General features: G+C 38.5%; 3 protein-coding genes, 2 long non-coding RNA genes and 3 pseudogenes across 5 annotated transcripts; 2 read left to right on the top strand and 6 right to left on the bottom strand.

The window, feature by feature from the left end:
• Nucleotides 1-51,245: 51,245 nt before the first annotated feature.
• Nucleotides 51,246-127,262, top strand: LOC119527005. The gene is made up of 3 exons (XR_005215298.1): nt 51,246-51,298; nt 121,868-121,960; nt 127,113-127,262. It is a non-coding gene; the product is annotated as an uncharacterized LOC119527005 (long non-coding RNA).
• Nucleotides 54,409-66,533, bottom strand: LOC119527004. The gene is made up of 6 exons (XR_005215297.1): nt 66,493-66,533; nt 65,918-66,061; nt 64,829-65,012; nt 59,188-59,301; nt 56,775-57,310; nt 54,409-54,931 (listed from the first exon to the last, which is right to left on the bottom strand). It is a non-coding gene; the product is annotated as an uncharacterized LOC119527004 (long non-coding RNA).
• Nucleotides 75,758-77,883, bottom strand: LOC119527003 (annotated as a pseudogene).
• A 14,429-nt stretch (nt 127,263-141,691) lies between the features above and the next one.
• On the top strand, nt 141,692-258,099 carry ABCD3 (ATP binding cassette subfamily D member 3). The gene is made up of 23 exons (XM_037826594.1): nt 141,692-141,976; nt 182,592-182,628; nt 188,667-188,765; nt 191,602-191,690; nt 202,517-202,586; nt 206,680-206,777; nt 207,132-207,255; nt 209,379-209,435; nt 211,352-211,494; nt 215,058-215,127; nt 217,229-217,298; nt 217,388-217,485; nt 217,605-217,696; nt 219,140-219,231; nt 219,311-219,383; nt 219,509-219,572; nt 243,753-243,830; nt 243,937-244,002; nt 244,105-244,194; nt 244,597-244,716; nt 251,710-251,814; nt 255,283-255,339; nt 257,510-258,099. The coding sequence occupies exons 1-23, from the start codon at nt 141,867-141,869 to the stop codon at nt 257,585-257,587; spliced, it is 1,980 nt and encodes a 659-aa protein (XP_037682522.1). The 5' UTR covers nt 141,692-141,866; the 3' UTR covers nt 257,588-258,099.
• LOC119527002 (ribonuclease H2 subunit B-like) lies at nt 150,339-151,296 on the bottom strand. Its single transcript, XM_037826595.1, has one exon. It carries the CDS (start codon nt 151,287-151,289, stop codon nt 150,729-150,731), a length of 561 nt encoding a protein of 186 aa, XP_037682523.1. The 5' UTR covers nt 151,290-151,296; the 3' UTR covers nt 150,339-150,728.
• On the bottom strand, nt 152,829-154,040 carry LOC119528157 (annotated as a pseudogene).
• On the bottom strand, nt 163,059-163,706 carry LOC119527001 (annotated as a pseudogene).
• Nucleotides 258,100-274,598: 16,499 nt separating the features above from the next.
• Nucleotides 274,599-284,588, bottom strand: F3 (coagulation factor III, tissue factor). Its single transcript, XM_037826593.1, has 6 exons — nt 284,358-284,588; nt 283,089-283,200; nt 279,220-279,419; nt 277,222-277,400; nt 276,477-276,636; nt 274,599-275,135 (listed from the first exon to the last, which is right to left on the bottom strand). Exons 1-6 carry the CDS (start codon nt 284,425-284,427, stop codon nt 274,999-275,001), a joined length of 858 nt encoding a protein of 285 aa, XP_037682521.1. The 5' UTR covers nt 284,428-284,588; the 3' UTR covers nt 274,599-274,998.
• Between the last annotated feature and the right edge of the window lie 3,770 nt (nt 284,589-288,358).

The following is a 288,358-nucleotide window of genomic DNA, read 5'->3' as shown; positions in this document are numbered from 1 at the left end:
AATGTGCACAAGAAATTCTAAGATTTTAAAAGTTTTGTCCAGGCCAAAGAAAACTCATGAGGGGAGAATGTGGCCTGGGTTTTAAATGCTGGCTGACATTGGAGTGCTCTGTTTTGCCTCTGTGGAGGACCTGTCTCTTACGTAGCTGGTAAGACAGGGTCTTGGGTGCCTCCCACATGGAAGGGTCTTCTGCTCTAGGAAGTTCCAGTGGAAATCAGGAAGGGGTCCAGGCATTAAAAGGCCTATATGAGCATCTTAGGCCAGTTGTTCTAGACCTTAATAATGTTTAAAGTTAGCACTTTACCAGGTACTAAGTACACTACATGGATTATCTCATTTACTTTTCACAATAGTCCTATGAGGAATTACTATTTCCATTTTTCCAATAAGGAACTTGAGACTTAAAGAGGCTAATTAGTTTGAACAAGGTCACCCAGTTAGCAAGGGGCAAACCAGGATCTGAATTCATGTCAGACTTGACTCCAAAGCCCATGCCTTTATCCTCTGTGCTCCGCTGCTTCCACAGTAAAAAGATCACCTTTCTCTTTCCCAGGGTGTATTTTTCATTTGATTGAATCTCTTTTGACCTTTTGTTGCTTATGAAAAATTGTACAGTCTTGACTTTGGGTCCACAAGAAGACATTCTCTTGCTTGCATACAGGACTTTAGACCAGAGGCCCAACTGACTGAGCACAAATCTCTAGGAATGGGGCGGCCCCATGAGAGTGTAGAGTCAAACTCCCAGTTAGTCACAGCAGTGGCCATTTACTGGGTACCCTTCTGCCCAGACCCCTTGGGAATCTGTGGTGGTGATCAGCAGCTGGTCAAAGATTCGGGGTTTCACAATCCCAGTCATCTCTGTAACTTGTATCCATTTTAGAGACACAAGTAACAAATATATTCCTGTGAACAGTAAGAAAGACATAAGATTTCTTTCCATTACTAATTTGACAAGAAAAAATAGGATGTTTTAATATATTAGAGAAAAAAATGTAAACACTAAAATGGCCTTTCGGAATGGAATAGAGGAATCTGTATCAGATGTTTAAATTCAGAGTTCCCAAGTCCACAGTTCAGAAAACATTTCCTGACCAACTGTTAGCTAAAGAATAAATTCATCAGAGAGGAAAACCTTCGTCCCTATATAATTTAAAAGCTTCTGCAGAATATCTACACAGGAAGAGGTATCCAATGTGTTCATTCAAGATGGGTACGTTCTGAGCCTATCCAGAATGAGATTTGCTTGTGTTAGGAAGCCCATACACCATCTATCACCATTTGTCATGCCATCCCAACCCTTATATCCAATATGCCTGGGGTGAGTCATGAGGCATTGGAGAGCATGTTATGGAGGAGCCTTTTCCAAATCTCTGCAATATTACTGGCTTCTGACTCAGTTTTCATCCTGGGACTATGATTGTGACAGTCACTAGTCTTCATTTCCCTCAGAGCAGATCCCTGCATACTCTAACCTCTCATTGGGACTCTGCTTCAAATTGGATGAACTCCGCATCAGAGAGCAATCTCTTACATTCTCAATTCCAGGAATGCCCACAGCTCCTTCTGAGGAAAACTGACCACAAGCCCCTACATTCTGGCTTCTGCTGATGCAACCAAATTTGGGTCTCTGCTCCAAGGGCAGCCCATCTGTAGGCCTGCCAGTGTTCTAGGAAGTAATCTGGCAAAGAAGCTACACCTAAAAAAATGAAATGAAGTGAGGTGTACACAAAAGGAAATCAATAGCACCAATAAGACCTTCTGTCTTGGAGAATTTAAATGGGAGGTCTTTGGAGAATCCCTGCTGCTGGTAGCAGGGATAGAGGTTGCAAAGACACATAAAGAAAGACACACAGAAAGCAAAAATCATGAGATGGCAAATGTCATGAGTGAGCAGAAGCCATGAGATAGAAAGAGGAAGAATACTGAAAGTTGGCCAGTAATGGCAAGAACAGTAAAACAAAGAGGAAGAGAATGTGCATCATCATAAAGTGGCAGAGCATTAGAGTAAGGGAAGCTGATGTTGGTGCTGAGGGGCCATCAGATAACCCAAACTGCAGTGAATTTTAAAGCAGCTTTTGGGTCTTAAATGATATTCTGGTCTCTGTAAGGCAAAGCTGTGCAGCTGTTAAGGGCATTCCCTGGTTTTCTTACATCCTCATGTATCTCTACAACACCACCTTACCATTAACCAAGGTAAATGTGTTTCTATTCTCGAAACAAAAACCAGGCCATGAAACCACCATCTGCCTCTGCTGAATTCCATCACAGGGTGCTTCTGACTATACACTCCCCTATTAGACACTGACACTGGGACTATTACATACTGCGGCTTGGCTAGTCCTTCTTACCCTCAGTCCTCTGCTTCCCCTTTCCCAATTCACGTGCTGCATAAGCTCTGGCATGCCTTATGAATCAAAGTACATCGGTTATAACTATACTAATACTTAATCCCTCTATAATTAAGCATCCTAAGTAATAAACATTTACTTGTGTCTATTACAACAAGGTTGGGCCTCATTTGGCTTTACTGTGTTATGTGTACAGGCCAAGAATAGCTTCATCTCAACAGAATTAAAGAAATCGCAATTGCTGAAGATTTCAGTAATTTAAAAGTAAAAGATTTGGGGTCTTGTGTCTGGTTTATTCACAATCAGAAACGGCAGTTCTTTAAAAATGTTAGAAGCCATCCGGACCTTATACATATGCGTAATTTTGGGGTACAATTATGAAGCATTACGTTGGGAGGCAGAAACTCTCGGTTTGATGCATTCAACACTCCATCCTCCTGAATTCCTCTTGAGTTTTACAAGATATGTTTATGTTTTCTGTTTATAACAGTGCAGGCTCATTTTAGAAAATTGATGAAAAATTTAATAAAATCTGCAATCTCACAACCCAAGATAGTGGTTATTAATACCATTATATTCTTCCTTTTAGTCTTTTTTTTTCCTATGTGGATATATATATATATATATATATATATATATATATATATATAGTCTTCCATACAATAGAACTTTATTCTATATATACCACTTTTTATTTCTGATTGCTTTTTTCTTTTTCCACTTAACATTTTACAACATGAGCATTTCCCCATGACATTCATTATTCTTCAAAAGGATGATTTAGTGCGGCCACGTAATAGTACATTTTCTGGAAGTTCCTTGCCTTAGCCAGTTCAGTTCTCTACCATTGAATGTTTGTATTGTTTCCATTTTCCCTTGGGTAAAATAATGCTATGATGAGCTTCCTTGTACTTAAAGCTGGGTTTGCATCAATCCTATTTCCTTAGATTAAATTCTTTGAAGTGAAAGTTCTGGGTCAAAGGCTAGGCATTTTTTTATGGTTATTCCTACATAAACTGGTCTCCCCAAAGAATGTATCTCATAATATTGGCAGCAGCATGTAAGAATGGCCATCTCACCATAGCAGCCATTGATTTCTTTCTTCCATGATTTAGCATGAGCCCTATTGAGCTTCAGGAGTTCTTGCGGGCCCCCAAGTCTTTTGTCAGATTCTGTACTGATCCTCATTTCATTTCCATTGGGCATAATTGTACCCAGCCATCCAAAGCCTGCCCCTTCTATCCCTGGACTGAGAAAGCTCCTATTAGGAAGAACATCAGTGGTCCTTGCCCTGCTTGTCAGTGGAGGTCTGGAGATGTCTTTGGCTCACAGGCTGAAACCTGAGACCCAGGTCCTCAGTGTCATTGGGCAGTGGTTCTCCCTGAAAGCCACTGATGCCCTTCTATGGCTCCCTTCCACTTGCTTCTCTTGGTCTCTTGAGTTCACCCTGAGGAGCCCTGCTCTGTACTCCACCATCAGGCTGGCACCTGCTTTCCCTGGATCATTTCCTGGGGTGGACCATCCTTTGTTCTTTTTCACCTCCTATTGGATAGACTTCCCTTGAAGCTTTACATTTGACAGTCCTCCACTCTACCCTGGTGCTGGTCTCTGCCAGAGGCCACTGAGGCTATTTCCTTATCCTGCCCTGCTGTGTTGGTTGCTCATTTGACTTTGACATCTGTTAAATAGGGCTGTATTTTCTATGCCTTTCTCTGGGTTTGGTTTCGTATTGCCATATTCTCCCTTGGGTTGCCACTTCTGCCACAGCTTTGCCCCTGGCTTTGGCCATTCCCTTTCACTTTGCCTCTAGGCTTCTTCTCTGTTCCCACCATGCTTCGGCCTATGTCCTGCAAGTCCAATGAGAAACTAATCCTTCAAGGTCTTGCTTCAGGATATTGTGCTAAATTTGCCAGTTTCATCCTAATAAACCTTATTCCACTCCCCAGACCTAGCCTGTCCCTGCCCAACTTCCATTTGGTCCTTCCTGCCTCCCATTTGTGAAAGCTCCATCTAAGGCTTCAACCTTGGTTGACGTGCCCTCTGGTCTACCATATGGTACCCCGTATGAAACCCCAGTTTCCCTCTTGGCTCTCTCCTCCTGGCATGGCATTGCTGGCTTGTTCTGACTTCTCTGTGAGGTATAACCATAAGCTACCCTGGCAGGCCTGACCCGGCATTCCTGGGCTCTGCATCCTCCCTGGCTCTGGCTTTGCTCCAGAGAGTCAGGGCCCAATGTTTGAACATGAGCAACTCAGGCTCAAAACCATCTCCTTGCCTCACTGCTTTTCCAGCAAGCCTTTTTCAGAGACATGCCCTGGAAGGAATGTGGAAAATAGCAGCTGCCACTCAAAGCTGAAGAAACTCCAAGAAACAAACCATCAGTCATTGCTGAAAATGCCCTGATCTTCTCTCTATGGGGTGCTTTCACCCAGATCCATGTCATCAACTTATTAGGAGCTGCCAAGGTGCTTTCATCATACATCTGCTTGCTACTGCTGCCTGCTCTCCAGAGTCTAGAGGTTTTCCTTAGACCTGCTGTTGATCATCTGAACCCCCCATGTCAATGGTGGGGGTGGCTGTTCCCCTTAGTGAGCTCTATAGAGCCATGGGCTGTTTCATCGGGTTAATGGGGGACACCAAAACCTAGAGAGTGAGGAGATGACCCTTAGTTTGTATAAGCAGAAGTCTAGAAATCCAGGAGGAGAGTCTTGTGCCTCTCCACTCTAGCAGCTGTTTAAGATTTGGCATAGATCCAAGATGCAAGGAAATCAGGGAGAATCACTGCTCTTATTTCTGGTCTGTTTTTTGAGCCAGCAGGCCAAGGCACCTGGTGGCATGTTTTCTGGTCAAGCTGCTTCTGGTTACAAGAAACAGAAACCTACTCAGAGTTCTGGCAATTGGTATGAGGGGAGGGGCTGGCCTTTCTAAGGAAAATCCAGCAGGAATGTGAGGAGTGACAGGCAAATTTACTGACATGTCGAGGTCAGTGAGTCAACTAGGCTCAAAGGCCGGGCACTAAATTGACACTGGTCACCGTCATTCTGTTCCTTCTGTAGTGTGCTTGTTACTGAGCTCCCTCCTGGTTATACAAAGATACTACTCCATGCTACTCCAAATTTCTCTCAACATAGTCAATATTCTCTCCCCCAACTATGTTGGGAAATTATCAGAGCTGTGAATGGGATTCTGAGTCTCTCACTTTCTGAGAGAGAGGGGCTATCTTTTCCTAAATAGTGTGCTCATTGTGCCAAGCTAAGATCTAACAGTATCTCCTTGCCTTTTCCCCTTTCTTTCCTCCACACTGCTCTCCTCCCTACCTGGTGGTCTGGGCCACCTTAGTGTATGGCCATTGCTTCTTTTAACCTGGGTTGTGGTAGGGCTCTGGCATGGAACACAGAGGGAGGCTGGGAGAACCAACTCATTCCCATAACTCTGGTTCTAAAGAGGACTCTTTGATGTAGGTGGAGTAGTGTTAGCCTATTCCTATTAAATTCATGGTAACTTACCTCTTAAGTATTCACAGCCTCTCCAGCACTGGGATTTCAGCTTCCTGAATCAAACTTTCTGGTTGCTCTCAGGTTCTGGAAGCACATGCAAACCAATTATTTGGGACAACCAATCTTTAGCTCTTGGAGGAAGCACACTCACTGGCATTCTTTAAGCTTTACAGCTGTGGGCATCATACACATGATGAAATCGAGGCTCAGAGTAGTGAAGTGACTGGTCTAAGGTCACAAAATGAGTTAATGTTAGAACCAGTATAAGAACTCAAATCTTCTGCCCTCAATCCAGGGATCTTTTCATTACCCTAGGATGCCTTCCTCGGAGTTCTATTCATCTTCCACTTATGCAACACTTTATCTTGAGTAGAAATTACTTCCATAGCTTGGAAATAGGCCAGTTGCCTGGTTAGCCTTTTCTTTCTGGCTTTCTAAAACGGAGATTCAAAATAATAAAAAGTATAGAATTGAATCATCATAGGGTCGTCTTAGAGCATTGAGAGGTGAATTAATAATCCCAAATCCTAGAAAGAACTTATTGGTGTGTTCATGCTTAAGATGGAGTTCTACAGCTTTGGCTTCCAGAAGCTACAGTATTATAAGGCTTGAATATGGATTTGGCCATAACTGTCCTTGAGTGAGCTGTTTTTAAGTTCTAGGATGATCCAAGAGTGCAATGTCATTGTCAAATCCTATTTACATTTCTCCTTTCTCTTTGTGAAGATTTAATTCACTTACATTTCATCTACCATCATAAATATGAATAGTAAAATATGGTGGAAGGAAAGCATAGCATAAAGGATTCTTATAGCAAACAAATCTGGGCTCTTATCCTAACTTGGCCACTTGTTAACTGTGACCTCAGGTAGATTACCCAACCTTTCCAAGATAGAGTTTTCTTATTCATAAAAGTAGTATTATTTAAAATAATTTAAAGAAATAATCCATGAAAAAGGCTTAACACTGGGTCTGGCCAATAGTAAGTGCCCCCCAAGTAATGATTTTATTATTACTGCATTCCTTTGACTGAGGTATCAGTCTTTACTATATAGTAGGAGACCTTGAATGCTCAAGTTGTTAGATGAAATAGCTGCCTTTCTTAAGTATATTGGCAATGCTAATATTTGTTCTGCTACCTTTTCCCCCTTTCTCTTGCTCTCTTAATTTAATTTACACTGCATGTGCTGCAGCTAAATGTGGGCTTCTGACTTAAACAGAAAATAATGGTTAGTAAATTTCATTAACTGTAGTTCCATTTAATACTTTGATTTTTAAAATTAATTATGCCTGTCTTAATTTAGATATTCATTTTGAATATAACCATTGGAATTCTTAGTTTTATTAAAATATTTGTATAATATTGCAAGGACCCATAGACAATATTTAATACGGTGATTTCAAAGATATCCACTTTACTAACGTCTTCCCCTTGTTCAAGTTTTGGTTCACATATTACCTTCTCTTTAGGGCTTACTCTGATCATCCCATTTAATTCTGCAAGCTTCAACCATCCCCCATACATGCCACTCCCCCTTTTGCCCTATAAACACACACACACACACACACACACATACACACAGGTAATCCTGAACCATCTTATCTTGTTCAATTTTTTTCCCATAGCACTTATCACTTTCTAACATACAACATGATTTAATTATGCTAATTGTATGTTTCCACACGAGGAGTTTTCACCTATCTCTCATTCTCTTTCTTTTTAATGAATAGATCCCAAGTGCCTGGAACTTAATAGGTGTTCAATAAATATTGGCTTAATATTTGTTGAGCGAATTTTAATTTATTTAATTAAAGTAGATCTAAACTACCAATGATTATCTTCCATAGTAGAAATGTAGACAACTCTCCAATCATTAACTTTTGTCTTTCCATATTTCCTGCTGCAGATATTAGCCAAACTAGACTTTAGTAGCTACTATTTATATATGTATGTGTATATACACATATACATATATATATAAAATATGTATATGCATGTACATATATGCATATCTGTAAGAAGATTCTATTTTTTTTCAGGGAGCAATAATCTTTAAGTCTCTTAACAGAGTATAATCTTTCTTTTTCTTTTTTCTATTTTGAGGCAATGTTTATTTCTAAAGAAATAGGAATTTCATCACACATCTCACAGAGCAGTGAATACCCTGGAGTGAAAGTCCAGAAAAAGTTCTCTTCCAAAACTCCCAGAGTTGAGTCCAGTTCTGGCCCAGACTCAGTTAGAACACTGGATTATTTTCCATGTTGGTACTTGCATCTGGGCATCATTTTAGAGTGACGTTCAGAAGGAATCTGTTTTTCTAAATTAAACATGTAAGTTGCTGCTTAGCCCTGGCAGGCTGACCTGTTTCATTTATTCATGAACATTTATTTAAGTAATGTATTAATTTCCCACTCTTTGCCAGGCATTGTGCTAAGGTCCGTTTATAAATGATGAAAGGGCATAATTCCTTCCTTTAAAGAATCTAGTCTAGGGGAAGTAACAAACAAGTAAAAGGCAATTATTATGCAGTACTTAAGTGCCTCATTATTACTGAGAACAGGATACTATAGGAACACAAGAGTTTAGAATACCTTCATGGTCTAAGTAATCCAGACGACTGCCAAGTTTACACTTAGACAATCAAATTTTCTGGATCAGACCAACCCTCTTGACTGTGCTGAGATGGCAATTACTTGGGTCAGTGAACACAGTGAGCAAATTTTATTATTATTATATTTTTAATAAGAATGGTGATGGTGAGGAAAAAGCAGTTTACAGAATAAAAAATACAATCTTATAATTAAAGTAATACAAATTAAAATAATAGTTCAATAGATTTATTCAATAATTGAGTACCTACTGCGTGCTAGACACTATTCTATGTGCTAGGGATACAGCAGGGATTAAAACAAAATCATTACTCCTCAAGAGCTTATTTTTGAGTTGGGGAGACAGAAAATAAACAGATGGATAAATAACAGTTAGGTGCATGAGCTCATAATTGGAGTCCTGACTAAAGCCTAGCCCACAGTGGGTCCACTGGGCGAACCCATTCAGAGCTCATTTTCCTTGTCCCCAAATGCATAACCAAGATTGACATATACAGAAGTTGGGGAAAGCCAAGTGGACGGATAACAACATTATAATTTTACCCCAGAGCTATGTTAACTTTCCCACCCTTTGTCATAATATGATCCAAAGAAAGAAAGCGGGACAATCTGGATTACCACCAGAATATCATTTTGATCCATTACATTGACAACATCATGCGATCAGGCGAAAAACAAAAAACAAACAAACAAAAAACCACAAAAAAACAAAAACAAAAACAAAAAAACAAGAGGTAGTTAGCATGTTAGAGACCTAAGTAAGATATATGTACTTCAGAGGGTAATAAATAAATCCTATGAAGATTCAGGGATATGCCATTTCAATAAAGTTTTAGGGGTCCAGGTGCAGTAGTCAGGGGTATGCCATGATATACTTCCAAAATAAGAGACAAATTACTGCATCTTACATCTCCTACCATAAAGAAGGAACACACTGCCTCAGTCCATATACCAGCGTCATGGGAAGCTGCCAGCTTTGAGTGGTGCCTAAAGCAAAAAGGGCTCTGCTGCAAGTCCAGACTGTAGTGCAAGCAACCTTGCTGCTTCAGCCATAAGATCTAGCAGACCTTAGGATATTGGAGGTGTCAGTGGTGGAAAAATGGAGTTTCTAATAAGTCCCAGTGGGAGAATCATAATGCAGAGTCTTGTGTTCTGGAGCATGACCATGCAATCTGTGGCTAAACATTATATACCTTTTGAAAAATAGCTCTTGATGTGTTACTGGGCCCTGGTGGCCATGGAATGCTTGCCCATGGGACAGCAAATACTAAGGAACTACCTATCATGAGTTGGACTCTATTGTAACCACCAAGTCATAAAGTCAACAGACCCAGCAAAACTATATTGAAAAATGAACTGGTACATCCAGGATTGACCCCAAGCAGTACCAGAAGGCAAAAGTAAGCTTCAGTAACTGAAAGTCCAGAACTTCATGTCAACAACTATGATTATAACAATATCTCTCCCTATGCCATTTAGGGGTTTCTCTATTACTAGTTAAAAAAGAAGGAACAAGCCTGACCTCGAGTTATGGATGGATTGGCTTGGCATGTGGGAGCAAGCCAAAAACGGACCACAACTGCCTTACAACCATACTCAGAGGTGACCTTGAAAAGAGTGGTGAAAGAAAATTCTCAATGGTCAAGCTGCAGGCAGTATGTGTGAGCATCTACTGAGAAAGTGCATGTGAAAAATAAGTGACTCAAGATAAGAATATATATTAGCATTCTACTGCTCCATTACAAGTCACCCTAAAATTTAGAAGCTTGAAACAACATGTATCTCACAGTTTCTGTGGGTTAGAAATTTTGATGTGACTTGGCTGGATCCTCTGGGTCAGGGTCTCTCAAAAGGCTGTTGTCAAGGTGTTGGTTGACTAGAGTCCTCCCCAGGCTCAAGTGAGGGAGGATCCACTTCCAAACTCACTCACTCACGCGGCTGTTGGCAAGACTTGGTTCCTTGCAGGATGTTATACTTAAGGCCTCAGTTCCTTGCTAGCTGTTGGCCAGATACCTCCCTCAGTTTTTTACCATACGGACCTTTCTTTAGAACAGCTCACAATGTGGCAGCTGGCTTATATCAGGGCAAGCAAATAAGAAAGTAAGAATGTGTGAGCAAGAAGGACACCACCAGGATGGAAGCAAAATATAACTCACTTCTGGAGTGATACAGTTTATAACTTTTTCTGTATTCTACTTGCTAGAACAAGTCACTTGGTCCAGCCCACACTCAAGGGCATGGGATTACATGGGCGCATGAATACCAGTAGATGGGATCATTGGGATCCATCTTAGAAACTGCCTACCATAATACAGATTCCTGCCCAATGGCCAGTAGTAGCAGCCTATTAAAACATTGGAATGGCCCACTGGAGGCACAGCTAAAGCACCGGTTTGGTGTGTTACTTTGCAAGAATGGAGTGTCATTGCTCAGAACATAACACCTACACTAAATTAAAGATCTCTTTATGATACTCTATCTCCCACAGGAAGAATACAAAGGGTAGAAGCCAAGCCAGAGCAGTCCCACTTACCATTATTTCCAATGATCCATCCTGGTAACTCTAGACTCTGCAGAGTTGGAGAGTCTGGTCCCCAAAGGGAGTACCCTTTTGCCAGGGGGCATAGCAAGGTGTGCCACTGAACTACAAGATACAGCTCCTACCTAGATATTTTGGAACCCTTGGATCCAGGGACAAGCAGGCAAGAAGAAAAACCACCATCTTGGCTGGGGTAATTTCCTCTGATCAGCAACTGAGGTGGAATTGCTTTTACACAATCGGAGGCAAGGAAGAACACATGAAGAACTCAGGTTATCTACTTGAGCACCTCTTAGAACCCCTTTAATCAACTGTTAACGGTGAATGGGCACATGCAGCAGCCCTGGCATAAGAAGGATATGAATACCAAGGGCTCAGACCCCTCAGGGCTGAAGGTTTGGGTTAAACTACCAGAAGAGCCCCTAAAACTTGTCAAAGTGAAGGTTGAGAGTGAAATGGATTTAGAATGGATAGTGGAGGAGGGAAAAGGTGAAGACCAGTTTTGGCTGAAGACCATCTGTAGAGATGGGAATTGTAGTTTGTCCCACTAACCTTCTTTTTCTAGGTTTCTCCTCAGGAAGAGAGACCCACAGGAACCATGGAGGAGCTACTCTTGAACTTGTATGGAGAAATGGATGTGTGAGACTTCATGATCTGTGGTGATCATGAAGGTATATTCCTCAGATCTCCCTTGAAGAAAAATGGCTGTAAGGAGCATAGTTCACTGATAGCCTCCAGATTCTGCAGCTTTGGGTCAACCCTACCATTCACTCCGAGGCTTGTCTCTCCCAGCCAATGACTGAGATGGTGAGGTGCTAGAACTGGGCCATTTATGTCCAGCATGGGACTCCTCTGATAGTCAGTCTTAGCTCTGGGGTACTTCATTTGGCCTGGCTGAGACTTCCTCAGAGCTGTGCTGCTATCCAAGGCTCCTTCTACCCAATCCTCCTTCCCTCTCTCTGTCCTCTCACAGATGTCTGACTTTCATCACAGCCTGAAGGCTCTTTCTGGCTATTCCTGATCCCTCTTCTATATCTTTCATTGGCTATTCCCCAGTAAATCTCATGAATGTCTAATTCCTTCTTGGTAACTGCTTTGTGGAGGGCCTGAACTGACCCAAGAGCAGAGTGAGCTTATCTTTGGAGTTGAAGGTAAAATTTAGAAGAAATTCCTTAAATTTAGATAAAATCTAATCCAACATGGGAGTGCCCAAATATACAAATCCAGACTGCAGTCCAACTTTTAAAGCATTGATTTGTACATTAACAAAAACTGTAAATTCCCTTTGCCATTGGCAGTTAGATGCTTGTCTAAGCAGGTAACTCCTCACATGGGTAGACGACCACTAAAAGGAGTCAAAGTAGGAGTGGACTACTGCTGTAAATTCCCATAGGATAATCTTGGTCAAGACCAAGACTCTGAAATGCCATTTAAGTGCCATGATCAAAAAGAGAAACTAATAAATAACATGTTAGATGAGTCAGGGAGCTATCCTTCTTTGCATGAGCTACAATCAACTCTTCAGGACATCTTTTTGATTAAAGGCTTATACAGTTTATCTTAACAAGAGTGTTTAGCAGACTTTTCAGCCATGAGGGTTGCAAGTTAAGTAGAAGATGCCTTTGGAGAATCTTGGCTTTGTCTCTAATTTATCATTCAGACCTTTCTTGCTAGAAAAATCCATTTGATATTTTTAGTAGCTGCCACTCCCCAATTTTTTCTAGAAATGTAACAGAACTGCTGTGAGTGGTTTCAGAAGTAATGGAGTAATATGGAAGACAGATAACAAATTAGGGGAGAAATGTATGTGAAGTAAAGCCCCACTTCTGTCTATTATGACTGAAGCTTGTAAAAAAGAAACATCTCATATCAAAGCATGATTATTAAACACCCAAAGATCATGCCTTGGATTTTTTTATAGAATTAAATAATTTTTTAGAGGAACTGAGCATCTGGATGGTTTATCAGCAAAAGATCATTGAACCCCAAATTCTTTCAATTACAAATGTCTCCAGTAGGACTTTAGAACTCTCTGGCCTTATTGTCATTAAAAAATTTTTAATAAGTTGAGGAGTAGCTGAAAAAGGACAAGAAGGAATATAGGCAAGTTTTAATAAGTTATAAAATAAGAGCTAACATTTACTGTGTGCAGGTTTACAGAGATTTTCTCATTTATTCCAAACGAGAAACCCATAAGATAAGATAACATCATTAGCCCGACTCTCCAGATGAGAAAATTAAGATTTAGAGAAGGTAAGTGATGGATCTAACATCACTGTATGACTCTAAGGAAAGTTTTTTTATAAAAGCCATACTGTCACAGCTACTCAACTCTGCCATTGTAGGGTGAAAGTGGCTATAAAGAACAGTATAAATTAATGGACCTGGCTGTGTTCCAATAAAATTTTATTTACAAAAACAGTCCAGCTACATTTGACTAGCAGACATAACCACTATGAATGCTGTTTCCTGTTCTCAAGTGGGACAGTGTTTTAAGTTGTAAATCGTATAGGTTTCTTTTCAAAATAAGTGTATTTGGAAACCCGCAAAGAAAATTCTAAACAAGTTGGAACTATTTAAAATATAAACTCATTCATTTAGCAAATACTACTTCAGTGCTTACCAAATTCCAGCACTGCTGGCATGTTTACAATATGGTATAATAGATACCTTAATGGAGTTTATAGTGGAAAAAATAAGTAAATAGACAATTATTGTTTTTAAACACTCTGACAAGTGCTATATTATTGGAGCAGTGATTGGGATGCCTAGGGAACATGGTGGAGGGGCAACTAACCTGGCCTGGGGAGTCAAGGGGCCCTTGGCAGAATGAACCAATGATTTATTTTTTCAAGATGGTGGAGTAGGGAGCTCTAGGATTCAGTTTGTCCTCTAGTTCAGCTGGTAAATAGCCAGGAACTGTCTGAAACAATTGTTTGGGAGGCTCCAAAGACTAGAAGAATACTCTATACCATCTAGGGAAGAGCGAAAGGAAGAGGCTGATAAACCGCAGTGAAGATCTGTGAATAGATCTCTCCATGCTGTGGAGACTGGTGCCCATCCCCCACTAGCACAGCAGGCTGGCTTGGGAGCCATTCCCTGGCTGGAAACAGAATTCCTCTTTCTCAAGAACGGGGGAAGTCACATCATTGGGCACTGATTGCAGCCTTTGATTAGCAAATTCAGAATGCTGAATTCCAGCTCTGAGAACAGCTACAGTCTCAACCTGCTCAGGACAAAAAGCAGGCAGCCTCTATTTCAACCCTGCCCCAAGTAGGGGCAGAAGTGGAACTCATTGAGAGACACAGTAACTTCTCAATGTGGTGGGAAAAGTTGGCTGAAAGGTGGCTCTTCCTCAAGAAAAGTGGGTGGCATGGCCCAGCACAGTTTGCAGCTTTTGATTACAGAATTCAGATTGCAGGGTCTGGGATCTGAGCATTTCAACCTGTCCTGGCCAAAAGTGGCTGGCAGCTTTTGTCTCAATCATACCCCAGAAAGAGGCAGAGTCAGCTGAGTTTTAAAGGAACAGTACAACCCTAAGACTTTGGGGTACAGTTGGCTAAAGAGCGCCACCTGCTGGGCATGCCAGGATAACACAGGTTTGGGGAGCCATGATACAGAAGACTGGCATCCTTCCAGGTCCCCCCCCCCAGGGTACTCTGGAACCAATCTACACACCCTTTGTCAGTCCTTGGGCCTGTTTTGACTGGGAAAAACTGACTTGGGAAGGTCCTCTCCAGGGAGGTCCCCCTCTGAGAATTAGCCATCCAGGTAAAAACAGCTAGAGATAATGAAATGAGTGTCAAAAGCATACAGTGGCAAATCAAAAACAAACAGAACAAATCAACATTCCCAGGGGAGGAAGAGGGGAATGGAAGCTTTCTCCTGGGGGTGAAACAACTGCACAAATAGTGCAATCCCCAAAATCATACCATATATCCAGGGCAAGAATCAGAAGAATAAAAGCTGAAAAAATTCTGATTAGTTGAACATGAGCTATGCTAAAGATCTAAAATAAGTTGAACCAAGAGAAATAAACTGACCTCCAGAATAAATTCTTCAAGAAAATCAGATGCCTAGACACCAACAAAAAATTACAAGCTATACGAAGTAACAGGAAGGTAGGAACCAGTCAAAGGAACAGATTAAAACTTCAGATGAGAGACAGGATTTGAAACAACTCATCAATGATGTTCAAACAAATCTAAATCGATTCAAGGAGATGGAGGAAAACATGGCAAAAAAGATAAAGGATATGAAGAAAACACTGGGTGAACATAAAGAAGAATTTTAAAGCATGCAAAAAAAAAATAACAGATCTTATGGGAATGAATGGCACAATAGAAATCATAAAAATTCACTAGAAGCATACAACAGCAGATTTGAACAGGCATAAGAAAGGATCAGTGAACTGATCAAAAGGATAGGACTTTTGAAATCTTACAGTCAGAAGATGAGATAGAAAAAAGAATGGGAAAAATGGAGCAGGGTCTCAGGGAATTGCATGACAGCACAAAGTGCACAAATATACACATCATGTGTGTCCAAGAAGGAGAAGAGGGGGGAAAAGGGGCAGAAATAAATTTTGAGGAAATAATGACCTAAAATTTCCTAAGTCTTATGAAAGACTTAAAGGTACATGTCCAAGAAGCACAATGTACTCCAAACAGTATAAATCCTAATAGACCTACAAGACACTTACTAACCAGAATCCCAAAGACAAAGAGAGAATTGTGAAAATAGCAAGAGAAAAGTGATTCATCTCTTTTCCAAGGGACACTCAATAAGACTAAGTGCCAATTTCTCATTAGAAACCATACAGACAAGAAGGAAGTGGTGTGATATATTTACAGTACTGACAGAGAAAATCTGCCAGCCAAGAATTCTTTATCCAGAAAAACTGTCCTTCAAAAATTAGGGAGAGTTTAAAATATTAACAGATAAACAGAAACTGAGAGAGTTAGTTAACAAGAGATCTGCCCTAAAAGAAATACTACAGGGCGTGCTACAGGCTGAAAGAAAAAGACAGGAGAGAGAGGCATGGAAGAGAGTGTAAAAATGAAGAATATCAGCAAGGGTAACTAAAAAGATAAAAAAAGAGACAAGAATAAGATATGACATATAAAAGCCAAAGGATAAATGGTGGAAATAAGTAGTGCCTTTACAGTAAAAACATAGAATGTTAATGGATTAAACTCTCCGAATCAAAAGACACAGATTGGCAGAATAGATAAAAAATGTGATCCATCAATAAGCTGTCTACAAGAGATTCACCTTAGACCCCAGGGCACAAATAGTTTGAAAATGAAAGGTTGGAAAAAGATATGCCAAACAAACAGTAACCAGAAAAAGCTAGGGTAGCTACACCTATATCTAACAAAATAGACTTTAAATGAAAACCTGTTAAAAGAGAAAAAGAAGGACATGATATATTAATGAAAGGGGAAATCCACGAAGAATATTTTTGCATCTAAAAAGGATGCATTAAAATACATAGGCAATCATTCAGAACCAGACCCCAGAGCCTGGGGGAACACGGCCATACCTCCTCACACCAGTCAAGAATTGTAGGCTAACACTCCTCCCAAATGCCTCTTTGTTGCTCAGATGTGGCCCTCTCTCTCTAGCTAAGCCAACTTGAAAGGTGAAATCACTGCCCTCCCCCCTACGTGGGATCAGACACCCAGGGGAGTGAATCTCCCTGGCAAAGTGGAATATGACTCCCGGGGAGGAATGTAGACCTGGCATCGTGGGACGGAGAACATCTTCTTGACCAAAAGGGGGATGTGAAAGGAAATGAAATAAGCTTCAGTGGCAGAGAGATTCCAAAAGGAGCCGAGGGGTCACTCTGGTGGGCACTCTTACGCACACTTTAGACAACCCTTTTTAGGTTCTAAAGAATTGGGGTAGCTGGTGGTGGATACCTGAAACTATCAAATTACAACCCAGAACCCATGAATCTCGAAGACGGTTGTATAAAAATGTAGCTTATGAGGGGTGACAATGGGATTGGGAAAGCCATAAGGACCACACTCCCCTTTGTCTAGTTTATGGATGGATGAGTAGAAAAATAGGGGAAGGAAACAAACAGACAAAGGTACCCAGTGTTCTTTTTTACTTCAATTGCTCTTTTTCACTCTAATTATTATTCTTGTTATTTTTGTGTGTGTGCTAATGAAGGTGTCAGGGATTGATTTAGGTGATGAATATACAACTATGTAATGGTACTGTGAACAATCGAAAGTACGATTCGTTTTGTATGACTGCGTGGTATGTGAATATATCTCAATAAAATGAAGATTAAAAAAAAAAGAAAATCCATTAAATATTAAAAAAAAAAAAAAAGAATTATAGGCTAACAGGCGTCACCTGCTGGGCAGAAAAGCACAGTGACCCGAGGCATCAAAGGGTGGAGCAATTTTCTAAGACACACCCACAGGGAAACCAGATACTGAATATTTCTTCCCTCTGGGACCTGAGCCTGTTCTGGTCTGGGAAAACCTGATTTGGATAACCAAGGAAACCATGCCTAGATAACAGAAAATTACAACCTACACTAAGAAAAACAAAGTTATGGCCCAGTCAAAGGAACAAACGTACACTTCAACTGAGATACAGGAATTTAAACTACTAATGCTAAATCAATTCAAAAAGTTTAGAGAAGATATTGCAAAAGAGATAGAGGCTGTAAAGGAAGCACTGGGCATGTATACAGCAGAAATCAAAAGTTCAAAAAAACAACTAGTAGAATCTATGGAAATGAAAGGCACAACACAAGAGATGAAAGACACAATGGAAACATACAACAGCAGATCTCAAGAGGCAGAAGAAAACACTCAGGAACTGGAGAACAAAACACCTGAAAGCCTACACGCAAAGGAGCAGATGGAGAAAAGAATGAAAAAATATGAGCAACATCTCCGGAAACTCAAGGATGAAACAAAGTACAATAATGTATGTATCATTGGTGTCCCAGAAGGAGAAGAGAAGGGAAAGGGGGCAGAAGCAATAATAGAGGAAATAATTAATGAAAATTTCCCATCTCTTATGAAAGACATAAAATTACAGATCCAAGAAGCGCAGCATACTTCAAACAGAAGAGATATGAATAGACCTACGCCAAGACACTTAATAATCAGATTATCAAATGTCAAAGACAAAGAGAGAATCCTGAAAGCAGCAAGAGAAAAGCGATCCATTACATACAAAGGAAGCTTAATAAGACTATGTGCGGATCTCTCAGCAGAAACCATGGAGGCAAGAAGGAAGTGGTATGATATATTTAAGATACTGAAGGAGAAAAACCACCAACCAAGAATCCTGTATCCAGCAAAGCTGTCCTTCACATATGAGGGAGAGCTCAAAATATTTTCTGACAAACAGACAATGAGAGACTTTGTGAACAAGACACCTGTCCTACAGGAAATACTAAAGGGAGCACTACACGGTGATAGAAGACAGGAGTGCGTGGTTTGGAACACAATTTGGGGAGATGGTAGCACAACAATGTAAGTACACTGAACAAAGGTTAACTATGAATATGGTTGAGAGAGGAAGGTGGGGAGCATGTGAGACACCACAAGAAAGGAGGAAAGATAAAGACTGAGACTGTGTAACTTGGTGAAATCTAGAGTATTCAACAATTGTGATAAAATGTACAAATATGTTCTTTTACGAGGGAGAACAAACAAATGTCAACCTTGCAAGGTGTTAAAAATGGGGAGTCATTGGGGGAGGGATGTAATCAGCATAAACTAGAGACTGTAACTAATAGAATCATTGTTTTATGCTTCCTTTAATGTAACAAAGGTGATATACCAAGGTGGATGCAGATAAGAAGGGGGGATAGGGGAGGCATGTTAGACACTTGACATTGGTGGTATTGTCTGATTCTTTATTCTACTTTGATTTAAGGCTATTTTTCCTTTTGCTGCTTCCTAGCTGTCTTTTCTTTTTCCTCTTTCTTTTTCCTCTCTACCTTCTTTGACTCTCCCTCCTGCCTTGTGGAAGAAATGTAGATGCTCTTATATAGATAATGGTGAAGGTGGTGAACACATAAATGTATGACCATGCAGAAAACCATCGATTATTTACTTGGGATGGAATGTATGGTGAGTGAACAAAACCATATTAAAAAAAAATGGGTTGATGACAAAACCTCGAGGGCAATATACTGAGTGAAATAAGCCAGACACATTAGGACAATTATTGCAGGGTCTCACTGATAGGAACTAATTATAATATGTAAACTCATAGACATGAAATATAAGGTACCAAGATATAGGACGAGGCTTAAGAATGGGGAGTGGTTGCTTAGTATGAGCAGAATGTTCAATTAGGATGAACTTAAATGGTTGGAAATGAACAGGGGTGTTGGTAGCAAGATGTGAGAATAACTAACAGCGCCAAATGGTGTGTGAATGAGGTGGAAAGGGGAAGCTCAGAGTCATATATGTCACCAGAAGGAAAGTTGGAGGTCAAAAGATGGGAATGTATAAAACTGAATCCTATGGTGGACAATGTCCATGATCAACTGTACAAATACTAGAATTTGCTTCCATGAACCAGAACAAATGTATGACAATACAATTAGAAGTTAATAATAGAGGGGCATATAGGGAAGAACTATACACCTATTACAAACTATATACTACGGTTAGTAGTATTTCAACATTTTTTCATAAACAGTAACAAATGTACTATATCAATACTACAAGTCAACAATTGAGGGGGGTTGGTTAGGGATAGGGGAGGATTAGAGTTTCCTTTGTTTTTTTCATCTTTCACTTTATTTCTTGTCTGGAGTAATGAAAAGTTTCTACAAATTGAACAAAAATTAAGTGTGATGGATGCACAGCTGTATGAGGGTACCCAGGGGCAAGTGATTGTACACTTTGGATCTTTGGATAATTGTATGGTATCTGAACAATCTCAATAAAAATGAAAAAAAAATACATAGGCAAACACTGGCAACACTGAAGGGAAAAATAGACATTTCTACAACAATAGTTGGAGACTTCAATACACTGCTCTCATCAATAGATAGAACATCTATACAGAGGATAAATAAGGAGATAGAGAACTTGAACAATTTGATAAATGCATGAGAGCTAGCAGACATATACAGAACATTGCACTCCAAAACAGCAGGATATATTATCTTCTCAAGTGCTCATGGATCATTCTTCAGGATAGTCCATATTTTGGGCCACAAAACAGGACTCAATACATTTTAAAAAATTGAAATTATTCAAAACACTTCCTCTGATCATAATGGAATGAAGCAGGAAATCAATAACAGGTGGAGAACTGGAAAATACACAAATATATGTAGGTTAAATAGCATACTCTTAAACAGTCAGTGGGTCAAAGAAGGAATTACAAGAGAAATCAGTAAATATCTCAAGATGAATGAAAATGAGAACACAACATATCAAAACTTATGAGATGCAGTGAAGGCAGTACTGAGTGGGAAATTTATAGCCCTAAATGCCTACATTAGAAAAGAAGAAACAGATAAAAATGAAGACCTAACCACACACCTGGAGAAAATAGAAAAAGAAGAGCAAACTGACCCCAAAGCAAGCAGAGGGAAAAAAAAAAATAATAAAGATTAGAGCAGAAATCAATGAAATTCAGAATAAAAAACAATAGAATCAACAAAACCAAAAGTTAGTTCATTGAGAAAATCAATAAAATTGGCAAACTCTTAGCTAGACTGAAAGGAAAAAAAAAAGAGAGAGAGAAGATGCAAGTAAATAAAGTCAGAAATGGGATGGGTGACATTATTACTGACCCCACAGAAATAAAAAGATCATAAGAGAATACAATGAATAACTGCATGCCAACAAACTAGACAACTTAGATGAAATGGAAAATTTCCTAGAAATATACCAACCTACACTAACTCTAGAAAAAACAGATGACTTCAACAAACCAATCACAAGTAAAGAGATTGAAATGGTCATCAAAAATCTCCCAAAAATGAAAAGCCTGGGACCACATGTCTTCACAAGTGAATTCTACCAATCATTGTAAGAAGAATTAATACCAATCCTGTTTAAAATCTTCCAAAAAACTGAAGAGGAAGGAATACTACTGTGCTGGTTTATATATATTATGTCCCCCAGAAAAAGCCATATTCTTTGATGCAACCTTTTGGGGGCAGATTGATTAACCTTTTTGATTATGGTGTGACCTCCTGATTGGATGTTTCCATGGAGATGTGACCCATCCAGCTGTGGGTAATACCTTTGATTGGATTATTTCCATGGAGATGTGGTCCCTGCCCATTCAGGGTGGGTCTTGGTTTAATCACTGGAGTCCTACAAAAGAGCTCACAAACAGAAGGACCTCAGAGCAGCTGAGTGACATTTTGGAGAGCAGCTAAGAGACACATTTTGGAGATGGTGCTGAAAGCAGACGGTTGCTGAAACTTTGCTCCGGAGAAGCTAAGAGAGGACAAAATGCCTCAAGAACAATATTTTGAAGAATACACAGGAGCTGAGAGAGGAGCTGGAACACAACCCAGGATCAGTAGATTCCAGCCACATGCCTTCCCAGGTAATAGATATTTTCTAGACACCACTGGCCATCTTTCAGTGAAGGTACCCTATTGTTGATGCCTTAGCATGGACACTTTGTGGCCTTAAGACTGTAACTTTGTAACCAAATAACCCCCCTTTAGAAAAGCCAATCCATTTCTGGTATTTTGCATAACAGCTGCATTAGCAAACCAGGACAGATTTTAGTACCAGAGAAGTGGGGTGCTGCTGCTGCTGAGTTCGCCAATAACAAATATGTTGGAATGGCTTTTTAAATGGATAAGGGGAAGATTCTGGAAGAACTGTGAGGAGCTTGATAGAAAAGGCCTAGCAGCTTTGAAAAGACTGTTGGTAGAAATACAGGCTCTGAAGATACTTCTAAAGAGGCCTTGCGCAGAAATGAATGTTATGTTGCAAACTGGAAGAAAGGTGATCCTTGTTTTAAAGGAGCAGAGAATTTGGCAAAATTGTGTCCTGGTGTCAGACAGAAGGCAGAATTTGAAAGCAACAAGCTGGGATACTTAGCCGAGGAGATCTCTGGACTACATGTGGAGGATGTAGCCTGGCTTCTCCTTGCAGCTTATAGTAAAATGCTACAGGACAGAGATAAACTGAGAATTCAACTCTTGGGTACAAAGAAACCAGAAACTGATAGTTCGGAAAATTCCAGGCTTCCAGAAAGTGAGATCCCAGAGGCTATAGCCCTACATGAGGATTTAACTTACCATGGAAACCAGCTGCTATTTCAGTACAAGCCAGGATTGGAGATGGAGTCATCAGAAAGGATTCATGGAAAGTCCTATTGTCTGATGGTTTTGACCCCCTTAAACTGCATGCCAAGCCTATAGAATTTTTGTGAGCTCTGTATAGACAGAAACACTGCTGGCCTGGACTGGAGGGGACAGAGAAGGAACAAATTGAAGGAAAAAGTTCTTCGAGGACAGAATCATGGAAGTTGAGATCTGGAATCAAGAGGTCTTGGGCAGGGAGATCAGAGTGGCCCATGCACGTGGAAAGGGTGAGTTTGCCCTGGAGGCAGATAGCGGGCCTTCTGCCTCTGTGCTCATGAAGAGTGCCGCCACCCCAGGCCTCAGAGAGTGGGGAGCACATTCCCCAGGGATTGGAGAGAACCTGCTCACCACCCCACTGTTTGGAGAGGGGAGAGCCTTTGCCCCAGAGAGGCAGAGTCTGGGTGGTGCCCCGATGTTTAAGGAGGGTGGAGCCAAGAAGAAGGTGGTCTCCCGAATGTGTGGGTATGTTGGATCACTCACCCAAGTGTCTGAAGAGAAAAGGGCTGCCGCAAAGGCCCTTGGAAAGGGTGGCACAGCTACTTTCTCAAGCCTGAAGGATAAAATATCATTCTATAAATGACTTTCAGACTTTGAAATCTAATGAAGTTTGCCTGCAGGTTTTAGGAATTGTTTGGGTCCTGTGACCCCTGTTTTCCTTTCAGTTTCTTCCTACGGCAATGGGAATGTTTATCCTATGACTGTCCCTCCTTTATATATTGGCAGCAGATAATTTGTTCTAAGTTTCACAGGTCCACAGTTAGGGGATAATTATGCCTTAGGACAGACCAAGCCTGTAACTGATTTTGATGGGACCTTGTACTTACCTACTGTTACTGAAAGGATTTAAGTTTTTGTGGTATTGTGACGGGATGAATGTATTTTGTATTTGTAAAGAATATGTTTTTCTAGGGTCCAGGGGATGGAATGTGCCAGTTTGTATATATTATGTCCCCTAGAAAAACCCATATTCTTTGATGCATTCTTTTGGGGGCAGATTGATTAATCTTTTTGATTATGGTGTGACCTCTTGATTGGATGTTTCCATGGAGATGTGACCCACCCAACTGTGGGTAATAACTTTGACTGGATTATTTCCATGGAGATGCAGTTATAGTAAACCAGAACGACTACCTAACTCATTCTATAAAGTTAACATCATTCTAATACCAAAGCCAGATAAAGATAGCATGGGAAATCAAAATTACAGACCAATTTATCTAATGATGAATTTTCTCTAATAGATGGAAAATCCTCAACAAAATACTAGCAAATAGAATCCAACAGCATTTAAAAAGAATTATACACTACGTTCAAGTGGGTTTCATTTGATGTATGCAAGGGATGTTCAACACAAGAAAAATCAATTATTGCAGTATACCACATTAACAAATCAAAAGGTAAAAATCACATGACCATCTCAATTGACAAGGAAAAAGCAGTTGACAAAATCCAGCATCCTTTCTTGATAAAAACACTTTGAAAGATAGGAATAGAAGGAAACTTCCTCAACACAGTAAAGGGCATGTATGAAAAACCCACAGCTGATATCATATTCAATGGTAGGAGACTGAAAGCTTTTCATCTAAGATCTAGAACAAGACAAGGATGCCCACTGTCACCAATGTTATTCAACACTGTGCTAGAAGTTCTAGCTAGAGCAATTAGGCAAGAAAAGAAATAAAAGGCATCCAAATGGGAAAAGAAGAAGTAAAACATTCACTATTTACAGACGACATGATCCTATATTTAGAAACTCCTGAAAAATCAACAACAAAGCTACTAGAGCTAATAAATAAGTTCAGCAAAGTGGCATGATACAAGATCAACAGGCAAAAATCAGAAGTATTTCTATACATTAGTAATGAACAATCTGAGGAGGAAATCAAGAAAAAAATTCCACTTACAATAGCAACTAAAAGAATCAATATCTAGGAATAAATTTAGCCAAGGATATAAAGGCCCTATACACAGAAAACTACAAAACATTGTTAAAAGAAATAAAAGAAGACCTGAATAAGTGGAAGGATATTCTATGTTCATAAATTGGAAGACTAAATATAGTTAAGATGTCAATTTTACCCAAATTGATTTACAGACTCCATGCAATGCCCATCAAATTTCCAACACCCTACTTTGCAGAAATGGAAAAACCAATCATCAAATTTATTTGGAAAGGCAAGGGGCTCCATATAGCCTAAAACATCTTGAGAAAGAAGTATGAAGTTGGAGGACTCACATTTCCTGACTTTAAAGCATATTACAAAGCTACATTAGTCAAAACAGCATGGTACTGACAGAAAAATATTGACCAATGGAATCAAATTGAGAGTTCAGAAATAAACCCTCACAACTATAGTCAACTGATTTTTGACAAGGCTGCCAAATCTACTGAACTGGGACAGAATAGTCTTTACAACAAATAGTGCTAGGGAATGAATATCTGTATCCAAAGGAATTAAATAGGACCCCAATCACACACCTTCTATAAAAAGTGACTCAAAATGGATCAAAGCCTAAATATAAGAGCTAGGAGTATAAAAGTCCTCAAAGAAAATATAGGGAAGCATCTTCAAGATCTTGTGGTAGGAGGTGGTTTCTCAGACTTTACAACCAAAGTACAAACAATGAAAGAAGACATAGATAAATGGGACCTCCTCAAAATTAAATACTTTTGTGTTCCAAAGGAGTTTGTTAAGAAAATGAAAAGGCAGCCTATTCAAAGGGAGAAAATATTTGGAAACCACATATCTGATAAGGGTTAGATATCCAGAATATATAAAGAAATTCTACAACCCCACAATAAAAAGACAAATGACTAAATTAAAAAACTGAGCAAAAAACTTGAATAGACACTTTTCCAAACAGGACATACAAACGGCTAAAAAAACACATGAAAAGATACTCAGTATCACTAGCAATAGGGAAATGCAAATCAAAACCACAACAAGATATCATTTCACACCTGCTAGAATGGCCACTATTAAACAAACAGAAAACTGAAGTCTTGGAGAGGATGTGGAGATATAGGAACACTTATTCACGGTTGGTGGGACTGTAGAATGGTGCAGCCACTGTGGAAGATGGTTTGGTGGTTCCTCTGGAAGCTAGGTGTTGAATTGCCATAGGATATGGCAATTTTGCTACTAGTTATATACTCAGAAGAACTGAAAGCAGGGATGCTTTCTGAAAAACAGCCGTTTGCACACTGAAGTTCATAGCGGCATTATTCACAATTTCCAAAAGATGGAAAAATCCTAAGTGCCCATAAACCGATGTATGGATAAACAAAATGTGGTATATACATACGATGGACTATTATTCAGCTGTAAGAAGAATGAAGTCCTGATGTAAGTGACAACATGGATAAACCTTGAGGACAGTATCTTGAGTAAAATAAACCAGACACAAAAGGACAAATACTGTATGGTCTCATTAATATGAACTAACTAGAATGGGAAAACTCTTGGAGTTAAAATCTAGAATACAAGACACAAAAAGAGAGATATTGTATGTTACCACTAATGTGAACTCTGTGAAAAATGTAAAACAAATGGTTTATGTTGTAGAATCTAGGGGACCTAGAGAGAGACAGCAACTGGTGACGGGGGAACAATAATCTAATAAGAACAGATAAACTTTTGAGGGTAATCTCAATGTTGCTGAAATGCTCAGGAATGATTATGGTTTGTAAATTTTCTTGGGTACCGTAGGAACATGTTGGAAGCAATGTAGTTATCTTTAGGCTATTTGTTTTTCTTAATCCTTTGCTTTGTTTTGTTTGAAATGTTGTGGGTTTTTTGTTGTCTGTTCTTTAATTTTTTGATAAATAAAGTTAAAAAAAAAATCTAGAGCACAGGTTACCAGGAAAGAGAATGAGGGTAGGGAATGGGGAGCTGATGCTTAATTTGTACAGAATTTTTAATGAGGTTGATTGCAAATGTTTGGAAATGGATAGAGGGGATGGTAGCACATTACTAATTAACTGAATTATGGGCATGATTATGGCTGAAAGGGGAAGTTGAGGGCCATGTATGTCACTAGAAGAAAAGCTAGAGGATAAAACATGGAACTGTATAACAGAGTGAACTCTAGTGTTGACAATGACTGTGGCTAATTGTACAAATATAAGAATATTCCTACATGAACTAGAACAAATATATGTTGCTATTATAATGTGTTAGCAGGGTGGTATATGGAGAAAAATACAACTAATGTAAACTATGAACTATAGTTAACGGCAATATTGTAATATTCTTTCATAAATTGTAACAAAGGTGCTATATCAATGCTATGTGTTAATAATAGGGGTTGTAAGGAGTGTGGGATTTTTCATTTTGGAACAACGAAAATGTTCTCAAATTGATTATGGTGATGAATGCACAACTCTAAACTGAGAGCCATTGACTATACATTTTGGATGGATTGTATGGTGTGTGAATAAAACTGTTTAAAGAAAAAAAGAATGGGTCAGTGTTCTAGTGCCAACTCTCTGCTCCATTCTCCAGGAGCAAAGATTATTTGAGTAATAAAACTGGAGCATGGCTTCAGTTTCAAACTCAGGCTCTTTGCAGTGTAAATGCCTCATGCACCAGTGCTTAACAATGTCAGTGCCACCTGGGAGGCTGTTCAAAGAAATCACCAGTTTCTTTTTAAGGATCTTAGTTTCTCTAACTTTGTCTTAAATCCTGTTCTAGTTTGCTAATGCTGCTGGAATGCAGAACACCAGAGAATGATTGGCTTTTATAAAAGGAGGTTTATTTGGTCACACAGTTACAGTCTTAAGGCCATAAAGTGTACAAGGTAACACATCAGCAATCGGGTACCTTCACTAAAAGATGGCCAATGGTGTCCGGAAAACCTCTGTTAGCTGGGAAGGCAAGTGGCTGGCGTCTGCTCCAAAGTTCAGGTTTCAAAATGGCTTTCTCCCAGGACATCCCTCTCTAGGCTGCAGTTCCTCAAAAATGTCACTCTTAGTTGCACTTGGGATATTTGTCCTCTCTCAGCTTCTCCAGAGTGAGAGTCTGCTTTCAACAGCTGTCTTCAAACTGTCTCTCACCTGCAGCTCCTCTCTCAGCTCCTGGGCATTCTTCAGAGTGTCCCTCTTGGCTGTAGCTCCTCTTCAAAATGTCACTCTCAGCTGCACTGAGTTCCTTCTGTTTGTCAGCTCATTTATATGGCTCCAGTGATTTAATTTAGACCCACTCTGAATGGGTGGGGTAACACCTCCATGGAAATTATCCAATCAGAGTCATCACCCACAGCTGGGTGGGGCTCATTCCAAAGAAACACTCAAAGAATTACAATCTAATCAACACTGATAACGTCTGCCCACACAAGATTACATCAAAGATAATGGCATTTGAGGGACACAGTATATTCATACTGGCACAAATCCTGAACCCCTTCACGAAGTCATTGTCCTCACATTCAGTTGTCACATACTCATCCACAGAAGCATGTAGAGCAAATGGGTAACTGTGGGTTGGTTTACCAGTGGTTCTGAAACCTTGGCTGTGTAAGAGATACTTGAAAGAGAATTCTAGAGCCCAGCTCTAGAGTTTGTGATTTAGAAAATCTTGGTTAATTGTCTGAGAATCCAATTTTTTGACGTGCTCCACAAGTGATTCCGGTGGGCATGAATCAGGTTTAGAAATTGCTCATCAGGAAGATTTCTAAAGCTGCTTTTAACCTTTTTGATCTGCTATTCTCTGTTTATTGCCATGACTACATTTACAAACATCCTACCAAGAAGGAAGGGAAGATACAATTGGTTTTAGGGATGTTTACCATGGTTTCTACCTTCCCATCACTACCATGTAAGGAAAATGATTTCTTTGATACACTGCTGTTGTGTGGTAGTCAACTTTGTTGCCCTAATATGCTGAAAAATGGTCAGGAGTTCCCCCTTGTTAGGTAACAAAACAAAAATGTGAATCCTGGATGGATCATGCCTGCATGCTTACTCCAGGCTTGCTTTACATAGTCACAGAGTGACACCTGTGTATAAATCAAGCCTAGCAAAGCACAATCAAGAGTCTCCCTGCATTCAAATTCTGAGCAGGCAGGGTTTTGACAGCCTCCTTGGCCTCAATGTTGGCTTAAGCTTAAAGCAATGTCCAGTAGGGTCATCAAATGACAGCTGGCAAAAGGTATAAGCAGGGGAAGTAAAAGGGTAAAGGAGAACAAGCATACGAGAGAAGGAATATTCGAAGATAATTGGAAAGAAAAGAAATGTGGGAGTGATAGAGGGTCTTCTACTTCCTGATGCTGTTTTAAAAATTAAGCCACAAGACCAAGAGGAGGATTTTTAACCTAAGAAAAGGTCTGGAAACCATCATGGATTTTAGATTATTGCATCTGTCTCTTCAGATGATATAGGTTAGGGGATCATCTGGTTATGCTTCACAGACATAAATCAGATGATCTGATAGGGACAATCTTACAAAGTTATCAAATGACATTAAGCTATAATCACTTATGCATATGGTTGTTTATAAAGATTTTTTAAAAGATATAATATTGTTATTAGAAATTCCTGAGTCCCAATTCTCCATTGTCATTGCAGTTCCTACTACTGATGTATTGGTAAATGTGTCCATCCTATATGTGCCTAAAATTCTTTAGTGTAATATTTTTCATCCTGCTCCATATTAAGGCAAGGTGAGCTTTGTAAAGGACCAGCTAATTTCACCTAATAATTATGACTTAAGACTCTTTAGCATTAATCAGCCAATGGATTTACCATAGCTATAGCCCAAAATTGTTACTGAGTTATCTTTGAATACTGAAAATGAAAATAGGCGTGCTTTCAACTGGTTTTGACACAGCAGGAACTTTCCCAGTAGACTCTTAATTTTCCATGCTTTGGAACAGAGTGCACTTTTTCATCTTACTTTGGAATGCATTTTTATTCTAACATTTGAATATGGATGCTTCTAAAATTCTGGGAATTCAATGGACTTTAAATAAACAGAATGTTGCCATGCTGGGAAGCCCCAGCTCTGAAGAAACAAGACAGCAGGCCAATTTCCCACTCTTACAGATGAGTTAAATATGCAGGGGGTGGAGAAGTAATGTTACAAAGAAAGTGAAAGGCAGATTTGTCATGGATTTGGATAATCAACATTTGGCTGTACTGAAAGAGATAGCTCAGACCTTGTTTTTCCTCAGAGCATCCTCTCCTAAGTTACTACCCAAGATGAAAACAAACGCTCATTTTCAACTAGGATTTTAAACGTATTACAAAATAGTTACTCCTTTTTGAAAAGTACCACTAATTTTTATAGGTGCTAGGTGGATCAGGTTCAGCATTTTATCTCATGATTTTTGTCCTAGTACAAAAGAGGAAAAAATGGGACTTGAACTCCCAAAATCTGCCCTGTAAGGAAAAAATTCTAGCAATTAAACAGTTAATATTGTAATCTTCTTCTTCCGCTTTCTCTGCATTTCTCCTTTCTTTCTCCACCAAGGTGAATTTCCCACAATGGGATCTGCCTGACATGGTGATAGGAGAAAGGAAGGGAGAAGGATATTAAGATCCCTACTGAAGGGAGGCAGATTGGTGAGAGGTATTCTTCTCCATCAATTGCTAAGAGTGCTCCAAGGTGTATCTCCTGGAGCAAAAATGAATCAAGTCCTCAAGAGGAGAGGATATAAGTAATTTGGGGAAAATAAACACATCCTAGTAACACCCAGTGGTCTACAAATTTTATTATTAGAGGACCAGGGGGTGCACGGCCTGGAAGAGGGACCCACTTGCAAGTCTCAGGAGCCATACGCCAATACCAAGGACTTGTGGGTCAGTGGCAGAGACAAACTGCGACGGGACTGAACTGAAGGATTAGACCATTGCAGCAGCTTTAAAACTCCAGGATCACCAGGGAGATTTGATTGTTAGAGCCACCCCCCCTCCCTGACTGCCCAGAAACATGCCCCATATACAGGCCGGGCAACACCAACTACACACGCAAGCTTGGTACACCAATTGGACCCCACAAGACTCACTCCCCCACTCATCACAAAGGCAAAGCAGGGGAGAACTGGCTTGTGGAGAACAGGTGGCTCGTGGACGCCACCTGCTGGTTAGTTAGAGAAAGTGTACTCCATGAAGCTGTAGATCTGATAAATTAGAGATAAGAACTTCAATTGGTCTACAAATCCTAAAAGAACCCTATCAAGTTCAGCAAATGCCAAGAGGCCAAAAACAACAGAAAATTATAAAGCATATGAAAAAACCAGACAATATGGATAACCCAAGCCCAAGCACCCAAATCAAAAGATCAGAAGAGACACAGCACCTAGAGCAGCTACTCAAAGAACTAAAGATGAACAATGAGACCATAGTACGGGATACAAAGGATATCAAGAAGACCCTAGAAGAGCATAAAGAAGACATTGCAAGACTAAATAAAAAAATACATGATCTTATGGAAATTAAAGAAACTGTTGACCAAATTAAAAAGATTCTGGACACTCATAGTACAAGACTAGAGGAAGTTGAACAACGAATCAGTGACCTGGAAGATGACAGAATGGAAAATGAAAGCATAAAAGAAAGAATGGGGAAAAAATTGAAAAAATTGAAACAGACCTCAGGGATATGATAGATAATATAAAATGTCCAAATATAAGACTCATTGGTGTTCCAGAAGGGGAAGAAAAGGGTAAAGGTCTAGGAAGAGTATTCAAAGAAATTGTTGGGGAAAACCTCCCAAATCTTCTAAACAACATAAATACACAAATCATAAATGCTCAGCAAACTACAAATAGAATAAATCCAAATAAACCCACTGTGAGACATATTCTGATCACACTGTCAAACACAGAAGAGAAGGAGCAAATTCTGAAAGCAGCAAGAGAAAAGCAATTCACCACATACAAAGGAAACAGCATAAGACTAAGTAGTGACTGCTCAGCAGCCACCATGGAGGTGAGAAGGCAGTGGCATAATATATTTAAAAATCTGAGTGAGAAAAATTTCCAACCAAGAATACTTTATCCAGCAAAGCTCTCCTTCCAATTTGAAGGAAAGCTTAAATTTTTCACAGACAAACAAATGCTGAGAGAATTTGCTAACAAGAGACCTGCCCTACTGGAGATACTAAAGGGAGCACTACAGACAGAGAAACAAAGAAAGGACAGAGAGACCTGGAGAAAGGTTCAGTACTAAAAAGATTCGGTATGGGTACAATAAAGGATATTAATAGAGAGAGGGGAAAATATATATGACAAACATAAACCAAAGGATAAGATGGCTGATTCAACAAACGCCTTCACGGTTATAACATTGAATGTAAATGGATTAAACTCCCCAATTAAAAGATACAGATTCACAGAATGGATCAAAAAAAAAAAATGAACCATCAATATGTTGCATACAAGAGACTCATCTTAGACACAGGGACACAAAGAAATTGAAAGTGAAAGGATGGAAAACAGTATTTCATGCAAGCTACAGCCAAAAGAAAGCAGGTGTAGCAATATTAATCACAGATAAAATAGACTTTAAATGCCAGAATGTTTTGAGAGACAAAGAAGGCCACTACATACTAATAAAAGGTGCAATTCAACAAGAAGAAATAACAATCATAAATGTCTATGCACCCAATCAAGGTGCCACAAAATACATGAGAGAAACACTGGCAAAACTAAAGGAAGCAATTGATGTTTCCACAATAATTGTGGGAGACTTCAACACATCACTCTCTCCTATAGATAGATCAACCAGACAGAAGACCAGTAAGGAAATTGAAAACATAAACAACCTGATAAATGAATTAGATTTAACAGACATATACAGAGCATTACATCCCAAATCACCAGGCTACACATACTTTTCTAGTGCTCATGGAACTTTCTCCAGAATAGATCATATGCTGGGACATAAAACAAGCCTCAATAAATTTAAAAAGATTGAAATTATTCACAGCACATTCTCTGACCACAATGGAATACAATTAGAAGTCAATAACCATCAGAGACTTAGAGAATTCACAAATACCTGGAGGTTAAACAACACACTCCTAAACAATCAGTGGGTTAAAGAAGAAATAGCAAAAGAAATTGCTAAATGTATAGAGATGAATGAAAATGAGAATACAACATACCAAAATCTATGGGATGCAGAAAAAGCAGTACTGAGGGGGAAATTTATAGCGCTAAATGCATATATTAAAAAGGAAGAAAGAGCCAAAATCAAAGAACTAATGGATCAACTGAAGAAGCTAGAAAATGAACAGCAAACCAATCCTAAACCAAGTACAAGAAAAGAAATAACAAGGATTAAAGCAGAAATAAATGACATAGAGAACAAAAAAACAATAGAAAGGATAAATATCACCAAAAGTTGGTTCTTTGAGAAGATCAACAAGATTGACAAGCCCCTAGCTAGACTGACAAAATCAAAACGAGAGAAGACCCATATAAACAAAATAATGAATGAAAAAGGTGACATAACTGCAGATCCTGAAGAAATTAAAAAAATTATAAGAGGATACTATGTACAACTGTATGGCAACAAACTGGATAATGTAGAGGAAATGGACAATTTCCTGGAAACATATGAACAACCTAGACTGACCATAGAAGAAATAGAAGACCTCAATCAACCCATCACAAGCAAAGAGATCCAATCAGTCATCAAAAATCTTCCCACAAATAAATGCCCAGGGCCAGATGGCTTCACAAGGGAATTCTACCAAACTTTCCAGAAAGAACTGACACCAATCTTACTCAAACTCTTTCCAAACATTGAAGAAAATGGAACACTACCTAACTCATTTTATGAAGCTAACATCAATCTAATACCAAAACCAGGCAATGATGCTACAAAAAAGGAAAACTACCGGCCAATCTCCCTAATGAATATAGATGCAAAAATTCTCAACAAAATACTTGCAAATCGAATCCAAAGACACATTAAAAAAATCATACACCATGACCAAGTGGGGTTCATTCCAGGCATGCAAGGATGGTTCAACATAAGAAAATCAATCAGTGTATTACAACACATTAAAAATTCGAAAGGGAAAAATCAAATGATCATCTCAATAGATGCTGAAAAAGCATTTGACAAAATCCAACATCCGTTTTTGATAAAAACACTTCAAAAGGTAGGAATTGAAGGAAACTTCCTCAATATGATAAAGAGCATATATGAAAAACCCACAGCCAGCATAGTACTCAGTGGTGAGAGACTGAAAGCCTTCGCTCTAAGATCAGGAACAAGACAAGGATGCCCGCTATCACCACTGTTATTCAACATTGTGCTGGAAGTGCTAGCCAGGGCAATCCAGCAAGACAAAGAAATAAAAGGCATCCAAATTGGAAAAGAAGAAGTAAAACTGTCACTGTTTGCAGATGATATGATCTTATATCTGGAAAACCCTGAGAAATCGACGATACAGCTACTAGAGCTAATAAACAAATTTAGCTAAGTAGCGGGATACAAGATTAATGCACACAAGTCAGTAATGTTTCTATATGCTAGAAATGAACAAACTGAAGAGACACTCAAGAAAAACATACCATTTTCAATAGCAACTAAAAAAATCAAGTACCTACGAATAAACTTAACCAAAGATGTAAAAGACCTATACAAAGAAAACTACGTAACTCTACTAAAAGAAATAGAAGGGGACCTTAAAAGATGGAAAAACATTCCATGTTCATGGATAGGAAGGCTAAATGCCATTAAGATGTCAATTCTACCCAAACTCATCTACAGATTCAATGCAATCCCAATCAAAATTCCAACAACCTACTTTGCAGACTTGGAAAAGCTAGTTATCAAATTTATTTGGAAAGGGAAGATGCCTCGAATTGCTAAAGACACTCTAAAAAAGAAAAACGAAGTGGGAGGACTTACACTCCCTGACTTTGAAGCTTATTATAAAGCCACAGTTGTCAAAACAGCATGGTGCTGGCACAAAGATAGACATATAGATCAATGTAATTGAATCGAGAATTCAGAGATAGACCCCCAGATCTATGGCCGACTGATCTTTGACAAGGCCCCCAAAGTCACTGAACTGAGTCATAATGGTCTTTTCAACAAATGGGGCTGGGAGAGTTGGTTATCCATATCCAAAAGAATGAAAGAGGACCCCTACCTCACCCCCTACACAAAAATTAACTCAAAATGGACCAAAGATCTCAATATAAAAGAAAGTACCATAAAACTCCTAGAAGATAATGTAGGAAAACATCTTCAAGACCTTGTATTAGGCGGCCACTTCCTAGACTTTACACCCAAAGCACAAGCAACAAAAGAAAAAATAGATGAATGGGAACTCCTCAAGCTTAGAAGTTTCTGCACCTCAAAGGAATTTCTCAAAAAGGTAAACTCAATGGGAAACAATTTTTGGAAACCATGTTTCTGACAAAAGACTGATATCTTGCATATATAAAGAAATCCTACAACTCAATGACAATAGTACAGACAGCTCAATTATAAAATGGGCAAAAGATATGAAAAGACAGTTCTCTGAAGAGGAAATACAAATGGCCAAGAAACACATGAAAAAATGTTCAGCTTCACTAGCTATTAGAGAGATGCAAATTAAGACCACTAGGAGATACCATCTAACACCGATTAGAGTGGCTGCCATTAAACAAACAGGAAACTACAAATGCTGGAGAGGATGTGGAGAAATTGGAACTCTTATTCATTGTTGGTGGGACTGTATAATGGTTCAGCCACTCTGGAAGTCAGTCTGGCAGTTCCTTAGAAAACTAGATATAGAGTTACCATTCGATCCAGCGATTGCACTTCTCAGTATATACCCAGAAGATCGGAAAGCAGTGACACGAACAGATATCTGCACGCCAATGTTCATGGCAGCATTATTCACAATTGCCAAGAGATGGAAACAACCCAAATGTCCTTCAACAGATGAGTGGATAAATAAAATGTAGTATATACACACGATGGAATACTACACGGCAGTAAGAAGGAACGATCTCGTGAAACATATGACAACATGGATGAACCTTGAAGACATAATGCTGAGTGAAATAAGGCAGGCACAAAAAGAGAAATATTATATGCTACCACTAATGTGAACTTTGAAAAATGTAAAACAAATGGTTTATAATGTAGAATGTAGAGGAACTAGCAATAGAGAGCAATTAAGGAAGGGGGAACAATAATCCAAGAAGAACAGATAAGCTATTTAACGTTCTGGGGATGCCCAGGAATGACTATGGTCTGTTAATTTCTGATGGGTATAGTAGGAACAAGTTCACAGAAATGTTGCTGTATTAGGTAACTTTCTTGGGGTAAAGTAGGAACAGGTTGGAAGTAAAGCAGTTATCTTAGGTTAGTTGTCTTTTTCTTACTCCCTTGTTATGGTCTCTTTGAAATGTTCTTTTATTGTATGTTGTGTTTTTTTTTTTTAATTTTTTTTTCATACAGTTGATTTAAAAAAGAAAAAAAGTTAAAAAAAAAAAAAAAAACAAGGAAAAAAATATGAGGAGCCTGTGGAGAATGCAGGGGTATTGGCCTGTCCCACCTCGATGGTTGCTAACATGACCACAGACATAGGGGACTGGTGGTTTGATGGGTTGAGCCCTCTACCATATGTTTTACCCTTGGGAAGACGGTTGTTGTAAAGGAGAGGCTAGGCCTCCCTATAATTGTGCCTAAGAGCCTCCTCCCGAATGCCTCTTTGTTGCTCAGATGTGGCCCTCTCTCTCTAGCTAAGCCAACTTGAAAGGTGAAATCACTGCCCTCCCCCCTACGTGGGATCAGACACCCAGGGGAGTGAATCTCCCTGGCATTGTGGAATATGACTCCCGGGGAGGAATGTAGACCTGGCATCGTGGGACGGAGAACATCTTCTTGACCAAAAGGGGGATGTGAAAGGAAATGAAATAAGCTTCAGTGGCAGAGAGATTCCAAAAGGAGCTGAGAGGTCACTCTGGTGGGCACTCTTATGCACACTTTAGACAACCCTTTTTAGGTTCTAAAGAATTGGTGTAGCTGGTGGTGGATACCTGAAACTATCAAACTACAACCTAGAACTCATGAATCTCGAAGACAATTGTATAAAAATATAGCTTATGAGGGGTGACAATGGGATTGGGAAAGCCATAAGGACCACACTCCCCTTTGTCTAGTTTATGGATGGATGAGTAGAAAAATAGGGGAAGGAAACAAACAGACAAAGGTACCCAGCGTTTTTTTTTACTTCAATTGCTCTTTTTCACTTTAATTATTATTCTTGTTATTTGTGTGTGTGTGCTAATGAAGGTGTCAGGGATTGATTTAGGTGATGAATGTACAACTATGTAATGGTACTGTGAACAATCGAATGTACGATTTGTTTTGTATGACTGCATAGTATGTGAATATATCTCAATAAAATGAAGATTAAAAAAATAATAATAATAAATACCTCTCCCCAACTACTAAAAAAAATAAAAATAAAACACACACATACACATGCATACACACAGTGTATTTTGCACAATTCAAGAACCTCTGCTATTAAATAGCCATTCACCTGTTGCATTAATAAAAGGTAAGGCCTGGAAGGAACTTTGGAAAACTTGTCCTACCCTCTCATTTTTATGGATAAGGGAAAAAGCAGCCCGGAGAATTTTAGGAAATTTCCCAAGATTACACAGCTAGTACCTCAAAAATCAAAGAAATGCTTGTATGCGGGTGTATGTGAATATGTGTGTGTGTGTGTGCCTGTGTATGTATGACTGTGTGTGTGTGTGTGTGTGTTTCTTACCACATCCAGGGAAGAAATGTCCTGAGAGACATTTTAAAATTCATTAAAAAATAAACTAATGGAGGTTGACATTGACGGTGACTTAATTATTAAAGTTATTAAACCCAAACTCTTTGCTGAGGACCCTCAGGGCAATTCACATTAAAATATTTTAGACCATATAAAAGCCCCACTTTAATTACTAAGTAGGCATGCCAACCTGGAAAGATGGGTTTTGGAGCAGTCCCTACTATCAATAAACAGGAGCAAATGCTCAGCAGAGCCGCAGCCTGAGGCCTGCCCACGATATAGAACTACCCTTCCTATGGTTTAGCATGGGCCTCAGAGGAAGCAGAGTAATGAGGATTTCAATTCAAGAGAATTTCAATTCACGCTCATTGGAAAAATGCATAAATGTAATCTCAGTGACCATTAGGAAAAATAGAGACTTCTGATGCAGATGATAATAATACTGAGCACTTTATAGGTATAAGAAATCAAAGTAATGTCTAATAACTTGCCATCAACCTGGCTAACGTTCATGAGTGTTGGGCAACAAAGAAGCTACTTTCTAGCTTCTTTGATCATTTTGCCCAGGCTTGCTATTTCTCATGGTTTCCTTTTGTCTGTTAACACAGTGATTCTTTAAAAGCAGCTGTGAGGGTCCTCCAGATGGTTCAACTCCAGCAGTATTAGTATTTCTCCGTAGATTAGTGGGCAGCTGCTTAAACTGTGGAGCAGTGCTTTACTTGCCAGGCAATTCCATGCCCCTTTTTCTGTGCTGTACCCTCTGCCTTGAACGCCCTGCTCCTCTTCTCTGACTTCTACACTATACATCAAAGTCTGGGTCTAAATGTCATCTCCTCTATCAAGGTTTTTCCTGGCCCCTGGAGAATGGCACTAATGTTTCCTCCCAGTATGTTCCCTTGCATTTAGCACATAACCTCTATTACAGCACTTGTCAGGCCATAGCAAAATCATGAATTTTCCTTTCTATCTTTTAAAGTAGAATGGGGCTCTGTGAAGACAGGGACTATGACTTATCCAGATCTGTAGCCACAGGGACTGGTCCTGAGAAGGTCCTTAGTCCATGTTTGTTGAATGCATACTATTGCTTCATTGTTTTGTGACTCACTAAATAATCGTTTTCATAGCTTCTCTTCTCTGCTCTAAATTTATTTTAATTCTTGGGCTCAGCTTCCTCCCCTACTCCTACCCTGTGTCCTAAGGGCCCTCCTAAGGGTGAGAATGACTTGGGCTTTCATTATACTTATGGCTGTCTTGCTTTCTATTCATTCTAATGGAAACTTAGTGGGAATTACTCTTTCTGACTGAGGTTTTCCCCATTCTGATTCTAACCCTGTCTCATAACATCTTGCTACTACCTTCTACCATGTATCCTGGCCACAACCAGCTATTATACATGATTCATCAAATTTCCCTTGTATTTTCACAGTTTCCAGCTTTTGCTCAGATTTCACCCTCTTTCACTTATTCATTCACACCTGCATGCATTTTATTCAAATAGTATTTACTGAGCTCTTGCTTTGTATCAAACCTTGTTCTTTACTATGTTCTACCAGGAAAATCCTTTTTCTCCTTTAGAAATTCTATTCATCTCTTGACCTCCTCTCGTTAGACGTAATTCTTCTCTGTCACCCTCTTTGCACTTTTTTTTTTTTTTTTTTTTTTTTGCCTCTTTTTAATTTTGTTTGGTGATTCATTTTTTTTTTTTTTCTGGCTTTCTTCTCCAGCAGATGAGGAACTCTCAGAGGGCAGGAGGTGGTCTTCAATGTTGTATCCTCTATCTAACCTGGCACTGCCTTTTTCAGGTATCCTTTCCGTAGTAAAAGCCTCTTGAATTGAAAAGTAGATGAACCTCTGAGGAAGCTATAGAAGAAGACAGAAAGATTGGAGTTTTCCACGGCCCTCACTGGATACCCTTGTTACTCTCTCCCACAGACCACATAAGCTAGCTGCAATGAGCAGCTTAAACTCATGGAACTCACCATTAAGAAGTTCAGAAGTAATTTGCCATGGAGTTCGGGAAATAAAGAATACAAGAAGACTAACGATTTGGGGGAAGTGGCAGGAAGAGGGGCTATTCCAGGAAGGAAAGAAAGAATACGTAGAGCCGGTTTCTGCTTATCCTGATTTTTTTCCTGCAAAGTACATTTCAGTTCTCTAGCTATTGCATGGTCCATTTCCCTACCATGTCTAACTGGAAGGCTAGCATGGACTTGTCAGATTGCTTTACCTAGAGAATAATGGTGGGATAAGCAATGAAAACTGATGTCCTCCCTTCCGTTTATCTGTGTCATCAATTCTTACTTTCTAGGAGTCAGGCTCCCAACTATAAATAATGACTTTCAATGACATAGAACAATTTCAACCCTTTCAAATGTTAATTATATCTCCACAGGTGACAACCACTGTGCTGTTATGATTATGATATATAGAAATGGCCATTACATTGCTCTTTGGTTACAAAAATACTGCGATTTGTGACTCAGTATATTGGTATACATATGAGTCTTCATATCACATATACTCCCACACTCATATACACATATGCACATGTATCCACACATATGCATTTGTAAAATATTCACATAGATATGTGTGGATACACATATAAACTTCCTTTCTACAAGGATCTGTAATTTTCTAAAATTACACTAAATTACTATGTTTGCCAAACATGACAGCATGATAGGGAGGGAACTGGATCCCTTGTGCTATCATATCTCGCTGGGCAAGCACAAGGCAGGAGGTGTGCTCCAGGCTGCTCTTTCTGGAATCAGCCCAGCACTGAAAGCCGACCCTGAGATCAATACTGTCAGTGAGATGAGTTACAGGACCTCATGGCAAGGCATCACAGAAACTCAGAAACATTTCAAAGCATTAGTCACTCTGATGGCAGGAAATAAGTTAAAAGAATTTAGAGAATTACAATCACACATAATAGTGTTATCACTGGGAACTGTAGAATTTGAATTATGTGCACACAGGCTTCTTTTAAATGGGTTCCTCCAGCAGATACCGCTTACAAGCACTCAAGGGAAAGGAGTTCTGGATAAAATCAACTGGGGACCAGCTACATACAGTTGGACAAACACTATGAAGTATAAACAGTAGGGTGGGGTGCAACTAGGGTGGGTGAAAATAAATTCTGGGTGAGAAGTGCAGCTTTGGCAATATTGTAGGGGTTTTCTTTTCCTGGAGATGCGATGGCTTAGCACTGTTATTTTGATGGATGTATAATCACTGAGGGTTCTGCTTGGAACACTTTTTGGCCTGTAGGTTTGTGCTCCTCAGCATCGATGCGGGCATGGTATATGTGTGTATATGTGGTAGGGTAGGGGTGGTGTGCAACAGGGTGTGGGAGAGGTATGATTCTGACTTGGATTTCACCTGACACCAGAGGGAACCAAGCCGCAGCTACCACCCTTTTACCAAGGGCAGAGACTACAGTGGCCCGCAGCCTGGCAATCTTCTTAATACTTCTCAAACATGGCAAATAATCAGAACCCCTGAGGAACATTTGAAAAATACCCAAAGAGTCTGATTCAATATAACTGCAATGAAACCCAGAACCCTGTAAAAAAGTTCCATGGGTGGTTGTTAGATCCACTGATCTAAGTGATGGCCCATTTTTGCTAATGGTTGGTAAAAATGAAAGAAAGGAGAAAGAGAGAGAGAGGGAGGGTAGTTGTGGGATTTGAGCATCCCCTACCATCATTAAGGGGACTGGTCTCTAAGGCTTCTTCTCTGCAACCTGGGTGTCGACGGCCCCTAGGTTAATGGATTATGAGAGGGTAAGTCTGGCAGCTTAGAAAGCGATGAACTGCTCCATGCTGCAGAGGAAGAACCAAGAATGGGCCATGCGTAAGCTGATGACAGTGATTTCCCTCTGTGTGTCATCTGTCCCCAGGCAAGTTAGGACTGAGTGAATCCGAATCACCCAAGGCTAGTTCAAATAAGTATTTCTCCCTCTCTGAGTAAGGGAGGATGTATTCTTTCCCCTTTTGTGGACTTGGTCTTTCCCTCACTTTTTCTCCCCCTCAACAGTCTTAGCCCTAGTATTTATTTACTTTAAAATTTTTTTTTAAATTAGAGAAGTTATAGGTTTATAGAAAAAGCATGTAAAAAATACAGCATTCCCATATACCCTCCTACTGTTGACACTGCATTAGTGTGGTAACTTTGTTACAATTGATGAAAGAATATTAAAATTGTACTATTAACTATCATCCATAGTTAATACTAGGTTTATTTTTCCCCACTTACTACCCTATTATTATTAACAACTTGCTTTAGTGTGGTACTTTTGTTATAATTCATGAAAGAACATTTTTATACTTGTACTATTAACTATAGTTCATCATTTACAATAGCATTCACTGTATTATACAGTCCTATGTTTTATCTTTTTATTTTTATTCTAGTAACATGTATGAGACCTAAAATTTCCCATTTTAACCACATTCACATATATAATTCAGTGTTGCTGTTAATTGCACTCACAATATTGTGCTACCATCACCACCATTTCTAAAACTTTACAATCAACCTAAGTAGAAATTCTGTACAAATTGAACATTAACTTCCCATTCTCTACCCCTAACTCAGCCCCTAGTAACCTATATTCTAGATTCTAGTTCTATGTGTTTACTTATGCTTATTTTTTCATATCAGTGAGATATATAATATTTGTCCTTTTGTGTATGTAGGCTCAATTATTTAGAGCTTTAAAGTACCAAGTTAAAGCAGGCTTAGCACGTATCAAAAGTTTAGCAAAGACACAGACCAGCAGTCAGCATTATTTTTTAAGTTTAAGAAAAAATGCATGAGCATTATTCCAAACTCCTATGCCAACCCTGCAAGACTTGTTATTGATCATATTTTAATGAGATTACAAACATGGCAGACTCTGTGTTTTTGTACCGAATGGGGTGGCCATGAGTTTGAATGGCAGATTGGGTTCATTGCTTTCTATCTTCAAAGCGCTGCATATTCACAAAGAAGCTTCTGTACAAGGTGACACTGCTGAGGGATAATGACTGTCATTGCCATGTGGACACGGTTCACAGGGATGAATGGTTCAGAGAAATTTAGGAAGGTGTTGCCCATGTGACTCCTGAGCATCACTCCTGTCCCTCACTTCAAAGATTTCTTAAGAGGTTCAAGGTTATATGCAGGAAGATAAATGACAATCTCAGTATATGCCCCCAATTGCGTACTTGAAAAAAAAATCCCATTGACAACCCATATGGTTATCAAATATTTAAAAGAACTAGAATCAATTACTTCATGGAAATAATTTTCAAATTTCTATAAATATAGAATCTCTTTTAGTCACTCTATGAATAGTAATGAAAAACCAGTAAAGGATTATTCTACATAGTTTTCAATGGATGGATCCAGAAGCAATATTAACACGATTTGTGTGACTAGAACTATATGCCAAGACAGACAACTATGTTTTTGTTCTGACACCATTTAATAGGAAAACAGTAAGGGAATTTAACAAATAAGACACATTTAAAAGTAAATATAACCAAAATGTAGCTACAAACCTAGAAAATGAGTGGATACTGTGGTATGATAACATAAAATACCAATCCATTTCTAAACATCTTTATCAGTACCAAGAAATTCTCTGCGTGGGGAATTGTTAGTCTCTAGTATCAGAAAGATGTGAGTCATGGCCCCATACCCAGTTGCTTACAATCTTGTTTGGAAAACAGACCTTGAACATGAAAAAAATGAATAAAAATAATAAAACTCTTATCCAACCTATTTCTTCACACATCATCTTGATTCTGGCAAAAAGTTGAAAGTCAAGATAGAAAAAAACATGAAGCCAGTGCTGGAAATATAGTTCAGGCAGTTTAAGTGTAGCACTCAAAGAAAAAATTCAAAGGAAGAGATAATTAACTCACTTTACTCTCCAGTGCTTTGAGAACTTTGCTTACAGTAATTTCCTAACTGGCATATCAGGAGTTTTAAACTTTTAAAAGCATTTAAACTGAAATAGCTACCACTTCTTCACAGACTATAATGTACCAAATACTTTACATACATTATTTTGCATCTTCACTTCTGGCTGGCAATGCAGAGATTATTATCATTTTACAAATGATAAAACAGGGACTCACATACATTACGTCACATAATATGGTGATTATATTAGCTCATCTTTATTTGCCTCCCCTGTGTGAAAACAGGCCTGGTCATGTGACTTACTTTGACCAATGAAATGCGAGCAGAACTAATATATGTCACTTCTGGGCAGAAATGTCAAGAACCAGTGCATGGTTACAGATAGAGACCCTAGAGCTTGGAGTGAGGACTGCGTGGAGTAAAGTCACAATCAGTCCATGATAGACATGTAGCGTGAATGAGAAACAAAACCAGGATGTTGTAAGCTACCTGGCCTATCCTGACTGATATATATAGGAAGTGGCAAAAACCAGGATTTACACCTAAGTCTGTTTAATTTCAAAGCTCTGAATATAGAAGAAAGGTGTTTGGCACACAGTAGATACCCCATAACATTTGTTGATGGAAGGAATGAATGAATGGTTGCTGCCCAGAACTGAACATGGTACTTCAGATGTGATCTGATCCATATGAGTCATTAGGCATTCCCTTTACCCCATGTATGAGCAGATGAGTAATAAAATAAAGACAAAGAATATTTATAAATAATAGGGGGGTACATGCAGTATGGGATGTTTTGGGTGTTCTTTTTTTGGGGGGGGAGTGTTTTTATTTTTATTTTTTTCTTTTCTTTTCTTTTCTTTTTTTTTTTTTTTTGGAGTAATGAAAATGTTCCAAAATTGATTGTGGTGATGAATGCACAACTTATGATGATATTATGAGCCACTGATTATGTACTTTGGATGGATTATATGGTATGTGAATATATCTCGATAAAATTGTATTTAAAAAAATTTAGGAGGAAAAACACTGTTTTTACACTGAATATCTGTTAATGAAGACTTAGAGTGCATTAGCTTTCTTTGTGATCCATATTTACTTTTTTCACAAAACTTTATTGTCTACTAACATATACAAAACATAGAATGAGATGTCATGGGTGATACAAAACTTAAAAGTGAAAATAATTATCTTTTAAGTATTCAAAATTTCAGGAGTGAGATTCATACATTCACAGCCAGCTGTGTCACAAAAGCAATGAATAGAGGGTTGGAGAGGGTACTTTGTTGAATGTGCACTGAGTATGGAACTAGATAGCCTTTAATTTTAGTCATTCATTCCATAAATATATGTTGAGCATCAACAAAGTATCAGATGCAATGCTAGCCTCCTACAGATAATAGATTAAAAAAATACAGCCTCTGCTTTCAAAAAGCTCACAAACTAGTGGGAGAGACAGATTAGTTAATATGGAATTACAATAAAGAATAAGTGCTGTGATAAATTTAAGCTCAGGAAGCAATGGATATATTGAGAAGGGATATGAGATCATCCTGGAAGGGACAAGGAAGGCTTCCTGGAGGAAATGATCGTTAAGCTGATTCTGAACAGATGATTGTCTGTCTGGTGGAGAAGAGGAGGACTGCATGTAAGTACCAGTGAGCAGTAGGTGAAAAGGCAAGACCACAAAGACCACAAAGTCTGAAAGTGCATGACATGTTCTAGGGGACAGTAGTATGAAGGGCTGGAAAATAAGGCACAATTTGAGTAGAGTAGGGAAAGAAAATCAAGAAGTAGGAAGGACAGAGTATAGAGGACACCAATGAGACATACACAGTGATTCCACATTTTCTGAGAATGCCCTATACACAGGAGGCATCCCATATGTTCTGCCCATGAGTCTAGAGATTAATAATTAATCTAGAGATGAATTCATCTAAACAGGGCCAATATGATTATTATTCCTGGGAAGTTTGAAAGTGGAAGTGAGGGGCACAGAACCTGGCAGTCTTTGAGTCATATTAATGACAACCCTACAGAGAGCTGTACAAGTTTAGTGCACAATTGGCACAAGCATAGGTGGCAATCCTTATTAAGATCCTTGAACTTCTACTGTTGACGTCCTCAAGCTGCCCTGGTTCCAGTTCTTCCTGGCACTTGCTTATTATATTCCTCCTTCAATTCCATGACCTTCTCCAATATCTTTCTAATAAACCATCTCCTTTTATCTTGAGTTAGCCAGAGGCTATTTTTTGTTCCTTGCAACCAAAGGAACTTCCATTAACAGGGTTTATTATGTCATGCTACTGCATCTGGATTTTGCTCTGCAGACAATAGTCACTGAAGGGTTATGAGAAGAGAAGTAACATCATAAGACTTTTTTTGGTAATGATCATTCTGTCGGTGTTATGGAAAATGGGTGGGTTAGGGTAATAGAGATTGGTTAGAAGGCTGTTGTAACAATAGAAGCAAGAAATGAGTGCAGAAAGAATATAGAAGATAAATGGATTCCAGAATTATTGAGAAAGAAATAGAATCAACAGGGCTTGGTGATCAAATGAATGAGTTGAAATTGGTGCGTTAAGAGTCAAAGAAGACTTCAGAGCATTAGGTTCCAGTGACTGGAAAATGGAAAATGGTGCCATTCATTTAAGAGGAGGATTTCGGCAGAGTGTAGTATGGAAAGAAGTATTAATCATTTAATTTGGAATATCTTGAGTTCTGGGTATTGGTCAGACATATAGTCAAAAGGCTTAGCAATTAGATATACTGGTTTAGAACTCAGGAGCAAAATTTGACCCCTAGACTTAGGGACTATAAGTGTATAGGTTGTTCATGATAGTTACTCCTTGGCAGTGGATGAATTCCTAAAGATATAAATGAGAAGAAGGAGCTAAGAAGTGGGAAAGGATGAAACCTTCAGGTAATACCAACATTTAAGAGCTAGGAGGAAAACAGGAGATATTATTGTCTTAGAAGGCATAGCAGAAGAGAGTTTCAAGAAAGAAAGGGACAACAGTGTCAAATGCCTTCTAGAGGCCAAATAAGACAAAGACCGAGCATTCAATTGTATAGAGACGTGACGAATTTATTTCTGACCATGGCAAAAGCAATTTCGGTGGACAGTGTGAGAGTAAAACAGATTAGAGTGAATTGAGATAAGAAAAGAAGGAAGAAAGATAAAAGGCCAAGTATAGACCCCTCCTTTCAGTTTAAGAAGTAGGTTTGAAATTGTCTTGTTGAGGTGAATGAGAGAAAATGCTGACTAGGGACACCTAGAAGGATTGGAGGTGAGATTGGACACCTCAAAAGAACAGTGATACCAACGTGTATAAACTTGTGTTCCTCTTCATCAGTTTTAGAACTAGAGGAGAGAAAGTGCATAGTTGAATTAAAACAGGATTGGGATTTTGCCAGGTGGTTATACAGAAGAAAGTAGGGAAAGGGAATTGAGAGTATTAAGCAGGAGAGAGATTGAAAGGATAGATCTTTGTTCTTAAGCTACCTGGAGAAGGAAATAAGGGCAAGAAGCAGCTAAGAAATTCGGGATAGAGGTATGGGTGTAGGAGTCATGGGGTTTAGTGCTTTTGATGCAGTTAAAACCATGCACATTAATGAGGTTAGGAAATGGTGCTCAGTTATTGGAGTTTAAGAATTCAGAGATGGAACAATTCTAATTGATGACAAGAACTAGGATGCGATAGAAAAAGTAGATAACAGGTAACCATCAAGGACCTGTGAGGCTAGGATATAGAGCATGTTTATAGGTTGATGGGAAAAACTCATTAAAAAAGGAGAACGTGTCTGTTAGCAGGAAACAAATGAAATTCATTAGGATAATTCAAGGAAGGGACTATTTACAATGGTGTCATTAGAACACAGGGAACCAACAAGGGATTGTGTACCCTGAGGCAAGAAACAGTAGAACAATTACCTTAAATTTAAAGAAATGAAAGAACCCAGAAGAAGAGGACTGACTTGAAAGAAACAGTGACATAAATTACAAGACACAGTCAACCCAAGAAGACCTTGCAGGGAAGAAGTCAGAGAAATAAATATAACTATCTGAAAGTGCATGACATGTTCCAGGGGACAGTAGTATGAAGGGCTGGAAAATAAGGTACAATTTGGGTAGAGTAGGGGAAGAATATCGAGAAGTAGGAAGGATATAGTCCTGAAGCTTCCCATTAGCCGAGACCCCCCAGAAAAAAGAGGGAGAGGAAGCTTGTTCATATAGTTCATACAAACTTCAGTCACAGCACAGAGAAGGGAAGAGAAGGATGGAAAATGGCTCCAAAGAAGCAAACAGAGCTTTCCAGAAAAGCGAGTCTTGAGATTCAGGCTAGAGAAGGGCAAATTGATAGTGCAGATTTTTGACAAGTTGGGAGGGAATGAGATCCAAGCCTTAGATGGAGGGATAGGACTTAAACAAGAGAGATAACTCTTTTATTATGAGATAACAGAAGTAATAGACAATGATTTATATTTTCATATAGATGGGTTTTTTTTTTTTACGGTTTTTATTTTGCCTGTGAAGTAGATAGAGGTCATCTACTGAGAAGGAGTGGGGTGAGGGGTGAGAGTGGTTAAAAGTTTGAAGACTGGGAAAAGTTTGATGTTATCATTGGGGAACATAAGAGAAATTGGCCAGAGAAAGGTAGTAGGATTGTCATACTATCTATTTGATATATGATCATGAACTTAGGGTGGACTCAGTATGTCTTTTGTGTGATTTTTTTCCTACTGTTGTTTAACTGCTCAGGTATGGGGAAAGCAGGTGGTTGGGTTCCATGAACTAAATTTTGCCAATGGAGGCAAGGGAGTTTTTGAAATGATGGCCATGAATTTAAGATGCAATGAGAGCAAAGTGAAGGAGGGGGACCAATATATATGGAGAAAGTAGAGACATTGGTAGAGGCCTGGATGCCCTAAGAAGGCATAGTTGGACAAAAAACCTAGAGAGATGACAAGTTGTGGAAAGAGTAGGATGCTTAAATTAGTGATTTTGGAGGCTGCATTAGTTTGTACCCTCTTGGTTAAAAGTAATAGAAACCAGACTAAAAAAGAACTTACTGGCTCAGATAACTGGGAGATCCAAGGACAGAGGTGGCTTCACACTTAGCTGGATCCATGTTCTTGAAGGATATTATCAGGGATCTCTTTTTTCATCTCTAAGGTCTACTTGTTTCTATTTCTTATTCTATCTCAATACAGTCAAGCTTTTTCTACATGGTGGAAAAGATGGCTGGTGGCAGTTCCAAGCCACCTCCTTATAGCTTATGATCCTTTAGGAAGAAAGACTCTCCTAGTGCCCATAGATAAAATCTCCTGGGAGGACTGTGATGGGCTATGTTTTGGTCTCAGCCCATCCCTTGATCCAATCACCACAGATAGGGGAATGATCTACCTTGTTTGGGCAGACCTGAGTTGCAAGAATTACCCTGGAGGAGAGAGGATGTGGAGAAGAGAGGAGTATAATTGGCAGGTTTTCCAGGTTTTCCAGAGTCAGAGAGGTGAACGAGAGGAAGTTTCTCCAAACAAGATAGAGGTGTTGAGAGGACAGCAGCAGCAGATATCCATTATAGAGGTGGAACAATAAGTTGAGCATGGCAGTGGCATTTGAGAGCTCATTTAGAGTCTCAAAAAGCTTTGCAATGACAGCATTCGTTGTTATGTATTTGCTCTTTGAAATCTCAATACTTGGTCACACATGTTATTCAATTCTTAAAATTCTATATAATGGCTTATGAAAGTAAAAAGGCAGCATTCTAGAGATGCTTCCAACAATAGATGTCAGTTTTTGAGCACCAGTTGTGCACTGAGCACTGTGCAAAGTGTTTTATATCCACAATATTATTTACTCCTCAAGACAAACTCTGAGAACTATATGGTCTTTGGTTGTCTTTCCAGGACCCATTCCCCCTTCTCCTTTCCTAATAATACCCAGATTTTCCTTAAGAAAATAGGAGTTCCCCAATTCTTAGTAACTTTGGGAAAGTATGACGGACTCCACTCTCAGATCCAAGGATGGGTTCTGATTGGTTTAAGCTAAACAAAGTCACCCATCTCCTTAGTCTTGATAATTGGTCCAAGGCTACACATGTGACATAGGCTATCCAATCAGGAGTTTGGAGGCTTTTGATGGGAATTCTGGGTCACAAACTCTCTCTTCCTCTATATTGTTGGAAAGAGCCTGAGGCCTGGAATTGCTGCAACAATGAGAGGAACCATTCTGAGGATGCAACATGCACACACACAACAGGACAGAGTTGAGAGAATGTTAGAAACCTTGAGAGTAGAGCCCAGATGACACAGTGAACCACTAGATCAAGTCACGTCGGGGCCGGCCCTACCTCCAAACTTTTCAGTTGCATGAGTCAATACAGCTCCTTCTCTGGGAAAGTTATCTATTTTCTCTGAGCCTCCATTTCTTCATGTTTAAAATGGTAAGGATAAAAAGAATTTCACTGGCATGATGTAAAAGCTAAATTAAGTAATGTATGGCCTGGCAAATAATGATCCTCCAAATACTACTTGCAATGAGAGATTGTAGCATTATATTATCCCAAATATATTTTTCTGGGATTGATTAGCATGCAGTTTTTTAAAACTCATTTAACTACACTTTAGAAAGCTTTATACTGCATAAGTATAAATAAGAAAACATTTTTAAAGCAACATGTATTAGATTTTTCTATTACAGAAATATGCCCATTGTAGAAATATATATGGTTATATTGCTTATAATTATACTTAGTTTTTATGGTCATTTCTATAAAGATTAGGAATTAGGCCTTAGCAGTAACAAAATTCTTCATTATTTATTGCTCCATGTTTAAAATATCCTTGACTTTAACTATTTCAACTTAAATTACCTTATCCGGGAGTATCAGCCATGGTAAACATGAGGATTAGTTGTATTGAATAAATTGCTCAGTCTCTCACTCTGTTTCTCAATCACTTTCTTTCTTCAGATTTATGTTTATCTATTTATAGCATCTTCTACAAAACAAGTTGGGCATGATCTTTAAATTTTTTCCCTACAATATATTCATAAAAATATCTACCAAAGAGCAATGAGATCTCTCTGTCTTTATGGTCAAGAATCTATGATGCTACTTGTCACAAAAAAATAGAAATGGAGAAATGGAGGAGTAAATAAGCATATAATGAATTCATTCATATGATTCCACATATTTAGTCTTGCAAACCTCACTCAGGATTATAAGTTTATGAAAACAAAACATAAAAATATAGAAAGGAATAATAAACCATAAACACAACGTGCTGAAGGTCAAGCTCAGCTACTCCACATCCTCAGCTCTGGTTTGGACATAACACAAGTGTTTTAAATTGCATTGGGTGGAGGCCCCGGCAGGAAGGAAGCATCGGATATTGCTGGAACATATCTTTGTTTGAGCAACAGCTAATGAGAAAGGTCACCATTATGCTTTGCTTTCAAGTACTGTGTCTGTTTTGAAATTAGTACTGAACATTTCATCACAAATGCTGGTTTATAATCACTGAGGTACACAACCTGTAGTATTCATTTTCTTTCTCCTAAGTATGTTCTCACCACTGTTTTGATCAGAATATGTCAGTAAAAGATAAAATGATTTCCTATTTATGGTCTCTGGGCTTCCTGGTCATTTATAAAATTCCAATGGCAAATTCAAAGGAAATTTAGCCTTCTAATTTCTTTTGTCCTGCTGTTTGAGTGTTATTTGTGCTCTTGTTCAATTCAGTGCCAGTGTTTGAGATACAAGTATTTCTGGACTTTGTTTCCTAACATTTATTGCATTTGTTTAGTGGATTGAGTCAGTGGCACTGGGATGCCAAGAAAGGACTTAACTTTTTTTGAGCAAAGCATTTGCTGACAAATTAATAAACATCAGAAGGCCTCCTCCCAGAAACGGCTGATTTATATCAAGAACAGTAAAAGCAGTAATGGCAGACACTTCTGCCACGACACGGGCAGGATGAGATCTATTAAAGATCTAAGTTTATGTTTTTGGTTTCCCCTGTTGGCTAGGTTGTTGTACTCCCATGTTTGCAGCAGGGTCCACTGTGGGAGCCTGGAGCTCTCAAGAATAAACTTTTGGGAAAGGCTGGGTCCACCCCCTGGGGATAAGGGAACTTGAAGGAGGAAGGGGAGGAGGTAAAGGAAAAGGGAAGGGGACGGCAGTCTTCCTGTGTTTGGATGACCTTTCCTTATGTTTATCTGGAGGGACTGGGCAGCTACACTGTGTTTGGTGTCATTCTGCCATGTCGTTCCCCCATGTGATTCCTTTCTTAGCTTTATATGGGTAAGTAACATTTGCTTCTGTTGGAATTACTGAATTTAACTCTCTGGGCTGGGGGAGTAGGTTTACAAGTCTGCCAGGGGTAAAGATGGGTGATGGCCTAGATGAAGAAGGCTTACAAACATATACAGTATGCATGTGCCTAACAGATTCCTTAAGGGAAAGGTCTAGGTGTGTGTCTTGCAAACATCTGAGGGGGGTTGGCGGGGCAAACTGTGCTGTGGCCTCCTGCTGAGAGCTGGCCTGGAGACTGTCTTCCTTCTCTGGAACCCTCATCATTTAGCATAATTCCCTGCACCTGTGGTTATCCCATAACTATTTCTTGAGTGAATGAATGAGTGAATGAATGAATGAACAAATGAGCAGACTCACTGAGAGATGAGTAGGCAAGAGGCTATGAGGTCCCTAAAAGAACTAATTTATTGCCCAGTCCCTGCAGAAACCAGTTTCAAGCCTCCCTGTCTCACATTCCTGATGGGTGAATCACTTGTGGGTGGATCAACTCCTCTTTCATTTCAGTGCTGACCCCTTGCCCTGGTCTGGCCTTAGCTTAAATGCTATTTCCTCAGAGAAGTTATTCCTTAATCCCCTTCCCCACTCCCCTCCATCTAAATTAGACTTCCCAGTATACCTCTTATTTAACTCTTTCCATTTTCTTCATAGCACTTAACACAATTTCTAATTATATTCCTTTGTGTGATTATCTGTTTCATGTCTGCTTTCTCCACTAAATAACAAACTCCTTGAAATCAAAGGGGTAAGTTGTGGTTGATCATTCATATGATATATGAGCAGAGCAGTTGAACGTGAGGTTGCTGGCAGCTCTCGAAAAATGTGGTCACCCCACCTGACCCCATTTTGATTTGGTGAGAGTCTAGACTGGAAGGACTACTCATGTAAAATTACAGCTTCCATGGCTGAAGGAAATATGGAGAATGTTCTGAAGGCCGCTGGGAGCTATGAACAGCAGCCAGATGCCTTTGGAAGAGGTCATTTCATAACCAACTCTCAGGGCATCGTCTCCTTTTCCTTGCAGTAGTTGGGCCATGGGTACCACTGAGATAGCTACAAGGTCTCTGGGTCTTCTGCCACCAATCAGTCAGTGAGACTGAGAGCTGTGATGGAAACAGGGAGCAATCAACAGTCCAGGAAGCCCCAAAGAGGGGCTTGGAGCTATTGCCTCAGGGTAAGGCAGAAAACCACCTTGTTGAATCCTTGGTTCACAGAGCGGGAAAATGTCAAAAGGTTGGTTTGTGCTGTCCTTGGGTTGACCCTATGACCCCCTTCTTTACTAGTTCTTTAACTTTGATTGCCCAGGTAAAGGAAAATATAATACACCAATAGATAATTTGAAACATTAGAATATCATATTTCATCTGGATTTTAGGCCTTCAATTTTCTAACTCAGGATTTTAATTGAATATTTCTTCAAAGATAGTAGCAACTTCTTCTCTCAATGTCGACCAAGACTTTGGTATCTTTATAGTTTTAAAAATAAGCTGTGCTTTGGACCTGCAAAGAAATAGTCAAATGTCATAACCTGAAAATAACCTCTGAATTTTCCCACACTCTAACAAATCTCTCAACTGCCAAATGGATATGTACCAACATTGCCCGATTCCCCTGGGAACACATCTGAGACTGCTTGTCAAAAAGAGAGAAAATGTTAGGGAAAAATATATACACTCAAAAAATAGGGATTTGCACTAGAAGTGTTTTCCTGTCCCAAGGAACATATCTCAAGTGTAACATGATAAAAAAAAAAAGTATATATACACAAGACTAATTATTTATATAATTCAATGCTCAGTTCTAATTTAATTTCCTTACCCACAAGTTAAAACTTTTGTTTTATGAAATTTACAATAACAACAAAACAAAAGAGATGCACCTCTCATCATTTATACACATATATCCTTATTTGGTGAATACAGAACATACTTATTCCTACTCTGTGTTTAGTGAAAGGAAAACAAAAAAATCACAATTATCTTGACTTCTTTTGCCCCTCTCTCCCTTATTCTGTTTGTTTAGTTAAACCCAATCCCAGGGTGAACCCAACCAAATCATTTCTCATCCCTGCCCTTGAGCAGCTGAGCATCGATGAAGAAAATCACCCAAAATGTGGATTGATGTCATTATAAATCCATGGTTTTCTCCTCATCTGCAGGATAATCTGATAGGCTAGCTCTTCTATTCTCCACAACTGTTTCATACCCTCACTCTCCTCAAACATCAGATCTTCTCCTGCCTACCTTATTCTAAATGGATGCCTTTGAATCATATTTCTTACAGAAAATATTTAAGTCAATCATGATCAAAACCCCAGTGGGATTTTATAGTGGAACATCAGCTGATTGTAAATGCTGTCTAGAAAAGTAAATACAGAAGAATAACCAAGAAAATGATAAAAAGAAGAACAACAGGGACATATTGCTCTACGAGTTTTCAAATGATAAAGCTACCATAGTTAAATAACATGGAATTGTTGCTAGAATAGACAATACATTAATGTTACAGACTAGATACCACATAAAAGAATATGATATAAGATAAAGGTAGCATTTCAAAATGTGATAAAGGATAGAATATTTAATAAGTGGTACTGGAACAACTGGCTATCCATTTGGAAAAAATAAAGTTTTATCTCTACTTCTCACCAATCCCACCCCACCAAAAAGATTGGGTTGATTAAAAATTATATATGTTAAATACAAAATAAAATTAAAAAGTGCTAAATACAAAAAAAAGGCAATATAGAAGGCATTCATAAATTTGGCATGGGAAATGCCTTACAAAGCAAGACATGAAACCAAGAAATAAATAAAAAAGATTGACTACCATTAGGTGTACACGCTGAGATGGCCTTTAAGGAAGTCAGTCTGGTAATAGCTATCAAAATGTTCCTATCTATTCATTTCCAAGATTCTCTGCTAGGAGAATACTCACATATGTACACAGTTGCTCATTGTAGCACTGTTTGAAATAGTAAAAAACCTTCAATAGGGGAATGCTTTAAAAAATTATAGTACATTCATAAATAGCAAGCTATGAATCTTTGTGGGGTGGATAATAATGTATGGCATAAAAAACCTCAAAGATACACACAAAAAAATCAAGTCATATAATACTTTATCATAAAGTATTATATGATCACCTTCACAAAACAAAAACCAAAAAACAACTGTGTGTATATATGAGCGTGAGTAGGGCCTCTGGGGATTACTTTTCTTAATTCCATAGAAACATATTGTGTCTGGAAGAACATGGTGGAAAACTAATGCTTAAGGTCTGCCCTCTTTTCCTACAAAGAGATGATATCTAATACCCACTATAAATAACCAAGCCAAGTCATATCATCATGCTCGTTTTCATTTCTGTCTGATGAGATGGGGTTGTATCTTGTGTACCACTTCAAATCCTCTCGATCCCATCTCTCATTCCAGCCTCTTCTGCAGCAACCCATTTTGACTAAGTTTTGAAGGTGCAAGGTGACCTCATCCTTGCTTCATCCTGTACCTTTTACCTCTCACTTCCTCCTCTGGGACTTTTGTGGTGCCCAAGGGAATCCACTTGGCACTCGTGTGGGCAACGTCGAGGGGAGGGGGCGTCAATGCCGGAGGTGCCACCCTTCACCTGTGGGGATGGGAGCCTGTGGATAAATGTTCCCCTTTTAATCCCCTGTGTGGACAGTTCTGAGATGCATCATAAGGCTCCTCAGAAGGTTTCAAGGGTCCAAGCACAAGTCACCCGTAGTCCTGATCAACTGATTTTCACTCCTTTCCTGTTTCACTCCTCCTTTTCCCCAGTCCTGCCCCTGGAATCACGTTCTCAAACTCATAACAGGGGAATGCTAGTCCTCAGCTCAGGCTCTCATTTGGGGTGGGGTGGGGGGAGGACAGGAACCCAGATTCAGAATGGATTCAACCTGTTTCTTCAAATGGAAGTATATTACTGTACCAAAACGCTTCCTAACATTTCATTCACACTTTCAGGTGTCTTCCTTCATTATCATAACAAACTTAGGAGAAAAATGTCACAACTTCCATTTGATATATGAGAAAACTGAGGCTCAGAGAAGTTAAGTAATTTGACCAGGGTCACAATAACTAGAGAATGGTAGAGCCGGGACTCAAGCAAAGGTCTTCTGGCAGAAACTCAGTGCAGGCCTCGCTATAACCCAGCCGCCTCCTATCAAAATATTTGCAAAGGGCTTTGATCTCGGGGCCTGACACCCTGGAAAGTGCTCTTCCTCGCTTATCAGCTCACTGCCATAATGCTCACAGCTGTTCCAAACACGTCCACACTTTCCCCAGCCTCAGATATACCATGCACAGGTGGCTTGTTCCAAGAAGTTCTGTTGTGAAGAGTTACAGAGAAACAGAGCAGTAGCTGGAGAGGAGAAAGTGGGTCAAGGGAAGAGTTTTTGAAGGTGAAAAATATTCCAGCAGATGTGCTTGCTGAAAGGAATCTCCTAGTCAAGAAGGAGAGATGGCTGATGCAGGAGAGAGAATAGGTGAGAAGGATGGTCCCCAAAGTAGACGTGAAGGACTGGCCTTTGATGCAGTAAGACTCAAGCCTTTTATTATAACTAGAGGGAAGAAGAAGAAATTCCTATAGAGAAGTTCAGATCTCTAGGTAAGCTGAGCTCTCTCTCATCCAAAAAACACAAACAAAAAGGATCTTCTTATATACTGTACAATCCAGGAAGTCAGGGACCATCTCTGATTTATCTGCTGCTATATCCCAGGACTGACCTTTTGGAAAGTCCTCAAGGATATTTGTGGTTGTTGAATAAATATAAGTAAATTATACACTTCCCTTCACCACCAGTAAGGGATTGAAAGAATTGAAATGACCAAAAAATAAATCACTCCTCAAACTCTTGCTATTTAATATGGGTACATGTACACATGAGGTCCAAAAATCCCAACTGCCCAGCTATGGGGTGGCAGAGCCCTTGCCTGGCAGAAGTACTTGAGCAAAAAAAACACAGAGGGGTTGTAGTAGGCAGAGCTCAAATTGAGTTAGCAGGGGGGAGGGAATGAGGTCCAAGGCTTCCTGTATCTTTGAAAAAGGGTGTCTATGACCATGGAAGATGAGCTTTCCTTGACCTGTCCCACTGGATGGAGTCTTCTAGTAGTCTCCATGTGTCATCCTTTCAAAGGGGCACACTGGAGTATGCTCAATAGAAAACAACCACGCTGTATATAAATGTACTTGTAACATTCTTATATGAGGACTAGTGAAGAAACTAGTATATTTACTCCCCAGAAGAGGAGACTCAAGTGGACCAAGGCAGCGACTTTCAAACACATGAAAGAATGTAATCTTTTCAACACATTCTCGCTACAACCCCAAAGCCAGCCATTCTTTGACCTCACTCGGGCCTCCAACTGATTGAGCCTACTTCCTTTACACCATCTCACTTCCCAACTTGGCTAGCTCGGATTTCATAAGTCAACATGGCAATAAATACCTTGCTTATATCTTCAGATTTCTTGCTCCCTTTTGCCTTTTTGGCGTCTGCCTCAGGGATGGAGGCTCCACGGCCCAGGCATGGGTAGAGCAGCCCCTCAGAGTCCAAGGCCTCACTCTGAAGTCACAACTATTGGGAGACAAACCCTCCTTCCCCAGGCCTGATGCTTACTTCCATGTGGGGGACGTGAGCCAGTGTCACATTCCTGGCCTCCTTCTACTCTCTCACTCACCCTCCCCACCAGATGGAACGACTTACCTGATAGGTGAGTTCTGAAGGAGAAACGGGGTCTGGGGACTCCAGCACCCTCCAGCCCCTCACCTCTTGGTAGGGAGTTTCCCACAGGGGGTCATGCATGCTCTGCCCTTTCTCCTCTGTGCTGTGAGTTTCAGGCAGGGCCTCATGGGGAAGTCCGCCATGACCCAGCGAAGCTTGGGCCTGAGTGGATAGGCCTGCCCAATTCTAGGGCTCATTCTCCAGCTATTTCTTCCCTTCTTCCTGGGAGTTTGCTGCCTTCAAAGAACATTGATTTCTCTCTGTTAATGGGGGACAAGGCAGATGGCTCAGTGGAGTCCCCCACCCCACCCCCAGCCAGTAAGTCCTGCCCCTGCCCCCTACAGAACAGGCCTTCAACTCCACCTGTGCACCAAGCAGTTGGTTGTGTGTGACATGAATGTTTGTTAAATCAAATAAAACAATAAATGCTCTGCGTCTTAAAGATGTTTACGTAGGGGTGAGGGCAAAGGGATGCCTGGAATTTGAGTTTAACCCTAAAACCCTTTTTAGGTTTTAATTTATTGGAATAGCTAGAAGTATATACCTAAAACTACCAAACTCCAACCCAGTAGCCTTGACTCTTGAAGACGATTGTATAACAATGTAGCTTTCAAGGGGTGACAGTGTGATTGTGAAAACCCTGTGGATCACACTCCCTTTATCCAGTGTATGGATGGGTGAGGAGAAAAATGGGGGCAAAAAGTAAATGAACAATAGGATGGGATGGAGGAGGTGATTTTTACTTTTATTTTTTATTCTTATTTTTATTTTTTCTGGTATAAGGAAAATGTTCAAAAAATAGACTGGGGTGATGAACGCACAACTATATGATAGTACTGTGAACAGCTGATTGTATACCACAGATAACTGTATGGTATGTGAATTATCTCAATAAAACTGAATTAAAAAAAAATAAAAGACCCAACGACATCAAAACTTAAGTGACTTCAAACCCTTAGGGCCTCCTGGCAATCCTGGTCAATTTCCTCAGCCCATTCACTGTCCCATTCTCTGAAAAGATGATTTCACCCATTCTCCTTTTCACTCAAACCTCCTGGCTTTCCAGATGCTGGGCTTTCTTATTATTTCGCTGAGAGAAATGAAATTGTAATAAGAGAGCTATCACATATGTACCACCAAGTCTACCAAATGTCTGCACCTATATCCCTATACTTTGCCTTCTCTCCTCTTACAAGGCTCCTTCTATAACCACCTATGTTCCTCTCCAGGACCAACCTTCACCTGTGCCCCTTCACCCACTTAAGGGCCTTACTCTTGCAATTGTCCCCTCTCGTGCATCAATTTCCTTCTCTCTACTGACTCATTCTGATCAACATGCAAACCTGTTGTATATCTCCCCTCTTTAACAAGTATTGTTCTCTCACCCTTCCAGCCATTGCCTCCATTCTCTGATTTTCATTATGACAAAATTCCTTCAAAAAGTAGTTATACTTGCTGTCTCCATCCCTCTTCTCTCATCTTCTCTTGAACATATTCCAATCAGGCTTTCTTCCCCATCATTCTGCTCACATTCCTCTTGTCAAGATAATGAATGAACTTATTGCCAAATCCAATGGTCAGTTTTTGGTCCAAATTTTAGCATTGTATAAATCTGATCCCTTCCTCCTTCTTTAAACATTTGCTGTATTTAGTTTCTAAAACATCATTCTCAGTCATTGCTTCACCCTCACTGGCTACTGTTTCTCAGTCTGTTTTGCTTGATGCCACAGCTTCCTTAATTCTAAATGTGAAAGTACCCCAGGCCTTGGTCCTCAGAACTCATCCTTTCTCCACCTACACTGCATTTGATCCATGGCTTTACCTAATATTTACATGCCAATAACAATAAAAGTACAACTCCAGCCTAGGCATCTCCCCCAAACCCCAGATTCCAACCGGCTTTGTAACATATCCACCTGGATATCTAATGCATGTAAAAGCTAATATGTCAAAACCCAGCTCCTGATCTTTGCCCCTAAATCTGCACTTCCCCTAGGCGTTCTCATCTTAGTAAATATCAACTTCGTATTCCTAGCTGCTCTTGACAAAATCCTTGGTGACAGAAGAGCTTACCATGGCTTTCATGGCCTTATGTGATGAGTCCATGCCCCCTTTCCCCATCCCTCTCTGATCTCACCTCCTATGTCCTCCTGTTGCTCCTTGCCTCAGGGACTTTATGCTTTCTGCCTGAGAAGTTCTTCCCCGCAGTTGTCCATCCACATGGGGTGCTTCATTTCATTGGCTTCTCTTCCTACACAGTATCATATCAAAGATAATTCCTGTGACCTTCTAATGTAAAACAGCAGCCCCTGTTCCTCGCCACAATCACCCCATGCTTTATTTGTCTTCATAGCACTTCTTGGCACCTGATATCGCCCTTCTTTTTGTTCAAGGCATATCTCTCCACCAGAAGGTAAATTTAAAAGGGCAGAGAGCTTGAACATTTTGTTTACTATTATTAACACCAACATTAAAATAGTGCCTGGTATATGTTCAGCACTCGGTATAAGATTAAACTTCCAGGGAGTCAGCGTTGTTCAGAGCACCAAGCCTGCCCCAGAGAGCCCCTCTTCAGTGTCCCCGAGTGAGCGAGAGGCAGCGGGACAACATCTGGCGAGTGTGCCTGATAGGGGATGAGAATGGAGTAACTGAACCCGAAACTATACAATTTGGTGAAATTGTGCTCTCTGAGGTCATCAATACCTCCTGAACATCGAACCCAGGACTCTTTCTCACATTACACCCTCACAGACGAGTTTTCTCTCTCTGCTCCCTTGTCTTAAGAGGCAACACTGAGCGTGTGGTGTCGACAGTCGGCCCCTTCTCTGAGCACTAGTGCACTCCTTGGCTGACTTTTCTTCCTTCACTGGTCCTTTAAATGCAATGTTATCTAAGGCTCTTTTTGACCTTCTCTTTTAACATGCTCTCTAAATTCCTGTTAATCATTATCTTTAGATGACACTGCCATCACCAGAAAGAGTAGCAAAAATGCTAGGACTATTAAAGAAGCAAAACACATTGTGCTTTGCATTTTAGTGATGAGTCCTGATTTTGATTCACAAATCTAGGTTTGAGCCCAGGTTTGCCACTTAGTAGTTTTGTGTCTGTGGGTTAGACACCTGGATTCCCTGGGCTACAGTTTCTGCATTTATAAAAATGGGATATTAATATCTTACTATATACATTATCCTGATGTCTGGAGGCTTGAAGGATACATGTATTTTGTAAACTATAACAAAAGGTTTACCTATCTATCACTGATCTGTAAACATAGATTCTATTAGTATCGACCATAAAAAAGGGGTCACCAAGTCACTGGCTATAGGGAGCAATAACTGATATGGGGAAATTTCTTTTCTTTTAGTTTCTGTGTACTTGGAGGGAAAAGGTTGTACTTGCAAGCCCAAGATAAACGTCCACGCCCTATGCCAAGACCCAATCAAATCAATAATGCCCTATAACTGCCCATGTGTCTAGGACAGTATTCTCAAATAATCTAAAAATATGCAACCAAAGGAAACGAGTGGAAATGCTTCTTTTGCTCAAATCACCCAGGACTCCATTTCATTTCTGCAAGTTCACAAACAGCCTTCAAATCTTCATTGACTTCCTTGACGCCAGCCCTGCCTGTTCGCTGATGGCAGTTGGAAACTGGCTGAACCATCCTCCTCAGTAAAGGGGACTCCTTTAGAGTCTCAGGAAAGCCCATCCACACATTCCTACATAAGAGCAAGGAAGTTGCAACATATTCCAGGCTGAGCTATCCTTTTAGTTGCAGGATCAGACAAGTAGTAGACCTTAATTTAATTTTGTTTATTTTTGTTTTGTTTCACTTTTCTCCCCTCATGACACAAAAGTATGCCCTTTGAGGAGAAAAAATTTCCTTCTTATTTTACTATTGGTCCCATGAGAAGCCAAGCTAGTTATTAAAAGTAGGAAATACTTCAAGTTGATCAGCTGAGATTTTAACAGCTTCTGTCTAATCGTTAACGCACAAACCTCCTTTACCAGAACATTTGTGAGGGATCTAAAATCAGCCCCTTTCCAAAGGCCTGTTAAAAATTACACATTTGGAATCTTGTCCTAGTCTGACTTGGCTGCCAAATTTCCTTTTGATATTTCCTGGGGGGTGGGGAAGAGGTAAGCAGCCTTATTCTACTTAATCTAGTACATTTTAAAAAATCTGGTGTCAGGTTTGAATACTTGGCGCAAGTAGGGTGACCAACCATCCAAGTTTCCCTGGGACTAAGGGGTTTTCTGAGACATGAGACTCTCTGTGCTTCCAGCAAACTAGGATGAGTTGATCACCTTAGAAAGGAAACCCTAGCCCAAATTATTCACCATACAGATGAGGAAACTGAGGCCACAAGATTAAAGGATTTGCTCTGATATCACATAATTAGCTAACACTGACAGCATTTCTGGGAATAGGGCCTAGATCTCCCAAATCCTAGATCAGGGCTGCACTGATCCACGGACTTGTCCATGGCAGTGAAATATGGAAACAGTCACAAGGAAGGACTTAAGCTTGATTACTGGCTTGGGGCCATTTGACTGCTTTATTTAATTCACATGTGAGTAAAGGCAACAGCTAATCCAAGTACATTCTAATCAGCAATTATGGTGATACAAATGTTCTAAAGCAATGCATAAATAATGACCACAAATAGTTCATCTATTCTATTGGCACAGTGTGTTTCTTTTGAGTAGGTCTGCAAAGTGCGTTGCAGCCATTTATTAGCTTTGGGATGTTTTGTCAAATCAAACCACATTCTTTAGATAAGGCGTTTGCTTTGCTTTGATACTTAATGACCTTCCCTCAGCTACAGCATAGAATTTCCAGATGTCCAACAGGTCCAACACCCCCAACACATAGTTGAGAGCTCACTGCCTGGCACATAGTAAGTGCTCTGTAAACATTTTTCAAATAAATAAATGACAGCAAGAGCTAATGTTTATTTTGAACAATTATCCAGAGGGGCGGTTACCTGGAAGATGATGAAGCATCTCACTTGAACAAGCCCTTCCCAGACCCTGGGAGGGAGGGGCTTTCATGTGTTCATGAAGCCATACGTTCATACACAATTTGCAAAGGTAAAATTTATATTCTTTTTATTAAAGAGGGCTCCCAAACTTGCACAATCATCAGGTTCCACAAAACGTGGATCTGCCCTGTCTTTCTAAGTACTCTACAATTATTTTCCGTGGTTATCTCATGTAATTCTCACAACGATCTTATGAGGTAGGTGCTATTGTTATCTCCATCTTTTGGAGGAGGCAACTGGGTTACCACCATAGTTACCCAGATCGGGAGTGATGTGCGAGGATTTAAGGTCAACTCTACCACTCCGCTGAGCACTAGAGGTGGCTGAACCTAATTCTAGTGCATGTTAAATAAGGTGTGTACTTGATAAATACTATAACTTCAACTGATATAACTGTAAAACAGCAACGATGATGACTGGTCTTTTAAAATAACCTAATATTTAGGGAAAACATTCATTATACAGGCTTTCCTATCCCTACCCCCATTCAGTATTCTTGTTTACTAGATGGAAAAGGGGAGGAATGCAAAGGGTGAGGCTGCAGAGGGTTGAGAAAGGAACAGAGGTGTAATTCTGTGTTGAAGAATATTCTCCCCACACTGATCCCCAGCTCCCCCCACCCCTTTCTTTTTAAGAGTTGGGCACCCTGGGAAGTGTGATTTGTCTGTTGGGAAGTTCTATTCAGGTTTTACCTATTGTTCAGATCTACTTTTCCCCTTAGCACTTATTCTACTCAGGAGTCCCTATTTCTAGCCTAAAAGCTCTACAAGTCACAGGGCAGAAAGGAATCTTTCCTGTAAACATCCTCTGGGCCACCTCCGGAAAAGGTAACCAGCAACCACTGCTTCCTGTCTTTATCCTGACTCCTGGTGCAAATAATACAATTTTCAATTCCGCCAAGATTTCTTGGGGCCAATAGGAGAGCAGGATTGAAACTGCCACCAGATTGGAAATGTTCCCTTTTTAAAGGTGCTGTTCCCTTGGGATTCATGTTCTTTCACTTAGAAAATGCACTCACACACCTGGCTCCAATCAAGCTGCTGACACTAGCTCTGTGACTCAACCCACTGACTCCTCCCTCCTCTGAAAGGTGCTGTCCTCCACCCAATGGCAATGCACCCCCAGTTTTCTGCCTTCCAATAGTTTCTGTCCTATTTCCCTATTTCTGGCTGCAGTGCAATTATCACCCAGCCACCCAAACCTCAGTCCCATCGCTGATGTCTCCTCCTTCTGTTCAGATCCCGTTAATTATCAAGGGTTGTGTATCTTTCCTTACTGTTGATGCCCAAACTCATCCCTGATTTCTCATTTTCTCTGCTGATACTTTGTCCTGGGCCCTTCTCATCACTTCCTGCCTAAGTTCCCGGCTTCAGATTCTCTCCCTTCCTGAGGTGGCTTTATCACGAAGTTGATGAACCTTAAGCTTTAGAAGGCTCTGCTTGCAGAGACCTTTTTTAAGTGCTTGTACCTAATTTGGTATTTGCAATTATATGTTCTTTTTCTTAAAGAAGGCTCCCCAAACTACATCAGCATCAGTTTCTCAAAACAGGATCCTCCCCACCGCCTAGCCATGTTGTACTCGGATACCAGATTAATCTTTCTAAAATAAGATTCTTTAATGTTACCTCTCCACATTAAAACTTCTAAATAGCGGCCCACATCTCTTAAGTCTATCTCCTTACGAGGACATTCAAATCTCTCCATAACCTGCCTCAATTTTACCTTTTTGCAATAATCACTTACACTTCACAAAGATTCACCAAGCAAACCATCCCCATGGATAGCTGTGTTCCTACCTTCTCCACACTCAGTTCGGTTAAACGCAGCTCATCAAAAAGTGTGCTGAGACTTGACAGTTTGTCCAACTTCCTCTAGGCTAGTCCCACCTGGTCTAAGAACCCCTCCTAATCACCCGTGCTTGCTGTGATCCTGCTTACCCTGAGAGCAGTAGTCTCTAGTTTGGAAGATTTAATGGATCAGTGAGATATTAAAAAGTAATAATAAAGTTCAATATAGGATTGTCAATTTTTTATTCTCTCAAGTAAGGGCTTAAAAAATTTTTTTACACTACCACCATCACAATGATCTTATAAAAGACATTTTACCACTCAAAAAAACACAAAAGGCATAATCTCAGAAAAGTGGTGAGTTCTATAAATGTAATAGACTTAGCTTTAGAAAAATTCACTACATTTTTCTTTATCACGTGATTGCCTGAGTTGGTGGAAGCTTCTCAGCCTAGCATTTGGGAGTTGTTCTAAAGCACTTCTGGTCTCAACCACCTGCTTAGCCCTTAATCACAAACGGCCTGAGGGCACATTTTGCATTGTTGACTCTTTCTCTAACTTCTTGTGCACATTATGTCATTTCCTCAACTGGAAGTAAGCTTTATAAGGAACCTATGTAAGGACCGTGCCTTTAACTCTCTGGCAAGGCCATACACAGAGAAAATGTTTGATAATTATTTGTCAGATGAGTGAATCAGCCTGGAGTTAGTAGACTTTCTCAGCCTGTGCAAACAATAAATCTCCTCTTAATGGGTATGAGGGCCCCATCCCGAGGCAATTTCTTTCAACAGACTTCTTAGAGAAGAGTTAACCAGTACAAATTGCTTGGCTTTTGAGTGAAAACTGAAATTCAAAAAACAAAAAACAAATCTGATATGAAAAGTAAACAGTTTCTTCCTCAAGGCAGAAGCAAGCCCTGGCAAAGAGAATCAAGACACAAACATACCTTTTGTAGCCTGTTGTTTAACTGGTCCCAGTTCTTTTCAAGCTTTGTTGGTCGGCATGCACGTAGCCCGTGCTTCTGGCTGGACTTGGCTTGAGAGAGGGGTTGGCTTTCCTCCTGTGGCTCCTGCTCCTGTGCCTCAAGCCTCCTCAATACCCATGTTGTCTCTTTCTCTCTACCTGTGTGACTTAAAAAGAAAGCGAAAAAAAAAGGAAAGAAAAGGAGCTTAACATCTTCCTGGCCAACTCTTAGTTTTAGATTTGGGGGTTGACATAGAGCAATGCAGAAAAGTATTCTGCGGTTTTAAAACATTCATTTCAATCAACATCCAGAGTTTTCTTTCAAAAATATAAATGGGATCAGACCACCACCTGCTTCAAACGTTCATTGCTTTTCAATTCAATTCCCTTCAACAGCTACTGATTGAGCACCTACCACATGCCAGGCCCTGTTCTGGGTATTGAGAATATATTAATGAACAAAAGCCCTCCTGGAGCTTATGCACTAGTGGGAGAGAAATGCAAGAACTATAATAGGTAATACATTAATCTATGTTAGAAGGTGGTAGTTGCAATGCAAAATAATTGGGAGTTACGATTTAAGATGAGACTAGCCAGGGTAGTCTCACTGAGAAAGTGGCATCGAGCAAAGATTTGGAGGAAGTGATGGGCGTGAGCCATGAAGATACCTGGGAGAAGAGGCAGTGCCCTCCCTAAGGCAAGACCTCACCCCAGGTATCTCATCACCTCACCCCAAGTATCTCGTCACCTCATCTCGTGCACAACTGGTCCTCCCTTGTTTGACAGACTTTACCTTCATAAATAAACTTCATTATCAAGGGTGGATGTAAGATGAGGGGCAAGTTATGGTTTGTTGAAATGTAAGCATACTAATACTATAACCAGGATAAAAAAAAAAAAAAGGTGTGTGTGTGTGAAGCATCGAGTTGTGTTATGGGGAACGAGTTCCCTCTCTGCTTCACTTTTTTCAGCAGAGTAGCCTTCCCTTCAGATGAATTAGGCCTGGTTCCTGCCCCAGGCCCACACACCATTTTCAGAACAATTTCTCACCCAGTAAGGGATCAGATGGTACCTTTCTAACTTCATGTGTGTCTTGGTTTTCTCAGCAGGACAGTCCTATCCACGTAGCACTTTTGCTTCCTCTTCTTTAGTCTGAGATCAGCTGCTCCCTCAATTTCCTCTGGGCTTCAATCGACTTAATTAAAGAAGCTTTGTCCTGAGGGTTTGTTAATCAAGATGTCATATATCAAATTTTCAGTTACCTGGGGGTAATTAAAACAGCCTTAAATTTTTCCCTATAACCTTTCTTACTTATGAGGCATCGCCAACGGAACTGCTGATGTTTGCTCAGGAAATGCCCTAAGAATGATTTTATTAATGCCACGTATCCATTTCATCCACACCTCATTTCAAAATGCATCTTAAGTGACATAAAAATCACACAATAGGACAGAAACAAAATAGATGAACCACAACAAAGAGAAAATAAGAGCAAGACAGTAAAGTGAAGCAAGAAATAAAGTCACCACGCAGAAATTCCATCCATAAGGCCTCAAGCAGGTGCTAAAAAGAGATCACACATTTGGCTCTGAGCAACAAGGCAAACAGAGCAGCCACAGGATTCACAGTGTTTTGTAAGATACATACCAGGGGCTCAGGAACCTTGAGACTTGAAAAAAGTTTCTTCCGTGCGTCCTCTTAACTGGGCACTGAGAGTATGAATAACACTTAAAGGAAGTGAGTGTCCAATAGCTTTTTTAAATAGTGTTACTCAAGAAGCCTTTACTCAGGAACTAACACCTGAGTGAAGTCCTCTAAAACTCAGTTCTCTGGGGAGATAAAGTTTAGAATATCTAAAAGAAACTCTGGACTGATTCCCCCGTAAATGTTATTTTTTCCTTATTAAGCTTTGATAAGCATCAAGCGCCAGAGAGAAGTCAAGGATAGATTGTCTGGCAGGACCTAACATGTCGAAACTCCATATTTCTGATTAGAGGCAGGTCTACACCTAAGAGTTTGGCATTCACAAGTGAACATGCAGGCTTCTAAACAGGACAGGTGCCTGCAAAGACCTACCTCTGTAAAGAAGGCATCTGAGGCATAGCCACGGGCAGGGCCAGCTATCCTTCAGAAAACAGTTCATGTTTTCTCTAAAACAACAAATGGACGGTCAAGACCTCTGAAGCATGGCCACAGTTTGTGACAAAAATAACACAGCCCTCCCACAAACATATCATACATTCCACAGTTAAATATAAAGTTAGTTTTCTATTATCCTGTTTTGGTTTATTCATCCTATGCCTCCCCACCCGTTAGAGTACATAGTTGAGAACTGACTGTTAAAAACAAAATCAACCTGCAGGGAAAAAGTCATTTTGGATTAGTGACTGGAGCCCTAGGCTGCTGGCTTGGTGTGTTTAATTTGGCTCCTTCCCAGTCCAGTCAGTCCTCCGTAGGAATTGGGTCCCCACAGAGAGCTTCCACCATCGGCAGGATGATTTTGTTTTGGGGGAAATTTGTACACTTGGTAAGCTGTCAATGTGAGTTGTACTTAAAGTATGCATTATTCAGGGGGAGAAAATATTTTCGGCACTACTTGAAGTTTTTATATCTGACAATGCATTAAGGATTCAACACAGTAATCTTATTGTTTTAGCTGTTGCTTTTACCATTACTCATGCACTATGAGTGGAAAAAAACCAATGAGGACTTTTTTTTTCCCCTACAGTGTTTTCTGAATGTGAATTTTTTTTTTTTTTTTTTTTAACTTTTGGTTTGGGATGAATGCATCTAACAATCCACCATCTGGTGTACAAATATTTTTACAGACGAGAATCCAAATACCACAAAACCATTGACATGGCTCAGGTTATCAGGGGCTTTCTCTCAGGCAGATTTTTTATTATTATTAAATTGGATTATTTTGAATTTGGGGTTCTTGGCCTTGAAAGAAAAGTTGCGTGTTGACCAGTATTTAAAAAAAAAAAAAAAAAAAAAAGATGGAAGGGAGAACTGTCCCCGGAGCTGATCTCAAGGAAACAGAAGGTTTTTTGTTGTTGTTGTTGTTTTTATAACATACTAAGGAGTTTACCAACCAAATCAAAGTGACAACTGATGTTACATTCCTGCTGTAGACTTCACTGAGAAGATGAGAAGTAAGCACAGCAGGGAATCAAGTTTCCAGTCCCTGTCAGGTGCAATCAGAGCCCTTGTCTTAAAACAAAGCCTCAGCTCCATCTCCTTGGCACGCCCAGGCCGGTTCATTTTCCCAGCCCCCAGGTACTAAGAGGAAAAAGAAGGATGGATTCTGCAAGGGCAAAATGAAACAAAAACCAGCAACAGCAAGCGTCTGTGATGCTTCATCCTAGTCACACCTTGGGGTAAGCGGAAAGTAGCCAGCATTTAATATTAGATTTCTCCCCAATGGAATATAGCGGCAATCGGTTTTTAGAAAACATTGTTTGTGATACAATTTCCCTCTTAACCCTAGGGAAAGAAAATTGGTCACTGCATCTGTGCATTATTGGGTTCCTAGGTCAACATCATGTTAAAAAGACACAGAGTAGAAAGAACTTTTTTTTTTTCTGAAAGAATAAGAGAGATTAGGTTTGCTCAAAATGTTACCCAGGTTTTTAGAGTGCAGAGAAAGCTGCTTGGTCAGTGAATGTGCCTCACAGAGAAGATTACAATTTTTATGGCACAGTTAAAAATAAGGACAACAGAAAGGCTGTTTTGGGGAATGTAGTGATCTGGCGAATAGCCAGAAGGCCTTTGAAGCCTCCAGCTTTGCTAGTGGAACTCATCAGACCATCCACTAAAATAATCACAGAACTCAGCACATCCGTAGTTTTTTATTGGTAAGACTGTCCTAGAATGGCAGGATTTGATGCAATTGCCTTGGAAAGACGGGTGAAATCACACTCCCATTTCAGCGATGGGCAAACTAAGGTACACAGAAATTCAGCAGTAGTGCGAGGGTCACAGAAAGTCAGTGGTGAGCTGGAGATGGGTCAGAAAGAGCCAAGGAAGTATAGACATTGGTGATAAGGCAATAATTTGAGGAAATTAAAACCCTGTAGTGTGGGAAAAGCACAATTAGCCAAGACAGAAGAGCAGGAAGGAATACAGAATGAAGTACAATCAGAGGAAACAAGCCAATAACAAAAGAGAGGACTGGTGTGGTGGGGGTCTGAGAGGAGTCAGACTTCCCTTAGGAATGCCAGCTTTCTTTCAGGTTCGGTCAGAGCCTTATTGTTTGGTTGCTTTGGCTCCTAATTTAACCCCGTTATGCCTCGATGTGTCAGACTCTAAGGCAACTATCTTTATTCTTGAAGTTCTTTGAGATTTTTACACGAATGTTATGAATTCCAGACAAGAATGTCTTCATAATTATTTTAGAAAAATCTGCTCCATCCCCACCCACCAAAAAAGAAATGTGTTTAAGCTTGTATCAGCTAGCAAAATATTTTCATCAGAAACATAAGATGAAACACTTAAGGCACGAGTACTAGTAAGTACAGATGGTTTACTGTACTCTCAGAGAGTATTCATTAAAAGGAAACAATTTTTAAGGAAAATATGTAAAAGAGTTTAAGAATATTTTGGCAAATATAAAGATTAACTAAGGGCATGAAATGTTTTATAACAAGTAGGAGATGACAGAAAAAGTATGATTGGTTTAAGAAACTAAGAATTCACTTACTTTTAAGTCAGTGTATTTATCCCACATGATTATTGGCACAAGAGAAAAAGACTCACTGTGAGCCCCAAATAAAATTGTTTATGACATTCAATCCTAAAATTCCATTGGCAGAAAGCTAAGAGGAAGTTGGCTTTAATCAGTCCAGATATTAAAATCACAGAGGGAATGGCAAGTAGAAGGATGAACCCACAGCTGAGTTATTCAAAAGAAGAAGGAGAGTTGATTATAAAGTAGAAAGAACATGATAAACAGGATTAGGAGAAGCAGATACCATTACAAAGAGTTGACTGAGGGGACAAAGTGGATAATAAGGCAAATTAAGGAGTCTGAAAAACCCTCTGTGACCAGGAAATGAACTAACTACTCAGACAAACTAATAAATGAAGAAAGATCACATGAGAGAAAATGACCAAAAGTTACTATGGGAAAACAGAAGACTCCTGATTTATAAAACCAGTATGCTTAAAAAGAAGATTAAAAAGGTGGGAGTGGAGAGAGAGTGGAAACAATACCAAGAGGGTGTAAGAGTAAACTGAGAAAATATAAAGTAGGCAATGATGGAAGGATGACCTTAGTAAAAGCCACAACAATAAAAGATTCTTAAAAAACGTTAAAGTGATCATGATAGAGGGGAAACATTCAAGAGCTTGAAAAATTGAACTAGGTTTTATTTTAATTTATTATAGCTTACTTTGTCGGTCTTTCCTCTGTGAGGCCAGCAAAATGTATCAGAAATGGAAACAGTGTCAGTAAAGTGATGAATTAAGGGCAATTAAGAATTCCCTTCCAATAAATTCAGATGACCAGAGAAGAGACAACTCCTAGGTGGACAGAAAAAGCTACAGAGAGTAACACTGCCTTAATGCAGTGTTTAGATAGTTCCTTGGAAGGATAGAGATAGAAGAAATCCCAGCCAAGTAAATCTAGCAGATCTCAAGAAAATAGACCAGAGAGGAAGCCAAAAATCGCTAGCTTTTCTCTCCTAACTCAGGAGAAATTGAAAAAAAAAATTAAGTATAGATAAAGCATCAGAGTGAATAGATAGTTCACAAAATAAAACAATTTGACTTTAAGGAAAATCACCTTCGTTAAAATCCTTAGGAGGGTTTTTGGACATTTAAATTTTGGCCACTGTACTAGAATTTAGAGAGGCTGGTAAATGAATAGTTATTGGCATTATCATCATTTTCTGCAAATTATATTAACTAAACTCATGGAATAGGGACTGATAAGGAAGTATTCAGAGCAGATAAAACAACTGAAGGAACTGATATCAATGTGGACACAGGTAACCACCGGCTTCACAAACAGGGCATCTGGATTGGAAAGCTAGTAGTTGTCCTCTGCACATGCATTGTACAATATATGAATGAGCAAGAGAATTTCTATCTCAGATTCATCTAAAAAGAGAAGGCATCATAGAAAAGGTGTACATGAAGAAATCCTTGAAGAGAGGGGATGGGGCTGTTCGCTTGGTAGAGAGGGAAGGGAAGATAGGATATTTCTGATATAGGAAGAAAAGCTAAGAAGGCCTGGAGCCAGGAGTGAGAAAATCAAACTGAAGACTCATGGGTAGGGCCGAGAGAGAGCATTACGTTGGAGAAATGGGAAAGGTTAGGTATTCCAGAATAGGAGGTAGTTTTGAGCATGGGCTCTGCAGTTAGACAACATGGGGTTTAAGCCTACTTTGCTAGTTGTATAAGCCTTTTTTTTTTTTTTAATCTCTATGTTTGATTTGCTTTTCTCAAAAATGGGGTTTTAGTTCAGCCTACCTTAAGGACTGTTGTAAGGCTTAAGTGAAACGATGTATGTACAAGTGCTTTGAATAATAAGAATCCAAGTGTTAGCTATTGCTGTAAATGAACGGTAGACAGTATAAGGATAAGAATGTTCACTTTCCTAACTTCTTGGAGTCATCTGTGGCTGACTTTCTTTCACCTTTCCAAGACTTTTACACTCTACACAGTCCCATCTAGTTCTCTCATTCTAAGATGCTGGGAAGGCCTACTTCATTCTCAGTTTCCCTTTTCTCCACTCAAAACAATTCCATTTATTCTCAGCCTGACTTCCTCTCCTATTCCTGAAGACACAGTACCTGCAAAGTTGGCTTAGAAAGAGAGGCCACATCTGAGCAACGTTGCATGTAATTATGTTGTTTGAATAAACTGACCATATAAGTTAAGTTATAGTGTGTTAAAAAAATATAGATTTTGTACCTAATAAACATCTCTTTCTTGTTCATTTGCTCATACCATAGTTTTGCGCAGTTTCATCCAAGTCCATGACTTATCATTCCTTGACTATCCTCCTGAGGCTGGAATTTCCAATTGCCTTTTTTTTTTGGAACCCTCATGCATTGCTGGGATTTTTTTACCTTTTTTTTAATTGAGATATATTCACATACCATACAATCATCCATGATGTACAATCAATTGGTCACCATACCATTATATAGTTGTGCAAACAATCAATTTTTGAACATTTTCATTACCACACACAAAAAAGAATAAGAATTAAAGTTTTTTTTTTCCCCTCCAGGCCCCGGGGTCTGAATTCTCTGAGGAAGGGCAGCCACTTGAGCTGGGCCCTGTCTCCCTTTTCTTAGGGAAGACACACCCTTTAGGGAATTATCTTCTACACTTGGATTCTTCCTTTGTCTCTCTGATTTGTTAACCCCACCCTTTCCTGGGTCAGTGCTGACAATTGAAAATGCCTGAGGCTCTCTCTAATGAGCTACTTAGGATGAGAGATAAAAAAAATAAAGAAAAAAGAGAGAAAGCTCCTTTTCAGAACCAGTCTCCAGCTCCCCAGTTTCGCCTGTCGACTAGTATTGGTACTTGGTTCTCTGTGCCCCTTTTCTTGGAACACATCCATCTTCCAGTATTCTGAGCTCAGCTGTCTCCAAAAGCCTCTGCTTTTAATTATTTATGTTTTTTTTTTTTTTTTTTTTTTTCTGTCAGCCCTGTCTCCTCTCTGCCACTAGGGACCTCAGGTTCCTTTCCTACTTGTTCCAGGTTTATCTGTGCTTGCAATTTGAATTCAGTGGTCCAAATTTGTTAATTAAAACCACAATTGGAGCTTGGTTGAGTTACTTTCCCTTGTTGCAGGTAACCTGCTTCTTTTTTCCACTGGGAATGTTTCAGCTCAGCCTGCTGTACTGGTGGGAGAGAGGTGCCAGCTCCATAGTTTGGGGAGATTTACTTACAGTTCTATGCTGTGATCTCAGCCATTCCACCCATTTCAGGCTGATGTACGATATATGTTCAGTCACCTATGTCCCCCAACAGTTGTTCTAGACTATTTATTAGTTGTTCCTGGCTATTTACTAGTTGCTCTAGAGGACTAACTAAATTCCACACCTTTCTATGCTGCCATCTTGCCACACTCCCCTCCCATTGCCTTTTGAAAATCTCTACATCCTTGCCTTTTCGTTCATTTAAATCTTCATTCAACAGATATTTATTGAGTGCAAATGACCCAGGTCTAAAACCATCTAAATATCTCTCTTCATCCCCATTCCAACTTACAATAAAATCAACTCTGTTTTTTGTGCTATCCCTTCTCTGTATAAATGACATCTTTTTTAAAAATTGTGGCTTTATATCCATACATAATAAAATTTGCCATTTTAAAGTGAACAATTCAGTGCCATTAATTACTTTTCCAATGTTGTGCTACCAACACCACCTTCCACTACCCAACTTTTTCATCATCCCAAAAAGAAACTCTGTATACATTAAGCAATAACTCCCCATTCTTCACCCCCACCCCCAGCCCCTGGTAACCTATACTCTATTGTCTGTCTCTATGAGTTTGCTTATTTTAGATATTTCATATTAGTGAAATCATAAAATAGTTTCCTTTTGCATCTCACTTATTTCATTTAGCTTAATGTTTTCAAGGTTCATGCTTGTAGCATATATCAGGATTTTATTCCTTTATGACTGAATAGTATTTCATTTTATGTATATGTATACCACATTTTATGTATTCATCTGTTTATGGACACTTGTGTTGTTTCCACCTTTTGACAATTGTGAATATATCTTTGAACATTGGCATACAAGTATCTGTATGAGTCCCTGCTTTCAGTTCTTTGGGATATATACCTAGGAGTCTAATTGCCAAGTCATGTGGTAATTCTGTGTTCAACTTTATACAGAATCACCAAGCTGTTTTTCACAGTGGCTGCACCATTTTACATTCCCACCAGCAATGCACAAAGGGTTCCAATTTCTCCATATCCTTGCTAACACTTGTTATTTTCCTTTCTTTTTTATAATAGGTATCCTAGTGGATATGAAGTAGTATCTCATTGTGGTTTTGATTTGCATTGCCCTAATGGACAATTGTATTGGGCATCTTCTTTGTATATCTTCTTTGGAGAAATGTCTATTTAAGTCCTTTGCTCATTTTTTTTTAATTGGGTTGTTTCTCTTTGTGTTGTTGAGTTGTAGGAGGTCTTTATATATTCTGCATATCAAACCCTTATCATATGGGGGGAGTGATTTGCAGCAATTTTCTCCCATTCTGTAGGTTGTCTTTTCACTTCCTTGATGCTATCCTTTGATGCATAAGTTTTTAATTTTGATGAAGTCCATTTTTTTTTTCCTTTTCATGCTTATAAATATCTTAATTGCTCCATTTGAATGAGAATCTTGAAAGTCATCTTTAGCTTCCTCACCTACATATCTAATCAATCAGTCAGTAAGGCCATATACATTGGATCGTTTCACATATGCCTACTCTGTCTCAAGAAGCTAGAAGCTAACTTATTTCTTAAAAATGGAAGCTAATCTTTTTTTCTATTTGCAATCTCTAAAAGTGACTAGTATAGTTTCTAGGACTCAGGGGGACTCAATCAATATTGTTGAATTATACTGAGTTGGAATCACACATGAAGTAATTGACAGTTATGGTAAGGATTCTAAAAGGCATATCGATTATTTCTTTGGCAAAAGCAAATGCATGTACTTATGAATCAATACCTTTACTTGAGATTCTGTGCAAATTCTGCAGAAAAAATATGTAATGGGCTTAAAAACAATAATTTTAAAGATTGAAGTAGAATTTTTTAGAAAGAGGACTCTGTACAGCAAAGTACTTTGGATATAAAAGAAGAAATCACAAGGATTAATCACTTTGCGTAAGAAAAATATCAAAACTTGGTGGCTGGCAGCTAGAAGGGAAGAGAGGATGAGAAAGGGGAGCTGAGGGAAAGGAAGCAAGGTGTGATTCTGTCCGGGACCCCCACAAAGATAGCCAGTAAGTGGCTAAGAATGCCTAAGAGGGTTTTAAACACAAGAATGTCTCATATTTGTTTTTTTTTGTTTTTTTTTGTTTTCCATTTCAGTAATTTTATTGAAAGGTATATTGTTTAGTACCAGACACAATGGTAGTTTGTTAGGTTATCTCTGCCAACTCAAAATTAACACTGATGTATTAAAAATGAAATGTATCACTCATTTGGGAAAACTGAATAGTTATCCACAAACATAGTTTACAAAAGTTAGGTATAACTTTTTAGGCATTACTGTAGTTCTTTGGTTTATTTTTCAGTATATATCCATAACATGATGTCAAAAGTAAATCTGAATTGGAACAGCTATTCTAGTTGGACCCAGGCTACACATTTGCACTGAGTGACTGTTACAATGGCAACTTTAATACTGCCGACCTTACATTCACTGATTACATGGAAAATAAATCCTGAACATTACCTATTTTGAGGGATCTCCTTAAGACTTTGTTTTGTCACAGTATGGGCATTACTCAAAGTGTACTCTCCTCCTTTTAAACTAATCTAAATTAGAGAATGGCAATTTTATATAAGTGGTCCTTGTTGAAAACCTCTAGAGTGTTAATTTAGCCTCCACTTGCTTTGGTGGGGTAAAGCAAGTAATTTTTTTTTTGTTACAAGAGTAATAATTTATTTTGTTACAAGAGAAGCTGACTTTCTCGATGGGATTAGACTGAGGCAATAGATTCTATATAAAAATTTTTATCACGGATATAAACATCACCTGTGTTCTAGAAAAAATATTAACAATAACTTAATGAATATGCCAAGCTTACCAGGACTGTATTTTTTGCTTTATATAAAATGCCTTCAAATTTAAATGTAATTGCCATGTAGTAATAAATCCACATCTATGGAATATCCATCACTTGGCATTGTGAGTACCAAGAAATCATTTATACTGCCTAGAATAGTACTCTTATGCCTGAAAAGTGCATGTGAAAGTTGGTTTTGATATACACCTCACAATTTAAAAAACACACTTAAAATGAGACTTAAGTAGGTTACCAATTTCAGTACCATCTAAATACATATATTGATCCAATATAGAAATTTGGATCAATGTTAGAAATGAAGATTCACAGTTTATCTTCCCAGGCTTGTATGTATGCTGTTAGCTGATTTGTAGGCTTCATAGATGAATTCAAATCTAAACAATTCTGTAGCATAATATTAAGCAGGCAGTTTTCCCAAGTCTGAGAACATCAATGTTAATCTAGTTGTGATATTTCAAGACTTCACAGCTTAAATCTGTTATAACACTAATGAATCCATAGCTCAGGGTAGTGGAAAAAGGCTTCAGAGAGGAGATATTGTTGCTGTAATAATCCTATATAAATAAACAAAAACCAAGTTACCAAAAATCTGCCAAACATAAATATTACTAGCTACTGCTAAAATGAACTATTCAGATCTCAGTTTCATAATTATGTCACATGTAGACATATTAAAAATGGTATACTTGGTTTTGAGTAGAAAAAGATAAGTCACCACTGTAAGTTAAGTAATTTAGATGGCAAGGATGAATATCATGTATGCAGGGGTCTGGACATTCTTTATGATTATAACTACTTTACAGTTAGTTCAATGGCTGTAGCAATAGTATGCAACCTTGGTGTTGAGACACACTAGCAGTTTCCAAATATTTAATATGGAGACCATCTGCCATATTCAAGTTCACACTGATTTTCCTAATAAGCTAATAGTTTCAAATTAGTTCATCTATGTTTCAGACTTTTGGTCCTGTTGCCCAACTCAGGCTTGTGTTAACTTCAAATGACGTATACTGTGAACCAGAGCTTGGGTCTACATATAGCAAACTATTACGCAATTAAAAACTTCTATTCTAATGCTACTTTTAACATTCAGATTATTAAGAAGGATTTTTCTAAGCTGATAGTTAATAAAAATGATTAGTGTACATATCAGAGGTTGGATAATTATTTACTCTTAGTGTGGTGTACCTTGTATGTAGTAAATGCCTTCAAATATTAATTATTAGATGAGTTGTTATTTTTCCCTTTGCTCCAACTCCACTTTGTTTATTTTGAAAACAGTAATTTAGATTTTAATTCTTCAATTGTGGAAAAAAAATATAATACTGGAAAAGTTTCTCTATATGGAGAATAACTATGAACCAAATTTACCAATTAAGGAACCGTTTCAGGAATTGTTGGAAGGTGGGTGATTCTGTAGTAACTATGTTTCAGTTGCCGTGCAGTATGCCCAGAAACAATCCATTTCAACTTCTGAACATTTGGTTTGGAACACTTGTTTGATGAATCCAAGTTAAACACTTGGATACAAGCTCTTGCCAGAAGATCAAATCTCTGCCATTTATCTTGGAATGTTTCTGAAGACATTCTACTCCTTCTGTTAACTCTACATACTTCTGTGCTTGGATCTCCAATGCAATGATAGACAATGCTAACACAGAAGGCTTTGCTTTAGAAAATATGATCCTGCAGTGGCATGTCTTAAGTTGAGCTTCTAGTCTTTCAAAATTAAGGCTGTTTTTCCTTCCACATGGCATGTTCTCTTGAATGAGTGAATAATAGAGTTGCAGAAATTGAAAGGCAGTAGTAGCTCTGACTTTCCAACACACCTTTTCCAGTACAATCTTTTCCATTCTCATCAAGTCTGAAACTGTGAACCTATACTGGCTTATACGGATCAAGTCAGTTGCCAATGGGACATTTCTTTCCTCTTCAATTGATTTTACAGCCAAATAAAAGCAGCTCAGTCCAACACACCCAATGTGCTTAGGCTGTACCTTCATTTTGGACAGGAATCTGTCCAGTAAATTCACAGCTAGAGAAAATGTCTCTGTATCAAAGCCAAAGAACTGAGTTAAACTAAGAAGGTCTTTTACTTCAAAGTCCCTTAGCCTTGCAGTCATTCTGAGGCCATTATCGTGTGCAGACTCAATTAATCTCAAGCCGCAGACCTTTGGCTGACATCTAGACTCCTGTTCCAAAAGGGCATTCAGCTGGTCTAGCAGTTTCTGAGCGTCAGTTGTTGTCAGGACCTCTATCATCTTGATCGCGATAGCGGCTCCTCAGCAATCACCCTCCCCGGGCCTGCTCGCATCTCACCCCACGGTATCAGATCCGAGAGGCCTAGAACTGTGGGGACTCGTGGGCAAGAGGGGAGAGGCCCGGGGAGGGGCAGCGTCCTGGGCTGAGGTCTCCGCAGCGCCGCTGAGAGGAGCCTACCCTCTCCCCGGCTCAGCTCGGAGCAGAAGGGCTCATATTTGGTTTTAAGTTATTGGTTGTCCTGTGCTGTGATTTAATGTAACTCCTATCCTTCTCTCTCAGATCCCAGAGCCTCAATAAAAGTCTGAAACCTGCAGTCCTAAGTCTACTGGTGTGGTAGTGGTAGTCATGTGGGTGTGCCAGTCACATCTCTCTTCAAGAGTATCTGCCACAAGGAGTGCAGTTACCTCCATTCTCCATCTGCCGTACCCTTGGGATCCACCGAAATAGTCACACCAAGACAACCAGCCAGTAACTGAACATACCGAGAAACGATAGCTGGGCCATTCCTACCCAATTCAGGAGTCCTCCAATGGGTAGTCTTTGCTCTAAATCTCTCCATCTGCTTGGTCAGGACTTTCTCAGAGTGGCACTGCAGTCTGAAGCTCTTCCTACAATCCTCCTCCTTCCTTCCCCTTCTCTCTCTACAGGTGTCAGACCTGCTTCATGAACTGTGGTCTCTCTACCTACTCCTCCTCTCTCTCTCCCCTTTATCTACCACCGGCATGTTCCTCAATAAAGCTCTTGCATTTCTTATTCTGCCTTGGTAACTGATTCTCGGAGGCCCTGAACTGACATTGTGGGAATTTTTTCTAGGGTGTAGGAGGTGGGGAGTACAGAAATTGGAGCAGTTTCCACTGTGGGGTGACTTGGTGTGTAAAAGGGGCAACACATACAGGAGATGAAGGACTGAGTGGTAGTTTAGGATTCAACAGAATCCAGAAGTTGGAGCCCAGAGGGGCCAGAAGAATAACCCTCCTGGAATATCTAGAGGTTTGGGAAAAGATGCTGAGTTTCCCATTTCATTTTAATCTTAAAGGATAAGTTAACCTAAGCAACTGGAAGCCTTTCAGGATATCCAGGCATCTTACTGTATATGAGCATGTACAAAGTAAGAAGCTCATAATGCTCTTTAGGAAGGGAAAGCTGAAGCCTGAGGAGAGCAAAGGTATGGTGTATGTGTGTGTGTGTGTATGTGTACGTGTGTGTGTGTTTGAGAGAGAGAGAGAGTACTCGCATAGAGCTTACCATTGTATCCTCAGCACCTACCAGAGGGTTCAGCACAGAGACCTGTGTAATGAATGAAACCTGCTGCCCTGGGTGAGCTCAGATCTCCTGATCTGGATGAATCCGGAGATACCCAATGAACTTGTGAAGGATGCCACCAAATCACACTGAGTGTTAATTAAGAGATTTGGAAGAAGGAGAAGGGTTATGAACTAGGGTTTGAAAAATGTCCCTGTGATATTCCCAATGAAACCAGAATGACCTGCTTTATTAACTCAGTACTGTCGCTTTCACATTTTAATTTGATTCGGCAAGATGGTCTGTATCCCTCTCTTAGGGATGCCTTTGCCTAACTTACCATCAAATGTACAAGAATCCTGAGACCCATTTAGTCTAGAGGGGGTGTGGTGGTGAATCCTGATATTTATGGTTGGCTATGCTAAGTGTTTTTCATGTAGCATATCAAGCTATGTTTACATAACTAAGAGGGCGGGCCTGTTAAAATGACTTTTCCTGAGCAAAGAAAAGTCTGCTTCAAGCTCTGGTATAGATTTTAAGCATACTTTCAGACACCCTATTACCCAAAAGCTTCAGATGAATTCTACCAACTAATTAATTCTACCAATTAGTTATTTGATGAGCTGTTCAATCAGATTCTAGAATGGATTATAAAGGCAGTTGTGAAAGCCTGTCATGTGATGAATAATTGAGAGATACATGGGTGTTTAAACTGAGGGTATCTGGTCCTGCATGGTCACTGGACATGTATGAATCACTGTATAAAAGGGGAGCACCTGAAATAAACTACTGTTCATGGTCTTAATTCTGAAGTGCCTTCTGGACCTGTTCCTCTCATGGTTTCTTCTCTACTTCTGACCCTCTGAGCTATCAAATATACTTTTTACTGTCCTGATTCTGTTCCCTGCTCTCCCTTCAGATGTTCACCCCATTTTCCCTTAGATATGACCTTGTCTCGTCTCAACGATGACTCTGGTTCTTCTCTCTGCGCAGCTGCATTCAGCCATCTCAGCTAAACACTCCTCCCAGGTAAACTATGAGACCTTTATACCAGGGCCTCACTCCCCGTGGTGGAGCACCTAGAAGGCTTACCCAGCTCTTGGCACTGGGACCAGATGCTAGGAAGGCATGAGCCAACATAGCTCTGCCTTCAGATGTTTAGAGAAGGTGTTTTGCTTATTCCCTATGGCCCCAAGGGATAGAAGGAGGAATACTAGGTGGAAGCATTAAATGGACAGGTTATAACTTTAGACAAAAAGTACTTGACAGCACAGCACTCAGAACAGCCACAGCTGTCATTTCCTTGTCATAACCATCAAGGGAAATGTTTGCAAAGGAAGTTGTGCTGGTTTGGATCTTTTATGTCCCCCAGAAAAGCCATGTTCTTTTAATCCAATCTTGTGGGGGCAGACTTATTATGGGTGGGATCTTTTGATTAGGTTGTTTCCATGGAGATGTGACCCATTCAACTGTGGGTGAGACCTTTTGATTCGATTATTTCCATGGAAGTGTGACACACAACCCCCCCATTCAAGGTGGGTCTTGATTTGTTTACTGGAGTCCTTAAGAGAGCTCAGGGAGAGAAAGAGAGAGCTCAGAGTCAACACAGATCCAGAAACTTGGAGATGCAGATAGAGAGATGTTTGGAGATGCTAAGCTAAGAGATGAAGCCAAGGGTTTGCCCAGGAGAAGTTAAGAGAGGACCCCCAGACACTTAAAGAGAAACGCCCTGGGAGAATAAGCAAAGATGCACAGAGGCTGAGAAAGAGAAACTAAGAGAGACAGAAGCCCAGAGACATTTTGGAGAAAGCGATTTTGAAACCAGAACCTGGGAGCAAAGGACAAGCAGATGCCAGCCATGTGCCTTCCCAGCTGATAGAGGTGTTCTGGATGCCATCAGTCTTTCTTCAGTAAACCTACCCTCTTGTTGATGCCATAGTTTGGACACGTTTACGACCTTAGAACTGTAAATTTGTAACCAAATAAATCCCCTTTATAAAAGCCAATCAATTTCTGGTATTTTACATATTGGCAGCTCTAGCAAACTGGAACAGGAATCACGCATCCTATGAGTCACTTTACTAGGAGGTCTACAGTTTCCTTCAGTGCTGAAATTCTCAGGTTCTAAACTTTCATGATTCTTAGAATTATAAAATTAAAAAGTCAGATACTTGAGTAGAAGGAAGAATTCTGAGTAATAACCATTGGAGGATCATTCACATATGATTGTTCCCAAGAAGGAAATTAGACGTTAAGATGAGAAGCGGGTGTGTGGGAGGGAGGAATCAAATCATCAGAAGAGAACTGTTAAGCTTTCTGGGTTTTTCTGTGCCCAATAGAACAGCTTAGACCTAAAGAATGCAGCAATTTTCATCTTCCCACATGGCTACTCCGTAATAATTAGCTTTGCTGTGCTTTTCACAAGCTATTACTTTAATGATTTTAATGAGATTGTCCATGCACTCAAGTTGTTTACAAGCACTTTTCTTTTTATAGCTATTAATAACCAGTACAGGGAAACTACCACCTTGGAGGAAATCAGGCAGTTTTCACTAGGTTGGCAATGGCCTAGAGCATGGAAGTAATTTCTTCCACTCTGGACTGGAGATCGTCCAGCATCCTGGGACCTTCTCAGAGAGGAGAAGAGTCCCTTCCCCTGGACAGGGTCTATACTCACATCTGTGTCCTCCACGGTCATTGTCCCTCTGGTCAAGGCAACGAAGAGGTAATAACCTGTTTTCAGTATAATCTTCTAACAACACCCACAGAGTAAATATTGGATGGCTAATTGTTAGCTTTTATTGAAATCCACATACTTGGCATTTCTTGGCTATCTTGTTTTTTTTTTTTTTTTTTTTAATGCCTTTGTGTTTCACTTTATTTTTTTTTTTTTTTTTTTTTTTTTGGTTCTCAAGGTCATTTTTTTTTTTTTTAAATCCTCATTTTATTGAGATATATTCACATACCACGCAGTCATACAAAACAAATTGTACTTTCGATTGTTTACAGTACCATTACATAGTTGTACATTCATCACCTAAATCAATCCCTGACACCTTCATTAGCACACACACAAAAATAACAAGAATAATAATTAGAGTGAAAAAGAGCAATTGAAGTAAAAAAGAACACTGGGTACCTTTGTCTGTTTGTTTCCTTCCCCTACTTTTCTACACATCCATCCATAAACTAGACAAAGTGGTGTTTGGTCCTTATGGCTTTCCCAATCCCATTGTCACCCCTCATAAGCTACATTTTTATACAACTGTCTTCGAGATTCATGGGTTCTGGGTTGTAGTTTGATAGTTTCAGGTATCCACCACCAGCTACCCCAATTCTTTAGAACCTAAAAAGGGTTGTCTAAAGTGTGCATAAGAGTGCCCACCAGAGTGACCTCTCGGCTCCTTTTGGAATCTCTCTGCCACTGAAGCTTATTTCATTTCCTTTCACATCCCCCTTTTGGTCAAGAAGGCTATCTTGTTTTGAATCCTGGTTCCATGCCTTACTAGTTGTATTTAACTTCTCAAATTCTCAGTGTACCAATGTATCAAATGCACCAATCCCATAGGATTATTTTGAGGATTAAATGAGCTATGTTGGGAGGTCATTTAGACTGTGCCCATCATAGAGGGGTCATTCCATCATCATCTCCTCCTTCTCTTCTTGCCTTCTTTTCTCCTCCTGCTCCCTCTTCTACTATAGCCCCTCAGCAATTCTGACTCGACAAAATTAGGGTTCTTTAGTTCCAGACTTCAGGGCCTTTTCTTTCTATTATTTTTTTTTTTATTGTGACAATATATATAAAAATAAAATTTGCCATTAAAACCTTCAGTTTACAATTCAGTTTACAATCTTCAGTTTACAATTCAGTGGCATTAAGTACATTTACAAAGTTGTTCTATAATCACCACCATCTTTTACCAAAACTTTTTCCTCACCCCAAACAGTACTCATTAAGCAATAACTTCCTATACCTCATCCCTACTCCCTAGTCCCTGGTAACCTCTCTTGTACTTTCTGTCTCTATGAGTTTGCTTATTCTAGATATTTCATATTAGTGATATCAAATAATAGTTTTCCTTTTGTGTCTGGCTTATTTCAAGTAACATAATACTTTCACGGTTCAGGCATGTGGTAGTATGCATCAGAACTTTATTCCTTTTTATGGCTGAACAGTATTTCACTGTATGGATATATCACATCTGTTTATGGACACTTGTGTTTTTTTCACCTTTTGACAATTGTGACTAATCGTGCTATGAATATTGGTGTACAAGTTTCTGTTTGAGTTCCTGATTTCAATTCTTTGGAGTATATACCAAGAATGGAATTGCCCAGTCATATAAGTCTGTGTTTAACTTTTTGAAGAACCACCAAACTGCTTTCCTTTGCAACTACACCATTTTACATTCCTACCAGGAATGCATGAGGTTTCCAATTTCTCCACACCCTTGGCAACACTCACTTTCCTTTTTTTTTTTTTTTAATAGCCATCCCAATGCATGTGAAATCAGCTCTCATTGTGGTTTTGATTTGCATTTCCCCAATGGCTAATGATATTGAACATCTTTTCATGTGCTTACTGGCCATTTATAGCTCTTCTTTGGAGAAATGTCTATTCAAGTCCTTTGCCCATTTTTACATTGGGTTGTTTGCCTTTGTGTTGTTAAGTTGTAGGTCTTTAAATATTCTGGATATCAAATTCTTATCAGATATATGATTTGCAACAATTTTCTCCCATTCTGTAGGTTGTTTATTCACTTTCTTGATGATATTCTTTGATACACAAAAGTTTTTAATTTTGATAAAGTCCAATTTATCTATTTTTTCTTTGTTGTTTGTGCTTTCAATGTCACATCTAAGAATCCATTGCCAAACACAAGATCCTGAAGATTTTCTCCTATATTTTCATCTAAGAGTTTTATGGTTTTAGCTCTTATATTTAGGTTGTTGATCCATCTTGAGTTCATTTTCCTGTATAGAATGAGATATGGGTCCACTTTCATTCTTTTACATGTGGATATCCAGTTTTTTGCAGGGCCCTTTCTTACTTCATTATTGTTCTTAAGCTATTTTTTACATAAGTACAAAAAGAAAGGGAAATATGTTGAAGAAATAACTTCTAAGGACTTGTCACTTTTTAATAGTCCTATTAGGACTTCTGAAAGACTTCAAGTTCATTTTTTGCATGGTGGTTATATTATCAAAAGCTATGCATACATGCTACTTAGAATATATGTCTCTCAGTCTGACCTGTGGAAATGTGTGTTGCAAGTGTGCATAGCTCCTCAGACTGCCCATTGCCTCATTAGCCCCAGAGAACGGAATCACAGGACAGGGACAAGAGATTTTGCTAACCCAAGACCCTGCACATGTCTAAAATCATGTTTTGAGTTCTCCTTTTGAACAAAGCCCGGGACTCCAGAGATGTCCTGTTGCTGAGCTCCCACCACTCTCTCTCATTTGCTTATATATAAAGGAAAAGAAACCAGGGGGTGCCAAGGCAGCTCCTTCTCCACAGTAATCCTTCAAAGCAGGGAAATGGGACCCTTAGAGCAGATCCCAAGAACTGCAGCCTTTCTATGGAATGGTGTTTCTCATTCACCACTAGCAAAATGGACTTTTTTAAAACATTTTCTTTAAAATTTTACTATATTAACAGAGACAGAAAATTTTCTCTCCAGGTCCTTTCCTATGCCTGGGGTCTAGAACTTAAAAAAAAAAAAAGAAAAATGACTTGGTTTATGTTTGAATTGAAATGTTTGCACTTGACCTCAACTATTATATTATTCCAATTAAATAGGATAAGCAAAGTACAATTTTGGGTCCAATTTAAACAACCAAACTAAGAATTGGCCGCGTAGGTTTTCAAAACAAATCTTTTAGCACCATCTTGTGACTGTATTAGGTACAATTCAAACAATACAATCCTTAGCAGGCCTCTTAAGATGCAAAAGGAATCTTCTGTCACCATCTCGTGGCACTCCAAGGAATTGGGAGAAACACAGCTACAGGGTAATGCCTCTTGTCCCAGGAATCATGCAGACATTTTCTCCTCCTGCTGTCACAACCATTAGCGATTCTCAGGAGAATTACAGTGTAGCCACATTTTAACTAATTTGACTTATGTAAATTTGAAGTACAATATAGGAAGTATTGATAAAGTATTATTTTAGCCCAAAAAATGGAAATAAAGGGAATCTCTCCAAAATTGAAAAATTTTGTTAACAACATTTTAAAGCTGACCAGCCAAAGAAAATGTAAACTTATATTCATGCTATTGCCATGCAGCAGCACCACTTTGACTAGCAAATAGAATTGCCTACCATCCTGGTAAGCAAGTTATTTATTACACATTTTGAAAGAACAATGACTAGCATTTATTGAGTGCTTTCTAATCTCTTCACATGTTTTTTTTCTTTTTTTTGTATTACTTTCTTTTTTTTTATTTTGAAATAAATTCAAAGTTATAGGAACAGTTGCAAAAACAATACTAACCCCATACACAGAATTCCATCATACCCTGACCCCTCCTCCCCCGATAGCCCAATCCACCAACTTTAACATGTTGTCACATTGCTATTTCTTTCCCTCCCTCCCTCCCTCCCTATCTATCTATCATTCATCATCTATTGCTCTGTCTTCTGAACATATGAGAGCTAGCTGCACACATCCTTGAACAAACACTGTAATTCACATATACACTTCCCATGAACAAGAACATTCTTTTATGCATTCCAATTAAGCACAGCTAAGAAGTACAAGAGATTCAGCAATGATACAAAGCTTACATTCTATATTTACTTTTCCTTATGTCTCAACTGTGTCCCTTTGAGCCTCCTGTCCTCCATCCTCCAATCCCATCCAGGTTCATCCTTGGCATTCAATTGTCATCTATTTAGACTGTCTTTTTTTTTTTTTTTCTTTTCAATTGTGGAAACATACATACAGCCTAAATCTTCCCATTCCACCCCCTCCCTAGCATTCCATTAGTGGGATTAATCACATTTAGAATGTTGTAATGCTCTTTCTCATCATCCATTACTAGAACTTTCCCTTCACCTCAAACAGCAACCCTACACTCATTTCTTAACTCTCCGTTGCCCCTTCCCCCATTTCTCTTAACCCATACTCTACTTTTCATCTCTATGGTCATATTCTCTGATAATTTCTTTGTGTTTACTGTGGGGCTTAAAATTAACCTCTTAAATCCATAACAATCTTGTTTTTCTTTGATAACACCTTCATTTCGATAGGACACATAAACTATATTCCTATACTCCTCCATTCCCCCACCTTTATATAGTTATCTAAAATTACATATTTTACATTGAGTTCAAAACCACTGATCTGTCATTAGAGTCTGTGTATTTCATATCATGTAGGAAGTAAATAGTGGAGTTACAATTCAAAAATTATTGATTTCTATTTGTATTCCATTGTGGTCAGAGATTGTGCTTTGAATATGTTCAATTGTTTTTTTTTCCCCTTTGTTTTTTTTTTTTTTTTTTTTTTTAATTTATTGAGGCTTGTTCTATGTCCCAGCCCATGGTCCCTTCTGGAGAAAGATCTGCGATCACTAGAGAAAAACGAGTGTCCTGGTGATTTGGGATGTAAAGTTCTATATATGTCTGTTAAAATTCTCTATCTCTTTCTCCTTTCCTTGTTTCTCAGTTGGTAGGGCTCCCTTTAGTATCTGAAGTAGGACAGGTCTTTTATTGGCAAACTCTCTCAGCATTTGTTTGTCTGTGAAAAATTAAAGCTCTCCCTCAAATTCGAAGGAGAGTTTTGCTGGATAAAGTATTCTTGGTTGGAAATTTTTCTCTCTCAGAATTTTAAATATGTCATGCCACTGCCTTCTCGCTTCCATGGTGGTCGCTGAGTAGTCACAACTTAGTCTTATGTTGTTTCCTTTGTATGTGGTGAATTGCTTTTCTCTTGCTGTTTTCAGAACTTGCTCCTTCTCTTCAGTATTTGACAGTCTGATCAGAATATGTCTCGCAGTGGGTTTATTTGGATTTATTCTATTTGGAGTTCTCTGGGCATTTATGCTTTGTGTATTTATATTGTGTAGAAGGTTGGGGAAGTTTTCCCCAACAATTTCTTTGTATACTCTTTCTGGGCCTTTACCCTTCTCTTCCCCTTCTGGGACACCAATGAGTCTTAAGTTTGGATTTTTTATTTTATCTATCATATCCCTGAGATCCATTTTGATTTTTTTGATTTTTTTATCCATTCTTTCTTTTGTTCTTTCATTTTCTCTTCTGTGAACTCCTAGGACACTGAGACGTTGTTCAACTTCCTCTAATCTTGTATTATGAGTATCCAGAGTCTTTTTAATTTGGCCAACAGTTTCTTTTATTTCCATAAGATCTTGTATTTTTTTATTTACTCTTGCAATGTCTTCTTTATGCTCTTCTAGAGTCTTCTTTATGTCACTTATATCCTGGGCCATGGTCTTCTTGATGTCCTTTAAATCCTTTGCCATGTTTTCATTCCTCGGTTGTGCCAAGTACTGTGTCTCTTCTGATATTTTGATTTGGGTGTTTGGAATTGGGTTCTCCATTTCATCTGGTTTTATCATATGCATTAAGACTTTCTGTTGTTTTTGGCCTCTTGGCATTTGCTTTGCTTGATAGGGTTCTTTCAAGTTGTAAAAAAAGATACCAATCTAATTTTTCAGAAACACAAGTTGGTGGCATCCACTTTCTCTAACTAACCAGCAGATGGCATCTGCGAGTCACCTATACCCCTCAAGTCAGTTCTCAGCCTAGTCCCTGCGGTGTGTGGGGAAATGATTCTTGTGGGGTTCAGTTGGTGAACTCAGTTTGGGTGTGTTGCTGGAGCCGTCCGCCCTGAATGTGGGGCATGTGTACGGGTGGCAGGGAGGAAGGGCAGCTTTAATATTCAAACCCCCCAGGTTCCCGGAGATTCAAGGCCACCGCAAGAGTCTAAGCCTTGATTTCAGTTCAGCCCCAGACCCTCTCTCTCGCTGACCCACAAACCACCAGACTTGGCGTAGTGTCCCTGGGTTTTCCGAGCAGGCCCATTTCTCAGCTGTGATCTTCCAGTGCCTCTGCTGAGGGAATGCTGTGCTAGGTCACCAGTGCACACCGTCCCTCAAGGGAAGCCCCGGACCACCTGGCCGTGCAGGGGCGCTCTCAGTCTGATGCAAAGATGGCTGAACGGGGCATCTCACCCCCCCCCCCCTCCTTGCACAGTTCCTCCTTGCCAGCTCTGGGACAACTAGCGGGGCTCTGGGCTGTGGGCATGGCCCCGGGCAGGAGTTTATCCAGCCCTCTGGGGAGCCAGCTGCAAGTTGCGGGGTTTCTTTCTGCTTCCGGCTCTCCCCTCCACTACCCAGGCCCTGAGAGTATCTGCAGCGGGCTATCCTCCAGTCCAGACACTGAGAGGCTGGCTCAGCCCTCTTCTGCTGTGTTTTACTGCATGGTTCCCACTGTCACAACTGCAGCTGCTCCTGGGTTTTAACCTTTTTTTTTTTTTTTTTTTTAAAGAACCAGTCGGTCTCCAAATGCCAACCCCTGACTTCCCCACACTGCAGTGCAGCTGCAGGTCTTCCAGCCAGCTTACGCACTCATTTCAGAATGCAGATGCCCAGTTTCACCAAGTATACGGCCCCTGTGGTACTAGCAGACCTCGTCCAGCTGGCGCATCGCTGTAACCGGTATTCTGGGTCACTTTCTGGATTTTATCTAGTGGTTTTCACAGAGGTGTTTTTTTGCCCTGTCTCACCTAGCCACCATCTTAGGTTCTCCTCCTCTTCACATGTATTAATAGTTAATTCTCACAACAGGCTTAACAGCTAGTATTCTGTTATAAACCTCATTTCCCTAAGAGAAAACTGAAGCACAGAGAGGTAATGGCCCAAGGACATTGACCCCGAAGTGGCAGAGCTGGGACATGAGGCTAGGAAGTTTCTCAGAGCCTTCACATGCCCCACCTGACTTCACCCTACCTCTATTTCTGCTGGAGGGCATGATTTTAGTGACTATTGTCATCCTGCGATAACCTTCACTATTATAATAGCCCATAACAATGCCAGCTAAGTGCTCCTTTAATGGTGGAGTTCATGTTAGCTCTAGAAAGAGTGCCTGAAGAATTCCACATTTGAAATGGTTCTTAGATGTGATAAAATTTGAAGTACAGTAAAAGATATATCAATAAAGCCTCATTTTAACCTCAAAAATGGAAATAAAAGGAATCCTTCCCAATATTTTTAGATTTCTTCAGAACCACAAAATGTTAAAGCTGGCCAGCCAAACAACTGCCATAACACTTAATGCTGTTAATTTTGGATGGACTTTGCAGGGTTTCTCAACCTTGGCGCTACTGACATTTCTGGCCTGACCATTCTGTTGTTGGAGCCTGTCCTATGTACTGTAGGATGTTTTTCATCATCCCTGGCCTCTACCCAGGAGATGCCAGAAGCAACCCTCTAGTCATGACAACCAAAAATATCTCCAGTCATTGCCAAATGGCTCTTGAGGTGGGCAGGGAACAGAGAGGCTCAAAATTGACCCTGGTTGAAAACCGGTGAGATAGAATATAATATGTAGAGAAAATAAAACTATAGCCAGTGTATACTCTAATTTCTCCAAATAGTCCTGAAATAGGGGAAGAAGAATGAAAACAATGGAAAATGTGGTTGGCTTGACTGCAAGATCAGCCCCAGAAAAGCCAAAAAGCTACCATATATATACATCATCCAGGCTAAGAATGCCATCCTTTATCCCTTATTTTCGTTTCTATTAAAAAAAAATCAGTCTTAAGTATGTAAGATATTCAGGATTGCATCTCTCTCATAAAATGTGACTAGTGTGTTTCCAGAAAATCTAAAAGACTTAGTCTCATGATTTCCTGACTCCAGGTTCTTTATGGGCTCTGGCTTTCAACTTAATCATCCATTTTTCTCTGCAGTCTTCCCTTTGAGCTATTTTCAGTTAATGATTGAAATTACTTCTCATATTTACTATTAGCTCAAATTTTACAGATACAGAATCTTCTAAGTTTCCAAGGAAAATCTCATCTCTTCCACTATTCTCTATGAATGCCCCAATATCCTGACTTCAATATTTCAAAGCTTTACCCATTTTGGCTTCCAGTTTTAGACTCTACCTTTATCAATGATCAATATTTCATTCATTTGTTCATCATTCATTTGATGAATACCTGCACTGCACTAAGTCCCAAGGATACAGAAATCATTAAGCTGGCACTTAAGGAGCTTAAGGAGCTCATGCACAGTCCAGGCCACTGAGGAGAACAGAGAAATTACCATGTGAATTACCACTTACATAGCAAGTGATAGAATATAGGTGTCAATGAAGGGCTGTTAGGTCCTAGAAGAGGAACTAGTTCTGCCTGGACGTGTTTAGGCTTCACAGAAGTGCCAATTAATCTGGGTATAGAAGGATGAATAGGAGTTTGCCAGGCAAAGGAAATGGCTGAGCAGAATGAATAGCATATGCAAAGATCAGGTCTATGAAAGGGTCTGATTAGTTTCTATTCTTCCCTTCTACATATCCTTTCCCAAAGAAGGCAGTCCTTTTCCTTACACCAATGTGGGTGTGCTCCATGTCATACACAGCCACCACGCCACAGAATTCATTTTCTATAACCATACCATTGCTCTCACTCTAGGCTTTGCCACTCTCATTCATCTCTTGCTTGTTTGACTTCTTTTTCTGATAACACCTGGTTGCCAGAACATGTTGATTCCATGTCTGTAATCTTTGTCTCATACGACTCTCATCTATTGACCTACTACAATTACCCCTATTCAGACACAACTTAAATCAGTCCTAGAATTTAAAGAAAGTCTCCCAGCTCAGCTCTTTGCTTGCAGCCCCTTTGGTTTCCACTCTACCAACTAGGGAAACATAGCTAGGATCATGAATCATTTGTTCATGTTTAGCTGCTGGGGAGGCAGGAGATGCAAATATCTGACATTTTTAGTTTTTCAATGGAAGGTGAACACTACAGAAAGGAAGAAGTGGATTGGGGATTGGCAGTAACATAGGCAATCAACAATGTGGTCACAGCCCATAGAAGACCTGGTTGACTTCCTCCTTAGCACCCATCCTTGCGGTCCTTGCCACGTCCTACCAAGTCCCACATGGTTGGCCCCTCAATCCTTTCTGACCCCCCTTGCTTCACTCCAGCTACATTGGCCTCCTCCTTGTTCCTCAGATACACCAAGCACCCTCCCACCTCAGGCCCTTTGCACTTTCTTAACACCCTCCCACCCCAAGCATTCTTCACTCTCTTAATTGCATGGCTCCCTCCCTTATTTTCTCCAAATGTTTTCTTAATGCACCTTTCCTGAGACGTCTCCCTAACAAACCTCTGTAGAATAGCAGTCTCCTATCATTTCTCATCCCCTTGCCTGGACAGTTCTTACTCTACCTGAGAGATTTACGGGTTTGTTTATTTTTTGTCTCCCCTCCATGAGAGCAGGGACTTTGCCCATTTTGTTCTCTTCTGTTTTCCCAGTGCCTTGAATAGTGTCTGGACATTGGTTGGTATTCAATAAACAATAGCTGAATAAATGATGGAAGAGTAAGTTCCCTTTTCCTTCCTCCATAGGAGGATCTATATTTCCCATTCAATGCTTTTGGGTAAGGTTTCCTCACCTCTCATGCTGGGGTGGAGTAGGAAAAGGAGGATTTCATTGGCCTGGAAGCCACTCGGTATAATCCCATCCTCTTGGTAGCAGTCACTGCCACAAGCCTAAGTCTAACAGCCCAGACAGTGGTTGATTCAGGCTGGGAAGGTGGTCCAAGTGGGTCTGATCCAGCTGATGCCCCTTTGGTTTGGTGGTTAGGGAAAGAGAAGCTCTCCAGTCTCTGGGTGGAGATGGCAAGCTCAGGGAAGTGTTGAATGGCTGTGGGTACTTTGCTAACAGGAAACAGGAGACACCTCAGCCTAAGGACCAGGTTAGAAGCTGAGCTGAGAAAATCATAGACAAACAGTCCAGAGCCCTTACTACGATGTGACCCTGTTCAGCTAGATCCTTAACTACCTCTGGACTCCTTGTTTTGTGAACTGATTAATTCTCTTATTGTTTAAGTCAGTTTGAGGTAGGTTTTCATTTTTTTTTGCAATCTAAAGCATCTTAACTTATATGCTGTTTTTAAAGTGCCACTGTCCCCTGGTGATGTTTTAAGAAGGACATTCACAAATTAGAATATCTATTCATTATTTAATGTATTCATTCATTCATCCAGTATTTATGGAGAATCACACAAGTAATTTTCAGAGTGAGCAAAGTGTCAAAGGATATAAAACTCACCTCAGTTGAGGAAAAATGATAAGAAATGGGGGTGTTTAGCCTCAAGGAGAGAAGACTTAGAAGGTCATGACAGAAGTCTTCAGGACAGACATATCCTCATTGTCTGAAGGGGATGACATGTTGATACAGGAATTTAACTAGGACCTTTGAGAATACAAGATTATCTTAATTCTGCCTTAGACATCAACCCTTTCTCTTAAGGTACCAGGGGGGAAACATAGTCACAGAGAACAAAGCAAGTCAAGACAAGACTTTGCACTTAGTTGAGTTTTGGCTCCAGGCCACCATGTTCCCTTTTGAAAGGAACAGAACCGGGTTGTAGAAAGCTCCTTACCTAAGCTGGCCTTTTGAAGAGATTAGAACCAAGGCAGGGCAGAAGCCCTCCTCTGGTTCCTTTCACCCTAAAGCCCAAACCTTAGTCATGAATCCTACCACTCCAAGGGGAAGACAAGCCAATGTCAGCCTGACCAAGACAGTGAGCTCAATGCAGGATTAAATGATGCATATCTGTACTGATATCTATATTTATCTATATCTCTCTAATACATACATATTTTTTATTACAGAGGTGTCATATATATATATATATGCACTCTGCAAAAAATTCAGACATAGGACTATAAAAAATGAAAAGTATATATTCTCTGTGTAATCCCACTTCTTAGATAACCACTCTTAAAAATTGCTATATAGCTTTTCCCTTAGAAAAGGACTTCTCAAACTTCTCTGTGGAAACCAGTTATTATCATTATTATTATTTCCATTATGTCTTAGATGAATTCTTTTGAAAAAATATAATAAAAATGCATATAAAATACAAACCAAAAAATTTTATAATTAGATTCAAAGGATACAAACTGCAGTCAAATTGCTATGAAAGTTTCTAAACATTTAAATGCTTACTATCAATTTCTGTACTTTTTCCCTTGCTGACCAGGAACAAACAACTCACAAATGAGCCCCAGTAGGCAGACCACACTCTGAGTGCCACATTTCCAGGACAATGCTTCTCAAGCTGTACTCTGCATTCATATCACCTGGAATCTTGTTAAAAGGCAGAGTCTGAATCAGTAGGTCTGGGGGACTGAGATTCTGCATTTCTAACAAGCTCCTAGATGATGCTGATACTGCTACACTTTGAGTAACTGGGTTCTCAATCTTTTCTATAGTACATTTTTTTTCTCCTATAGTTTTATTGATATAGTCACATACCACACACTCATCCAAAGTGTACAATCAGTTGTTCACAGTATCATCATATAGTTGTGCATTCATCACCACAATCAATTTCTGAACATTTTCATTCCTTCAAAAAAGTAATAGAAGTACAAATAAGAATAAAAATAAAAGTGAAAAAGAACACCCAAAACATCCCATCCCCCCCTTATTATTCATTTACTTCTTTGTCCCTATTTTTCTACTCATCTGTCCATACACTGGTTAAAGGGAATGTGAACCACAAGGACAAACTTCATTTTCTTAAAAAATCAAGATGCATTCACATGCCATTACAATCATCCAAAGTGTACAATCAATTGTTCACAGCACCACCATACAACTGTGCATTCATCACCCCAATCCATCTTCTGAACACCTTCCCTGTACCAGAAAAAGTAAAAACAAGAATAAAAAATAAAAAAGAACACCCAAATCACCCCCCCAGCCTATTTTTCATTTGGTTTTTTGTCCCCATTTTTCTACTCATCCATCCATACACTGGATAAAGGGAGTGTGATCCACAAGTCCTGCCCAATCACATTGTCACCCCTTGTAAGCTACATTGCTATACAATCATCTTCAAGAGTCAAGGCTACTGGGTTGCAGCTTGATAGTTTCAGGTATTTACCTCTAGCTAGTCCAGTTCATTAAAACCTAAAAAGGATTATCTATATAGTGCACAAGAATGCCCACTAGACTGACCTCTAGGCTCCATTTGGAATCTCTCAGTCACTGAAAATTTCATTTCATTTCACATCCCCCTTTTGGTCAAGATGTTCTCAGTCCCATGATGTCATGTCCAGATTCATTCCCGGAAGCCATCAGGGAGATCTACAGCCCTGGGAGTGAGGTCCCACACAGGGGGGAGGGCAGTGAGTTCACCTGCTCAGCCAGAGAGAGGGCCACATCTGAACAACAAAGAGGCACTCAGGGGGAGACTCTCAGGAACAGTTATAAGCAGGTTTAGCCTCTCCTTTGCGGTCATGAGCTTCATAAGGCAAGTCCCGTGATAGAGGGCTTGGTACATCAAACCGCCAGTCCTCAATGTTTGTGAGCACATCAGCAATAATCCAGGTGAGGAAGCCCAATACCTCTGCATTTTCCCCCCAGCTCCTCAGGGAGGCCCTGCATATATATATACATGTATCATTTATTCATTTACAAAAATAGAATCATTCAAACTATACTATTCTTCAATTTTTTTGGCTTAAAATATATTTTTTAGACTTAAAATATATTTTCAACTTAAAATCCGTTTTCAGTTTTTTTAGACTTTTTGTGCCTTTTTTATTCTTTCCATTTTCTTATTTTGAAAGATTTCAAACCTATAGAAAAGTTGCAAGTAGTACAATGAACACCTGCATACTCTTAATTTTAGTTAACATTTTCCGTATTTGCTTTCTCTCTCTCTCCACCACACACACACACACACACACATACACACACACATTTTTAATCTGAACCATTTGAAAATAAATGGGAGACATTTTGATTGATCCTTTAGCATGTTTCTCCTAAGAACTACAATATCTTCCTACATAACCATGCAACCATTAGCAAACCCCCCAAATTTAATCTTGAAACATATTATCCAATATACAGTATATATTCCAAATTTTTCCCGTTGTCCCAGTAATGTTCTTTACAGCTGTTTTTCATTCATCTAAGAGCTAATCAAAGAATTTGCATTGCCTTTAGTTGTCATATTTTTAATCTTTAATCTAAAACAATCCCTCCATGTTTTCTTGTCTTTCACGACTCTGACATTCTTGAAATCCATGTCAGTTGTCTTGTAGAATGTCTCAGAATCTGTTGATTGATTATTTTCTTGTGATTAAACTCAAATCAAACATTTTTGCCAAGGATACTTCATGGGTGATGTACACTTGGCATTTCATCACATCAGAAGTCATTTAATGTCAGTTTGATTACTGTCTAAGTTCAATTTCTCACTTAAGGTGGTGTTCACCAGATTTCTCCACTGTAAAGATAAATTTTCCCTTTGAAGAGAATTAGCAAATCACCTTATTCTTCTTAATTGTGTGGTAGGCAACCTCTAAGATGGGCCCAATGATCTCCAACTCCTGGTATTCATGCCCCTGTTTAATCCTCTCTCCTTGAATGCAGGCTGGACTTAGTAACTCAATTCTAATGGTACTTCTAAGGTTAGGTTACTGAAAGACTGTAGGTTCCATATTGAATACTCTCTCACATTCTCTTGCACACTCACTATAAGAGAAGTCAGGTGCTGTGTTGGGAGAGGCTGTCTGGCAAGGTCCATCTGACAGGGGATTGAAGGAGTACTCTAGCCAATAGTCAGAAAGGAACTGAGATCATTAGTCCAACAGACAACAAGAAACCATGTGTTTTAGTTTCTGAAGCTGACAAAATGCAATATGCCAGAAATGAGTTGGCTTTTACAATGGGGATTTATTAACATACAAGTTCTCAATTCTGAGGCTGTGAAAATGTCCAGATCAAGGCATCATCAGACGATATTTGGACTCCTCTATCACATGGCAAGGCACATGGCCAGCATCTGCTGGTCCTTCTCTCCCAGATTCCATTGTTTCAGCTTCTGGCCCCTCTCTCTGTGTCTTTCTTTCTGAGCTTCTGTGTGAGTCCTTCTCTCCCAGCTTCTGTGGTTTTTTCCCTTTGAGCTTCTCTGGGGCTTTCTTCTGTCTTTTATCCTCTCATAAGGGATTCCACTAAGAGGATTAAGACATATCTGGGGTATGTCTCAACTGAAATAACCTAATCAAACAGTCTCACCCACAATAGGTCTACACCCACAGGAATGGATTAGCTTTAAGAACATGCTTTTCTGGAGCACATGCAGCTTCAGTGAGCTTGGAAGCAAATCTTCCCCCATCAAGCCTTCAGATGAGATCACAGCCTTGGTCAATAGCAGGGCTGCCCCCTTGTGAAAAACCTTGAGCCAGAGGGGCATCTACCTAAGTGATGTGGGAATTTCTGACCCACAGGAACTGTGAGATAATAAATGTTTGTTGTTTTTAAGCCACTAAATTTAGTGGTGGTGATGGGGGTAATGTGTTACACAGCAGTAGATGATACAAATGGGTATTTAGAATTCTATTATGAAAATTGAAATTATTTTCAACTTTTCCTGAATATAATATAGCATTGAATGTCATTATAAATATATTCCTGTGCATTCCTATAGTTGTCTGGATATATTATTAGATGGATTTTTTTTTTGCTCAAAGAGAACCACTATTCTGAATTATCATGAATACTAAAATTATCCCCCCAGAAGTTTACATACCAACTTATATTCCCATTAAAATGCATGTGAGCATTTCTTTTCCCCCAACCTTGCCAATACCAAGTATTATAGACCTTTATCATTTGCCAATTTGAGAAGAAAATAAAATAAGCATTACATAGTGATTGATTACCCATGCCAAGCACTGGTCTGGGGCTTGTACAAAGGCATGTAATAATTAAGTGGTGGAACAGGATTCAAACCCAGGCAGTTTTCTTCAGAATCTGAGCTTGTAATGACAGGTGAGTTTGAGCCTAATTTTACTTGGTCAATAAGGCCATTAGTATTTCTCTCTCTGTTAATTGCAATTCATATTCAATTTTCTGCTTCAAATTCACTCTCCCTTTTCTCCATCCTGCTCTTGCCTTTGAGGCTGACATCTGTGGACTTCATCAACGTGGCTCCTGTGCCCTCTGGTTTTTAGTTGGGTTCAGCCAGTGGACAGCCTGGCAGGAGAGTGGAGGACAGAAATGGAATAAGCTCAAAGTACTTATTATTCCTTTGGCTCCCTCCTTGTGAGGTTGCTTCTGGTTGTCTGTGTCCTTAGAACAAAGTCCACTTCTCTTCTAATGTAAACTTTACCCCCTCTGGGTTCCTGTAACCTCTCCCTCCTCTTGTCTCTTTAGACTTAGCAGGAATAATGGGTCTGCTGCAAATAGCCCCAGATAACTAACTGCACTATCCCTTGTAACTCCTTTAACCTGCAACTACATAATAGTCCCCTTATAAATGAATCCTCATGATTTATCATATTTTGATGGTAATATCTGTTTTCACTTTTCTATAATGTTGCCTTTTCTTAGTGAATTGTAAGTGCTCTCTATAATTAGGGCCAAAACTCTTTATCATTTGTTGTGGGAACATAATGTGGTGGGAATATGAGTGTGAAGTCCAAGTTGGACTTAGCTGATCTTTAGGAAGGAAAAAAAGACTGAGGGAAGAGGAGTAGGGGACTGGGGGTGAATAAGACACACACATTGGGCTGTGTCTGCTACAGAAACTGTCACCATGGTCTTTGTGTGTCCATGGCATGTGTGTGTGTGGTGCCAATCACAGATGCTGGTGGGCTGTGATCACCGATACATCTTGCTGTCCTTGGATTAATGTCTCAGGTCAAGTGGAGAGATCAATACCAAAACTTAAGAAGAAGTCCACTGACTCTCTAAAGTCAAGCCTAATGATTTATGAGGTTTGTTCAGCTGGCTGGGTCTGGAATTCTGGGAGGAATGATTGAGGTTAATACTGTAGATTGGCCTCATGCTGCTGCTTGGAGTCCTATTGATAATAGCTTAATTAAATACTGTATAAGACAAATTGAACAGGTTTGGGGTCAGCCTCTGTTGGTCAGATTAATCAGTGACCAATGGAATGGCGTAGTTATGGGTAAATTTGCCAGAATCCAAGACAGTGTAGACCGTATTGCCCAGTAAAATAAAGATGCTTCTCTCTGGAGCAAACAGTAGGCAGGCATACTGCCTATTATAAAATTATTTGGATTCTCTAAGCCCGGGGACCCTCTCCTGTAATGGAACCTGTTGTATGTGCAGGTGTTGCCTGGTTCTTTTTGCATAACACTGTCAGAACTGAGGCTTGGAGAACCAGGACAAATGCTCGTCCCCTGGCTACTGCTGCTGCTGTGAGTAATAAAGATCTTTGCCTCTGACCCAGGGGTCTCATGTCTTCTGCAAGCATCCATGAAACTGTGGCAGGCTAACTTGTTAGCTTGTTGAGTAGGCTAAAATCTCAGACCCTCCACAGTTCCTGATATCAATCCATTTTATTCATAATGCCCCTAATGGATTAAATCATTTCACAAAGTGAACCTAAGGTAATCCTGACTCTCTGTACTCATGAAGGAAGAACTGTTGAGGGAATGGTGTAAGGTTTGGTGTCCTTCATCACTCATTCCCTATTTTAGGGCTTGGCCATGCTCTTTAAACAGCATCTTCCCAGAGGGGGAAGTTACCTCAATGGGTATCTCTAGGCCCTGCCCCTTGTGTCATCCTGTCTCACCCCTGCTGCCTATTCTTGCTCTTTGCCTGCTCTGATTATAAAGGACACTGCTGGTTGGCGACTCAGCATTTATTCCCCACCACCATCACTGTCACTTCCTTCAGGGTGAGTCCCTGATGGAACCCAAACACTATTCAGGCATTCACCAGTTGCCAAGCAGCCGGGGGAAGCTGACCCCACCCCCAGCTTCAGAGGAGGGGATGATCTAATTCATTCCCTTTACCAGTAGACCAGTTCAGGACAATGAGATGTGAGAGGAAGTCTGAAGAGGAACTGCTCTGAACTTTACTTTCTATAAAAAAGGTCACAGAAAGAAACACATCCTATTTCTAGATGTAATGTAAGGAGATGATGTAGCCATCTTCCTATCAGGCTGAACATGATGCCACCATCCAGATAGCTGTACAGAGATGATGACAACAATGTGCTGCTCAGTCAGTCAATTTTGAAGCTCACCCTACCTCTGGGCTTCCTGTTAAGAGAGATAATAAAGTTTCTAAATGTTTGTAAGTCTCAACTGAGAGTTCTGTTACTTAACATTTATTGAGCTGTTTCAGGCACTATTCTAAGCACTTTAAATGAACTGATATATTTAAGACTCACAAAAAACCTATCCAGTAAATTATTATTTTCTTTATTTTGCAGATAAGGAAACTAAGATACAGAGATCGTAAATTTTTTCCCAGGTCACACAGCAATAAGTGGCAAAACTAGGATTTGAAACAAGATCTGGCTCAGAATCCACAGACTTAATCACTCTTCTGTCTCTTCTCACTATGCTGTTACTCACATTCTAACTGATATTAGCTACACTTTGCTCCTCAAGGCCACCTCACCTGAAATTTAGGCTTTGGACACCCTCCTCTTTGGCCCGCAAGGCCACACCCATAGGCCAGCTTCACTCTTTCCCGTCCCCAACTGCAGGCCTCACTGCTTGCCAAGGAGAGGAGGTCAGACCCTAATATCTAATTACATTTCCTGTTTGAACATCTAGGAAGACTGTCGTTAAGTTGACACGTGAGCTCTTATTTTATATTCCAAGTATTTTAAGCACTGTGGTGTGATCAGTCTGCTCAAAGGGCAACTGTTGTGTGGCAAAGCCACACCTTTCAGTAGAGAATTGCTGTTAAGATCCAGCAGGCAGCAACTGGGGGCTTTTATATTTCTCCTGTTGCCACTTGGGATATAGAAAAGCAGCTCTTCAAGGTTGGCCCAGGGATGTTTCTTTCTTTACTTTTACCAAAGCTTATATAGTTGTAAGAAGCCCCTGCCCCAAGCACAGCATCATACATCCTCCCAATTTCAATCTCCTGACAACCAGCATAATTACTCCCCTATTATATAACACGGGAGTGGGAAGGGGCACAATTAACAGATAGGATCTGTTGATTTACCCCTGCTTCTTCTGTCTTTTGTTCTGGGAATTTCTGTTCCCTCTCCTCCTTGAGAAATTCTTGGCTGCTGATCACATCCTGCCCAGCCCGTAATCAGGGGGGAGAATCTGGATTTCACCAAGATACTTACGCAGCTCTCCTTTCTTGCTAACCCCATTTCCATGCCCTCCACTCCCACTACTAATAGCAATAAATTATCAGGCAAATCTCAGGAATTAAAAAAAAAAAAAAAAAGTCTGTGAAGAAACTAGGGGAGAGGTGAAAAGCATTATGAGTTTGGGGGCAGAGGCTATCAATGGGTGGCTCTGTTTGTTTAAGACAGGAGTGTACAGTTGCTTAAACCTGGGGACGCCCTCTTCCACTGCTGATCTGGTTGAAGTCACCTTTTAAGAGTGGAGGACAGAAATAATGTTGAGTAACTCATTACCACAGTTTTCTGAACCAGACAATGTGTCATTGTGAATGAAATGGAAATAGGAAGAGATTTGAGGCATTCTAAAATGCTACAGGGTCTATTTAGATTTAAAAATGGAGAACTTGTGCTTTGTTTTTCTTCTTAAGATCTTTTATATTATAAATATGTGAAGCTTCCTTTTAAACAGAACTGAAATGAAGCAGACAGCTAAAACTGATCTGAATTTAGAGCTCAGAAATTATAAAGTCCCTTTTCTAACTCACACTGGGCTTTGAAGATAAAGGTCAGAGCTTTGGGTGGTCTCATTTTTATATAGATATCTAACAAAGAGGATATCAAAGAGGGTGAGGATAGGATTTTTTCCTCCTGTGCCCTCTTGAAGAAATCATCTATTTATTTTATATTTTAAAAAGATTGAGTGTTCTTTTCTTCATACAAATTTAGAGAAAATAGATAACAGGGATAGAAAGAAAGTTGGAGGAATCACAATTGAAAGTCCTATGTGTTGTGTTAGAATTCTGTGCTCTGTGAGAATTCTCCTGCTTTCTTATTGGAATAGTTCAATACAAAGGAAATGTCAGGTTAATGAGTTTATCTTTTGGAAATAAAAGTATTAATCCTCAGTTTATAGATAATGTATTAGTTTCCTGGCTGCTAGAACAAATACCATAAAATGGATTGGCTTAACAACAGGAATGTATCGGTTTGTGTTTTCAGAGGCTAGAAGGCTTGCTTCCCCCCGGAGTCAGTATCTTCTGGCTGGCCAGCAACCTTTGGGGTTCCTTGGCTTTTCTGTCACATGACAGTGCACATGGCGATGTCTTCTCCTTTCTCTTCTGTTCTATTGACTTCCAGCTTCTTGCTTCTCCTGTGGCTTTCTCTATAAGGTCTCCAGGAATAGGATTAAAACCATTCTGATTGAGTTTGCCAAAACTTAACTGAAGTAACTTCATCAAATGGGCCTATTTACAATAGAGTCACATTTACAGGAATGGATTAAGATTAAGAACATATTTTTCTGAGTGCATAATCCAATCTCCAACAGATAACAAGCATTATTTAGATACTTATGGATGTGATGTCTTCATTATCACACAGCTAATGCTTGTGCACAGCTGACCTGGTGACTTGCAGACACAGATCATTGCCCAGTTTTCTCAGTTCTTTCACAGAGATTTATCCCATGCCCTCAGAGTCAATGGCAGTCAAGTGTTTCCCTCTCTTGTGACAAAGTGTTACAGCATTGAAGATGCAGCATTTTCAGGTTACCTAAACAGCCACTTTCTGGGGCATCAGCCAGCCCCAGAAAAGCTAGGTCAGACCCAGGTCCTGACCCTCTTGCCTTTCCAAGGATCTGTCTAAAACAGTTTTCTCAATCCATAGTAAGAAATACCTTTATTCAACCCAGTATATATGTATACTCACCTCCCACACACTCGTTTATGTATGTAAATTTGAAACAAAGCTTCACAAAACTTACCCTTACAACATATGATTTATATTGATATATTCCTTCTCTCTTCTAGTCTAGTATTTTATTTAAAAAACACTGATGGCGACCCATTAACAGTTCAAGTCCACAGTTTGAACAACATCGATCTAAACTTTGGGCAGTTTTCCTATTTAAACCTCAATGCCACAAAGGGTCTGACTATGCCCCCTTTCCTGGGACAATATGGATAAAGGTTAATCCTTTGAAACTGGCTATTTCCAGAGATCCAGGAGCCCTGTATCCACATGCAGAGGAATCCACTCAGTGATTTAAAGTGATACACTCTTCAGTGGGCCCCACCCCATCCTCTGTGCAAGTGCTTTCAAGACACTCATACCTACTTTATCAGATGGTGAGGTTCTGCTTTTCTTGACTGCAAATGATTTTCTGGCCTCACTCTTGCTGGAGGCAAGAACTTCAGGACCTCTTCTGATCTCAATTACAATAGCAACTAAAAAGTACTGTTTTAAGATATTATTTAATATTTGAAATCAAAATAGCTGTTACTCTTGGGTCATAGTGACTAGAAGAAAACATGAAGAAGGCTTCTGTTTCTTGACCTAGGTGCTAGTTATATGGGTGATTTCAGTCTGTGTAATTTTAGTAAATAACACTCAATCTTCAAAACAACTCTGTGAACCTCAAACTCACCACAAATTGAATGGGTAAATATACTGAAGAATAGTCACACATTGGAATACCATATAATAATGTCAGTGAACAATTTACAATTACATGGATTGAATGAATCTCAGAACATAATGTTAAGGAAAAGGGGATACAGAATAGCACATCTGTATGACTCCATTGACATGAGGTACAAAGCAGACAAAGGTAATCTATGCCATTAAACATCAAGATGGTGGTTACTTGGGGTTGTAGTGGCAGGAAGGGAGAACAAGGAGGATGTCTGGAGTCAGGGAAATGTTCTCTTTCTTGATCAAGGTGTTGGTTACATGAGGGTATTCAATGTGTGAAAAGTCAGTGTAGCTTAAAAACTACAATCACCTCAACAGAAAAGTATTATTACTATTTGCATTTCACAGATGGGTAATCTGAAGTTTAAGAGCTTGATGACTTTGTCAAGGCCACACATTCCCTAAGGGGTAGAACCAGGACTGGATCCAGCCTGTCTGCCTCCAGGGCCCAGGCACATAAACATTCTGAAGAGTGATATTTGCCTTGAAATATGAACTCCTGAAGGGCTCCATAAAGGAGATTGTTCTAGGTGCCTTAGTTTGCTAGGGCCATTATCACATACCATACAATGGGGTGACTTAAGTGGGAATTTATTGTTTCACAGTTTCTGAGGCTAAAAGGATTGTTTGCTTCTGGGGTCCATGGCATTCTGGTGCTGGCTGCAGGCAATCCTTGGGGTTCCTTGGCTTTTATCTCTGCTTTCTGTTATAAGACGATGTCTTCTCTTTTCTCTTCTGGTTCCTGCTGACTTCTGGCTGCTCCCTGTGGCTTTCTCTGGCTCTGGCTTCCAGTTTTGTTCTCTTTATAAAACCTCTAGTACTCCAGATTAAGACCCACTCATCCAGTTGAGTCACTCCTTAACTAAAAATAACATCTTTACCAGGTTCTATTTACAGTGGATTCACACCCACAGGAATGTGGGTTAAGATTAAGAACATGCTTTTTTGCTGGGTTATATAACACAATCTACCACAATAGCTTTTTCAAATAACCTATGAGTTTGTATAATACGTTTCCCTTTCCCTGTCTCTTTTATGTTCAGTCTTTAATGGAAATGTCTTAGTTAGATCCTAATTATGTTTAGATGTAAAAGTGGGAAAGCAACCGCACAGAAAGAGTGAATTCTAAGTAGCCAGTGTTTCATATAACATATGAAATAATTTATATACATAAACCAGGATCATAAGAAATTAATCTACAATACATAAAAATATAATGTTGAGCCTGTTAGGTCTGGGCCCTGGGCCCCTCCCTCATTTCCCTCTTTTGTAAAGCCAGCCTGCCTTGCTCTCCCTTCCCTTCCCCCATTTCTTGCCACTGCCTTCGTTCAGGCCCATCACTGCCCCTCCCTTCCTTTCCGCCACTCCATGGGCCACATGGTTGACCCTTTCTCCCCACCTCTCCTGTTTAAATGTACAAACCAGGCATTGCCAAAGTTACAAGATAAACCATGTGTAATCCCCTATTGGCCAGAGCTCACATACCTTACATTTCCAAGACTCCGTGTAACCCCCTGATTGGCAGAAAGCCCTATAAAAAGAAATTCCACTACCTGACTGCCCAGTTTTCCCTCCAAGCAGGTCCTTTCTGCTGGTTGGGGCCGCCCTGAGACTTCCCTTAATAAACTTATTGTTGCCTGCCATTTGGCTTTGTTGCCGGTCTTTCAAACCAAACTACCTTACAGAGCCCAAATTGTTAGTTTTTTTTTTTTCTCAGTTTCCAATTTTTATTTTGCCAAGTAAGAGCAGAACTGTCATCTACTCCTACTTGGATCATCATTTCATTTTAAAAAAGTGCAAATATAGGAAATACATACTCTCAGAAAAAAAGATGGATTTTAAATTGAATGCATTTTGTTTTATAAAACAAAAACCTTACAAATTGTCCTTACTTTTCTCACTTTTTCCAAGTTCATTGAAAACTTAGACTCAAACCATCATTGGTCCATGGCAGGTTTTGGGAATCATTGGCCTACAGAAAAAAGGGAAAGTTATGAGCATAGCATTTAAGATCCAATTGACCTGGCCTAAGGGAAACTTCAGTCTGAGTGAGCAAAATGTGATTCTTTAGTGTTTCACAAATGTATTTTGAAAATGTCCTCTTCCACTCCTTCCCTTCTTTCTTTTTTTACATTAGAGAATTTGTAGGTTTTCAGAACAATCATGCAGAAAATACAGAGTTCTCATGTATCCCTGTGCTTCACACACCGTTTTCCCTATTATCAACACTGCTTTTGTTACAATTAATGAAACCATATTATTATAATTATACTCTATTAACTATAATCCATAGTTTACATTAGGGTTCTCTGTGTTGTACAGTTCCATGGTTTTAAAAACTTTTTATTCTGGTAATATGTATACAAACTAAAATTTCCTATCTAAATCACTTAGACATATACAGTTCAACGATTCTACCATCACTACCATCTATTCCCAAAATGTTTCCATCACCCCAAATAGAAATTCTACACCAATTAAGCATTAACTCCCCATTCCCATTCCCTACTCCCACCTTGGCCCCTGGTAACTTGTATTCCAGTTTCTGACTCTATGAATTTACATATTGTAATTATTTCATATAGGTGACATCATACAATACTTGTTCTTGTGTGCCTGGCTGTTTCACTCAATATGATGTCTTCAAGTTGTATCCATTTTGTAGCATGCATCAGAACTTCAACTTTTTATGTATTTTCTGCCTAAATTCCTTCAGTAAACCCCAAGTAGGTCAACTTTAATGAAATTAAGTTGCTATGTGAATACAGTGTGTATTTGTTCAGTAACTTTTTAAAAAATATCTCTTAGATGAATAAAACAAAAATGGTAACCTTTATCACTACTTTTGAGACCACCATTTGCCACAAATACCCAAATAGATTTTAATGATTTAAATTAGAAATAAGTCATTGAATGATTTTGATTTTTTTATATGTATGTATAGGAAACAAATATACATGTCTTACAAGAAACAAATTGAATAAATTTAGAAACATACCAATTTAATAATATATAAAATACATGTCATAGATTGATATGTAATCTCTTTTAGCTGATTGGCTCTCAACTTTTATTGAGATGGGGAAAGAAATGAATAAACCTAGTGGAATAAGTTCTTTTGAATTCCCAGAAAGAAATCTTTTAATTAATTTTTTTGAGATTATTGTAGATGCATATGCAGTTAGCAGGCTGATTACATCAATGCATTTATGTGAGTGCATGAATGTATTGGTTGATAATATGGACAAGAATTTGCTTGAAATTCCCCTCAGTTACTGGTTATAATTGTGTAATCATTCTTCTGAAGTACATTCCACATTTGTCTTTTTCTATTTATTCTTACCTTACTTTAAAAAATTGATCTATGTGTATGTCCCATGATATTTGCTTTGTGCTTATTTCATAACTTCAGATAGAGAACATTCCATTTTTGTTATCTTGTTAGTCAAGAACTGAAGTGTAGGGTGGATGGAGGAAGTAACCAGAGGAAATCAGCAGCTTCACTTCGAGCCTGTGTTCTCAAAATCTTTTGTTGCCCCTTCTTGTATTTATTACTTGTTGACTCATCTTTGCACCATTCCCTCAATCTATTTTGGTTTGAGGACAGTCCCACATATTTCAGAGGTATATGTACTGGTTTTAGTTCAGATTTATTTTATAATCATTGTTCAGATGTCTTTGATCATCAAGGACAGGGCTGCAGCTAGTCAAGCCAGCATCTTTGTATGAATTAGGAATATGTCTCTTCTCCAGGTGGATCTAGCATTGGTCACTTGTTTGGGCCAGTAGAGCACAAGTGTAACTTCAGTCCCTACTTCTCCCTTGTTGTCTTTAAACCCTGTACAAAGTGCGCAAGAGTGTGAGTAGGCCTTGAATGACTGTAATGCTGGTTGATGCTTTTCTCTCTTTGCCTTATCTCATCTCCAGACAGATTTTATATGTTAGGGATCTGTGTAACAGGTAAGCTGATTAGGTCTCTTTCCCTCCCAAAGATACACCTTCAATCAATAAGAACACAGTATTGTGATTTGGTTGACATTATTACCACAATTTATTTATTTTTGCTTTTTAATTAAACTTTTTAATTGAGATAATTGTAGATTCGCATGCAGTTGTAAGCAGTAATACAGAGAGAGCTTGTATACCCTTTACCTAATTTCCCCAATGGCAATATCTTGCAGAACTACAGTACAATATCAACCTGGATATTGATATTGATGCAGTAAGTACACTGATGTTATTAAGATTTCCAGTTTTGCTTGTACTCTTTTGTGTGTGCGTATTAGTTCTGTACAATTATATTACACGGTATGTTCATGTATCCATCAACAGAGTCAAGATATAGAAAAGTTCCATCATCACAAATATCCCTTATGCTGCCCTTTTACAGCCATGCCCACTTCCCTCCAATTCCTGGCAAACACTAACTTGTTCTCTGTTTCTAAAATTTTGAAATTTCAACAATTTATACACATGAAATCATACAGAATGTAATCTTTGGGAATTGGCTTTTTTACTCAGCATAATTCTCTGGAGATTTAACCAGATTGTACATGTATCAATCATTCATTCCTTTTTATTGCTGAGTAGTATTCCGTGGTGTGGCTGTACCACAGTCTGTTTAACCATTCACACTTTGAAGGATACCTAATTATTTCCAGTTCTGGGAGATTACAAATAAAGCTGTTATCAATATTCATGTACGGGTTTTTATGTGAACATAGTCTTCATTTCTCTGGGACAAATGCCTGGGAGTGCAATTTCTGGGTCATATAATCATTACATGTTAAGTTTTTAAAGAAACTGCCAAACCATTTTCCAGAGTGGCTGCACTATTTTACATCCCTACTGGCAATATATGAGTGATTTAGTTTCTCCACATCCTCACCAGCATTTGATATTGCCATTATTTTTTATTTTAGTCATTTCAAAAGGTGTGTAGTGGTATCTCATTGTGGTTTTTATTTTCATTTCCCTAATGACTAATGATGTTGAACATCGCTTCACGTGCTTATTTGCCATCGGTATATCCTCCTCAGTGAAATGTCTCTTTATGTCTTTTGTTCATGTTGTAATTGGACTTTTGCTTCTTTACTGTTGAGTTTTTTTAATGCACTTTATTGCAATATATTCACACACCATATAATCTATCCAAAGCATACAACCAATGGCTCACAATATCATCATATAGTTGTGCATTCATCACCACAATCAATTTTAGAACATTTTCATTACTCAAAAAAATAATAAAAATAAAAAATAAAAATAAAAATAAAATTTAAAAGAACACCCAAAATATCCCAAACCCTTTATCCCCCCTATTATTTATATATTTTTTGCCTTTATTTTATTACTATATATATGCTCATACATTGGATAAAGGGAGTGTCAGTCACAAGGTTTTCAAACTCACATGGTCACATGATAAAAGTTATATAGTTATACAATCATCATCAAGAATCAATGCTAATGCATTACATTTCAACAGTTTCAGGTATTTCTTTCTAGCTATTCTAATACACTAGAAATGTAAAGGAATATCTACATAATGCATAAGAATAACCTCCAGAACGAGCTATCAACTCTATTTGAAATCTCTTAGCCACCGAAACTTTGTTTCATTTCTTTCCCCCACTTTTGTTCAAGAAGGTATTCTCAATCCCACAATGCCAGAGCCAGGCTCATCCCCGGGAGTCATGTCCCACATTGCCAGGGAGACTTACACCCTTGGGAGTCATGTCCTACATGGGGCAGATGGGGTAGTGAGTTTATTTGCAGAGTTGGCGCGATGAGAGAGGCCACATCTGAGCAACGAAAGAGGTTCTTTAGGGGTGAGTCTTAGGCATAGTTATAAGTAGGCTTAGCTTTGTCATTGGAGAGAAAAGTTTCATAAGGGCAAGCCTCTAGGTCGAGGGCCTGGCTTATTAAATTGGGAGCCCCTATTGCTTTAGAGAATAGCAGGAATTCCCCAGGTGGGGAAGTTTAATAGTTCCACATTTTTCTCTGGTCCCTCAAGGGGGCTTTGCAAAGACTTTTTCATTTTCTGCCAAAATTATTCTAGGATGTATTGTGGTATTACATTAGCCCATACAGAACAAGATCTCATTCCCTATTCTAGGTTCCATGTAATTACAGTGTGGAAATAAACTGACCCAGGCAGGTTAAATTAGATAGTGTGCTACAGAAAATATAAATTTTCTACCAAATAAAACTCCCTTCCTTTGATCTGACACGGAAGTTGGAGTTTTAAAATACAGTCAATATCATCCTTTACTATGTATTCTGATTTACGTTAGTCCTAACCAAGTCTGTTTCAGTCATATCTCTAATTGAAGTCTGATCTGTTTTTCAGATTCTTTAACAGTTGCTGTGTGGAGTAGAGCTGCAGAACTCTAACTCTGAGTCTCAGGTGTCACACAGATACCCAAATTTCCAGGGAACTACCAGGTTATACACAAAGAGTTCAGCATCTCAGAATTTAGAAATAACAGTTAAAACTCAGGAACAGATGTGACTGCTGTAAGAGCTTACAATCTAGGAACCTTTTCAATAAGACTTATTGAACATTCTGTTCTCCTTAATTACCAACTGCCCAGTCTCTGTCCCTGTTCTATTCCCAGATAACCTATGTTCTCAAATTCAATTCTTAGTATTTGCTCATTATAGTTAGTTTATCTTAGTGAGTCCTTACAATATTTGTCCCAATATTTCACTTATTATAATGTCCTCAAGATTCATTCACCTAGCTGCATGCCTCACAACTTCAGTCCTTCTTGCAGCTACTCAATATTCCATTGTATGTTCTTTTGAGTTTTGAGAGGTCTTTACATATTCTAGCTACTACAATATGGTTTGTAAATATTTTCTTCCAGTCTGTAGCTTGTCTTTTCATCTATTTTACAGGGTCTTTCACATACCAAAGATTATTAATTTTGATGAAGTCCAATTTATCAATTTTTCCTTTTATGGATTATGATTTCAGTGTCAAGTCTCAGTACTCTTTGCTTGGCCCTGGAGTCCAAAGATTTTCTCTTATTTTTTTCCCTAAAAGTTATAATTATATAGTTTTATATTTTTCATTTAAATTTAAATCCATGACCCATTTTGAGATAATTTTTGTGTAAGACTTTTCTTCTTTTCTAATGTATTCACTTAGTGCTATAAATTTCCCTCTCAGCACTACTTAGCTATGCTCCATTTTCAATCATTCAGTCTATTTTTTTCCTTTGAGACTTCCTATTTTACCTATGAATAACACAGAAGTGTATTGTTTAGTTTCAAGTGTTTGGAGATTTTCTTCTTATCTGTTTGTTATTGAGTTATAGTTTGATTCTATAGTGGTCAGAGAATTAGGTCTGATTTCAAACCTTTTAAGTTTTTGAGGTTTGTTTTACATTCCAGGGTGTGGTCTATCTTGGTATAAACCATGGGCACTTGAAAAATATATGTATTCTGCTGTAGTGGAATGGAATATTCTAAAACCATTGATTAGATCCTGTTGTTTGACAATTTTATTGGGTTCTTGTATTTCCTTGCTGATTTTCTGTCTAGTTGTTCATCAGTTGTTGAGAGAGAAATGTTGGAATCTCCACCTATAATTTTGGAATTGTCTGTTTCTCCTTTCTGTTCTATCAGTGTTTTTGCTTCATACATTTTGCAGCTGTGTGTGTATGTGTACCTCTGTGAAGAAAGTATTAGTTAAAATAGAGACATGAACTTTGTCCCATGGGGTGACAAGCTGATATGACCATGTCCTGGCACCTGGAGAGGACAAGCATTGTGAGTACAAAGTGCACGTGCTTATCTTAGTGGACAAAGCATCATTCACTGCTCAATATTGCAACTCTCTGACTGAAATCTCTGAAATTAATCTCTTCGATAGAAGTCTTCAAGTTCTCCAACGTCATTTATTGTGATGATTACCTTGGAGTGGAGTCAGCCCCAAGTTTCTTAATAAGAGCTCTTAAAAATGAATTTTTAAATGTGAACTGATTTACTTACATCCTACAATTTAAAAACATAAATAAAAACTAATAAAAAACATTAATATTGTCATGGTTATATGTTATATATAACTTTTCTCAGACTACCTGCCCTACTACCACATAAGATACTGTCACTCACATTGAAAAAGGTATAACCCTAAAGGTGGGAACACCATTCAGAAGGGTGGCTTTCCCTCTTTTTCATGGTAAATGACACAGTAAATGTTTGCAGAACAAATGGGTATGTACAATGTGCCATTCTTTTGACATTATTGGTTTTTCATTCACTATAGTTTTCAGAAATGAGTTTAAACTGTGTACAGAGTATTCATATTGAAGTAAAAAGAAAGCTTGGGATAGCAGGGGGTGAGGGTGTGTGGGGTTTAACCGAGTGGGGTCCCTCTCCCTAACCTGCTTTAGAACCCACCCCTCTGTGCTCACTGTGGTCAGGAATCTGACTGGAATAAGAGGAGCAAACACGTCTGTATCAGATACCTCTTTTACATTGCTTCAGATCCTCCTGGCCTCCTATTCCAGCTATGATGCCTTTGAGATGAATTTACTAAAGTTCCTCAGAAGATCTTGGCAGGATTGAGCACCAGCTACCCATAGTGACCTCCAAATCAATAATGCATCTTGGGATTTTTTTTTTTTTTTCTGCTTTCTTCCCCGTTTTACTCCTCCAGACCCTCACTCCTGCTCCTTAGGATCGCTTCTCAAATAAAAGAACTTCACGTAAGACTCTGCTTTTAGGGGGACCCAGAGTAAGACAGTTCCTTGGTGGGTTTGTCTGTGTTACTCCACTTATTTGGGGCAAACTATACCTCTATCTTCTATGGCCACATGATCCAAATGGTGAATGCCATATTCTTAGTTAACTTCATGTCCTTGGCCACAGCAGTTGGTTGAAGGATAGACATAAGGATACAAGATGGGCCGAGTAGAGTACTTCTCCTGATTTTCTTTTTCTGAAACTATTGGGAACAAATTAGCCTTCCTTCCTAGTCATTGAACTTTAAGTGTGTAGGTTTTGAGCTACCCACAGCCATGTCCCCCACAACTTGTAGAAATTGTTCCAGGATAATAAAGATGACATCAGAGAAATTTGAAGACAAGAGACAAAGTAGTAATCCCAGAAGACTCTAGATCAATCATCCCTATATTCTGGTATCTATACCCTTTTGAGTTATGCAAAACAGTGCACTTCTTTTTGGTTGTTTAAGTTAAAGTTGATTTCTCTCACTTGCAACTTAAGGGAGTTCTATATATCCATAGATAAAATCTGCTACGTGGGAATTATATTTTTTAATAAATGTCTTGTCTGTCACTAGCTTCAGTGAAATAATTTTACTTGATAAGTACAGCCATGTCTGAAAAAATGTGATTGGCACACATACTGAGTTGTGGAGCAGTGTGGGCTTTAAAAATGAATAGACCTGACTTTTCTAAATGATGTGACTTTGCACAAGTGACTTAACTTACCTGAGCCTTAGTGTCTTCAATTGTATCATCAACGTTCAGATAAGGAAAACAGAAACCACCTTGGGTATTTCAAGCAGAAAGAGATTTAATACAAGGACTTAGATGCTTCCACAGTCATTGGAGGCCCAGGAGGAATAAAAATCAGGGAGATGGCCACTTGCTATCAGGTCACACTGCTGCTGGTGCTGCTCCTGCTGCTATTGAAATCAGAAAACTGCAGGAAACCTTTGTCAACATCAGAGCTGCTCTGCAGCCTCAAGGATGATGACTAATGGTAGAACATTGAGTTTGGCCAGAGCTGCAAAAGCTCACATCAGCCATTGCTGCCATGTCTGCCTCTGCCACTTTTGGAAGAATGCCGCTGCCTCCTCTCTCTTTTCCAAAAATCTCAAGTATATTTTATTGGCAGAATTTAAGTCACATCAAGAAATGTAGTTCCCAAGCTTCTAGCCTCTTTAATACAGGAGAACGCATAGAAACGGGTTGGAAATAAATACTGATTGCCTAAAAACAACAGCAAACACAGGGTATAATACATACTTCATAGGATTTGGGATGGTGATGTACAATAACCGGTATAGAATAGGGGTTAAATCAATATTTGACCAAAAAAAAACAAAAACAAAAACAAAAACAAGTAAAGTGACATTGTCATGGTGAAAGGCTCTATCTGTTATGGATAATTTCCCTTTAACACTTCTACAAGGATAGAATAATTAGCCATTTGAACTTATTACTTTAGGGAAATTTATGACCACTATTGACAAGAATCCAGTACTGCGACACCATATTAAGCATTCCCCTGATGAGAAGAAGTCAAGCCCTTATGGTGTGACACCAGGACAGGGCTTTCTCAGGCAGCTAAATTCTTTGCTTGGAGTTGGAATGGGGTGAAATGAATTTTAAGCTGTGGAGTTTGGAATGAAGGCGGGACCAAGGCAGTATCTGGGGATAAAGATGGGACCAGAGACAAAGTCAATATAGTCTTTTCTTTTCGTTAAAACTTTAATAGCAGACCAATCAAGGTTTCTAACTACTGACCATCTGCAAAAGGTGAAGAATTCAGGGATAAAATTATTTGCTTTGTATGCATATGTGGTTTGGTATTATGTTTTATATGCTTCTGTCATTGGCTATATATATTGGCTTGTTTCCCAACTAATCTGTAAATCTCTCAAAAGAACGGGCCAGTTAATTTTGAATAATAGTGCCTTATACTGTATCTTCTTACAAAACAGGTTTTTGACTGTTTCATAATAAAGAATTCTGTAAAAATGTTCTAATTTTGATTTTAGATTAAAGTTGATCCTGTTTCTAAGAATTTTGTAACAGATATTCTGCATTGAAATTAATTTGCATATGTAATGGAACATGTTCCGTGAAATTGGAGCAGATAGATCTCAGTAAACTCAACCCTTCCAAGATCATTTTAAGTGAACATCTTGAATATTACTATTTAACCTGGTGGATTATTATGACTTTTCAATGACAACCGTTCAGATTAACAAACATTTATTAAATACCTATTATGTGCTAGAGTCATCATGCTGGGCACTGAGGGTAGGATGAAGGAACATCTTGTAAGATACTTCACATTCCATAGCACAGAGAGTTAGAACCCTTGTACCTCACATGGCCTGAAGAATTTTAGAGTTCAGAGGGAATGAGGAGATCATCTTATCCAACATCTTCACGTCACAGATGAGTAAACAAGGCCAAGGCAGTTTAAGGGAATTGCACAAAATCATGTCAAAAGTTAGTTTTAGAGTCAGAATTAGAACCTAGATCTTCTTGTTCCTGCTCCTGTTCTTTCTGTTATACTCTGACACAGTGTGTCCTCTCCTTGGTGGTAGTGCTTGAAAGCATTTCTGGAAATAAAGGCAAAACTTGAAAATAGTAGTTCCACCACACTTCCTGCCCTGTTCTCAAATGGAATAGCATTTTACTACTGCCCACAACTTACTTACCTTACATTTAAAAACAAGAATGTTGAAGAGTTTTAAAGTTCATTGACCATAGATGCAATTTTACATACTGATCTTTTCACTTACTATATTACAAACATTTCCTCTATGTTGTTACAGTCTTCATACATCTACATTAAACACTTAAGTTTATTGTTGTTTTCCATGATTAAAAAAAAAAAACCACTACATAGTCACTCCAGAAAATGCATAATTAAAAAAAGCCAGTAATTAGGAGAAAATAAAGCACCTATAGTTTTACCATTTAAATACAACTACCATCTCTATTTTGGAATCATTATTATAAAATTTAATCATTGGGTAATTTTGTATCTTGACAGAAATATATTTCTTCATTATAATGTATTTAGAGATTGTGTAGGTATTTCTGGAGATAAGTAAGGGTTGCGTGAGTGCGTAGAATTAGTCTGCAGTGGTGATTAGTACTGCTGTTCATCAGTATTTCCTTCTCTCCTTTGAAGCACATTGTAGAATTATACTTTCCCACAGTCTTGAAGCCAACTGTAGCTTTAACAAACGGGATATTGTAGAAAGGACATGTGTAGTTCCAGGTGGAAGCCTTTAAGGGCCAGTGCACAATTTGTCAATTCATTTTTTTCCTATCAACATCCTCTATTGTCCTTTTTCCAGATGGAAAGCTCATTTCTCCATGCCAGGTACACACACAAAGCCCCAACAGATAGCATATAACACTTGGGTGTTATCGATTCAGTTGTATTCTCACCTGAAACCTAAGACTTATCCACCACCAGTGCTCTTCATATAAGGCTGCAGATATTTTAAAAAGGAGAATTATAAATAGCTAATTAACATAAAGGATAGTTGCTATTGTCTCACATGGACAATATCCAGTGCAATACATTCTTCTGTCCCCTTATTATCTATGTGACTCCTAAATGTTTGTTCCAGCTATGAGGAAATTGGAGCGCATGGTAGGAAAAGTTATTAGGTGGAAGTGGGGCAGAGAAAGAATTACAGATCAGGGTACAGGGCTGAATGGCAAACTAGGAGTTCCGGAGCTGGATTTTCTTTAGTATTAGGATCCAATTTCAGAGACGTTGGTCCTGACTTGTATGCTCTAGCCCAAATTTGGAGGAAGGTAGGCTCCAGTCTCACAGAAAAGACTTAGTAAAAGCTAGATGAGGGGTGGTAAGAACTCTGGCCCATCAGCTGGTGTTCAGGGTTCCGTGCTAAGCCCATCTTGGAACAGTACAAAAGGTTGATTAGATTAGCATCACACAGTGGTGACTAGATAGTCGGAGCAGCCCAGTGGGCCTACAGCATCCTGTTGATCAACAAATACTGAGCATTACTATGTGTCAAGCATTGTCCTGAAAAATGGAGATACAATGTTAAAGAAAAAGGAAAAAAGTCCTTGTCTTTATAGAGCTGAGGTAGTAGTGAGGAAGGCAGGGTTCAGATAAATTAATTCAAATGGGTCAATTAATGATTACAGTAAAACAGGCAAGGAGAACTATGGGGTGCTATCAGAGCATATTACTGAAGAGTCAGGGAAGACTTCTCAGGGGGAACAAATTTATCTCAAGCACATTGGCTGGCAGATGTGTGAGCCGCAAGACACTTACAGACACCATTCCATCGTGCGTAGAAAGAGCTCCCAATCTCTACCTTACCAGACTTGCCTCAGCTGAGCTCCAAGACTGGACAAGACAGAACCAGACAGCAAGTTGGCTCTGGATATGTCTAGAGGAGACAGAAACTGATTCTGTAGGTGTGTGTGGTTATATGTGGTGGCTCCATTTCTCCATTTCTATTTCCTCTGTGAATCTATTAGGTGTGTGTGTGTGCATGTGTGCGTGTGGTTGGGAGAGAGAGAGAGAAAGAGAGAGAGAGAGAGAGAACACGTTGATGTTTCTGTCTCCAAAGCTATTTTTTTTAAAGTCATATGAATGTAATGCTACACACTTCTATCTCTCAAAATAAAAAAAATGATATTAAATTGCTTCGTACTAATGCTAATGTTTTTCTACAGATTGGATCGATGGTCCTGGATGGGAACAAAATGGTTTCCCCTTCTGGGACTAGATGATCCCCTGAGGTTCTTTTAGAGATATGAAAAGCAGCTAATGACAAAATAATGAGTTCTATTCTCACATGATTTGCAAGCTATGTGCCCAGGCTTGGTGGATAGATCAGAGATGTTGTATGGTTGACATTTTGAGAAAAAACAGTGTATCCATCTATTTTTCTTTATATATAATTTTTAGCATGATTTATTTATGCTGATTTCTTACTTGATTCTGGATTCAACAATAGACTCCTGGTTAAACAAAAAATATTTTTGTTGCTACAATAAATTCATTGTCTCATAACATTTTTCTTAACTTTTTATTTTGAAACCATTTTAGATTTACAGACAAGTTGTAAAGATAGTATAGAGAATTCTTGCATACCCTTCCCCCAGTTTCTCTTGGTGTCACTGTTGTACGTAAGCATAGTACAATTATCAAAACAAAGAAATCACCATTGACACAGCATTAACTAATATAGACTTTATTCTAATTTCACCAGTTTGTCACTTATGTTCTTTTCTTGTTCCAGAATTCAGTGAGACACAACATTGCATTTAGTCTTTGTATCTCCTTAGTTTCCCTCAATCTCTGGCAGCTTCTCAGTCTTTCCTTGTTTTCCATAAATTTGACACTTCAGAAGAGTACTGGTCAGATATGTTATAGAATGTCCCTCAATTTGGGTTTGTCTGATGTTTCCTCATGATTAGACTGGGGTTATGAATTTTTTGGAAAAATGTCACAGAGGTGAGGTGTCTTCCTCATCTCAGATCAGAGGTACATGATATCAACATAACTTACTAATGGTGATGTTAAACTTGATCACTTGGTTAAGTGGGTGTCTGCCAGATTTCTCTGTGGTAAAATTACTATTTTTCCCTTTCCATATTCTATTTATTCGTTGGAAGCAAGTCACTAAATCCAGCTAACACTCAAGGGTTAGGGAATTCAGGTCCACCTCCTGGAGGAAGGAATATTAAAATATTTGAGGATATATGTTAAAACTACCAAAGCATTTAATAAATATCTTGGGGAAGATATTTTGAGACTATGCAATTATTCTATTTCTCTTTAAAGTTTCACTCACTAATTTTAGCATTCATCTGTAAATCTTGCCCACAATAATAATGTTGTACTTATCAGTTCTTCCTTTTGCTGAGCAGTGTTCCTTTGTGTGATATACCATAATGTGTTCACCCATGGATTTGTTTCCAGTTTTAGGCTGTTATGAATAAGGCTGCTATGGACATTTTTGAATAAGTCTTTATTTTTTCCCCTTTTTGAAAATAACTTTTTACTTTGAAATAATTTCAAACTTAGCAAAAGCTGCAAAAATTAAGATAGTACCCAAACACTCATGTACTCTATTGCAAACATTTTACTTCTTTGTTTTATCATTTGTGTGCAGACTCTCTTTTTGTACACATGTGAATTTTTTTTTTCCTGAACCATCTAAGAAACTTTACTCCAAAATTATGGTCCCTAGCTCCTAAACAGTTCTGTGTATATTTCCTCATGATATGGATTTTGTCTAATATAATCACAGTACAGCTATCAATCTCAGTAAATTTAACATTGACGTACTACTCTAACTTACCAATCAGATTCCAATTTTGTTGGTTGAACCAGTAATGTCCTTAATAGTATTTCCCCCAGTCCCACCCCCATACAAGATTCAGTTTAGAGTCAGCTATTGCTTTTAATTGTCATGTCTCTTTAGTTTCCTCCTTTAATCTGGAACATTTCCACAGCTTTTCTTTGTCCTTTACAACGTGGACATTTCGAAGAATACAGTCCCTCCTCCTTTTTTTAAATAAAATGTTCCTTATTTAAGGTTGTCCTGATGTTTCCCTACGATTAGAGTCACATGATGCATTCTAGGCTGGAATACTGCAAAGACGATGTGTCCTTCTCAGGGTAGTACACCTGGAGGCATGAGATGTTCATCTGTCCCTCATTGGTGATGTTAATTTGGAATCCCCGGCCAAGGTGTTTTCCACTTTATCCACTCTAAAATTAGTAATTTTTTTTCTCTCTTGTAACTAACAAGCAATCTGTGGGAAGATAATTTAGGACCATACAAATATCCTGTTCCTCATCAAAATTTCTACTTAGGTTTAGCATCCTTTGATGATTCTTGTCTGATTCAATCTCTACTATGATGGCTGCAAAATGATAATTTTCCAACTCTGTACTCCCTTTCCATTAATCAGCTGGCCTTCAGCATTTAATCTATAATCAAAAGCCCTCCTTTCAACCCTTTTATTTATTTATTCATTATAGGCATGGACTCATTAATTTCTATTCCTTCAGTGGCTTATAATTCATTACTGTGCTTAATTATTTTGGTGCACAAATTTTCCCGGATTTGGCCAAGAGGAGCCTCTACAAGATGGCTCTGGTGTTTTTGTTGTGACATGCTCCCATCATTTTTTTTTGTCAGTACTTCCTTATCTTCTGGCTTAGATATTCCAGGCTCATCTTATACCTACCCTGCTCCATCCTTGGGGTGGACCATTTCTCTGAGGAGTCCTGATTCCTTTTGGTGGAGAATGGTATTAGAGACCAAGATCTATAGGACAGTAGCGTGCTCATTGGTACCAGAGTGTCTTTGCGTCTTGGCTCTTTCAGAGGGCGGAACTAGGAAATATATAAATGTATACAGACAAATGCATACATACATATGCAAATGCATACCCACACTTATGTATACATGCATACTTATACACGTGCATACATACATGTATATATGCACCATATACATATTTTAGAAGTCATGAATTCACACTGATACCACCAATTCCAATTCATCCCTCAGGGTTCTTTTTTGACTTTTCCCATTCCATATTTTTATGTCCCTTCATCCTCAGTGAGGTCTCCAGCTCTCAACAACATCAACACATTTACCTCTTTGCTCAATCCTATAATTTATCTAAAATAGTTTCAGAATTACCCTCTCCATACCACAACAATAAACAAATCTACTAAAAACGTTCAGGATTCATTTGTTATTTTTCTCTGCTTCTGTTCCTGCCCAAGATTGAGGGTGTAGAGTCAAATATTGTGTTCACAAGTTACTGGGATTCCTTCCTTCTTTCCTTCTTTCCTTCTTCCCTTCCTTCCTTGACTCTTCTTCCTTCTTTTCTTCCCTTCAGTGTGGTTATGATATTCATTTTAAATACAATTAATTTCATTTGTTTTCATTTGCTTTCAGTTTTAGGTTTTTTCTTTCTGGTTCTTATTGATTTAATTTAATTTTTTGAATAAGTAGCACATAAACATGTTTTTGAAATTCACAATTATGCAAGAAGGTATTCTCAGAGAAGTGTCACTCCCTCTGCATCCCTTTTACTCTAATTCCTTCCATCTCATGTAGGTCACCAGTTTCACTGTTATCTGGCTTCTCTAGTGCTGCTTTTGGTAAAGATAAGCAAATACATGTATGTAGCCTCATTTCCCATTCTTTCTTACATATAAGAAAGGTATCATGTATTTAAGGTATATAGGGTAGCATGCTGTGCTGTATAATAAGCTCTTTTGCTTTTTTTACTTAATGATACTTCCTGGAAATTACTCCATTTCAGTTCATAGAAATTTTCCCTATTACTTTTAACAGCTGCATAGAGCACCATTGTGTGTATATATCAGTGACTCTTTAACCAATCTCCTTTGCTTAGACATTTCATTTATTCCCATCATTTTGAAATTTCAAATAATGCTGCCATAAATAACTTGGGCAAATGTGTTTTCATATTCTTGGAATTGAATCTACAGGGTAAATTCCTAGAATTGGGAGTGCTGGGTTGTAGGGTAAACACATGTATAGTCTCATGTTTGTATCTATATTTCCAAATTCCCCTTAATTTTTTTTCCTATCAGCAATGTGTGAGAGTGTCTGTTTTCCCCATAACCTGCCTGTAGAGTTCATTGCAAAGCTTTTGCATTTTTGCTGATGTTATCATTAGGAAATTGATCTTAATATAGTTTATTTTGCATTTCTTTTAATATGGGTGAAGTTGCTTCCAATACATTTAAAAGTCATTTTTCTATCTCTTTTATAAATTGACTGTTTTTGTCATTTATTTTTCTAAAGGGTTTTTGGCCTTTTTCCCTCAAAATTTTACAAGTTCTTTAGAAAGTAGGAATGTTAGCCCTTTACTTGCAATATTGGTAGCACATATTTTCTTCCAGTTTGTCATTTGTCTTTTGAGATTGCTTATGGTTTTAATTTTTTTATTAATTATATTTATCAATATTTTCCTTTCTTGCATCTGGATTTTTAGTCACAGTTAGAAATTCTTTCCTGACACCTATGTTATGGAAGAATTCATCCATATTTTCTTGTGGTACTTTTATAGGTTTATTTTTCACATTTAGATCTTTGATACATTTGCAGTTTATTCTTGTCTAGGGTATGAGGAATGGATCTAAATTTATCTTTTTTTCAAATGATCATCCAGTTGTCCCAACACCATTAATTAAAAAAGCAAAAACTATGTTTGCCCTAGGATATTAGATATTACCTTTATCATATGCTAGATTTTTTATATGTGGTTGTATCTATTTCTGGACTTTATGTTCTATTCCATTAATCTGTCTATTCATGTGCCAGTACTGCACTGCTTTAAATATAGAGGCTTTATTGTATATTTTATTATCTGGCATTCTTTTCTGCTATTCTTGTGTACTTATCTTCCTACGTGGACTTGAGGATTAACTTGTCTACTTCCATTAAAAAAGCTCATTGGAATTTTTCTTGAAATTACATTAAGTTTATAAATTAACTTAGGGAGAACTGACATATTGATGTTGGGACATTCTAACCAAGAACAAGGATGTCTTTCTTGTTCAAGTCATTTTTGTGCCTTTCAGGGATGTTTTATGGTTTTCTTCATATAGATTTTGAACATTTCTTATGAGGTTTATTCTTAAATAATCTTTTTAATGCTATTTTAAGTGTTTTACTTGTCCATTATATCTTCCAGTGGTTATTTGTGTATATGAATGCTATTTTTTTAATGTTTATTTTCTATCCTGCTAACTTGCATAGTTATTTTATTGTTTGAGTTAATTTTATCATTGACTTTCTAGGCCAGGGTTGGCAAATATTTTGTGTAAATGGCTATATAGTAAATATGTTAGGCCTTGAGGGTCATATGGTCTCTAATAAAACTTCTCAACTCTGCTGTTGTAGTAATAAAGCAGCCGTAGACAAATCATAAACAAATGGGCATTTAAAAATAAGTTTTTTTTCAGAAAAAAACCTCACTCACAAAAAGAAGCAATGGTCTGGATTTTTCTTGTGGGCTGTTGGCTGCCACCCATTCTAGGATTTTCCAGGTATATCATCATGTCACTGGCAAAGATAGAATCCCTCCTTTTCCAATTCTTATGCCTCTAATTGTTTTCTCTACTCTAATTGCATTGCTAGTATCTCCAGAACAATGTTAAATGGTAGTGGACAGCCTTACCTTGTTTCTGAGGTTCGTTTCCCTGGTAAGAAGAAGCTGACTCTTGGATCAAGGTACATTTATTTTACTGTGTAGTGGAAATATCCATCCATTCCTGTAGCAAAAATAAAACAATGCAAAAAGTTGCTCCAACAGATACTATCTGGAACATTAGGAAGAAACAATTAAGACCAAGAGGATAGAATGAACAGACCAAGAAATAGACCCAACTCCACAAGAAAAACAAACAAAAGCAAACAGGAAACAAAAAAGAAAAAAAAAACAAACCCTTTTAAAGATCAGAAATTGGTAGTCAACTTTCATATGTATGGCTTTCTTAAGGAAAATATATTTAATTAATTATATGCTTAAATTAAATTGTTCATTATATCTCTATTATTTATCTGTATTGTGATTTTTAATTTATTTTTAGGTAGTCTCTTTTTGGTTTATAAAAACATCAATTTAACAACATTTAAATGGAAATATCCATGTCCAGGTGGATACCAACAATGTTTACATTAGTACCTGAATGGGTCTTTCTTCTGTAACTTTATTATAGAGGAAGCAATTGGGAAAAGTATAGAAACAAGCGATGGAATAGGCAAGATTGCTCTGAATCTGATATTAATTAGCTATAGAACATTGGGCAGGTCACTTCACCTCTCCGTAACTTGGTTCTTCATCTGTAAGGACATGTGACATTTTGATGAGGTTACTTCAGTTAAGATGTGGCCCAACTCAATCAGGGTGGGTCTTAATCCTATTAAGGGAATCCCTTAAAAGCATAATGAAATTCAGATAGATAGAGAGAAAGCCACAAAGGCAGCAGCCAGAAGCTGAACATAATGGAACCCAGAAGAGAAGGGAGAGATCGGGAGGGGCCGCCATGTGCATTGCCATGTGACAGAAAAGAGAAGGACCAAGGATCACAGGCAGGCAGTCCCAGAATGCCACAGTCTTCAGGGAGAAAGCATTGCCTAGACGATGCCTTAATTTGGCCTTTCCTAGTTCTCAAAGCCATGAACCAATAAATTCCCATTGTTTTAAGCCAACAAATTGCTTGGTATTTGCTTGAGCAGCCAATGAAACTAAAACATGCACCCTATGCAAAAGGCACTCACTGTCTGAGGTAAGAAGAGGTCCAGTAAATAAACTAATACAATTCAGAGTGATAACTGGTACTGTAGATGAGCAGCAAGGATTTTCATCTTGATTTGGCAGTGGAGATAGAGAAAACATGGCAATGGAGATAAACAGACTCAAAGAATTGACTGAGCCAAGTCCTGAAGACCAAAAAATTTTAGGATTGGGATAGGAGGTTAGAGGTTAGAATTTATTATAATCAGACTGCAAAGGCTAGGCAGAGCAATTATCCACTCCTACCCCTCTCTTTTCCTTATATCATTTCAACCATATTGTTCCTTCTTAAAATTTCTAAGGCATTTTTGTCTATAGTGATTTTTCTACAGTTACCTGCCACCTAATATTTTTAACCGTCTTAAGTCTTTTCTAATAAGATTAATCCCTGATAGATCTTTTTGTTTATTCATAGATCTTTGATGCATCATAAAACATAGGCAATTAGACAATATAGTAGGAATTAATTTAGATCGACATATTTATTATAGGAAATTTACATTTTTTTCTCAAAACATCACTATAATATATAGCTATATTGGTGAAACTGTACTCAGTAAACTATTTTTAAATTACATTCATGAATAATAAAGATTTCATTGGGCCTTTTTATAGCTGTTTGTTTTTAAACTTTATGGCATTCTTTAGGTTTTCCTGGGACACCAACTTTTTCAGCCTTTTTAAGTTTCCACTCAGGTGGGTAGCACCTCAGTGGTAGAGAATCCAGGAATCAGACAGGGGTTAATTGTCCTATGAGGGGAGCAGGGAGCAGCAGAATTCCAACCTAGGCAAGGTTTTGGGGTAAGTTCTATTTGTGAGAGGGAGGCCTGGCAAGGTGCAGCAAGGTGTCCAGTCCCAGCTGGGTAAATGGCAGTACTTTAGTCTTAAAAGGGGATTGGTAGTATTGGGCTCGTTCTAGTTTGCTAAAGCTGCCATAATGCAAAATACCAGAAATGGATTGGCTTTTATAAAGTGGATTTATTAGGTTACAAATTTATAGTTATAAGGCCATAGAACTGTCCAAACGAAGGCATCAACAAGAGGATAACTTCACTGAAGAAAGACCAGTGATGTCCAGAACATCATCTGTCTGGGAAGGCAAGTGGCTGGCATCTGCCGGTACTTTGCTCCTGGATTCTGGTTTCAAAACGGTTTTCTCCAAAATGTCTTTTGGCTTCGGTCTCTCTTAGCTTCTCTTTGTCAGTTCCTGTGCATCCTTGCTTGTTCTCCCAGGGTGTTTTTCTCTAAGCATCCGGGGGTCCTCTCCTAGCTTCTCCAGGGCAAATTCTGGGCTTCATCTTGTAGCTTAGAATCTCCAAAAGTCTTTTTGTCTGCATCTCCAGTTGTCTGATTCTGTGTCAGCCCCTGAACTCTCTTAAGGACTCCAGTAAACTAATCAAAACCCACACTGAATGGGTGGGGCCACACCTCCATGGAGATAATCTAATCAAGAGGTCTCACCCACAGTTGGATGGGTCACATATCCATGAAAACATTAGGTTGTTTTCAAACTAATAAAAAGATATCACCCACAATAGATCTGCCCCCACAAGATTGCATTAAAGAACATGGCTTTTTCTGGGGTACATGGTAGATTCAAACCAGCACAGGGCCAAATAGTTAAAACTATGCTTTATTTAGGAGCTGTGTCTGGATGCCTGGATTCTATATACAGGTGGATGACTAAGCATTGAGCTTGCTGGATAGGGTGTTAAGATTGTACTTGCAATTTCAATCAGGATTTGCTTAAAAATGAATGGAACTGAGCATGCAAGTGTGGGTAAAGTGGACTCGGCAGAGAACCAAAATAAACATAAAAGTAAATGTAGAATCAAATGTAGTCAGAAATCTGCCTCCTTGCATCTCCCTAATCTGGATTAGTTTCTCCCTCTAATACCCTCCCACAATACTTTGATTATACAGCACAGCTCTTATTACAGTGGGCCTTTTGTTTGTTGCTTATATGAATAGATTGTTAATTTTCAAGAGATCAGGGAGTATTTAATTACTTTTGAATTCCTTATTAGTACGTTCTCAACACATGTGTGACAGGATAATTTCTCAAGGTATCAGTTTATGTGCTTTCCTTATATTTTCCTGTTTCTCTTCTCCTATTCAAAGAGCAAGCTTTGTGTTTCCTTGCCTCCACTGGGCATGGTAGGAGGACTTCGTGGCTTTTGATGGTCAAAGCTCAAACCCACTGAGACCAGGGTCTGAGGAGACTAACAAGATCCTGCCAGAGAATGGAGGAGAGGGGAGTTCTTTAGCTACTTGGTGCATGAGGTCAGCAGGATGCTAAGTCAGAAGATCTCAGCCTCACCAAGGATCCCATTGTCCTTCTCACGATGAGGGAGGAACCATACAAGCTGGAAGGATGATACTTCAGTGTAAACAGATTACAGATAAAAGGAGGGGGCGCTACAATGCCCTGGTGGTGACATGTTAGACACCCAACCTTGATGCAACCCCAAAGGAAGGAAAGTCTGAGAAGACTGTGTTTACTTCTGTTTTTTATTTAAATTTCACTTTAAAAAATGGAATAGATGATATATTCAAATGGTTAAAAGCTCAAAAGGTACACATTTATTCAATGAAAAGTCTTCTTCCTACCCCTCACCCTCACTTAGTTATCCTATATGGAGTCCCCCAGCATTGTCAACTTTGTGTGTATCTGTCTTCATCTGCCAGGGCTGCCTTAAAAAGTACGTCAGACTGTTTGGCTTAAACAACAGGAATTTATTCTCTCATGGTTTTGGAGGCTAGAAGTCCAAAATCAAGGTGTTGACAGAATCATGCTTTCTCTGAAGTCTGTAGCATTCCGGAGGTAGCTTGCCAGCAATCTGTAACTCAGTCTCTGCCTCTGTCACACAGCCACCTGTCTCCCCCATCTCCTACTCCTGACTGTGTCCAAATTTCCTCTACTTAGAAGGACTCCAGTAGTATTAGAATAAGGTCCACTTCAATTCAATTTGGCTTCACCTTAACTAATAACATCTACAAAGACCCTATACACAAATGGGTTCACGTCCACAGGACTGGGTTTAGGGCTTGAACATGTTTTTGTGGGGGACATGATTCAATCCATAGCAGTATCCTTCCAAAGATATTATATTCATCTATAAGCATATAAGTATATGTTACTCCCCCAACCCCCTTTTTACAGCTGGCAACACATTTTGCATACTATTCTGCATCTTGCTTTCTTCCTGCTTAACATTATATCTTGGAGCTTATTCCATAGTACAAACAAATGGCTTCATTCTTTTGATGGAATATATATTTCATTCCATTTATTTAACCAGACCTCCACTGATAGACATTTAGGAATTTTCTCATCCCTTTGCTTTTACAAACAGAGATGCATTATAATTATAATATTTCACTTGCGTGAGAGTGCATCTACAGAATCAATTCCCTGAAGTGGAATAACTGGGTAAAAGGTCATGTGTGCTTGTCACTAGTTTTAAGCTATTGCCAAATAGTTCTAGATTTACTTACCTGCCTGTTAGAAACATTAATAAAGAAGTATATAGTGTGTTGTAAAACTGTGGGATCTTTGTCAATCTGGTAGGTAAAAATCGTGCCTTAGTGTAGCTTTATTTTATTATTATGTATAACGTAAAGGATCTTTTCATATGTTTGAGACTTTGTATTTTTTCTGTGAACTATATGTTTATAGTCTCTGCACACTTTTTTATTCAGCCTTTTTTTTTTTTTTTACTGATTTGAAGGTACTCTTAGGAAAATTCATCACTTGTATATGAAATGAAGTGCAATTTTTTCTATTGTTTTCTTTCCACTGTGTTTACAGTGTTTTCTGTTATGAAGAAATTTTTTTTAGTAGTCATTATCAATTTTTTTCACCTATGGCTTCCATATTTTTGCAATATTTGGAAAGGCCTTCCCTGCACCAAGATTATAAGATAATTATTTCATAAAGAATTCTTTCATATTTTCTTCTAATGCTTATGTGGTTTCTTTTAATTTCTTTTTTCTCTCTATTTTTAAATTCATTCTTTGAGCATTTTTGAATGTTTCCTCTTCACTCTGCTTGGAATATGAGGTATGGATCCATTTTTTTTTCAGATGGCACAGGATTAAAGAAAAATAAGACTTGGCCCCTTCTCTCACAAAGGTTACTTCACTTAAATAAACGAACATTGCAAGAGCTATGACAGAAGTCTGAACAGGGTGCAGTGGGGACACCAAGGAGAGGAAAAGAGAGTACAGAGAAGGTTTCACCAAAGAATAAATTTCCAATATTTACTGATAATTTGAATCATTTTCTTGTTTCTGTTTTTGTTTTTTTTGTGTGTCTGTGTGTGAGTGTTTTAAAATTATCTGACTTTATTTAGCATACCAATAACTTATCTGGGTAATAAACTAATATATACAGTTATCAAAAAATGTTGGGTGCTTTCCAAAGAAAATGTTTCTTTCTGAAGTGTTAGGTAGAATCATTTAAAAGTTGTCTTCATAATTTTCAAATTCAAAAGTGTGGTAATATTAACTTTTTGAAGAATAGAGTCTCTCTGTAATTCATGATTTAGATAGTTGAGTTTATAAAGGTTTCAGATGCCATTTCAGTTCCTACAAGCCACCAAACCTGACACTATAGAATTGATGGTTCAGAAACCATCTGATCCAATCACCTAATTGTACAGATAAGGGATCCACTGGCATTGTCAAAGATTACAAAAGCTAATGAGAGGCAAAGCCTGGACTATCAATCGATTCTTAGAAAGGCTCCAGAAATGTCTGTTAGGCTAAATAAGGCACATTTATCACACAGAGCTCTAGTCATACCTAAAACTCCCCTGGTTTTTCTTTGTTTAACATTGGACTGAATTCTCATGGTTCTTTTGTAGTTGACAGACATATTTAGTCATTCCAGCTATTGCAATATCATGGAACACTGATTGCCAGGGCTGTTTATGCTTCTTTTCTCCTAGGATGTTTCAACTTTGCCAACTTTTCTTCCCATTCCTCTGTGCTCATAATAGAACTATGTCAAAGGTGTCTGTTCTTGTTTGAGTGAATCAACATTTTGATGCCCTTTTTGAAATAGTCTTCTTCCTTGACTTCTCTGTTCCTATGCCTCCAAGTTCCCATACTACCCTTTTAAATTATTCTCACTTTCCTGGCTCCTCTTCCTTCTACCACCCCTCAAATACATGTGTTTCATAGGATTATATCCCATTGCTTATTTGCCCCTTCTTTTTGAATCTTATTCAGTTATAAGAATTCATTTGTTATATGGAAGACCTCTAAATCAATATATATATTTTTTCTAATTCAGTATTTGAAACTCTTATCCTATTTGTAATTTTTATATGTATTTTATTACTTGATTAATATCTGTTCCAGTACTGGATTGTTCTGGGTATTCTGTTTTGCTCATCACTGGCACCCAGTTTCTGACACATAGTAGGTCCCAAATAAATATTTTCATATAGATACATGTTTAGAACTTATCTTTTTCTGAAGTGTTAGATTTTAATTTTCTGATTACGTACTAGGCATCACTACTGGGCACTCTTCTTAGCACCTCACAATTTGTTCAGTTCAACAAACATTCATTGAGTGCCTCTAAATGCCAACACTGTATCAAGGCTTGAGTACATATAAAGAAGAATTATATACAGTCTCTACCTGAAAGAAACAAAAGAGTTTAAAAGTGTGGTGTTTAATCAGTATGACCTGCTTCATCAGTTTGGGATCAAAACCAATATCATTCATTTTTCCAATTAATTGCTCAATTTGGGCCCTTATCAGGAAACCCAGTATCTCACATTTGAGGCTGCCTCTTTCACCTAACTTACCAAAAACCCTAGGAGCTAACTCAGTCCAAAGAAATTAGATTCGTTTCCAAAAAAGAGAGAGAACTGAAGATTCCAAGTAGCCTGTTGATCTGATTTTTGGCTACCAAAAATCTTTGGCTACTAGCTGATTACAAACTGATTCTCCATGGTCTCAAATATCCTTGCCCCCTACCACGATATCCTGGATGCACAGGCTGTAGAGTGGTCAAAAGCTTGAACATTGCGCTGAAAAAACATAGGTTGTTCCCAGGTGATTGAATTAGGATGCCTTTCAAGGCTTAGCCATTCTGTGCTGCAAGTACCTCTTTCTGTGGCCAGTAGACTCTGTTGTTGAACTAATTCACCAGCCTAGACTTCCCATTCCCTTCTGAGGAGTTCCTCTTTAAAATCTGGAGCTAGTGAAACAGGACTATCTCAGTTTATGAGAAAGGTTCTAAAAGGATTGAACCTCAAAAGGAAAGAGAAGGAGATCTCAATCCCTTCCAGGAGGCTCTTCTATGCAAACTTTCCTAATACAATTTTGGGCTAACTAGGGTTATTTGGAAAAGTGGTATGTCCGGCGCTGCCCCGCTCGGTCCCCGGTTCCCGGCCGGCGAGGGGAAACAGGGAAGGAGAGAGAGAGATGCAGACTGCGCGAACTAACCTGGTCATGAATCACGACTCGAACCACACGGCAGTTGTGAAAGCAAGCCCTTTACTACAGCTAGATGAACATTCTGTGTTACTGGTTCCCACACGGGGCACGGCGCCTCGTGGGAGAGCAGCCTCGATGTGGCCGTCAGGCACGGCTCCTTGTGGGCTGTCTCACCCTACCCCGTCCGGGTAAGACCTTTTATACACAATTAACAACCAATAAGCTTCTAGGCTAGTATCGCGTATACAGGATTTCGATTGGTAGGAGCGGGTGGCGGATACATGCGTCACTATGCGGAAACAGGATGCAGGCGCCATCTTGGCTCACTCGATGGGCGGGGGTAACTCTAGAGCAGGCTGCAGCGCATACGCTAGGCCCGATTCGGGAGGCGGCTTTCCACATCTCCCCCTTTCTTATTTATTTTTGACCCAGTGTCTCCAGTGATGAGCGTGCTCCCGTGAACCCAAATGGTTCACAACCTCTTTGGTGCTTTGGGGAGTCTGGACTAGGCCTCAGCCATCCAGCGGCGGAGCCTCTAGCACCAACCAGAATGCTCACGTCATATGGAGACCGGAGAGTCCGTAAGCTGGAAGCAACGTGACTCTCCCTGCAGTGCTTTGCCTGGCAACTGGGGAACAACGACGGGGGCAGGAACAGCAGTAACCAGAGTCGGGGGTGTCACTAGGTGTCTCTGTGCAATGGCTAGGGTCCAGTCTGGCCACAACTAGGACTCTGCCCTAGAGACCCACCTGAGACAAAATTATGACTACTGGTGTCGCCTTTTACACCCGAGAAACAGCCATGCGATTCGCTACAAATTTTGCTCCAAAGCGCCCCACCTGAGGCGACCAGGAAGGGGTATGGTTAATAAATCGGTCACTATCGGGGGTAACAGAGGTGGGAGTCATAGCCATCATAGTGGTAACACGCAATTGCTGCTGCGCTTGAAACAGGCGTTCTAGCAAACATTTAACAACGACTAATCCCACCAATAATCCCACTACAATGAGGATCCAATTAGTTAAATTGGGCCAAGAGAACCAGGAAGAAACACTGTGCAATAGTTTCTGTAGAACCTCGCCTAACCCGGAGAGATCGACTTTAACGGGTTTTAACTTGATCCCCCCAATTGTGTCTAAACTAGATTCCACCTGTTGGGAGAGATTAACAAATTCAGGAAAATATGACCTTTTCAGCCAATCAGAGACTCTGGAAATGCTTCCGGTCACGTTGGCCCTGACAGGAGTGACACAGAGTTTAACCGTAAGCCACCGGGTGTCACATGTTTGCTGAAGCACTCTTCAGAGTCCATCTATTTCCAGTCCAAGTTCATCTATCTCCGCTTGGAGTTTCTGAATGGCCTGGAAATTTAAGTTCAGCATCTGATTGTGGCGGCGTAGCACGTCTCGGGTAAGGTTGACCAAGCCATTTACCGTTTCCATCGTTATGGCGAGCTGCCGATCTGTCCATGCTTGTAGCACAGCCTGCCCGATCGTTGGGACAAACAAAGAGGAAGCTACACTGGCAGCATTCGATAGCCATTCTTTTATGCCTCTTGGACGCCTAGACTTAGAGAAGGGGATATTGTTAAGTGAAACAACTTGAGAAACAGGGCCAACCCAGTCGGTTGCCTTGACGGGGAGCCAGACATAACTTGGGCGATACACTAGGATAGCGGGGCGGCGAGGCATCCGGGTCTTTGGAACGGTTGCAGACTGTAGGAGCAAGCCCCGGAAGGAAAAGGCACCTTTGAGTCTCCTTTTTACTCAAGATCCCTTCACAAGACTGGCGGCTCTTCCCTGTAACGTTAAGAAATTCAAGCAAGACTCCCTTACTTAACTCGCCATTACCAGTTTCACAAGTAGCATTCGCCGCAACTGTGGTGTTGACAACCTTGACAGAGAGGTTAGCAAAAGAGAGGATCAGTGTGTCATTGGTGAGGGGGAAGGACTCGTTGAAGCTTGTGGAGGAAATATAGTTCCACTAAAAAGAAAAAGGCAGATTAGAAGGATTGCTATAGGAGAGCAAAGAACAGAGTTACCGATCCTCTTTTTGGGCAACCGCGGGGTGGTCAGTCCTACTATTATCGTCTTGTCGGTCGTCGCCATCATCAGCAGGGTCGGAGGCTTGGTCTAATGGTTCAGGTTGTATATTCGTTGGCGTTTCTGACAGCTGTTCCTTGGCTTCTTCAGGTGATGTCACGGTTCTCACCAGTCTTTCCGGAACCCACACTGGTTGACGTCCTGGTTCCTGGGGAAAAACACAAACAGAGCCTCTGGCCCAGCTGAGCACCGGGTCAGGGCCTTTCCACTGCCCCGACAGGACATCCTTCCAACGGACTAGACCTCTATGCGGAGGACTCGGGGTGGTGTGTTGCAGGGCAGGTGTCATTCCTTGTGAATTTTCGTTTAAAAAATTATATGTGAGCAAGGCTACAGACAGTCGAGCTTTTGGGGACAGGCCGTGGCCTATACCCTCTTTCTGTTTTTTAAGCAAGTCTTTGAGAGATCTGTGCGCTCTTTCAATGATTCCTTGCCCCTGAGGGTTATAGGGGATGCCATGTTTTAATTGGACATCCATGTTGTCACAAAATTTTTGGAAGGATTTACTAGTGTAGGCAGGCCCGTTATCCGTCTTTAACGTCTTTGGCTTACCCCAAGCTGCCCATGCAGCAAGGCAGTGTGCAATGACGTGGGAGACTCTTTCTCCTGGTTCAGCAGAGGCAAATAAAACTTGGGAGCATGTGTCCACCGACACATGTAAGTACTTGATCTTACCATACTCTGAATGATGAGTGACATCCATCTGCCAAGTATCCCCTGGGGTGAGACCCCTAGGGTTGACCCCAACCGAGGGGACTGCTCTCTGCTCTGCACAATTGTTGCAGGCTCGGACAATATCTTGAGCAGCTGCACGTGGTATGCTGAACCGCTTAGCTAGGGTACCTGCATTGATGTGAAACTTGGCATGGAATTCTCGGGCTTGTTGATACGGTACCAGCGTCGGAAAGATGTGCAGCTGTCGAGTGGCTACATCTGCGCTATGGTTCCCCTGGGCCATAGGGCCAGGCAAACCTGTGTGGGCTCTAATATGGGTTATGTAAAAAGGGTGTTGCCTGGTCCATATAACCTCCTGTAGTTTGGCAAAGAACGTCCTTACTGTAGAGGAATGTTTAACAATGCCCACCGTTTCTAAAATTTGTACAGAGTTCACAACATAAGCAGAATCCGAGACGACATTTAAGGGCTCGGAAAGGCTTTCCAGGACTGCAATGATAACCTGCAGTTCTACCCATTGAGGCTTTTGTGGTTGGAAGAGCACTGTTTTAGGAGTGTCCCCCTCCACACAATACGCCCCTGTTCCGGAGCTGGAGCCGTCCGTGTATACGGTGGGGGCGCCTGCTAGTGGCCTAGGAGAGGTTACTTTGGGAAAAATCACTGGGTGCCGGGTGACAAACTGCAAGAGAGGAGCCTTAGGGAACTGATTGTTAATGGGACCAAGAAATGTACACCGGAGAATGGCCCATTGATCTATGCATCCGGTGAGTATCTCAAGCTGCTGGGAAGAATAAGGCACCCTGAGATTTTTGGGCTGCTGACCGAAATGCTGCACAGCCCTTTTAATGCATTCTAGGGCCAAGTCTGCAACCGCTGTAGGATAGTGCTCTAGGACTTTTTTGGGGGAAACTCCAGGGTGGACCCAGAGCAGCGGCCCCCGCTGCCACAGTACCGCAGTGGGCTGTAATTCTGTCGGCAGCACGCAGGCTTCAAAAGGCTCATCAGGGTCTATTCTCTTCAATGCAGCGCCACTGAGCGCCTGTTCCACCTGGCATAGTGCTCGCCTTGCCTCTGGAGTGAAGCTTCGAGGTGAGTTTATATTAGAATCCCCCTTCAACAGGTCGAACAAAGGTGTTAGTTTGACATTGGGTATTTTTAGGTATGGACGGATCCAATTGATATCCCCCATGAGTTTTTGTAGATCATTGAGAGTGTGTATATTGTCTAGCCTGAGAGACACCTTTTGGGGGGAAACATAAGTGGGTGCGACTTTCGCCCCCAGGAAAGTGGTAATGTCAGTCATTTGGATTTTTTCAGGGGCAATCTCTAGGTTAGCTTCTCTAAGACTAAGGACTAAATGTGACAAAACTGTTTTAAGAAGATCTGTGTCTCTATGGGCTAAGAGAATGTCATCCATATAATGGATGATTTTCACTTGAGGGAACTGCTGCCGAGTGCTAGCTAGCTTCGCAGCGACATACAGCTGGCACATGGTAGGACTATTAGCCATGCCTTGGGGCAGGACTGTCCATTCAAAGCGTTGACAGGGCTCCTCTTGATTACTAGAGGGCACAGTAAAGGCAAACTTAGGGGTGTCTTCAGGGTGGAGCGGAATAGAAAAGAAGCAATCTTTCAGATCTATGATGAAAATCGACCAGTGCTCCGGTAATGCCGAGAGGAGGGGCAGTCCCATCTGAACGGGCCCTAAAGGCTCCATGCAATCGTTAATAGCTCTTAGATCATGTAGCAGTCTCCATTTACCAGATTTCTTTTTTATTACGAATATAGGGGTGTTCCACGGTGACGTGGAAGGGGCGATATGGCCCTTTTCTAGTTGTTCTGATACTAGGGCGTGCAACGCTGCAAGTTTTTCCTGTGGCAAGGGCCACTGAGGCACCCACACCGGAGCCTCGGTTTTCCATTTTAGTTTTATAGGTGTGGGTGGGAATCTCTCCTCAGTGGCCCCTATGAAAAACCCAAGCCTCGTCTGTCAGACTTGGGGGCAGCTTGTATAGGCTCCGCACGTCCGTGCAGTGAAGCTCCTAAACCCTTGCCGGGGGTATACCCCATTTCTTTTAGCAGTCGCTTAGAGGTTGGGGAGTAGCCGCTAATTAAAGTAACATCCATTTGGGTCAGAATGTCTCTTCCCCACAAAGACACAGGCAGGGCTAATACATAAGGCTGGAAACTGCCTTGGTGTCCTTCTTCATCGGCCCAATGAAGGGCAGCTGCACTGAGCATGGGCGCTGAAATTTGGCCTATTCCTCTAATGGGCTCTTCCGCCCTGCTCGTTGGCCAGGTGGGGGGCCATTCTTGTTGTCTTATGATAGACCGATCGGCCCCTGTATCGAGCAGGCCCAAGAAAGATCTGCCTTGCACCTTAATGGTTAGCATAGGTCAAGACTCCAGGGACATATGGAGTCCCTCAAAAATCGCTCCACTGGATCCGAACCCTTTTTCCCCTCTCTGTCTGATTCTGCTTGGAAAGACTGCATGTAAGCTGGGTAAGAGCAGGAGCTGCGCCAGCTTATCACCTTCTGCAATGACTAAGGTGCCCCGCTGAGATTGAACCATAACTTGGGCACGGCCTGTGAAATCTGAATCTACAAGTCCTGGTATAACTGTTAATCCTTTCAGGGCCGTGGATGCTCTTCCCAATATGAGCCCTACAGTACCAGCCGGTAAGGGCCCCTTGAAGGAGGTCCCTACTAACTGGACACCCATGGAGGGGGTTAGTACGAGTCTGGAGGTGGCACAGAGGTCCAGTCCTGCTGAGCCGGGGGACGCACGAATTTGATCGGATCCTGTGTTGTCGAATGGCATGCAAGGGGGTCCGTCGAAAGGGCGGACCCCCTCTTCCCGTTTTTTGGAATCTGCTCAGGGCGGCCAGAGAGGCGTCTACCCTGCGCATCGAAAACCGATTTACAGTCTTCTGCGCGGTGGGGGCCTTTGTGGCAACGGCCACACGGCCTGGTTGCTGCACCTGGTTCGCCAAACCGTTGAGTGGCAGGGGGTTGACGTCTATTGGGACAATCTCTCTTAAAGTGCCCTGATTGGCCACAGCCATAGCACCCGTTAGACTTTGCCCCTAAGGTTCTCGGGCTTTTTGTAGCCACCTGTAGGGAGCTGGCTAGCATGGCAGCTAGACCTGCATTAGTTAAAGGGCTGCCAGCATCTCTACAGAGCCTGACCCACTCTGTCAAATTTTTTGCTCTGTTTTGTGCCAGGATAACTTTGCACTCCTTGTTGCACTGCTCAAAAATCATTTGCTTAACCACAGTCTCTGCTACTCCTGGATCTGAGAAGATTCTCTCAGCTGCGGTTTGCATCCTGGCTACAAAATCCGCAAATGGTTCTGTGGGGCCTTGGTGTATATTGCTGAGAGAGGCCTGAGCCTCTCCCTCACCTGTTAGCTTTTTCCAGGCACCCACAAAACAGCGGAAGATCTGGGCATAGACCTCTTGTGGGAAACCCGTTTGGTTCTGGGCATGGGCGCCTCTCCCCAACAGCATGTCAGCATTCCACCCGCCACGTCTCCCCGCCGCATTCCTTGCGGCCTGCTCTTCAGCTAACTCCTCAAACCATGCTTTCCAATCTATGAATCGGCCTGACGGCAAGCAAGCACGGGCTAGCTGAAAAATATCTGCGGGTGTATGATTTAGAGCAGAGAGGTTCTCGATCATGTTCAAGGTATAAGGGGCATTGGGGCCATACTGATGGACGGCCTGCCTCAATTCCCTCAATAGTTTGTAATCATATGATTCGTGCCGATTGCCACCTTGGGGATTGATAATAACCGGGTACATTTCTGAGACTGGCTGCGGCTCAAGTGGCTGGTAGCCACCCAGCATGCCAAAAGGTCTAAATGTTGTGAAAGGGTTCCATCTCCAGAAATGTCTCCCACCACTACCTAATGGCAAAGGGTCCTGAGGGCCTGTATACTCGGGCGGGGGGTACGGCAAAGGTTGCCCCTCCCCTGACCGACCCATCGGGGTTTCCGGGTCTGGCAGCAAAGGATAATTACATTTACTGGGCATGGCCACTAGAGGGAGCTCTCGGCAAGGTCCTTTGGTGGGACCGCCCAAGGCGTCAGTTGGGAGCTGGGGTGTCCCTGGGGGTGCAGCGGTAGACATTGGCGGGGCGGAAGGCCGCACGGGTGTGGCGGGAGGCTCCTCCCACTCAATTAGCGGGGATGCTTCCGCCTTCTCGTCAGTATCGCTATCTGACTCTGAGTCAGAGTCACTGGACTCCAGCGGTTTGCCCTTACAGGAGCCGTCCGCTGACGAAACTGACTGGGTTTCTTGGAGCGCGCACCGTGCTTCTTGCAAGACAGAGGACGGGCTTAGGCCGGTAGCCGATTCTAGTTCAAGGACCGCACGGACGGTCTCCCATATGGGTACTAGAATCGGGTCCATACACACGCCCGTCTGGCGCGCTCGGTCTATGTCGCGACCGAGCTTCATCCAAGAGGGTAGGCTAAGGCTGCCGGTGCAGGCAAACCAAGGGGCAAAAGTATCAACATCATCAAGAAAACGCTGAAGGGAGCTTTTCCTGACCGAGATACCCCGTTGTTTCAAAAGGTTCTTTAAGGGAGCTAAGAGAGGTGAACTTCCGGACTGCCCCATGATTGCAGTCGGCACTATACTTCAGTCACTCGGAGAGCTCTTCCGAGTCCCCCGGGGTCACCTGAAAACCCACGGGCCCTAACTATCATGTAATAAGACGCACTCACCTTCTCGCGTTGATCAGGCGCGGGAAGTCCGCCGTAAGCTCGACGCGCAGCGCTGCTCTCCTCACAGAGGGACCGTCGAGAGCGAGGCAGGAGGAGGAGCGTCCCCGTACGGGCCACCACTTGTCCGGCGCTGCCCCGCTCGGTCCCCGGTTCCCGGCCGGCGAGGGGAAACAGGGAAGGAGAGAGAGAGATGCAGACTGCGCGAACTAACCTGGTCATGAATCACGACTCGAACCACACGGCAGTTGTGAAAGCAAGCCCTTTACTACAGCTAGATGAACATTCTGTGTTACTGGTTCCCACACGGGGCACGGCGCCTCGTGGGAGAGCAGCCTCGATGTGGCCGTCAGGCACGGCTCCTTGTGGGCTGTCTCACCCTACCCCGTCCGGGTAAGACCTTTTATACACAATTAACAACCAATAAGCTTCTAGGCTAGTATCGCGTATACAGGATTTCGATTGGTAGGAGCGGGTGGCGGATACATGCGTCACTATGCGGAAACAGGATGCAGGCGCCATCTTGGCTCACTCGATGGGCGGGGGTAACTCTAGAGCAGGCTGCAGCGCATACGCTAGGCCCGATTCGGGAGGCGGCTTTCCACAGTGGTATTGTCAGGATGTCCCATTACAGACTTTCCCCAGTGCAATGTGCTTACTCTCTGTCCATGTGCACCAATAAGAAAGGCTTCTCAAGTGGCCCTTTTCTAAGCAAAGATAATCTGTGCATATGACTTGAGGTGTTACCTTTCAGAGAAATGACAGGCAGTTTCTCTTAAAAAAAAATGTTTAAGAGCTACCTCTCTGGACATCCTGCTACACATTGATAGAATTACATATGATACAGAAGTAGTACAAGGGATGGAGTGATTAACTTGGTTGGCGGGGATGGATGGGTGGAGGGAAGGGTGGTGGGCAGGAAAGACTATGTGGAGTAGGTTTTAAAGAACGACCTGGTATTAGGGATGCGGATGTTAGGACAGGAAGGGACTGGTTTTTCAGGTAAAACAAGAGCATATTCAAGGGGGATGATCACAGAAATGAATAACATAAATAGTGACTCCCAACTATTTATCTACCGGGATAGGGATGGAATACATCTGTTGGAGGGTAGGAGCACTAAGATAGGAGATTAGAGCAGTAGGCATTACTGGCTTTGTGTGAGATGCTAAGGATCTTGGAGTTTATCTTGGTGAGAGAAGCTAGTGAGGAATCTGTTCATTTGCATCTTATTATCTTCCCCCACAAACTGTGCCACTTCCACATCCTTAACCTCAAGTAAATATTGTCATTCTCTTGGGCTTTCAGCCAAGAAATCTCAGCGTCAACCTAAAATTTTTCTTCTCATCAATTAAGAATCTCACCTATCCCCATATGATTTGAACCCACAAAGTCCTTTCCTTCCTATTTGCTCTATGCTGCCCTACCTCAATTGTTCACAACCCTTTATATAGATTATTTCAAGAGTGTCCAAACTATTCTCTCTGCTTGGTGTTTCTTCCTTCAATTCATCCTACACACTGCCACTAGCATGGTCTTTCTTAAATAAAAACCGACATCACTTCCTTTCCCCCAAATCTGCAATGACTCGCTCTTACATGCAAAATAAGATCCCATTCGGTAATTTGTTGTTCTAGATCCTCTGCAAGTGACTTCAACTAAACACTTCAATCTTTTCTCTCATTTCACATCCCTCATGACTCTAAACCCCAGTTATACCAGACTCAATGATCTTCCTGAATCTGTTTTGTACCTTCTTATCTCTATGTCTCTGCTCCCGTTATAGTTTCTCCTAAATCACCTTCTTCCATCTGTTTTCAAGGCTTGACCCAAATTACACCCACTGTAATAATTTTAATGTTTTAAAACAATGATAAACATGTATTATCACCCACAATTTGTGTGTGTCAGGAATTTGGGAGCATTTTGGCTGAGAGGTCTGGCTTGGGATTTCTTGTGAGGTTGCAATCATCTGAAGTTTAGACTGGGGTGGAGGATCTGTTTCCAAAGTGGCTTACTCATGTGGATGGCAAGCCAGTGCTGGCCACTGGTGGGAATTCTCAGTTCCTCTCCAGGCTATTTGAATGTTCTCAGTGGCAGCTGGGTTCCCCAAGAGCAAGCAATCCAAAAGAGCAAAGTGGAAGCTGCAATGCCCCTTATAACCTGACCTCAGAAGTCACGCACCATCACCACTTCCACACTCTTTTTTGTCACACAGACAAGATTTGATATAACAGACGAGATTACACAGGGCATAAATACCAGGATGTGAAGATTATGGGGGACAATCTTGGAGATGCACTAATACAACATCTCTTCAGGGGCTTTCTGGATTCCTTACCTCTGTATGCCCCTATCCTTCCTGCTTCTAAATAGCTTAAGTTATTTTTAAATCAGAGCTCCTGGAGACTCGCAATAAAGCACGTTGTTCTCTTTTTCTCAATTATTTGGTATTATAAAGTATAAACCTGCAAAATTGCTTTGGTTAATCATATCAAAGGATATGGTGTTGAGGAATCTTGTTCTCTAAAATCCTAGGCTACCAGAAACTTTATTGTTTCAAAATCGTATCAGTGAGAACAGAGCATCCCATTTTTGCCTGGAATATATGAACCACTGAGTCATTTTGACTTAGAGACATGGCCTCAATTTATAGTGCAGAGGTTCAATTAAAGAGTTTTTGGACATAAGAGTCTACACTAATATTAATTTTATGTTTGCAAAAGAAACAGGACCTGAGTCCATTTCTCAGCCCAGGTCTGATATTAACCCTTTGCATACAGATCTGATTTGAGCCTATTAAGCACTGCTTCATTTAATTTTATGTACACTCCTTTCCTTCTCTTAAATATTTTAATGATCCCTGTTACTTCCCTTTTTTGGCGACATGACCACAATTCCTCTGTTGTGTGGTGTCCTTTACTGGAACAAATTAATAAATGTAACATCTTTCAGTTATAGGCTTGTTTTGGTGATCTTTACCAGATGGGTGTTATCAACAGCTAAAATTATTTGAGTCATATAACTAATTTCATTTTTTAGAATCTCCCATGCTTCTTGAGCAAGGTTATCTTTTGGAATGTCTTGTTTAAGAAATAACACCTATCCTTCCTTCTGAGGGTATGAAAAGTTTCCTAAATAGACTCAATTTTGGACTATCCTTCCACTGTTAAGCTCCAAGATGATACAGTCACTTTCTCCCAAGGTTCCTAACACTTTTATACCACTACACAATTTATTAATTAGTAATTTTCCCTTTGTCCTCCTGAGAGACTCATCTGGTCCTTTAGGATTCAGCTACAAAGCCATCTCTCTGTCAAGCCTTAATTGAAAGCTCTAGACAAAACTAAGCATTTTCTCTTCTATGCTCTCTAGCACCTTGCTCATATCTCTAATATGGCACTTAACATATTTATAATTTTTTCCATTTATTTCTGCTCTGTAGCCTCTGGAGAATAGGGATTATGATCTGTTCATCCTGTATCCTCTGTGCCAGGCGTACTTAATTACTTAATTGTTAAATGGGGTCATGAAAATGTACACATGGCAAATGGAGAATTTAGTAAAAGTTCCACTTTATCATAATTTTGAATTGATAGTTGAATACGCCTATTCACACACACACATACAAACACACATACCCTCATTACTATATTCTTGTAAATCTGTATTAGGCAACCATCAACTTACATTGAGAAAACACCTAAGAAACGTCCATTTCCTGGGCTGCTTTAATGTGTATGCACGCGTGTGTGTTTTATGTAAGGTTTTATGAACTTATTTCTGACTGACATAATGGCTTTCCTCTAGTTTCCTCAATTGAAAACAGGGATTCAAATTACTGTACATATGCCAGGGTAAATGCCAGGAATAAAAATTTCTGTATCTGAGAAGAATGCAGTAATCTGTAATGCCCTTCTGATTCTGGGAGTAAGACCAGCATGAAAACAATGTACGATTATTTCTGAATGTCATTTTGCAAAGACCAGTGTTTCCCATTTTTCCAGACCCATATGAAGAAATATATTTTATATTGTGCCCAGGACATACATCCACTAAAAACTGGAACAAAGATTTCTCAAAACAACTCCTTTACTACGCGGATACATTGATTTTTTTTTATTTTATTGTGTTCTATTCTTTCCGATTCCACTAAAGTAACAGTAATAACAAAGTAGTGATCCTGATCTACCAAACTGATTTCACAATTCTCCCGAGATTAACAATCCATGGATTGGAAAATACTGGCTTGGAAGAAGAGATTTGAAGTCATTTCTCCCACGTCTCCCTATCCTCTTTCGGGGTTTCCACTATTTTGTGTTCGTCCTAACAATGGCTGTGCATCCGATTTTGCGTAAACGCTCTAGGGGAACGCTCTCCTTCTTCTTGGTCTCTTTTAAGAGAATGGTAAGGGCCTATCACTTGCGGGTGGAATGGCCGGTCCCACTAAACCCTCGTGCACAGGCCAGGCCCCCTTTTCCTGTCGTTGTAAAAGCTGGGTGTGTGCGGCGGGGCTCAAGGATAAAGGAGTCAGGCGTGGGCTACAACCACGCACTGAACAAACGCCTAGCAGGAAAAGGAGACTTCAGCACCATCCTTGCGATTGCGTCCCGGGCTAGCCTGCGGGGCTCCGCGCATGCGCAGAGCGCATCCCGGGATATTTCCGGCCTCCGAGACGCCCGCGCGCGCTCCCGCGGAGCCAAAGTCCGAGGTGGGCTCCAGAGCGGGAGGTGCGGTGGCGCGCGCCTGGGGGCGGTCCTGCGCGGCCGGCACCGCCCTCCCTCCCCGCGCTCTTCTACTCCCAGTCTGCCCTGCGCTTCTGATTCTAAGGTAGTCACCGTTGCATCCTCTTTCCCGGCTCGCACGGGCAGGCGTGCCATGGCGGCTTTCAGCAAGTACTTGACGGCGCGAAACTCCTCGCTGGCCGGGGCTGCGTTCCTGCTGCTCTGCGTGCTCCACAGGCGGCGCCGCGCCCTCGGCCTGCACGGGTAAGAAGGCCCGTGGCCACGCCGTCTTCCTGGGCCAAATCCGGAGCTCCTCCTGCGCTCTCTCTCCCGGCCCGGCTGGTTCCTGCGCCGGCGGGGTCAGGCGGAGAGAGAGGCGACTGCGGATGCTTCGAGGTTCCAGTGTCAGGGTGTCCGGGTGTCCCTACATCGCCATCATCCCCCCTCCCCAGCCGGCCTCTCCGGCGCCCTCACTTTCCCTTGGGGACCGCAGATCATTGTACGCTTGCGAGCAAACCGCCTCTTCTCCGAGTTTGTCGCCACTTGGTGCCAGCGGGAGGGGGAAGCGGTGTCGTTCTGCTTCTCCAGCCCGCCTTGTTTCTGTAACAACTTTCTGGATGTGTTCTAGTTTTGCCATCTCATCTGACATACCGTGGAAGATTTGTTTTGTGGACGAGGATTTGTGATTTGACAGAATGGACGGTGTTTGTCTAAGTCACTTGAATTGGCTCGATTCCCAGGTAGCTGCTGTTGAAAGTCGCGAGGATGTTTCGTGTGAACTATCTTGGGTCCACTTGGCAAAATTGCCTTCTAAAGTAGGGTGCTGTCTTGGAGTTAGTTAACGCCCTGGCATTTCATCCAGAAAGGCTGAATCGGTCCCTAGTTATTAGGAGAGCAAGGTTCCCTCCACCGGGATGCGGTGCGGCTACCTTTGGCTCTGCAGGTGAAAGGTTAAAGTGCGTTTTAGGATCAAGACTTTTTTTTTTGAAGTATACTCCATTGCTTCCACGGTGAGAGAATTCTAATTTTAGATTTAACTTGGAGGGTTTTTAAGATTAGAGAAAGGAAGAGAGAGAATTGACTTAACGGTTGCAGGATTACAAACGTGTATTGTTCCCGTAACAGTATTTTTGTTGGCGAGAGAATGAGAAAAGGTAACTTCCCACGCATTCTTGCCAATCACTGAATCATTGGATATTTTATATTAAATCGTGGTATACTGCTTTCATGCGTTTTATTTCATTCATCCCTCTGGGCAGGAACTGTTGCCTCCTGATTTTGATTTGCCCAGAATATCTAATTAATAATAGAATTTGGAATAAAACAATGACAAGTGGCCTCCAAATGAAGTTCTTATTAGCTTCCTCCAGTTCTTCTTATCTTTAGAAGTCTGAAGCTAAGGTCTTTCTTTTCCTACCTAAATTCACTTATGAACGTTGAATATAATTTGCGTCTTGTCACTCTACAGTATCTAATCACTTTCCTTCTGTTCACTTTGCTTTTAAAATGATTAATTCTGGAAAATACACATTTTTCTTTTGGATTGTGTGCTTTCCGAACTCTCTTCTGGTTGCAAATGGAAGATTTTCTCCTCTTATTTGGGAATATACCAATGAAAAAAATGCTAAATGCTATAAAATAGCTTTGAATAACTTTTTTTTTTTTTTGCAGAGAAATACTTCATAGGACAGGTATTTTAATGTTGGGAAGGGAACTCAAGTGGACAGCTTAGCATTCACTGAGGCTTTTTTTTTCCCCCTTTCAAGAGTTCTGACAGCTCTGGCTTACTTTTATGATTTTTTAAAAAACTTGTTTTTTTAATTGGAGTATAATATACATATAGAAAAGTACACATGCCATAAGTGTAGCTCTCAAAGAATTGTCACATAGAACACTTTTGTGTAATCAGTGCCAAGATCAAGAAACAGAACATTGTCAGCACCTTCCAGATTCCCCTACACCCGCCCTCTTCCAGTCATAACTCAAGGTAAACCTGACTTGATTTATAGCACCATTCTTTAGTTTTGAGTGAGAATGGTTTAGCAATGTAGTAAAGGAGTGCAATAGAATTTCTTATTAAATAATTTTACCTGTTTGCTGTTGTAAAATGCTTGGAAAAATCCCTACTTTAGTAGCAACATACATTTGGGGGTGGGGGAGGGGGGATTAAATTATGCAACAGTTAATTTACAGAACAAAAGATTGTTAATCTTTTGCATTGGCATGGTAGGGAAAGTATTTTAACCATTAAATATTTTGTGGGAGGAAAATGCAAATTATGAGAGAATAATCTTGAAGTTTACTGAGATAAAATGACTGAATTATTTTGAAATCACTAAGAATGGTGTTGAGGCTATCTTTATAGATATTATGCTTCCAAAATCTTACATCTTTCAGTATCACAGTACTGGTATCACAGGTCAGAGATTAGAAAATGTGAACTATATTTTCCTGGCCTTTTGGTTTTCTTTGGTAGCAGTGCTAATTAATTTTAATAGCTAATGTTTATTAAGGAAGCTGTGACTGCTCTGCCTTCTTTATTATGATGTTAGCAGCAGGTTTGTCTCAGAATATATATTCCCTTAGAACTGGCCAGGTAGTAGAGCTAAAGTAGGTAAAACCACTTTAACAGTTATAATGTAGCAATATTGCAAACATTAGAAAAATGAGTAATTAAAAAAAATTACTTTATCAAATAAAAAAAAATTTCTAAACCAAAAAAGTAAATGGGAAAGACAAATATTCTGAAATAACTTCATTCCTTCCAATATACTCCTGCCATACCAAAAGAAAATTAATGAACCATGGTCACACCTGAGCATTCCCATATCAAGATCGAGTCTGTTCTTATTAGATTATCATTCCCCCTTCGCTAGCTGCTATCTATCTCTAGGTCCTCTATATTCTACAATATGTGACACTTAATTTACATTGCTTTGCAGAGTTCACATTAGTGGTAACATAATATCTCTCCTTTTGTGTCTGGCTGATTTCATTCAGCATAATGTCTTCAATATTCATCCATGTTGTCATGTTTCATGACCTTGTTCCTTCTTACTACTGCGTAGTATTCCACTGTATGTATACCACGTTTTGTTTATCCACTCATCTGATGATGAACATTTAGGTTGTTTCCATCTCTTGGCAAATGTGAACAATGCCACTGTGAACATCAGTATACAAATATCTGTTCGTGTCACTGCTTTTCAGAGTAATTTAATGTTTTGGGTTATTTTTTACTTTTGTTAATGCGATTTTTAAAAATCTAGTTAAATTATACGTATATATGTTTATATAATATAATATATATATATATATTTAACCTTTTATTATGGAAAATTTTAAATGTATATAAAGTAAACAGGATAATACAATGTGATCCATGTACATGTTATTCAAAAAGAACCAACAACAGTCTTACTTCATCTGTATCTTTACCTGCTCCCTTAGAACAAAGTAGAACATTTTCATCTCCATAGGAAGTTTCTTTGTTTTTTTTCCCACTCAGTCCCTACCACTAACCACAGTGCTGTTTTCTTCACCTTAGTATAGCCTAATCAAAAATTTATTTTAATTTTGTTTGTTATTTATGGAGAAGAGTGTAATATTCTAATTAAAGGATAAAGAGGACCATGTATTCAGAATACTGTATGTCTGTGCTAGGGGCTAAGGAATACAAATACAACACATATATATACACGCACACATACATAACTATATGTGTGTATGTATATGTATAAATACATGAAATGTATAAAATGCACATACCTTTTTAGAAATAAGAGACATCTTTTCTCAGGATGCTTACATTTTTGTTAGGGAGAAGAAAATTAAGTACAAAGAACTTAAAAATGTTAGATGATGACAGAATGATGTATACAGACAGATGTGCCTTGGAAGTTCTGTGAAAGGGGAGATTAATGTGTTTGGGAAGAGTTATAGAAGGCTTTATGAAGGATATGAGCTAAGAGTAGAGAGAGGATGGGAATGGATAAATGAAAAAAATATATAATACTGTAGCAGCCTTTATCAAGTTTTGTTGCATTTTATGATGAAAGGAAGCTTTGTGGTGCTTCTTCAATACCTCTTCACTGTTACTCAAGTTTTTTGTTTTTGTTTTTTGTAATAAACATGAATATAATCATGTTATTCCATTAAAATCCTTCAGTCCTCTCAAATACAAACTTCTTAGTCTGAAGAGAATGATTTCCATGATCTGGTCCTTCCCTACCTCTTCTACTCATTAGTTTCCATGACATGCTCTGTCCAGCCCTACAATCTGATTATAATAACTCTCATCCTCTAATTTCCCCCTACCCTCTGATATTTCTTTTCCTTTAACTCAGCTCAGCCAACGTTTTCTAGTATATACTTTCTTTGTCTTTTCCTGATCTCCAAACTGATGTAGTCCTCTGCTCTCATGATACTCTAAGTTTAAAGTACTCCTCTACTCTAGCAGTTACCACTCTGTACTGTACCAGTTTATTTATTTGGCTTCAGAGTTTTTTGAGGGTATACAGACTGTGTCATCTTTAAATCCCTAGTTTGTGCTTATCATGGTATAGACACTCAGTAAATGTTTCTAGGATGGACAAGTGATATAGAGTAGATAAAGAACTTTTAAGGATAGTTGCTCAAACAGAATTTGGAGATGTAGGGCATGAATAGAGAAATATGAATAGAGGCATTATCTTCATAGAAGTAAGAGTAAATAGAAGTAAAAGTATTTAATGTGAAAGGAGTAATGGGAAATCAGTGGCCAATTTTAGAAGGCAGGGAAGGCCGCAGTCTGTGTTTCCACTGTATTTTGTTGTCTTAAAAAACAGAGCAAAGCATTTTCTTTCCCTCTCCAGTAGTGCTTGTCAAATAGAGTTCAGATTTCTCATCCTGGGTTTCAGAGCCTTTCTCAATCTGGTCTCACCATACCCAGCTAACATTACATGCTGTTGCCTGCCAGTGGATTCTCTCTGTTCCAAATAGGCCAGTTTCTGCACTGTTCTGAACAGGCCATACTCGTTCCTGGATTCAGAGCATTATTCTTACTATTAGTCATACCTGGAATATCCCCCTCTGTATCCTCTGCTTTCCACTTCTCATTCTTCAAGGCTTAGATCACCATCACCCTTTCCAGGAAATATTATTTAACACTTCCAGCTAATGATGATCACTACTTTTTAACCTTCTGTTGTACACATTTGGGTACCTTCTTGTACCTGTTCATTGTTTGACTGGATGTAATCTAAGTGTTAGCCATTAGGGTGTACCTACATCCTCCAGCTTATAGGGTGATCCTTCATCCTTTTTAAAGCCCCAATCTTTAAACTTAGTTCTCTCCCTCAAATATTTCTGAGGAGTTTCAGGAGCTTGTCTTTCTCTTAGTTACACTTTGCTTCTCTTTGCTTCTGCTCTATTTTAGATCCCACATGCATCTTGTCTTTTGAGCCTGTTCTCGGTGTTTGCCTTGATTTCCCTAAATCATCAATCATTAAGCAGGTGTTTATAGTAGAGTTTTTTGAAAATTTGAGAACAGTGGCATAAATTATATCCCAGCATAGTGAACAGCTTAAAATTGAGGCATTCTTTTAGTTAGAAGTTCTTTGGACATTCCCAGTGTTGAAAATTTGATGACTGTTTTTTTCCTGAGCCTCAGCTCTGTGGATTGTTGCTGGGTCTTCCTTTTCCACTGAATGTCCTCACATATCTAGCGCTACTCCCTGCACTCCTGCCTCACTAACCCCTCTACAACTTCCTCTGCAAACTTCAAGTTCAGTTTTTTTCTTTTCCTTTCAAGTCAAGCTCTGGGAGGAGCTAGCTTCATTTTCTTGAGTTTCACAGGTCCATTGAGTGTTTTGCGGAGTACCAGCATGAGACAGGTGAGAGGTTGGAGCTGTATGAGACCTTCAGGACAAACCGTGATGGATTTAATAGGGGTTGACCCCATATGAATCCTCAGATAGTCTTCAGATTAAAAATGGGGGGAAGCGGGTACAGACTGTTTATTTAATTACGCTTGTCAATTTACAGCACAGTAGCATCACTGGCCATGCATTCTGTTTCAGGGCATCCGCACTAACTGTTCCCCTGCCTGGAATGTTTCTTTCCCCAGATACCCACACTGCTCTTTCAGTCTTTTGTCAGATGTCTTTTTTCGATGAGACCTTCTATTGCCACTCAATTCGTAATAACATCCTCTCTATATACTGTATCCACCTGTCTGACTTTATTTTTTTCCTTAACACTTACCACAATTTTACATATTTTATTGTATGTCTCTGCTGCTAGAATGTAAGCTCTACAAGGGCAGGACTTTTTCTCTATTTTGTTCATTGCAATAGCCCCAGTGACTACATTTTTTGAGTGCCTGGCTGTCATATAGTAGGCACTCAAAAAATGTTTGTTGATTGGCTTTTTGTTTTTTGCCTTTTTTTCCGTTTATTTGGCAAATATAACAAAGCTAACAAAGTGATACTGAAAAAGATAACACACACACAATTTGTTAGAATGAAATATTCTAAAGGCTTTCTGTGAAATACATTACCAAAAATTGGAAAAACTTCATATTTCTGACCCAGGTAAGCCCACATCTAAAAAAAAGTCTAAGGAAACAACAAAAGATGTGGGCAAATATTTACATATAATCTGATTCTTCACAACATTATTTATAATCATAAACATTTAGAAATAATTCTAAATGTTTGAAATTGTATCATGGTTATCAAGTAATCAAATATCCAAATAATGGAAAATTACACTGTCATTAAAACAGCATTTTAGAAAGAATACTTAGTAGACTGGGGAAATGCTCATAAAATAATGTTGTCTAAAAAATTAAATATATATAAAATTATAAAATTAATGCTATTCTTTTTTAAAAATTAGTATTCCAAGAAAATGCATCACTTTATCTCTGAGTAATGAAAAGCTGAGAGATATAGTTTTTGTTTCATACTTTCTGTATTTTCTACAATGAACATACAGTCATAAAAACAGAAAAATAACACCAAACAGAAGCATTACCAAAAACCAAAGCCGTTTGAAAGGTCACAGTTTACCTGAGAGCTTTGTTATACAGTTTCTCTCAGTATATTGAAAACAGTATTGCTACAGCTACTCTGTGACAAAGTCGCATAAAATAACAGGAACATGCGGTCGCAGTTGATTCGTCTGGGGGAGGGTGGCGGCCGGTTGCTAAATCCTAGGCTCCCAGGATTGCTCCGAGGGTACCGGCGGCGGGGGCTCTTTCCCGGAGGCGAGGGCGAGGCGGGGGACTTGGCCAGGTCCCCGGCGGGAGGCGTGCAAGTATGGAGGGCGGCGAGAAAGGAACAGGCGGGACACGTTTCTTTTAGGATGATGAAAACCAAGAGAGAGAGAGCTTTATTAGGGGAGAGTACAAGTTTATATCGGGCGGTTTAGAGGGCGGGGTAGCTGTAAGGGTTAAAGGCTTGGATTGGTTCTGAGAGGGCGCGGAGGTTGATTGAAAAGGGGCGAGAGTTGCTCCCGTAACGGTGTCCGGCAACAATGTATGCGCACCGGTGGTGATGGGAGTTGCGCTGGCAACGGGGAGTGTCCGGGCAAGATAAGGGGGTGGGGAAAGGGCGGTTCCCTCCGGCAAGCCTCTCCTAACATTTGGTATATTTTGGGTGAGGAAATGGGGCCTGCCTCCGGCCTCACTTTCCCAGGCCCGGGGGGCTGTAGAGGGCGCACTCACCCGTACCCACTACCCTCCCCAGGGGTGGATCCGGTCCCCCAGCCCAGGCCCGCCAAGTTAAGGCACGTAATCAGTGTCCCGCATTTACATATAATCTGATTCTTCACAACATTATTTATAATCATAAACATTTAGAAATAATTCTAAATGTTTGAAATTGTATCATGGTTATCAAGTAATCAAATATCCAAATAATGGAAAATTACACTGTCATTAAAACAGCATTTTAGAAAGAATACTTAGTAGACTGGGGAAATGCTCATAAAATAATGTTGTCTAAAAAATTAAATATATATAAAATTATAAAATTAATGCTATTCTTTTTTAAAAATTAGTATTCCAAGAAAATGCATCACTTTATCTCTGAGTAATGAAAAGCTGAGAGATATAGTTTTTGTTTCATACTTTCTGTATTTTCTACAATGAACATACAGTCATAAAAACAGAAAAATAACACCAAACAGAAGCATTACCAAAAACCAAAGCCGTTTGAAAGGTCACAGTTTACCTGAGAGCTTTGTTATACAGTTTCTCTCAGTATATTGAAAACAGTATTGCTACAGCTACTCTGTGACAAAGTCGCATAAAATAACAGGAACACACTCAAATAAAGTCATGTCAGTTGAGGAAACTGTGCTGCTATATGTTAATTCAATTCACTTGACTACTCTTCATTACATCAAACAAGTCTCCAAAGGCCAACAACAGCTATGAAGTCATACAATTACTTTTCCATATTTTGTTCAGGAACACAAAAATTAAATAAAAAGAAATGTTGAAGTGAATTTGAAATTGCCCTTCGGCATCTCTGTTGGACCTCCCCCCCCCCCCCCCCCCCCCCCGCAAAAGATGGCAATTAAGGATCTGGAAGTACTGAGGCAGTGAAGAAAGATGAAAACAGAACACATTAAAAGCAGAAATAAATTGTTGCTAGATTCCTTTTGCAAAGTTTTATTTCTTTTTTTTAAGTTTTGCACCAAAAAAGGTGTCGATACTTTTCATTCCACGCTTGTCAACTTTAGCCAAAGCCTTCTGAGCTGCAGTCACTTTGCTATTTTTCTTGTCAGTCTTCAAATCTTTAGTGTTAAATTTAGTGTAATCTTCTTTTGCTTCTACAGGCTCATCTGATAACTTTATTTTCTTTGATGGAGGGTTTGGTAATGAAGGCAAAGGTTCTGGAAGCTTTAAGTATTTAGATAAGTTGTCACTTAATTCTTTAGAAATGTATTCAGATATCAGACCATGGGCATAACGAATATAATCCTCTTCCTTATCTCTGGACACCTGGTCACCAGGTAAAAAAGCAGCTTACTGTACCCGGGCTCCAACAGTGATGTTACTGGCTTTTAATGCTGCTGTAGTCTGATTAACCTTTTTTTCCAGCCACTTTAATGTCTTCTCTTTGCTGTATTTGTAATATTTCTTGCCGTCTATTTCTTTTTCGTCTGTCACGTGGCAGAGTAACTTCTCCAGTTCAGGAAACTGCAGCAACAAGACACAATTCGGAAACATGTCATCTACTACCACTTGATCTAGTGGCTGAAACTTTCCCTCTTTATCAGCCTTTCTGAGATAGTGGAGAACCAGAAATAAGGGATCCATTGGTGTGGCAAAGTGGAGATGTCCTTCTGACTGAACTGATTGATTTATAAACCAAGAGTGGTGTTTTTCCTTGAAAACTTTTATTTCTAACAGCTGCCGCAGACACATATTGAACAAGTACATGGCTCCTTCCCCTGAACATGGGTTAGCCAATTTTACAAACATTAGCCCGCTTTTGATCTTTGGAGCATCTTTCAAACATTCTGGGAGCAGGAACACGTACTGGCGGGGGAGCCCCGCGCCCCTGCGCTCCCCGCCGGCCGCCATGCCGCGCGCTGCTGCTGTTGTTTGGCTTTTAACTCTGAGATGCTCATTTCTTAGGGCTGCGGTTACTGTTGTTTTAAATAACAATTTGTTTTTCTTGTTACAGATGTAAATGTTTTCTCCTTAAGTATATTATGAACTCTTTAGGAGCTAGGCACCTTTTATGTACAGGTGTAAAGCAAGTCTCAGAAATTTATTAAGATGTTATCTTATTTATTTTCTTATTTAGTTAGTTTTTAAAAAGAATTGTTTATTTACTGAACCTGGAACATATTAGATACACAACAAATTTTAAATTCACATCTTTTAATTCAATTTTGTAGTGTTTTCAAACACACAAAAATAATTGACGTGCAACAGTTGTCCTAAGGTGAATCACAGTCACATTACCAAAAATTGTTGCAAGTATTTTCACTCAAGTTTAAAAAAAAAAAAATTTGTTTTTCCTGAACATGAAAACCTGTAACAAATTTAAATTAATTATATAAAACTTGTTACTTGTAGTTTTCCCCTTGCAAAGATACCCCACCCCTCCCAAATGTACAAGTACCTAATGTATGTTAGTCACAACATAATCCTGAAACATCCCCACGCAAAACCAGATGCTTCTTTAATTTTAAACCCATCATCAGAGACCAAGGCAGTCATTTCATTTTATACAAAATTCACGTGTGCCAAGAATGAAAGACCCGAGGGGAACAAAACAAAACCTTAGTACTAATGCTGATATTCCATACACTAATTAAATAGTGGCGCAAAATGCCACTGATCAAAAATAAAATAGTGGCTGTATATCATTGCAGTGAAATCCAAGAGGCTTTAACCCTTTGGCATCAGAAATCCAGAGTTTTCCAGATGCGTGAATACACATTTTCTGTGTGCCAAGAGCAGAGAAAGGGGATATGCCCGCAGAGAAAATAAGAGTTTCCATTTGCTGGAACACCCAGAGACTTGGCTTTTAATAGAGACTTTCTTACATGGTTAGGCAGAAACCAAAAAATGATTACTGGCTGCTTGTGTCATCAATTTAAGTGGAGGTGATTGAGTGTTAATGTTCATTGTAAAAATTTAAATGTGTGTTGGGGCAAGTCTTATCTTTAAAGCGGAAAAAAAAAAAAAAGTAGCAAACTACCCAGCCATGGTAACATACTCCAGAGTCAGAGAGCTGTGTCATTAGCATTAGGCTGGGCAGAAAATGTCAAGATGCAGAACTGTTGTTTCTCGTAAGAACTCAACAAAATGAATCTTTAATTACTTGAACTGCAGGCAGTCGATTTCGTGATGAGCTGTCAACTCTTGTGCTGATTTCTTGAACAAACTGCACTTCATTATGAAAACAAAAGAAAAGGAAGACATGAAAAGGACTATACTCCTATGTTTTATTTACAGTGTTTGAGTTCTGGAAGGATGGTATAGTGGAAGCAGAATTCAAATAAGAAACAATGCCAATCAAATGTCAAATTTTCATTATAACTTTCCTAAAAAGATGTTTTCCCCCTTATAACTATTAATAACAAATAAACATAAGCTGTGGGTATATAGTTAGAAAATAAAAATATAGGAACAAGTGACAGTATTGTGACCAAGATGTTTGGAAAACCATGAGGTATGAGAAAAAGGCTTTTGAACAACCCTCTGGACTTTAAAAAATCTCTTCAGGTAATAAATCTATCCCAATGTCCTGGCAACTTGAACAAGAGCTTCAAAGAAGGACCAGAGGACCACTCTGCTGTTTGCGTTGTCATTGATCGCTCTGTGTATTCTCTCACAAACTTCAGTGTACTTCTGTTCCTGCCTTACAGCTGTCATCTCCATTGCTAACCCATTAATCATTTCTTCTAGCTTGTTTTGGTGAGCTTCTGTTTCCATGTCTTGTCCTTTTGGGGCCTGCCCAGTGTCAGTGGTGAACATCACTATCTTTGGAGTCATGGTGGACATCCTATTTCTAAAACAAAACGTATACCATCCATCCTGTAAGTAGCAAATGTGTATTTCCCACTGGACTCTAGGTCTCCTTTATAAATTCCTTTATTATCAGGGTGTGTAATCTCCACATCGATGTCCAGGAAGCAGTCCTCAGCCACTTGGAAGATGAGGTCCGTCTTGGTGCCTGGAACGACCCATGTCAATGCTAACGAAGTAGCCAGAGGCTGTGGCCAGGAGCATGGCCAGGAGCACCAGAAGCTCCATGGCAAGCATCACCACGGTGAGGCTGGGGCTGAGGCCAGGACCAGGAATGCAATCTCCTCAGCCACTGTCACCTCAGCTACCATATTTATTTTATAATCTGCTTTTACAGTTAACAGTCTAGTAGGAACATTAAATAAAGTTAAAAAAAATTTAAATCCCCCACAATGCCATCACCTTAATATGCATATTGTTTTATTTTTCTTTATTACATTTTACTCCTTATTTATGTGAGTGTGTGTGTGTATATATATATGTATATATTTTCCATAGTTATGTGCATGTTTTGCTATTTTCATTTAAAGCATGAACATCTTCCTTATTCTATATGAGCTTCATAAATATCCTTTTCATTTTTAATTTTTAAAATGCAATTTTATTGAGATATATTCACACACCATATAATCCATCCGAAGTACATAACAGTGGCTCACAGTATTATCATATAGTTGTGCATTCATCACCACAATCAATTTTAGAACATTTTCATTACTCCAAAACAAAGAAAAAAATAAAAAAGAACACCCACAACATCCCATACCCGGTTGTCTTTGTTGTATTACTCATTTGCTCATACGCTGGGTAAAGGGAGTGTCAGTCACAGGGTTTTCACACTCACATGGTCACACAATAAAAGCTATATAGTTATACAATCATAAGAATCAAGTCTACTGGATAACAGTTCAACAGATTCAAGTATTTCCTTCTAGCTATCTAATATACTAGAAAATTAAAGGAATATCTATATAATGCATAAGAATAACCTCCAGAATGACCTTCCAACTCTATTTGAAATATGTTAGCCACTGAAACTATTTTGTTTCATTTCTTTTCCCTTTTTTAGTCAAGAAGACATTCTCAATCCCACAATGCCAGGGCCAGACTTATTCCTGGGAGTCATGTCCCATGTTGCCAGGAAGACTTACACCCCTGAGAGTCATGTCTCTTGTAGGGGGAAGGGTAGTGAGTTTATTTGCAGGTTGGCTGAGAGAGGCCACATCTGGGCAACAAAAGTGGTCCTCTAGGGGTAACTCTTAGGCATAATTATAAGTAGGCTTAGCTTCTCCTTTGCAGGAATAAGTTTCATAAGGGTAAATACACTTTTAAAGTGCTACATAAATATTCCTCTTTGTTGTTGTATCATACTTTATTTTAACCTTAAATGTTGGGAATCTTATTTTTGCAAGTGAGCAATTTCTTTGGAATAAATTGCCAGGAATAGGATTAATGAACGGAAGTTGATGAATTCCCGTAGCATTTGTTGAAAGGGTGTGGATTTTCTGGAGCTACATGTATTGACAAATTAGTCTTCAGGAATTGTGTCCGTTTGCAAAACTATGAAGGACTGCTAATTTAATTATCTCCTCATCATTAGGAAGTGTTAAATGTTTTTTCTACTTTGGAGTTGTAAAATAATGTTTGCAAGATTATTTTAATTTGTGTGTATTTTATAATTTGTAAGAATGAACATTTTTATATTCAGCAACTAGATATTTATTGTGGAAGCAGCTTGGCATAGTATGAAAAGTGTGGTCTTTGGAGACGGGTGAAAATTTTCATTCAGTTATTTGCTAGATCTGGGACCTTGGTCAGTTTATTCAATCTCTCTGAACCTCAATTTTCTCATCTGTAGAACAGGAATAACGGAAGGTAGCTCTCTCTGGCTGTCTTTATGTTTGCTAATGGAAAATTAACCGAGGACAGCAAAACATCCCATTGTTTCTCAAAAACTATTGAACCTTCCTAAAAATTTCCTCAAGTGTGCCCATGAAAATCTCCCATAAGAAGTCTTTTTCAATTGATAGCGTCATTTACTTTCAGAGTCAGCAAGTATTTAAGTTACTTTTATGTGACATGGTTTCAGGCCACTGCATTTTCTTGGTTGCTGCTTCCTGAATGTGATAGAACACTGAATTCAGTTTAGAAACTCCTCTTTAAACACTAAGTGTGGTCTGACTGGCACAGAGTAGAACAGAACTATGACCTGCCTTGTAGATCTTATGTTTCTATTAAAATAGTATGAGGTTACATTCTTTTTTTTTTTTTTTTTTTTTTCCAAGACCTCACTCCAGCATTTTCTCTATGATATAGCCTTCCCTGATTGTTCCAAGCTAGGTCAATCACTTGTCCCATCATGCTAATCTATGTGATCATATCTTATTGGTACATTTAGTAAATGGTATTTGATCGGTTATCTACATGTTTGTGTCAGCATTTTACTAAGCACTTCCATAGGACAGCTCCTTGCATTTTTCCATCTCTAGTATATTTTGTGATATTGAAAATGCATAATAAATGTTGAGCACACCTTAAAAAGACTCCCAAGGAGATTTGCCATTTCAAGGAACTCTGTTACTGATGCTCTGAAAATTTGGAATTTCTTTGAAAATGCTAAAAATCAACCCATAAACAGTATGTTTTGTAAATCATTTTTCATTACCATAAATATATGTTTGGAGCAGGGCACTAAATTTTTAAAAGTTGCTACTCAATGATGGAAAAACATGTCTGCTTCCTGCACAGTTCATGTCCTGAGGACTTGATGGCTATCACATTTCCTGTGGGTCTTTCTATATCTCGTAACTCTAAATCCCCAGAAATATCATTAACAGTGTTTTCTTTTTTTTTTTCCACCTTTTAAATTCAATTTTATTGAGATATATTCACAAACCATACAGTCATGTGCAGTGTTTAATCAGTTGTTCACAGTATCATCATCACATAGTTTTGCATTCATCACCACAATCAATTTTTGAACATTTTCGTTACGACACACAAATAAGAATAAAAATTAAGGTAAAAAAGAACACCCAAAACATCCCATACCCCCACCCCTCCCTATTATTCATTTGCTTTTCGTCCTTATACACTGGATAAAGGGAGTGGGAGCCACAAGGTTTTCACAATCCCACAGTCACACAGTGCACGCTATATAGTTATACAGTCGTCTTTAAGAATAAAGGGTACTGGGTTGCAGTTCAAGTTAATGCATTTTTTTTTCCTTTTTAATTTTTATTGGGATTGTTCAGATACCATACAATTATCCAAAGATCCAAAGTGAACAATCACTTGCCCCTGGGTACCCTCATACAGCTGTGCATCCATCACCACACTTAATTTTTGTTCAATTTTTAGAAACTTTTTGTTACTCCAGACAAGAAATAAAGTGAAAGATGAAAAAAGAAAAAAAGAAAAGGAAACTCAAATCCTCCCCTATCCCTAACCAATCCCCCTCAATTGTTGACTTGTAGTGTTGGTATAGTACATTTGTTACTGTTCATGAAAAAATGTTGAAATACTACTAACTGTAGTATATAGTTTGCAATAGGTATATATTTCTTCCTTATATGCCCCTCTATTATTAACTTCTAATTGTATTGTCATACATTTGTTCTGGTTCATGGAAGCGATTTCTAGTATTTGTACAGTTGATCATGGGCATTGCCCACCATAGGATTCAGTTTTATACATTCCCATCTTTTGACGTCCCAACTTTCCTTCTGGTGACATATATGACTCTGAGCTTCCCCTTTCCACCTAATTCACAACACCATTTGGCACTGTTAGTTATTCTCACATCTTGCTACCGACATGTCTGTTCATATCCAAACATTTAAGTTCATACTAGTTGAACATTCTGCTCATACTAAGCAACTGCTCCCCATTCTTAAGCCTTGTCCTATATCTTGGTACCTTATATTTCATGTCTATGAGTTTACATGTTATAATTAGTTCCTATCAGTGATACCCTGGAATAATTGTCCTTATGTGTCTGGCTTATTTCACTCAGTATATTGCTCTCGAGGTTTTGTCATCAACCCATTTTTTTTTTTAATATGGTTTTGTTCGCTCACCATACATTCCATCCTAAGTAAATAATCGATGGTTCTCTGTATGGTCATATATTTATGTGTCCACCACCTTCACCACTATCTATATAAGGGCATCTGTATTTCTTCCACAAGGTAGGAGGGAGAGTCAAAGAACATAGAGAGGCAAAAGAAAGAGGAAAAAAAAATGACAGCTAGGAAGCCCCAAAAGGAAAAATAACCTTAAATCAAAGTAGAGTAAAGAATCAGACAATACCACCAATGTCAGGTGTCACATGCCTCCCCTATCCCCCCTCTTATCTGCATTTACTTTGGTATATCACCTTTGTTACATTAAAGGAAGCAGAATACAATAATTCTATTAGTTACAGTCTCTAGTTTATGTTGATTGCATCCCTCCCCCAATGCCTCCCCATTTTTAACACCTTGCAAGGTTGACATTTGCTTGTTCTCCCTTATAAAAGAACATATTTGTACATTTTATCACAATTGTTGAACACTCTAGATTTCACCAAGTTACACAGTCCCAGTCGTTATCTTTCCTCCTTTCTTCTGGTGTCTCACCTTTCTCTCTCAACCGTATTCATAGGTATCTTTGTTCACTGTACTTACATTGTTGTGCTACCATCTCCCAAAATTGTGTTCCAAACCATGCACTCCTGTCTTCTATCACCCTGTAGTGCTGTCTTTAGTATTTCCTGTAGGGTGGGTGTCTTGTTCACAATGTCTCTCATTGTCTGTTTGTCAGAAAATATTTTGAGCTCTCCCTCATATTTGAAGGACAGCTTTGCTGGATATAGGATTCTTGGTTGGTGGTTTTTCTCTTTCAGTGTCTTAAATATATCACACCACTTCCTTCTTGCCTCCATGGTTTCTGCTGAGAGATCCACACATAGTCTTATTCAGCTTCCTTTGTATGTAATGGATCGCTTTTCTCTTGCTGCTTTCAGGATTCTCTCTGTCTTTGGCACTTGATAATCTGATTATTAAGTGTCCTGGCGTAGGCCTATTCAGATCTATTCTGTTTGGAGTATGCTGCGCTTCTTGGATCTGTAATTTTGTGTCTTTCATAAGAGATGGGAAATTTTCATTAATTATTTCCTCTATTATTGCTTCTGCCCCTTTTCCCTTCTCTTCTCCTTCTGGGGCACCGATGATACTTACATTATTGTACTTTGTTCCATCCTTAAGTTCCCGGAGACGTTGCTCATATTTTTTTCATTCTTTTCTCCATCTGCTCCTTTGCATGTAGGCTTTCAGGTGTTTTGTTCTCCAGTTCCTGAGTGTTTTCTTCTGCCTCTTGAGATCTGCTGTTGTATGTTTCCATTGTGTCTTTCATCTCTTGTGTTGTGCCTTTCATTTCCATAGATTCTACTAGTTGTTTTTTTGAACTTTTGATTTCTGCCTTATGTATGCCCAGTGTTTTCTTTACAGCTTCTCTCTCTTTTGCAATATCTTCTCTAAACTTTTTGAATTGATTTAGCATTAGTTGTTTAAATTCCTGTATCTCAGTTGAAGTGCACGTTTGTTCCTTTGACTGGGCCATAACTTTGTTTTTCTTAGTGTAGGTTGTAATTTTCTGTTGTCTAGCCATGGTTTCCTTGGTTGTCCAAATCAGGTTTTCCCAGACCAGAACAGGCTCAGGTCCCAGATGGAAGGAATATTCAGTATCTGGTTTCTCTGAGGGTGTGTCTTACAAAATTGCTCCACCCTGTGATGCCTCAGGTCACTGTGCTTTTCTGCCCAGCAGGTGATGCCTGTTAGCCTACAATTCTTGACTGGTGTCAGGAGGTATGGCCGTGTTCCCCCAGGCTCTGGGGTCTGGTTCTGAATGGAAGGGGCCCCACCCCTTTCCTCTTAGAGAAGATAGACCCCCTAGAGGGAGGTCATTAGCATTTCAGTGGTCTCTCTCTCTGCTTGTGCTGTCTCCACCCTTCTCTGAGTCACAGCCCTGGAAACTGAAAATGGCTGGGGCTTTCTCCACTGAGCCCAAAAAGAAACAGATAGTTCCCTTCAGACCTCGTCCAAGGCGACCCTCTGGCTCTCCAAGGTCAGTCGTCACCCAAAGCCTCTGTCTGTTTTTTTGGGGATTTGTACCTGTAGTGAGCAGTTCACACTCGCTACTTAAAACCCCAGTTGGAGCTCAGCTGAGCTGTATTCGCTTGCTGGGAGAGAGCTTCTCTCTGGCACCATGAGGCTTTGCAGCTCAGGCTATGGGGAAGGGGGTCTCGTGACTTGGATCCGCAGGTTTTACTTACAGATTTTATGCTATGATCTTGGGCATTCCTCCTGATTCAGGTTGGTGTGTGATGAGTGGACGGTCTCGTTTTTCCCCCCGCAGTTATTCTGGATTATTTACTAGTTGTTTCTGTTTTTTTTTAAGTTGTTTCGGGGGACTACTTAGCTTCCACTTCTCTCTATGCCGCCATCTTGCCCAAGCTCGGTTTCATTCATTTTTATGATAATTAAATAATATTCTTCACTTACATTTAGCTTACACAATTTTTTTCTTCACTTCCTTTCCTCAGTTTGTTGTGTTTGATTATTATTTTTTTAACCTGGGTGCTGATCTTTACACTTATCTTTGTTAGGGCACATCACTTCCTCCCTCTAAATTTTTTTTAGATCCTGCACATTTAATTAGTATTATGTCTTTAAATGCCCCCAATAAATTAAAAAAAAAGTGCTGGACAGGGCTAAGTATAGAATAGTACATTTATATCACTATAACCTTTCTATTAATTGGCACTGTTTGGCTATTGTATTGGTCCTCATCTTTAACGTACCAGCACCTTTTTACATTTTTCCTTATGGTAACAGACCTGGCATCTGTCCATAGCTAGGTACATGATCCATAATGGGGCTAGTCAGAATCCTCCTTTGGGATATGTCTTCTGGAGCCAGGGGGAAGGGTCTTTATTTTCTGGTCATGGAGCTGTGAAGATGAGACCCCAGAGCTGTGCACGTGGCATTGGTTTCTTCTACGTGGAAAAGACTGCGGACTTCTCATGTGGTCCATCATCAAATGCTTTGTGGCATAGTAAATTAAGTTTACAGAATTTCTGTGATCTATTAATGCCTTCAGAGAAGAAAATGGGCTTAGTAAGAGGTGCTTTTTGGTCATACTCTTAAAACTCCTAGAATTTACCACTTCCTATAAAATACCCACGCCAGACTATCCATTTAGATAAGTTGTAATTTCTTCCCAGGATCAACATCAAACTCATTCAATAAATTTCGTCATGTAATCTGTTGAAATAAAATATAGGCTGGAATTGTGAAGAAGAAAGATAGGAACTTCATCAGTTTTCTTTGGAATAATATGTACCATATTAAATGAAACTATGCAGTATGGTTGCTCTGTTTCCCTATTGTTATTTATATGTCTATTGGAAATATTTTTATGGACTGTTAGAGTTGTTGAAAAATGGTATTTGTAGTCATTTTTACAAAATATTAGGCATCAGGCCCTTACTTAAGAACAAGGCTTTCATCTTATGAGGAAATCACTTTTGTTTTAAGCATCTTTGTCAAGAATATAGCGTTCATAGGCATAAGGAACTGTTGGTTGTCCCCTTCAGTGGGAAATATACATGTTAAAAGGGGTTGAAACCTTGTTAGGTAAAAATGTAGTAAATATGCTAAATGGTGTTTTTTTAAAGCATACATTTCTTATCCTTTTGCTAGATTAACAGTCCTTGAATGAACTCCCTTAAATTAATGAAGTATACAATTGAAAATAAAGCTCATCAAGGCATAATCAGCTCATTTACTATGTTATTTCTTAACATTTCCTGTCTATTGGTATTAAGACTAAATGTATCGTGTGGAATGAGGCATTTCTCTAGGTAAATAATTTCGTTATTTAGTCAGAATATTGTATGTATATGTCACTGCATTTAACTATTTAAAACATGTTTGTGCAATTTCTTAAACCTATGAAGAAAGGCAATGTAAGACATGGTGTCTACTCAAAAGGCAGAAGAGAATGGTTCTGTAAGTTTATCTTATTTCAGTAGGACTACAACTAAATAGCTTTTTTAAAATCAAATACTATTTTAATGCTTAATAGTTTTAAAAATTAAATATTTGCATTACCAAAATAATTACACACTGTAGAGAATTTGAATATTAGAAAAAAGAAGGGAGAAAACACCTATTCTATCATAATTGCAATCATAGTTCATTAATTCCAAGATGTACATTCTTTCACATTTTAACATCTTTGAAATTGGGATGTGACTTAACAGGTGGTGCATTTTAGCTTTCATTATTATGGTATTAGCATGTTGCTGCTTTTCCTTTTTATACGTGCTTTTAACTTGCTTGTAACATTAATGCATATCAACTTGTATTATTTTTCATTCAATATATATATTTATGATTTGCATTCTTGCTCATTTTAAATGCCTGTAAGATAGTCTATGTTGAATAAACCATCATTTATCCCTTTCTTGTTGTACATTTATGTTGTTTACAATTTTTCACAATTATAATTCAGCAAAGAATATCTTTTATGTGTAGTCCTTTACCTGATTTTTATTTTGAGGCTAGACTTTTAACAGAAGAATTATAGAGTAAAAAGATTAAGGCTTTTAATTTAATTTGTCAGGTGGCTTTGTAAAGCCATTGTATGAATTTACACAATGTTTTTAGCAATGTTTGAAAGTGTTAGTTTCATGGTACTCTTAATATTTTGTTGTTAAAATTTCATTCCAGTTTTGGCTCAATAGGGGTAAAAAGATACAAAACTATATAAAATATAAGTAAATCTGAAATCCAAACAGATATAAAATATAATTAAAACATTTAAATACAAATAGATATACAATTAATAAAATGAAATGTTCTTTTAAATAACCTACGGATGTTGGTATTTGGGGTTAGGAGGGAAGGAACTTGGGACTTAAATTTATTTATAGAGCTTGATCCTTTCGTTATTCCTGCCTTTTACCTTTCAGCTTAAGTGATTGCTCCATGTGGAAAGAAGGATTCTGTGTGGCAGTTTAATCCCTGATGGGGTGCTATGAACCCTTCTAGTTTATAACCCATTACTGCTTTAGATAATATGGCATCATCCCATCATTCATTCTTTTTTTTTTTCCCCCACAAATTAATGTTTATTCCACCTTTGTGTCATATTCCTGGATTCTTCACCAATGTTAAATGAAGAAAAAAAAGCAAAATAAAATGAATAATTGAAATCAGAATCACTAATTTTATCAAGTAGGGAAACAAATAAATTAAAATTTAGCAGCCATCAGCAAGAGTACAGCAAAGACAATGCTGTAAAACGAAACAAAGAAAATTGCCAGAAAACTGTATGCATCATACTCTTCCAAACCAGCAAACTATGCTACTGCATACAATGGAACATTGAATTTTTTTTCCTTTAAGGTATAGAAATGCCAAGTTCTTTTTTGAATATTGTGGTGGGTAAATGTGTTTGTAATGTAATTCTACTAAGCTATTACAGAGTGGGCCAAGAACACATTTATGGATTCTGGAGATGATGTGTACTGTAATTCTTTGATTGGGATAGTGGATATGCTAGCCAAAATTAGAAAAAAATAATAATATATGAACACAGAAGTACAAGACAAAAGCGAATGAGACTTCTCTTATATCTTAGCAACATTTAGATGGAAATCAAATTTAAATGCAGTCCACTCTGCTTTTGAAGAGGCTTTGGTTCAGCTCCCAAATCTCAATTGCTTGACTCAGTCTCCTACAAGAATACTCAGAAGGTGTCTTCTTAAACAACAAACCTATTTTTAGTGGTTCAGTGGCTCTTAGTAGCTGTGTCTGCATGGGACTGATAACCAATCACTATCTTTGGAGGAAGTCCTAACCTTTCCTTGTATACGTTCTCTATATATGTAACAGCTTCTCTGTTTTCACATTCAGTAGTCCATATTGCTATCTTATCACCTTTGGTTCTAACATTAACAACGGCTCCACATGCATCATCACTATAGTCATCAAAAGATTCTCCAATAAGGCACAGCAGTGTCTCTAGCCAAAAGCGATCAAGGTCACTTTGTCTCTGCTGTTTGTTCAATGTAATTAGCCATCATCCTCCTCTTTTGTCTTTTTCATCTTCCCACATAGGCTCAATACCATCCTTAAAAAGTGAGTAGTCACAGCCAGGCATTAAATTACTACACAACTGGATATGGTTGTACAGAGCCCAAAAGTCTTCAACAGTATCAAACTTAGAGATCAGTTGAAGGTTTGCTTGCCAAGTTTTGCTTTTTTAAAAAACCCAAAGCGCCCATCTGTTCTATAGTGCATGTTTAATACAGTGTTCTGGGTTAGCAACCTCCTGATTAGATTCTGTTTTCTCTTCTTCTGTAGGTGGGGGATTAGGAGTTGGGGTGGTTTCCTGTTCCACAGTTGCCATCTTAGATCGATCTGATCGCACCCCATAATTCATTCTTTAAGCAGGTATTTGAGTGCCTATTGCTGGGCACCGTGTGGGCACTGAGATACAGCTATGGACTTACTAACAAATGGGGGATATAGAGAAGCAGATGGATGACAATAGTGAAGTGTGACAGTGCTTTGATAGGGAAAGGACAGGATACAAAGAATTGGAGGTTCTTAGAAAGCATACTCAACTTGGATTTAGGAGATTAAGGAAGGCTTCTTGAAGAAACTCTAGACTGAAGACCTTAAGGACAAGTAGAAGTTAGCCAGTTGAAAAGGGAGGGAAAGAAAATCAGCATGTGCAAAGACTTGAAGGTGAGGGGCCAGGGGACCACCAAGTACTTCACTCTGAATGTAGAGAACTGTTGGGAGAGTGATGAGAGTTAAGGAGGAATGAATGGACCAGTTTATCCCAAGAATAGGGCAAGCAATTGAAGTGGTTTAAGCAGGGTGGCAACATGATTAGAATTGAGTTTTAGGAATATCACTTACTGCAGAGCTGAGAACAGATTAGTCTTGATTAAAACTGGAATCAGGAAGATCAATTAAGAGATTTGCAATAATCCCAGGAAATGCTGTTGGTAAAATGAACTAGAATTGTGGCATTGAGAATGTAGAGAAGTGGACAGATGATGGAGACATCAAGAGGGTAGAAGTAAAGAACTTAGTTACTCATTTTTGGTTAAGGGAGAGGGCTCAGGATGATTGGCTTGGGCAATTTGGGGAGTTATAATGTACTCACTAAAATTATTAAGTTCAAAAACACTTTTTGAGGTAGCATTTAAATTTAACATGAAAAGAATTTATGTGAAATAAAGAATAAAGATAATACCCAAATTCAGTCTGAGTTCTATATGTAACTTAAATTGGGCACTTACTGTGTTCTGTACTTGGGGGGTAGTAGAAATAAGAGAGATAGGTCCTTGGCCTTTGGCACATTTTTAGTGGGGGAAACTACAGAGATTAGTCTACAGCAGTTCTTACTAAACTGTGGGTCATGACCCATTGCTGAGTTACAAAATTAATATGCCATCAGAATTTTAAAAATTGCAACAGAACAAAATGGAGTGCATCACACATTGTAAGAATAGTATTTCATGCAACTTTTGTTTCTGTTGTTATTTCTATTGGGACCTTATATAAAATGTATTTCTTATTCTAGATTTTAGATAAAAGAGTTGGACAGATACTAGCCCTTGGGCAATGTACGTTCCATTTAGGGCAGGATATATGTAGGATCTTCTTCACTGAGGTGTCCTCACTTAGCTTAGTGGGGATATTGTTCTTAGCTCCTAATGGAGAGTAAGTAGTTATTTACTGAATGAATTAATGAATGGATGATACAAAAAAGAACTGGAAACTCAGAAGAAGTGAGAGTTAATTTTGTCTATGGTAGTAAGATTCTTGGTAAAGTCACTACAAGGTTTAGATAAAGTCTGATAGTTCTTAATTTAAATTTGGTGAAAAAATATTTTCAGTATTAGCTAAATGTAATAGGGCATTTTTTTCCTAGGCTTTCATCTGCTTTAGCAGTAAGTTTTGTGAATTTGACAATCTTTAATTTGGTTAAAATGTTTTTTTTTTAATCTAATATCAAGTGGTGTTACGGAATAAAGTAAATTTTAATTGTTTGACTTTTACCACTGTTTTTAATTGTGAAAACTAAGAAACATAGCCACTATTTGAATTTGTGCCTACTTTTAACTAGTGTTTCATTTGAAAATAATATAGTACTTTGGAAAAAAGAATTAAAACTTGGTTTTAGATTGAAAAATTTTAATATTTTGCATAGAAGTTATTAGACGAGAAAAAACTATAGCCATAAGATTAAGGAAAAAAACTGGCATGAAATTTAAGAAAAAAAAATGGCATGACTGTTAACCCCAGAAGAACTGTTATTTGACAATAAGTATAACTGCTTCTTTTTACAGCTTAGGTAATTAGGCCCAGTTAAATGACATTATTCCTGAGGTCATATGGTTACTCAGTAATTCAAATCCAGATCCTTTAAATTTTATCAGGAAGAATACTAAAGGCAGAAATCAGTAGTGAAGTTCTTTGGATAGAAATGTGTGTGCGTGTGGTGGTGGTGGGTATTATCCTTAAAATAAAGCATTTCAAGCTTTATGAGATTACTGTATATTGAGAAATAGAGAGATTTAGTGATTGTTCATGAAAAGAGATGAAAATTGTAGCCAATGTGCATAGATGTATATATGGTCAATTTTTCTTCCTTGTGTATATGCTTAAAAATAAAATTTCTCATTAATATTTAGCTATATTTAATGGAATTTGCCTGTTAAAGATTTAATCTTGATGCAGTAAAATAAGCATGTCAGTATGAGCTGGATTGGTCCCAGTATATATTGAATGCATGATTATTAAATATTATAATACATATTTTCACATTGCTTTTTTATGTTTCTTCAGTACAGCTATTTTGTAGATAGGGCAGATGTTATTACCTTCGTTATGAGTGAGAAAACTTGCCCATGCTCACACTAACTGGTCAGAGGTGAACTCTACTCCAGGCTTATGGTACCCTGATCTCTCAGCTGTGTTATATAGAGGAAAGTAAGTGGCTCAATTTATTTCCCTAGATAGCTAATCTGTAATTTGTCATAAGGGAGAACCTGCTTTATGCTAGTCTTGTACTGGACACATGGGAGGATTAAAAATTAAATTAGACAAGGTTTTTGCTGTTAAGAAATCATACTACTGAGAGAATTCTGTATCTTAAACTTTCACACCAAATTCTTAGTTAAAAGAAAAAAAAAAATCCTCTGGTAACAAACATTTTGTGTAAAATGTTGTTCTCCATTGACCTGTGAATACAGTTTCGTTTTATCAGGAAATGAGATTTAAGGTGTTTTCAAGTTTTCCGATTAGGTCTTGTTTAGCTCCCTGTCTGTTCCCTATTAATGCCTAAGATGTGTTGATTAGTGAAGGGGAGGACCGAGTGTAGTAAAGAATAAATGGTATAGCCCCTTTTTATTTAAGTAGCAGAAATAATTTCCAGTTTAACTGTTGAGACATACCTAGTTCTGTGTGGTTTTTATCACAGATCCAACAAAATAGTTACTCTGCCTTCCTCATTGGGAAAAACATCAATGTGTGAGGAAATATGTTAAAAATTTGTCTAGTACTTTCTGTTGATGGTTTGTTGTATGTCAGCAGGCTAGACATTGGGATACCACATCCAATGAACACTATTTTTAACCCCAGTAGTGTGGAAATAAAAATGCATAGAAAATTCGTACAATTCAGTATGAGTCGACCTGTGATAGGAACAAAATTCCATGGGAGGGAGTACAGAGTTGCAAATGTTTAATTCTTTCTGGTGATTACCTGAGGAGGCTTCATATGCAAACCTGACAATTAAGAGGCAAGGCACGGGGTTAACAGAGTTATGGTTCAAGAGGAAGGAATTGCAAAGACATAAGCTGGAGATATTACTAACAATTGTTTTTTAGACATTGTTCTAAATATTTTATATTTATTCCTCATGACAGTCTTTTGGGATAGTCATTTTATTCTCATTTTGTAGGTGAGGAATCAGAAAGATAAAAATGGTACCTGATTATGAGAGTCCTTAAAAGTTTGAGGGACAGTAAAGAGTCATTCAGGGTAAAAATGGCCCTATATTAAATACAAAGGGAAGCTAATTCTTAAAAGAAGTTAATTCTTAAAATAAAATTTTATAATATATTATTGAAATATAGTCATCATGAAATAAGATGATTTTTAAGATCTAAGATTTTAAAAATCTTTTTATTGTATGTTACACCACATACAGAAAACTGCATAAAACACAACTTAATGACTTTTTAGAAAACAAATACCCTTTATCACTCAAGTCAAGAAATATATCTTTGCTAGCCATCCAGAAAGCCCCAATCACCAGTTCCCTTCCTTCTCCTTTAAAAGTAACTATTATCCTTACTTCTATAGTGACTGCATCTTTGCATTTCTTTATAATTTTATAACTCATTGTATGTTCCTAAACACTATAATTTGGTTGAAATCTTTTTTGTTTTATTGACATATCTTTTAAGTCTCTCTTTAATCTACTTCTTCCCCATCATTCCTCTTTCCCCTTTCTTTGTTGCAATTTATTTGTTGAAGCAACCAGGTGTTTTGACCTATACCGATTCCATGGTCTAGATTATGTCTATTGCATAATTTTTCTTAATTCTTTGTATTTTTAATAAATTTTTTATAAATTGGTAGTTAGATCTCTAAGCTTAATCAAATTGAGGTGGTTTGCTTGTTTTTTGACAGTGTCTCTTTTTATGATGTTAGCAGCCTCTGATGCTTGGTGCATCAGTGAATTATTTAGGGCTTTCAAAATGGGGATATTTGAATTCTATTATTTCTTTTTTGGTGAGGAAGAATATTTCTATAAAAAGAAACTTTTCCTCATCACTATTATGTTACCTGGTGGTATAGTTCAGTTAGGAAAGGCAGAATAGATATTTGCTTCTTTTTCTCTTTACTAGTTTTAAAAATAATGTTAATTCCCTGGTTTTCATTAAAAGTGACCAAGTTCTTCTTAAGTGTCATTGTGAACCTATTGATTTAAACATTTGTGTTTCAATTCATTGCAATTATTCTTATTCGTGCTCGATTGTCCCATTTTGGGATATGGGAGCCTCTTAAGTTGGCTCTTTAGTCCTTTTGATACAACCATAGTAATCTTTGATAGCTTCCTTGCTTTCTTTGATGGCCAGAGTCCTGTGTCAACTTGGTTAGGTTATGGTGTCCAGTTGTTTGGTTAAGCAGCCACTGGCCTGATTGTAACTGTGAGGCTATTTCGTGGATTTAAATCATCAGTCAGTTGATTCCATCTATGGCTGATTACATCTACAGACAACAAAGGAAATTGCCTTCAGCAGTAAGAGAAGTCGCAACCAATCAGTTGAAGGTCTTGAAGGGAGAACTGAGAATTTCGGAAGTCAGAAAGAATTTCCATCTCTACTTCTATCAGCGAGCTTCTCCTGGGGAATTCATCAACAGTCTTCATCAGAGTTCCTAACTTGCTGCTTGCCCTATGGAATTTGGACTTGCCAATCCTCACAGTCACATGAGCCAGTTCCTGTAATAAATCTCGTAATATTTAATACTTACATTATATATAGAAATACCAGTTTTCTCTGGAGAACCCTGATTAATTATTAAGTTGTTATGGACTCCTGTTCAGACATTTCCTACCTCATGTAGCAATTTTTCTAAGAAGCCTGGTTCCTTTTAATGAAAAACAGTTTTTTTTTTAATTGAGATTGTTCGCATACCATACAGTTATCCCAAGATCCAAAGTGTACAATCAGTTGCACGCAGTACCATCATACAGTTGTGCTTCCATACCACTTAAACTTTTTTTTTTTTACATTTTATTTTGAAATAAATTCAAAGTTATAGGAACAGTTGCAAAAACAATACAAACCCCATACACAGAACTCCAGCATTCCCTGACCCCCCCGATACCCCAATCCACTAACTTTAACATGTTGTCAGACCGCTATTTCTTTCCCTCCTTCCCTCCCTCCCTCCTTCCCTCTCTGCCTGTCATCCATCATCTATTGCTCTGTCTTCTGAACATATGGGAGCTAGCTGCACACATCCTTGAACAAACACTATAATTCACATATACAATTTCCATGAACAAGAACATTCTTTATGCAATCCCATTAAGCGCAGCTAAGAAGTACACGAGATTCAACAATGATACAAAGCTTACACTCTATATTTCCTTTTCCTTATGTCTCAGCTGTGTCCCTTTGAGCTTCCTGTCCTCCATCCTCAGATCCCATCTAGGGTCATCCTTGGCATTCAGTTGTCATCTGTTTAGACTGTCTTTTTGTTTTTTTTCTCAATTGTGGAAACATATATACAGCCTAAATCTTCCCATTCCATCCCCTCCCTAGCATTCCATTAGTGGGATTAATCACATTTGGAATGTTGTAATGCTATCACCTTCCCGCCATCTTTATTACTAGAAATTTCCCTTCACCTCAAACAGCAACCCTACATTCATTTCTTAACTCCCCATTGCCCCTTCCCCCATTTCTCTTAACCCATACTCTACTTTTCATCTCTGTGGTCATCTTCTCTGATAATTTCTTTTTGTTTATTGTGGGGCTTAAAATTAAACTCTTAAATCCATAACAATTTTGTTTTTCTTTGATACCAACTTAATTTCAATAGGACTTATAAACTATCTACCAATACTCCTCCATTCCCCCACCTTTATATAGTTCTTGTCAAAAATTACATATTTTACATTGAGTTCAAAACCACTGATTTGTCATTAGAGTTTGTGTATTTTATGTCATGTAGGAGGTAAATAGTGGAGTTACAATTCAAAAATTATTGACTTCTATTTGTATTCCATTGTGGTCATAGATTGTGCTTTGAATATGTTCAATTTTTTTTTTTTTTTTTAATTTATTGAGGCTTGTTTTATGTCCCAGCATATGGTCCATTCTGGAGAAAGATCCGTGATCACTAGAGAGAAATGAGTGTCCTGGTGATTTGGGATGTAAGGTTCTATATATGTCTGTTAAAATTCTCTACATCCCTTTCTCCTTTCTTTGTTTCTCTGTAGGTAGGGCTCCCTTTAGTATCTGAAGTAGGGCAGGTCTTTTATTGGCAAACTCTCAGCATTTGTTTGTGAAAAATTAAGCTCTGCCTCAAATTTGAAGGAGAGTTTTGCTGAATAAAGTATTCTTGGTTGGTAATTTTTCTCTCTCAGAGTTTTAAATATGTCATGCCACTGCCTTCTCGCCTCCATGGTGGCTGCTGAGTAGTCACTACTTAGTCTTATGTTGTTTCCTTTGTATGTGGTGAATTGCTTTTCTCTTGCTGCTTTCAGAACTTGCTCTTTTTCTTCAGTATTTGACAGTCTGATCAGAATATGTCTTGGAGTGGCTTTATTTGGATTTATTCTATTTGGAGTTTGCTGGGCATTTATGCTTTGTGTATTTATATTGGGAAGTTTCCCCCAACAATTTCTTTGAGTACTCTTTCTAGACCTTTACCCTTCTCTTCCCCTTCTGGGACACCAATGAGTCTTAAATTTGGATGTTTTATTTTATCTGTCGTATCCCTGAGATCCTTTTCTATTTTTTCGATTTTTTTCTCCATTCTTTCTTTTGTTCTTTCATTTTCTGTTCTGTGGATTTCTAGGACACTGAGTCGTTGTTCAGCTTCCTCTAATCTTGTATTATGAGTATCCAGAGTCTTTTTAATTTGGCCAACAATTTCTTTTCTTTCCATAAGATCTTCTGCTTTTTTACTTAATCTTGCAATTTCTTCTTTATGCCCTTCTAGGGTCTTCTTTATATCCCTTTTATCCTGTTCCGTGGTCTTCTTCATGTCTTTTATATCCTGTGCCATGTTTTCGTTCCTCGGTTTTGATTGTTTCCTTAGTGTGCCAAGTACTGTGTCTCTTCTGATATTTTGATTTGGATGTTTGGGATCAGATTCTCCATATCATCTGGTTTTATCCTGTGCATTAAGATTTTCTGTTGTTTTTGGCCTCTTGGCATTTGCTTTGCTTGATAGGGTTCTTTCAAGTTGTAAAAAAAAAAAAATACCAATCTAATTTTTCAGAAATACAAGTTGGTGGTGTACACTTTCTCCAACTAGCTAGCAGATGGCGTCTGCAAGTCACCTATAACCCTCAAGTCAGTTGTCCCCAACTCTGTCTCTGGTGTGTGGGGAAATGATTTTTGTGGGGTTCAGTTGGTGAACTCAGTTTGGGTTTGTTGTTGGAGCTGTCCGCCCTGAACGTGATGTGTGTGTCTGGTGGTCAGGGAGGCAGGGCCGCTTTAATATTCAAACCTCCCAGGTGTTCCCGGAGATTCAAGGCCGCTGCAAGAGTCTAAGCCTTCATTTCAGTTCTGCCCCAGACCCTCTTTGTCGCTGACCCACAAACCACCAGCATTGACTTAGCGACCCTGGGTTTTCCGAGTGGGCCCCCCTTCTCAGCTGTGATCTTCCAGGACCTCTGCTGAGGGAAGGCTGTGCTACGTCACTAGTGTGCATTGTCCCTCAAGGGAAGCCCCAGGCTGCCGGGCTGTGCAGGGGTGCTCTCTGCCTGATGCAAAGATTAGCCTATAATTCTTGACTGTTGTAAGTTCTGAATGAAAGGCAGGTAGTAGAGCTGGGTCCCACCCCCTTCCTCTTAGAGAAGATAGATGCCCTATGGGGAGGTCATTAGCATTTCAGTGGTCTCTCTCTCTGCCTGTGCCACACCCCTGTCTGGGTCACAGAACTGGGAACTGAAAATGGCCGAGGCTTTCTCCACTGAGTCGAAAAAGGAACAAAGCTAGTCCGAGGCAACCTTCTGGCTCTCCAAGGTCTGTTGTCATCCAAAGCCTCTGTCTATTTGTTGGGGATTTGTACCTTGTAGTGAGCGGTTCACACTAGCTAATTAAAACCCCAGTTGGAGCTCAGCTGAGCTATATTCGCTTGCTGGGAGAAAGCTTCTCTCTGGCACCATGAGGCTTTGTAGCTCGGGCTGTGGGGGAGGGGTCTCCCGATTTGGATCCGCAATTCTTACAGATTTTATGCTGCACTTTCGGGCATTCCTCCTAATTCAGGTTGGTGTATGATGAGTGGACAGTCATGTTTGTCTCCGTGCAGTTATTCCGGATTATTTACTAGTTGTTTCTGGTTTTTTTTTAATTGTTCCAGGGGGACTACTTAGCTTCCACTCCTCTCTATGCTGCCAGCTTAGATCCTCCCCCCCGCCACATAAACTTTTTTTCAATTTTTAGAACATTTTCATTACTCCAGAAAAGGAATAAAGACAAAAAAAAGGAAACTCAAATCCTCCCATACCCCTAACCAACCCCCCTCAATTGTTGACTAATAGTACTGATATAGTACATTTGTTACTATTGATGAAAGAATGTTAAAATACTACTAACTGTAGTATATTGTTTGCAGTAGATATATTTTTTCCCTATATTCCCCTCTATTATTAACTTCTAGTTATAATGTCATACTTTGTTCTGGTTCATGAAAGAGATTTCTAATATTTGTATAGTTAATCATGGACATTGCCCACCACAAGGTTTACTGTTTTATACATTCCCATCTTTTAACCTCCAGCTTTCCTACTGGTGACATACGTGACTCTAAGTTTCCCATTTCCACCACATTCACACATCATTCAGCACTGTTAGTTATTCTCACAACATGCTACCATCACCTCTGTTCATTTCCAAACATTCAAGTTCAACCTAGTTGAACATTATGCTAATAATAGGCAACAGCTCCCCATTCTTTAGCTTACAACTATGTCCTGGTAAGTTATATTTCATGTCTATTAGTTCACATATTATAATTATTTCATATCAGTGAGACCCTGCAATATCTGTCCTTATGTGTCTGACTTATTTCACTCAATATAGTGCCCTTAAGTTTTCTCCATCAACTGATTTTTTTAAGACGGTTTTGTTCACACACCATACATTCTGTCTTAAGTAAACAATTGATGGTTCCCTGTATAGTCACGTATTTATGTGTTCACCACCATCACTACTATCTATATAAGGACATCTCCATTTCTTCCAGAAAGGAGGAGAAAGTCAAAGAAGGTAGAGAGACAAAATAAAAAGAAAAAAACAAACAAAACATGACAGCTAGGAAGCAACAAAAGGAAAGATAGCATTAAACTAGAGCAGAATAAAGAATCAGACAATATTACCAATGCCAAGAGTCCCATACCCCTCCCTTATGTCCACCTCTTAGGTACTTTGGTACATTGCCTTTGTTACATTAAAGGAATCATAATACAATGTTTGTGTTGATTATAGTCTCTAGTTTACATTGATTATATTTTTCCCCCAGTGCCTCCCTATTTTTAACAACTTGCAGGGTTGACATTCATTTGTTCTCCCTCATGAAAAAGCATATTTGTACATTTTATAACAATTGTTGAGCACTCTAGGTTTCACTGAGTTATACAATCCCAGTCTTTATCTTTCTTCTTTCTTTCTGGTGTCCCACATGCTCCTAACCTTCCTCTTTCAGTCATACTCACAGTCATCTTTGTTCAGTGTACATACATTGCTGTGCTACCATCACCCAAAATTGTGTTCCAGACCTCTCACTCCTGTCTTTTCCTATGTGTTTGTAGTGGTCCCTTTAGTATTTCCTGTAGAGCTGGTACCTTGTTCACAAACTCTGTCATTGTCTGTTTGTCAGAGAATATTTTAAACTCTCCCTCATATTTAAAGGACAGTTTTGCCGGATATAGGATTCTCGGTTGGCGGTTTTTCTCTTACAGTATCTTAAATATATCACAGCACTTCTTTCTTGCCTCCATGGTTTCTGTTGAGAAATCTGCACATAGTCTTGTCAAGCTTCCTTTGTACGCAATGGATTACTCTTCTCTTGCTGCTTTCAGGATTCTCTCTTTGTCTTTGGCATTTGATAATCTGATAAGTATCTTGGCATAGGCCTATTCAGATCTATTCTGTTTGTGGTATGCTGTGCTTCTTGGATCTGTAATTTTATGTCTTTCGTAAGAGATGGGAAATTTTCATTGATTATTTCCTCTATTATTGCTTCTGCCCCTTTTCCCTTCTCTTTTCCTTCTGGGACACCCTTGACACTTACATTCATGCGTTTCATGTTGTCATTCAGTTCCCTGAGATGTTGCTCATATTTTTCCATTCTTTTCCCTACCTGTTCTTTTGTGTGTATGATTTCAGGCGTCTTATTCTCCACTTCTGGCGTGTTTTCTTCTGCCTCTTGAATTCTGCTGTTCCATTCTGTGTTCCATTCTGCTGTTCCATTCTGCTGTTCCATTCTGTGTCTCCATTGTGTCTTTCATCTCTTGTGTTGTGCCTTTCATTTCCATAGATTCTGGTAGTTGTTTTTCAAACTTGATTTCTACCTTATGTATGCCCAGTGTTTTCTTTATAGCTTTCATCTCTTTTGCCGTATCTTCCCTAAACTTTGTATTGATTTAGCATTAGTTGTTTCAGTTCCTGTATCTCAGTTGAAGTGTAAGTTTGTTCCTTTGACTGGGCCGTAACTTTATTTTTCTTAGTGTAGGTTGTAGTTTTCTGTTGTCTAGGCGTCTAGTTTCCTTGGTTACCCCAATCAGGTTTTCCCAGACCAGAACAGGCTCAGGTCCCAGAAGGAGGAAATATTCAGTATCAGGTTTCCCTGAGGGTGTATCTTAGAAGGTTAACACACTCTGTGAGGCCTCAAGCCACTGTGCTTTTCCTAACCTGCCCAGGCACCTGTCAGCCTGTAGCTCCTGACTGGTCTAAGGAAGTGTGGCTTGTGGCTGTTTTCCCCCAGGCTCTGGGGTCTGGGTCTGAATGGAAGGTGGGCAGTAGAGCTGGGCACCATTTCTTCCTCTTAGGGAAGATAAACCCCTAGGAAGTTTTCATTTGCATTTAAGTGTGTTCTTTTTCTCTCTGACTCTGCTGTCTCCACCCTTGTCTGGGTCAGAGTGCTGCGAAATGAAAATTGTTGAGGCGTTCTCCACTGCAGAGCACTGCAAGCTGAAAATGGCTGCGGCTTTCTGCCTTCAGCCGCTCAGGTTGAGAGAGAAAAAGGGACAGAAAACCCCTTTCAGGGCCAGTCTGTGGCCCCCAGTTTCACCCGCTGGCCAGAGACAGCACCTGGTCCTCTGGGCTCCTCCTCCCGGCACAGAGAAGTCCCTTGGCTCTTCAAGGTCAGTCGTCACTAAAGCTTCTGTTTGCTTGTAGGGGATTTGCAGCTTGCATTAGGCAGTCCACATTTGCCAATTAAAACCCCAGTTGGAGCTGGACTGAGGTATATTCGCTTGTTGAGAGTGCTGCTCTCTATCACAGCGAGACTTTGCAGTTTGGGTTGCTGTGGGGGGGGGGGGGCGGGGCTCCTGGCTCGCGTCCAGAGTTTCTACTTAAAGATTCCATGCTGCGATCTCAGGCATTCCTCCCAATCCAGGTTGGTATACGATGTGTGGACAGTCACAGTTGTCCCCCAGTAGTTATTCCAGATCATTTACTAGTTGTTCCTGGTTGTTTATTAATTGCTCAGGGGTGCCTAACTAAGTTCCACTCCTTTCCATGCTGCCATCTGCTTCCGTCTTGTATGCATTGGGAAACAGTTTTTAAGATCACAATTTGGGATTTAGGAATACTCATTGCTATTAGGATGGTTATGATTTTTAGGCCATTCTAATGGACAGAGCCAAGATATACTTCCAGTCCAAATACAAGACTTCAAGATTTTAAATTAGCATCTTCTAACTTCCACCTGTTTCTCCTTTCTTTCACACTGATAAACCCTGGTTTTCGGGGACATGGGAGGGGTAAAATTATAATGTCCCATAAATTCTCAGTTGCTTTATTCCATTTTACACATACTACACATACAACAGTCTCCAAACAGGAATACAAATACTTCTACCATCAATATGATTATTGAAACAGTTAAAAACTTTTATACGTGCTCTCACCTTTCTTACTTAATTTTTATTGTATTTACATTGTCAGAGCATATAGCTATTACATATTATATTCTCTCCTGTTTTAACCCTCATTTAGTCTTGAATATCTTAAATATGTTAAAATTATATGTTACTCAGTTGTTTTCTGACAATGGATACTTTGTGGAAAAAACACTTTTTATGGTGCTGTGAATCTATAAACAAAATATGAAATGTGCCTCTGTTGTCATCTCTCACATTGGTTTTATTTCTATATAAATTTTAGAATCAACATGTTGGGGTTTAGATGGGAATTATTTTCAATCCATGGATCAATTTTTAATATTGGTTTTTTGCCTTCAATTTTATTAATCTTGCCTGGAGTTTATAAATGTGTTGGTTTTTTTTTTTTTTTTCAGAAATCCAAATTTTGGTTTTGCTTTACCTCTCTATTGACTTTTTTATTTAGTTTAAAAGTTTTTTGCTTTTATCTTATTCTTTTATTCTACTTTTTTCAGTTTAATTTGGTTGTTTTTTTTTCCCTAAATTTCTGAGGTAGATTAGCATACGTATTTTCAGCCTTCATTTCTAAATATGCGTTTAGATTATAAAGTGCTTTAATTGTATCCCACAGGTTTTTTGATATGTAGAATCTTTACCATTCATTTCAAGATTTTTAAAATTGTCCTTTGATTTCTTTGATCCATGATGCCTTTTTTTGGCTCTTTCAGTAAGAAGACTCATGACTTTTCACAAGTGTATCTCTTCACTTACCTGTCAGTTATCTATTGTTGCCTAACAAACCACCCCAAAGCTTAGTGATTTAAAACAATGAATTTTTCCCCTAAATTCTGTGGGTTGGCTGGGCATTACCTCTGCTGGTTTCATCTGGGTTCACTTGTTAAGCTGCATTCAACTAGAGGTTTGGCTGGGTTAGAAGGTTCAAGATGGCTTTACTCACATTTGGCGATTGTTGCTGGCTGTTGGCTGGGTGCCTTTGTTCTCATCTATGTGAGACTTACTTGGTAGGCTAGGTTATTTCCTTTCTCAGGTCAGCAATCTAAGAGATGGAAGCTGCAAGGCTTCTACACATTCTGTTGGTTAGAGCAAGTAACAAGTGCAGTTTCAAGAGTGGAAGAATAGATTCCTCCTCTTTTGGAAGAAACAGATAATTTGTGGCCATATTTAGTCTACCACAGTATCTAAACATGTGGGAATTTTTCTTATTTCCATTTTGTTTTTGATTGGCAACATAATTATTTTGTTCCTTTGATATTTGTTGAATCTTGACTCATGCCACAATTTATGATCAATTTTTATAACTGTTTCATGTGTGTGCTTGAAGAAAATGTGTATTCCACAGCGTTGCTTGCAGTATTCTCTGTGTATCCTCTAGGTCAAGTTTGTTAATGATGCTGTTCAATTTTTATATGATTATTGACTTTTTTTGGTATTCCTGTTTTATATCAGTTACTAGGAGAAGTCTGTTAGACAAGTTCACAGAAAAAGAAATTTTATTTTTCCTTTTAGTTTTATCTCTTTTATCTGATTGATATAGCTATAGCATTTGTTGCATGGGCTATCCTGTTATATCCTTGAACTTTCAGTCTTTCAGTATCCTTAGCTTTTGGTTGTTTCTCTTACTAATAGCAAGTAGTTGGATTTAGTTTTATATTCCATTTGATTTTGTCTTTTTGATTGAGATACAAAATATAAAATTTCACATAACACAAAATTCACAATTTTAAAGTGAGCAATTCAGTGGTTTTTAGTATATTCACAAGGTTGTGCACCCATTACTACACTTGGCAGTTCCAGACCATTTCCCTCACTCCAAAAAGAAACTCTGTACCCGTTAGCATTCATAGTTCCCTCCTGCCCAGTCCCAGCAACCACTAATCTACTTTCTGTCTCTATGGATATGCCTATTCTTGACATTTATATGGATGGAATCATACAATATTTGGCTCTTATGTTTGGCTTGTAAGTTTTCAAGGTTCATGCATGTTGTGTCATGTATCCGTACTTCATTTTTATGGTTAAATAATATTCCTGACTTTTGACTGGTATGATTGGTCATTTTGTTAGGCAGCCTCTAAGATGACCCCAGGAGCTCCCAGTGATCTTGTGTAATCTCCACCCCTTGAGCATGGGGTTGCCCAAATGATTCACATCTAACGAATAAAATATGGCAAAAATGATGGTCTTAGCTTCCCAGATTAGGTTGCAAGAAGACTGGCTCCCTCTTGCTGGCCCTCTTTTTTTTTTTTTTTATTAAATTCAGTTTTATTGAAATACATTCACACACCATACAATCATCCATGATACACAATCCACTGTCCACAGTATGATAACAGTTATGCGTTCATCACCACAATCTCTCTCTGAACATTTTCCTTACATCAGAAAGAACCAGAACAAGAATAAAAAATAAAAGTGAAAAAAGAACACCCAAATCATCCCCCCATCCCCCCATCCCACCCCATTTGTCCTTTAGTTTTTATCCCCATTCCTCCACTCATCCATGCACTAGATAAAGGGGGTGTGATCCACAAGGTCTTCACAATCACACTGTCACCCCCTGTAATCTACATTATTATATAATTGTCTTCAGGAGTCCAGACTGCTGGGTTGGAGTTTGGTAGTTTCAGGTATTTACTTCTAGCTATTCCAGTACATTAAAGCCTAAGAGGTGTTATCTATATAGTGCATAAGAATGCCCACCAGAGTGACCTCTCGACTCCATTTGGAATCTCTCAGCCACTGAAACTATTTCGTCTCATTTTGCATCCCCCTTTTGGTCAAGAAGATACTCTCAGTCCCACGATGCCGGGTCCACATTCATCCCCGGGAGTCATACTCTGCGTTGCCAGGGAGATTTACAACCCTGGGAGTCGGGTCCCACGTAGTGGGGAGGTTGCTTGCCCTCTTTTGCTCACTTTCTTTAAGGGGAGCCAGTTGCTGTATTGTGAGCTGCCCTATGCAGAGGCCCACATGGCAGGGAACTGGTGTCTCTAGCCAACAGCCAGGGAAGACCTGAAGCCTTCCAGCAGCCACTGAGTGAGCTTGGGAGTGGATCCTTGGCCTGTTGTGCCTTGAGATGACCACAGTCCTGGCTGGCACCTTGAATACAGCCTCTTGAAAGACTCTGAACCAGGGGCACTCAGCTAAAGCCACACCAGACCCACAGAAACGGAGATAATAAATGTTTATTGTTTTAAGTTGTTAAGTTTTGGGGTACTTTGTTAAATAGCAGTAGATAACTCATTCAGTCTTTGGTAATTTAGCATAATTACAGTTATATTTTGTTTGAAATCCTCCATCTTATTTTGTGTTTTGTGTTTCATGCTTTGTATTTCTTTTTTTTCTTTTCTTGCACTTTTTTGAATTTATTTATTTTTCACTATCTCATTTTTAACCTCCTATTTTTTCTTATTTCTGTGAGCAGTTGTATTGCATAGATCCTCATTTATCTCTGTAGTACCAACTTGCAATGTTTTGTTAGCAGTAAGTGCTATGGCATTTTCATTGAATACTTTAATTTTTAGAATTTTGGTTTGGGAGCAACTAATAAATTGATTGGCCAGTGTAGCAAGCCATGGCCTGAGCAAAACAGGCCTGCAGATCTTTGGTGCACAACAGTCTGCTTGACCAAGGCAGCTAAATGTTTAACCTATTGTCTTTGTAAGCCAGTAAGGAGAAAAAGGTTAAATTGACCTTCAAATGTAACTTTATGGGAAGCAAGCAGGAAGTGAGAGACTCTTAGTCTCACAAAAAGAGCAAAATGTAATTGTTCAAGTGTTATTGTAGTCCCTCCTGTGCCACCCCTCAGGTTAAAGTGACCTGCTCCTACATCTATGCTCCCCCCACCCTTAGGAATGTCTTTGTCTAAAACCCTTATAAAAGGGCTTGCTGTTCTCTGAATGGCACGGCCGATTTTCCCTGTGAAAGCGGTACCTGCCCGGTACCAATCAATAGCTGATTTTGGGGGAAGTCCATCAAGTGCACATTTCTCCCCACCTCCTCAGAGAGATACACTTATGCTCTCTGTCCATATCACTTTGGGATGTGTTAGGATTTCACCCCAGCCTGTACAAACTCACCAAATCCCACTTCCCATTCACCACTCCCTGCACCTGTGGTGTTCAAACAAACTGATCACACAAGTTAGATTATCTAGTGTGCCACAGAAAATATAGATCCTGCACCAGATAAACATCTCCCTTGGTCTCACACATAAGTTGTAGTTTTTAAACCCAGTCAGTATCGACCTTTACCCTTGGGCCTGATTTGTCTTAGTCCTAACCAGATCCTCTTTGTTCATATCACTAATTAAAGTCTGAATTCTTTTTCTCCTCTTTCAACAGTTGCTGTATAGGGTAATACTGCCATTTATACCTGCCAAGTCCTAGCTCTGAGTCTCATGTGTCACACAGATACTCAAAGTTTCAGAGACGAGCCAGGTTATACACAAGTTGCTCAACACCTCAGGATTTAGCATAATGATTTTGAGATTGGCCCATGTAGTTGTATCAATTAGTTTATTATTTTTATTGTTGAGTACATTTTATAAATTGTTTTTATTGTTGAGTACATTATAAATAGTACAACCTATTTATCTATTTACCTGTTGATGGACATTTGGGTTGTTTCCAGGTTTGGCTATTAAAAATAGAGCTACTATGAACATTTGTTTATAAGTCTATGTATGGACATGCTTTCATTTCTCTTGAGTACTTAGGAATAGAATGGCTGAGTTGTATGGTAGTTACATATTTAACTTTTTAGAAAACTGCCAAAATATTTTAAAAGTGATTGTGCCATTTTATATTACCACCAGTAGTGTATGAAAGTTCCAGTTGCTCCACATCCTCGACAACACTTGGTATAATCAGTCTTCTTAATTTTAGCCATTCTGGTGGATGTGTGTAGTGGTTTCTTATTGTGGTTTTAATTTGCATTCCTCTGATTAATGATTTTTGAGCTTTGTGTGTCTTATTTAACAAATCTTTGCCTAACCCAAGATTACTGAGATTTTTTCCTATGTTTTCTTCTAGAAGTTTATAGTTTCACCTCTTGATGTCTATGATCCATTTCAAGTTTATTTTCTGTATGTGATGTACAGTAAAGGTTGAGGGTTTTTTTCCCCCAGTACCATTTGTTGAAAAAATTTTCCTTCCCTCATTGAATTGTCTTGTCTTGGCAACCTTTGTCTTAAATCATTTGGCCATACATGCGTGGGCTTATTTCTGGACTTGTTTTTCTGTGTTTTTGTTTTGATCTGTATTTATATTCCAATGTCATATTCTCTTGATTACTGCGGCTTTATAATAAACGTTGAATTCCAGTAGTATAAGTCCTCCAACTTTGTTCTTTTTCAAAATTTTGGTTATTCTGCTTCCTTTGCATTTCCATATGAATTTTAGTATCGGCTTGTCACTTTCTATAAGAAAGCCTGATGGGATTTTGATTGGGATTTTATTGAATTTGTAAATCAGTTCGGGGAGAATTGATATTATAACAATATTGAATCTTGTGATCCATGAGCATGACATAGCTCTATTTATTTGGTCTTCTTTAATATCTTTGCAATGTGTTGTTTTCAGCATGCAGGTATTGCACATCTTTTTTTTTTTTCTTCCAGATTTATCCCTGAGTATTTAATATTTTTTGATACTTTTGTAAGTGATATTTCTATAATTTCAATTTCCAGTTGTTCTTTCCTTATATATATAGAAATAAATTGTTTTTTATATATTGATGATACATCCCTTTTTTTAAGATTCCCTAGAATTTTATAGTAGATGTTGATGAAGTCTGTAATAAAGATAGTTTTACTTCTTCTTTTCCAGTCTATGTGCCTTTTCTTTTTCTTGCCTTATTTTGCTGGCTGGGTCCCTCAGTAACAATATTGAATAGAAGTAGTGAGAGTTGGCAGTCTTTCATCCATAGGAGACTAGCCTGGACTTGTTTACGTGGTTGTGGAAAGATTTCTAGCAGCAAGCAAGAAAGAGGGTTCCAATACATAAACATTTTTCAAGCCTCTGCTTGCTTGTTTGCTAATGTTCCATTGACCAAAACAATTCACATGATTGAATCTTTATTCAAAGGTGGAGAAATAGACTGTACTTCTCCATGGGAGGATTTTAAAACGTGTGTATTCACATGCATATATATGTAAAATTAGCAAACACGATGTCAGTGACATAATAGTAGCAATTAACATTTTTTTAGTACATTCTGTAAGTGACACTTAATAAGAGGCAGCCTGCACTACTGTTATTTAACATGTTCTATCTCAGTATGATGGGGAGAAAGAAGCAGCCCATTTGGAGAATTTGGAATATTCTATCTTAAAATAATTTTAATAATGGGAACACTTTGCAAATAATGCACTCTCTCTCTTTTTTTCCTCTGCAGTAAGAAAAGTGGAAAACCACCATTACAGACCAATGAGGTAAAATTTTAAATCATATACTCTTTGGGATTTCATGTATTTATTTCATTTATTTTGGTATGTGATTTTGAATTAGGATAGAATCATACAATTTTAGAATAGATGGGAACTTAATCCACCAGATAGCACAGGAATTCCTTCTGAAATAGGAATCCTTGACAGGTATTTTCTATTATTTCCTCGAATCTATTCATTCAATAGAGTTTACTACTCTAGGAGGCAGCCATAGCTCTGTTAGTTCTAGCTCATGAGTTTATCTGACCCTAGCTTCTTATGATTGATTGTATTATGTCTTTCATGTAGCAACATAGGGCAAGTCTCTTGCATCATATGTTTGAAGATAGTTCTATCTCCTTAGGCTTTTTTTTTTTTCTTCCTATGCTAAACAAGCCTTGTTCCTTCAAATGCTTCTCACTGTGTGTTTCTGATATTTTTTCAATCCTGTATGCATTTCTCTGGACCTATATTAGTTAGCATCCCTAGACGTTGTGCTTGGAATAGAACACAGTTGTCCAGATGTGGTCTAACTAGCATGGAATATATCAACACTATTGCATACGTTGGTCTGAATACCGTATTGCTAAAATTCAGCCTAAAATTGCTTTTACTTCTTTAGCTACAACTGTTGCTTACATTAAGTGGAGTCTATGGGGAATTATAACCTTTGGACAACTTTCTGATGAACAATTCTCTAAACAGATCCCCTATATCTTATATTTGTCAGTTGATTTCTTTTCTTTGTTTTTTTAAATAACAGCTTTATTGAGATATGTCGTACCATAAAATTCAGGATTTTAAGTGTATAATTCAGTGAATTTTAGTATATTCACATAGTTGTGCAGTCATCACCACTAATTCCAGAACATTTTCATCACCTCAAAAAGAAAACCTGTACCCTTTAGCAGTCACTTCCCATCTCCCTTCCCCCTAGCCCCTGGCAACCACTAATCAACTTTCTGTCTCTGTGGATTTGCCTATTCTGGACATTTCATATGAATGGAATCATGCAGTTTGTGCTCTTTTGTGACTGGCTTCTTTCTCTTACAGTGTTTTCTAGGTTCATCTATGTTGTAGCATGTATTATCAGTCCTTCACTCTTCTTTTTATTCCATTGTATGGATATTATTTATTCATTTGGTGAGTTATAGACATTTAAGTTGTTTCCATTTTTTGGCTATTCTGAAGAACGCTGCTATGACATTTGTGTACAGGTTTTTGTGTGGATGCATGTTTTTATTTCTCTTGGGTGTTTGCTGAGGAATGGAATTGCTGGATCATGATAACACATGATCTTTTAAGCAAACATTAATTTATCCTTGTAAATATCAGCTTATTCAGTTTGGTCCACTGTCTATACTATTTGTGTAATTTTGAATATAATTCTAACCTCTAGTATGTTAGGAACAAATTTAATTTATCTTAGGTACAAATTTAATTTGCCATCTCTTTCTTCTATAAAATTGTTGATAGGAAATTATCCTGTGTTATCTCTTAATCTGGTTTTTGGTTATGGTTTATTCAGCTGTGATTATATTCCACTGTGGCAAAATCTGGTCCTTATTTCTCCATTAAGGCCACAAGAATTAGAAACATCAGATTCCTTGGTTAATTTATGATTCTTTTATTAATTCAGTCTTTCAACAAATATTTATTGAGTCCCTCATGTTTGCATGGTGTTCTAGGTTCTGGAGATACAGCAGTTGTAAAGACAAGTCTCTATCCTCATGGAGCTTACATTCTATAGGTCAGCTAATATACTCTTATCATAGTCTTAGCAAAGAGGAAGATCAGAATAGTTTGACATGACTTAGTAAACTCATTCTGGCTTCTAGTGATCAGTGTCTTTTCTGTCTTCCCAAACCCTCCATATTAGTGTCTCTCCTTTGAGTATACTGTAGTTTGACATCAGATTTGCTCTTTTTTAGTTTCCATAATCTCTCTTTGCCATTTGAAAAATGAGACAAGATGTGCTTGTCTCTGGCTCATCTCTGTCTCCATAATCTCTTCATATTTATGTCAGAGTTATCAAACCTTAGTTAACTCCATTATATATAAGTTATCAAACCTATCTGGATATTAACATCTCGGCAAGTTTTAGGGAATAATTGAAACTCATTAGGACAGCTAAATTTATTCATTCATTTTTTTATTCCTTCTTCCTGTTTTTCTCTATAAATATCATTTGAGTATGTACTTATTTGCTGGTTGTATAGTGTGAACAATAAAAATTTAGTTTAGATTAAATATTTGGCAAAAACAAATCTGCTGTCACATTTATAAAATTTCTGGGAGTTGTACACTTGCATGCATACACACATATACATATGCTAATATGAAATCTGGTTGTCTAAATATTAAGTATAGTAAGATATAGGTTCCTCATCAGAATTTTCTTATTTTTCTACAGTGAGTGATTACTTGTGGTAGAAGAAGCTATTTAAAAACAAAGGGGTGGGGAGAGAATTTTCAAAAGACCTGAGATTTAAGAAAGAGAAAAAGGCTTAATGGAATGTGGGAAATAGTATTGAGAGGTAGTTGACTTGATTTTAAATTACTTCATTTAATTTTGGAATAGTATGTATAATCATGTTTATACCATGTATAAAACTAAATACTTGTTGGTTTGGTGTTTAGCATTCCCATGCATGTTTTTATACTTTTGGATGTATGTGTGTGTATGTGTGCGTGCGTGTCCATAAACAATATAGGGAGGATTAAAAATTTTATAAATGGAATCATTGTATACATCATTCTCCTCTTTTTATCTGCACAGTTTTTTAGATCCATCCATGCTGTTAGCTATAGATCTAGTTAATATAACTGCTCTATCATATTCAATTTGTGAACATTTAAGTTATTTAAAATTTTATGTTGTTATAAACAGCGTAATTTTTTTTCTTTTATGTCTTTAAGCATGTCTGCAGGAATATCTGTAGGATAAGTTCCTAAAAGTATATCAGCTGAGTTATTTTATGTTTTAAAGTGTTTATTTTACATTTCGATAGATATTACATAATAGTAGTACTAATTTACACATGCCGCAGGAAGAATGCTTACACTCTTGTCAGCACTGTTTGGCCTTTTATTTTATGTGTTATCTGAAGCATTTGTCTTTTTCAGTCAATTTTAATTCATTTCACCTTTCTAAGTTGATTGTTGTATCAACAGGAACGTCTCACTGCCCTTAGACGTTTTCATCTCCCAAATGTTAGGAACATTTTTTTTCTGATCTTTTTATTACTTTAACTTCTTAAATAGCCTTTATCTAATGGTTTGGTTATCTTTTCTATAATTTCCATGTTAAGCTTTCGTCACCAAAGTGTTTTGTTCTTTTTTTAAAAAAACTTAGTGGGAAGTTCAGGGGTAGGGAGAGTTACTTGTGATTTTAAGATGATTTCTTAGGAGAGGTTGTGTTATGAAATGTACTGTCACTGTAGGTATTCTCCTTTAGATTGGTTTCAGATATGAATTTGATTATGTATCAAGAATGGTAGAGCATCTTGGCATCTGTTCTATCTGAATCCAGCCTTCCAATCCAGATGTTTCTTTGCAGAAAATACTTTGATGACTTCAAGAAGAATATAGTTTCCTTCATGGATTGAAATGTAATGAAAATCAAGTCAGCTTTCTGTCAGCTTAAGAAATATTAGCACTGACAACAGGAACAGAAGAGAAAGGGGAGGAGGAATTGTATCCTAGTTAGCTGCTAATATTTTAAAGTGCTTCAATGTCTCTTTCTTCCCTCCCCTCCCCTCCTGTCCCTGTCCTGTCCTCGTCCCATCTCCGTCCCATCCCTGTCCCATCTGTCCTAGTTCATTTCTCAAGGGCAGGTAGCAATAGGTAGCCCTGTGTTTGAGTCAGAGGATGGCCATTTCCCACCAGGTAATTATTCTATCTAAGGTTTAAGCTAGGAATGGAGAAGGGTATTGACCTTGATGGGGGATGAGGTGGAGATACTGTAGATAGTTGATTTGATTTAGAAATACTGATTTAATTTTGAAGTAGGTGATACTTGTGTTATAAAATTCAAAAGATATAAAGGTAAACACTATGTTGGGTTCGGTGTGAGGTTTGGTTGGGTTTGGAGGTAACAGGGTGAGAGAAGGAAAGACCTGAGAGTAGAAGTTTGAACTTTAAAAAAATAGTAGGTGGTATATATCTACTTCTCTTTATGCTTTTCGTTTTGTATTTTCTCAGTTTGTGGAAATAAAAGGAGATTTAGATTAAAGTTGTAAGGTTTATCTTGAGAATAGACTAGATCAACTAAATAGATTGTGAACAGGGCTTTTTGTCTTTTTTGTTTGCTGTTTATCTCCATTATTTAGAACAGTGCCATGGCACCAAGTAAGTATTTGTTGAGTGAATGAATGCATGCATCTGTGAATGAAGTAGACCAGGCCTGTAACTCAACAGGATGAGGTTTGCAACCTTCTCTGAAAGATCTGAAATCCTGAGTCTCTTCCAACACTTTCAGAGTAGGGTTGATTCATATTTAATTCTTTCTATAATTAGTCTTTCTAATATAACCCTTACAAACATAATGTTTTCAGACTTACCTTCCACTCACAATTTTGTAGTCTACTCAGTACCTGTTTATTGGGATTATGAAGCATTTAGCACAGTATCTGACATATAGATAGTAACATTATTATTACTCTAATTCTGTAATAAAATTCACTAAGTTTCATCAAGCTAGTTGTTAATTGTAGCATATTTACACTGTAATGTAAATATGCTATAATTGATGTCTAATGAAATTTACTCTACTCATGGTTATTTATGTATCAGAAGCTACTAGTAACTAAATAAATGAGCTGGGATAATAGGAGTGAGGTGGAGGGGGATGGTGGTCAGGCAGGGGATGGGGTCCTCCTGGAGTTTCTTGCCTGTTTGAATGTTTCTCCTGCCTGTTCTCCCAAATAGTACAAGGATAATAAAGCAAATAGTCTCCACCATACTGAGTTCATATAACTTTTTTCTTATGTTTACAAATGGTTTATTACCTCCATTTTCATAGACCTAGTGAAAGTGAAGAAATCTCTGAGGGAGATAAGATTAATTATTACTCTTAAGTGTCATCAGTGGTTCCTTCTACACTGAGAATAAATTCTAAATCCTTAACTGCGCCCTCAAGGCTTGGCCCTTTTTGAAGGCCCTGCCTACCTCTTCAGTTTCCCTCATTCTTGTACCCTTTTCTTTGGCAACACTACCACCTTATTATTCGGTCTGCATACCAGTTTTATTTCTACCACTGATTTTGTGCTTCACCACTCCCCTTCTCACCAACATGATATGTGATTTCACTTTGTTTACCTCTCAGTTTAAGTGTTACTTCCTCAAAGAGGACTTTCTGGTCATCCTGTCTAACCATCCCTCTCTTTCTCATGACCTTGCTTAGTCCATCTGTAATCATTTATTTATTTATTTTTTAAAATCTATGTTTCCCCTCCTAGAATGTGAGCTGCATGAGTGAAGGAACCTTGTCTGTCTTTGACTTTATGAGGAAGAGAGAATGAATTGGCAGATTGCATATTGGAAATGCTAAGTGATAAATCTAGGAATCTAAAAATTTCCTGTAAGTTTCCCTATGTCAGGGAAAATCCTGCTCAGAATTAAAAAAAAAAAAAAAAAAAAAGTCTGCTGTTAATCAGGAAGTACATAATGAAAAATCAGTAAGTACTTGACCATTTCTTCATTGTCTCTGACCTTATCTCCTACAACTATTCCTTGCTCACAGTCCTGTCAAACACAGTAAGCAGGCTTCTACCTCAGTATCTTTGCACTTTATAGTTCTTCTCCCAGATACTCACATGGTTCCAGAACTTCTTGTTTCCTTCAGTTTTTAGATATGTCTTATTTTCTTGAAAGTATGTTTGCACATGAAGGACAACACAAGTTGATGCTCTCTAATTGCAGTATCCAGCTTCAGTTTCTATATTGACTTAGCTGAAATATGGTCCTTAAATCTTATTTGGTATACGCTTATTATAGCTATTCTTAAGGCTTTTACTTTTTCTTTTTCTTTTTTTTTAATGTAGAAAGAGGGGAAAAAAGACCGAGCCGTGGTAGACAAGGTGTTCTTTTCAAGGCTTACACGGATTCTGAAAATCATGGTTCCTAGAACATTTTGTAAAGAGGTGAGTCTTAGAAATTATGTTAAGTGTTCAACTTTCAAGGTTACTTGAGATCAGAACAATAAAATCATATTATAAAACTTTGGATATACTGCAGGTCAAATGTTTTCTCTGTGAGCTTCTCTTAATTACATCTCTAGCTTCTGTATGTGTTTCATCCTCTTATAAAGGACTCCAGTAAAAGGATTAAGACCCACCTTGAATGAGGTGGGTCACATCTCAATTAAAATAACCTAAACAAAATGTCCCATCTGCAAATAGGTCTGCACCCACGTGAATGGATTCAAAAAACATGGCCTTTTCTGGGGTACATAACAGCTTCAAACTACCACAGTCTACCCTCTGGACCCTAAAAAGACATGTTCTTTCCATATACAAAACGCATTCATTCCATCACAATATCACAAAAGCCTTAAATAATTTCAGTAACAATATTAAGTACAAAGTCTCATCAAAATCAGTTAAAGGTGTGGCTTGTCCTGGGGCAAAATTCCCCTCAGGTTGTGGATGAGTGAGTCTTAGGACAAGTTATCTGCTTCCAGTATACAAAGGAGAGACAGTTGTAGCGTGAATGTTCCTATTTCCATAAAGAGAAATTGGAAGGAAAGTAGGAGCCACCAGACCCAAACAATTCCAAAAACCTGTAGGGCATACTTCATTAGATTTCCAGGTCTGAAAGTCATCTATATTTTGGAGTTTTGTCCTTGGGGTTTGATAGAGTGGCAGCTTCTGCCAAGGGCTTGCGCAGTGGCCCTGCTCTCTCCAAACAATGGGGTGAGGGCCCAACATCTCCAAACATTGGAGAGATGGCCATGCTCTCGGCTCAACCCTCTTCAAGCAGCATTGGGGTGATGACCAAATTCTAGGCCCCATTCTCCTCAAGTATCAGGGTGGTGGCCAGCCTGTTTGCCATCTCTGGGGCACAGGTTCAACCCCCTCAGAACAGTGGAGTAGTGGCCAGACTCTCCCCAGTTTTGAGGATAAGGCTCAACCCCCTCAGAACAGTGGTATAGCGGCCAGATTCTCCCCTGTCCTTGGGGAATGTGCTCCACCCTCTGTGAAGTCTGGGGTGGCAGCACTCTTCCTGAACAAAGGGGCGGAAGTTTCATCCTCTGCAAGATCTGGGGCAAACTCACCCTTTCTGTGTACATTGGAGGTCCTCTCTCCTGGCCCAAGGTGTCTTCACTCTAGACTTTAGGTTCAGTGGTTCTGCAGTTGAATGAGGTGGGTCACATCTCAATTGAAATAGCCCAATCACAAGGTCCCATCTACAAATAGGTCTGTATCCAGAGGAATGGATTAAAAAAACATGGCCTTTTCTGGGGTACATAACAGTTCTTCCTTCAGTCTGTCCCTTTTCTGCCCCTTTTAGTTCAGGCTGGCAGTGGTTCTGTTTGTACAGATTTTGCAAGAATTTAGCTGTTTTGCTTTCCACAAATCCTATCTGGATAACTGCATTTCCGATCCTGACTCGCACTGAAATGGTTAACTAGATTCCATGTTCAGTGAAATCCTCACATGGACCACTATCCTTTGGGGACTCACTTTCTGGAAACTCAGAGTTTTTCTAACCATTAGTTTCTGGTTTCTTTGTACCCAAGAGTTTAGTTCTCAGCTTATCCCTTTCCTCTCACATTTTACTGTAAGCTGCAAGAAGCCAGGCTGCATTTTCCACATCTAGTTTGGAAATTTCCTCAGCTAAATATCCAAGCACATCATTTCAAATTCTGCCCTTCATCCAACATGAGGACTCAGTTTTGCCAACTTCTCTGCCACTTTAAAACAAAGATCACCTTGCTCTCTCTGGTTTGCAATGACACAGTCATCATTTCTGTCTATGGCCTCCTTAGAAGTACATTTAGCATTATTTCTACCAACAGTCTCTTCAAAGCAACCTAGGCCTTTTCTGTCAAGTTCCTCACAGTTCTTCCAGAGTCTTCTTACTCATTTATAAAGCCATTCTAGCATTTTTGGTATTTGTAAACTCAGGACACCGCTCTTCTGGTACCAGAATCCGTTTGGTTTGCCCAAGCTGATGAACTACAATATATCAGAAATGGACTGGCTTTTAACAATGGACATTTATTAAGTTACAATTTACAATTCTAAGGCTGTGAAAATGTCCAAATTAATGCATCAGCAGTTCAATGAGAAATGAAAATATAGCCTATGATTATACAGAAGGTCATACATATCATAAAGTGAGGGATTGCCTAAATCAGTGCAGATCTTTAGTTTGTAGCTTGTTGCATGAACCTGTTGATAATGGAAATAGTGGTTATTCTGAGGACATCCTGTATGTAAAGGCATTTCAGAACTTTAAGTATCAAAGATTGTCAGATTTTGCTAAAGTGAGACAAATGAAGAAAATTAAGCCAAGAGCATAAAATGAGGGAAAAATAAACCATCTTTGCTGTTGCCTTTATACTTCAAATGATTATTTGTTAGTTGTTTAACTGTATATTGGCAATTATTGTTATTATTCTTGATTAGATTTAATACATTAAAAAATATAAGATAATCACAATAGACTGTATGTCAGGCAATCTAAATTATACTCCAAGCCTCTGTCCTTGATTAATTTTATATTTGACTTGCCTGGGACTCATTTGAATTCTGGGTGAGAAAGTTAGATTAAATGATCCATAAGGACTTTTCCAGTTATATTTTTAAAGTCCATTTAAATTATATTGAAAATTGCCTATAAAAAAAATGCCAGACAGCTGTATTAAAGATAAAGTAAAGCTTTGAATTTAGAAACCAGAAATCTTTAGGAAGGTGATGTTTCTTTTAACTTTCTAAATGCTTTATTTAATTTACTGTACCTGGTTTATTTTAGACAGGTTACTTGATACTTATTGCTGTTATGCTGGTTTCTCGAACATATTGTGATGTTTGGATGATTCAAAATGGGACACTCATTGAAAGGTACTTTTCCCTTCATTTTCCCCCCGTGTGTATGAAATACTGATTTGTCTCATATTAAAGTATTATTTTAATTAGCAATAAATGGATTCTAAATTAGTATTAAGTCTATGTATTTTTTCATTTATTCAGTAAATAATTTATTGAGTCATGTGCCATGCACTGAGCTACACGATAATGATGTACCGGTGAGCAGGAGAGACCCAGCACCAAACCTTGACAAGCTGATAGCTTATAGAGGATTAGAAACAAACAGAAAATTAAAGTGCAGTATAACAAGTGCTGTAATGGGGTTTTTTAAAAAGTCTTCAAGTTGGATATGTGAAAGTAATGAGATAATTTTGAGGAAAGTATCAGAGCATTTGAAGGAATAATATTGAGGCTGTTTATTAGTGAGGAAAAAACACTTCTCTTTTTTCAGCCAATGCTTTTAATATTTTATCATTATATTCTTTCTACTTGCTATATTATTCAACCACTGTAATTGAAAATTTTGAACTTAAAAACTTAGAAAAAACAACTGGGATATCTTGGGTTGTTATATCCATTTATTATTTATCTGATAGTGAAGAATTTATTCCTAATGATACCAATTTCATGTCAGAGCAAAAATTTTTGTCTTAGAATTCTGTTTCCTGGTATGCAATATTTTGTCAGAAAATTTCTTAAAATGCTTAATGTAAAATAACTTTTTGAAGGACAGTGGTTAAAATGCCCCAAAATTTTGGAATTAAGTTTTTTTCCCCTTGGATCCTTCGTATGCTTCTTAGAGGATTTGTAAGAAGAGGAAGAATATGTTATGTCCGGGGTCTGACTCATTTTTCTTAGGAGAATAAAGGAATTTATCTGTATAGGAGTAAAGCCTTAACATAACTCTAAATATGGGTAAATTATGTAGGCTCTTATATTCAACACACATCTCCCTGAAACTTCTGATCGTTTCTATCCATGCATTTTTATTTTAATCAAAGTAATATATGAATATAGCTTAAAAAGTAATACATGAACATAGCTTAATGTTAAATAGTCCTACGGACTTAAAAACACGTATGTTCTCTGCCCCACTGTTAGTGTCATTCCTCAGAGGCATCATATTCTATTCTTTTTTTTAATGTTTCTTCTGTGATTTTATCTGCATTTCTATATAACACACCTGTATTCCCATTTCCAGATTTTTCAGTTTTAGAAGAGTATGTATTGATTTCATACTTTAGAAGATGAGACTTGAGCTCTTTTACACCCCTTCCTATTCCATACTCATCCTGTTAATGTTATATCACAGTTTTTTTGTTAAATTAGACTATTGTTTCATGATTTTGACTATGGAAATATTGTTTACGGCTGAGGAACATGGTATACTTTGGTAGTTCCTTTCATATACAACTTTTTTGTTTTTCCTGGCATTTATAAACTACCAGTTGTTTGTGAGCTTTAGGTTTTTGCCTACTTCTCAATAATTCAACTTATTGACAACACAGTAAAATCTTCTCAGTATTGTAACTAACAAGTATTGAAGCCTAAAATTCTTGCCTAAGCAAACACATTGGGTATCTGTCGATTTCATCTCCCTCATTTCCAATTCCCACCCCACCCCCACCCCCAGCCAAACCTCTTGTAGTTTCCTGTCTTCCTGCTCTAGTCAGGATTGGTTGTACTCTAGCCTCATTGTTCATGTTGAACTCACTTTTATATCTTCGGAATTTCTTTCATCTTTCTCGTCTGTGCTAGATAACTTGTTTTCTGGATCTTTTGTTTTCTTCTTTCCCAGCTGACTTTCTCATTTTGGCAGAAGGATGCAGTCTCTATTAGTTTTCTAGGACTGCTGTAACAAATTACCACAAATTAGATGACTTAAAAAAACAAATTTATTCTCTGAGTTCTGGGGGTTAGATGTTACAGTCACAGTCCTTCTGAAGACTGTAGGGGAGAATTTCTTTGCTTCTTCCAGCTTTTGGTGGTTCTTTGGCTTTTGGTGGTTCCTTTGCTTCCCCAGCACTTCATTCTCTGCCTCTGTCATGACAAGGTGTTCTCCCTGTGTGTCACTGCGTCCAAATTTTCCCCTTCTTTTAAGGTTACCAGTTATTGGATTAGGCCCACCCTAACCTAGTATGACTTCATCTTACCTAATTATATCTGCATAGCTCCTGTTTTCAAATAAGGTCACATTCTAAGGTTGTAGGTGGACATGAGTATTAGAATGACACTGTACAACCCACTACAGTCTTTTTCTGAGAAAAGATGCAAGGGAGATAAAGTTTTGAAAACTTGTAGATCAGAAATGTCTTTCTTCTGCTCTTATACTTTATTGATAATTCAGTAGTTTTTTATGCATTCCCAGTTGAAAGTCACCTTTCCTTAGAATTTTGAAAGTATCACTCCATTGTCTTCTAGCTCAGTGGTTCTCACCCTTGGCTGCTAGATGATTAGAATCACTTGGAGAATTTTAGGAACTATTACGCCTGGACCCTATCTCTAGAAATTCTGATTCTATTAGTTATCACTTTTAACATCCCAGATGATTCTAATGTGCAGCCAAGGTTAAGCACCACCGATCTAGCTCCCAAAAATGTTTTGTGTTGAAGCCCAGTACCATTCTACTTGCCCTTCCTTAGTAGGGTATCTGGTTTATTTATTTATTATTATTTTTTTTTTACCACCTATGGAAGCTTTTATAACTGTTTCTTTATTGCTGGTGTTATATTATTGGTGTTTGGAAATTTCACTGGACCTTAGCATGGATTTTTTTTCATTCTTGTACTGGGGCGCTAGATGAGCCCTTAGCAATATTAAAATCCATCCTTTACACTGGAAAATGTTCTTGTATTTTTAAGAAAATCCTTCCTCTATTTTTTCTGTACCTTTTCTGGAAATCTTAATAGTTGTTTGTTGGCTCCTCTGGACTGATCATCTGACTAACTTATCATGTCTCTACTATTTCTATCTCTGACATTTTATTCTCTTTTCCAGGAAATTTCATCAATATTCCCATCCAGTAAATTTATATTTGTTGTAATTTTTAATCTCCCAGATCTACCTTTGGATGTTCCTTATTAATAGCTAGTATTCTTTCAAGTATGCAATATTTTTTCATCTCTGAAGCTGTTCTTTTTTTTTTTTTTTTTAAAGCTTTTCTTTAGCTTCCTGCATTGTTTGTTTCCTTCGATGTTCCTTTGTTTGTTTGTTGTTATGTTCTTTGTCATTCATATTAAGACCTTCCTCAAGTGATCTCTCATTCTTAGCTGCGTGTTTATATCTAAAATCGAAGGCCTATAAAGCCTATTGGAAGTGGGGATTGAAGGCTTGTTGATTGTCTGGCTTCCTTGAAGGGTATTTGTAGAGGAAGTCTGGCCATTTGCGTGTGTGCCTAGTGAGGAATCTTTAACCAATTCTAAGAAGTTAAATGAAAACATTATTGAAGTATTTGTTAATTGCTACTAGCATATCAGCTTCAGGAGAATTAATTTTTATTCTTAAGTTCTATTTTTATGTATTTTTTGTGCAAGAGTAATTTCAGTTCTTTGTGATTTGGAGGAGAGAAGACATATATGCCTTTTTACATGTTTATAGGAATTTATTTTTTCCTTTGATGTGTTTTTTTTTAATTCAGTTTTATTGAAATATATTCACATACCATACAGTCATCCATGATATACAATCAGCTGTTCACAGTACGATCATATAGTTATACATTCATCACCATAATCTATTTCTGAATATTTTCCTTACATCAGAAAGAATCAGAATAAAAATAAAAAATAAAAGTAAAAAGAGAACACCCAAACCATCCCCCCCATCCCACCCTATTTGTCATTTAGTTTTTGTCCCCATTTTTCTACTCATCCATCCATACACTAGATAAAGGGAGTGTGATCCACAAGTTTTTCACAATCACACTGTCACCCCTTGTAATCTACATTATTATACAGTTGTCTTCAGGAATCCAGACTACTGGGTTGGAGTTGGGTAGTTTCAGGTATTTACTTCTAGCTATTCCAATACATTAAAACCTAAGAGGTGTTATCTGTATAGTGCATAAGAATGTCCACCGGAGTGACCTCTTGACTCCATTTGAAATTTCTCAGCCACTGAAATTATTTCATCTCATTTTGCATACCCCTTTTGGTCAAGAAGATACTCTCAGTCCCACGATGCCGGGTCCAGATTCCTCCCCAGGAGTCATATCCTGCATTGCCAGGGAGATTTACACCCCTGGGAGTCGGGTTCCACGTAGGGGGAGGGCAGTGAGTTCACCTGCCGAGGTGGCTCAGTTAGAGAAAGAGAGAGGGCCACATCTGAGCAACAAAGAGGTACTCAGGGGGAGACTCTTAGGCACAATTATATGCAAGTTTAGCCTCTCCTTTGCAGTAATGAGCTTCATAAGGGCAAGTCCCACGATAGAGGGCTTGGCACATCAAACTGCCAGTCCCAGTGTTTGTGACAACATCAACACCAGTCCAGGTGAGGAAATCCAACACTTCTGCAACTTCCCCCAGCTCCTTGGGTGGTGGGGGGAGGGTAGGCTGTAAACATATTTTTTATTCTCTGCTCAAATTACTTTGGGATGTGTCACTGTTTCACTCTAGCCTATACTAACCTACCGTATCTCACTTTCTGTCCAAAGTTCCATGTAATTGTGGTGTTTGAACAAACTGACTGTAGAGTTATACTGTTTAGAAACTATAGATCCTGCACCAAATAGACATCTCTTCCCTTGGTCTCACATGGAAACTGAAGTTTTAAAACACAGTCAGTTTTGACCTTTACCCTTTGGCCCAGTTTGCCCTAGTCTTACCAGATATGCGTCATTCATATCACTAATTGAAGTCTGGGGTCTTTTTCAGCTTTTTTTTTTAACAGTTCCTGTATGTGCTAATACTGACATTCGTATCTGCTGAGCTCTAGCTCGGTGTTTCAGGTGTCTGAGAGATACGCGTTGTTCCAGAGACCAATCAGGTTATACACTAAGGGATCAGCGTCTCAAAGTTTAGAGACAGGCATTACAATTCAGGAATAAAGTTGACTGCTGTAAGAGCTTACAATCTGGGGACCATTACAAATAATCATTTCCATGTTAGGCTATGTTCTAAGATTCAATTCTGAGTTCATACATTGTAGTTATTCCATATTGGTGAGGCATTATAGTGTATGCCTTTATTTCTGGCGTACTTCACTCAAATACTGTGTACAGAATCCATTCACCTCGTTATGTGTCTCACAGCTTCACTGCTTCTCATAGTTGCTCAATATTCCATTGTATGCATATGCCACAGTTCACCATTCTGTTCCTCGGTCTATGGACCCTTAGGTTGCCTCCACCCATTGCAAATCATGATTACTGCCTCCATGAACACGAGTTTGCAAATGTCCATTCATGTCTCTGCTCTCAGATCTTCAAATGACATACCCCATAATGGGGTTGCAGGACCTTATGGTCCCCACAGACTTTTTGTGGAACCACCACACTGACCTTCAGAAAGGCTACACCATTCTACCTGCTCATCAGCAGTAGATAGGTACATCCCTCTCGCCATGTTTTCTCCAACACTTTTACTCCTATGTATATTTTTTCCTACAATTTTAGAGTTATATTCATATACCATACATTTATCCACAATGTACAATCAGTTGTTCATCGTATCATCATAAAGTTGTACATTTATCACCACAATCAGCACTTGAACGTATTGATTACAAGAAAAATTGTTTGTTTGTTTTAGCAATAATAAAAAATGATAACATGAAAAATAACATGTCATACAATGCAATGTAATAGTAAGGACAGAAAATAACACCACACTACCAAGAATCCCATATTCCTCCCCTATATCCCCCTCTCATATACACTTAGCATTGACATATTGCCTTTGTTACATTTAATGGAGGTATATTACAATGTTACTGTTGACCATAGATTCCAGTTTGCTTTGATTATGTTTTTTCCCAATTACCATCCCTTTTTCAACACTCTACATGGTTGACATTCATTTGCTCTCCCACATGCAAAAGCATTTTTGTATTTGTATATTTAGTAACAGTCATTGGCCACTCCAGTTTTTGCCAAGTTATACAGACCCAGTCTATATCATCTATCTTTACCTCTGGTGTCGTACATTCTCCTGTCCCACCTCTTTCAGCTTTACTTACAGACATCTTTGTTCGGTGTACTTACAATAGTGTGCTACCATCACACAGTATTATGCTATCTATTTCTGGATCTATACAATCAATTTATACATCAAATGCCTGATTTCTATCCTGTTTCTATCTCCTGGTCGCCCGTGTTGTCAGCTTTTAACTCCCAAAGTTTGCTCATTAATGTCTGTTCATTTTAGTGAGACCATACAGAATCTGTCCTTTTGTTTCTGGCTGACTTCACCCCACATAATGTCCTCAGGGTTCATCCACGTAATTATATGATCCATGTCTTTGTTCTGTCTTACAGCTGCATAATATTCCATCATGTGTATATACCAGTTTGTTTATCCACTCGTCTGTTGATGGACATTTGGGCTGTTTCCATCTATTGGCAATTGTGAATAATGCTGCAGTAAACATCGGTTTACAAATGTCTGTGTCTTAAGTTTCAGTTCCTCTGAGTATATATCTAGCACTGGAATAGCTGGGTCTTACGGGAAATTTATATTTAGCTTCCTGAGAAACCTCCACACTGTTTTCCAGAGTGGTAGCACCATTCTACATTCCCACCAACAATGAATAAGTGTGCCTCTTTCTCTACGTCCTCTCCAGCACATGTCATTTTCTGTTTTTTGGGTAATGGCCATTCTGGTAGGTGTGAGATGATATCTCATTGTGGTTTTGATTTGCATTTCCTTAATAGCCAGTGAAGTTGAGCATTTTTTCATATGTTTTTGAGCCATTTGTATTTCCTCTTCAGAAAAATGTCTGTCCATGTCTTCTGCCCATTTTTTAATTGGATTGTTTGTCTTTCTGTTATTGAGTTGTAGGATTGCTTTATATATTTGGGATATTAAATTCTTATCTGATATGTGGTTTCCAAATATCATCTCCCATTGCGTAGGTTGCCTTTTGACGTTTCTGACAAAGTCCTATGATGTACAAAATTGTTTAATTTTGAAGAGATCCCATTTGTCTATTTGTTCTTTGGTTGCTTGCGCCTTGGATGTGAGGTCTAAGAAACCACCTCCTATCACAAGATCTTTTAGATATTGCCCTACATTTTCTTCTAAGAGTTTTATGGTCTTGGTGCTAATGTTTAGGTCTTTGATACATTTCAAGTTAATTTTTGTATAAGGTATGAGATAGGCATCCTCCTTCATTCTTTTGGAAATGGATATCCAGTTCTCCAAACACCATTTGTTGAAGAGGCTGCTCTTTCCCAGTTGCTTTGGCTTAACTGCCTTATCAAAGATCAGTTGTCCGTAGATGTGAGGGTCTACTTCTGAACACTCAATTCGATTCCATTGATTGGTATATCTGTCCTTTTGCCAGTACCATGCTGTTTTGAGCACTGTAGCTTTGTAATATGCTTCAAAAGTCAGGTAGTGTGAGACCTCCCACTTTGTTCCTCTTTCTCAAGATATTTTTGGCTATTCGGGGCACCTTGCCTTTCCAAATAAATTTGGTTACTGGTTTTTCTATTTCTGTAAAGTCAGTTGTTGGGATTTGAATTGGTATTGCATTGAATCTATAAATCAGTTTAGGTAAAATTGCCATCTTAACTATATTTAGTCTTCCAATCCATGAACATGGTATGTTCTTCCATTTTTTTAGGTCTTGTTCAATTTCTTTTAGCAGTTTCTTATAGTTTTCTGTGTAAAGGTCTTTTGTATCCTTGGTTAAGTTTATTCCTAACTACTTGATTCTTTTGGTTGCTGTTGTAAATGGGATTTTTTTTCTTGATTTCCTCCTCTTGTTGCACATTTCTTTGATGTATTTTTAACTCCATCTGTGCTTGCAAATACCATATCTGTTGATAAAAATATAGCCTCCTTTCATCTACAGCATTGTTTCTAAGGGGAAATAGAATTTATTTTACAATATAACTTTCAGAAATGCCTTGTGACCAAAATACACAGGTAGCATCTTCTGTGAACAATATCACATTAGATATCTGGGTAGAACCAGTCACATACTAAATATAAAGAATCTTGCACTTGTAATGGTATATTCCAGAAAATATTTTTGAAACTTTTTAAAAAAAATTTTGTGATTCCATGCTTTTGTAATCCAAAAAGGATAATTTTTTTTATTTCTATTCTGTTTTATTAGAGCCCTTATAGGTTTACAGAAAAAGCACACAGAAAGTGCAGTTTCCAAACCACCACCACCATCACCCCCCCCAGGCACTTGGACAGTTTTCCCTAAAAAAAGAGCACTGTTAAGTCTTCTACATTGGGAGATTCCAACTTTAATTTAATTAGTGATGGTGGAGGAGAGGGAGGTGATGATGTTGCATCAGCCAGTGTGTAATTTCACCAGATAGGGTGATCAACCTGTTGGGTACTCTCTAAAATTTAGTTACGAGACTTTTAAAAAATTTGTTTTTCATTTCTTCTATGAATTTCTAAAATACCTTTTTTTAAAAACATTATTCGGGTGTAATTTGAAACAAAAAACTTACAAGAATAGTACAAGGGATTTCCTTGTACGCTTAACCTCAATTAACCAATTGTTAACTTTCTACTATTTCTCAGTCTCTGCTTTGTATGGATCTTTAATATTTGGTCAAATTGAAAGTTTTAAAATATTATGAATTCATAATATGGGACAATTTTATTTGAAAAATTAACCCATTTCTCTAACTTGCTGCTAAATCTACCTTGTAAATAGATTTATCTCTTTTGTCTTTTACCACTTCTAAAGTAGGTTTAGATTCACGCATTTCTGCTAAAAAGAGTCTTAAGGAGATTTCTGGTGGTTCTTAATGTACTTCATTTTAATTTGTTAGCAGCGGCTAATGACTTTAGAATATGGGCAAATCTTAATAGAATGACTGCTTCTTTAAAGTAGAAACTGTAGTAATTCCATGATATGAAGGAGAAGCCTTCATTCCCTGTTGCTGCTATAGCTTATCATAAAGATATATTTTTATCTACTTGGCTATAAGCAGTGTTTTGAAATTTCCAAACTATCTCTTATAAAGATCTTAATAGATATTTTTGAAGTAATAATGATTAGGGCTACTGTCAAATTACTCTCTTAATTGTGATTGTTCTTTTACAGTGGAATAATAAGCAGAAATAAGGCTTTATTCAAGAAACCAGTTTTTAGACTTATAGCTGCTATTCCAGTGGTAAACCGCTGCTGAATGATGGCATGTGCTTTACCAAAATTTTATAGTCTTAATGTGTTTCACAGCTTTGGCAGCAAGCAGTAAAGCACTTTGGTTTCAAATGAAGTTTGGCTCAAACAATTTTAGCCAAGACCACTAAACTTTTTGTACAGTCTTAATTGCTTCATGTCTCTAATATTCTTATTGCTGCAAACACTTTTTTGTGGTTCTATTTTAAATTATTTCTACTTCAACTTTTTTTTTTTTTTAACTTTTTGGGATTTATATCAAAATTAAATTGTAATTTTTCTGTAAGTCTACAGCAACACTTGGCAAAGTATTTACTGTGCAGTACTAGCTACAACAAAGGAAATACTACATGCTACAAATCTCTCTAACAGAGTTACATTGCATATACTATACATTAAAAGCTTTTGACAAAACTTCCAACAAATTATCTCCCCAAATTTGTTTGACCATGGAACTTCTTTGTTCTAAAAGACCAGTTAATATTATTTGGCATTATTCACCTCCTCCCTCATAGAAAGCAAATTATTTCTGTATCATATACCAGTCATTCATTGTGGGAGCTAGGTTTAAATCATTTAGTTCAGTGTTTCTCAAAATATATTTTATTTTTATTTAGAAATATTAATAATTGTTATTTGAAAAAAGTGTTTTGTGATCAAATAAATTATGACATTTTAATAGATATGACAAATGGAAATCAAAGATCATTTATTTATATGATATAATAATTTTTAAACTTTTTTTTAAAGTAGTGGAACCCTTACATTAAATGAATTCTTTATGTATATTTTTAAAATAGATAAATATGTAAAACAGATTTAAAAACATAAAAAAAGTTGCTGGTCTCGAGTTTGTTTAGTTGAAGTGTATTAGGGGCCCTGAAGCCTTTACAGAACCATGCTGAGGCTCTGAAGAACCCCAGTGATTTGCTCTCCAATCCATCTTTTAGGCCTAGAGTAGACAAACTATGGCCAAATCCTGTTCTTATAAAATTTTATTGGAACACAGCTGTTCTTATAAAATTTTATTAGAACACAGCCACTCATTCTTTACTGCTTTTGTTCTACAGTGGCAACATTAAATAGTTGGGACAGAGATTCTATGGCCCAGAAATCCTAAAATATTACTTTTGGCTCTTGACAGAAAGTTTGCCAACCCCTCATTAGTCCATCTCCCTGCCTTTAATTCACACTGATGAGAATTAGGATTTTAAAATGCTTAAAAACAAATAATAGGTTATTTTATCCATGGTAACCCATTCCTGGGTCCCTATAAAGTAGTTAATTGGTTTTCTGTCATCTAAACCCCTTTTATATATAGCTTAAGCCTTTTTAAAAATGGCTATTTTTACTAAAGAAATAACTGGTTATAATTCTTCCTAATTTTGTTATTTGTATGGTGAGTTCAAGGAAGCGGTTTAAAATGATGAAACTTCAAAAGTTGAAAATGCATTCTTCAAGATAATGTTTTTTAGCACCTTTTTTTTCTTATTGATTTTATACTTTGCTTGTTTTGCAACTAATGCATTGCATGTGGTGGTTTGCAGTGCTATCATTGGTCGTAGCAGAAAAGAATTCAAGAGGTACTTATTCAACTTCATCGCTGTCATGCCTCTCGTAAGTGTAATTCTTTAAAAATCTTATTTACATAGGGGAAATTAACATTTTATTAGAATCTTTGAGAATTTTTGCTTATTAAATTCTTTAAAGATTGATGATACTAAGTTCTTATTTTGAGTTTGGTTTTGAAATGTATACCAGAGTTTTTCATTTTAAACCTTTACATTAGATAGAATGTGTGTGGGTGACTTTTTGTTTTTACCTTCAGGCCAGAGTTTCTCACCTCTGCGCTATGGACATTTTGGCTCATATAATTCTTTGTTGTGGGGAGTTGTCCTGTGTTCTGTGAGATGTTTAGCAGTGTCCCTGGCCTCTACCCACTAGAGGCTATAGCACTGCATCCTCCCTTCTCCCCAAATTGCAATAGCCAAAAATGTCTCTAGAGATTGCAAAATGTCCCTTGCTGGGGGGTGGGGGGTGGAGCAAAGTCATCCTCGTTGAGAACCATTACTTTAGGCCATCCATAGACTATTAGAGTAACTTGAACCACTTATATAGTATAAGTTAAATTGGAATTTATCATCTGAATTTATTAAAAATAAAGGTATGTATTTGACCTAAAATATAACTGATTCTTATTTTTATTCTGTTTTATGGCTGCTGTAAGGATTTTAGTATTTTAAATTTGAGGGATGAAAAGGAGAAGCCGGATTGTAAAATCCAATTAAATTGAAAATATGTTAGAAATTCCAGTCTAATAAAGCTTGAGGAAAGGGATACATTGTTTTTAGACCTTTTAAAATAAAAACTGGAGATAAGCAACATAAATATCAATCATAAAATGAGGTTCAGCAGAAGACCAGAGTATCATTAAGAGATTGAGGAAGAAACAGCAGACTGTGAGAGAGACAGAAATCATATTTAGGTATATCTATCTTTGGAAGAAAATAGAATACTTATAAAACCTGTGGGGATTAAAATCACATGCAATAATCAAATAATTGGGTAAGAAAAACAAGCACTTAAATTCCAGTATAATTTATAAGCACGGTGTAGGACTATGGGGAAAAAAACTGAGGATCTGAAATAAGTTAAAAATATTGTATGTAAAAACAGCTATATGCATAATAGACTAGAAATAAACATGAAGTGTTCATATTCATTATGTTTGAGGAGAAATTGGCTGATTTGAAAATTTTTCTTTAAAAATCATGTATTTTGTAGTGGGGGAAAATAAGCATCTATTTATAAAACAAAAACAAAAATCCATCCTAAGTATGTAGGGCCAAAGACCTGAAGTTTTTGGTTAGATTTCTGAGTGTGCAGAACTGTGTCTCTTGTACAAATAAGAAAAGACAGAGATAGAGATTACCATGTGTGGTTAGGGTGATGGGGGTGGGGAGGAGGCAGTTTCGAAGACAGTTGCCAAGATTTACCATGATAATTGTTTCTTAGTAAATATTAGCAGATGTTAGTGGTGTAATGCTTTAGGGTAATAGAGTTAAGTAGATAACAGACTGAAATTTTGGTCAGGTAAGGGGTAGGTAATATTCTCAGTACCTGAAATCTTTAGCCTTTTTTTCCATTCCATTCCAAAATGGAAAAATTCAATCTTTCCTTTCCAAAAGCTTAATGGTCACTAGAGCAAAGGTGAAATGAAGAAAGAGAATGATGTTACAAGGCATTGCTTAGGGAACCACCCCTAGGAGGGGGAGGGGAGCACTCACTGTGTGATGGAGAGCATACCACGGCAATAGCTTCCAGCTGTCTTTTCCCCTCGGGAAATGACTGGGACTTTTTAATATAGGGCTAGGGTAAGCAGTTGGACCTTAAGATTACACAGCCCCCCATCCCCCGCTGTTTTCATTAATAATTTAGGTGTTGTTACCATCCTAAAGCTGTCTCAAAAAAATGTACATAAAATTTTAAAGATCCCTGATGTAAAGATAGCAAAACATCATATTTTAAATACAGCTACTAGTCCTAAATTATTGAAAATAATAATAATGTTCCTCAACCAAGAAAGTATCAGAATCATTTCTAAGGATGCACCCATCCTCCAATTTTTTGACGTGAACCATTTTCATAGGGAACCATTGTTAAGATTGGCATGCCCTGTGTTCCACCTGTTAGTAGGGCTTGAAAATGTTAGTGTAGTGCATAGAACCTTTAACTTAATTTTCAAGTACTATGGCCTTGTACTATATAGTCTTGCCTTTGGGTAAGGAGCTTGTTCACTCTGGGCCATGTTGCCCTCATTTGAATTAGTCCTTTTCTAGTTACAAAATCCATTTAATAGGTTAAGTGGGCATTTTTGTAAAATGTGATTTTTTGTTTGATGGAATTCTATCATTATACTTGGCAATTAGACATTTTGACTAAGATAAGGAAAAGGTTTTGTTCCATAGAGTTAGACGCTACTGTAGTTTTGTTACACTGTTTGTAGACCATATATTGCATTGAGATATGTCTATACACTCATCAGTCCTTATTTAGCAAATATTTGTTTAACACCTGCCTTATGCCAGACGTCTCGCTAGGTACTGAGGATGCAATGAAGACACAGGACCTGCTCTCAGGGGATCTTGAAAGAGACATACAGGTCAACAACTGCCCTTAAATTATTGGGATGCATTTTGTGGGAGCACACATGAGAGACGTTCAGCCAGGGCTAGAGGGATTAAAGAAGACTTTTCTGGGAGAGGTCATGTCTGCCCTGAGTTCTTTGTAAAAGAAGAGTGGTAGCTAGGTAAGAGCTGAAGATAAGGGTATTTAGCATGCCAGCTAAGAGAGGAGGCTAAAGAGATAAGCAGTTACCTTAGTAGGAAGAACTTTGAATGCCCCATTAAGGAATTAGGACTTTCATTGCTCGGGCTGTAAAGAACCCTCTAATGGTTTTAAGCAGCACAATACAATAGTTAGATCAGTATTTTAAAGAACTCACTCTGTCTAAATTGTAGAGAAGAGACTGTGAAAAGGGAACCCTCATAGAGCATTGTTGCAATACTCCTGATTATTGATGATAGTGTTGGACTAAACTAGAATTGTGGTTTGAGATGGAGGGAATTAGATAGGTTATAAAAGTACTGAGTTAAAAGCAATAGGACTTGATGACTGGTTGTGAGAAAGAAAGAGAAGTCATGGAATCATGGGTACCTGTCACATTTTCAGTTTGGGTGAGTAAGGTGGAGATATTACCATTTGCTTAGGAAACTCATGAGTTAAGATTTTTAAAGCTGCAGAGTACTTTGGATTAGTAGCTTTTTCCTAGATATGAAAAAGTTCTGTGGCTTGCCAACCTGTGCAGGTCTGCTTGATAGTATTTCAAATTTTCTTTAAGGGGTGTGGGCATGGGTGAAATCCCTTTTCATAATTGCAGGAAAAAAGTTAGAATCAAAAGTAGAACCAGTAAGGAATACTAAATAAATCACTAATTTATGTCAAAAAAAGAAAGAAGCAATTATACATTGTTAATGCTGTGGGAATTCAAATAATATGATCATTTGGAAGCTCTTATATTAGTTGGGTTATGAATCATTTGTGTTTTACAAAGACTATGAAAAATTTTTTTGTGAATGTGAACTCACAACCACAGAAAGATTCATTTTAATGTAATGATGGAAGAGTTGTAAAGATGGGTCTAGAAATAATCTAGTTAATTACACTGGTTGGTTTAAAACTTAGAGTGTTTTTTTAAGTGTGAATAGAGTGTCTATATAATTCCATTGGCTTGGGGTTATAGTGCTGATGGTAAAAAAGAGAAGATAAAACATAAAATGTCAAGACTCCCAAAAGCAAATCTTTACATTGGATGGATAGGTGACAGATTTGGCTTTTTTGTCTACAAAAAATGGAGCGGGAAAAAAAAAAAAAAATTAGCAATATGCTTCTCATAATTAATAATATCAGTATATTCTAAAATTAAGTTCCAAGTCAAGTTTGCAGCATATCAGGGTCATTAAAGCTGTTGCATTTGGTTTAGCGTGTTCTCTTTGTATCTTTTTAAATTCTAAGTAAGACAGATCTGAATTATATTAATTTGAATTACTAGTTATAAAAATCATAGGGTTTGGGTCACAATAAATGATAAATAAATTATAACTTAATAGGTTAGAAATGAAGCAAAACCAATAATGTTTGTTTGTTTTAGATCTCTCTGGTTAATAACTTCTTGAAGTTTGGGCTAAATGAACTCAAACTGTGCTTCCGAGTAAGACTCACTAAATACCTCTATGAGGAATATCTCCAGTAAGTGGTAACCTATTTTTTTATATTAAAAATACTTAAATTGAACAGTAATATTTATGATACTGAGATACAGACATTCTTCTTTTCATTGGATATGTTTTCCAAGAAAACTGCTCTGAGAGACAAAAGCTATAGGGGGAGACCTCTCAGCAGGTGTTGATACATGGAATCTGGTCCTGGCTCTTATCAAGTCATCTTTCTCTGAATTTGTTTCCTCTTCTCTAAAATAAATTAGGGCAATCTTTAGGGCATGTTCTGTCTCCCAAGTTTTCTATTTTTATTAATTTGCACTAGGAAGTGTAATGTGTATCTTCCGTTTTATTTTTAAAAATTATTTCTTTATTGCTATTTTAGAGCTTTCACATACTATAAAATGGGAAATCTGGACAACAGAATAGCCAATCCAGACCAGCTGCTGACACAAGATGTAGAAAAATTTTGTAACAGTGTAGTTGATCTGTATTCGAATCTTAGTAAGGTAAGTTTCTCTCTTTTTTTTTTTTTTAAAAAGATTTGTTAATTTATTGAATTCTGAATCTAAGCAAATTTACATGGAATTGACTTGGTGGACCCAAGAGAATCACATAATATTTAATGCTCTTATAAGATAAGAAAATTAGTTGTTATAACAGTTTTAATTACAGTTACTTTTCATCCGTTGATCTGTGTGTTTTTGGCAATTGCTAGAGATCAACTGTCAGTTTATATTTCCAGTTCCATTTCTCTAACACTAGGCCAGGACTTGCCCATTTCTCTCCCTCTGTATTCTAATAGATATAGTTCTAATAATTCAATAGATTGTTTAAGTAAAAGTCAAAAAATTTTTACATAGTATTAGTTTATTTCAGTTTTCTAATTACTTTGTTTTGTTTTGTTTTGTTTCTTTCATTTCATTCTCAGAATATGTCTAAAGCTCTTGATTCTGATAATGGGCCTTAATCAGTTTTATTTCTTCTTGCTAATTTCTCCGGTTCTTAATTGCCTTACTCATCTTATCTCATCACCCTTACAGCTTTCGCTATAGTCTTCTGTTAACTATCTATCTTTGCCATTACCTCCTGCATTGACTAGGATATGTAGTGGGAACCTACATGTCTACCCAGCATCCCCTCCCCACTTCATCCAACATGTCACTCTTCCCCTTCCAATCAGCATGACTTGCCTTTGGTCTGGGATAGGAGTCTGTCTTAAACTGGACCAATTATAGTACTTTTACCCTGGCACATTTAAGCCAGATATACAGTCTTGGGATAAAAAATTATATGTCGGGGGCTTGGTCACATTGCAAGGATGGGAATGCTTCTGCTTCAACCAAGTGGCTAGAGGGGAGGTGGACAATTGTAAGAAAGGTATCTACAAGAGCTTCCCCCCACATGCACATGCCCCCTACTAAGTCAAACTTTGTTCTTTATTCAGCAGTCCAGAAGCCTTTGCTAACTGATCTCAAACCATAGGAACTCTGACAACTATAAATAGTTTAGTAATTCAGCTGTCTTTTCTCCCCATTATCACATTTTTAAGTTTCTTCTCTGTGTATGTGTGTGTAGGGTGGTGTATATAAAACTTTGCATGTTAATTCTGTAGACATTTTTAGGTATTCTGTATATCTTGACACTTGAATAAGTGTATAGCTCAGGTCTTCTCACAACTGCAGTAGAGAATATTATCAAATTAATTAATTGTAGTGTTGCTTATGTACCACAGTTTATGTTTATTGTTTTACACATCTAATTAAACTATGACTTAAATTATGAGTCATCATTTTTGTCAATAACATTTAATTGTACTTGAATTTTATAAGTATGTCTAACTTCTTGATAATTTATAACCCCCCCACACACAACACACAAATGGTTGGTCTTAGTACAAGCTAGTTAATAACCAAGCTATCTTTCCTAATAGGTGGGTATTAGTCATAAAGGGATTGGGCTAAAAACAACACAATTTGGGCTTCTTGCGAAATGCTTCAAAATATGTGCAATGGATGATGCATCAGTGGAATTGTCTCTGGAGGAGTAGTACATTATTGTATTATTTTAGTTTTAGAACCTTCCATTTTTCTCTCAGGAAATTAGACTCATGGACTTACTCCTTTATTTGAATATACAGATGTTATCGTAATCTGAATTGTGTAGTAGAATTTGACAGTATTAAAGCAGGAAAGAAAGGTCTCTCAATTTACATATGAAGATACATAAGTATCAGAAAAGCTGTTAGCAGATTTGGAATAATAACTCAGGTCATTTTATTCAGTGCCTTTACACGACATTGAAAAATTACTATTTTACTAGTGGTAAATTATCACAGTAGAGCTACCTTTGTTGATAGACGGTGATAAATGCTTTTCCCATTTGATGGTCAGTAGACATTGTTCAGGCTCTAAATGTGCTATTTGTTTTTTTCCCCACCACATTTTAAGTTTCTTGAGAACAGTAACTATGCCTGTTATGTACTTCCTGATATTTTATATGCAGTGGGAACTCTGCATGTTCACAATTATAGTTAAACATTCAATAACGTTATATTTAACATATTAACTATCAATTTGGGCAATCTAGTTCTTTAGTTTTAAATCTCTGCATTCTAATATTTATTTTACAGCCATTTCTAGACATAGTTTTGTATATCTGCAAGTTAACAAGTGCAATTGGAGCTCAGGTTAGTTTTTATTTTGTCTTTTGAATTATACTATAATACTATGTTGTGAATAGCTTGATGATTTGTAAGAATTTTAATATATCTTAAAGAGTATGTTTTTACAAGTTGTATCTAACAAAGTCTGACTGTTTATTAAATACATGTAATACTACAGATTTAAAAAGTGTTCCAATTTGATTTTTTAAACTTTTTAATTTCCCATGAGTCACATACTTGGAAAAATTTTGTGGTGTTAGTAACCAGAAGTACTTAAACATTGAACCTACATATATTTATTGTTGCAAAGTAATGTCTAAAAAGAGATTAAAGATAGCCATTTTAATATGAAATTTGAATGTTAAAAATAGCAGGAATGCCTGTAGAATGACTGTAAGAGTTTCAAGAATATTTTAGAATATATGAATGGTTGGCTATCCCATGAGCTTTTTCACTCTGTCTCTCTAATATTTGTGATGGTAAGAATGTGCTTTAAATTTTCTGTGAGCATTCTCATTGAAGTAAATTTACTCAATTAATTGTTAATAGTTTGTATATGTTTACTTCACAATTTGTGTGTATATGCATTTCAGAGTTGATTAATAATTTATATAGTAGTTTTTGTTGCTTTCCAAAATTCTGCAGAAAGCTGTTTTTTATTTGAATTTTCTCATTCATCTTCCTAACCCTTTACTATCCCATGATCCAGATTTAATCATTCTCATAGTTTTTGCTATAAGAAGGTGAGTAGGCCTGAACCCTTTGCTGCTGTGCTGTAATATGTTTATAGTACTTATTACATTTTTACAATACCTAATATTATCTCCATGTATTCCCATTATCTCATTCTTCATTTCTTGAAGGTAGAGACCTTGTTTCTTTGGCCCATTGTTGTTGAAATGCATGAGTCAATCATACTTAATTTAAAAATATCTCAAAGACATGCCATGTGCCACATACATTGTGCTAGGTAGTAGAACGTAAAAAGATGAATAAAACACAATTCCTTCTAAATAGGAATTAACCATCTAGGGAAAGAGGTAGATATTCGAACAATTTTAATTCAGTGTAATAAGCCTAATAATAGAAATTTGAATAAAATATTTAGTGCCCAGATGAATTGGAGGTGATATTTGAACTGCTTTAGGGAAGATAAGTAGGTATCCATTAGATATGGCAGGCTTGCTGGACATAAGGACAACCTCATTTAATGACATGTTCTGGAAACAATTAGTTCATTATGGCAGAGCATAGGATATATGGGAATGAGAGAAGGGCCTGTAATGAGCTGGTAAAGGTAAGCTTCCGGCTTCTCTCTTGAGAAGGTCAAGGGGTAATAAAGTCACTTCCCAAGTTGGAAAGTACAGCAGGTAGAGGCAAGAGGTACAAGAAGAGAAGAGCACATAAAGCTTGTTTGGGGAATTGAGCTTGAGGCATTATGGAGTAGTCAGGTGAAGATGTATAGGACCCATTTGGAAATATCTTTGTTTCTTAAGGGTCAGGAGATTAAAGATGTCAATTTGAGATGAGAAGAGAGCTCAGGAAGAAACCTCAGAGAATATTAGCATTTAAAGAGAAGTTACAAAAGAGACCTGAGAGTTACTGTGGAATCTTAAGAGAATATTGATAGGGTTCCCACAGAAGAGTGTTAAATGGTACCATAGAATAGTTAGGACTACAATGAGCAGTTTTTAGATGAGCAAATTCAGGATAGCCAGAGATGGACTTCAGTGGTTAGAGGAGGAAGAGGAGATGAGTAGTAAAGGTATAGAGGCCCAGTATTATTTTCATAAAAGAAACAACCAAGGGAAAATGAATCAAAGAAACAATTTCTCTCAAAGTCATTGGGGTTAATTATTAGAAATTGTGCATGCTTGCATCCAGTGAATTTGTTATGATTTCCTTAAACTTTGTGTATGTTTCCATCTCAATACTAATAGGGCCCAGCAAGTATGATGGCCTACTTGCTTGTCTCTGGGCTATTCCTAACTCGAATTAGAAGACCCATTGGTAAGATGACAATAGTTGAGCAAAAGTATGAAGGAGAATATAGATACGTTAATTCCCGGCTCATCACAAACAGGTAAGGAGAAATGAATTAAAGTGGAATGAAAAGTTCATTTTTATGGATAGTGATGTCATACTTGACTCTAGAAAGTCCAGTAAAGCTTTTACTGAATAGTGTGTGCATATTTGTGTGTAGTTACGTCTTTTGAAAATACGCATTATCAAGGATGTTTTATAAAGTAGTAATCCTCCACATTTCTAACCCTTTTTTTTAATCTTTTTTTGATAGTTCTGTAGCATCCGTGATTCACTTCTTCATATCTTTTACTAATTTTCTGTTAATTTTACTTTAAACATAGTGAAAGTGCAATACAAATTCAAATTTACTTATAGTACTTCTTCAAAAAAATGTCTAAATTCATCCCAGATATTTTTATTTCAAGAAATAAATTGGAACATTCAATAATTCAGTCTCATAGCATGCCTCTCTAACTGTTTTCCAGATAGTTTAAAAATCTAAGATAGGAAGAAAGAATGTGAGTTTTGGAGCCAGCCCAGACCAGTTTCAAAATTTGTCTTTTCCACTTATCAGTTTTGTATTATATCACTTTTAGCAACTTATTCATAGCCTCACTTTTCTTGTTTATAATATGTAAATAATACAGGGTTACTGTGAGGAAGTCAATATGATAATATATATAAAACTTCTAACACAGTTTTTGATACATGTAGCAGGTGCTGAATGAATTTTATCACCCTCAAATATCAAGTCATTTTGAGAGTTTTAATATTCATTTAGTAAAGAAAATGCTACTTCATGGGTATTTATGAAGTTACTTAGGAAATTCTCTTTTAACAACTCCATCTTCCTTTATTTCCTTGCATTGCTAAAATAGTACCAATTTTAAAAGGGGTTTTATGTTGTAGGGAGGTGAAGGAATAAAGGATTGAGGTGATTTACCAAGTGACTGAAAGAAAGTACCAGCTTTAATGCTTTCCACTTGCAAGAAACAGAAAACTGTGACTCAGGTGGCCCCAACAATAAGAACATTTATTACTTCACGTGAGCACTCTTGAGTTAAAGTAGTTCCAAGCACAGCATGATTAGGTTTCTGACTGTTCTTTTTTGATGTTCTCTTGGCTCTGCCCTCCTTTATGCTGGCTCTTTCCTCAGGCTAAGTCTTCTTGTGATCACAAGATGACAAAAGCAGTTCCATATCTCACCAGCTCCATATTCCCCTCAAAAAAATTCCAGAAATAAAAAGGGACCATCTCTTCTGGTGTTTTTTAAGAGAGCAAAAGAAACGTTTCCCAGAAGCCCCACAGCAGACTTTCTCTCACCTCTCATTGGCCACAATTACCATTTGCCTTTGCACAAAGCAATCACAGTAAATAGGGCTACCATAATTGGCTTTGAGCAATCAGAACCCATCCTATGTGGATGGGGTTGAGGCCATTCCTGGAGTCTTTGGGTGCAAAGAAAAGAATAGATAACGTTAAGAAAATTGGGGTTCTCTTAGTAAGAAGGACTTAGGAGACAATGGATGTTGGATAGGCAGCTCTCAGTACTCTAGGATGCTCTGTTATTTCAGTTTTTAGATTGGGGCTAAAATGACTTAGTTCAGGGAAAGGAGAATCTTCGCCTCATCTTCCATATGCTTAGACGTGCAGAAAAGGTACTAGGATATAAGAAAAGTAATTATAGGTGCAGAACTGTGTTTCTTAACCTGCAGTTCTCGTATCCTGAGGCACTCTATCATTGTGTCAAGGAAAATGTGAAACAAAGGGTAAGCATGATTCATCTTTGTGGAAAGTTAATTTTACTTGAAGGGGGAAGTTTGGGATGTACTTGTTTTAATGATGCAAATTTGGTTACCTTTTGAGTAGAATATTAAATTCACATAAATTTTTAATGCAATATATTCACACATATGCAGTCCAGCCAAAATATATAATCAGTAGCTCACAGTATTATTGCTTAGTTAAAATTCACGTAAATTTTTAAGGGAAAAAAGATACTTTGAAGAAATATTGGGTATTTATTGAAAGCTGCTTCGGCCATGCTTTCTATACTCCTATGTAAATACTTACTTTCTCTGCTATAGAAGGTACTTTGCTCAAAAGTTACCTCATGCTGGTATAGTAGAAAGACTGTAGACTTTAGGCTTAGTTATGAGTTATAGTCACAGCTCCTTCACTTGATAGTTGTAACTTCACAGATTTACTTAACTACACTGAACCTGTTTTTTTAGCTGTAAAATGCCCTTTTTTTCTTGTGGCCCTTGTGGACCCATTAAAGCCAGCTCAAAAAAAGGGGAATTGTGAGTTCATGAGGTCCCAAGAATAAGAATGACCGCGCATCCAGGCCTCCTGGGAATGGGCACGGTGGAGCTGTCAGGACTTAACCTACTTTTCTGTCTGACTTTTTATATGTCATGATGCTGCTACTAATTTTTCTAGCCTTTGTTTTTTCCTCTCCCTCCCTTCTGGGTCTAATGTAGTCTGTAATGCCTGTCCCAGCTCTGCTTTTCAGTATATCATGGCAGCTTCCTTCCATATCTTATTTCAAATTCCTGAGAATTAGCTGAGTACATCTTTTCCAGCCAGGCTACATGTGATCTAGATTGTAGTGCAATCTGTGACTGGGTCTGGTGTGCATCTCTGTGCTCCAATGAGCTGAGCTAGAGCAGGATCTCAAATACAGACCATAGCCTCGCAGGGCAGTAGGGGACATGGGCAGAGATTTCCCCCTGAAATCAGACAGGCAGGCTTCATGAGATATGTCTGACATTCCTACCCAACAGAGTTGAAGCAAGGATTGTAGGTCATTAAGTGCCTAACACAGATCCTGGCACTTGGTAGGTATTTTGTAATGGTAGCTTATTATTATTGTAGAGTGTCTCATTTAACTAGGGAGGTAAACTTTGACAAGTTGTTTCCTCCTTTAAATTAACTTTATTTGACTTACGAAAGTCTCTTTTGTTACGGTTATTTCAACAAATAAAAAAAATCATGTATGTAGAATTATTTGAGGAAAATACTTTCCTTTTAAATATCCTTTTAAAGTAAATACAGTGAAACTGAGTATAATATCTCAATTATATGACATTATATGACGTTAATTAAACCAAATAGAAAAATTTCCTTTTTTCTCCCCTCTTCTCTCCAGATCAAAGGGAGGGAACCATGCAATTTTTAAAAATTGCTTTTGTATTTTAAACACTAATTATGAAACATTATCTTATGACAGGAGAATCCCCTTAACCCCCTCAACAAATAAAAGTGTGAACTATGTTTAAAACACTGATTTTGCAGTTCCGTAACTAGTCTGATTTGTCTCCTGAGGAGAACTCAGCACACAGATCCAGCCACCGAAACCAGGAAGTAAGATTTCGGTGACTTTGAGGAGTGTAGTCAGAGAGAAAATCTGTAGTTTCAGACTTTAACCAGTAGAAATGTGTGTTTTGAAATTCATAAAGAATAATTCTTCAATTTTATGTTGGTAAGACATATCAGATAAGCTGTTAGTCACAAAATATCCAATTAAATGCAAACATTCAGTCATCAAACACTTATATCAATTATTTTTGCAGGTTTAGGTAACATTAAAATTAAGTGTGAAATTATTTTCTTTAATAGTGAAGAAGTTGCTTTTTACAATGGGAATAAAAGAGAAAAGCAGATAATCCACTCAGTCTTCCGAAAACTGGTAAGATCCCATGTTTAAGGCTCATGTATTTATGGACTTTTTTTTTTTTTTTGGCCTATACACAATCTGTATTCACATGTCTAATATATGTATACATATATATCTTTAAGATACTTGTTTTTAAATAGCTATAAATATTTTTATGCTGTTTTTAATAAAAAATATTATATTAAAAACTATCATAAATATATTAATCTACCTAGTTGGAATAAATGGGTGGGTTCATTAAAATAATCATTAGTGTATTTTCAAAGAGATTGCTTAGGAGTCTTTAGTGAAAAATTTAGTGATTCTTACAGAAACAATTTGTTCTTTTAATATTAATGAAATTAATAATCAGTGAAGATTATTATTTAGAGCCAGGTTAGCAAACTTTTTCTATAAAGGGCAAGCTAGTGTATATTTTAAGCTTTACTAACCATACAGTCTGCCAGAACTAGTCAACTCTGCCATGGGAAAGTAGCCATAGATAAAAAGTAAATTAATGGGCATAATTATGTTCTAAATAACAAAAATTAACATCAGACTGGATTTGGACAATGGACTGTAGTTTATTGACCCTTGATTTATAATATAAACATTGTTTCATTATTCAGCTAGGTACCAGTGCTTGCTCTAGGTGCTAGTGATATGGTGGTGAACACAAAGGACAAAATCCCATCTTCAAGGAGTTTACATTTTAGTGGAAGTTTGTGAAATTAAATACATACTTTAGGTGATTAAAAAAGATTAAAGAAGTTGTTTTAAATTATTTCAGGAACTGGATTTTCCCCTTATCAATATTTAACATGACTGAACTCCCTAATTTTCAGAGTGCTCACTGAAAAAATGCATAAGGTAATGTTCCAAAGGAATGCTGTTCACCAGCTCACTTTTCATATGGCTTGCTTATTCTCATCGTTTAGGTTTCAGTCCAGATGTTAACACCTCACTGAGCCTTGCCTTCTTTGATTAGCCTACCTGAAATGGCCTCCATCAGTTATTCCCTGTTTTAATCATCTGTTTCCTTAAAAGCATATGTTGCAATCTGTAATTATCTTGTGTGTTCAATTCATTGTTGTATCTCCAACATTGAACACAGTGCCTGGCACATGATATTCACTGAATAAATGTTTCAGGCACTGTTTGAGTTGCAGAGGATACCAAGAGCCAAGTTCCTTTGTATCTCACATTTTCGTGGAAGACAGTAAATATGTAAGTAACTGGATATTTTATATAATTTCAAGTAGTAGTAAAATAAAAATAAAATAAAACAAGATAAAGAGATACAGTATGATGGGGGTTGCTGTTTTAGATGGAATGGCCATGAAGGTCTCTTTTGAGGAGATAACATTTAATCTGAAACCTACATGGTGTGCAAGAGTTAGTCATAAAACACAAATACCTAGGAAGAAAATGTTCCTGGCAGAGAGAACAGCGGGAGGAAAGAATCAGTGTTTTTGTAGCTCAGTGAGAAGGAGCAAAGTAGAAGCAGATGTGGTTGAAGAAATAGTCCAGTGCCAGACCATGCAGGGTCTTGAATAATCTGATAGATGAAAAATTCAAGAACACTAAAAATCTGAAATAAAAAACATTTTTGATTTGTATTTTTGAGACAATAACATGCTGAGATTAAAGCTGTAGATTTAGGCTTGTGGCAGTATATAATATAATTCTTAGAGAAAGCACAGACAGGGTGTCTCTACCTAAAGCAAAGCATTGAGTGCCAATCTGGGCAGCTGGTGTTTCACCCAAATTCACTTATCCCTCCATTCTTCCTCGCTTTGGTTGTTTATCAATTTGGTGATATATGTATCTGACAGTATTATGAATACAATAGCATTTTACCATTACATGCAATGAACACCACATTATTACAATTCTTTATGTAATTTCCACTGTTTGCATAAAAATGGTTTCATGAAGTGTTTGATACCTGCTATGTGAATCAGTATTGTGCTTAACAAAGTGTGATACATACTATAGTCAGAAATCATAGGCTCTCAGTAAATATTTGTTGACTAAAGGAATAATACAGTTGGTTTGATCTTTAAGGTAGATTCATTTATTTTCTTATATAGAGAAAATATACATTTTTGTTGTTGCTTTTGTTTTTTGCCAGGTAGAGCACCTGCATAATTTCATTTTGTTTCGGTTCTCTATGGGCTTCATTGATAGCATAATTGCCAAATGTAAGTATGTTTTAAAAGAGATGGTGGAAGGAGATTTGTGGGGAAGGTGAAATATTTTAATGTTTTAAATCTTAACTGTTTTGTTCCAGACTTTGCCACTGTAGTTGGTTACCTCGTTGTTAGTCGCCCTTTTCTAGATTTATCTCATCCTCGACATCTCAAGAGTAAACATTCAGAACTTCTGGAGGTAAAATAATAGTAATGGTAAAAATGTAATGAAAATTTAAAAATAAATAAAGCCTAGTACATTGTTTCTAATCTTAGAAATGTTAAGTGAAAACCAATATTTATTTATTTCTATTTAAGGATTATTACCAAAGTGGAAGAATGCTTTTACGAATGTCTCAAGCTCTGGGTCGAATAGTTTTGGCTGGTCGTGAAATGACTAGATTGGCAGGGTAAGATTTTAGTAATAATGAGCAATTGCAGAGAACTATTTTTAAAAATATGGTATCCCTCATGAAGGTGCCCAGTTGAGGTTAAGATAAGGCGACAACTGAAGCCTCATTTTCTACTTAAGGAATCTGGTTTTGATAGAAAATTGAGGACAATTTTCCTCTGACAGTGAACTTTTCATGTTTCCCTAAGATAGCTGTTGAAGCTAGAGTAGTGGTTCTCAAGCTGTTTGCTCCATGGACACTGGTGTTTGTTGAGAAGTGTTGGATCATGGCAGTCTCTTCTTAATTCCTAGAAAATTTAAGTTAATGAACAGAACTTCCTCATTTGAACTCTTCTCTGCCACCACGATTTTTTTTTTTTTTTCTTAGATCTCTGATTGTAGCAAAACCAATGAACAAATAAAATATTGGCTTTAATGGATAAAAATGAAAAGTCAGTGGTACTTAACTTGTGGTATCTGTAGGTGCAGTTGTAAATATTGTTGTGTTGGCTGATATTAAAATTGTTGTAGACCATACAGTGGAACTAAATATTTCATTATTCCAAGCTCTAATATAAAGAGCATAGCATGGTCTAAAAAACATAATACAAAAAGCACCATAAATGTCAGGTTCTTTGTTGCCTGAAGAAAGTTGATGACTTAAGATCTCTCCCAGGTCTGTGATTCATCTTCAATTTCCTCATACTTCTTTATTCCCTCTTCCCTCCCGCTGGCAGTTAAGGTCTCCTTGGCAAGATAGAGGGAGTTGTAAACTGCTATGAGGAGTTTCTTTCTCGTGAGAATGCTAACATTCTTCCCATCTGTTCATACTTTTGCTATTGCCTTTAGTGCTCATGGCCTTTGGAGTGCTTCTGTTCCTTTAGGAGGTTTCTGTTTGCTATTCACAGAAAAATCCAATGTTGCTCCTCTGATGCAGAGTACTTCCTCTTTCCCATCATGTCATTCTTATTCTCACCATCCTCTTCAGAGTAAGAACGAGAGGCATCTTTCAGATTCTTCCATGTCTGCAGAGAAGCAACGTACGTTTGGCAAATATGTAATAAATGCCTTTCTCAAATAGGAAGGCCAACTTTATACATGGTTCTGTAAGTCACTCCAACAGGACTGCAGCCTCCATACTTCTTGGATTTAAGGAATGCACTACTCTTTCTGTAGTATCCACTAGAAACTTCTTAAAAATTCCAGCAGCAAAGAACCTGCTTGGTATACCTATTAATGAAGTATCTGTTTATTTGGGGGATCCTATGAAACCCTTTCTCTCATTTTCATGCTTCTACCCTCCTACTGAAACATAATGAACAAAACATAAGCATACTATCATTAATAATTTATGTTTATGAGATTTCGTTTAAACTAAATTACAGTTTTAGAAACTTTAGTTAGATTTGTATAAAATAACATGTCTTTGGAGTATTGATTGTGGTTTCTTTTTAAATTTTAGGTTTACTGCTCGGATCACAGAATTGATGCAAGTACTAAAGGATTTAAATCATGGCAAATATGAACGCACAATGGTCTCACAACAAGAAAAGGGTAAATATAAACATATTAGGTTACAATTTTAAGTTTTTACTGACATAATATGATGCTTTAGTACAATTTTCCATTTAAGGTATTGAAGGAGCGCAAGTCATTCCCTTGATACCTGGTGCTGGAGAAATCATCATTGAAGATAACATTATAAAGTACGTACAGAAAAAGTTCTTCTGCATTATAAATATTTGTCATTACAGTAGCCTTTCTCTTTTGGGTAACATTTGCTTAGTGTTTACTGTAAAATTATACCTCTTCTTGTTAATTTTCTCTATAGATTTGATCATGTTCCTTTAGCAACGCCAAATGGAGATATGTTGATCAGAGACCTTAATTTTGAAGTAAGTTGTTAAATGATCATATAAAAGCTTAAATCCTCTTGAAAATGTGAGCTCAAAACTTTTTTCTGAATATTTAAAATAATATTAAGGCTTGCCTTAGTTTCTGAATCCCCAGAATTGCTTTAAATGGTAAGTCTTTGAAATACTTAGAAATCTCTCTTTCTTCGTTTACAGGACTTTAAAATTTTAAATACTATTATCAAAAAATGTTTGCCAAAATGTCCAACTCAAAAAAGCCATAGAAGATATAGTTAATTGGAATCTCCGATTTAGAATGACTATTTAAACACACAAATGTAATTTTAGTCTCTTCAATTGAAAAAGAAAAAGACGTTATTGATTTGACTGTGCAGGAGGATATATAACTAGAGAAACAGAGTGGAGACTTAATACTGGTTAAAACACTAGAAGAGCCATGCAATAGCACTACAGATGTCCACTCACCCAAAATAAGTAACATTTCATGCCAATTGAATAGTGATACTGATTCAATATGTTTTATTAACCAGATGGGAAGATGACAGGCCAAATTAAAAAGAAAAGGCAAAATGTGAGTGTTTTTGTGTGATCTGTAAGTCTATTACAGACCTAAAAAGGTTACTGTTTAGGCTGTATGTATGTTGTGACTTTATGAATGGCACTTTGTTCAATTCTTACGATCTACAGTCATTCTCCATGTTCTATCTGGCTTTTGAACAGGCCAGACTGGCTATTGACAGGACTCTGTTCCAGCCGGATAATTAGCACCTATTCAGATAGTTGCAGATATTTATTTGTGTGTGTGTGCCTCCCAGGCAGGCATTATTAAATAGCCACTGTTCTTCTTGGCTGCAGTAGGAGGATGGGTTCCCAACTATCATGTCCCAGTAGCACTGCCTTCATGACTCGCACCCTTAGGTGAAATTTTCCTGTAATAGTATCTAAGGCAGCCCCACCCCTGAGAGAGTATCTGCTCCCAATATATTTTCAGGTATAGGAATATGCACAACCACCTGTGGTATGGAAAGGGCTTGTCCTATTTGAAGAAGAAAATGAGCCTTTTTCACCGGGGTGCATGCACCCCAATACCCATCAGTGAATGTCAGTGGTCCAGGTAACCACTGGGTATTCCCATATATGAGGACGCATCTTCTCCCTTATTTTCCAAGGCCAACACATGTTATTTATTTTGTAGAGACCAATGTATTATTAGTTCCACATGGGGGCTCCAGTCCACCAGATAGCCCTGCATCTCAAGGAATCTTTATCGTCCCCACAGGGGAGGAGGCTTGGGGACTGCTGTTCTCTCTCCATCTGCCCCTGCTCAGAGGGTGCAAGTTGGATCTCTCTTTGGTCCATGGAGCACTCTAGTGTATTGTTGTTCTGAATTCAGACCCTTCCAGTATTTCAGAATGGCATTGACCAGCTTTCAGCAGTTCCTGCCACATTAGATTTGGGGAGAGGTAGTTTTCCTTTTCCCCATATTTTTCCCATCTGGCACTCAGGCTCTGAATGTCCCGGTATCCATCTCTGTCTCTCCTATCTCAGCAAGGGCTTATCCTACATCGTATACAGAGATATTGGCAAGAAGGCATGGAATAGGGAGGAAGGGTCCCTTCCAACTGGGAAATGCAGCTTTTAATAATTTATTCTTCATGCCTACTGTAAACGTGACTTTGTTAGGGCTCCAGAAGTGTGAAGCATAAATGGCCGCATGAATCAGTAGCTCTCTCAGCTGCACTTGTGCTCCTTCAGTGCTTTTCCAAGAGGTAGCCTTATCTTGTGGCATTTCCCTCTCTGATGGCCATGCGTATTGGCCAGTCAATTAAGGTGTTATTTGTCTGTTTAGAGTTCTGTTTCTTCTTTAATCAGTTTAAGTGGTTTGTGTGTTTCTAGGAATTTGTTCATTTCATCTAAATTGTCTAATTTGTTGACACATTTTTTCATAATCTCCTTTTATAATCCTTTTTATTTCTGTGGAGTTGGTAGTAATGCCCCTCCTTTCATTTTTGATTTTAGTTACTTGCATCCACTCCCTTTTTTCCTTTGTTAGTCTAGCTAAAGGTTTGTTAATTTTATTCATCTTTTCAAGGAACCAGCTTTTGGTTTTGTTGATTCTTTCTATTGTTTTATTTTTTATTCTCTATTTCATTTATCTCCCCTCTAATTCTTATTTCCTTCCTTCTGCTCATTTTGAGTTTAGTTTGCTCTTCTTTTTCTGGATCTTCCAGTTGTGAAGTTAGGTCTCTGACTTGGGGGCGTTCTCCTTGTGTGTGTGTGTGTGTGAGAGAGAGAGAGAGAGAGAGAGAGAGAGATAGAAATCCTGACATTTTATTTGCCATTCAAAGTACTTAAAGGACTTGTACAAATTTAAAGATACATCCTCTGGTTTCCTACCCCACATTTATTGGTCTTTATTCTTGTAAGGGTCATCAACTTAGCACTACAGAACAATTTATATTTGTTTACTCTCAAATACATAGTTAAGGATATTTTGACAAACATCAAAACCAGAAAAGGAATTCCCTGCATGTAGCTCACATATAGTTACTCTAAGGATGAGCTGTGGAATGTAGTATCAAGAAATCTTAGTAGATACTGATCCAATGTTAAAAGTGAAGGAAAACAGTGTGGACCACAAATGTTTAAAAACTTTAGAAATAAAGGTATTTTTTTTTTCATCACAATGACTAAAAAGATCACATGGGGGTAAAGCAACCATGAAATGTTGAGTGGAGGGAGGGAGTCCTAAATATAAGCTATAATCTTCTTTGGTGGACAAAATAAGGAATAAAGCAACTACTTATAACATTTCCTTTTCCTGTAGAGATATTTACATTTTCTTTCTTTTCCACTTCTTTCAGCGATATATGTAGAATTCACTGAGGTATTTACAGTTTAAGCTAGAGGTTACAGAAAAATGTGGTGGAAAGATGGCAAAAATTGAAAGGGAATTCACATTATCCAGGGGCCCTGGGCTTGATGCTGAATACAACAGCTGATGGAATTTGATATTTTTTTTTTCCTTTGGGAAATAGTTGACTATGATTTTATAGAGATCGTCTTAGTTGCATTATTAATGGTAAATATTTGCCTGAAACATAAGTTATTTCAGGACAAGAGAGCATTTGCCAAGTTTCCCAATATTTTCTTTTACATTCTTCTTTTTTAAGCATTTAAAGCTATAAGTTTACCTCTTAGCACTGTCTTTGCTGCATCCCATACGTTTTGGTATTTGTGTTTTCATTTTCCTTCACCTCAAGATATTTCTTCTTTATTCAGTTTCCCTTCTGATTTCTTCTTTGACCCATTGGTTGTTTGAGTATGTTGTTTAATTTCCACGAATTTGTGAATTTTCCATTTCTCCCCCTCCCATTGATTTCCAGCTTCATTCCGTTGGGGTCTGAGAAGATACATTGTATGATTTCAGTATTTCTTACTTTATTGAGATTTCTTTTGTGACCCAATATATATGGTCTGTCCTGGAGAATGATCCATGTGTACTTGAGAAGAATATGTTTTCTGCTGCTGTTGGGTGAAGTGTTCTATATATCTGGTAGGTCTAGCTGGTTTAGAATATCATTCAGTTCTGTTTCCTCATTTATCTCCTGTCTAGATGTTTTATCCATTATTAAAAGCGGTGTATTGAAATATTTTCCCTTCAAATATTTGCTTCATGTATTTTGCATCTTTGCTGTTAGGTGCATATATATTTATAATTGTTATGTCTTGTTATTGAATTGTACCTTCATCCGTATGTAATGACCTTCTTTATCCCTTATAACAGTATTTGACTTAAGGTCTATTTTATCTGATATTGGTAGAGCTACCCAGCTCTCTTTTGGTTACTATTTGCATGGTATACATTTTTTTTTCTTTCTGTCACTTTAAACCTACTCGTGTCTTTGAATTTAAGGTGAGTTTCTTGTAATATAATTTGGTAATTTTTTAAAATCCATTCTGCCAGTCTCTGCCTTTTGACCAGAGAGTTTAATCCATTTACATTAATGTCACTACTGATAATGCATTCTTCTCTTTTGTCTTTGTAAGTCTTATACCTTTTTTGACCCTCAGTTCTTCCATTAATGCCTACTTTATATTTGTTTGATTGTTTTTGTATTGTATCATATTGAGTCCTTTCTCATTTCTTTCTGAATATATGTAAATGCAGTTTTATTGAGATACATGCAGACACCGTACAGTCATCCAAAGTGGACAGTCAGTTGTTCACAATATCATCATATAGGTTTGCATTTAACACCACGATCAATTTTTGAACATTTTCATTACTTCAAAAACAAAATAAGAATAAAAATAAAAGTAAAAAGAATACCCCAAACATCCCTTCCCCCCATTCCCCCCTGTTATTCATTTACTTTTTGTCCTCATTTTTCTACTCGTGTATCCATACACTAGATAAACAGAGTGTGAGCCACAGGTTTTCACAATCACAGAGTCACACTATGTAAGCTATATAGTTACACAGTAGTCTTCAAGAATCAGAGCTACTTGGTTATAGTTCAGCAGTTTCAGGTGTTTCCTTCTAGTTATTCCAATACCCTAAAAACTAAAAATGGATCTATCTATCTACCTATCTATCCATCCATATCTATCTATCTATATATATAAAACATAAGAATAACCTCCAGAATGACCTCTCAACTCCATTTGAAATCTCTGAGCCACTGAACTTTGTTTTGTTTCATTTTTATTCCCTTTTTTGGTCAAGAAGGCTTTCTTAATCCCATGATGCTGGGTCCAAGCTCATCCCCAGGAGTCATGTCCCACATTGCCAGGGAGATTTACACCCCTGAAAGTCATGTCCCACTTGGGGCGGGGGGGGGGCAGGGAGTGAGTTTACATGCAGAATTGGCTTAGAGAGAGAGGCCACATCTGAACAACAAAAGAGTTTCTCTGGGGGTGACTCTTAGGCACAATTATAAGTAGGCTTAGCCTCTGCTTTGCAGTAACAGGCTTCATAATGGCAAGCCCCAAGATCGAGGGCTCAGCCTTCTAAATTGATAGACCACAATGCTTGTGAGAATATCAGTAATTCCATAGGTGGGAAAGTTTAATATATCCACATTTTTCCCCAGTGCCTCAAGAGGGCTTTGCAAATACATTTTTATTCTCTGCCCAAATTACTTTGGGATGTATCAGGGCCTCACACTAACCTGTATAAGCCAACGAGATCTCACTGTTCAAAGTTACATGTAATTATGGTATTTGAATAAACTGTGCTACAGGTTAAATTATATAGAGTGCTACAGAAAATATAGATTTGCCCCCAAATAAACATCTGTTTCTTTGATCTCACACAGCAGTTGAAGTTTTAAAACACTGTCAATGTTGTCCTTTACTCTTTAGTCTGATTTGCTTTCATTCTAACCAGATCAGCTTCACTCATATCTCTAATTGAAGTTTGAACTCTTTTTCAGCTTTTTTTAACCATTGCTGTATGAGCTAATGGTGATATTCATAGCTGCCGAGCTCGAGCTCTGAGTCTCAGGTTCTGGAGACTGACCAGGTTATACACAAAGAGCTCAGCATCTCAGAATTTAGAGATAACCATTTTAACTCAGGAATAGATGTAACTGCCGTAAGAGCCTACAGTCTAGGGACCTTTACAATAAGCCTTCCCCTGATAACCTGTGCTCTAAGATTCAGTTCTCAGAGTTTGAACATTATAGTTAGTCCGTATTAGTGAGGCATTATAATGTTTGTGTTTTTTTGTTTCTGGCTTATTTCGCTCAAAATGCTGTCCTCAAGGTCCATTCACCTAGTTGCATGCCTCACAACTTCATTCCTTCTTGCAGCCACTCAATATTCTATTGTATACATACACCACAGTTCACCATCCTGTTCATCAGTTGATGTACCCTTAGACCACCCCCTTCTATTGCAAATTGTGAATACTGCCACCATAAGCACAATGTGCAAATGTCCATTAGTGTTCCTGCTCTCAGTTCTTCCAAGTGTATACCCAAAAATGGGGTTGGAGGACCTTGTGGCTACCTCATACTTAGCTTCTTGTGGAACCACCACTGTCTTCCAGATGGACTGTAATATTCTCTTTCCCCACCAATAGTGAATAGATACATCCCTTTCTCCACATTTTCTCCAGCACTTATGTCCCTCTGTTTATTTTTCCCCCTGCAATTTTATAGAGATATATTCAGTGCCATACAGTCATCCACAGTGTACAATCAGTTGTTCATAGTGTCATCATATAGTTGTGCATTCATCACCACAGTTAGCCCTTGAACACATTCATTACTCCAAAAAATAAAGAAATAAAGAATAATAAAAAATAAAAGAGAAAATACAATAAAATACAATAAAAAGGTCAGACAACACCACCACCACCACGAATCCTATGTCCCTCCCTTATATACCCCTCTTATAGACATTTAGCTTTCATATATTGCCTTTGTTACAATTAATGGAATCATATTGCAGTGTTACTATTAACTGTAGACTCTAATTTGCATTGATTATATTTTTTCTGCAATACCATCCCATTTTCAACACCTTGCAAAGTTGACATTCATTTGTTCTACCGCATGTAAAAACATTTTTATATTTGTACATTTAGTCACCATCATTGACCACTCTTAAGTTTCAGTAGGTTATACAGCCCCAGTCTTTATCTTCTGATTTTTCTTCTGGTGTCATATATGTCCCTTGCCTTGCCCTTTCAACTGTATTTATAGTCATCTTTGCTCAGTGTACTTAAAATACTGTACTACCATCACACAGTATTGTGCTATCCATTTTGGGATCTTTATAATCAATCCCGTTGAACATTCTATACACCTTCAGCATCAAATGCCCAATCTCTACCCTCTTTCTATCGCCTCAGGTTCAACTTTCAAAGTTTGCTCATTAATGTTAGTTCATGTTAATGAGACCATACAGTATTTTTTCTTTTGTTTCTGGCTAATTTTCACTCAACATAATGTCCTCAAGGTTCATCCACATTGTTATATGCTCCATGGCTTTATTCTTTCTTACAATTGCTTTATATTCCGTAGTATGTATATACCATAGTTTGTTTATCCACTCGTCCGTTGATGGACATTTGGGCTGTTTCCATCTCTTTGCAATCATGAATAATGCTGCTATAAACATCAGTTTACAAATGTCCATTCATGTCTTAGTTTTCAGTTTCTCTGAGTATGTATATATATATATATATATATATATATATATATATATATATACAAAATACCTAGTAAAGGGATTGCTGGATCATATGGCAGTTCTATACTTAGCTTCCTGAGGAACCGCCACATTGCCTTCCAGAGTGGCTGCACCATTCTACATTCCCACCAACAGTGAATAAGTGTGCCCCTTTCTCCACATCTTCTCTAGCACTTGTAATTTTCTGGTTTTTTGATATTGGCCATTCTAGTAGATATGAGATGAAATCTCATTGTGGTTTTGATTTGCATTTCCCTAATAGCCAGTGGAGTTGAGCATCTTCTCAGATGTTTTTTAGCCATTTGTATTTCTTCTTCAGGAAAGTGTCTGTCCATGTCTTTTGCCCATTTTTTAATTGGGTTGTTTGTCTTTCTGTTGTTGAGTTGTAGGATCTCTTTATATGTATTTGGATGTTAAACACTTATCTGATATATGGTTTCCAAATATTGTCTCTCATTGTGTATGGTGCCTTTTTACTTTTCTGACAAAGTCCTTTGATGCACAAGTGTTCAATTTTGAGGAGATCTCATCTATTTCTTTTTTCATTGTTCGTGCTTTGGGTGTAAGGAAACCACCTCCTATCATAAGATCTTTAAGATATTTCCCTGCATTTTCTTCTAAGAGTTTTATGGTCATAACTCTAATGTTTAGGTCTTTGATCCATTTTGAGTTAATTTTTGTTTAATGTGTGAGATAGGAGTCCTCTTTTGGATATGGCTATACAGTTCTCCACACATCATGTATTGAAGAGGCTGTTCTGTCTCCGTTGTGTTGGCTTGACCACCTTATCAAAGATCAATTGTCCATAGATGAGAGGGTCTATTTTTGAATACTCAATTCTATTGGTTGGTATAGCCATCTTTTCCAGTTTGCTAATGCTGTTATGCAAAATACCAGAAGTAGATTGGCTTTTATAAAGGGGGTTTATTTGGTTACAAAGTTGCGGTCTTAAGGCCATGAAAGTGTCCAAACCAGGGCATAAACATGAGTATACCTTCACTGAAGAATGGCCAGTGGTGTCTGGAACACCTCTGTTGTCTGTGAAGGCACGTGGCTGGCGTCTTCTTCCTTTGCTCCCAGGTATGTTCCAAAATGGCTTTCTCCCAGGGCATTTCTCTCGAGGCATCTGGGGGTATTCTCTTAGTTTCTCCCAGGTGAATTCTGGAGTAGCAAAAGTCTACTTTCAATGGCTGTCTTCAAAATATCTCTCTTGGTTGCAGCAGCAAGCTCCTTCTGTCTGTAAGCTTTTTTATAGGACTCCAGTGATTAAATCAAGACCCAAGCTGAATGGGTGGGGCAACACCTCCATGGAAATAATTCAATCAGAATTATCACCTACAGTTCGGTGGGTCACATCTCCATGGAAACAACTTATTCCAAAGATTCCAACCTAATCAACACTAATACATCTGCCCCCACAAGATTGCATTAAGGAAATGACATTTCTGGGGACATAGTACATCCAAACCAGCACACCATCTTTATGCCAGTACCATGCTGTTTTGACCATTTTAGCTTTGTAATATGCTTAAAGTCAGGTAGTGTGAGATCTCCCACTTCATTCCTCTTTCTCAAAATATTTTTGGCTCATTGGGGTACCCTGCCTGTTCCAGTTTGCTAATGCTGCCAGAATGCAAAATACCAGCAATGGATTGGCTTTTATAAAGGGGGTTTATTTTGTTACAAAGTTATAGTCTAACTTTATGCCTAGATAAGGCATAAAAAAGAGGGTACCTTCACTCGAGAAAGGCCATTGGCATCCCGAAAACTTCTGTTAGCTGGGAAGTCATGTGGCTGGCATCTGCTTGCTCCCAGGTTGCATTCTCCAAAATGGTGTTTCCCAAAGTGTTGCTCTTGGGGCGTTTTGTCCTCTCTTAGCTACAACTGCTCTCCAAAATGTCACTCTCAATTGCTCTCTCTTGGCTGAAGCAAGCTCACTCCTGTCTGAGCTTATATAGTGTTCTAGTAAGCTAATCAAGGCCCACACTGGATGGGCAGGGCCATGCCTCCTTGGAAATTATCCAGTCAGAGTTATCACCCACAGTTGGGTGGGTCGCATCTCCATGGAAACAAAGAATTACAGTCTAATCAACACTAATACATCTGCCCCAACAAGATTGCATCAAAGAATATGGCTTTTTCTGGGGGACATAATACATTCAAACTGGCACACTGCCCTTCAAAATAAATTTGGTTATTGGTTTTACTATTTCTGCAAAGTAAGTTGTTGGGATTTTAATAGGTATTGCATTGAATCTGTGGATCAGTTTAGGTAGAATTGACATCTTAACTATATTTAATCTTCCAATCATGAACACAGTATGTCCTTTCATTTTTTAAAGTCCTGTTTGATTTCTTTTAGCCATTTCTTTTCATTTTCTATGTATGGGTCATTTGTGGCCTTGGTTAAGTTTTTTCCTAAAATACTTAATACTTTTGATTGCTGTTGTAAATGGAATTTTTTTCTTGATTTCCTCTTCATTTTGCTCATTACTGGTGTATAGGAACACTTCTGATTTTCGCGTGTTGATTTTGTACCCTGCCACTTTGCTGTATTCATTTATTAGCTCTAATAGCTTTGTTGTAGATTTTTCCGGATTTTCTACATATAGGTTCCTGTCATCTGCAAACAGTGAAAGTTTTACTTCTTCCTCTCCAATTTGGATGCCTTTTTTTTTTCCTTGCCTAATTGCTCTAGTGAGGACTTCCAGCGCTTTCATTGAATAGTCGTTTCAGTAAGCATCCTTGTCTTTTTCCTGATCTTAGAGGGAAAGTCTTCAGTCTTTCCCCATTGAGTATAATGTTAACTGTGGATTTTTCATATGTTGCCTTTATCATATTGAGGAAGGTCCCTTCTATTCCTATCCTTTTGAATGTTTTCATCAAGAAAGGATGTTGAATTTTGTCAAATGCATTTTCTGTATCAATTGAGATCAGCATGTGGTTTTTCTGCTTTGATTTATTGATGTGATGTATTATGTTAATCGATTTTCTTGTGTTGAACCAGCCATGCATACCTGGAATAAATTCCACTTGACTGTGGTGTATAATTCTTTTAATGTGCTGCTGGATTCGATTTGTGAGTATTGTCTTGAGAAATTTTGCATCTGTATTCATTATAGAGATTGCTCTATCAATTTCTTGTTTGTAATATCTTTGGCTGGCTTTGGTATTAGGGTGATGTTGACTTCATAGAATGAGTTAGGTAGCTTTCCTTCCTCTTCAAATTTTTTGAAGAGTTTGAGCAGGATTTGTACTAATTATTTCTTGAATATTTGGTAGAATTCACATGTGAAGCCATCTGGTTATAAACTTTTCTTTTTTGGGAGCTTTTTGATGACTGATTCAATCTGTTTACTTGTGATTGGTCTGTTGAGGTCATCTGTTTCTTCTTGGGTCATCTGTTTTTCTTGGTTTGTCTATGCTTTTCTAAGAAGTTGTCCATTTTGTCTTAGTTGTCTAGTTTATTAGCATATAGTTGCTGTTCTGGTTTGCTAATGCTGCCATTTTGCAAAACACCAGAAATGGATTGGCTTTTATAAAGAGCATTTATTTGGTTACAAAGCTATAGTCTTAAGGCCAAAAGTGTCCAAGGTATGGCATCAGCAACAAGGTACCTTCACTGAAGGATGGCCGATGGCATCCAAAAACTTGTATTAGCTGGGAAGGCACATGGCAGGCGTCTGCTTGCTCCCATGTTGAGTTTCAAAATGGTATTCTCCAAAATGTCAGTGTCAGCTTCCAACGGCCATCTTCAAAATGTATCTCTCAGTTGCAGCTAGCAAGCTCCTTCTGTCTGAGCTCTTATATAGGGCTCTAGTAAACTAATCAAGGCCCACTCTGAATAGGCAGGGCCATGCCTCCATGGAAATTATCTAATCAGAGTTATCACCTACAGTTGGGTGGGTCACATATCCATGGAAACTACCTAATCCAAAGGTTCCAACTTAATCAACACTAATATGTCTGACCCCAAAAAGATTGCATCAAAGAACATGTTTTTCTCTGGGGGCATAATATATACAAACTGGTACAGTTGCTCATAGTATCCTCTCATTATCTCCTTTATTTCTGTGGGGTCAGTAGTTATGTCCCCTTTCCAATTTCTGACTTTATTTATTTGTGTATTCATTTCTCCGCCCTTTCTTTCTTTCTTTTTTTTTGTTAATCTGTCTAAGGGGCTGTCAATTTTACTGATTTTTTTAAAGAACCAGCTTCTCATTATGTTGATTCTCTGTTGTTTTCATGTTGTCAACTTCATTGATTTGTGCTCTAATCTTTGTTATTTCTTTCCTTCTGTTTGCTTTGGGGTTAGTTTGCTGTTCTTTCTCTAGTTCCTCCAGGTGAGCAGTTAATTGCTCAATTTTTGCTCTTTCTTCTTTTTTAATATAGGCATTTCGGGCAATAAATTTTCCACTCACCACCGCCTTTGCTGCATCCCATAAGTTTTGATGTGTTGTGTTTTCATTTTCATTTTCCTCGAGGTATTAAGTAATTTCCCTTGTAATTTCTTCTTTACCAACTAGTTGTTTAAGAGTGTGTTGTTTAGCCTCCATTTATTTGTGAATTTTCCAACCTTCTGCCTGTTATTGACTTCTAACTTCATTCCATTGTGATCTGAGAAAGTGTTCTATATAATATCAATATTTTAAAATTTATTGGTACTTGCTTTGTGGCCCAACATGTGGTGTATCCTTGAGAATGATCCATGAGCACTTGAGAGAAATGTGTATTCTGCTGTTGTGGGGTGTAGTGTTTTATAAATGTCTGTCAAGTCTAGTTCATTTATCATACAAATCAACATCTCTGTGTCCTTATTGATCCTGTCTTAATATTCTGTTCATTGATGTGAGTGGTGTATTGAAGTCTTTCAACTATTGTTGTAGAGGTGTCTACTTCTCCCTTTAGTGTTGACTGTGTTTGCCTCATGTATTTTGGGGCACTCTGGCTTGGTGTATAAATATTTATGATTGCTATGTCTCCTTGACAAATTGTCCCTTTTATTATTTTATAGTGTCCTTCCATGTCTCTTTTAATTGTTTTAAATTTGAAGTCTAATTTGTCTGACATTAATATAGCTACTCTATATTCTCGTTGTTGCTTGTGTGAAATATCTTTCTCCAACCTTTCACTTTCAACCTGTTTTTGTCTTTGTGTCTACAGTGAGTCTCTTGTACTCTTGTACAGCATATAGATGGATCCTGTTTTTAAATTCATTCTGCCAGTCTATGTCTTTTTTTTTTTGAGAGTTTAGTCTACACTAACATTTAGTACTATTACTGTAAGGGCAGTATTTTCTTCTACCATTTTGTCTTTTCGATTTTATATGGCATACCTTATTTTTTCTCTCTCCTTTTACACTTCCTGATAGTCTTCATTTCTACATTCTTCACCAAACCTCTTGCTCCTTTCTTTTCCTATCACCCTGTAGCACTCCCTGTAGTATTTCTTATAGAGCAGGTCTCTTATTTGCAAGCACTCTCAGTGTCTTTTTGTCTGAAAATATTTTAAACTCCTCTCATTTTTGAAGGACAGTTTTGCTGGATATAGAATTCTTGGTTGGCAGTTTTTTTCTTTCAGTCTTAAATATATTATACCACTTCCTTTCTCACCTGCATGGTTTCTGCAGAGAAATCTGTACATAGTTTTATCGCACTTCCCTTTTATGTGACAGATCGCTTTTCTCTTGCTGCTTTCAGAATTCTATCATCTTTGATATTGAACAATCTGATCAGTAAGAGTCTTGGAGTAGGTCTATTACAATCTATTCTGTTGGGGTATGCTATGCTTCTTGAATCTGTAACTTTATGTCTTTTTTAAGAGTTGGAAAATTTTCGGTGATTATTTCCTCCATTATTATTTTGCCCCTTTTCCCTCCTCTTCTCCCTCTAGGACACCCATAGCATATATGTTTGTTTCCTTCATTTTATCATTCAGTTCCCTAAGACTCTGCTTGTATTTTTCCATTCTTTTCCCTGTCTGTTCTTTTATGTGTAGGATTTCAGATGTCCTTTCTTCTAGTTCACTGGTCCTTTCTTTTCCCTCTTCAAATCTGCTGTTGTATGTCTCCTTTGTGTTTTTCATCTCTTTTGTTGTGCCTGCCATTCCCAGAAGTTCTGCCGTTTGTTTTTCTCAAGCTTATGAATTCTTCTTTATGGTCACCCAGTGTCTTCTTTATGTCCTTCATCACTTTTGCCATATTTTCCTTCAGCTCATTGATTTGATTTAGAAAATTTGTTTGAACATCTTTAATTATTTGTTTTAACTCCTGTATCTCAGTTGAAGCGTGTGTTTGTTCTTTTGGCTGGTCCATATTTTGGTGTTTCCTAGTATGGCTTAGGATTTTTTGCTGTCTAGGCATCTGATTTTCTTGATTAGTTTATTCTGGAGCTCATTTTCATACTTTTACCTAGGGTTTTCTTGTTGATTGGCTCTGTTCTCTAGCATTCAATTCAACTTATTCTAGACATCTAGCATAGCTTCTATTTCGTTTATTAGAATTTTTCAGCTGTTATTTTTCTGGTTCTTGCACTGCTTCTGTGTAACCTTTTTATGAGGGGATCTCCCTATATATGATCGACCCCAATCAGATTTTCCCAGTCCAGCAGGCCCATGTCTCACGAGGAGGGCATAATCTGTATCAAGTTTCCAGTTCTTCGCTCCGATCTCAGCCGTTCCCCCCATTCCAGACTGGTGTACTACATGTTTCTGGTTACAGAAGTCCCTTAAACAGTTGTTCCAGACACTTCCTGGCTATTTGCCCTGCCCTAAGGGAGTAACTAAATTCCATACCTCACCACTCCACCATCTTGGCCCCCTCTCCTATGAGGTTTTTTTTTTTTTAATTTAATAAATTTTATTTTGAAATAAATTCAATCTTACAGGAACAGTTGCAAAAACAGTACAAACCCCATACATAGAACTCCATCAAACCCCGACCCCCCTCCCCTGATACCCTGATCCACCACCTTTAACATCCTGTCACACCACCATTTCTTTCTTTTCCTCCCTCTGTCCCTTCCTCCCTCCCTCCCTCCCTATCATCTGTTGCTCTCTCCTCTGAACATATGTGAGCAAGTTGCACATATCTTTGAACAAACAATACAATTCACATATACCTTTCCCATGGAAAGAACATTCTTTTATGCAATCTCATTAAGCGCAGCTAAGAAGTTCAAGAAATTCAACATTGATATAAAGCTTGCATTCTGTATTTCCTTTTTTTCTTTCTCTTGTGTCCCATCTGTGTCCCTTTGAGCCTTCTCTCCTCCATCCTCAGATCCCATCCAGGATCATCCTTCACATTTAATCGTCATCTATTTAAGCTGTCTTTTTTTTTTTCCAATTGTGGAAACATATATATAGCCTAAATCTTCCCATTCCACCCTCTCCCTAGCATTCCATTAGTGGGATTATCACATTTAGAATGTTGCAATGCTATCACCTTCCCACCATCCATTTCTAGAAGTTTCCCTTCACCCCAAACAGAAACCCTACACTCATTTCTTATTGCTCCTTCCCCCACTTCTCGGAACCCCTACTCTGCTTTTCATCTCTGTGGTCATATTCCCTGATACTTTCTTTGTGTTTACCTTGGGGCTTAAATTTAACATCTTAAATCTATAACAATCTTGTTTTTCTTTGATACCAACTTAACTTCAATATGACACATAAACTTTGTTCCTATACTCCATCATTCCCCCACCTCTATGTAGTTCTTGTCAAAAATTACATATATTTTACATTGAGTCCAAAACCACTGATTTATCATTACAGTTTATGTATTTTAGATCCTGTAGGAAGTAAATAGTGGAGTTATAAATCAAAAATACAGTAGTATTGGTATTTATATTTACCATGTGATCTTTACTGGAAATCTTTATTTCTTCATATAGTTTCAGTCAATTGTTTAGTGTCCCTTCCTTTCAGCCTTCTCAACTCCCTTTAGCCTTTCTTATAGGACTGATTACTGGTGATGAAGTCCCTCAGCTTTTGATTATCTGGGAATGTTTCCATCTACCCCTCATTTTTATCCTCCAGGTGTTTGTGAATTCTCCAAGTCTCTGATGGTTATTGGCTTCTGTTTGTATTCCATTGTGGTCAGAGAATGTGCTTTGAACAAATTCTTTTTTTTTTTTTTTTAATTGAGGCTTGTTTTTATGTCCCAGCATATGGTCCGTTCTAGAGAAAGATCTGTGATCACTAGAGAAGAATGTGTGTCCTAGTGACCTGGAATGTAATATTCTATGTATGTCTCTTAAAAGTCTCAGACATAAAATTCTGTCTCTCTCTCCTTTCTTTGTTTCTCTGTCGGTAGGGCTCCTTTTAGTATCTGACGCAGGGCAGGTCTTTTATTAGCAAAATCTCTCAGCATTTGTTTGTGAAAAATTTAAGCTCTCCCTCAGATTTGAAGGAGAGTTTTGCTGAATAAAGTATTCTTGGTTGGAAATTTTTCTTTCTCAGAATTTTAAATATGTCATGCCACTGCCTTCTCACCTCCGTGGTGGCTGCTGAGTAGTCACTACTTAGTCTTATGTTGTTTCCTTTGTATGTGGTGAATTGCTTTTCTCTTGCTGCTTTTGGAACTTGCTCCTTTTCTTCAGTATTTGACAGTCTGATCAGAATATGTCTTGGAGTGGCTTTATTTGGATTTATTCTATTTGGAGTTCGCTGGGCATTTATGCTTTGTGTATTTATATCGGGAAGTTTTCCCCACCAATTTCTTTGAATACTCTTTCTAGACCTTTACCCTTCTCTTCCCCTTCTGGGACACCAATGAGTCTTAAATTTGAACGTTTTATTTGATCTGTCGTATCCCTGAGATCCATTTAGATTTTTTCAATTTTTTTCTGCATTCTTTCTTTTGTTCTTTCATTTTCTGTTCTGTGGTCCTCAAGGAGGCTGAGTTGTTGTTCAACTTCCTCTAATCTTGTATTATGAGTATCCAGAGTCTTTTTAATTTGGCCTACAGTTTCTTTAATTTCCATAAGATCTTCTACTTTTTATTTAGTCTTGCAATGTCTTTTTTATGGTCTTCTAGGGTCTTTATGTCTTTTATGTCCTGTGCCATGTTCTTCTTCATGTCCTTTATATCCTGTGCCATGCTCTCATTGCCTGTCTGTAGTTCTTTGATTAATTGTGCCAAGTACTGTGTGTCTTCTGATCTTTTGATTTGGGTGTTTAGGTTTGGGTTCTCCATATCATCTGGTTTTATCATAAGCTTTATGATTTTCTGTTGTTTTTGGCCTCTTGGCATTTGCTTTCTTGATCTTTAATTTGTCAGAATTGCAGGTTGGTGGCTTACACTGTCTCCAACCAACCAGCAGATGGCATCCGTGAATCACCAATTCCCCTGAAGTCAGCTCTCCCCAACCCACTTTGTGGTGTGTGAGGATCTGACCCCCATGGGGTCCACTCGGTGCACTTAATTTGGGTGTGCTGTCAGTGCCATCCGCCCTGAATGAGGGGCGTGTGTCTGAGCGGTTAGGGAGGAAGGGCAGCTTTAATAATCAGACCTCCCAGGTGTTCCCGGAGATTTAAGGCTGTTCTCTGCCACTGACCCAAAAGTCCTTGGCATTGGCGTAGGTTCCCTGGGATTTCCAAGTGGTTCCCCCTTCCCTGCTGTGCTCTTCCAGGACCTCTGCTGAGGGAGGGAGGGCCATGCCATGTCACAAGTGCGTGCCGGCCTCCAGGGAAGCCCTGGGACACCGGGCTGTGCAGGGGCGTTCCCAGCCTGCTTCAAAGATGGTTGAGCGGGACACATTAACTTCCTCCTTATTCACAGCTTTGCCCTCCCAGCTCCGGGACAATCGGCCGTGGGTGTATTCAAGGCCACTGTCCATAGCCGATATTGTGGCATGTGAGCGGTGCTGCGGGAAAGACTCCCTGTCACACTGGGTTTTTTGGCACGGCTCTGTGCTGTGGGTTCGACCCGGGGCAGGAGTGCCCCCGCCCGCTGGGGAGATGGCTGCAAGTTGTGCGTTTTTTTCTCCTTTTTAGCCTATAATTCTTGACTGGTGTGAGGAGGTATGGCCATGTTCCCCCAGGCTCTGGGGTCTGGTTCTGAATGGAAAGGGCCCCACCCCTTTCCTCTTGGAGGAGATAGACCCCCTAGGGGAGGTCATTAGCATTTCAATGGTCTGTCTCTCTGTTTGTGGTATCTCCACCCTTCTCTGAGTCACAGCACTGAGAACTGAAAATGGCTGGGGCTTTCTCCACCGAGCCAAAAAAGAAACAGATAGTCCCCTTCAAACCTGGTCCAAGACGACCCTCTGGCTCACCAAGGTCAGTTGTCACCCAAAACCTCTGTCTATTTTTGGGGGATTCATACCTGTAGTGAGCAGTTCACACTCACTACTTAAAACCCCAGTTGGAGCTCAGCTGAGCTATATTCGCTTGCTGGGAGAGAGCTTCTCTCTGGCACCACGAGGCTTTGCAGCTTGGGCTATAGGGGAAGAGGTCTCATGACTTGGATCCACAGGTTTTACTTACAGATTTTATGCTCTGATCTTGGTCATTCCTCCCAATTTAGGTTGGTGTATGATGAGTGGACAGTCTCGTTTGCCCCACCCCGCAGTTATTCTGGATCATTCACTAGTTGTTTCTGGTTTTTTTCAGTTGTTCCAGGGGGACTACTTAGCTTCCACTCCTCTCTATGCTGCCATCTTCCCTCCTCTGTCCTATGACTTTTGAAGATGCATTTTCTTGATTTGGCATTTGCCAGGTTACTGCAGCCCTTTAAGTATTGTTTGTAGTTTTGAGGAAGTTTAATATCTTTAAATTTGGAATAATGGCTGCCCTCAGAACCAGCCCCTAGCAATCTGAAGTAGCTGATCAAAAGCAGTGATCAGACCACACACCCCTGGAGTTTGGAGGACTAGGTCCTTATAGTCCATCCTGGTACCAGCAAGGTGCACCAGGAACCCTGGCTGCAGTCCCCACTGCTGCCTGCCAGAGGGCTGGGGACGGGGGTGGTAGCTGCTGCAGGGATGGTAAAATTCATCAGTTTTACCAAAATTTACCAGCCTCTTCCTCCAATTCTTGCTTGGATGCTGTTCCAGTAGACTCCAGAGTTTCAAAATAATTGATTCAGGTAGTTTTGTCAGTTCAGTAGCTCTTTTGGTGGAGGGACGGATTCCTGGAGCTTCCTACTTTGCCATCTTCCTACATTCCATCTCTAGATTTACTGTCTTTCTGGCCAGTCACTGTAACTTCGCTTTTATAGTCTCAAAAACCCCTTCCTTTTTTGCTCTTATTTTGGTTTCTTTTGGAAAGTCTTATTTGAGCCTCTGGATATTCCCCTACTTGTTCAGGTTTTTTAGTTTGTGACCCATGTTCCTTATCACTTGGTGTCTATCCTATGGTTCTTGTTTTGTTTTCTCCACTGGGAGCTGTTTTTCTGACTTCTGTCTTTTGGGTCCACAGCTATGAATTCCTCTTCTGTTTCTTTGACTTAAGGTATTGTAAGTTAGACTTGGCCTTTTTTCATTTATTGAATCTGTTGTCTTTCTTAACATAACCTTCCTTTATTCAACAAACATCCTTCAGTCTTTTTTTAAGCCTCAATTATTTTCTACCGCTCTGACTCACTTGAAGATGAGGATTCCTTTTGCCTGGAAAGAGGTACGGTAAAACTGAGACTTGGCCACCAAAAACAAATGTCTCCTACTTTATGATTCATGTGTCTTTTTGGTTACCTTATATGATAAGCTTCTTTGGGAAAGTAGATTTAATATCTTATTCCTTTATAAACTCTTTTAGTACAGACATAAATGTATCTAGATATTCTTCTCTGAGATATGTAGACTGATGACACCCTAAGAGATAACAATTTATAGATTATAATGTGGAAATTAAAATAGCACTCTTAAACTTACTTATTCAAAGTTTTACCATTTTAGTAATGCATATGTATAGTGTTTAAAGAAGCCATTAAGTCTTAATGAAAAGTATGCTTTTATGTAATCTCTCTTTTGATTAAACCATGCATGTAGAATTTTTTTGATGATGATTATTATGTTGTATCCATAGGAAGTAGGATTTACCAAGGAGTATTACTTCTCAGGGATGATTTTTATTGGTAAAAATATGATGGTTCAAAGCATTGTTGGCCCCAGTAAAGCAGTCCTGGAATCCCAATGATACACTGTTATTAAGAACTTAATTTTCAGTTACAGTTACCCTTGGATTTTAGTCTGAACTCAATCTAGGAAAGATATATTTTTATAAATCTTTAATATGGAAAAATAGTTATTGGCTTACCATGACTGATGTCATGATTGGAGGTTTTTATCTAGCACTGCCAAAAGTCTTGGTGTTAAAAAAAAGTTAATGCTGAGTCTAAGATATTTGAGCAGAAAAGAGTACCTAAGGATTTCAGTAAGTCTAGTTGCTACTTACACATATGAAAACAAACTTGGCTTTGGGTTTCTTAGCATATTATAACAAACAGTGTGGGAGGGGCATTGTTGGAGGCAGGAATACTGATACCAGTGAAAACCACAGTGGAAACCACAGTTTAGCAGCTGACATTATTCAACTGAAGCATAGTAGTAGGGAGCCATTTAATTAATAGTTCTCTGAATCTTTAAAGCTCCTAAGGATATCATGGTTATAGAAGAATACAGTTATTATATGTAATAACGTTTTGTCCTCAAGTAGTTTAAAGAATATCCAGTATATTCAATTTTAGAGAACAAAGAAGTCATAATTGGGTAGAAACAAGTCCTTCAAAATGATTCTATAAAAGAGTTTCTCCCTAAAAGGATCAGTTCATTCATCTAAAGATCATTCAGAATAGGTTATTCTCTAATATTGGTTTTTTTAAGTTGTGGTATTTTATTATAGTTAACTCTGAGGTAGGTGAATTAGGCAGAGTTCTCTAGGAAACAGAACCAACAGGAGTTACCTATAAATATTATGAGTTTTTTATAAGAATTGTCTCATGGCAACTATGGGAATGGCCAAGTCCAGTTTCTCTAGGTCAGGCTGCAAGCTAGGAACTCCGATGAAGGTTTTCCATGAATTCCTTAGAAGAAGCTGATGGGCTGAAGTAGAGATGGAAATTCTCTCTTCTGACTGCTGAAATCATCACTTCTCATTTTAAAGCCTTCAACTAATTGAATGAGACTTCTCTCATTATTGAAGTCAGTCTCCTCAATTGATTGTAGATGTAATCAGCCATAGATGCAGTCAACTTACTAGTGATTTAAGTCCATAAAATATCCTCATAGTAACAGGCTAGGGCTTACTTGACCAAACAACTTAGTGGGTACCGTAACCTGGACAAGTTGACACATAAACTTAACCATTACAGTAGGCTAGTAATTTTCAATCTTTCTTTGGAGGCTCATTCTGAAATAAAAATTTTGGCAACACATTGAAAGGTAATCTAAAATAAAGGTTTCAGAAAGTTGGACAAACTTAAATATAATATATAGCAGTGTAAACAATGTAAATGTTATTGGTTGTTTTAGTCCAAAAGCTTTAATATCTTCAACTGTGCCATCTGAAATGTACTTATGAATTAGTATTGTAATATGATCTTTCAAGGTGGCTTTTAAAGTAATTTTACTAATAATAGAACTTATAAATGACAGCTTGACTTTTTCTAGTTCACTAGATTTTCCCCGTTTTCATTTGGTTTATAAAATTTGAGACTCCTAATTAGTATATATAAAGACAGCAGAAAAATTGTCAAAGCTTTATTTTGAAAATGTATTGTTTCCTCAATTGTGTAGGATGCAAATTTGGCAACCCTATTATGGATTCTTGGCATTGGCGTGCTCTGGCACACTGAGAACCTGAGAACCACTGTCCTGGGTACGATTTTTATCTGTAAAGTACAGTTTTCAGCCATACCTTCTCAGCTAGATCAGTATTCACTTTTAAAGTGGCTGGCTTAGATAAACCTTGGTTCCTGTACATGGATTATAGTCAGAACTTCAGAGCTAGGAGATACTTTAAAAATCATCTATTCCAATCCCACCTTTTGCTTATGAGAAAATAGACCTAGAGAGGTTACTCAGTTAATTAATAATGAAATTGCTGTTTATTAACTGTCTGCCATGAGGAAGACATTATACTAGATCCTTTATTTAAAAAGACTCTAATTTTACCTTTGAAATATCCCCATGAGATACTCTATATTATTCTGATTTTACATAATTATACTAATTTCCCTCACATATTTATTCTCTTGTCGATAGCATTACTTCTTATCTTCTGCTCTCTGATTCTCAAATTTCCAATATTTCCAGCTCCATCTTTACTCTCAGCCGATGAATTAGCTTCTTCCTTCAGTGAAAGAATTAAAGCAATTGACAGAACTACAAACACTTCCTCACTTATCTTCATCTAGAGCTCTTTTGTTTTCTTTTATGTTCATTTCTTTGGTAGTTTCATATCTCATGGCTTTAAGCCCACCTACCTTGTGTAGATGACTTTATGTCTTGAAACTAGACTTGACCACTGAACTACTTCATATTTTTACATCTAACACAGTCAGCATCTCCACTTGTACATCTAAGGGACATCTCAAAATTAATGTGTTCAGAATGAAACTTCTGTCTGTGCCTAAAAAATCTACTTTATTTTCAGTCTTCACTAGCTCAGTTGATGAGGCCCTGTTTCTCCATTTGCTCAGGCAGAGAACCTTAGCATTGTCCTGGACTCCTTTCTTCTCTCATATCCCACAACAATCCACCAGAAAATAATCTTGGCTCTACCTTCAAAGCAGAGTGCAATAAGAATCTAATCATTTCTTATAGCTACTGTTACCACCTGTTCTAAACTACCATCCTTTCTTGCCAGTATTATTGCCTTGGCCTCCTGATTGATCTCTCTGTGTTTTAGTCAACCAGGTTGCCATAACAGATAGCCCATAATGGGTTGGCTTAAGCAAAGGAATTTATTGTCTCATGGTTTCAGAGACCAGAAGGCTTGCTTCCTTCCAGAGTCTCTAGTGTTCTGGCTGGCTGACAATTCTTGTGGTTTCTTGGCTTTCCCATCACATGGCAATGTCCTTTCCTTTCTCTTCCAGGTTCTGGTGTTTTGCAACTAACAACTCCTTCCCATGGCTTTCTCTCTGTGAATCTGAATTTCTTCTGCTTATGAAGGAGTCCAGTAATCTGGATTAGGGCCTGCCTCATTCAGTTGAGCCATACTTTAACCAAAATAACATCTTGAAGAGTTCATATTTATAATGGGTTCACACTCACAGGAATTTGAATCAAGACCAAGAATATGTCTCAATTGGGATACATAATCCCCCTCCACCAAGCCCTTTTTCCACCTTTGTCCCTTTTATTAAAACATGGGCCTAGTCATTTCACCTCTCTGCCAAAATAATAATAATAATAATAAATATATAATGAAAATATAAATATGTATATAAATATATCAATTTTCTGGTGGTTCTCCATTTCATTAGTGTAAAAGCCAAAGACCTTTTGTTGGCGTACAAGGCCTTATACAATTTGCCTGCTACCACCCTACCCCTATTCTTATGATTTGCCTGCTACCACCCTACCCCCATTCTTTACCTCTCTGAGCTAATTTCCTATTACTCTTTCCTGCTGTTCATTGTTTTCTAGCCAAATCAGCTTCTTTTCTGTTTTTTGTTTGTTTGTTTGTTTTATTTTTTTTAACAGGCCAGACACACTTCTGTCTTTTCTGCTTCAGTGCCTTTGAATTGGCTTTTCAGGGGGAGGGTAGGGGGATGGGGATTGGGAAATGGGGAGGGGTCAAATAGTCTTCTTCCTGATAATGTCCCTAATTCACTCCTTTACTTCTTTCAAAGATTTAATTGTTCTCAGTGAAGCCTACCCTGACCACCCTGATTAAAAATGCGACTCCTGCTGTCCATTACCCTGATTTTTTTTTCATAGCACTTTATTTCTAACATACTATTTAATTTAGATGATGAGTATTCTTTTTTGTATGTCTCTTCCCATTAGAATGGTAAACTGATAAAAGGATTTTTTTTTTTTGTCTTTTATTCATTAGTGTAGCCCTGTTGCCTAGAACAGAGCCTGACGCAGAACACTGAGTAAACATTTACTGAATGATAGGAACCTGAGACTCGACAGTTTAAAATTTTTGTCAAAGGCGGGTTATTCAGCTGGTATAACTCATATTTTCTGACGTCTTCTTTCCTACTATGCTACAGCTAGAATTAGAACCTAAGTTTTATGATTCTTTCCAGGACTGATAAGATGACCCACAGTATAGAATTTATACACTCTTTACATTTTTTCTCATTTGTTCTTATCTTTACATTGTTGCAGATCAGTTTGATGGCACTTGTAAATATTTATAATGCACATATACTTTGACTTCTGATTTTGAAGAATCTAATTTGTAGAAACATTTTCCATTAGTACATAACTTTACTTGCATGCCCAGGGATTCATTGCAGTAATATCTAAAAGAGCAAAACAAAATGCAAACAACCTAAATATTTATCAAAAGAGGAGTATTTCAATAAATATGAGACATCCTTACTATGGAATATACTGCAGGTATTAAAAAGGGGATGAGGGGATCTGAATATACTGATCTGGAAGAATTTCTGCAATATATTGCTAAATAATAAAAAGTTATAGAACAGTATGTATAGTATGATTCAGTTTCCTTTAAAAAGATTGTTTGTGTTTGTGTATATACATATATTTATTGTTTTTTAAAATAACAATTTTTTTAAACTTTAGCTCTTTGTATTCAGGTTGAGATTAAGTTGATGACATCGATTAATTGTGGCTTTTGAGTGCAACTTCACCAAGTTAAGAAGTAATACATCCTCACCAAAAAAATGTAACAATACAGATAAAAAGTAAACAAAAGTAGCTACCGTATCCCTTCACTGCTTCTCCATTTAATAGCATGTTTACAAACAAAATAGAAAGCTTATAATTAACAAAAAGCTATTTGACTGAAGAAAATATCCACTGATTATATATTCACTCTTATTTAGCTAACTCAGACTAATTTCCATTTCAGGTTCGATCTGGGGCCAATGTTCTAATTTGTGGTCCAAATGGATGTGGAAAGAGTTCACTTTTCCGTGTTCTTGGTGAAGTAAGTATAGATTGGCTTCAGAATTTTCTGGTCTTATTTTGATGTGTTATCCACCACATCAATAAACTCATAACTGCTTATCCCACCTCCCTCTTTCCTTTTATAGTTATGGCCTCTTTTTGGAGGACGTCTAACTAAACCTGAGAGAGGAAAGTTATTTTATGTTCCTCAGGTAAGACCTTGTTTGAGTTATTTCATAATCTTTCATTTAAAGATCTTTTTATTTGTTTATTTTTCAATTCACTTCTGATGACTTTTGCTCTACTACCATCAGAGACCTTACATGACCCTTGGGACACTTCGAGACCAAGTGATATATCCAGATGGAAGAGAAGATCAGAAAAAGAAGGGGATATCTGACCTAGTAAGGGAATGTTTATATCCCAGACCTACTAGAAATAGTCTATTTCAGATTCTTTATCTTAATCAGTTAAGTATTACAAACACTAGATTGTCTATCCTAGCTTGTCATTAATTAACACTTTCCAGGTTGAGGTAAAACTTGAGTATTTATCTTTACTATGGTTTGGTTTCTCATTGTCCCCATCTTTTAGTGTTGCACAGTGGTGTTACTCTCTTTAGGCTGCTAGATATGTTTTGTCAAGGTTAGTGTAGATAGAAACTGAAAGGTTCAGTGCTACCTTTGTGCCACATTCTTTTGTGAAGTGTGCCTCTTTAAGTGATATTAGCAATAGAATTATAAAAAAAGATGGAGAAAGTTGGTTTATCTTAAGCTTAGTGTCATTTTCAATTATTTCACTGAAAGGTACTGAAGGAATACTTAGACAATGTCCAGCTGGGTCACATCCTTGAACGTGAAGGGGGCTGGGACAGTGTGCAGGATTGGATGGATGTACTCAGTGGTGGAGAAAAACAAAGAATGGCGGTAAGTATGCTCAGAAGAATTGTTCAAAAACTTAACTAGTTGCATGAAATCACTCATGTAGTCTGGTATGTTGATTAATGAAAGCACAAAGTTTTATTTTAATCTTTTTAATTAATCTTTTTATTTAGCAGTTGTTACATTGTGGATTCATACAAATGATAATCATAAAAGCTTAAGAATGACCAAACATGATTACTAAACAATACATGTTAAGATACTTTGGGTACCCTGTTGAGAGGAGTAACTTTTTTATTTCTTGCAATTTTATTGAGATAAAGCCACATACCATACAGTCATCCAAAGTGTACAGTCAGTTCACAGTATCATCGTATAACTGTGTGTCCATCACCACAGTCAATTTTTGAACCTGTTCATTGCTCCAAAAACAAAAAATAAAAATAAGAATAGAAATAAAAGTAAAAAAGAACATCCAAAACAGCCCATCACCCCCTATTATTCATTTACTTTTTGTCCCCATTCTTCTACTCATCTGTCCACTCATCTGTCCATATACTGTATAAAGGGAGTGTGAGCCACAAGATTTTCTGCAATCACATGGCCATGCCGTATAAGCTATTCAGTTATACACTTGTCTTCTAGAAACAAGGCCACTGGGTTGCAGTTAAGCAGTTTCAGGTATTTTCTTCTAGCTATTCTAATACACTAAAAACCATAAAGGGATATCTATATAATGCATAAGAATAACCTCCAGAATGACCTCTTAACTCCATTTGAAATCTCTCAGCCCCTGAAACTTTACTTTGTTTCATTTCTCTTCCTCCTTTTGGTCAGTAAGACTTTCTCAGTCCCACAATGCTGGGTCCAGACTCATCCCAGGGAGTCATGTCCCACATTGCCAGGGAAATTTACACCCCTGGGAGTCATGTAACATGAAGTGGGGAGGGCAGCGAGTCCAATTGCCAAGTTGACTTAGAGAGAGAGGTCACGTGAGCAACAAAAGAGGTTCTCTGGAGGTGAGTCTTAGGCACAATTATAAGTAGGCTTAGCCTCTCCTCTGCAGTAACAGGCTTCATAAGGGCAAGTCCCAGGATTGAATTGGTAGTCCCCAGTGTTGGAAAGAATATAAGGAATTCCCCAGATTGGTAAATTTAATATTTCCACATTTTCCCCCAGTCCCTCAAGGGGTCTTTTCAAATATTTCTTTATCCTCTGACCAAATTACTCTGCAATGTATTGGGGCTTCACACTAACCTGTACAAACAGATCAGATCTCACTCCCTGTTCAACCTTCCATGTAATTATGTTGTTTGAATAAACTGACCATACAAGTTAAATTATATAGAGTGCTACAGAAAATAAAGTTTTTCCACCAAATAAATACCTCTACTTTTGGTCTCACACAGAAGTTGAAGTTTTCAAGTACAGTCAATATCATCCTCTACCCTTTAATCTGATTTACCTTAGTCCTAACCAAGGCCATTTCGTTCATATCTCTAATTGAAGTCTGATCTCTTTTTCAGCTTCTTGAACATTTGCTGTATGGGGTAATGTTGACATTCATAGCTGCCAAACTCTAGCTCTGAGTCGCAGGTATCACACAGATACCTGAAGTTCCAGGGACCAATCAGGTTATACATAAGAGCTCAGCATCTCAGAATCTAGAAATGACCATTGCAACTCAGGAATAGAGGTAACTGCTGTAAGAGCTTATAATCTAGGAACCATTACAATAAGCCTTCCCTGATAACCTATGCTTTCAGATTCAGTTCTCAGAGTCTGCACATTATAGTTTGTCCATATTAGTGAGGTGTTATAATGTCTGTCTTTTCATTTTTGGCTTATTTATCGCAACATACTGTCCTCAAGGACCATTTACCTAGTTGCATACCTCACAACTTCATTTCTTCTTGCAGCCACTCAGTATTCCGTTGTATGTATACACCACAGTTCACCATTCCATTCATTAGTCATTGTACCCTAAGGCCACTTCCATCCATTGTGAATCATGAATACTGTCGCCGTAAACACCAGTGTGCAAATGCCCATTTGTGTGCTTGCTCTCAGTTCTTCCAAGTATATAACAACAACGGGGTTGCAGGGTCATATGGCAATCACATACTTAGCTTCCTGTAGAACCACCACACTGCCCTCCAGATAGGCTATACCCTTGTACTTCCCCACCACCACATTGTCTCCAATTCTTGTACCCCTTTGTTTATTCTTTAAAATGCAATCCTAAGTAAACAATCAGTGGTTCCCAGTATAATCACATAGTTATGCATTCACCACCACCATCTATATATGGAATTTCTATTTCTTCCACAAAAAAGAGAGGAAGAGGAGGAAAAAAGACAAAAGAAAAAAAAAATGACAAATTAAAAAAAAAAAGAAAAAGTAAAAATAAAATACCATTAAAAAGTTCAGATGACAACACCACCACCGAGAATCCGATACTCCTTCCTTACATCCCCCTCTTACAGACATTTAGCTTTGGTATATTGCCTTTGTTAGAATTAGAAGGTATATTACAGCGTTACTGTTAACTATAGATTTTACTTTGCATTGATTGTAATTTTCCCCAGTACCATCCCATTCTCAATACCTTGCAAAGCTGACATCATTTGTTCTCAAGAAGTTTAAGGAGTCATTTTCTCACTCGACATACCGTAGCTTGAGTAGATTCAGCGGATTTTTTTTTTTTTCCAAAGTTAGAGAAAACTGCAGCCAAGGAAAGAAAGCAAAAGAAATGGCTTATAGCAGAATTGCTTACCCATTATATTCAGGTTGCAAGGCTGTATGTCAACCTTATAGTTACAATCTTCCTTTTTGTTGCCTCCTGTTCCCTGATTTTGCATGTTTTTCCAAAAACTATACCCATTCTATATGAGCTTAATATGAACCTAATATTGTGATTTTCCTGGCTAGTGCTGTAACATGAGATTAAAGAATGAATCATAAACAAAAGAGCCATATTCAAAGTGATAGTTGAGCTGAGGGAGTGAAAAGGTGAAATGATTGGGCATTTCTTGAGTCAGTTTAGAAGATGACTGTAGAAATAGCTACAAGCCAAGAAAACAAATTTAAATTCTTATACTTATGTCTCCAAAGAAAATAGAAAGATAAGCCAAGGTTCACAAATGGACACAATGGAAACTCAGAAAAGGAATAAATTTGTTAACTAAGGAATCCTATGAGTGTTGTATGAAGGTACAGAGGTAGTAGTTTTTGTGTGAAGATAAGAAATACAAGAGAGTGCCTATAGGTGAAGATAAGAAATACAAGAGAGTGCCTATAGGTGAAGATAAGAAATACAGGAGTGTCTCTGTAGGAATGAGAGGATGTTTTGGACGAAGAGTAAGGTGAGGAGAGGGGAAGAGGGTCCTGCAAAAACAGATGAACCATGAGAGTTGTTTGGGAAATGGGGAAAGCTCATCCGTGGCATATAATTGGAGCATGATTGGCAGGATGTGTCTGTATAGGCCAGTGTTTGGAAAATTGAATGTGAAGTGTAAAAGAGAGCATACTGTTTCTGCTACTTTTTCCAAGGGTTTTAGAAGGCTCCCCTTCTGGACGGAGAGAGAGCTAATGCAACAGATACTAACATTTGGTGACCCTATTGTTGAAAGCTATGTGCATGTTCATTTTTACTATTCTTTCAGTTTCCTGGTAGGATTGAAAACTGTCAGAGGAAAAAGTTGGGGGAAAAGGAATAGGTGTAATATATTAGTTGAGAAGACATTACAATTTTGGGGAAGAACGGATAGGAAAGGCATCACCCCTCCAAATAATGATTCTGTAAGAGTGAAGGTTTATGTAAAACAAACGAACCAAAGGAACTGTAGGGTAAAAAGGGTCAGGATATGAATTTGGGGCATGAGGATGGGAAAGTAGTAGTACTATTAAATAAGGGGAGGTCCTATAAACAACATTTCTAAAAATTACTTGAAGTAAATCCAGTATACATGTAGGGAAATAAGATTTTCAATCTATTATTATTCTAACTGGAAACTTAATTACAGTATCATTTCTGCAGAGTTCAGTATTAACTGATAATCTGCTCTTTGCAAGGCACTGTGCTAGGTGCCTGCCCATCTGGCCTTATTATCTAGTAAGGAAATCGACATACTTTCTACTGTCTATAATGCAAGGCAGTCTTCGTTTATAGCTACAAAGAAAGTGCACTGGGAGAATGAAGAGAGAAAGATTGGTTTCAAATCCTGTTTAATACAAAAGCCATATGGAATAAGATACACATAAGGGAAAGTCTTGAAGAGTTTAAGCATCTTGCTAATGCTATACAGCTAGTTAGTGACAGACTGAGATTCAAGTCCAGACCTCTTACTCTTCACCCAGTGCATTACAAGCCTTCGAGGTAAAGGTGACCTGTCTACCCAGTTCTCTTCTCTCGTTGTCCTTGGACATCTCAGGTGACCTTTTCCTTACTTCATTGCACCTACTTTGGCCCAGTCTTCATTAGCATGTTTGCTTACCTAATTCCATAAGTTGGGATATCTCAATTTTCTGACCAAAAGTTGTCTTTTCCATTCCTTTATTCTTGCTATTCCTATTTATTAATGGGTTTTCTTGTTTTGAATTATCAAAAAGTATGTATGGTAGAAAGTTGGAATGTTTATAAAAGTATAAAGAAAAGCCAAAGCCCCCTTACCAGAGATACTGTTACTATAAAATTTTAGTAACTTTTTAAATCCATTTTTTGTAATTAATTTTTTCTGTTACCTAATTGGCAGCTATCCTCCTCCTTCAGACTCACCGTACTCTCTAGCATATTGACCCCTTCCTTTTCTCACAGTTGATCAGTCCCCTTGTGACTCTGCCTCCTTTCCTGTCTTCATAATCCAGGCCCCTGGCACAGGGAGATGCTAAGGAGGTGTTTCTTAAAGAAATGAGCATATGTTGCCTTCCCTTCAACTCTTTTCCACTTTTGTTTCATAATATTACCTAAACCCCAATCCAAGGTGTTTGTTTGCCTTGGCATTTCTCCACCCAGGCTCCTGGGCACAGCTGAAAAAAAGAATCAGACCATGGTATGGGTTGGTGCTAACACACAGTCAGAGTTTCCAATCTTACAGGGGCTCAGTTAACACAAGGAACAAATGGCATATGCCGAGCCTCTAAGGCAGGACTCGTGTGTTCAAGTGATTCAGAGGAGGTGATGCTGGCTAAAATGTTGAGGTTAGAGAGTGAGTAGGAATAAGATTGTGCAGGGCTTTGTAGTCCACAGTAAAGAGTTTGAATTTTATTCTAAGTGAAATGGGAAATTGTTGAAGGGTTTTAAGTATAAGAGTCAAATTCTCTGATTTGCATTTTCCAAATGATTCTGGTTATGTGGAGAAAGGATTGGGAAAGAGCAAGAGTATAGAAGGCTATTTGAAGTCATCCAGGCAGGAGATAGCTGGGTTCTGAACTAAGCATGTGATTGAGGAGCTGGGGAAAAGTTAAGTGGACTTTAAACTGCACAGGATTTACTGATGAATGGACTGAAAGCTGGTGGGTAAGAAATGGAGGAGATCAGAGGGAGAAGGAGAAGGGAGGGGTCAAGAAGAGCTCGCAGGTTTCTAGCTTGAGTAACTAACTGATAGTGTCATTTTCTGAAATGTTCAAAAGATTAGGGGAAGAATGAATTTTATGGGTAAAATCTAGAAAATCCATTTGAGTTTTAGACTTAAAGTTTGAGAATCCGGCAAGGCAACCAAGTAGAAAGGTCGAATAGGAATTTTTATATATCAGTCTGGAAATTAGAAGAGAAATACGAACTAGAGATATATATTAGGAGTTACAGAATGTAAATAGTATTTGAAATCATTAGTTTATTGGTTTCCCAGGGCTATTATAACAAATGACTACAAACTGGGTGGCTTAAAGCAACATAAATTTATTCTCTCACAGTTCTGGAGGCTAGAAGTCTAAAATCAAGGAGACAGCAGGGTTATGGACCTTCCAAACACCCTAGGGAAGGATCCTTCCTAGTTTCTGGTAGTTGTTGGCAATCTTTGGTGTTCCTTGGCTACTAGATGCATCAATCCAGTCTGTGCTTCCTTTGTCACATGGTGTTTTCTCTTTGTGTCTCTGTGTCTTCGCATGGCCTTCTAATAAGGATACCATTGGATTTAGGGCCCTCCCTTCGGAGACCTAGGAATTAGCCCTGAGGAACCCCAACATTTAATGTTCAAGTGGAAAAGAAAGTGCTAGAAAAGAAACTGAGAAAGTGCCCTAAGCAGTGAGAGGAGAACTAATAACATGGTGCCACTGTCACTTTCTCAAAAGGGAGGGAGTGGTCATCTAGTTGAAAATTGCAGAGAAAATAAATTGGGTAAGTAAGTGTCCATTGGTTTTGGGAACATGGAGATCATTGTTTGGAGCATATTACAAATTGGAATATTTTAGATGAAGGATCAGAATAAACAATTCTCAGAAAATAAAATGTACATGAAAAATAAACTTGGGAAAATGTTCAACATTCCTGATACATCAAAGAAATGTAAGATACTAATTTTATTTTATAAGATTAGCAAAGGCTTTAAAAAATAAGCACACGCAATACTGACCCCAAGGCTGCAAAACAGGTGAACTCAAAATTATTGCTGGGAATATTAATTGGTACCATTACTCAAACAACAAAATGTTTAAAAATAGAGACCTTTTTGTACCTGAGTCCATCTTTGTAGTCTGGATGCTAAGATTTGGTTAAAATATGTATCCTCAACTTTGTTTAGTAACCTTTCTTAATGTTAGTTTAAAACAACTTTATCTCAGGTCAATCTTAAACAATGAGATTTTGTTTTACTCTTATCAATAAATATTTCCCATGTATTACATTTCGCCTTTTGTTCAGGAGGAGAATTAAACAATTAGGTTTATTTCTGGAAAGCAGATTTTTTGAGTTATAATAATTTTTATACTTGCCTTACATGACTGTAAATGCATATTTAATTTAAAATAAATTTATTTTAGCTTATTAAATTTTAAGTCTGCATATACTTAACACAAAATATTTACCTTTCCATGCTTTAGATGGCAAGATTATTTTATCATAAACCCCAGTTTGCCATTCTGGACGAATGCACAAGTGCGGTTAGTGTGGATGTGGAAGGCTACATTTATAGTCATTGTCGAAAGGTAAGTGTGACATGGCAGGTTCTCAGTTTGAGGGTTCACATCACCTTTCCTGTGTAACTCAGTGTCCATCCAGGTACTAGACAAAGGGAAAATTCCAAGATTTTAACTAACAAACTTACTCCCAAAGGCCTCCCTTAATAAAGATTTTTTAACTGATAAGTTATAAATATTAGCAGTTGCAAAACAATTATAAGTAGATTCTATATATAATTTTCTGTAGCCACATCTTAGAGATGAAACAAATAATGTATTTAGATCTGTTTCCCTTTTCCCTCATCACCTATTATAGTTAATATACTGGTCTTTTCTTAATTTGTTCCCATAACTTTACCTAAACATCACTTGGTTTTTATCAAGAAAGCTTGACAATAAACATTTGGCAATTCATGTAATTTTATCCATTTTTCTCTCTGGCCTAGACAATATTTTACCAAAGCATCTTTTTTTAGTAGTGTAGTCTGAGGCTGTCTACATTGATTCCAGTTCCTAAGTAATTAAAGTCTCAGTTTTTTTTTCTGTTAGGAATTGCAACCAATACCTATACTTTCTAAGATTTTGAGAATGAGAGCAGTATATCTGAACTGTTTTACAGTTTAAGTAAATGAGATACAGGAACATTTTAATATTTTCTAATGATCTTTGGGAACTTAAAACAAATATATATATATAAATTTTCTGACCAAAAGTTATCTTTTCCATTCCTTTATTCTTGCTATTTCTATTTATTAATGGGTTTTCTTATTTTGAATTATCAAAAAGTACGTATGGTAGAAAATTGGAATGTTTATAAGAGTATAAAGAAAAGCCAAAGCCCCCTTACCAGAGATAACTATTATTATAAAATTTTAGTAACTTTTTAAATCCATTTTTTGTAATTAATTTTTCCTGTTACCTAATTGGCAGCTATCCTCCTCCTTCAGACTCACTGTACTCTTTAGCATATTGACCCCTTCCTTTTCTCACAGTTGATCAGTCCCCTTGTGACTCTGCCTCCTTTCTTGTCTTCATAATCCAGGCCCCTGGCACAGGGAGATGCTAAGGAGGTGTTTCTTAAAGAAATGAGCATATGTTCCCTTCCCTTCAACTCTTTTCCACTTTTCTTTCATAATATTACCTAAACCCCAATCCAAGGTGTTTGTTTGCCTTGGCATTTCTCTACCCAGGCTCCTGGGCACAGCTGAAAAAAAAACCAGACCATGGTATGGGTTGGTGCTAACACACAGTCAGAGTTTCCAATCTTACAGGGGCTCAGTTGTTGACACAAGGAACAAATGGCATATGCCGAGCCTCTAAGGCAGGACTCGTGCGTTCAAGTGATTCAGAGGAGGTGATGCTGGCTAAAATGTTGAGGTTAGAGAGTGAATAGGAACAAGATTGTGCAGGACTTTGTAGTACACAATAAAGAGTTTGAATTTTATTCAAACTCTTAAAAATACATATATATATATATATATATATATATATAGAGAGAGAGAGAGAGAGAGATGTGTGTGTGTGTGTATATGAACCCTTCAAGGGTTTTATGCATAAAACCATGTAGTCCATATTTGAACAGTGATTTAGAGGGTTTTCAGTAATTTTGACCATGCAGTGTTATCTTATGCTCTACCTAGAGACTATAAATGCCCACATAAATTACAATTCTCCTGTAAAGGAAAAGTTCCATTTAAAGGAAGAAAATTCTTATGGGACTCCCAGTGATAATTTGAATTATATTACTATAAAGCACTTAAACCTGTACAAACCTAAATGTGGTATAAACTCCTTAAGCACAGAGGTCATTTACAACTACAAGACTAGTATAAATTTACAGATTAAATACAGACAAAACTTAAACACAAACAATTTCAAATTTGCAGGATTAAAGAGAGGTTTGGGATTAAAGGTGGTTTGCTGAAACTAAACCACCTGTTGAGGTTTAATTAATTGTAGTTGTCAGGAAAAAATACTAAATTCAGCAAAACAGTTTGCTGTCAGGCTTCTATAAGGAACTAGTAAATACTCAAAATGACTCATTCACACCATTTTGAAAATATCTGGGTCATTATTTCTACTTATGTGTGATTGCTTCTACTTTGTCTTCAACTTGGACTATGTTAGCATGTATTCCTTGTAGACTGATTTAACACGTTTAAGTTTTTTAAAGTAATAGCTAAATATGTTCTCAGAATTCACCCTTTGAAAATCAGGTAAATGTGGTAAGTTAAAATGTGTGTTTTATTAATACTGATAATATATTTATTTTATCATACAATTCCTAAGCAATTTGAGAACCATTTCACGAGGCAGTCAGATAAACTTAAGACACATTAAAAGTTTTAAGTCACTTTGTCATCACTGGGTGTCAATAGAATTATAGTTAAATTCTGTGACAGAATGATAGAATATATTTATGCTAATTTTTAAAAGATTATCATCAAGATGAAAATGCAACTTAGAAATCACAATGGAAATTTCCTGGATACCCTAGCATGTATCTGTCGGTCCGAGGGATCCATTTTGAGAAACAGTGATCTAAAGCAGGGTTTCTCAATTTAGGTACTACTGACATTTTGGGATAGATAATTTTTTCTTATGAGAGGCTCTCCTGTGTACTGTAGGATGTTTAGCAACATCTCTGGCCTCTGCCAGTAGAATACCAGTAATACTCTGGGTTGTGACAACCAAAAATGCCTTTGGATATTACCAGAAATACCCGAGAGGCAAAAATCACACTCCCAAGTCCACCCCTGCCCCGCCTCAGGTTGAAAGCCACTGATCCAGAGCACCTGCATCTGCAAATGTATCTGTTAAGTGTTTTTCTGAAAATCTGAATTATGGAGTTATGAACCCTTATTCACAATCCAAAATCCAGAAAACTCTTAAAAGATTTTTCATAATTTTGTAGCAAACTCACTGGGTGGCAAAGCCTGGCCTGATCTAACAAAACTTTAAACTATCTCACTTAATGTGAATGAACATATGTTGTTGCAGAAACATGTTTGGTTACAGGATTCTTCCCTGGAACCCTCTGGAGAAGTTAAATAATACATTTCCAAATCTTAACTCCACAACAAGGCTTTCCTATAAAGGATTGTGACCCTGTATTTGAAAAGCAAACAGACTGTGGAGTGCTACACTGAATTAATTTTTACCAACTTTGGACCATTTAATACTTTTATCATCCTCATACTCTTCTCACATATTTGTCATAATAAAATAGGAAATGTGCTAGGATGTATTTTTTCTGCCTAAAACAAAATAATACACTTAATGCCAGTACCTGTTAGTTTTTATTATGGGGTTGAAGGCCCGTATGCTTGCGTTACCATAAGCATTTGATAACAGTTGTAATTTTCTTCTCTTTTGACCTTAGTTTTTAGCTATAGCCACTGATGACAATCATCATAACAGTGTAAGATATGTAGACTAGTTTAATTCATGAATCTCTGTTTTTGATATAAACCTAAATTGTTTTCTTTGTATTAGGTTGGCATCACCCTCTTCACTGTATCACATAGAAAGTCTCTTTGGAAACACCATGAGGTTTGTATTTCTTATATTGAATAGTATAGTGGAAGTTTATTTTATTTAAATACGTGAATTCAGTTGACTATGGTTTTAGATTTGTTGATGTATATTCCCTTATAAACACATACTTTAAGGAAAAAAGGTGATTTTGTTAATATTTCAGTTTTATAAAATATATAATTTTCTTAAATATTATAGTTGTTAGTTTGGAAAGCTACAACATAGCCACGAGGTACATAAACAATCCATAGTTATATGGGAAAGATATTAGAGAACCGATTAATGATTCTCCAGTTTTACAAATGATTATATATAACTGACTAAAATTTGTATAATCTTATCACAAATGTAGCTAAGCAACCTTTTTTCCAATGCAGTATTGACAGAAAGAGAAAGAGTTTTAAAAAAGGATCAGATGGCCAAAAATTTAGGGGTATTTTTATTAGAGGTCAGAACTTCAAGGGGGAAAGTTAATATTGTCAGGTGTATTTATCAGTTTTGTAATAAAATAGGATTCCTTAGGTAATTCCTATAATTTACAAAGATGATATTATAGCGAGGTTCACCTTGGTCAGGTATCTTACTTATTCTGAGGCTCCAGCTGTGCCATTCTCCCTATGGCAGTGCTTTTTTGTTCTATTATAAAATGCTCAAGGCCTAAAAAGAAAAAAACAGTTTAATTCTTTTATTCTTTCCTTTCCGTTTTTCTCTTTCATCTTTCATCCTTTCCTTCTTTCCTCCTCCCTTCTCCCCTCCCTCACTCCCTCCCTCCCTTCCTTAGTGATATAGCAATTTTAGCTAAAACAAAGGGTTTGAGAAAAAATGAAATAATGGTAAGGGTATCGTGCTCCACAAGATCTATATGGGATTGAGGACTTTTTTTGCCAAATATTGTGCTAAGTGTTTTAAGAGATACAGAGTACCATCTTTATCCTCAAGAACCTTATGGTTTGGATGATAGTCTGTTAGTGATAAAATGAAGAGAGTGGCATTTGAAGTCAGAAAACCTGGGTTCAAGCACCACTGTTTTTAACCTCAAGTTACTTCCTTTGTATAATAAAGTTATTCTTTTCTCACTTACCTCATAAATTATCATGACGATTAAAAGAGATAGCCTGTATGAAAGAACTTAACAAAACGTAACAAAGTTATGTGTAGCTGTCACTTACTATAAAGAGATTTTGTATATACATGGAAGTTAAATTCAACATTATTTAAAGGCATTTTGTTCAACCATCTTCCTGATTGACCCTGGGCTCGAAAACCTAGGAGAAAAGGGAAAGTATTTTCATTGAAGAATTGTTCACTTTGAAATCTGTCTTCTTTAACCCTAAAGAAGTCAAACAGTGATTTTTAAAGATAGTTTTTATTATTTTATGGTTCATTATAATTTGTCTTTTTTTCATTAATTGAACGAGAAATTCAATAACTAGAAATCAAAGCAGGTTAAAATATAGCCAAGCATCTGTGTTTTCTTAAAAGTTCATAAACTTGGAGGTACAGACAAGTAGTAAAATAACCATCATATGAAGGAGGGGTGACATGAACTGGGATATTGGGGGCCAAATAACCAAGAAATAGCAGTACAGAAAATGGAAAAAAACGTAAGTCTTTTCTGTAAATAAGCCACTAAATGTAAAACAAAAGGCTTTGTAACTGCTTTGCTAAATGTCTTCAGAGGAGGGCTTATATACGCATACCATGTAGCTTTCCCCCCCTCTGCCAAATCATAAAACAAACAAACAAAAAACCTTAAGGTAGAGGGTTTGAGCTGATGTAGGAAGTCAGCTAAAGGGAGTAATGAAGGCTGCTGTTGAGCAGTGGACCACTGGGCACAGTGGACCTACTGGTGGCATAGGTCCCTGGCGTGACGATGAAAACATTCTAATTTATGGGTTGCTTATGGATTCAGTTCCTTTAAAATGATGTGGAAGGCTGAATTTTAGTTTTCATAAAGGAAAGTACTACATCTGCTCCAAGCAGCATTATGTTGTTGGTATTTTTGAAGAAAGCAGAATTCTTCATTTAGCCTTACCTTGGAGAATTGTATGCATTAGAGAATAAGCTGTTGACAGTTTTAGTGAATTAAGTAATCATTACCAATCATTTTATTATACAATAATTTCTACATAAATACCTGACAGAAAGGAAATTCTCTTACTGATTTTTTTTTTCTTTTCCGTAGTACTACCTGCATATAGATGGCAGAGGCAATTATGAATTCAAACAGATAACAGAAGATACAGTGGAATTTGGCTCTTAGAATCCAGAGAACTGTACCTGCTTCAATGAAATAATTTCAGAATACACTTAGAAATACAAAGTACATTGTAAAATGAAGTTCAGCTTATTTTTTTTTAAATAAAGCAGCAAATTAACTAAATATAGAATAATCCAGGACAAGTTGTTAAAGCATTAAATATTATATAGGATATTGCTAATTGTGTATATGTTGCTTTAATTATTAATATGTATTAAGAATGTCCTTATTCTTGTGGTTAAAAACCTGCCTAAATTAAATTGGGCTTAAATCATTGTAACCTGATTCATCCTGGGATGTAAACCATTTGAAGTCAGCTAATTTGACTTTCATGGCTCTTTCTTTTCCTTCAATGAAGAACCCTATTTAAAACTGGGGTCATCATTTCTCCTGTTCTAATAAGATACTCTTGGGTTTCATATTCTTGTGCCCCATGCTACTGGGAAAAAAAAAAAACAAATCATAATGTGTATTATTAAAATGTATAACATCATTGCATAATGGCATTTATTATACAGTGGCAAAGTTCTTTAACTGCCACAGTTACACTCATTCCATCTTGGAGTGCAGTTGACTCCAGGAAAGCCATTTAAGATTTTTCTTTGGCTGAATAATAAATGTGCCCCTTTCAGCCTGCTGTATTGGGTTGTCTTGGGGGTCCTTTGTGGTGATGTAGCAAAAGTCTGTGTGCAGTCATACTTACAAGAGGAGGTTACTACACGTCACACCTAATCTTCTCATTGTTTGGGATACTAAAACACGGCTTTTTATATGTCAAGCTCAAGGTCTGACGAGGCTATAAGATTTTTAAAAGAATTGGACAGATTGTGTATGTTAGTAGCCCATTTACTAGAAGTGTGGTGGTGATGTGGTGTTAAACTCCAGATGAGCTATTGGAATGCACTACATGAAGTAATGCACTGAGTATGCAGTGTTATCACTGTCTTTGTGATTTTATGTTGTAAAAATATGTTATAAAATTATTATGCACATGGGAGAATTATCTGTTCCTTAGGCACTGGTTTATCTCTGTGAATCTTGAATAACCTTTTTATATTTGGGTCATTAGGTTGAACTATCCTAAGAGAAATCTATTTCAGCTCACTGAACCACCTTTAATGATGACGTGTATTATTTGCACAGGGAGAAATGAAACTGAGTATAATCAATAAGCTAGATTTGAAATCACTTTTATCAAACTGGGGTTCATAAAGGGGCATTTTATATTCTTGTTTCTGTACAACTGGGTTGTTTTGTTTTTGTTTTACAGAATTAACTGTAAGAATCACCAACTACTGAAGTAAAACATGACATACTGATTCTGTAATACATAACATTCAGTTTTTACCACTTCTCTTTAGCAAATTTGTATACTTATTTTCCATTTGGATTAAAAAATATCAGATATCCTATACAACTTTTGCTTATTCTTTTTTATTCTGGTATTTAAATACTGAGTAGTTCATACAGTCTTGACTTGAAAGCAAACAAAAATAAATTAACATTCAGAAAGCCTCTTAACAACCAATGTGACTTTTTAAAAAAAAGTTTCATCAAATGTGGTTTTTAATTGAATGAATTTCTCTTTTAGAAAAGCAAGATAAAACTTCACTACACCTTGCAAATGCCAGAAAATGGCCAGGAGAATTAAAAAACATAATTATTATCTGTCCTAGGAAAGATTTTAAGGCATGGAGAAGTTGGAGATTTTCAAATTTCTGTGTTATCCTAAACTTACTGATAGAAATATTCTGCTAGTTGCCTCCTAATTTTCCCTTAATGTATTCTTACCATCAAAAAACATTTTGGTTTTCTTTTTCTTATTTTTTTAACAAATGTTAAAGCCCCACCTTTTGAGGCATAGAGGAAGACTCATCCTCTCCTGCAGAATTACAGTGCACATTGACATAACGAAGGTTCTAAGGTGACCTACAGTAACGAAATCCAGTGTATCCAAAATATATTCGACCATGAAATACTTTTTTCCCACGTAATTCCTATTAACATCTTCCACAGACTACACTGGGAAATGGTTTAATCTGGAGAAGGAAACTGAAGAAAGAGAATTTTCATTCATGAGCAGTATACTATATACCAAATGTATCACTCTGGAGTCTACTATCAAGCTTCTACTTTCCATATAATGAAAAAATAGGAATTAAACAACTATGGTTGTTTGCTACTCATTAATAGGATACAGTGTTCTAGGCTTTGCCTATTCCCTCCGGCCCCTCACTGCTTAATGATTAACATTTGACTTAAACCTGTGGTTTTATATGACTTTTTAACTTTTAAACTATACTTTATGCTTAAAAGCAGAGTGAAGTTTCTTCCATCAGATGGGCTTTAGCAGTTAGTTGTAGGAAGCTGTTTACTTTTTTACGTACATCACTGTTTTGTGTGAAGAATTGAAACATCAGAGCACTTATGCAAGTCACTTAAAAAATCTAGCACCAAAATACTGAAAAATAGTCCCCTCTCCATCCCCGTAGTTCCATCACCCTGAGGTAACCATTTTTAACTCTTCTAATTGTTTTTTTTGGTAATTCTCATTTTTAAAATTCTATGCCTAATAGCTGTTCCTTCATTTATCAGTTTTAGACATTCCTTACTTGCTATATACTTGTCATACCCTCCCAAAGTAGTTAAATGATTTTTTTAATTTGTAAAGTAAACATTATATACATACATACATACATACATACATACATACATATATATATATATATTCCATATATATCGAAAGTCCTAAGGGTTCAGCCCAAAGAATTTTTGTAAAATGTATGCATTCATAACCACCTGCCAAATCAAGAAAAACAACATTGCCACACCTCAGAAGCCTCTTTCATGTCTTCTTTCTATTTTTGGTCCTAAAAGCCATGATTCTAACTTCTCTCACATTGGTTAGTTTTGCCTGTTTTTGAACTTCATATCTATTAGATACCCTTTCATTGGGGCTTCTTCAAAATTATGAGGCTGATCCATTGTAAGTGTGGCAATGGTTCCTTCACTTTTATTGCTGTATGATATTTAATTATGTGAATAAGACCATAATTTATTCATTTTACCTTTGATGGGCATTGGCTTATTTTCAATTGGGGGCTATTATGCATAGTCTTATAAACATTCTTATGCATTTCTTTTGGTGCACATCTGTATGCATTTTTGGAATGGAAAGCGTTCGTCTTTGTTATGTATTGCCAGCCTGTTTTCCAAAGTAGTTGTACCAATTTTCACTCCCATCAGAAGTGTATGGGAGTTTCAGTTTTCCTGGTCCTTGCCTATAGTTGGTACTCTCAGTGTCTACATATTTTTTATTTTATTTATTTATGTGTTTTGGTTTTTGTGTTTTTTTGCCATTATAGTAAATGATTGTGATTTCATTTTGCATTTCCCTAATGCAACTGAGGTCGAACCTACTTCATGTTTGTTTGCTAGTTGTGTTTCTTCTTTTTTGAAGTGCCCATTTAAGAGTGCCACCCCCCTTTTGTAAAAATTTGCCCTATTGAGTTTGTAGGGATTCTAGATATAATTCTGGATATAAGTCCTTAGTTAGAGAAATGTTCTAATATCAGACAAAGTAGACCTTATTATAATAAGCATTTCCAGAGATAAAAAGGGACATTTCATAATGTTAAAAGAGCCAAAGAGTAATATGTAGCATTTATATGGACCTAATTTATATGGACCTAATAACATAGCTTCTGGATGCATAAAGGAAAAACTGACAGAACTAAGAGGAAAAATAGACAAATCCACAATAGCAGAGAGAGACTTTAATATACTCGATGATAACTGACAGAACAGATCGAAAAAAAGTCAGAGATAGAGAATATTTGATCAACACTACTAACTTGACCTAATTGACATAAGATCCAACAACTGCGGAATTCTAATCCCTGAACACGATAGATCTTCCATTTATTTGTATTCTTTTATTTCTGTAATGTCTTCTAGTTTTCTGTGAAAAGGTTTTACACATCTTTCATTAGCTTTATTTCTAGATATTTGATGTTTGTTGATTCTGTTTACAGATGGCATTTTGTAACTTGTAATTTCTGCCTTACAGTGGAAGTTCTCCTTAAATCATTTTAACAACCAGTTAAATTAAAGAATTTACTTTGCATTCTAATAAGTACGTAAATATTGTTAACTGAGAATTAGATAACTATTCCTTTTTTTTCGAATTAGAGAAGTTGTACATTTACAGAAAAATCATGCAGGAAATACAGAGTTCTTAAGTACCGCCTATTAACACCTTGTATTAGTGTGGTACATTTGTTAAAATTGATGAAATAACATTTTTATAGTTATATAGCCCATGGTTTTACGTTAGGGTTCATTGTCTGTTATATAGACCTATGTTTGTTTTGTTAATTTTTATTCTTGTAGCTTACATATTCCAAAAATTTCCCCTTTTAAGCACATTGAAATATATAGATTAGTGCTGTTAATTACACGCCAGTGTTGTGCTACCATCACCATTATCCATTATCAAAATACTTCCATCACTTCAAATAGAAACTGTACAATTAAGCATTAACTCCCCATTCCCTACCCCCACCCCAGCCCCTATATTCTAGTTTCTGACTTTAAATTTGCATATTCTAATTATTTCATATCAGTGAGGTTGTTCTAGTGTGGTAAAACTGCCGGAATACGGTATACAAGAAATGGGTTGGCTTTTACAATGGGGATTTATTAACTTAAAATTTATAGTTCTTAGGCCATGAAAATGTCCAACTCAAGGCATCTACAGGATGATACCTGGACTTTGAAGAAAAGCTGCTGGCATCCAGGACACTTCTGTCACATGGGAAGGCACATGGCTGGTGTCTGTTGGTCCTTCTGTCCCTGGTTTCATTGTTTTCAGCTTCCGGCTTCAGTGGCTTCCTCTGTTTTCTGTGGGTCCTCTCTTAGTTTCTCCAGGGCTTTTCTTTAAACTTCTCTTTCTCTTTTATAAAGGATTTCAGTAGAGGATTAAAACCCACCCTGGGACACTCCTCAACTGAAATAACCTAATGGGAAGGTCCCACCTACAATAGGTCTGTACCCACAAGAATGGATTGAATCTAAAGACATGATCTTTCCTGGGGTCCATCAAACCTCCAAACTATCACAGAGATCATACAATATTTATCCTTTTGTGTCTGGTGTATTTCACTCAAGGTGATGTCTTCAAGGTTCATCCATATTGTCATATATATCAGAACTTCACTCCTTTTTATGGTGGAATAAAATTCCTCTGTGTACATATATATATGCCACATTTTATTTGTCCATTTATTGGTTTATGTACACTTGGGTTGCTTCCTTCTCTTGGCAATTGTAAATAATGTTGCTGTGAACGTTGGTGAGCAAATATCTGTTCAAGTCCCTGCTTTCAATTCCTAGGAGTAGAATTAATGGAACATATAGTAATTCCATAATTAACTTTCTGAGGAATCACTAAATTATCTTCCACAGTGGCTGCCCCATTTTACATTCCTACCAACAATGATTGAGTGTTCTATTTCTCCACATCTTCTCCAACATTTGTAATTTTGTTTGTTTTTTAAATACTAGACATTCTAGTGGGTGTGAAATGTTATCTTTGTTATTTCCTTCTTTCTGCTCGTTTTTGGTTTAGTTTGCATTTTTTTTTTTTTTTTTTTTTAGATCCTGTAGTTTTGAGGTTAGGTCTCTGATTTGAAATCTTTCTTCTTTTTAAATTGAGTAAGCATTTAGAACTATCAATTTCCCTGTCATTACCGCCTTTGCTACATCCCATAAGTTTGGGTATGTTGTGTTTTCATTTTCATTTGCCTCAAGACGTTTCCTAATTTACCTTGTGATTTCTTTGATCATTGGTTGTTTAAGAGTACATTGTTTAATTTCCACACGTTTGTGAATTTTCCATTTCTTCCCCTCCATTATTGATTTCTAGCATCATTCCATTGTGATTGAGAAGACAGATACATTGAATGATTTCAGTATCATTGAATTTGTTGAGACTTGTTTTGTGACCTAACATATATGTTCTATCCTGGGGAATGGTCCATGTGCACTCAAGAAGAATGTGTATTCTGCGATTGGGTGAAATGTTCTATATATGTCTGGCAGATTGAGCTCGTTTAGAGAATCATTCAAGTCTTCCATTTCCTCACTGATGTTCTGTCCAGTTGTTTTCTCCATTATTGAAAGTGGTGTATTAAAATCTCCTGCTATTAATGCGGAACTGTCTGTTACTACTTATAAATCCATTAATATTTGCTTCATATATTTTGGGGCTCTGCTGTTATATGCATATATATTTATAATTGTTATGTCTAATTGAATTGACCCATTTATCTATATATAATGATCTTTTTTGTCCCTCATAACAGTTTTTGACTTAAAATCTATTTTATCTGATATTAGTAGAGCTACTCTAGCTCTCTTTAGTTACTATCTGCATGGCATATTTTTTTTTTCCATCCTCTCACTTTCAGCCTACTTGTGTCTTTGAATTTAAAGTGAGTCTCTTGTAAACAGCATATAGTTGGGTCAGTTAAAAAAAAAAAAATCCAATCTGCCAGTTTCTGCCTTTTGACTGGAGAGTTTAATTCATTTGCATTTAAAACAACTGCTGATAATACAGGACTTTTTCCTGCCTTTTGGTATTTTGTCTTTGTATATCTTATACCTTTTTGACCCTCATTCTTCCATTAATGCCTACTTTCATATTTATTTGTTTTTTTAATTGTACCATTTTGAGTCCCTTCTCATTTCTTTCTGAATATATTTTAGCAACTTATCTTCAACAGCATACACATACACTGTTCCTTTACCCTCAATGCCCCCTTTTCTTACTAGTTACAAATCATTTTTTTATACATTGTATGTCTAAAATCCCAGATTTATCATTAACGTGTGCATTTGCATTTTAGCATCTGTAAGAAGAAGTGGATTTACATGCCAAAAAATACAATACCATAGTGGTGACATTTATAATTACCCACATGGTTACCTTTACAAGAGGCCTTTATTTCTTTATGCCACTTTGATCCACTGTCTGGTGTCCTTTCCTTTCAGTCTGAAGAACTCCCTTTAGCATTGTTTCTAGGGCAGGTCTAGTGATGATGAACTCCCCCAGCTTTTGTTTAACTGGAATGTCTTAATTGCGCCTTCATTTTTGAAAGAAGTCTTGGTGGATATAAAATTCTTGGTTGTCAATTGTTTTCTTGCAGCACTTTAAATATTTCCTCTCACTACCTTCTTGCCTCCATGATTTCTGGTGAGAAATCAGCACTTATTGGGATTCCTTTATTCATTACTCACTGCTTTTCTCTTGCAGCTTTCAGGACTCTTTCTCTGTACTTTTGCATTGGACAATTTGATTGCTATGTGTCTGTGCTTGGTTCTCTTTGAGTTTATCCTGTTTGGGGTTCATTGGGATCCTTGAATGTGTATGTTCATGTCTTTCATTAAATTTGGGAATTTTTCTACCATTATTTCTTTGAATATTCCTTCTTCCTCTTTCTCTCTTTCTTCTCCTTTTGGGACTCTCGTAAAGGTTCTCTGAGTATCTGTTTGTTCTTTTTTATTCTTCTATCCTTCTGCTTCTCATCCTGAATCATCTCAGTTGTCTTGTCTTCAAGACCACTGATTCTTTCTTCTGCCACCTCCAATCTGCTGTCAAAACTAAAGAATTTTTCATTTGTTATTGTCTTCAGTATTTGTTTAGTTCCTATTGAGACTTTCAAAGAGATTTTCATATTGTTCATTTATTGTTTTCCTCGTATTCTTTAGTTCTTTCTCTATGTTTTCCTTTATCTCTTTCAGCATATTGAAGACCTTTTTTTTTTTTTAAATATCTACCTCAATACCTGGTAAGTCCAAAGTTGGTCCTCTTCAATGATGGTTGCTGCATTTTTATCTTGCTTTTTTTTTTTTATGGGCCATTGTGGTAGTTTGAAGCTGAATGTACCCCCAGAGAAATGATCATGTTCTACAAGCTTATCTGTTCCTGTGGGTGTAGACCTATTGTGGGTGGGACCTTATGATTGGGTTATTTCACTTGCGGGATGCCCCAGGTGGTCTTAATCTTCCTACTGGAGTCCTTTATAAGAAATGAAATTCAGAGAAGCTGAGAGAGAAGGACACAGAAAACAGAGGGGAACCACAGAAACAGAGAGGAAGCCACTGAAACCAGAAGCTGGAAGCAACAAAACCTCAGAGAGAAAGGAGAGACTAGCAGGCATTGCCATGTACTTTACCATATGACAGATTAGCTGAGGATCTCCAGTGGCCAGTTTTCAGGGAGAGAGCATTTCTGTTGATGCCTTGATTTGGACAATTTCACAGCCTCAGAATTGTAAACTTGAAAGTTAGTAAATCCCCATTGTAAAAGCCAAGCCATTTCTGGTATATTGCATTCCATCAGCTTTAGCAAACTAAAACAGCCATCATTTCCTGTTTCTTTGTCTTGCAATCTTTTGTTGTGCAGTGTACATTTTAGTATATTAAAGTGTTAACTCTGGGATTTATTCCCTGAGCTGTTTGTTCCTGAAATTTGTATCCATCTGGTAATACAACAGAGATTTCCTTGAATGCCATGAGCTAATCAAAACAAACAAACCAAAGCAAAAAGCTCTTTTCACTCTCTTTGCAAATTGGCTCAGCTTTGGCAGGTGGTCTTCAGAGCCTAGCCTGCTTTTCAGAAAGATCAGTCTGAGGGAAATGTGAAGTGCAGCGTCTTCTCTGTCTTCTCTGATCCTGCCTCTTTTCCTGGGCTGTGCTTACTAGAGGTCTTAGGAATTCCCCCTATTTACACTTTACGTGGGTTGGAATGAATGCCCTCTCTACTCCCTTTGAAATAGACTTTCACCCCCTCCTTGGTGTTCTCTTGAATGACTTAATGCAGGCAGTCCTTTGCCCCCAGGCCACTTTAACATATTTTGCTTCTCACACTTTCCCAGCTGTAAAGCAAGCTGCTTCTCTGCTCTCAGGACAAATTCAGGCACCCGAGACAAGTTCCCTGGCTCATCTGTGAGACTTCTACCCAATAGATTGACACTGACATACATGCACCCCAGTATGCACCCCGTGGCCACTCTGCTCCCTCTGGACCGGGCCAGGGCCCCACAATTGGATCACAAGCTGCTCCACTCCACTGGGGATGGGAGAGAGGTCAGCAAAGTCACCAGGACCTTCTCCAGTGGCTTTTGAAGCTGTGTTTGCTTGATTCAGCACTTGCCCCCTTAATGCTGCCCTTTAACTGTTTTCCTAGTTTCGAGGAAGTAAGTTACCATCTTCAAGATTCCTTTGCTGCCTCTGGTGGAGGGAGGTCGGAACAATGGCCACCCTCAGAGCTGACCCCTAGCAATCTGAAGTAACTGATCAAAAGCAGAGTTTGGTGATGAGTCCACACACCTTAACGTTTGGAGAACTAGGTCTTTATGTCCCATCCTGGCACCAGAAGCAGTGCTAGGAGCCTGATCTCCAGTCCCCACCACTGCCTGCCAGAGGGCTAGGGGAAGGGGGATGGTCGCCACTGCTGGGAGGGTGAAACTCACCAGTCTTGACTGCAATTTACCAGCCTCTTTGTCCCGCTCCTCACTGAATGCTGCAGCAGACTCCGGAGCTGTAAAATAGTTGATTCAGACAGTTCCTTCCAATTCAATAGTTGTTTATGTGGAGGGACTGATTCCTGGAGCTCCCTACTTGCCATCCTACCACAATCGTGCATTCTGGGACACTCTTCTCACAATTCCTCCTCTTCTTTCACTCCCTTTTCTGGTTACCTCTGTGTCCTTCCACTAAGATTTTAGATAACCCTCCCAAGTCCAAATTAGGTGGCCCCACATGACTTCTTCAAAATACGCTAAACATTCCTTATCTTAACATTTATCTTCTGTTGTAATTACTTGTTTGACATTTTACCTTTCAAATATGTAAGCTCCACAAGGGCTCCACAAGGGCTCCGCAAGAGCTGGGATTATACCTTTGTATTTTAACAAAATCTATAATGTCTGACACATTTAAGTCTGATATTAGATTAAATTGATGGCTAAATTAATGAATTCAAAGGTGCATAAGCATGGTTCTTGCCAAGGAAATTATGATCTAGAAAAGAGACTACTACAGGTTAACAATGATTCTGTACAATATTGAGGTATAAGAGTGTAAGTACATAGGGAGAGTGTAACAGGAATCCAGGAGAGGAAAGTTCTGAGGTGAGACCCACAAACTGTTAAAAACAGTCTTCAAGGATGGGGAAAGGGGGAGACAGAGCACAGGAATCAAGGCAGGAAAACTCTGGAATAGGGCATACGCAGTCAAAGTATTGCCATTGGAAATTTGCCAATTGGTCAATGGGCTGGTTTCAAAATGTAGTATTTGCAATATGATCACGACTATGCTTTTACACTTGTTATGTATTAACTTGCTGGTGTCTAAGTTTAATAAATGATGAGCTCTCATCAATGCTGTGCAACTCGCTCCACCGGTGAGGTATCTGTCTTCCTTCTCCACTGCATTTCCCCTAACCTACTTGTTTGAAGGAAATCAGGAATAGGGGGTTAGATGTTTGGGGGAAGCATAAACAGCAGCACGCCTCAAACTTGAGTATGCCTACAAATCACCTGGAAAATGCAAATTCTGGTTCAGTAGGTCTGGGGTGGGGCCTGAGAGTTTGCATTTCTAACTAGCTCTCAAACGATGCTCAAGCTACAGTTCCCGGTCCACACTTGGAGTAGCAGGATCTGTGATGGGAGCTCTAGCTCTGGACTAAAGAGAACTCCACAGGTTGAGATGTAGCAACCGCACAAACTGGAGAGGCGCTCTTTGGTTCAGTAATTCAGTGATTTCCAGCGCCCTTCTCCCACCCACCCTGTCCCTTTCCTTCAGTCTTACTCATTTACAGGTATTTTGGTTTATATTTAGGATTCCTTTAGTTATACAACCCAGTGAACATCCTGGTCAAGTTGTCGAGCCTCCTCTGGAACTGAAGATGGCGCCACAGTTTTAGTCATAAAGGATCCTCTAGTCCCCAAATTCTGTTAATCTTTCCGAGGGAAAAAACATTTCCTACTCCCTCTGAGTGTTAATCTTAATTCTCATGCCCGGAGATGACAAGCGAATTTGCAGATGGCGTGTATTTTTTGGCGATTTTTGAAAATCAGGCTGGATAAAGATTGTCAATAACCTTTTTCTTGAAGCTTTTTTAGCTTTCTATTTTAAAAGTTTATTTGAATTTTGTATATTCAAGATGAATTGCAATTTCACAGTTTCACAATTCCTGGATTGTTTTTTTAGAAGTTTTATTTCCCCCAGAAAAAGTGTTTTTTTTTTAATTGTTAATTATTGACACTAATAAAATATAATCATAGAACTTAGGCTAGAAAGAACTGAAGAACTCTAGACCAATTAGCTCACTTGACGAAAGAGAAAAACAGGCTTATTATTTTTCTTAAGCTCCCTTGCGATGGGTTCTGGTTCCTGGAATAGGAAGAATCTTAACATATCCACACATGATAAACCTCTTAGGGACTGTGCGGTTTATAGGTGCAGGATATTGCCTGTTCTTTACGTCTTCTCATTTGTTTTGTTTGGACTTCAGAGCAGGCTGCGTTCTGACCTTCCGTCCAAGGGCCAGCTGTGCCCCATTTGGGTTTCTAGCTGCTCTAAGCCGCTCATTGCAGTAAACAGTATCCACATGTTGCTAAGGGGTAGTTAATAGATTAAACCAGTGGTTCTCAAACTTGAGCAAGCATTGTGATTACCTGAAGGGCTTCTTGTTAAAACACATACTGCTAATTCAATAAGTTGAAGGCGGGAACTAAGAATTTGCTTTTCTAGCAAGTTCTCAGGTGATGCAAATGCTGCTGCCCTGGGGACCCACTTTGAAAGCGGTTGGGTTAAGCTGACATTGGAACAAAGCAGTGTGTTGGAAGCATCCATGAAAACAAACAAAATTTCTTCAGGGAATCAGATACTCATACAAAGATTTAATCTTTGCCACCATGCAGACGGCTTTCCTTTAAAAGGAAATAGTGTGGCTGAGCTATGCATAGAGAAAGAAAAAGGATATTAAAAATATGGACAATGTCGGACTAGGCATAGAGGGAATACAGCGGGATGACACTGAAGATGCCAGAGAGGGCCAAATCTGCCTGACCGGGGTCAGGCCAGCACTTGGCTGGATTTGGGAAAGAAAAAGCCTCGTCTCCACCTTCCTGCCAAAGCCCCTCACCACAGCTGACAAATGAAATTCCACTGGTAGTCTCATTCCTTTTATTTTAAAGCTATGACTCCTGGTAAAATATTATATTGAGTCACTGACACTTTAATGTAAATAGTTTTTAAATTCTTTCTTTAGTTGGAATGTGGAATGATGTCTTTTGAAAAATCAATATATGTGTTTTGCCCCTAGTATGTCCTTTTATCCTGATACTTCTCCCATTCAGGCAGCTTAGCACTTCCTGGGGGAAAGGATATGGAAGCTGAATGCACAGAAAAGGAGAGTCTTCTCTGGTTTGGGACACTCTGAACAGACAGGACTGGGGCATAGGCAAAAGATTTAAAGGATGAGGTGACGACCAGTAAGAGCAAGGCTTCACCATCTCAGTCCATCAACCTCAGGCTAGGAAAGGATTTCCCAGGCTGGAGAGGGGTGAATGGTCTGTCAGAGGGGAGGTGATGGGATCTAGCAGGTAATGAGGGGTGGTGGGGGTCAGGGACTTAGACACAACTCCAGGGAAAAGGAGGATGTTCAGGGAGAATCACCAAATTGCTTGGGATAGTTTCTACCATCTGGTGGAAAAGGAGTCTGGCTTAAAAATTAAACCAAAGATCAGGAAAATTACCATCATTGTGTGTGTGGGCTGTGTAACTTCATTTGTACCTCTTTGGTGGCCTTGCATGGGGGAGGTCATGATGGCCCAATCATTTGGAGTAGAGACTGGGGTGGTGAAGGGAAGGGGGCCTGGGCAGGGCAGGGCTGAGCGGGAAGTGCCTGGTGCATGGGCCGTCTGTGCTGTACTCCCAGGGCACCAAAGAGGGATTGAGGGCTTTGCTCTGAAAGCTGAGGAGGCCACGGCGGGAAGCACTAGTGTCAGTTCACACCCACCTCTTCCTTGAAGCCTAATTGGATCCCTACAGGAGAACTGGTCACTCCCTCCTTGGAATCCTTGAGAGCTGGTGGAGAAGGGACTGTGAAGGAGAAGCGTCTGGTGGAGGGCCTTGTGTCACTGCTGGTTGGCAGGGATAGAAGTCAAAGCTAGTCACAGGGTAGGGGAGAGCGAGGGCAAGCTGTTATCTGTTGGCATCTCTGCCAACCTTCACCGTCTCTAACCATGACGACCCTCAGAGTCATGGCTACCACCTCACCTGTCCTATTTCAAATCTTGTGCAAATTTCTCTTTTGGTTAACTCTAATCTGAAAAAAATATAGGGGAGAGGATTCTGGGCAATGAGTTCCAGATTAGATAAGCTGCGCAGTACAACTCCCTACCCCCCCGCCACTGCCACACACATACATACACACACACAAACAGAACCACTGGAGTGTTGAAAATAGTACTCCTAGAAACATAATTTCAACATTTAGTAGTTGAAAATTGAATGTTACTTTGCATGATAAGCTTTTTGCATTAAAAGCTTTCATTATAGGCAATTTCTTCCTCTATATTTGTACTCCATGGTCAATGCTTATACAGCATCAATTAGAATGTATTTGACTGCAAGTAACAGAAAACCTGACTCAAACTGCTTAGACAATTAATTGGCTTATGTCCAATGAAAACTCTATGGGGATAACTTGGACAAGGCTTGATCCAGCAGTCTGGGGATGTCACCAAAGATTCAGTTTCTTTCCATCACTCTGCATTGCTTTCTAATATGTCAGCTCCATTGACATCTGCCCCCTTCGTGTTCTCATGATGATCCCCGGTAACTGTTGGGGCTACATGCTTCTTCATTATGTTCAGCAAGAAAAAGAGCATTTCAACATTCTCAGAAAAAAAGCCCTGAGATCCATTCTTCTTAGACTAGGTTAGGTAGTGTGCCTGCCCCTAAACCAGTGGAAGCAGCCACAAAGGAGGAGCGTGCTGACCAGCAAAACAGCTCCATCTCGATCCCGTCAGGATGCTTTTCCTAGACTGAGCACAGAGGAAAGCAAAAGCTGCATGTGGTCCAGCTAAGTGCTAGGGGCCTCGTTTTCACCTCTAGTTAGAATCCTCCTTCAACACAGTTGACAGAACGAGATTGTTCTGCTGTATCTTATTTGCAATAACTCAAACCAGGGTCTCTGAGCAAGAAGAACACGTATCCACTATAAGCTTCTGAATGAATGTCATATTACATTACAATCGTAATGAATCCTCTCTGGAAACCACTGGAGAAAACTCACCCACATCAAATACGCATGTTCTAGAACAGGTAAAAAGAATATCTGGGGATGAGTTTATTTACTTTTTCGTGGCTAGAGATGATCGTTCATTTAAGAGGTAGGTGCTTAGATTATAGGCCATCAGCTGTAACTAAGGTAAAATGTCTATCGGTTTGACAAATATTAACTTCTTATATGTAAACCAAACTCAGTAATTTAAGACAGTAAAATCTCTCTTCCAAGCACAAAAGTTTAGTATACTAACAATGAACTTTGTGGGTTACACTGAAGACCAGAATAATGAAATATAATTTGGCCCACTGGAGGGCTGTTGTTTCTGGACACTTGCCAACAATTTATAGTATAATTTTCTGTGCCGTTGCCAAGTACAGTGTCTATTTTAGCAGCAGCTGTTTCGCCTCAGCGATAAGGAGAGGGGCAGCAACGTGGAGAGTGGTTAAAATTTGCAGCTTTCACGTCATTGCAGTTCTGCCTCATTAAGGTCTACAATGAATTTCTTCCCTGTGAACAGCCAGACACCTCGTTTGTACCCAGACCTGCTTTCTATCTGCCAGTACTTTCTTTAGTGGAATAATTCAAATTCCTTAGATTACGAGGCCACAGAATTACATAACACTGTAATTATTCTTGGCAGGGAAAGCAGTAGTAGCCTTCTGGAAATGGCCAGTCAGACACTCTCTCCTGGAGTGCCTTCTGCCCCATCACGTGGTGTGCGCAGCTCTTTGTCCTGCAGTCTCAAGAGAGCAGGAATCCAAGATAATAGCCAAAGACCCTTCTTCCAGGGCATGCTCCCATGCCAAGCCTCTTTTTTCAGCTCCACTGCAAGTGCTTTCCCTCTTTCTCTGGTACAAAAGAGCGTTACAACAGTGGAAGATTTGGCCTTCCAGCATCGACACAGATTGATTATGACAAATAAAACCAAGCAAACCAGCTGACTACTAGTCTCTCTTAGTTTCTCCAAAATTGTTGCCATTCTGCCTTTCAGGCTATCAGTTTTATGGAGACATTGTAGATTTGTTTTGGCCATTCTTCCCTAGAATGTGGTGTTGTAGCAAACATTTTATGTTTAGAATTTTATTGGTAATGCTTAGAGTTCTTTGGAGCAAAGGATCAAATAGGATTTAAAATTTATTAACAGCTGGACAGTGAACCGAGTCTTTATTCATTTTAATGCTTGCTCAGTGTCTCTTCTGTGGGACCCCTTCCAGGTGGGTGTGCTATCTGAATGTTTTTCTTAGACTGTACCAGCCCAGCTTTTCAGAATGGGTAGCAAAAGTGATTGTGTGGCCCAGCTAAGTACAAGGAACCTCATTTACACCTGTAGTTAGGATCCTCTTTCAATTCAACTGACAGAATGAGACTGTTCTGATGTATTCCATTTGCACCCAAATGGAGGACTCACTAATCTCTACATTGAAGAGGAAGGTAATAAAATCTACTCAACTCAAGCTGTGATTGACTAAGAACTCTCTGTGTGTTGTCACCTTCAGGAGCTGTAAACATGAACTTGACCCAGTCCCTACCTGCAGAGAACCCAATCTAGTTTACACTTTTAATAAACTCTAGAGACACCATTCTACTTATATCCCTCCCTAGGCTTTCTATATATTGTCCTTTTCATCTAATTTTCTTCCAGGACAATAATCCAAGTAATTTTTCTTCCTTTTTCCTCTCCAGTCTTTATCCTTAACTCAGACTAATGCCCATGGGGGAAAATGTCCTTTCTTCTAAGTAGACCATACTGTTTTCTTCCTTTCCTCCCATCCCTTTCCATTCCCATGTGACTAGTGGTGCCTGCTGGTAGGGGGGGTATTGTCAGGCCTGGTAACATGACTTTCTTGGGCCAGTGGCATGTGAGCATAGCGACAGTCGGCCAGCATGGAGCAGGAGCTTCAAGAGGCAGCTTAAACCTTAAAGGAGTAACTGCCTGTTTCTACTAGTGTTTTGCTTTTCTTTATGCCATGATCCAAATAGGGGTTCCTCCATCAGCCTGAGTGCTAGAATGAGCAGACATTGAGAAGAGGCATATCCAACCCGCAGCCTCAAAATTGTAAATTAAGTGAGAAATAAAGCTATGCTGCTGAAAGCCACAGAGATTTTGGGGTCATGTGTTACTGCAGCAGAACTAATACAAAGACTTAATCATAAGTAATAAACGGAAGATATAATAAATACAGTAGTCACAATTCCCAGTCACCTTTATTTATGTAAAAGTATATTAAATAAATTATCTCAATATATACAAATATAACAATATTACCTATATAAATAGAATATCCCCATATAGAAAACCTTTTAAAAATTATATAATATATACAATGTTGCCCATAGAAGCTTTAAGTACCTTAAATCATAAACTCTATGCTGTGTGTTTGTATAGTAGTCTTATAAAAATATAGTTAGCTGTCAAGTGTTTAATCAACAGCATTTAAGTCAAAGTGCTAAACTGTAATGCATTTTAGGAAGGTGCCCAAAGTAGAAGTCCTTTGCATTTAACACATTCATATAAAAGTCTGTCAGTTGCTTTAAACCTAAAAAAACACAAGAACCTAAATAACCATATGATGAAAGGATAGACAGATGTTAGAGAAGTCCTAGAAAAGTCCACCCAAATTTCTATTTTACTGCCTGGTTTGAAATTGGTTTTTCCATATCCATGTAGGTTTTTCAAGGCATTTTTCCTTTCTTTCTTTCTTTTTTTTTTTTTTTTTTGTTGTGTAACCTAGTTTCACCTTGAGTGGAGAATACACAGTGTAAAGTATGATGTGTGCAAAACGTACCATAGTGTCAAAATAGAAATTAAAAAAAAAAAACAAAAACAAAAAATAAAGTTGGAATTGGTTGTACCGTTCATCACATTTGCCTCTGTCAAAACCAGAATGCTAATTGTGATAACAGGTCAGATAAAGAGCATTCTTGGAACCCAAACTGTCTTCATGCTCCAAAGTACTCATTTGTGTTTCCATATATTCCATTATCTTAAAAGTCCTTGGTCACAGTGCAACGTAACATTTGCAGTAGTTGGCACCGCCAATGTGCGGCTTTATGCAGCATTAAGGGGAGAGTTTTCCTTCCCACTTCGCTCTGCTCTGGCCTTCCTGCACTTGTACAGAGACAGTGACAGGATGATGATGAAGATGATGACCACAAACACTATCGCTCCAACGATGAAGAACAATTCTGAAAAATAAAAGGTACCAAGTCAACTTAGGAGCATTCTAATACTATTTATCAGTAGGCAGAATGGAAGGCCTGCCCCTAACCCGGAAACATTTAGTAGTTGAATGACACCATTCTGCTTTTGCACAATTTGTAATATCTTTCTGCCACTCTTTCTACCCCATTAGGAGTAGGAAAGAATTTGGTAAATCCTAGGTATTTTAGGGCACTCAACAATCACTAAAAGTAGTAGGACATTTAATAAAGTGAATACTGTAAAGACTGTAAGCACTATTTGGAAGCAATAACAGCAGTTGGAAACAAGCGGCTAAAAATGATGTTGAGTTTGGTGGTTAAGATCATAGTAGAAGATGAATTATAGGTGCAAAGAGGGAAAACAAAATGCTACCGAGTGAGGAAGAGATGATAATTGAGGTAGCTGTGGAAATGGCTCTGGAAGGACATACTTCCTCAGGTAGAGGAGAGGCAGGGGAACAGAGACCCAGGTGTACACAAAGGCAGAGAAGCGGGAGAATTAGAGCTGGGCTACAGGAAGACTAATCTGAGAGCTAAGGGTAGGGTGGCCCCAAGGGTGGAGGACTCTATCCTCTATTGAAGGCAATATGAGAGAATAGCATTTTAAAAAAAATTTTAGAACTCATTGTCACAAGGAGTAAAGTCATCATCACTATCCACTGGCTCTTTTGTTCCCTTAAAGTACTCAGAACTCTTCCCCTGGGAAGCTTGGAAGGAGACTCAGGCTCGCAGCCTTACAGATTCATCTCAACACCTGCAGCACTTATAGTTAGGAAGCGCCTCACACACAGCATGTCTGAGCTCCCAGTATGTGTGCACGCATGTACACACACATGTCAGTTTTGTGTTCACACATGCATGCACACAGGTATATCTAATATATTCGATCCCTTCCCTTAAGGTTTTAAATGTATATCCTCCGTGGCAACAGTCCACAGTGGGTGGTCTCTAATGTCTACTGGGTGCTGCTGCAGCTGTTCCAGAGGCTTCCACCCAGGACCAGAGTTTTATGTGTGAAAATACATGCAGAGAAATCTGTGATTCGATGGTAGATCCTAAACAACTACAGAGTGCTTGGAGCTCAGCAGAGGGCTCAGCACATGGTAGCTGCTCAAGAAAACACTTTCAAAGGAAACAACACAGAAGGAATACAATATGGAGGAATAACAATTTCTAAATGACTAAAATGGAAGAGTATTAAAAAAAAAAAATCCAGGCAGCATCTCCCTGAGTATTTAACAAAGCAGTACCATCCTGGCCCTGAGGGTGGAGCTAGCAGCCCTCTGTGAGGCATCGGGCCTCCCAAGTGAAGACAGGTCCACTCACCTCTGAAGCCACCTGTTTCTTGGCCGGTGCACTCAATGATGCTTTCAGGACTCCTCTGGTTTCCTCTTCGGGATGGAATCACTGCTTGAACGTTGAAACAGTAGTTTTCTCCTTTATCCACGTCAATCAAAAACTCATTAGTGTCTGTCTTGGCTGTTTTCTGTGAAAAGGTGAAGAGTTCTTAGTTCATCTGAGCTCAGAATGAATTCTTTCCCCTTTACCAAGTCACTGTGGAAGTAAAAGCCGAGGCTCTCATCCAAGTGTATGTGGACGAGTCGGACATGAAGGATGAGAACTGTCTCGGTTAGTCAGTTCCCCTGATAAACTCCAAGGATGCTTTTCCCAAGATCGAAGACATCCAATTTGGGCACATCCAACCCCATTTAGCTCTTTTGAAGATATTCAGTAATAGGAAAAAAAGTAGTATTACTCATTGAGTGGAAGACAAGGTTTTACTCCGAGATCCTCAGTGGAGGAAGGAATGGAGAGGAGTGAGTGCTGCAGGAACGTTAGAGATGCTCTGGGTTTCTCGGGGGCTCTGCCCAGCATCACAGGGCTGGTCAGTCCCAGGTAGAGCCAGGATCTGCCGCCCGACTCGCCACCCAGCAGGCCCCGCTCTCATTCTGCCACACGGCCCTCTCCGCCAGCCCTCGTTCTGCTGTCTTTGAATTGGGGAATTGCGAGGAGTAATATCAAGGGCCCACAATTTAAAACATGTCATCAGAGTGAATAAAAATATTCTCACCTTTCCTGTAGTTGAAGCTTTCCAATAATAAAGTACATAGCTTAAATCATTGCCGAAAACCTCCCGGAGGCTTAGGAAAGTGCCATTCATTCTGACTAAGGTACGTGCATCTTGCACCGTCACATTCAGTTTTGTTCCAACTTGTTCAAAACTCTGAATGGTTGGTTGTCCAAGATTTGCTGAAACACAGACAAGGCGCTTGGGTGGAACCAAAGAATTCTATGTAAAGTAAAATCCCTTTTAGTTACCACAACTTAGTCACCCTTCTGAAAAGACCTGCACAGAAACTCAACTTAGTAGCAGGCTTTATTGGCACCAGAGCTATATGCTGAGATATTTCATGGCAATGTTGGCCCATAGGAATATAATGGGAGCCATGGATATAATTTAAAATTTCCTAGAAGCCACATTAGAAGAAAAAAGAAATAGGTGAAATTATTTTTAAAACTATATTTTATTTAACCTATTATCTCCAAAAATTATCATTTTAACATGTAACCAAAATTAACACTTCTCGAGATATTGCACGTTTTCCAAAGTCCAGTTTTTCACACTTATAACATTAGCCTCATTTTAAGTGCTGAGCTGCCTGTGGTTGGTTGCTACCACATCGAACAGTGTAGTTCTATAAGATTTCATGTTTTAGGTACAATAAATTAGGGGCCATGGGAAAACCTAGGAATGTCCTTGGTACCTCTAAGAACCAGTGTGCCTTTAACCATTGGGTCTCTGAAATGGCTCAATTTTCTCAAAGATTTTCAATGAAAGTAAAATAAATCCCAATCATTCAATGCCAATTCTATGCAAGCCGTGTGTGTGTGTGTGTGTGCACATGCACACATGCAATACTTTCTACCCTGCACCATTCCATTTATATGTTCCCTCTTTTACAAAAGATTTGAAGTGGCTTACTCGAAACTCAAAAACTATAAAAAGAAATAATGAGGATGTCAGCAATTGGAGAGAGAATGAATATCAATGATTCTTCAGAGTCACTGGAGGTGGCTGTTGATGGATAGCTCAGCCAAGTGCCGTCAGACACACACATGTAAAGGCATTTGCTGAGCATGAAGAAAGGGTCTTCCAAATGGGGATGCAGGGAAGAAGTCAGATTCATGCGGGTAAGGCTGCCCCTATTTTGACCTTCAAAGTGATACAGAAGGGAAGGGTTGCTGTATTGCTTGTTCGCTTCAGCACCCCTACCTCCAGAAACTCTCTTGTCTCTCACTGGGCAGTGGAAGAGTTAAGTATAGAAACACCAGTAACACAACACTTTCAATCTAATCAGGCCTTAAAAGAGAAGCTGATTTCACTCTTCTCCATGTGCTATGTGTGTTTATTTAAAGTGCCTAGTTCAGAACTATGGGCATATACACACAAAAATTTAATTTCCCACTTGGCAGGAATCCTCTGCATTCCCTTAATTAGATAATAAAGTCAGCTTATTAGGGGAAAGGTTGGGGAGGAACACATTCCACATTTTCAAAACCAGCATGAGGGAGGCAGGCTGGGAGATGGGCAGGTGCTGGGCACATCACCAGATTCCAGCCGTGCTCAGTCGATTGGAGAAGGTCGGCAACCCCAATTATGGGATCAGTGGGAGACCAAATGGACTTTCCCCATGTGTTCATGACTGTCAAACACCCGAAACTGGGACTTCTGGTCTGATGATGGAACAGAAAATTCAGGATATATGATGATAGTGTCTTCACGGATTTCCTATTTCCCACCCAGCCAGCCAGTCTGGGGACAGACCAGTGGAAAAAGCTACTGATGACACCATTATCCACTCCGAAGTTCACATTCTGTTACCTCCCACCACATCCCGGATGAGCAAAGAGAGCTGTAGCACTCACTAGTTTCTGAGAAAGATGTGTTTATGTATAACTATTTTTTTAATCTAATGACTCTTAAGGGTCACAAGCTCAGAAGATTATTCAGAGTGTAGAACAAGAATGAAAGTTTACTACAAACCGAGCCGCTTCTCTTCCTACTTACTCTCTAGATAAGGCGTGAACTCTGGGGCGTTTGTACGGTGGGGTTCCACGGAAGAATCGGTGGGCTTTGCATTCTCTGCCGGGTAGGAAAGGACCCGCGCCATGTACGTCTGCTTCACGTCCTTCACAATCTCGTCAGTGAGATCACACTCGGTCTCTGTTGTGTAGAAGCATTTGTTTTCCCAATTTCCTAGTCTATGGCTAAAGAAAGAAAGAAGGAAAGAATGAGAAATGGAACATTATGATTTGCATCCAAGATAGATTGCTTCCTGGCTGTGGTGTTCCGTGTTAAGGGTAAAAGCAACCACCGTTAATTCCGAGGAGGTGTTCGCTGTGCAGAGCCCTTTCGATGCACGTTTGAGTCCTGCCACAAATGGGGGGTGGGAGAGAGTTGTGTAATTACCCGTTTTTATAGATAAAGCAACTGAGGCAAAGGGAGCTGGGGTGACTTGCTCAAAGGCACACAGCTGAACTGAACCAGGCAGCAGCTTAATGCCTGGATCGTGCTCACAACTATTTTGTGATAATGCCTTTCTTACCACGTGGAAGGTTTGTCACGGTACATGGGAGAAGGAGCAATTTTCCATCAAGATCCAAGTGTTTATCATAATCTTTTTGTATCATCAGGCGGTATTTCATTTCACATCATATTCTCTTTATTATACTAGAGTCATCATTATTAATGTGGTTATTAATCATTTATTAAATCGCCTACATGCCAGGTACTGTACTGGACCCTTTTCACGATTACTTGTTTTGATATAATCTCTCTGAGAAGGTACTGGATCTTTTATATGGGATACTGAGACTCAGAAATGTTAAGTAACTTGTACAAGGTCACACAGCGAGTGAGAGGCAGAGCTGGGTGTGTCCACCTCATGCCCCGACATGCTTCCCTCACTTCCCCAAGATGTGACTACATCTTGTCGATGATAACAGAATAGTGATGCTGGTAGCATCTGTCTAACAAAGTCAGAGAGTCTGAGAGGCTGAAAGACAAGTCTTTCTTTTGTAAGATATCATGAAAGAGGACATGATTTAATGAATTTGCACCGAAAATGAAATTCTTCTAAAGGACTGAAACAATACATAGAGAAATATCACTGCAATTTGATCCACACACATCTATCCCATGTAAAGTGACCGTTACATCACTCTTCCCTTCAGCATTAACCACCTACAGAGTCCTACCCGTTATTCAAAGCCAGGCTCCTACCTCACTTTCCTAGGAAACTCCCAGATCACCCTGCTCAACTGAACCTCTCCATTCCCTGTTCCCCAGCACCTCTCTTCCAACCCCCAACCCCCACCCCACTAAGCTGCAGAGTTTTAGGACTGTAGGTTTTTGCACATATAGCCAGGCGTTGCTAAATATTAGATGATTTGCATTTACAGGTTGAATTCCTATACATTATCAGGGGAGAAACAAGATACCATATGGATTCAGTTTTCTAAATTCATGCAAAAGAACCAGAAATATTTTTTATTTAAAAACAAAACAAAAAAAAAAAAAAAAAACTGCATTAAATAACCTGGCAAGAAGGATTTGGGTACACACACTCTTTGTCCTAAAATACACAAACTAAGATTGATACAGAAATATTTTGGTCATTCCAGAAAAGACCAAAAAGCATGTTTTTATTATATCTTTTCTATTTCAAGAAGGGAATGAGTACTTGATGATTTCCCTCCAGCATTATGGCACACAAGTGGCTCAGATAACAGGAGAAAGATTCCGCTTGGCTGGGGGCTAAATTCCATCTGAGAGATATGGTATTTGGTTCCTCCCAGGTCACTAGCAGGAACTAGGAACTCCATGGCAAAATTTAGCACATGGATTTGGAAATAATCAAAGAAATGTCCTGCCTGAATTACTAAAAAACTTGCAACAGAATACAGACTGTCATTGGTTTAGGAGAGGTGACTTTCTAGAAGCTTTGCAAATTCAGTTTTGGAATTCAGAATAGTCATGGAATCAATATTATAGGTGATGGTTTGTTGCTCAGGCTTGAGTTTGTAACATTTTCTGATTGCATTTAAAACTGTGACCAAAAGGGGGAAAATGCAGGTGGAGCTCCAGCTAGGGGCTTCGGGGACAGAGGTGGCGTCCTGCAGCTGGGGACAGACTTTGGTCGTGAGGAGAAGGGGAGCCGCTGGTTAAGATGCTTCCCGTAGGGGAGGAAAGCAGGGAGGGAAGGCTTCTCCCCTCTCTCCCCCAGGCTTTGGGGCCTCGCCGTCAGCTGCAGTGTGACAGCAAGGGGAGACCTCGGTTCTAGACATGGTTCTGTACACATCATCAGTGCAACGGTGAATAAACCCCTCACCCTCTCACGGCAGCAGTTTCCTCTCTATAAAATGATTGCTATGGTCCCTTTTAACCAAGGGATCCTGTTTACTGTGAGTCTTAGATCCTGGTAGAGGGTGATGGAACTGTGCATGGGACCAGGGCTGAGCGAGATTGCCCAGGGTTCTGCCTGATTCTATGGGTCCTCCCCACCCTGCAGCTCTGTGCTCTAGTGTCTACAGATCAAGGGCTGTGCCCACTTAAATAACGGCAGCTTTACTGAGTCCAGGAACTTACGGTTGACAAAGGCTTACTTTTAAAAAATCAGGTAAATCTTAAATATATTTCCACATGTTCACTAAGCATTAGTTTGAATATATTTAGGAAGTAAGCATTCTCCCTTAAATCTTATTTTCACTATTCATTTACTTTGTAGTATCCAGAAGGAAAATGTTTACTAAGGTAAATTTCAATGTTGTGTTTGAGGAATTAATTACAGATTCTCAATCATGGAATGTGAACTAAGTTTGACTATTATCATAATCATAATCATTATCTTGGGTTATGAAACCACTCTATTATTTCTTCTCTCTCTTTCAATACATCCATGCGTGCACACACAGATTCTCTTCCCCATCGGTTTGGCAATAGTTGTCATGAAGTTCATTTTGAAAAACTACACCATTCACGTTAAAGGATCTATCCCACACTTAGGAGCTGCATTCTTAACGCTAAATAATATTTGACACAAGTTAAAACAAAACAAAACATCAAAAAACCTTTAATTTTAGCTGATGATACTTTTGTGCCTTTATATAATTACCATCAAAATAATTTCCACGGCAGCTGTTCTGTACTTACAAAGATCTCTACTAAGCTTCCTCGCACATTTCAGAAACCAAGAACTTGCCAAGAATATGGCGAAAGCCATTAAGAAAGAAATGCAGCCCACTTCTATTTTTAGGTTGAATATGCAGCGTTACCGACTTCTGGGGATGGCTGCCAATCAGAGACGAAGCTCCAATGTGCAAAGCAGCCTTGACAGCTCAGGGCGCAGAGTATTCTGCAAAGCATAGTGAGTCAGACTTGGCCTCAGAGTTCATGTGTGCAACCGAATTTTAATTCACAGAATCCAAATATTAATGAATCAAACACTGCTTAAGGGCAATGCATACATCCCAATTCCTCCCCACCCCTTCCCTAACATGTTAGACACGGCTCACAGTCTAGACAGTTAACAAAGGAAAAACAAATCTGTACTCAGATGAGATCAGTGATCACTGATCCAGAAACGCATGCGTTGGTGCTGCCAGAGCCTGGCAAAAAGGTTTACCTCTCTACAGGCTTACAGACCACTTATAAATTTTCCCACTATTTTCAAAAATGATTACAGCTTTTGATCAGTTTAAGGTCCAGAAATATTACAGCCTTGATAGATTATGGCCCTGACCAGCAAATGACCATGAATAGCCTCTTCTTTGTCATCTGTTAAATAACCTAATTCCGTTACCAACATGAAAGACATCTGTATTCAGCACAGAAGAGTGGAAACATCAAGCACTTTTTCTTTCTTGTACCCAGCTTACCTTAACTGAACTGTATAGACATGATCGATGGGTTTGGGTTTCCACTCCAAAAGGGTCTTGAAATTAGTTGATTTCCAAGTTAAATTATATGCTACCACTGTATTTGTAGTGCCTTTAAACAACAGAGAAACAGCTATTATTGCGTGCACTTCCCAGCCCAGGACTACATCATATTAACGGTATAAAATATCTCCCACCACCACCATTGAGCTCTGATTTATTATTTTCCAACCACAAAAGCTTCACCACTGAGTTATCAAGAAAAGAACCTTCAATTTTTTTTTTTCCCCAGACCCAGCATTACCTCATGGTGAGATCTACCCTGTAACTCTTGGAAACCGGCAAGAATCTTGAAACCCATTTGGAATTATTCATGGGGGAAAGCCCTGTTATAACTTGACCTGGAAGCACAGCCCAGGAGTCATCAGTGTTCCAGGGTGTCCATGACCCTACTTGGGAATTGCACGATTCAAGGGAGGTCAGCCCCCTTAGGAAGTGTTTTCAGTAAGAGAAAGAGGCAAATTCTACGTGTGCAAGAAGAGTTAGAGTTGCACAATATGAAACAGCCAAATTGTGACTTTTCCTGCATTTTATCTAAAGTCTCTCTCTACTGAGACTTCCAGGGAGACCGAGATGGGCCTGTGGCCTGTCACGGCCGTTGGCAGTATTCGATTAGAATGCGTCAGGATGAAGGTCAGGTTTGCAAATACTCAACCGGGTCCAGTTTCTGCTTAGCACCACACACCTGTGCCTGCTCCATTCCAAGCAACATTTTGCATCAGGATTGCCTCTATCCCAATCTAACACAAAACACGACCAAGAAAAGACCGAGGGCCGCCCCTTATTCAGGAAAGATGCACATGTAATTAAAGATAACTTCTAAACCACTGGTCCCCAAACGCCGTGCTGTGCAGGTGCGGGGCCATATTCCACCCTCACAAGGTCATCCTTCACAGGGAAGCTCTTTTCCCAGACTGAAGTCGGGAGCCAAACATCCACTTATGCAACAACGGATTCCCGGAGCGAACATATCCAGCAGAAAGGGGCAGCGGGGTCTCCAGCACCAACTACCGCGATCCCACCTCCACCCCGATCACCCCGCCTTCGGGCCTCGGTGCCCCATGGCTCATTCAAACTTGGCGGTGTGAACGCAAACGAGTGCGGCGGACGCGGGGGAGCACCTCGGGGCGTCCGGGGGAAGCTGGGCGAGCCCGCTGCTACCCCAAGGCGAGGCGTCCCCTACGGCTTCGGGGGGCGGGTGCCACTCACCTGCGGCGCCCGAAACCTGGGCAAGGACCCAGCCGAGTAGGAGCGTCGGAGCTAAGGTCGCCATCTCCATGAGCCCACGAAAGTCCGGGGGAGACCGTTGAGCCCAGAGGCTGAGGAGGTTAGACTGGAGGCGCCCTTGGGCGAGTGCAGCAAGCTGCAGGGGAGCGGGGATCCCCGAGTCTGGAGGAGCCCCGGCGTGGCGCGCTTTAAATGCCTGCGAGAAGCCCGCGCCTGGGCCCGCCCCCACCTCCCCGCCCCCACCCCGGGTCACTAGCCAGCGCGGTGGGCGGCCCCCGGCGAATCCACACCCCTGCCCCGCCTCCTGCCGGTAGAAACTCCAGGACCCTGCAAGGGGGGTGACTCACCGGTGATTCAGCTGCGCCGAGGAGCGCGAAGTTGCCCCTTAGGCTCCAGGTGCTGTGCCCGCGGCGTCCAGCCCGGGTGGGCAGCAGGTCTGTGGGGGAAAGAAAGAGTGGGACTCCTTGGAAGGACTCTTCGAGTGGGAGGAAAGGGATTATTCCTTTCCATTTGGTGATAAAGTGGTTTCCAGGCCGATAGGAGCGGCAGCATTTACAATGCTGAATTGGAAGTACGGACTCCGAGCTCCGCTGGGCCCGCAGTGAGCATTTCCTGGGCGCTGGGCGCTTTGCCCACGAGGAGCTGAGGCTCTGGATCTGCAGCCAAGTAACGGCTTTTTAGTCTTCTACTCGGAGAAGCAGTGGTAACCTGGCTTTCGTCCCCCACAGGGCCCTTATCGTGGTCACACTGTATACAGGTGTCTGCCATGGGGCAAGAACGGCCCACGGCCCACAGGTACGGACGTCAGTGGCAAGAGCACGCGGTCCCCCTGGCGCTCAGTTAGCGGAGGCACAGCTCAGCTCACCTCGAGGTAGTAACCGAGAAAGAGCAGCCCAAAGCTGGCAGTTTGCCTCTGGGAGAATTCCAATGTGACATCTGCACTTCTGTGGTTCCAGCATGGATTGTTCTCACACTGAAAAAAAAACATCTGTGGGATTGAGTTAGTTCCACACAAGTCTAGAGAAACCCAAACTGAAATTTAAAAATATAATCAGACTTTCCTGCTACTAGATTTAAGCTTTGGATTTTCTGAATTACTTTCTGGCTTCCTCTTCTGGGCTTTCCTGTAATATTGCAGACATGAGACTGTTGTTAACTCGGAGCAACATTGTACTCTGTCTTGTCAAAGTACATCCCACAATTTGTTTATTATTACTCAGTATTTGCCTCCAAGACAAGGCTGAAGAATTCTTAGGGGCAAAGGGAGTCTGTTTTCTCTCCCTCCCTCCCTCATATTATTTTATAGGAAAGTCAGCCTTGCATTTCAGTGCACATTATCATAAAGACTGCTGAGCCGTTTTTTACACTGATTTTTAAGGAAACAGAATTTGCAAAACCTTTATTTTCTCTCCTTGCCTGAGCTGAAATATCACATCCAGGTTTAGCCCTTGTGGTCCTTCCTTCCTAGAAGTTGAAAGCTATGCTGGTTTCCTCTTTGAGCAATCTTCCAGGTCTAAAACCCACAAAGGTTATCTCTGTAAAACTAAGCCATGCAATCCTTTTTGCAGATTCTGGCCATAGTCATTTTACCTAACTGATCTGCAGCCCCATCTGGGATGTGAGTCTTGGCTCTCTGGGATTGAAGATAGCTACAGAGAAATTGTTTACACTTCAGTCCTGTGGGTTACATCATTGCATCTATAGAGTATGAATTTCATTAGGAGCTGCTGACTCTCCTGAAATCCTACAGGGCTTTAAGCAATATCAAGAGATGTATGTTTACCATTACATTGTTACAGAAAAAGTGCTGTAAATATTGACAAATTAGATGAATATTTGCATATCCACTAAAATTTTCAGGCAGGGGAGAGAGGAATTTGTTGAATGTTTGCATAGGATTTTGAATAAGTAGGGGATAGCTTTCTTCAAGATTAGAAAAATTCTAAAATCATTGCTATTTTCAAGAGGAGAAGGAAGAAAACTGGCTTTGGTAAATACGATCTCACAGCAAAGTTTCTTCTCCATTCATTGGACCGTGGCCAGATGATTTCTAATCAACTGCTGTTTGGAACCATTAAAAGTACACCCCTAAAATTTCACTGTTGATATTTAATGCATAGGAACAAATTGATTATTAAAATTATTCACTAACCTTAAAAAATATTTTACCTCCTTCAGTAAAGCTGAGTGTTTTAGTTTCACAGTTCCTAAATTAAATACCATACAATGGGTTGACTTAAAGAAGGGAATTTGTTGACTCACAGTTTTAAGAGTAGAAGAAGTCTAAAATTGAGGCATTAGCAAGGCGATGCTTTCTCCCAAGAATGTAGCATTCTGGGACTGGTTGCCAGTGATCCTTGGGTCCTTGGCATATCTGTCACATGGCAATGCCCATGGCAGTTTCTTCTCCTTTTTCTTCTGTTCTGTTGACTTCCAGCTTCTTGTTTCCCATTGCTTTCTTTCTCTCTGTCTGGATTTCATTCTGCTTATAAAGGACTCCAGTAATCTGGAGTAAAACCCAAACTTACTCATTTGGCCTCAACTTAACTAAAAATAATATCTTCAAAAGGTCCTATTTGTAATAGGTTCACAACCACAGGAATAGATTAATATTAAGACCATATTTTTCTGAGGTGCATAATTCAATCCCCAACACTGAACTTTAGCAGTTATCAAAGTTTTCTCCTTCACGATACCTCTTGGAGGCTTTGAGAAGTACACAAAGCTCCTAAGCTGTAATGATAATCATACAGGTTTGGCCAACCCCTTTCTGATTAGATCTTAGAATGTCAGAGAGCTGGAGGGGACCTCACAGACATTGTTTTACAGATGAGGATCCTGCAACCCGCCTGAGTGAAATAACTTGCCTAAATTCACAGGGCAGATCAGGTCTTCCACCCTGGGAGCTTTCTTTCCACTGACCGTACTTTCTCCTATTCACAATGCATGGAAGCAAGATTGAGTCATAAGTCTAGACTTACTTGATAAATTTATTCATCCATAGGTACTCAACAAAGTTCTACAACTGGTATAGACAATACTTGCAGTTTGGGGGAACTCACTGTTCTTAGACATAAATATTCTGATGGTTGTTCCTTGAAACATGCATGCATGGCACATGAAGAGGGGTTTGCGTTCCCTTTGCATAACCAGTGATGAAATGTAGTTGGTGAGGAGTCTGAAAATGACTGGTGCCATGTCCTTGTATTGTAGTGTTTGATGCCACACTCACTGCACTAAGTTGTAATTGTGAATTTACTTGTTAGTTTTCCCCTTAGAGGTCCCTAAGTAATAGGGACTGGGGTTTTTTCTTTAAATCTCTCAACCCTTTTGCACAATGACCAGCACATAATGGGCTCTTAATCTATTTTGAAGCAATAATTACTTTACGGAACCATGCATGTATCCCAATATTTTCATTGTTGCTCACGAGGTAAAATCTGTCATTGAAATTTTGCTATCTAGAGGCGAGTCAGTGAGTGTTCTATAATACTCAAATTGGTAAGAAAATACAATTTTGGGTTGAAGGGCACCACTTCACATCAAGCTCCAGCTTTCTAACCAGTGGTTAAATGACCCTTGCTGCATGTAGAAAATCCAATTAAGAAGAAAGGTAGTTGAACAGCAGAAAATAAATGTAGAAGTTTGAGAGATGGTTAGCGTTTTTCTAAAAGACTGAATTCTAGGGCGATTCAGAATATAACCAGTCATGTAATGATGCTATTAATAGCTTCCCTTGCATAGAAAGACTTAATGACTTTTCAGAATAAACTGTGAAAAATGTTTATCTCTACCAGAAAGGGATAAGATGAGCTTTATGATAGCAGGTCATATTGAGAGTAATTCATATATAGCTATTATATGCATATGAAATGGTAAAAGGAGCAGTGAAACCATTTTATCCAAAATTCAGAAAAAAAGGTAGTATATGGAAAAGGCCAGGGGGAATTAGGAGTTAGTGGGAACACAGAGTTCTGGAAAAA

This window comes from Choloepus didactylus, chromosome 2 (genome assembly GCF_015220235.1).
Source record: "Choloepus didactylus isolate mChoDid1 chromosome 2, mChoDid1.pri, whole genome shotgun sequence".
NCBI classification, from domain to species: domain Eukaryota; kingdom Metazoa; phylum Chordata; class Mammalia; order Pilosa; family Megalonychidae; genus Choloepus; species Choloepus didactylus.
The sequence above is the reverse complement of the archived record's forward strand: the minus strand, read 5'-3'. Positions and strand labels throughout refer to the sequence as shown.

Bases quoted from the DNA above. Each gene is read 5' to 3' on its own strand.
- ABCD3 (XM_037826594.1), top strand. From the start codon at position 141,867: ATGGCGGCTTTCAGCAAGTACTTGACGGCGCGAAACTCCTCGCTGGCC. The intron at 188,766-191,601 runs GTGAGTCTTAGA...GGTTTATTTTAG, and splicing joins CTAGAACATTTTGTAAAGAG to ACAGGTTACTTGATACTTAT. The intron at 255,340-257,509 runs GTTTGTATTTCT...TCTTTTCCGTAG, and splicing joins CTCTTTGGAAACACCATGAG to TACTACCTGCATATAGATGG.
- LOC119527002 (XM_037826595.1), bottom strand. From the start codon at position 151,289: ATGGCGGCCGGCGGGGAGCGCAGGGGCGCGGGGCTCCCCCGCCAGTAC.
- F3 (XM_037826593.1), bottom strand. From the start codon at position 284,427: ATGGAGATGGCGACCTTAGCTCCGACGCTCCTACTCGGCTGGGTCCTT. The intron at 283,201-284,357 runs GTGAGTGGCACC...TGTTGTTTAAAG, and splicing joins CCAGGTTTCGGGCGCCGCAG to GCACTACAAATACAGTGGTA. The intron at 276,637-277,221 runs GTGAGAATATTT...ACCTTTTCACAG, and splicing joins AAGCTTCAACTACAGGAAAG to AAAACAGCCAAGACAGACAC.